The sequence below is a fragment of the Somniosus microcephalus genome, chromosome 7 (assembly GCF_052327205.1).
Source record: "Somniosus microcephalus isolate GS21.2 chromosome 7, FLI_Smic_1.0, whole genome shotgun sequence".
Classification (NCBI taxonomy): Eukaryota; Metazoa; Chordata; class Chondrichthyes; order Squaliformes; family Somniosidae; genus Somniosus; species Somniosus microcephalus.
In genome coordinates, this window is record NC_140993.1 from 46304772 (window position 1) to 46593129 (window position 288358).

The following is a 288358-nucleotide window of genomic DNA, read 5'->3' on the forward strand; positions in this document are numbered from 1 at the left end:
ACCGGTAGGTAGTAAGCGACCTCGGTGGAACCTCCAAGTTTTACTGTCGAAATCTCGACTCCGAGTAAGACTCTATAACACAAGCAGTACCGTCAGATTGTTAGTTTAATTTTTACTTGCACAAGGAGAGAGCTGCCTGGACAAAGGCTAGGCCAACATCTCTAAAGGACATCAGCGAATGCAGCATATTTATACACTCAAACAAGCAAGCGTTCCATAAATCACGTGCAATGGTATTGTATCATTTTAAACAAATTAAGAGTTTGCACAAGGACAATCAAAAGGTCAGCAGGACAGAACTATCTCCAGACAAGGTTAATTATGTATTGATTTCTTTGTGGGTTCAATGACGAGACATTTATGAAAGAGAATGTCTTTTAATCTAAAGTCTGTTCAACTCTTTATACAGCATTTACAGGAGACATCATGCTAGTGATGCATCTAGAACGAAACTGAAACCAAACTAAACTCTGCCTCTGTCACATGCCCTCTGCTGGTCAGGCACAAGCAATCAATACATGCAAACCTGCTGGTAAGGCATCATAATCAAACAGGCAAATACCATCTCTATTTGCTGATATCATTACAAGTTAATCATATATTCTGTCAGGAGGTTCTGTCTAAATCTTGTTACCAAAATGATTTACTTATGTCTGATCATCTTGTTACCAAAATGATTAGCTTACTCAATAGTTTTGCTTCTTTGTCTAGCGACAATCATTAATAGTTTATCTATTCTATAGCCTTATGCCTCCCTTGTGCTAGTGAGTCAATTATAACTATTATCACAACTTCAATGTGGGTGGGTATTATGAAAGATCTCTTGGTCCTGGACACGTTGTGACACATTTACTTTTTCTTGCTTTAGCTACAACCTAAGCAAGTTTGTTCTTTTACTTGGCCATTTTATTCTACCCAGCATGCTAAGTATAATGTCAATTTCCACATTGGGAGACTACACTAAAAGGTATGAAGGTGGACATACAATGGCTAGTATTCAAGGAAATAATGCACAATTTGCAACAAACATATATTCCTCTAGGGTATAAAAATCCAAAAGGAAAAGTGATCCAACCATGGCTAACAAAAGAAATTAAAGCTAGTATTAAGTCAAAGGAGGAAGTTTATAAAATTACCAGAAAAAGCGGTCAGCCTGAGGATTGGGATCTTTTTAGAAATCAGCAAAGGGGGACCAAGAAATTGATAAAGAAAGGGAAAATGGAAAATGAGCACAAACTAGCGAAAAATATAAAAACGGATTGTAAAAGCTTCCATAGGTATGTGAACAGGAAAAGACTGGTGAAGGTAAATGTAGGTCCTTTACAGTCAGAGACAGGAGAATTTATAATGGGGAATGAGGAAATGGCAGAGAAATTAAATAAATACTTTGGCCTCGATTTTCATTGAGCCGTGGAGTCGGGATTGGAGGCCTGTGGGGGGGGGGTTAAATTCACGAAATTGGGGGTCCCAACCCCATCCCGCCCCCAACCCGCCTCCATGCCAATTTCAAAGGAGGCGGGTACCCGCCCCGCACTGGGACCCGCCTACCCAAGGCGGGAAGGGATTAGTGCCAATTAACTGCCTGTTAACAGGTAGTTAACAGGCAATTTTTAGCCTAATCCCTATTTTAAAGCTTGAACTGTGGGAATCCTGACGGATCCAAAACACACCAATTTGGAGGAGTCAAGCCGTCGGGTTGAAGGGCTTGGAGGGGTCGAGATGTCGGTGTTCAGGTGAGTGATGTGTGCATGAGTGCAAAGGTAAGTGTGTTTGGTGTGTCTAAAGTGATACATTTTCTTACCTTTTCAGCCTTCCTTCCTTTAGGTTCAGGGAGTCCCTCATCTCACCAGCACAGAAAGCAGAATGGCTGCGATCTGTCAAAAGTGACAGCCTGCAACTTTCTGTGCAGGAGAGATTCCTAACTGAGTCTGTGGAGAAGGACTCATGTTAGAAGTAAGACTGTCAGTGTTTGACAGCTTCAAACAACTGTGAAACACTGATATTTCATCTGTCAAAACGTCTTGACAGATGAAATTTCAGTCTGTGATGTCACCTGTTGCCGGGTGGCCACCCTTAATTGGCCTGCTGAGCCCGCTGGGCGGGCTCAACAATGTCAATCAAGTTAAAATCGTGTGGATTGGCCGCATCTCGATGGAGGCGGGACTACAACCATGAAAGTTGTAGTCCCGCCTCCTTCCTCAATTCTGAATGAAAATCACCCCCTTTGTTTCTGTCTTCATGGAGGAAGACAAAAGAATCCTCACAGAAATATGAGAAAACCAAGGGTATGGTGAGAATGAAGAACTTAAAGAAATTATTATTAGTTAAAAAACAGTACTAGCAAAATTAATGGGACAAAAGTCGATAAATCCCAAGGACCGGATGACCTACATCCTAGGGTTTTAAAAGAGGTGGGCATTGGGATAGTGGATGCATTGGTTGTCATCTTCCAAAATTCTATAGATTCTGGAACGTTTCCTGCAGATTGGAGGATAGCAAATGTAACCCCGCTATATAAGAAAGGAGGGAGAGAGAAAACAGGGAACTACAGATTCGGAAGCCTCACATCAGTAGTTGGGAAAACACTGGAATCTATTATAAAGGATGCAATTACTGGGCACTTAGAAACTAATAGTAAGATTGGGCAGAGTCAACATAGATTTATGAAAGGGAAATCCTGTTTGACAAACCTATTGGAATTCTTTGAGGATGTAACTAGTGAAGTAGGCAAAGGGAAACCGGTAGATGTGGTGTATTTGGATTTTCAGAAGGCCTTCGATAAGGTCCCACACAAGAGGTTGGTGAACAAAACTGGGGCACATGGAATTGGGGGTAATATACTAGCATGGATTGAGAATTAGCTAACAGACAGAAAACAAAGAGTAGGGATAAATGGGTCTTTTTCAGGATGGCAGGCTGTGACTAGTCGGGTACCGCAAGGATCGGTGCTTGGGCCCCAGCTATTCACAATCTATATCAATGATTTGGATGAGGGGACTAAATGTAACATTTCCAAATTTGCTGATGATACAAAGCTAGAATTTTATAAGTTTCAATGCGATCCCCTCTCATTCTTCTAAACTCTAGCGAATATAGGCCTAATCGACTCAATCTCTCTTCATACGTCATTCCTGCGATCCCAGGTATCAGTCTGGTGAATCTTCGCTACACTCCCTCCATGGCAAGAACATCCTTCCTCAGATAAGGTGAACAAAACTGCACACAATAAGAACATAAGAACATAAGAAATAGGAGCAGGAGTAGGCCAATCGGCCCCTCGAGCCTGCTCCGCCATTCAATAAGATCATGGCTGATCTGATGCTAACCGCCAATCTACTATCACAGAACTATCTCCTGAATCTAACAGAATTAGACACACGAAATAGGAGCAGGGTCAGGCTACACGGCCCCTGGGCCCGCTCCGCTAACCATAGGGCAATGTCCGATCCGAACCTAGACTCATGTCCAAATTCCTGCCCGCTCTCCGTAACCCTTAATTCCCTTTACTTCTAGGAAACTGTCTATTTCTGTTTTAAATTTATGTAATAATGTAGCTTCTACAGCTTTTTGGGGCAGCATATTCCATGGACCTACCACCCTCTGAGTGAAGTAGTTCCTCCTCATCACAGTTTTGAAAGAGCAGCCCCTTATTCTAAGACTATGCCCCCTAGTTCTAGTTTCAGCCATCATCGGGAATATCCTCCCCGCATCCACCCGATCCAACCCCTTCACAATCTTATATGTTTCAATAAGATCGCCTCTCATTCTTCTGAACTCCAATGAGTAGAGTCCCAATCTACTCAACCTCTCCTCATATGTCCATCCCCTCATCCCCAGGATTAACCGAGTGAACCTTCTTTGTACTGGCTCGAGAGCAAGTATGTCTTTTCTTAAGTATGGACACCAAAACTGTATGCAGTATTCCAGGTGCGGTCTCACCAATATCTTGTACAACTGAAGCAATACCTCCCTATTTTTATATTCAATCCCCCTAGCAATGAAAGTCAACATTCCATTGGCCTTCATAAGCACTTGCTGCACCTGCATACTAACCTTTTGAGTTTCGTGCACCAGGACCCCCAGATCCCTTTGTACTTCAGTACTTTCAAGTTTCTTGCCATTAAGATAATAACTTGCTCTACGATTTTTCCTGCCAAAGTGCATAACCTCACACTTTCCAGTATTGTATTCCATCTGCCAAATCTCTGCCCATTTACTTAGCCTGTCTATGTCCCCTTGCAGGTTTTTTATGTCCTCCTCACTCACTACTTTCCCTCCCATCTTAGTATCAACTGCAAACTTTGATATGTTACACTCGGTCCCCTCCTCCAAATCATGAATATAAATTGTAAAGAGTTGGGGACCCAGCACTGACCCCTGCGGAACACCACTAGTTACTCATTGCCAGTCTGAGAATGAACCATTTATCCCAACTCTCTGCCTTCTGTTAGATAGCCAATCCACTATCCATGCCAGAATATTACCCCCAATCCTGTGATTTTTTATCTTAAGCAATAATCTTTTGTGTGGCACATTGTCAAATGCCTTTTGGAAGTCTAAATACAATACATCCACTGGTTCCCCTTTATCCACCCTATATGTTACTTCCTCAAAGAACTCCAGCAAATTTGTCAAACATGATTTCCCCTTCATTAAACCATGCTGACTTTGTCCTATTAAATTATGATTATCCAAATGTCCTGTTACTGTCTCCTTAATAATGGGCTCCAAAATTTTACCTACCACAGATGTTAGGCTAACCGGTCTATAGTTTCCAGCCTTCTGTCTACTGCCCTTTTTAAATCAGAGTGTTACATTAGCAGTTTTCCAGTCTGCCGGGACCTTTGCTGAGTCCAGGGAGCTTTGGAAAATTATTACTAATGCATCCACAATCCCTACCGTCACTTCCCTCAAGACCCTAGGATGTAAGCCATCAGGTCCAGGTGATTTATCTGCCTTGAGTCCCATTATTTTACCGAGTACCACTTCCTTAGTGATTTTGATCGTGTTTAGCTCCTCCCCCCCTATAGCCCCCTGTTTGTCCAGTGTTGGGATATTCTTAGTGTCCTCTACTGTAAAGACTGATACAAAATATTCATTCGGTGTTTTTGCCATCTCCATATTTCCCACCATTAATTTCCCGGTCTCATCCTCTAAGGGACCAACATTTACTTTAGCCACCATTTTTCCTTTTATATAACTATAAAAACTCTTACTATCTGTTTTTATATTTTTTGCTAATTTACTTTCATAATCTATCTTCCCTTTCTTAATCAATCTTTTTGTTATTTTTTGCTGTCTTTTAAAGCTTTCCCAATCCTCCATCCTCCCACTAGATTTGGCTACCTTATATGCCCTTGTTTTTAGTCGAATACTATCCTTAATTTCTTTACTTAGCCACGGATGGCTGTCTTTTCTTTTACACCCTTTTCTTCTCGGTGGAATATATATTTTTTGGAAGTTGTAAAATAACTCCTTAAATGTACACCACTGATCATGTATCATCTTACACTTTAATCTATTTTCCCAATCCACTCTACTCAATTCCGCTCTCATACATTCATAGTCTCCTTTATTCAAGCTTAGCACGCTTGTTTGAGATCCAACCTTCTCACCCTCTAATTGAATATGGAATTCAACCATGTTATGGTCACTCATTCCAAGGGGATCCTTTACTAGGACATTTTTAATTAATCCTGTCTTGTTACACAGGACCAGATCTAAGGTTGCTTGCCCCCTGGTCAGTTCAGTTACATACTGCTCAAGAAACCCATCCCTAATATACTCAATGAACTCATCCTCAAGGCAGCCCTGCCCAATTTGATTTGTCCAATTAATATGATAGTTAAAATCCCCCATAATTATAGATGTTCCCTTATTACAAGCCTCAACTATTTCCTGATTGATACTCCGTCCAACAGAGTTGCCACTGTTCGGAGGCCTATAGACTACACCCACTAGTGTTTTTTTCCCCTTATTATTCCTTACCTCCACCCAAACTGTTTCATTATCCTGATCTTTTGACCCAATATCATTTCTCTGTATTACAGTGATTCCTTCCTTTATTAACATAGCCACCCCACCTCCCCTTCCTTCCTGTCCTTCCTGGTCGTTAAATAACCTGGTATGTTTAATTCCCAGGCATTGTCACCCTGCAGCCATGTTTCTGTAATGGCCACCAGATCATACCCATATGTAGTTATTTGTGCCATTAACTCATCTATTTTGTTACGAATGCTACGTGCATTCAGATAGAGAACTTTCAAATATGTTTTGTGACACTTAGTTCCTGCTTTTGCCCTTTTTATTACTTTGCCTTTTACTCCATACCTTCTGCCCCTTCCTGACACGCTCTGGTTTTTAATTTCCCCTCTGCTACCTAAGTTTATGACCTTCTCTGTTGTCATTTTTATTATTTGCTCTCTAGGAACCTCCCCCCCACTAGTTAGTTTAAAGCCCTATCTACAGCCCTAGTTATATGATCCGCCAGGACTCTAGTCCCAGCACTGGCCAAGTGAAGCCCGTCCCAACGGAACAGCTCCCTCCTGCCCCAGTACTGATGCCAGTGTCCCAGGAAGCAAAACCCATTTCTCCCACACCAGTCTTTGAGCCACGCATTTAACTGTCTAATTTTATTTGTCCTAGCCAAATTCGCTCGTGGCTCAGGTAATAATCCAGAGATTATTACCCTTGAGGTTCTGTTTTTTAATTTGACCCCTAGCTGCTCATACTCCTTTAACAGAACCGGCTTCCTAGTCCTATCTACGTCGTTTGTACCAACATGGACCACGACAACTGGATCCACCCCCTCCCACTGTAAGTTTCTTTCCAGCCCAGAGGAGATGTCCTTAACCCTGGCACTGGGTAGGCAACACAGCCTTCGGGACTCTCACTCTCGGCTGCAGAGAACTCTATCTATCCCCTACCACTACAACATTTCTATTTACTCCCACCTCTTGAATGGCCCCCCATTCCACGGTGCTGTGGCCAGGTTGCTCATCCTCCCTGCAGTCCCTGCTCCTGTCCCCACAGGGAGTAAGAGCCTCGAACCTGTTGGACAAGAGCAAGGGCTGCGGCTCCTCCAGCTCTACCTCCTGGATCCCCGTACCTGCCTCACTCGTAGTCACACCGTCCTGTCCCTGACCATGGGCTACATCTGAATTAATTAACTTCATATGTGTGACCACCTCCTGATACACAGAGTCCAGGTACTTCTCCCCCTCCCAGATGTGTCGCAGTGTCTGAAGCTCAGACTCCAGCTCATCAACACGGAGCTGGAGTTCCTGTAGCAGCAGACACTTGTCACAGACGTAATCACCGTGAGCCTCAGTGGGGTTCACCGACTCCCACGTCTTGCAACAGTAACACATCACCTGCTCCATTCAATAATAATACAATACAAATCGCTTTATTGGCATGATAAGGTACATCTTATGTTGCCAAAGCATCAAAATACATTTATGGTTGAACACATAAACGCCGTTCCATTCATACAGTGTATAAACAGGTATATCCCTGAGTTTATAAATATATTTTCGCCTTGTTTATATATACTCTTGTCTTAGTTTACTGGTTGTCCTTCTGTTCATGGCAAGCTGTAACATAGTGTGCCGCCAGTGTTACACAGCTTCTCTCCTCCCCCAGTAGGAATGGGAGTTTTTGGTTGTCATTCTATGTAATTAATTAAATTTTTTATTGTTAGTTATGGACACCCACTGCCCGATTTTAGGTGCTAGTATCCCCTTTAATTAATTGGATTTAAATTAAATCAATCCCTCTAGTTACACCAGTTAAATGGTTTACCAACAGTCACTCTGCACCAGAAAGGCCTTTTTAACTACAACCCACAGAGTTAAAGTTTGAAAAGAGCACCTAACACCCCACTTACCCTAACTCACACTTACCCAAACTCACAGCACTCTTTGATGACTCGCACTAGGACTGGTCTTTTTATACTGTTTGTTTGTTTACAGCCAAATGAGTCACCCCTGCTGATTGGTTAGAAAACTGGTTTCCACTGCCTGCTGTGCCAATTTACTCCTACTGCAGTGTAACCTTGTTTTACTCTTCTTAAACCAACAGAATCCCAAATATTTAACTTTTCCCCTTTACTTAAACTGCTTAAGTAATCTTATCAAGAATAATTTAAAGAGAAATAACAATTAAAGAACTCTCACACTTACCCAAACTCACAGCACTCTTTGATGACTCGCACTCAGTGCTTGCTCGCACTAGGACTGGTCTTTTTATACTGTTTGTATTTTACAGCCAAATGAGTCACCCCTGCTGATTGGTTAGAAAACCGGTTTCCACTTCCTGCTGTGCCAATTTACTCCTACTGCAGTGTAACCTTGTTTTACTCTTCTTAAACCAACAGAATCCTAAATATTTAACTGTTCCCCTTTACTTAAACTGCTTAAGTAATCTTATCAAGAATGATTTAAAGAGAAATTGTAGGAGTCTCTGCACTCCTAACAAAGAACCTATAACTTACTGGAAGTTAACAAACTGAATTTATTGTCTAAGAACTTTACAAAACATGAAACTACAGGAGAAGCTCAAAACAGGTCTTTTCTCTTTCAATCCACATGAGGACTGGCTGGCCCCTCCCTCTACCTCTGACATCATGATGTCATCACGTTTCCCGCTGAAGGGGACGTCACGTGACCCACATGATGACGTCATCGCATCAGATCGCGATGTTGTCGATCTAACTCTGTTTAACCAGAGCCAATTTGAAAGGTAATAACATTGGTTACAGACAATTATGTAAGTCACTGTAAGAGTCTCTTAGTGGTTTTGCCACATACGCCCCCCCAGAATTGTCTTTAACGAAAAGAGTCAATTGCTGAGGAGGTCGGACAAGTCTGTTGGACCGACCCCGAAATTACCGGAGGGGAAAACGCTGCGCAGGCGGCGAACTGGTAGGCAGCACGGCGTTGTCAGGTGTGGTAGTGGCCGGCCGCGGAGGCTGCGCCAGCTCGATCGGTCGTTCGAGGTCCAGGTGCGCAGGCTTGAGGCGATCAACAGAGATGTGATCCGTTTTGCCCGCGACGTCAATCACGAAACTCTTGTCCCCTGCCTGCATAACCTTGAAGGGTCCGGCATACGGCAGTGCGGGCGGGGTACGATGGCCATCCTGGCGCACAAACACGAACTTGGCTTTCGACAACTCCCCCGGGACGTTGGACGAAAGCAAACCGTGCCATGAGGTCAGAACTGGGCGGAAACAGCGGGCCGCATCCCGGAGGGTCTCTTTTTGTGAGGCCGCGGACCATGGTCGCATAGGTAACGGCAGGAATTCACCTGGGACTTGAAGCGGTTGCCCGTAAACCATCTCCGCCGCCGACGACTGGAGATCTTCCTTCGGCACCGTGCGGAGTCCTAACATCACCCACGGTAGTTTGTCGACCCAGGATGCATCCAGCAGGCTGGCCCTGAGCGACGCCTTCAAGGAGCGGTGGGACCGCTCGCACAAGCCGTTCGCTTGTGGGTGATAGGCCGTAGTGCGGTGGAGTTTAACGCCCAACACGGAAATCACCTCGTTCCACAGTTCGGATGAAAATTGCGGCCCCCGATCCGACGAAATATCCGCAGGGACACCAAAACGGGCTACCCAGGATGAAACGAAAGCTCGAGCAACGTCCGCAGATGTGGTGGACGTCAGGGGAACTGCCTCCGGCCACCTTGTGGTGCGATCCACCATCGTCAAAAGGTACGTAAAGTTCCGGGAAGGTGGGAGTGGCCCACTAAGTCGATGTGAATATGATCAAATCGCCGTTCCGGGACCTCGAAGGTGGCGAGCGGGGCTCTGACATGGCGCTGCACCTTGGACCATTGGCAAACAACACACGTGTTCGCCCAGTCCCTGACGTCTTTGCATATTCCCCTCCATACGAATTTGGAGACTAGCAGTTTTCGCGATGCCCACACTCCAGGGTGCGATAGGCCGTGTAAGGCATCGAAAATCATATGACGCCATTTAGACGGGATGATCGGACTGGGTGCACCCAGCGAAACATCGCAGAGCAGAGTGGTACCTGCAGAATGGAAAGGCACATTCCTCGGCTGGAGGCTGTTTGGAACCGAACGAAAACCCTGGATCTCCGGGTCGTCCGCTTGGTCAACCGCCATCTGTGCGTAGTCAATGCCCAATTGGACAGCCTGGATGGCGGCGCGGGATAGGCAATCGGCGACGACGTTGTCCTTACCGGCCACATGTCGGATGTCGGTGGTGAACTCCGATATGTACGTCAGCTGCCGTTGCTGCCGAGCCGACCATGGTTCCGCAGACTTGGCCATTGTGAACAGCAATGGCTTGTGGTCGACAAACGCGATGAAGCGTCGTCCTTCGAGGAGGAAACGGAAATGGCGGATGGCCAAAAACAAAGCCAACAGCTCTCGATCGAAAGTACTGTACCGGCATTCATGCCGTTGTAGCTGGCGGCTAAAAAAGGCCAGGGGTTGCCACGCGCCGTCGACCCACTGCTCCTGGACGGCCCCCACCGCATAGTCTGACGCGTCCATCGTGAGAGCGAAGGTGGCTCCCGGCAGGGGGTGTGCTAACATGGTCGCATTGGCGAGTGCGGCTTTCGTCTCCTCGAAAGCACGATCCATGTCCTGTGACCATACCACAGGGTCCTTTCCCGTCGAGCCTCTGAGGGCCTCATATAGAGGACGCATGAGCTGTGCAGCCCTGGGGATGAAACAATGATAGAAGTTAACCATCCCCAGGAACTCCTGTAAAGCTTTCACGGATTTCGGTTTCGGGAACGCCGCAATTGCTTCCACCTTGACCTGAAGTGGCGTTGCCCCGTGGGGGTTATGCAGTGGCCCAGGAAATCCAGTTGCGACAGGCCGAAACGGCATTTGTCCGAGTTAACGATGAGGCCGTGCTGCTGAAGCCGTCTGAAAAGGACCCGAAGGTGCTCGAGGTGTTCCTCCTTGGAGGTGCTGGCAACCAGAATATCATTCAAATAAACAAACAGAAAGTCAAGGTCCCGCAGGACTGAATCCATGAGGCGCTGAAACGCCTGTGCCGCGTTCTTAAGCCCAAAGGGCATTCGTAGGAATTCAAAGAGTCCAAAGGGGTTATTACCGCTGTCTTTAAGACATCCTGAGGGTGCACCGGCACCTGATGGTAACCACGGATGAGGTTGATTTTGGAGAAGATGGACGTTCCCGCCAAATGTGCTGAGAAGTCCTGTATATGGGGAATGGGGTAGCGGTCGGGCGTCGTTATGTCATTGAGGCGGCGATAATCCCCACAGGGCCGCCATCCCCCGCCGGGCTTGGGGACGATGTGGAGAGGGGAGGACCAGGGGCTACTGGACCGACGGATGATCCCCATTTTTTCCATCACGGCGAACTCCGCCTTTGCTGCTGCTAGCTTGCTGGGCTCTAAACGTCGCGCCCTGGCGTAAACGGGCGAGCCGGTAGTCGAAATATGGTGCTCCACCCTATGCTTGATGGTCGGAGCCGAAAAGTTGGGCTTTGTCAGCTCGGGGAAATCCTCGAGGAGACGGGCAAAATCGTCGGGCTGCGGCCGCGCACATGAAATCATGTGTGACGCAGCCGTGCTACGCGCCCCCGAAATATCGTCGAGTGTGGCGGTGCGCACGAGGCGTCGATTTTTCACGTCCACCAATAGGCTGTTGGTGCCTAAAATGTCATCACCCAACAGGGCCTGTGAGATTTGAGCGGTGATGAAATTCCAGCTGAAAAACTGTCCACCGAAACATACTCGGACGAGGCGCTTCCCGCAAGTGCGGATCGAACCCCCGTTGGCCGCTTGCATAGGGGGACCATGGCTGCTGGAGCGAAGGTCTATGACCGAGGCGGGCAGTATGCTGCATTGCGCCCCCGTGTCGCATAGAAAACGACGGCCAGAGATGGAGTTGGTTACGTAGGTGAGATTCCCGGAAGCACCGATCGCCATCGCGGCCGCGGGGGAAGTACCGGGACCGGCATGCTAGACTCGCGGCGGTCTTTTCGACGGTCTGGTAATGAAACTGCATGGCGAGCGGCAGCAGCGGGCCTTCGGGCCGAAACGGGCGTGGTGGTAGCAGAAACCGGTCGTCGGAGGTGCCTTTGTCGGAGCCAGGGCCGGGCTCTTCGTGGCAGGGCGTTGCACGAGGGCGCAGTATTGTTGCCGGCCCGCGTAAATCTTATCCGCCTCTTCGGCGAGTGCGACGCAGTCTGCGGTTTCTGCTCAGGCGAGGGACGCCTGTGCTTGCTCAGGAAGTTGAGTAAGGAACAGTTCGCAAAACAGAAAGCACTGGGGCTCGGACCCCAGGAGAGTCAGCATATGACTCATCATTTCCGAGGGTTTGGAGTCTCCTAACCCTGGTAGAGCCAGTAAACGGCGAGCGCGCTCCGCTTTGGTGAGACCAAATACCTGCAGCAATCGTGTCTTGATGGCGACATACTTGTCAGCAGTTGGAGGACTCTCCAGCAGGCTGATGATTCTCGACGCCGTCGAGCTCTCGAGGGCGGAGACCACGTGGAGATATCTGGTCTGATCCTGAACGATGTTGTGGAGCTCAAATTGCGCCTCGGCTTGCACAAACCAAGAGGCTGCCTGTTGTTCCCAGAATTGGGGGAGCTTCAAGGTCACTGCATTGGCCTCCATCACTGGCCTGTGTTCGGCGTTCACCGTGAAAAACGATCGCGAGGAATCGGGGTCACCAATGTAGGAGTCTCTGCACTCCTAACAAAGAATCTATAACTTACTGGAAGTTAACAAACTGAATTTATTGTCTAAGAACTTTACAAAACAAGAAACTACAGGAGAAGCTCAAAACAGGTCTTTTCTCTTTCAATCCACACGAGGACTGGCTGGCCCCGCCCTCTACCTCTGACGTCATGACATCATCACGTTTCCCGCCGAAGGGGATGTCACGTGACCCACGTGATGATGTCATCGCATCAGATCACGATGTTGTCGATCTAGCTCTGTTTAACCAGAGCCAACTTGAAAGGTAATAACATTGGTTACAGACAATTAATGCTAGAGGTAATAACATTGGTTACAGACAATTATGTAAGTCACTGTAAGAGTCTCTTAGTGGTTTTGCCACAAAATAACAATTAAAGAACTCTCACACTTACCCAAACTCACAGCACTCTTTGATGACTCGCACTCAGTGCTTGCTCGCACTAGGACAATACTCAAGGTGTGGTCTTACCAAGGCCCTGTACAACTGCAGCAAGACATCCTTGCTCCTGTACTCGAATCCTCTCGCTATGAAGGCCGAAATAGCATTTGCCTTCTTAACTGCCTGTTGCATCTGCATGCTTACCTTCAGCGACTGGTGCACAAGGACACCCAGATCTCGTTGCACTTCCCCTTTTCCCAATCTATTGCCGTTCAGATAATAATTTGCCTTCCTGTTTTTGCCACCAAAGTGGATAACCTCGCATTCATCCACATTATACTGCATCTGCCCTGCTTCTGCCCAATCACCCAACCTGTCCAAATCATACTGGAGTTTCTCGGCATTCTCCTCACAGCACACACACCCACCCAGCTTTGTTTCACCTGCAAACTTGGAGATATTACATCTAGTTCCCTCGTCTAGTTCATGAATATATATTGTGAATAGCTGGGGTCCTAGCACAAATCCCTGCGGTACCCCACTAGTCACTGCCTGCCAATCGGAAAAAGACCCGTTTATTCCAACTCTTTGCTTCCTGTCTGCCAACCAGTTCTCTATCCAAGTCAGTACCTTACCCCCAATCCCATGTGCATTAACTTTGCATGCCAATCTCTTATGCGGGACCTTATCGAAAGCCTTCTGAAAGTCCAAATACACCACATCCACTGGTTCTCCCTTATCTAATTTACCAGTTACATCCTCAAAAAATTCCAGTAGATTAGTCAAGCATGATTTACCTTTTGTAAATCCATGTTGACTTTGTCCGATCCTGTTACTGTTTTCCAAGTGCTCTGCTATTACATCTTTTATAATGGACTCTAGCATTTTCCCCATTACCGATGTCAGGCTTACCGGTCTATAATTTCCCATTTTCTCGATACCACCTTTTTTAAACAGTGGGGTTATTTTAGCTACCCTTCAATCCATGGGAACTATTCCAGAGTCTATAGAATTTTGGAAGATGACAAGCAATGCATCTATTATTTCTCGGGCCACTTCCTTAAGTACCCTAGGATGTAGATTATCAGGCCCTGGGGATTTATCGACCTTCAATCCCATCAATTTCCCTAACACCATTTCCCTACAAATACTGATTTCATTCAATTCCTCCCTCAAATTAGACCCTTTGTTCCCCAAAATCTCTGGAAGGTTATTTGTGCCCTCCTTTGTGAAGACAGAACCAAAGTATGTATTTCATTGGTCAGCCATTTCGTTGTTCCCCACTTTAAATTCCCTTGATTCTGACTGCAAGGGACCTACGCTTGACTTCAGCAATCTTTTTCTCTTTACATATCTATAGAAGCTTTTACAGTCAGTTTTTATGTTCCCTTCAAGCTTACTCTCAATCTATTTTCCCCCTCTTAATTAATCCCTTTGTCCTCCTTTGCTGAATCCTAAACTGTTCCCAAACCTCAGTTTTGCTGCTTTTTCTGGCCAATTTATATATCCTCTACTTGGATCTTATGCTATCCCTAATTTCCCTTGCTAGCCACGGTTGAGTCACCTTTTTTGTTTGATTTTTATGCCAAACAGCGTTGAACAAATTCTGTAGTTCATCCATGCGATCTTTAAATGTTTGCCATTGCCTATCCACCGTCAACCCTTTAAGTAACATTCCCCAATCCATCCTAGCCAACTCGCGCCTCATACCATTGTATTTTCCTTTATTTAAATTCAGGACCCTAGTCTCTGAGTCAACTACTTCACTCTCCATCTTAATGAAGATTTCTATCATATTATAATCGCTCCTCCCCAAGGGGCATCGCACAACTACATTGCTAATGAATCCTTTCTCATTACATAATACCCAGTCTAAGATGGCCTGATCTCTAATTGGTTCCTCAACCTATTGGTCCAGGAAACCATCCCGTATACACTCTAGCAATTCCTCCTCCACAGTATTGTTACTAATTTGGTTAGCCCAATCTATATGTATATTAAAGTCACCCATGATGACTACTGTGCCCTTATTGCACGCATCTCTAATTTCCCATTTAATGCCATCCCCAACTTCAGCATTACTGTTTGGGGGTTGGTATACAACTCCCACTAACATTTTCTGCTCCTTGGTATTTCTCAGCTCTACCATACAGATTCCACATCATCAGAGCTAATATCCTTCCTTACTATTATGTTAATCTCCTCTTTAACCAGCAATGCTACCCCACCTCCTTTTACTTTTTGCCTGTACTTCCTGAATATCGAATACCTCTGGATGTTGAATTCCCAGCCTTGGTCACCCATTACATACACCAATTACATCATATCCGTTTACAATCTATTTGCGCAGCTAATTCATTCACCTTATTACGAATGCTCCTCACATTAAGACACAAAGCCTTCAGGCTTGTTTTTTTTAATACTCTTAGTCCTTTTAGAATTATTATTTACTGTAGCCCTGTTTGATTTACACCCTTGATTTCTCTGCTTTCCATTTTTGCTTTTTTCCTTCCTGTCTTTTATTTCTATCCTTGCTTCCCTTTCCTCTGTCTCCATGCACAGGTTCCCAACCTCCTGCCATTTTAGTTTAAACCCTCCCCAACAGCACTAGCAATCACTCCCCCTAGGACATGGGTCCCAGTCCTGCCCACGTGCAAACCGTACGGTTTGTACTGGTCCCACCTCCCCCAGAACCGGTTCCAATGTCCCAGGAATTTGAATCCCTCCCCCTTGCACCATTCCTCTAGCCACGTATTCATCTGAAATATCCTTCTATTTCTACTCTGACTAGCATGTGGCACTGGTAGCAATCCTGAGATTACTACCTTTGAGGTCCTATTTTTTAATTTACCTCCTAACTCCCTATATTCAGCTTTTAGGACCTCATCCCATTTTTTACCTATATCGTTGGTACCTATATGCACCACAACATCTGGTTGTTCTCTCTCCCCCTCCAGAATGCCCTGCAGCCACCCCGAGACATCCTTGACCCTTGCACCAGGGAGGCAACATACCATCCTGAAGCTTCGTTTGCGGCTGCAGCAATGCCTATCTATCTATCTATTCCTCTTACAATAGAATCTCCTATCACTATAGCTCTTCCAGTCTTTTTCCTCCCGTCCTGTGCAGCAGAACCACCCATGGTGCCAGGAAGTTGGCTGCTGCTGCCTTCCCCCAATAAGCCAACTCCCTCAACAATATTTAAAGTGGTATATCTGTTTGAGAGGGGGATGGCCACAGGGGACCCCTGCACTACCTGCCTGCGCCTACTACTCTGCCTGATGGTCACCCATTCCCTTCCTGCCTGTGCAGCCTTTACCTGTGGTGTGACCAACTCCCTAAACATGCTATCCATGATGTCCTCAGCATCACAAATGCTCCAGTATGTAGCCATTTGCAGCTCCAGCGCCGCAATGCGGTCTGTCAGTAGCTGCAGCTGGATACACTTCCCGCACACATGGTCGTCAGGGACACAGGAAGTGTCCCTGATTTCCCACATAGCGCAGGAGGATCATGCCATGGGGCCAAGCTGTCCTGCCATGACTTACCCTTTAATTAATTTAAATCAAATCAATGCCACTAATTGCACTACAATTAAATGATATACTCAATGGCCTTGGTTACCAGCACTCCCCGATACACAACAGCGACCTTAGAAACTATAACCACAAAAATTAAGACCTTCTAAATGTTATTACTATTAATCTTAACCGTCAAACTATAGAGTAGCATAAATACTCACCTGGCCACACTCACCCAAGCAGCTGCTTCCTCTTGCCCGCGTCACTTTTTGAATCGTGACGTGGCTCTGGAATGCTGCCACCGGCCTGTGAGATTGGTAAGCCTTGTACCGCCGCTCTCTGCTCCTCCCGACACCGGCCTCAATCAGCTCCCTCCTCTTGTGCCGACGTCACTTTTGACTTCTGACATCACTCTTTGAAAATTCTGCCGGTGCTGAGTTGGTACCGCCGCCGCCGCCTCGCCGCTCCTCCCAGATCCGCACTGCCGCCGCTGCTGCTGCTGCTGTGGGGCCTACCTGCGCCTCGGGCTCAGTTTATACTGCCGCCACTGCCTCCCCGCTCCTCCCAGATCCACACTGCTGCCGCTGCTGCTGCTGCTGGGAAGGGAAATGGTATGCTGGCCTTCATTATAAGAGGATTTGATACAGGAGTAAAGAAGTCTTACTCCAATTATATAGGGCCTTGGTGAGACCACACCTGAAGTACTGTGTACAATTTTGGTCTCCTTACCTAAGGAAGGATATACTTGCCATAGAGGATGTGCAACAAAGGTTCATGAGATTGAATCCTGGGATGGCAGGACTGTCGTATGAGAAGAGATTGAGTAAACTAGGCCTGTATTCTCTTGAATTCAGAAGAATGAGAGGGGATCTCATTGAAGCATACAAAATTGATAGGGTGGATGCTGGGAGAATGTTTCCCTTGGCTGGGGAGTCTAGAACCAAGGGCCAGAGCCTCAAGATAAAGGATAGGCCATTCAGGACTGAAATGAGAAGAAATTTCTTCACACATAGGGTGGTGAATCTTTGGAATTCTCTACCCCAGAGGGCTGTGGAGGCTCAGTCATTTGATATATTCAAAACAGAAGTCAATAGATTTCTGACTAGTAAGGGCATCAAGGGATATGGTGATAGGGCCGGTGAATGGAGTTGAGGCAGAAGATCAGCCATGATCTCATTGAATGGCGGAGCAGGCTCAAAGGGCCGAATGGCCTACTCCTATTTCTTATGTTCTTATGCTCTTAGGTATCTGATTCAGCACGCCACCCTCTACAGGGGATCTGTGGTGTGTGCGAGCAGAGCAAACAATGGCGTGGCTGTTCAACCAATCCGATTAAAGAGTCCTCACTGAAACACGCAGGCCTGGATGTGAACAGGGCGGGATATGTAGTGCTATGAGTTTCAGATGGAAAATCCGGAAGCAGGTTAAATCAGAGGCTGCCAGCTTCATTTCAATATTTAAATTATTTAAATTGCCAATCCGCCTCCTGGGAGTGGTTTGGCTGCCCGCTCCTTGTCCCGCCTCCATTAAATCCAGAAGTGGGCGCGGTGGAAGTAGGTTGGGGTCAGGGTTTAGATTTTTTAAATTTTAACATCTGACCCGACCCCAACCCATCCTTTTTTGTGTGCTAAAATTTCCCTTCCTCCCCCACCTCCCACAGATTCTACACCAGGAAATATAAACCAGGAATTATAAATTAGATTTAAATCATGTACAGAAAGAGAAATAAATAGAGGGAAAGACAGATGGGATTAAGAGAGAGAGATAAAAGAGATAGACAGAGAAGAGAAAAAAAAGTTTAATTTTTTCTTTACATCTCCAACACGTAATTAAATTCTGGAGGAATGAGACTCCACATTTGTAAAATTAAATTTTCAGTGCCATAGAGGTTGTTTTGCAGTAATTATGACTTAGCACACTGTTAAAACTTCACTTACACCTGAATATACTAGCCCTGACTTTTTCTGGTGTGTTCCATGGGTAACTAATGGGCAAGTACAGCAACTTCATGCCCATACATGGATTTCAATGCCGAGTCTATCGGGAAGAATAGGGTACCCAGGACCTCAGTTCTGGATTTCCGCATTTCTGCATGCACATACTCCAGAAGTTGCTGTCCGACTTCTATAGACACAAAAGGCATCAAGGGGTATGGGGAGAGAGCGGGAATATGGTTCTGAGATGGAGGATCAGCCTTGATCATATTGAATAGTGGAGCAGGCTCGAAGGGCCGAATGGCCTACTCCTGCTCCTATTTTTCTATGTTTCTATGTTTCTACTCCATAATGACAGTGAGCGCTCTTAGCTTCACCGTTAATCTTAACACAAAATCCGAGCCATTGTTCTTGGCCCTCTTCATCTGTACTGCCAGGTAAAGCTGGGTGTGCAGTTGTTCCCCAAAACGGCAGTCGGCGTCCTATGTATGTTATACCACCCTGATTTGCAAATTAAAAGGGTCTTCCACGTGAAACAGGCAGGTGCCAAAAAGAAGGCCAATGGATTATTTTGCACTTGAGTAATTGTTTGTAACATCTAAAGTGACTGCTTACCATCTTTTGCACCATTTTTCCCTGAAGCTACCATCTTCTTTAACGATAACTTGCTGGGCAAAGTGATAGAGTCCTGTAGGGGCTTGATTTTAGTAGCCCTGAGGAGGCGGGGTTGGAGGCGGGTCTGTTGGGAAAATGAGGAAAAATGGCTTCAGACACCCAACCCGCCTCCATCCCGCCCCCATCCGATTTTCGTGAATGGCTGTTTAGCTGCACGCAAACTGACCTGTCTCCAACCGGTGGGACAGGTAGTTAAGGCAGTTAACAGCCTGTTAACTGCCTTGCCAAACCTAATTTCATAGTGTTTTCCCATTTTCCTGCTTCTGGCTCCTGTTGCCCGACTAGTCAGAAACAGGCCAAGTTCAAGGAGTCGAGTTGCTGGAGGACATGATTTGTATGCATTGGTGGAGCGCTTTAAAATCACCCCTGAAAAATGGCTGACATTCAAATGCAAGAAATTTGTTGCTGTAGGTATGGGATAAGATTTTGCACATCTACAGACCTTCTGAATATTCATGCAGTCACCCATCTGCAGTATTTAATTGAAGGGATAATTACTAGTCCTAACCCCTTTAGGGCTACCCCAGATCAGGCGTATTCCTCAGATGTTCACTTTCAACTAAAGGTTGAGGTTGCCAAATCCAAAAGATGCTTAATTGGGTCTAAAGGTCCGGACTATCTCTCCCTAAAGGAAAGAAACAACCTGAAAATGTTACCGTCCTCCAGATAGCACTTTTAATAAGTTTAGCTAGACTGTAACGTTCCGGATATTATGAGGGTCTGGAAAACTCCCCCAGAATTCTGCAACTCCTCACCAAAGAGTGTACAGAGATTGAGTTTGTGAGTTTGATACAGAAGTATTATGTGAGACAATTCTAAAAATATACAGATTTATTAAAGAACCGACATATAATTTACAGTTGGTGAGTCAATCGCAACATTAATAGTTCCAAAAAAAGAAAGCTAACAATTCTATTATCAGAGAACCTACTCTCAAATCTTAACTTCGCTAGTTTTACAGCTCTTAGTTTTATTCAGGATATCCACCAAAATCAAATAAAGTAACTTTGATTCCCGAGGTACAAAGAGTTGGAGACTTACAGAGCTGGCTCTGAAGCTGAGAATCACTTTGCCCCTTTAAGCAAGTCTACTATCCCATTTGACAGTTCAATATTTATACCCTTTTCCAGTGGTATTTCCTTTCAGGTTTTCTGCTGATGTAAGCTAATTATTTCTAGTCATTTTTCTGCTGACCCCTGCAATTCTTACAGTCACCTCAGCTGGTAGCACTACAGAACCATGTCTCTCCTGTAGGTGTTCTACGTTTATCATAAAATAAGGTGTAACAGCAGGTGTGCTTTACTTGGTATCATTTTTATGAAGGCAGATGTTTGTTACTTTTATGTGCTTCTTTACGAGGTGTAAATTAGAACATCTTATACAGGGTGAACTATTGTCTTGTTCCCAAAGGTTCAGACTGTCAGGAGCCTTTAACCTTCTGTTTCAATAAGGTTATTGATTCAGTGTCAACAACTATCTCAATAGCCAGAATACTTTCACAGCTTTTTCATCGTTAGGTTTCTAGATTTCCAGACCCAGTTTGTCATGTTTTAATAAGGCCAGAATTCTTTCATAGAATGGTGTATTATTCTGAATAGGTTATATGGCTTATTCCTTCACATCATGAATGGGAGTATTTCAGGCCACTCCAACTGTGCTCTTGTAAGATTGTTACCTCAAATGAAATCTATAGCAAGGGGATGGGTAACATTTATGCCCATTCATGCTGGTCCTCATAATTGGGGGAGTAGCAGCCGCATGGCTCACTACAGATCTTCCTGGGAAGAGGAATAGGAGGAGGACGAGGGGAGCCTTGCATGCCTTGTTGTGACCAATGCAGCATCCCGCCAGTTCACTGCTGCCCATCAACCAGGGTATACACACTGCCGTGCCACACTTCTATAAGCTAACTCTTCGACCATAGGTGGCCACGATATGGCTCTGTAATTGCAGGCGACACTTGTCCAATGTCATACTTCATCTCTGCTATACCCTCTTATTTCCTATCACTTTTATCATCAGCATTACAAAAGCAAGTCGCCCTGAGCCCTCAATTCACTTTTGCCATTTCCCAGAACACATAGGCCACACAATCAACTGTTTGACATAATTTATCTTTAACACATGACAAACTATAGCAGCAAGAGTCAGAAAAAAAGAAACATTGCTCATGTGAGTCCCTTTGTCACTATAGGTGCTAATCTTTCTCTTACGCATGCTTCTACGTGGTGCTTCCCCTGTAGCTTCAGCAGATGTAGAGGCACCTTGCTGACTAGGATGCTATGCCTGCTTAGACACCTTTGGCGGGCGTCCTCTGGGTTTGGGAGACTGGGCGGGCTCTTAAACAGTCTACTCTTCCTGCATTTGCACAGGGGCTGAAACGGCCATCTCAGTTGTCTCTGCAAAGTGGGTCTCTTACCAAGGGCTCTGCAGTGGCATGGTCATGTGGGCGCTTTGAGAGGAGCCCACACTTCCTTCTGTCTTGCCAGCAACATCCCTCTCATGGGTCAGCCACACCTCAGTGCTGGCAAGTGGCAGGAGAGCACCTTGCTGCACTTCAGGGGGGCCATGAGGACCCGTATCTGCACTTGCAGTCCACATCACAAGGACATCCATGAAGCTACCCATCGCTCCTCCAGAGATGTCATTCTATTCTGAACAGTCACCGGCCTAGAAATTCAGTGGGCTGCGCCACCAGTTAGCGCCTAAAGAGGGCACTCAGTGGCTTTAGCGCCACTGGCCACGCCTCCTGCGATATTTAGCTGGGGCGCTAATGGCGGCGTTAGCCTGTTGCGCTGCGCTGCCACCGATGACATCATCGGTGTGCGCAGTGCCCCGCTACCACCCCGATCTCGATATTCGGTAGCGCCCGCCTCTGTAGCGCCGTTCGCAAATCACGCCCGGTTCATGGGGCCTTCCTGTGGCGGCAGTGGCGCAAATTAAGGTGGAGGTACGGGGTGGCCATTTTTTACGGCGGCCGCCTGCCAGCACCTCCATCCCCGGCCTCCTGATCTCCCCCTGTGGCAGTGCCAGTTGTTTTCCGAGAGCCCAGCACTTGTCCACGGTGCCGAGGTCTTTTGCCGGCACTCGCGATCTCCGATCGCGGTGGTGCAGACCCCTCCCCCTTAAGAATGGGAGGAAGGCCTGCAGTACCGCAGCATGCCGTGCTGCAGCGTGTGGCGCTGCAGCACGTTGCGCTGCGATATTCAGTTTCAGCGCCCTAAGAGGGATGCGGAGTGCCTCGAGCCTCGCCCCGTGTCCCTCTTGGGGCGTTCAAGCTGAATTTCCAGCGGTCACAACTGCTCCGATCGCTGCGCTAATTCCAGCACCCAGGTGAGCTTGGCGCCCCGTTTGTGGCCCCACCGAATTTCTCCCCCACCATGTTTTCCTGACTCTGGCGACTTATTTCCTCCATGGCCATAGCCATCCTTTCCACTGAGGTAGCCAGCCTTCCACGGATGTTGCCATCCTATCCATGGTGGTGTGTTCATGTGCCATTACCTCCACCACGGCTGTGCTGATGTTAGAGATGGACTCCTCCATTCTCTCCAAACTCGCACTAACCCTGGAGGCAAACCCTTCCAGAGACACCTGCACTTGTTCCTGTATTTCACAAACCGCTCTTTTTCTGGATGGCCCCAGAGGCACAGTGTCTGCATGCAGCTCAGCAGAGCTAGGAGAGTCCTGCGACCTCCAAGGAGGGCTCTCTACTGCTGTCGCTGTCCCCACCATCTGCTGATGCTCACTTGTGCGCTGTGATAGACCAGGTGGCAACACTACTCTAACTCGCGATGGCCCCACCGAGGTGTGCGTTGCTGCGCTGGTGCTGGGTGCGCTGAGTCCTGGTGACGCTGGTCCCTCAGAGGTTTCAGATTCCTCTGAGGAGATGTCCGGCTCTTCATCCTGGATCATGGGGAGGGGGGCAGTCGACGGTCCTGTGGGAGAGTAAAGGCTTGAATTAGACATCTGATATTGATGTAGCAGACACATCCTTTTGAGCAGATGATACAAAGCGATTCTCTATGGATATCATATTCCATTGCTATCTGAGAGGGATGAAACTCTATTATGTCACCAGCTTCCTCTAGTGTGCCCGTCTCTCCATCGCCCACTTCCAGGTCCTCGCCACCCCCAACAATCTCGTTTGCAGCCTCCTCAGCACTGGTCAATGATGCTAGGGTAGGTGTTCCTCCTCCAGTCATTGCTCTCTCCCTCTTACTGTGGGCTATCTTTTCCTGCAAGGAGGGACACAAGCGGTGTTTCAGCCACAGTGATGGAGTGAGGGTCAATAATCCCTACCATAGAAGCTTTGAGTGAGACGAAGATGGGGTAAGGTGCCAAGAAGAAGGTAGCTCCATATGCGTTGTTAGTTGTTGTCACTGCATGACAGTGAGAGCGAGTCTAAGGGGTACATAGGCAGGATGCTGAAGTGATTCAGTGCAGAGACAGAGATGGATAAGAAAGGGTGCAAGAGAAGTAAGAGTAAGGTGGGATGTGAAGGAGGAGGCTTACAACGCAGAGTGCTGGTGATGAGAAGAGAAGGGAAGTAGAGTGAATGCAAGTGAGATGAGATACTCACTTTTGATGTTCTCACAAGATCTTTAAAACTTTTGCGGCACTGGATCCATGACCATGCATAAATAGACCGTGCGCTCACCTCCTGAGCAATGCGCAGCCAGGCTGCCTTGGTCTGCTGAGAAGGCTTCCTCCAGCCATCAGGAGGGAAGAGAATCTCCCTGCGCCCTCTGACAGCATCCACAAGAACTTGGAGGGACTCATCATTAAACTGAGGAGCTGCCTTGCCTCTGCAAGAAGTCATAGCTTTGAAAAGAAGGGCAGGAAACCACAATGGAAAGGCTCAGGCTAGATGGCAACTTTAAAAGCAGCTGCTATTATGACATTGTCAGAGGCGGCCAGCCGACCCGATCACACTCATTGGACTGGCCAGCGCGTCTCCATGAAATGAACAAGGTACTTGAAAAAATCGCAACTCTGCAGCTGTTCCCGCCGGAAGCAGCTCCCGAACCTGCCCACCACGTAACCTGACTCGGGAATTAAATTCGAGTCCCTAGACTCCCAACCGCAGGTTAGTGAAAGAGAATTTCACAGCTGCTAAGATTTTAACACCCTTCCTTCAGGCTGAGTTTCAAAAGTTCTCAGTCAAGATGATAGATAGCATTTCACACTGTGGGGAAACATTCCATGCGTGGGTGAACATGGCTGTCTTGAATTTAGATTCAAGCTGTCTAATCAAGGGGATTACTATCCTTTGGTCCAGAGTTTTAAGTTTCATGCTGTGCTGGTGAAAAAGATGCATAATGAGACCTGTATTGTAAGAGGCAGAAAATAGAGGTGAGCGGAGATTCCGTACATCACAGAGAAGGACAAGCTAACTAAAGACTTACCTTTTTTGTGTGTTCCTGCAAAGTTTATATATCAGGGGAAATCATGGTTTACTTTATTGATACTAATATGGTCACTGTTTCTCTGAATATTTCTTTGGGGTTCTTTCTAAGCTCCAAATATACAGAGCCACATGCTCCTCCTACTCTCTACAAACTCATGGTTGAAATTAAGACTCATCACTCTTTTCCCAATTCTTTTCCCAGAGTTTTGGTGTTCCTTACCTCCCTCAGCCGTCCCTTCCTTCTACAATCGACGTCATTTTACAAAACAAGCTTGGTGCCACCTAACCACTTCTTTTTGATTTATCTTGTCTTCTCTCCTACACTTTCTAACCTTGACAGCGTCCTGCATTATGCACTGGATTTTTGGCTAGTTTTCTCCAGCTGAATATTGGGGGAACGGAAGGTGTTGAAATAGCTCTGGGTAAGGTTGAAAATGAGCAACCTGCCTACAAACTGCCCACTTCCGCTTTTAACGGAGGGGGTGGGGGGTTGGGGGATGGGTGACTAACGCGCTCTCAGGAGGCGGGTTCTTCATTAAAATATTTTAGGGAGGCTGCGTGCCTCCAATTCACCTTAACTTTTAATTTTAATGACTGTAGACCAAGTTTCCCAGACCTCAGGAAACCTGGCAGCTGAAGAGAGGCATGAAGGGCCGGATCACTCAAGTAATTGCCTTTCCAGCACAGCTTGTGGGCCATGAGGAGCAGGAGTGCTTCCACCCAGCCCAGCAAGCTTACCTCCACACGATGAGACCCTCACAATTGGCCAGTTCCCCCTTCCCCCACCCCCTCCCCCGCGATGTCCAACTCCACCCAACCCTCCCTCATAGAATCATAGAATGGTTACAGCACAGAAGAAGGCCATTCGGCCTGCTGAGCCCACTTCAAGAGCACTTCAGCTAGTCCCAATCCCCCAACTTTTCCCCATAGCCCTGCATTTTTTTTTCCTTCAGGTACTTATCGAATTATTCCTTTTGAAAGCCACAATTGAGTCTGCCTTTCAGGCAGTGCATTCCAGATCCTAACCACTCGCTGTGTAAAAAAGTTTTTCCTCATGTTACCTTTGATTCTTTTGCCAATCACCTTAAATCTGTGTCCTCTGTTTCTCAACCCTTCCGCCAATGGGAACAGTTTCTCTTTCTCTACTCTGTCTCAGCCCGTCATGATTTTGAACACCTCTATCAAATCTCCTCTCAACCTTTTCTGTTCTAAGGAGAACAACCACAGCTTCTCCAGTCTATCCACGTAACTGAAGTCCCTCATCCCTGGAACTATTCTTGTAAATCTTTTCTGCACCCTCTCTAAGGCCTTCATATCCTTCCTAAAGTGCAGTGCTGTGATGAAATAACTCTGTTTTGGCATTTGTATTGTCTGTTGTTGTTGTACTTGCTAATGTCTGGAATGTTCTACAGATGTAACCACTAATGCTCCTCCCTAGCCCCGTCCCTCTGGACCCTTCCGGATTGGTGTGAGTCTTACTCATAAGGGCTGGATTGGTGATGAATGATGGCTGCCTTGTGTTAACTCGATGCCATGTTCTTACTTAATAAAAGCCTTCAGTTTTAAGCTTTAACCTCTTGGATTCAGGCAGTTATTTGGCACATCAATTTTATTAAGTAACAACTTTTGGAAGATGGATCGATTTTTGAAACCAAAGCGTCTGGATATTGATCCCCATTCGGCAGATGCGTCAAAGAAATTTACGCATTGGCTTCGATGTTTTGAACACTTCATCACATCGATCAATCTGATGGTTAACAAGTTGGGTCTTGTAAGTCATCAAACTTACTGTATAATTGAAGATATTACAACATATGAAGAGGCCCTCGCAGCTCTTAAGGCCCAGTACCTTAAGTCGGTTAATGAAGTGTACGCCAGGTATCTTTTGTCTACTCGCAGGCAATTACCCGAGGAATCCCTGGATGATTTCCTGCAGGGCCTTAAGACTTTGGCTAAGGATTGCAACTACAAGGCTGTCTCTGCCATAGTGTATCAGGAAGAAGCCATCCGCAATTCTTTCATATCTGGCCTTCGATCTAATTATATTAGACACAGACTCCTCGAGAACGACTCGTTAGTTTTAAAAACGGTCGTCGCTACTGCTCGATCATTAGATGTAGCCCAGAAGAATTTAGAAGTGTATGCATCAGCCCATGCATCTCTCTCAGCCTCGTGTGTTCTGAGTATGGAGGCATCCATAACACCAATGGAGTCTCCACTTAATCCTATTGTTGCGGCTGTACCCCATGGGTCTAAGTGTTATTTTTGTGGCCAATCTAAACACCCCAGGCAAAGATGCCCAACCAGAGAGGCTACCTGTTTTAAATGTAAGAAATGGGGACATTTTAGTAAAGTGTGTAAGGGTAATCCTGTACCCAATGTCTTCTCTGCTGCCGCCTATCATTTTACTCTAGCCTCGGCTACGCTTGACCAGACCATACCGTGTTCCTTGTCGAAATCTATGATGGACATCAAGATTAATGGTCGTCCTACTGGGTGTTTGATAGACTGTGGCAGTACTGAAAGTTTTATACACCCCAACCTTGTTAACTCCTGTTCATTGAAGGTTTATCCTACTCAAAGTGAAATTGTGATGGCGTCCAAGTCCCTTACTTTGGAGGTAACTGGATATTGTAAAGTCACATTGACCGTTAAGGATACAGACTTTAAACTCCTCATATTACCTCAGTTGTGTGTGAACTTAATTATAGGCATGGACTTCCAGTGTCAGCATGAGAGCGTTACCCTTAAGTATGGTGGATCTCAGCCTCCACTCACAGTCTGCGGCCTTTCTACTTTAAAAATAAGTCCGCCTTCTTTGTTCGCGAACCTTGCTCCTATTTGTAGACCTATAGCGACTTAGAGTCGACGGTATAGTTCAGAAGATAAAACATTTATAAAAGAGGAAGTGGAAAGGCTTTAACGGGAGGGAATCATCAAACACAGTAATAGCCCGTGGTGTGCCCAGGTGGTGGTGGTTAAAACTAATGAAAAGAAAAGACTTGTGGTCGATTATAGCCAGACTATAAACTTGTATACCCAATTAGACGCCTATCCTTTGCCTCGTATTTCTGAGATGGTGAACCAGATAGCTCAGTACCCGGGTTCGAATTCGGCGTCGGGCGACTGTCTGTGTGGAGTTTGCACATTCTCCCCGTGTTTGCGTGGGTTTCCTCCGGGTGCTCCGGTTTCCTCCCACAGTCCAAAGATGTGCGGGTTAGGTTGATTGGCTATGATAAATTGACCCTTAGTGTTAGGGGATTAAATACGTGGGGTTACGGGGATAGGGTGGGATATGTGTCGGTGCAGGCTCGATGGGCCGAAATGGCCTCTATCTGCACTGTGGGGTTTCTGTGATTTCTGTGATTTCTGTGAGTACCGCGTGTTCTCCACCATTGATTTAAAGTCTGCCTACCATCAACTCCCCATCAAAATAGAAGACAAACCTTATACGGCCTTTGAAGCTAATGCGCGCCTGTACCAATTCCTTATGGTGCCCTTTGGAGTGACGAATGGGGTATCCGTCTTCCAACGGGAGATGGATCGTATGGTGGATGAATACGCGTTGGAAGCAACATTCCCGTACCTGGACAATGTTACTATCTGTGGGCGCGACCAACGGGAGCATGATCAAAATCTCGCGAAATTCCTAGAGACTGCAAAGAGGTTAAACCTGACCTACAACGAAAACAAGTGTACCTTCAGTACTACACGTTTGTGTATTCTTGGTTGCATTGTGGAGAATGGGGTAATCGGGCCAGATCCTGAAAGATTACGCCCACTTAAGGAATTACCTTTACCTTTACCTCACACTGTAAAAGCTTTAAGAAGGTGTCTGGGATTCTTCTCGTACTATACCAGTGGGTGGCTAGCTACTCAGATAAAGACCGACCTTTTATTAAGTCGACATCTTTTCCGCTATCGGCGGAAGCTCAGGAGGCTTTCTTTAATATCAAATGGGACATTGAGAAGGCAGTGGTATGTGCCGTGGATGAGAAGATCCCTTTTCAAGTGGAAAGTGATGCATCTGATTTTGCGTTGGCAGCAACTCTTAGCCAAGCTGGTAGACCAGTAGCTTTCTTCTCTCGTACATTGCAAGGACCAGAAGTTCGACATTCTTCAGTGGAAAAGGAGGCACAGGCGATTATCGAAGCTGTCAGGTATTGGAGACATTATCTCGCTGGCCAACATTTTATGCTTATTACGGACCAGCAATCTGTGGCCTTTATGTTCAATGATAAGCAGAGAGGCAAGATCAAAAAATGATAAGATTTTAAGATGGCGAATAGAACTGTCAACATATGACTATGATGATATTCAGTACAGGCCTGGAGTATTCAATGAGCCATCGGATGCTTTGTCACGAGGAGTATGTGCTAGTCTAGGTATAGATAAACTTCAAAATCTCCACGACGCACTCTGCCACCCTGGGGTTACCAGAATGAACCATTTCATTAAGTTCCACAATCTACCCTACTCTATTGAGGAGGTCCGGACAATGACCAGAACCTGTCGTGTTTGTGCTGAATGCAAACCCCGCTTCTATAAGCCGTCCGAGCCAGCTCATCTTATTAAAGCAACTCGACCATTTGAGCATTTGAGTCTCGATTTTAAAGGTCCCCTTCCATCGAGCGACCGTAATGTCTATTTTCTTAATATTATAGACGAGTACTTTTGGTTCCCTTTTGTTATCCCCTGTCCGGATGTGACCAGTGCTGTTGTAATTAAATGCCTCTGTCAACTGTTTTCCTTGTTTGGCATGCCTAACTATATACATAGTGATAGGGGTTCTTCCTTTATGAGTGAAGAATTGTGACAGTTTTTGCTATCGAAAGGGATTGCAATGAGTAGAACTACCAGCTATAACCCTCGTGGTAATGGGCAGGTCGAGAAAGAAAATGCGACAGTGTGGAAGGCTATTGTACTGTCTCTGAAGTCGCAAGGCCTGCCGACCTCTCACTGGCAGGATATCCTGCCAGACGTGCTGCATTCCATAAGGTCTCTTTTGTGTACAGCGACAAATGCCACCCCTCATGAAAGGATGTTTAGCTTTCCAAGAAAAGCTACTAATGGAGTATTGTTACCCACATGGTTGATGACCACGGGCTCTGTGCTGTTGCGCAGACATGTGAGAGGCCACAAGACTGATCCACTGGTGGAGGAAGTACAACCCCTCCATGCTAATCCCCGGTATGCGTACATTCAATATCCGGATGGGCGAGAGGATACGGTCTCTATTAAAGATCTTGCACCTGCTGGAGCTCGAAAAGAGTTTGACTCTGAGAGTAGAGTTTTCAATCGTGGTATTGGACCTTCAGAGACACAAATCCTCAGTGTGGAAAACACTGATGATTCTGGGAATTCGAATGAACCGGAGTTAGTACTCCGGGAGGAGCCTCAGCAAGAGTTATGTCGTTCCCAGAGGACTGTCAGACCTCCTGACAGACTGAATCTATAGCAGGGGGTGAATGTGATGAAATAACTCTGTGTTCTGGCATTTGTATTGTCTGTTGTTGTTGTACTTGCTAATGTCTGGAATGTTCTACAGATGTAACCACTAATGCTCCTCCCTAGCCCCGCCCCTCTGGGTTAACTCGATGCCATGTTCTTTACTTAATAAAAGCCTTCAGTTTTAAGCTTTAACCTCTTGAATTCAGGCAGTTATTTGGCACATCAAGTGCCCAGAATTGGACACAATACTCCAGTTGAGACCGAACCAGTGTTTTATAAAGGTTGGAATTAACTCTGCTCCACTCCCATCTGTCTTCCCCCCAACAGACAGACAGACTGTCAATCCGGCTGGCTGTGGCCAGAAAATCTGTTGAAATTATTTACAACAAGTCCTGCTGTTAAATTCGGCAGGACTTGCAGGAAACCTGAACATCCCTGGTTTCCCACCCGCTATTCAACCCCCGCTCCCTTCCCACCTCACAGTTATGACCGGGACATGTGGTTAGCTTTCACATGTATACTGTTCCACCTCTTTTGACTGTTCCATTGCTGCTGTGCTTGTCTGACATCCAGGGAGGAATTTCGATCCCCAAAAGCGGGTGGGTTTGGTTTGGGTTGGATGTTAAAATATAAAAAATCTCAAACCTGAACCCAACCCGCCTGAAACTCGCCCACTACTGGTTCTAATGGAGGCAGGACAGGGGGCGGCTAACCAACACGCTCCCAGGAGGTGGGTCACTCATTGAAATAATTTAATGAGGCTGCGTGCCTCAGATTTTTTCTCTCTTCCAGCTGTAACGCTGGCCAGCCGGGTTTCCTGGGCCTCGGGGAACCTGGGAGCTAAAGCGGGGGTGAGGACTACTGCATGGAATAACATTTCCAGCACTGCTTGTGGGCCAGGAGAAGAAGGAGTGCAACACCACAACCCTCCAAGCAAACCTGTTTTCCACTCCATACAATCAGAACCCCCCTGCAATCAGACTTCACCACACCCCCGCCGTCATTGGACTGCTACCTAGCGATCTGGCCCACACACGATGGGAATCCCCCATTATCACCGCCCCCCCCACCACCGAAGGCCGTATGCACCCCTGTGACCACCAACCCTTCTCCCCCGACTATCACCAACCCCTCCCGTGGTCAAGGACCCTCACCCCTGACCATTGTTCACTCTAAGCTGCGTGGCCTCGCAGTTCTCTGCCGGTCCTGTACAGCCCGAGACTGGCTTTTCCAATGTTAAATTACACGCATGTGTGAAACTCTGAATGGGCCACGCAGCCCCATAAAGGGGCCATGCACCCCAAAAAACATTGGGGGTAACATTGTTTCTGACCGCTCATCTCTGCCCCCGATCTCTCTCCGGCTCCCCGCGATCACCCCCCAAACCACCCTTGCGATCTCTACCCCGAGCAGCAGGATCCCTACCTGCTCCCGGGCTGCGGCCTCTTCTGGAGCATTCCCCACCCGACAGGGACCCAAGGCTGTCAATCAGGCTGGCTTCCGGTCAGATAACCTGTTTAAAAACAAACACGCACACTGTTAGTAATTAGGGGTATCCAAAATATATGGGGTTATGCTAATGAAAACACGAATAAGACTGTGTTTACATGACTGTATTAGAACTTGAGACAAAAGTCTCATCAGACTAGTTTCAGAATAAGGGGATAGATGCTTAGAATTTGCTTATGTTTTGAATTCCCTGCTGATGTTATAACATTCTTCACCGTGACTGTCATATATGACCTTGTTTCCAGGCTAGCTATCTGCTGTTTTCAAGTTAGGATTTTGACTTTGTTTATGTATCTCTAATTTGGCCAACCGAGGTCCAACGCCTATGTTTCTTCCATTACTGCTAATAAACATATTATAATGCTAAGTTAGGATGTTGACTTTGTTTAACAAAGTTGCTTTAAAATGCGTAAGTTAACCAACGTGTGAGAATAGAATAGAGGATACCTTTGGGAATTTAATGATTCATTCCATGATACAATAGTCTGATAATGGAATGAAATAATTAGTTTTGCACAGCTAAAGCTACATGAACAGCTTGAACATAAATAACTTATAACAAGCAACTACGAATATCTGAAGGCCAAGAATGTCTGACTCCAAACTTGGGAGGATAGGGACAAGAGAGATAAGAGGAATTACAATGGATGGGCCTTCAGAATGTATAAACAGGAAAGACATGTGAGGTAACAGCATGAGACACCTTAGGGGAGGGCTTTCATCTGAAAGTTAAGACAAAGAAATCGACGTGCCATTGGGCACATTGGTTTAAGAAGAACCCTTACAGGTTAAATGGTCCTGTCCATATTGTACATCAGGCCCACCCCTAAAAAGGGAATAAAAGCAAGATCCGAAAAGTTCTTAGCACAGACGATGGAGGGGAGAGCCAGACAAGAGTGGGGCTGGTCTAACACTCTTCCGGGAGTGGACACATGCTGACCTAAGTTAACACTCTTGGAGGGTTTAGATGAGAGGAAGAAAGGCCGTAAGCCGGAGAACTGTTTGCGCGCGCCAGCCGTCTGTCCGATCGGGATCGGTACCAGCTGCTTGTCACGGTCGTATGTTTTTGCTGTATTACTAGTGTGTTATGTTCTGTCTTAAACTCTGATTAAACACAATATTCCCACCATAATGGTTTGCAGTCGATCCTGATTAGTTAAAAGACCAGTGATAAGCTAATATCAGCAAATTAAATAGGATTATATAGGATATACGGCACAGAAACAGGCCATTCGGCCCAAACAGTCCATGCCGGCATTTATGCACCACACCAGCCTCCTCCCGTCTTTCCTCATCTAAATCTATCAGCATAACCCCCTGTTCCCTTTTCCCTCATATGCTTGTCTAGCCCAATCTCAACACGCTGTGGAGTTAAAACCTGGACCTTCCGGACCAGAACTCCTCCCCCCCGGCTTGGGAGTCCCACCGCAGTAAAGATTGGGGCCCCCATTCTGGGATGAGCTAAAATTTCCTTCAGTTAAATATTGCGAAACTGTTGTGTATGTACCTTTAAGAGAATAACTGGTCTCAGACTGCAGTACCGGCAGTGACCACCCCTGTATAAAAGGCGCTAGTGAGCCTCTGTTGTTTTCAGTTTCACTATTGACTTCCATCAGTAAAGACTTATATTGTTCAACTCCTGCTGTCCATGTCTCAATCATTCACGGACGTAATACTGGCGACGAGCCGATACGAACCTACCTACAGTCTGCACCACCTCCTGGGATCCATTCCTACAGCGAAGTGAGCAGAGGTCGAGGCCAGAAAGAAAAGAAAGTAAGAGGCAGTAGAAACGGGCGTCGACCGTGGGCATCCGGCCCTGTGTTTGTGGAGTTGAAGATTGCTGGAGAAGCTGTCGGAAGCAGGGCCTGGTTCCTGTCGATGGTGCTTCAGCTAATCGGGCTGGTGGCAGGTAGTGCACTGATCCTTCCTGGGCTGCGGCGGTCGCGAACTCGAGCGGGTGGTTTGCAACGGGGCCGAGCAGCGTTGTCGGGAAGAAGAGAGAGAGAGGGTGGAGCACACAGGGCGCGGCCGGTGCTACGAAGCCGGGCTGCGTATAGACCCGCGAAGAGGGAGGCAAGAGTCCCACAGGGTTGTTCCACGATGGGAAAATAATAAAAAAAAGAAATATTAAACGCACAAGAAACCGCGAGGAGCTGCAGGTTGCAACGGGAACCGCGGAAAGCAGCGCTAACAACAGTGGGGAAGAAGGCAAAGGGCGGGAGGCGCCATTTTGTTAAATCTGGGAAGAAGGCAAAGCGCGGGAGGCGCCATTTTAGATTTGCAAGATGCCGAAGACTGCCTGTATCACTGCTTTTGATAATACAATAGAGGACTGGACCACGTATGTGGAAAGACTCGAGGTATATTTCGAGGCAAATGAAATAGCGGAGGAGAAAAAGGCATCGATATTGCTAAACTTAATGGGCGCTAGAACGTACGGCCTATTGGGGGACCTGATTACTCCAGCCAAACCGAAGGCGAAGAGTTTTAACGAAATTGTTGCTGTCCTACAGGAACACCTAAACCCTGCACCGCTGTTGATAGCAGAAAGATTTAAATTCCACAGGAGAACTCAGCATAAAGATGAGAGCAATGCTGAGTACCTTACGGAACTACGCAAGCTATCAAAGCACTGCCAGTTCGGAGCAGGACTGGCAGATACCCTGCGGGACAAATTTGTTTGTGGACTCCTGAGTGAAGGAACACAGAAGAAGTTACTCTCAGAGAAAGAGCTGACGCTAGATAAGGCTTTCAGCGTGGCAGTATCATATGAAGCAGCAGCCAGGGGAGCTGCAGAAATTCAACAAAAACCACAGGAATATGGCACCCACGAAATGACACGGGGATTTGCAAAATGTTATCGCTGTGGCAGAACTAACCATGACCAGAAGGACTGCTGGTCCAAAGACAAAATATGCAGGCAATGTGGGAAGATGGGACACATTGAACGAGTTTGCAGGTCTGGGAAGAAGACCAGCGACAACAAAAAGGCTACTAAGGAACCGTACAAGAAAGTACAAAAGATGACGGACAGTAGTTCCGAAGACCAGATGAGCGATAGTGAATCCGGGAACAGGAGACTAAGCTGTCTCAAACTTCACAATGTAATCGCAAAAGAGGATCACCGAACCATTTGGGTCACCCTCACGATAGCAGGGTCCCAAGTTAAAATGGAAATTGATACAGGATCAGCGCTAACCGTCATGAATCGATGAGACTACGAGCGGCTATTTTCACACATACCCTTGAGAGAGACATCCATTGTATTGACGACGTGTACGGGGCAAAAAGTATACCCCAGAGGAAAAATAAGGGTGCCTGTCAAATACAATGGCAAGAAAATACGGAAATTGTATCTCTACATACTGCCAAATGGTGGACCACCGTTATTGGGACGGGAATGGATCAGGAAGATAAACTTAGATTGGCACTCCATTCATGCAATGACGGTGGACGGTAAAAAAGATGAAGACGTCACTCCTGGACGATTGTCAACAATCTTAGCTAATGCCAAAAAGGTATTTCAACAAGAACTGGGCACGCTTAAAGGCGTAACCACCTCGATAAAAATAGAAGAGAATGCAGTTCCCAAGTTTTTCAAACCAAGACCGGTACCATATGCAATTCGCCCAGCCGTCGAGGCAGAGCTGGAGAATCTGGAGAAGGCAGGCGTGTTGTCTAAGGTCGACTGGAGTGAGTGGGTGACACCCATCGTTCCTGTCATGAAGAAAACGTTAAGCAATAAGTCCGGGGAGCCAAGGAAGATTCGCATCTGTGGGGATTTCAAGGTGACGGTGAACCCAGTCCTTCACACAGTACAATATCCTCTTCCAAGGATAGAAGACATCTTCGCCTCACTGTCTGGAGGGAAACGTTTTACAAAAATTGACCTAGCACAAGCATATTTGCAGATGGAGGTTGAAGAGTCCTCTACGAAGTATCTCACGATAAACACTCACAAAGGTCTTTACCAGTATCATCGATTGGTATTCGGAGTAGCATCAGCTCCGGCGATATGGCAAAGAGCGATGGAACAAGTCCTGCAAGGGATTCCGGGGACTCAGTGTTACTTGGACGACATCCTTGTGACAGGTGAAGATGACAGTGAACACCTTAACAACCTAGAACAGGTGCTCACTAGACTACGGGAACATGGGCTGCGAGCCAACCGCCCCAAGTGCGAATTTTTTTAGAAACAGATATCGTATTGTGGCCACGTTATTGATGAAGAGGGGTTACATAAGTCCCCTGACAAAATTGAAGCGGTTGTTAAGGCCCCAGCGCCTGAAAATGTGTCGCAAATGAGGTCATTCCTCGGATTGGTGAATTACTACCATAAGATTTTGCCGAATTTGTCAACAATTCTGCACCCACTGAACGCCCTGCTATGAACGGGGGTAGCATGGAAATGGGGCGATGATTGTAAGCGGGCCTTTCAGAAGAGTAAGGACTTAATCACTTCAAGGGAAGTTTTGGCTCACTACAACCCAGCACTGCCAATCAGACTGGCATGTGATGCGTCTCCCTACGGCATTGGGGCGGTACTGTCACATAAAGTCCTTGATGGTTTAGAGAGGCCGATAGCTTTTGCGTCACGCTCGTTAACTTCTGCTGAGCGTAACTACACCCAGATTGACAGAGAGGCCCTCAGCCTAGTGTGGGGGGTGAAGAAATTCAATCACTACCTGCACGGTCAAAACTTTACTCTACTAACCGATCATCAGCCTCTTGTCTCCATTTTCAACCCTCAGAAGGGCGTACCGATAATGACAGCACAACGGCTGCAGAGGTGATCCCTTTTCCTAGGGGCACACCAATATGACATCGAGTACAAAGGAACTAAACAGCATGGAAATGCTGATGGATTGTCATGCCTACCGTTGCCGACGGTGGAAGAAGAAGACCTTGCAGTGGATCCAATGGAGTTATTCCACTCGACCATAGTCGAATGTCTCCCTGTGACGAATGCAAACATAGAAAAGGAAACACGGAATGACCCGACACTATCACGGGTCTATGATTTAACGGTGAAGGGATGGCCAGCACATGGCGAACCACTGCTGCCAGCATTCTTGCCGAGAAGAGAACATCTGTCAGTGTGCAGAGGAACCTTGATGTGTGGATCCAGAGTAGTAATTCCACCTAAGTTGACGGATAGAGTGCTCAATGAGCTTCATGAGGGTCATCTGGGTGGGGTAAAAATGAAGAACTTAGCCAGAGCGTTTGTGTGGTGGCCAGGAATCGATAGAGAAATCGAAAAGATGACCAAGAGCTGTGCAGGATGCCAGAAGGTCCAAAACGCCCCACCACAAGCTCCTCTGCATCCATGGGAGTGGCCCTCATCTCCATGGCAAAGGGTGCACATTGATTTTGCTGGTCCCTTCATGGACTCGATGTTTTTAATTGCGGTAGATGCACATTCAAAGTGGCCAGAGGTAATAAAAATGTCCTCAACCACCACGGAAAAAACTATCACAGTTTTACGAACCATATTCGCCAGGAATGGGCTGCCTGAACAGATTTGCTCTGATAATGGACCACAGTTTGTGTCTGAAGAGTTCCGGAGGTTCTTAAAGAACATTGGTGTTAAGCATTACACATCTGCCCCATATCATCCAGCCACTAATGGATTGGCCGAGAGGTTTGTCCAAACATTCAAGAAGGCTATCAAGGCAATGTGTAATGAAGATATACCCCTACAACACAAGGTGGACAACTTCTTGTTTGCCTACCGGAATGCGACACATGCGGTTACCAACCAAACTCCAGCCATGATGTTCTTCAATCGAAGACTACGATGCCGCTTGGATTTGGTTAAGCCAAACGTCTGAAGAGATGTGGAGAACAGGCAGTTTCAGAATATGAATGAAAGGCCAACCAGGAGTTTTAAGATAGGTCAACCAGTTTTGGCCCGGGACTACCGCACTGAGAAATGGCAGCCAGGAATGATTTGTACACGGCAAGGACCTCTCATGTATACCATGGACGTTGGGGAGAGCATTGTAAGATGCCATGCTGACCAGATTCTAGAGTCACTGAAAAACGTCAACTCCACACCACGATCTGATACACCTGGTAATGAAATTGACATTCCAATTGCAGCTACCGCAGAACCGGTAATATTGGAAGCAGGTGAACCAAACAACGACATTGATCCCGACTCAACATTGCCAGAAGAACCTGATACCCCAAAGAGGCGTTATCCAGACAGAATCAGGAAGCCTCCTCAAAGACTGAACTTATAATTGCTTAAACTTAACCAATGTATCTAGCAACCGTAATTGTGATTGTAATTAGTTATCATTTAGTTGTTAAATGAATGTTATGTACTGTTTATCTAAAAGGGGAGGAATTGTTGTGTATGTACCTTTAAGAGAATAACTGGTCTCAGACTGCAGTACCGGCAGTGACCACCCCTGTATAAAAGGCGCTAGTGAGCCTCTGTTGTTTTCAGTTTCACTCTTTCCTTCCATCAGTAAAGACTTATATTGTTCAACTCCTGCTGTCCATGTCTCAATCATTCACGGACGTAATAGAAACCAAAAGCCATGGTCTTTGCCCTTCACCACAAACTCTGTACCTTGACACTGGTTCCATTTCTTACCCCAGCCACTTTCTCATTTTGATCCAGACTGTTCACAACCTCGGCGTCCTATTCGACCCCGAGCTGAGCTTCCAAGCCCATATCCTCTCCAACACAAAGGCTGCCTACTTTCACCTCCATAACATTGCCTATTTCCACCCCTGCATCAATCCTTTTACTACTGATACCCTCATCCATGCCTTTGTCACCTCCAGGCTCAACTAGTCCAAAGCTCTTCTAGCAAACCTGCAATCTTTCACCCTCCAGAAGCGTCAGCTGATCCAATACTCTGCTGCCCGCACTCTATCCCACCAAGTCCTGCTCAGTGGTTACCCCTGTCCTAGCTGACCTACGTTAGCTTCCAGTCCCCCAGTGCCTCCAATTTAAAATTCTATCCATCTGTTTAAATCTTTCCATGACCTCATTGATCTCTATCTCCTGTAATCTTCTTCAGTCCTACAATCTGCCCAGAACTTCTTCTTAGGCAGTCCCTCGGAACCAAGGATGACTTGCTTCCACACATAAAATGAGTTCTCAGGTGACTGATGAGTCCAATGCGGGACCTACAGTCTCTGTCACAGGTGGGGCAGACGGTGGTTGAAGGGACAGGTGGGTGGGGTGCTTGGGTTGACGTGCGCTCCTTCCGCTGCTTGCGCTTGGCTTCCGCTTGCTCCCGGCGAAGAGACTCGAGGTGTTTGGCGCCTTCCTGGGTGCTTCTCCTCCACTTTGAGCGGTCTTGGGCCAGAGATTCCCAGGTGTCGGTGGGGATGTTGCACTTTTTCAAGGAGGCTTTGAGGGTGTCCATGAAGCGTTTCCTCTCCCCACCTGTGGCTCTCTTGCCATGTCGGAGCTCCGAGTAGAGTGCCTGTTTTGGAGTCTCGTATCGGGCATGCGGACAATGTGGCCTGTCCATCGGAGCTGATCGAGCGTGGTCAAAGCTTCGATGCTGGGGATGTTGGCCTGAGCGAGAACACTGACATTGGTGCACTTATCCTGCCAATGGATTTGCAGGATCTTGCTGAGACAGCATTGGTGGTACCTCTCCAGTTCTTTGAGGTGCCTGCTGTACATGGCCCATGTCACTGAAGCATACAGGAGGGCGGTTATCAATACTGCTCTGTAGACCATGAGCTTGGTGCTGGGTTTGAGGTCCTGGTCTTCAAACACTCTCTTCCTCAGGCGGCCGAAGGCTGCATTGGCACACTGAAGGCGGTGTTGGACTTCATCATCAACGCCTGTCCTTGTTGATAGTAGGCTCCCGAGGTATGGAAAGTGGTCCACGTTGTCCAAGGCCTCGTCGTGGATTTTGATAATCGGGGTCAGTACTATGTGGTGGGGGCAGGTTGGTAGAGGACCTTTGTCATACGGATTTTTAGTGTAAGGCCCATGCTCTCATACGCTTCGGTGAAGGTGTTGACGATGGTTTGGAGTTTGACCTCCTAGTGTGCGCAGACGCAAGCATCGTCTGCATACTGTAATTCGATGACAGAGGATGGGACGACCTTGGATCTGGACTGGAGGCGACGGAGGTTGAACAGTTTCCCGTTTGTTCTGTAGATTAGCTCCACTCCAGCAGGGAACTTACTGAGGGTGAGATGGAGCATTGCAGCAAGGAAGATCGAGAAGAATGTTGGTGCGATGACACAGCTTTGCTTGACCCCGGTCCGTACGTGAATTGGGTCTATGGTGGATCCATTGGTCAGGATCACGGCTTGCATGTCGTCGTGAAGCAGGCGGAGGATGGTGACAAACTTTTGAGGGCAGCCAAATTTGAGGAGGACACTCCATAATCCCTCACAGTTGAAGGTGTCAAAGGCCTTTGTGAGGTCAAAGAAGGCCATGTGCAGCGGATGGTGCTGTTCCCTGCATTTCTCTTGTATTTGATGCGCGGTGAAGATCATGTCCATTTTGCCCCTTAGTGGGCGGTATCCACATTGCGACTCTAGGAGGAGCTCTTCAGCCACTGGGAGAAAGCGATTGAGGAGGATTCTTGCAAATGACTTCCCCTGTGGCCGCACTCTGTTCCTCTAACTCTGACCTCATGCATTACCCTTGCTTCACCCCAGTATTGGCAGCCATGCCTGCAGCTATCTATGGCCTATGCTCTTAGAAGTACCTTCCTAAACCTTTCAACATCTCCACCTCCCTCTCCACCTTTAAAACCCTCCTTAATCCCCAGCTCTTTTGATCACCCCTCTTAATATCTTCTTCTTTGGCTTGGAATCCAGTTTTGACTGGTTATGCATCAGTGAAGCACCTTGGTATGTTTATCTACGTTAAAGGTACTATATAAATACAATTTGCTCTTGTATAAGTCACTCTTACAACACACAGATACACCTGTCTGAATACAGTGCCAGTTAAATTCAGAATGAAAAGGTTTAAGGCAAAATTATCAGATTTAATGTCACTTGGAGTCAGGCATTCTATGATGAAGTGAAAATGTAACTTATCAGAATGACACTGTTTTAACACAAGATTTTAAGATTGATTTTTGGTGTCATGTTCAATAAAAGACATTCTATATTGTAAGACGATGAGTGATACTTCAATATTTTATTACTGATAATACTCTTTAAATAACCAAGGCTTCATGATATGTTATCCAATGTAAGGGATACTGGAAAAAGGATCAGAAACTTTTTGATATGAAGGCAATATGAAAAAAGTAATATTTTGAATTGGTTATTTATATATGGAATGGAATGTATTTATGTGCCATTTTGGTAATATTATGAATGAACTGATAAGTGATGTGTGAATGCAGTTGTGAGCTTGTCATGAGGCACCAAAATTAGCCATTGCTCTTCACCCCTAGAGAGCTGATCATGAACCCAAATCAGATAAAATGCATCCGACTGAAAACGGTCGAAGGGGAAGTAAAACTGAGTCTGTTTTTAATACTTGGCTATTAATGTAAAATCAAATATAATATGTAGGATTGGAACCAACTTCCTCCATGCCTTTAAGTATGGTGCTGGTGGCAATATGAGCATCCTCCGAATTATCAACTTATTGTATTTAATCCACAATCAGGACTTGGGAAAATGAAGAATATTGATAGCTCTGGGTTGACTATCTATCATAATATTATTCAATTCAGAGTAATTTTCACCAGAGCTCCAACAGGCCTATTGTGAGAAAGTAGTAGTCAGCATACAGCCAAAGGCAGTACACGTTAGCGGTATAAGGTCAGCTGATTTTTGACTGTTCAGAAGGCTTGGCTCTGTATAAACAATTTTCTTATGCTGTACGTATAGGAACAACAAAAACCTCATAAATCTATTATGAGCTAAGCTGTAAGAACATAAGAATATAAGAAGTAAGAGCAGGAGTAGGCCATATGGCCCCTCGAGCCTGCTCCGCCATTCATTAAGATCATGGCTGATCATTGACCTTAACTCCACTTTCCCGCCTGATCTCCATATCCCTTGATACCCCTAGAGACCAAAAATCTATCTATCTCAGCCTTGCATATACTCAAAGACTCAGCATTCACAGCCCTCTGGGGCAGAAAATTCCAAAGATTCATAACCCTCTGAGTGAAGAAATTCTTCCTCATCTCAGTCTTAAATGGCTGACCCCTTATCCTGAGACTATGCCCCCTAGTTCTAGACACTCCAGCCAGGGGAACAACCTCTCAGCATCTACCCTGTCAATCCCCTTCAGAATCTTGTATGTTTCAATAAGATCACCTCTCATTCTTCTAAATTCCAGAGAGTATAGGCCCATTCTACACAATCTCTCATCATAGGACAGCCCTCTCATCCCAGAAATCAATCTAGTGAACCTTAGTTGCACCACCTCCAAGGCAAGTATACCATTCCTTAGATAAGGAGACCAAAACTGTGGACAGTACTCCAGGTATGGTCTCACCAAGGCCCTGCACAATTGTATCAAGACTTCCTTACTCTTATACTCCAAACCCCTTACAATAAAGGTGCTGATTTCCTTATCTGAGGAAGGATGTTCTTGCCATGGAGAGAGTGCAGTGAAGATTCACCAGACAGATACCTGGGATGGTAGGAATGACGCATGAGGAGAGATTGGGTCGATTGGGTTTGTACTCACTGGAGTTTAGAAGAATGAGAGGGGATCTCATTGAAACTTATAAAATTCTAACAGGGCTAGACAGACTAGGTGCAGGAAGGATGTTCCTGATGGCGGGGGAGTCCAGAACCAGGGGTCACAGTCTAAGGATAAGGGGTAAGCCATTTAGGACAGAGACGAGGAGGCATTTCTTCACCCAGAGAGTGGTGAACCAGTGGAATTCTCTACCACACAAGGCAGTTGAGGCCAATTCATTAAATATATTCAAGAAGGAGTTAGATATATTTCTTAAGGCTAAAGGGATCAAGGGATATGGGGAGAAAGCAAGGACAGGGTACTGAATTTGGATGATCACCCATGATGTCATTAAATGGCAGAACAGGCTTGATGGGCCAAATGCCTACTCCTGCTCCTATCTTCTATGTTTCTAACATGCCATTTGCCTTCCTTATTGCTTGCTGTACCTGCATGCTAGCTTTCTGTGTTTCTTACACGAGGACACCCAAATCTCTCTGAACACCAACTGTCCCACCTAGCTTTGTATCATCAGCAAACTTGGATACATTACACTCGGTCCCTTCATCTAGGTCATTAATATAGATTGTAAATAGCTGAGGCCCCAACACTGATCCTTGCGGCACCCCACTAGTTATAGCCTGCCAACCTGAAAAAAATCAGTTTATTCCTATTCTCTGTTTTCTGTCTGTTAACCAATCCTCTATCCATGCTATTATATTACCCCCAACCCCATGAGTCCTAATCTTGTGTAATAATATTTTATGTGGCACCTTATCGAATGCCTTTTGGCAATCCAAATATACTACATCCACTGGTACCTCTTTATCTACCCTGCTAGTTACATCCTCAAAAAACTCTAATAAATTTGTCAAACACAATTTCCCTTTCATAAAACCATGTTGACTCTGCCTAATCATGTTAGGATTTTCTAAGTGACTTGATACCACTTCCTTAACAATGGATTCCAGCATTTACCTGACAACTGCTGTCAGGCCAACTGGCCTGTAGTTCCCTGTTTTCTCTCTCCCTCCTTTCTTGAATAGCGGTGTAACATTTGTGACCTTCCAATCTGCTGGAACCATTTCAGAATCTAGGGAATTTTGGAAGATCAAAACCAATGCATCCACTATCTCTGCAGCCACCTCTTTTAGAACCCTAGGATATAGGCCGTCAGGTCCAGGGGATTTGTCGGTTTTTAGTCCCATTAGTTTCTCTAGTACTTTTTATCTACTTATATTTATTATGTTAAGTTCCTCATCCTCATTAGACCCTTGGTTCTGAACCATTTTTGGTATGCTTTTTGTGTCTTCTACTGTGAAGACAGATATAAAATATTTGTTTAACATTTCTGCCATTTCCTTATTCGCCATAATAATTTCTCCTGTCTCAGCCTCTAAGAGATCAACATTTACTTTTGCTACTCTTTTCCTTTTTACATACTTGTAGAAACTCTTACAATCTGCTTTTATATATCTTGTTAGTTTTCTCTCATGTTCTATTTTTTCCCTTGTTATCAATTTTTGGTCAACTTTTGCTGGTTTCTGAAACTCTCCCAATCCTCAGACTTACTATTATTCTTTGCAACATTATAAGCTTCTTCTTTCAATCTAATGTTATCCTTAACTTCTTTCGTTAGCCAAGGTTGGATCACTTTTCCCATGGAGTTTTTGTTTCTCAATGGAATGTATTTTTGTTGAGAATTATGAAATATTTCTTTAAACACTAGCCTCTGCTTATCTACTGCCATACCTTTTAATCTATTTTCCCAATCTACCTTAGCAAACTCGCTCCTCATACATATGTAATTGGCTTTATTTAAGTTTAAGACTCTAGTTTTGGATTTAGGCAAGTCGCTCAAAATTAATGTAAAATCTATCATATCACTGAGTGCGAGTCAGCAGAGAGTCCTGTGAGTTTGGGTAAGTGTGAGTTAGGGTAAGTGGGGTGTTAGGTGCTCTTTTCAAACTTTGACTCTGTGGGTTGTAGTTAATAAGGCCTTTCTGGTACAGAGTGACTGTTGGTAAACCATTTAACTGGTGTAATTAGAGGGATTGATTTAATTTAAATCCAATTAATTAAAGGGGATACTAGCATCTAAAATCGGGCAGAGGGTATCCATAACGAACAATAAAACATTTAATTAATTACATAGAATGGAGCAGGTGATGTGGTCCTGTTGCGAGACGTGGGAGGCGGTGGACCCCATTGAGGCTCACGGTGATTACGTCTGTGACAAGTGTCTGCTGCTACAGGAACTCCAGCTCCGTGTTGATGAGCTGGAGTCTGAGCTTCAGACACTGCGACACATCAGGGAGGGGGAGAAGTACCTGGGCTCTGTGTTTCAGGAGCTGGTCACACCTATGAAGTTAATTATTTCAGATGTAGCCCATGGTCAGGGACAGGACGGTGTGACTATGAGTGAGGCAGGTACGGGGATCCAGGAGGTAGTGTTGGAGGAGCCGCAGCCCTTGCTCTTGTCCAACAGGTTCGAGGTTCTTACTCCCTGTGGGGACAGGAGCAGGAACTGCAGGGAGGATGAGCAACCTGGCCACAGCACCGTGGAACGGGGGGCCATTCAAGAGGGGGGAGTGAATAGAAATGTTGGAGTGGTAGGGGATAGTATTATTAGGGGGATAGATAGAGTTCTCTGCAGCCGAGAGCGAGAGTCCCGAAGGCTGTGTTGCCTACCCGGTGCCAGGGTTAAGGACATCTCCTCTGGGCTGGAAAGAAACTTGCAGTGGGAGGGGGTGGATCCAGTTGTCGTGGTCCATGTTGGTACAAACAACGTAGATAGGACTAGGAAGCCGGTTCTGTTAAAGGAGTATGAGCAGCTAGGGGTCAAATTAAAAAACAGAACCTCAAGGGTAATAATCTCTGGATTATTACCTGAGCCACGAGCGAATTTGGCTGGGACAAATAAAATTAGACAGTTAAATGCGTGGCTCAAAGACTGGTGTGGGAGAAAAAACCAGTCGGGACCAGCGGGAGCAGCGTGGTGAGACCGATATAAAAACCGGAGAGCGGCGAGGCCCGAGACCAGTCGGGACCAGCAGGAGCAGCGTGGTGAGACCGGTATAAAAACCGGAGAGCGGCGAGGCCCGAGACCAGTCGGGACCAGCGGGAGCAGCGTGGTGAGACCGGTATAAAAACCGGAGAGCGGCGAGGCCCGAGACCAGTCGGGACCAGCGGGAGCAGCGTGGTGAGACCGGTATAAAAACCGGAGAGCGGCGAGGCACACCAACTCAGCAGCGGGGAGAGAGGTAAAAAGTAATCAGTGTGTGACGTCACCAGGGAGCAGGTAGGTGATTGGTTGGTGAGTATTTCTCTTTTTTCAATACAAGCTTGAATTCTGTGGTGTTAAAATTCTGTGGTGTAGTGGGGATAGTTGGTAAATAAAGCGCCCTAGAGCATACCTGTAACTGGGGTATTGAATAAATTTTAAAAATTAATTAAAGGAGTAAGTCATGGCAGGAGAGTTCAGACCCGTGTTCTGCTCCTCCTGCTCTATGTGGGAAGTCAGGGATGCTGCCAGTGTCCCTGGCGACCATGTGTGCGGGAAATGCATCCAGCTGCAGCTACTTGTAGACCGCATTGAGGCGCTCGAGCTGCGGGTGGATGAATTTTGGAGCATGCGCGATGCTCAGAGGCTCGTGGATAGCACGTTTAACGAGTTGTTCACGCCTCAGGGTAGGGCAGCACAGGGGGTGACCATCAGGCGGAGCAACAAAGGCAGGCAGGTAGTGCAGGGAACCCCTGCGGACATCCCCCTTTCAAACAAGTATACCGCTTTGGATACTGTTGAGGGGGATGACTCACCAGGGGAAGGCAGCAGCAGCCAACTTCCTGGCACTGGGGGTGCTCCTGCTGCCCAAGAAGGGGGGAAAAAGAGTGGGAGAGCAATAGTGGTAGGGGATTCTATAGTAAGGGGAACAGATAGGCGTTTCTGTGGCCGTAGACGTGAATCCAGGATGGTTTGTTGCCTCCCTGGTGCCAGGGTCAAGGATGTCACTGAGCGGCTGCAGGGCATTCTGGAGGGGGCGGGTGAACAGCCAGAGGTCGTGGTCCACATTGGTACCAACGACATACGTAAAAAGAGGGATGAGGTCCTGCAGCAAGAATTTAGGGAGCTAGGTGAAGGATTAAAGAGCAGGACCTCAAAGGTTGTAATCTCTGGATTACTCCCGGTGCCACGTGCTAGTAAGTATAGGAATAGGAAGATAGAACAGATGAATGCGTGGCTAAAGGGATGGTGCAGGGGGGAGGGCTTTAGTTTCCTGGATCACTGGGTCTGCTTCTGGGAAAGGTGGGACTTGTACAAGTCGGACGGTTTACACCTGAACCAGAGGGGAACCAATATCCTTGCGGGGAGGTTTGCTAGCACTGCTGGGGAGGGTTTAAACTAACTTGGCAGGGGGTTGGGGTACAGAGTGGAGCTATAGTAGGGGGTGATTTACAGCCAAATACAGAGGGAAAAACAAGTCAGCTGGGAAGGCAGAGCAAATATGTGAAGGCAAAAGAGAATATGGCAGGGCTGGAAGGCATTTATTTTAATGCAAGGAGTCTTGCAAATAAGGTGGATGAACTGAAGTTGTTGTTGAACACATGGGAGTACGATATTGTTGCTATCACGGAGACATGGTTGAGGGAGGGTCAGGACTGGCAGCTCAATACTCCGGGGTATAGAATCTTCAGGTGAGACAGAGGGGGGTGTAAAAGGGGAGGGGGTGTTGCAATATTAATTAAGGAGTCAATTACTGCTGTAAGGAGGGATGATATATTAGCGGGTTCCTCTAATGAGGCCATATGGGTAGAACTTAAAAACAAAAAGGGGGCAAGCACTTTGCTGGGAGTGTACTATAGGCCCCCAAACAGTCAGGGGGAGATAGAGGAACAGATATGTAGGCAAATCTCAGAAAAGTGCAAAAATAATAGGGTAATAATAGTGGGGGATTTCAACTTCCCCAATATAAATTGGGACAGTCAGAGTGTGAAAGGCTTAGAGGGTGCAGAATTCTTAAAGTGCATCCAGGAGAGCTTTTTGAGCCAACATGTAGAAAGTCCTACAAGAGAGGGGGCGGTACTGGACCTAATTCTGGGGAATGTAGCCGGGCAAGTGGTGGAAGTGTCAGTAGGAGAGCATTTTGGCGGCAGTGACCATAATTCGGTGAGATTTAAGGTGGTCATGGAAAAAGACAAAGACGGCCCGGAAATAAGGGTTCTAAATTGGGGGAAGGCCGATTTTAATATGATAAGGCAGGATCTGGCCAAAGTGGACTGGGGGCAGCTGCTTATAGGAAAATCCACATCAAAACAGTGGGAGACTTTCAGAAGGGAAATAGAGAGAGTACAACGCCAACATGTTCCTGTAAAGGTCAAGGGTGGGACCAACAAGCAAAGGGAACCTTGGATGACAAGGGATATACAAAAATGCATTAGAAATAAAAGGGGGGCTTTTGGCAGTTACAAAAGACTAAAGACGGAAGAAGCCCTAGAGGAGTATAAAAAGTGCAGGGGCATACTTAAAAAAGAAATTAGGAGGGCGAGGAGGGGCCATGAAATAACACTGGCGAGCAAAATAAAGGAAAATCCTAAGATGTTTTATAAGTATATTAAGGGTAAGAGGATAACCAGGGAAAGGGTAGGGCCCATTAGGGACCAAAGTGGCAATCTGTGTGTAGAGCCAGAGGATGTAGGCGGGGTTTTAAATGAATTTTTTGCATCTGTGTTCACTATGGAGAAAGACGATGCAGACATAGAAATCGGGCAAGGGGACTGTGACATACTTAAACATATTAGCATCGAGAGGGAGGAGGTGCTAGCGGTTTTAGCAGGCCAAAAAGTGGATAAATCCCCAGGCCCGGACGAGATGTATCCCAGGCTGCTGTGGGAGGCAAAGTAGGAGATTGCAGGGGCTCTGACACAAATTTTCAGAACCTCTCTGGCCACAGGGGATGTACCAGAGGACTGGAGAACAGCTAACATAGTACCATTATTCAAGAAGGGTAGCAGGGATAAACCAGGGAATTACAGGCCAGTGAGTCTAACATCTGTGGTGGGGAAATTATTGGAAAAAATTCTGAGGGACAAAATTAATCTCCACTTGGAGAGGCAAGGATTAATCGGGGATAGTCAGCATGGCTTTGTCAAGGGTAAATCATGTCTGACAAATCTGATTGAATTTTTCGAGGGGGTGACTACAGGGGTGGATGAGGGAAATGCTGTGGATGTGGTTTACATGGACTTCAGTAAAGCTTTTGACAAAGTCCCGCATAGGAGACTGGTCAAGAAGGTAAGAGCCCATGGGATCCAGGGTGCCTTGGCGCGTTGGAGCCTAAACTGGCTGAGTGGCAGGAGGCAGAGGGTGATGGTCGAAGGTTGCTTTTGTGACTGGAAGCCTGTGTCCAGTGGGGTACCTCAGGGATCGGTGCTGGGTCCCTTGTTGTTTGTGATCTACATAAATGATTTGGATGAGAATGTAAAAGGTATGATCAGTAAGTTCGCAGATGACACGAAAATCGGTGGGGTGGTAAATTGCGAGGAGGAAAGCCTCAGGCTACAGGACGATATAAACGGGTTGGTCAGATGGGCGGAAAAGTGGCAAATGGAATTTAACCCTGAAAAGTGCGAGGTGATGCATTTTGGACGGACAAATAAGGCAAGGGAATACACAATGAGTGGTAGGACCCTAGGAAGTACAGAGGGTCAGAGGGACCTTGGTGTACATGTACATAGATCCCTGAAGGCAGCGGAGCAGGTAGATAAGGTGGTTAAAAAGGCATATGGGATACTTGCCTTCATTAGCCGAGGCATAGAATATAAGAGCAGGGAGGTTATGATGGAGCTGTACAAAACGCTGGTGAGGCCACAGCTGGAGTACTGTGTGCAGTTCTGGTCGCCTCACTATAGGAAGGATGTGATTGCTTTGGAGAGGGTGCAGAGAAGATTCACCAGGATGTTACCTGGGATGGAGCACCTCAGCTATGAAGAGAGGCTGGACAGGCTGGGGTTGTTTTCCTTGGAGCAGAGAAGGCTGAGGGGGGACCTGATTGAGGTGTACAAAATGATGAGGGGCATAGATAGGGTAGATAAAGAGGAACTTTTCCCCTTAGTAGGGGGGTCAATAACAAGGGGGCATAGATTCAGGGTAAGGGGCAGGAGATTTAGAGGGGATTTGAGGAGGAATTTTTTCACCCAGAGGGTGGTTGGAATGTGGAATTCAATGCCTGAAAGGGTGGTAGAGGCAGGAACCCTCACAACATTCAAGAAGCATTTGGATGAGCACTTGAAATGCCATTGCATACAAGGCTATAGACCAAATGCTGGAAAATGGGATTAGACTGGACAGGGATGGATGGGCGGCGCAGACACGATGGGCCGAAGGGCCTCTTTCTGTGCTGTAAAACTCTATGACTCTATGACTCTAAATGGGTTTTGCTTCCTGGGACACTGGCACCAGTACTGGGGCAGGAGGGAGCTGTTCCGTTGGGATGGGCTTCACTTGGCCAGTGCTGGGACTAGAGTCCTGGCGAATCATATAACTAGGGCTGTCGAGAGGGCTTTAAACTAACTAGTGGGGGGGAGGTTCCTAGAGTGCAAATAATAAAAATGACAACAGAGAAGGTCATAGACTTAGGTAGCAGTGGGGAAAGTAAAAACCGGAGCGTGTCAGGAAGGGGCAGAAGGTATGGAGTAAAAGGTAAAGTAATAAAAAGGGCAAAAGCAGGAACTAAGTGTCACAAAACAGATTTGAAAGTTCTCTATCTGAATGCACGTAGCATTCGTAACAAATTAGACAAGTTAATGGCAGAAATAACTACATATGGGTATGATCTTGTGGCCATTACAGAAACGTGGCTGCAGCGTGACAATGCCTGGGAATTAAACATACCAGGTTATTTAACGATCAGGAAGGACAGGCAGGAAGGAAGGGGTGTTGGGGTGGCTATGTTAATAAAGGAAGGAATCACTGTAATACAGAGAAATGATATTGGGTCAAAAGATCAGGATAATGAAACAGTTTGGGTGGAGATAAGGAATGATAAGGGGAAAAAAACACTAGTGGGCGTAGTCTATCGGCCTCTGAACAGTTGCAACTCTGTTGGACGGAGTATCAATCAGGAAATAGTTGAGGCTTGTAATAAGGGAACATCTATAATTATGGGGGATATTAACTATCATATTAATTGGACAAATCAAATTGGGCAGGGCTGCCTTGAGGATGAGTTCATTGAGTGTATTAGGGATGGGTTTCTTGAGCAGTATGTAACTGAACCGACCAGGGGGCAAGCAACCTTAGATCTGGTCCTGTGTAACGAGACAGGATTAATTAAAAATGTCCTAGTAAAGGATCCCCTTGGAATGAGTGACCATAACATGGTTGAATTCCATATTCAATTAGAGGGTGAGAAGGTTGGATCTCAAACAAGCGTGCTAAGCTTGAATAAAGGAGACTATGAAGGTATGAGAGCGGAATTGAGTAGAGTGGATTGGGAAAATAGATTAAAGGGTAAGACGATACATGATCAGTGGTGTACATTTAAGGAGTTATTGTACAACTTCCAAAAAATATATATTCCACTGAGAAGAAAAGGATGTAAAAGAAAAGACAGCCATCCGTGGCTAAGTAAAGAAATTAAGGATAGTATTCCACTAAAAACAAGGGCATGTAAGGTAGCCAAATCTAGTGGGAGGATAGAGGATTGGGAAAACTTTAAAAGACAGGAAAAAATAACAATAAGATTGATTAAGAAAGGGAAGATAGATTATGAAAGTAAATTAGCAAAAAATATAAAAACAGATAGTAAGAGTTTTTATAGTTATATAAAAAGAAAAAGGGTGGCTAAAGTAAATGTTGGTCCCTTAGAGGATGAGACCGGGAAATTAATGGTGGGAAATATGGAGATGGCAAAAGCACTGAATGAATATTTTGTATCAGTCTTTACAGTAGAGGACACTAAGAATATCCCAACACTGGACAAACAGGGGGCTAAAGGGGGGGGAGGAGCTAAACACGATCAAAATCACTAAGGAAGTGGTACTCGGTAAAATAATGGGACTCAAGGCAGATAAATCACCTGGACCTGATGGCTTACATCCTAGGGTCTTGAGGGAAGTGGCGGTAGGGATTGTGGATGCATTAGTAATAATTTTCCAAAACTCCCTGGACTCAGCAAAGGTCCCGGCAGACTGGAAAACTGCTAATGTAACACCCTTATTTAAAAAGAGCAGTAGACAGAAGGCTGGAAACTATAGACCGTTTAGCCTAACATCTGTGGAAGGTAAAATTTTGGAGTCCATTATTAAGGAGACAGTAACAGGACACTTGGATAATCATAATTTAATAGGACAAAGTCAGCATGGTTTTATGAAGAGGAAGTCATGTTTGACAAATTTGCTGGAGTTCTTTGAGGAAGTAACATATAGGGTGGATAAAGGGGAACCAGTGGACGTAGTGTATTTAGACTTCCAAAAGGCATTTGACAAGGTGCCACACAAAAGATTATTGCTCAAGATAAAAAATCACGGATTGGGGGTAATATTCTGGCATGGATAGAGGATTGGCTATCTAACAGAAGGCAGAGAGCTGGGATAAATGGTTCATTCTCAGACTGGCAATCAGTAACTAGTGGTGCAGGGGTCAGTGCTGGGTCCCCAACTCTTTACAATCTATATTAACGATTTGGAGGAGGGGACCGAGTGTAACATATCAAAGTTTGCAGATGATACTAAGATGGGAGGGAAAGTAGTGAGTGAGGAGGACATAAAAAACCTGCAAGGGGACATAGACAGGCTAAGTAAGTGGGCAGAGATTTGGCAGATGGAATACAATACTGGAAAGTGTGAGGTTATGCACTTTGGCAGGAAAAATCGTAGAGCAAGTTATTATCTTAATGGCAAGAAACTGGAAAGTACTGAAGTACAAAGGGATCTGGGGGCCCTGGTGCACGAAACTCAAAAGGTTAGTATGCAGGTGCAGCAAGTGATTAAGAAGGCCAATGGAATGTTGGGTTTCATTGCTAGGGGGATAGAATATAAAAATAGGGAGGTATTGCTTCAGTTGTACAAGGTATTGGTGAGACCGCACCTGGAATACTGCATACAGTTTTGGTGTCCATACTTAAGAAAAGACACACTTGCTCTCGAGTCAGTACAAAGAAGGTTCACTCGGTTAATCTCGGGGATGAGGGGATGGACATATGAGGAGAGGTTGAGTAGATTGGGACTCTACTCATTGGAGTTCAGAAGAATGAGAGGCGATCTTATTGAAACATATAAGATTGTGAAGGGGTTGGATCGGGTGGATGCGGGGAGGATGTTCCCGATGATGGGTGAAACTAGAACTAGGGGGCATAGTCTTAGAATAAGGGGCTGCTCTTTCAAAACTGAGATGAGGAGGAACTACTTCACTCAGAGGGTGGTAGGTCCATGGAATATGCTGCCCCAAAAAGCTGTAGAAGCTACATCATTACATAAATTTAAAACAGAAATAGACAGTTTCCTAGAAGTAAAGGGAATTAAGGGTTACGGGGAGCGGGCAGGAATTTTGACATGAGTCTAGGTTTGGATCGGATATGGCCTTGTGGGTAGCGGAGCGGGCCCAGGGGCCGTGTAGCCTGATCCTGCTCCTGTTTCATGTGTCTAATTCTGTTAGATTCAGGAGATGGTTCTGTAATAGTAGATTGGCGGTTAGGATCAGATCAGCCATGATCTTATTGAATGGCGGAGCAGGCTCGAGGGGCCGATTTGCCTACTCCTGCTCCTATTTCTTATGTTCTTATGTTCTTATTGTGATCACTCTGCCCCAGAGGATCCTTTACTATGAGATTGCTAATTAACCCTGTCTCATTACACAATACATGCCGCTCCCTCTATCTTTCGTTTAGATCACTAGATTTTCATTGGTTCACTGGGTTCCTGTCATCCCAAGGAGTCATTCAATTCCCTTTTTTCTCTTCCATCCCATGTAAGTTTACCTTTGTCCTCAGACCAAACCTTTGCCTTGGTGGACCTTGGGCTTCTTTATCAACAGGAAGTTGGTAGAAGCTGTGATTGTCTTTGATGTACCACTCCTGCTCCTCCTGCCTCCACAGGAATGCTTTTTTAAAAAAAACTTACCTTTGGTTAGTGGCTGTCGGAGCCGCTGAGGAATCCTGAGTGGGGCAGGCATCACTGACTAATTTCTGGATGGAATCCTTCAACAAGCGTTAGGCCCCTAATTTACATAGTTAAGTGTCCTAACGCCTGTTTTAGGCGTCCAACCAGGACACCTAAAAAAAATCCCATGAATTTAGTAGTGCGACCAACGCCTGCGCAGATTGGGCGCAAGCTGCCTCACTGCTAAATTGATATACTTTGTGCCTGTTTTATGTGCAAAAGGGCAATTGGATATGTACTTGAGGACTGATTTGCAAGGTTATAGGGAAAAACCTGGGGTGTGGAACTAAATTGGGCAGGTCTTTCAAAGCGCCGGCACAGACATAATGGGCTGAATGGCCTCCTTCTGTGCTGTAAGATTCTGTTATTCTATGATTCCAGTACTGGGCTTGTATTCCTTTGAATATAGAAGATTAAGGGTTAATCTAATTGAGGTGTTTAAGATGATTAAAGGACTTGATAGGGTAGATAGAGAGAAACTATTTTCTTTGGTGGGAGAGTCCAGAACAAGAGGCCATAACCTTAAAATTAGAACTAGGCCGATCAGGAGTGATGTCAGAAAGCACTTCTTCACACAAAGAGTAGTGGAAATCTGGAACTCTTCCACAAAATGCTGTTGTTAATTGAAAATTTCAAAACTGAGATTGATAGATTTTTGTTAGGCGAGAGTATTAAGAGTTACAAAACTAAGGCAGGTAGATAGAGTTAAGATACAGATCAACCGGGATCTAATTGAATGGTGGAAAAGGTTTGCGGGACTGAGTGGCCTTTTCCTGTTCCTATGTTCCACTTTCTACCCCTTTAAGTGTAAATGTTAAAATTCCACAATATGCATTTGCTTTTCTGTTTCAATTAGCTTTTGTTTTCACAGAGGTATTATAATTTTTATAGTGGGGGCTTTAGGTAATAGGTAGACCTCTGCCACACACTATGCTTTGGTATTTACCACAATCCTTTGCCAAATTTAGATGCAATGTCAGACACAATGGGGTATAAATTTGTCTTGGTAAGACAAAACGGGTGATAGCGAATCACATAGGATTACATAGGATATACGGCACAGAAACAGGCCATTCGGCCCAACCAGTCCATGCCAGCGTTTATGCTCCACTTGAGCCTCCTCCCATCTTTCCTCATCTAAATCTATCAGCATAACCCCCTATTCCCTTCTCCCTCATATGCTCGTCCAGCCTCCCCTTAAATGCATCTACACTATTTGCTTCAACCACTCCCTGTGGTAGCGAGTTCCACATTCTCACCACTCTTTGGGTAAAGAAGTTTCTTTTGAATTCCCTATTGGATCGGTGGACTTCAATGGTAAAGAAAGTAAGGTGGGGTGCAAAACAGGCTGCCGATTGGCTATCTATTGCTCATTATGTGTTCCCGCCCGAGATGAACTTATACCCCAATTGTAGTACCAACAAAAGCAGTGCATTTAAATTAATGGGCAGCAGCTTGACCCCTTTCCACTTGATGTACAGTACTGACCACATGCTCTGCTGCCAACCATTGACACACATCATTGTTGTGCATAGCCTTAAATTTACATCCTTTCTGGTCTGACTTGTTGGGTTCTAACTTGGTTTCTGGCATCAGTAGCAGGTGCATCACTGCTTGTTACCTTTTCAGCAGGTAGCTGATCCAGAGTACAGTACATCCCATAATCATACAGTATTTATGTATGACTACCTATGGCTTAACTTGATATTAACACGTACTTTTAACCTGACTTCCAGTTATATGGATATAACCCTCACTTCAATGACACATGGACACATGGGTATTGGCCTTGGACTTGGTAAGAAACATGGCTGAAACATGTTCCGCACAACACTCACACACAGCTACGTATGAAATAGCACTACCTTGTCAGCAGGGACAGAACCCCTAACTCTTCTCTTTAAGCAATGCACATCGCATGACTTAAAGCGACTCTGCATATGCTTGCACATAGCTACTCATATTTTTGGGGCTGAGACTAAGCCTAAGAGACTCTCTGGAACTGTGCTTCTTGATTGGTATATTCAGGGAAAATAAAACTGGTAGTGTTTGTTTTCTCCCTGAAGGCCCAGCATGAAGACAGACTACACCACTTTATGTCGCATCTGTGAGTTATAATTCCCAAAAGAGCCATCTTCAAAAGTTCCAGAATTAAAGGGGACAATTTCAGAGAGTGGCCAAGACAATTTGGAAATAATTGAGTTCCTTCCATTAACAGTTTTGAATGGGAAGCTACTCCCCTTTGTCTTTAATTATCTGAACAACAGGAATCTCTCTGGAAGCAGACAGTTGAGCAGGTATCTACGTCAAATCTAATAGGGCAGGAGGGGGGTTAAATTCCCCTTATATTACTCTCATATACTGGCATACCATGAGGTAATGCTCCCAATTTACATTAAGCATCACATTTGATAGCTTATGTACCTCTAAAAAGACCCTTCTCAATTGTCTCCTTTCAAGACTGAAGTGTCTCCTGCTGTTTGCCATAATGCAGTCCGCTGACACTCGGTATTACCTTCACGATTCTTCTCTATACTCATTCAATATATGAACATTTATTCTGCAAATTTTTGGAAAAGGAATTTTGAAAATCAGGTAAGCGTATAAGTGTACAAACCGTTATATATTATCCCAACTGAGATAACGTTAATCAATCCGGTAAACAAAGAGCTAGCTGGCACTTTCACTGTTTCAATGCTTGACCTTGGTCCTGCCTTGCACCATCAACAAACTGAAAACAGAGAATGGGTCATCACTAGAAATTGGTCAACCTTAACATTACTGCGCACAAAAATCAATGCTTCCTTCAGCAAATAGAACCAATTGCAGAAAGCATGCAAAAAAATTATTGCTAGCTGTCTTAAAATTCATGCTTAAAAACAAATATGAACTTTAATGAAAGTATAACAGATTTTTTTTCTAATTCATAACTTAATGCTGTTTCATGACAACAGTCAATCATTCTGTATTGTCAAAATAAATAAAGACAAATGATATAAACCTGCCACTCTGAAAAGTTCAATAGAAAATTAGTAGAAAGTAGATCCAATGACAAATATAACTTTATCTTCAATACTCAGATTCTTTATTATGTCGCTTACAGGTAAATAGGTTAATTATTTCGGGAGATCTGACTGTTTCATCGATGAGGAGGAAAAAGAGCCTGTGCAACATTTCATCACATTTACATCGCGGTGAGCACATAATCTGGCCTAGCATTCAATTGCAGCTCTGAGGGAGTTCTGCATTCTCAGAGGCGTTGCCCTTTGGAAGAGATGTTAAATCAAAGGCCTGTTTGTTTATTCCAGTGGTTTATGTGGACAGTAGAGAACCCACAGCCTTATTTGAAGAGCAGGGAGTTCACCCAGAGTCCTGGTCAACATTTCTTCCCTCAACCAAGACCACCAAAAACAGATTAACTGGTCATTCATCTCATTACCATTTGGAGCGGTTGCTTTGTGCTAAATGGTTGCCATGTTCATCTACATAACCACAGTATGTGCTTCAAATAAATTTGATGCATGTAAAGCACTTTGAGACAGTATAGAGTGCAGGCTTTTTGCCCTTCTATCCACAAGTAATTTAATGACATTTGCCACACTGTCTTTAATAGACATAGAAAAGATTTGTCTGATACTTTATCATGTAGATGTTACTTAAATAGCCCTGCCTGTGCTTTTGAAATAATCTTATGGTGCATGAAGTTAAGCCACTCACCCAATGTTGTATATTTTGAGTGAGACTCATCAACATATATTTTAGCTCTCTGGCTCTAAAAAGAAACACAGTTCTATTCATTTCAGTAGGTTTGCAAATTCTCTCACTGTTTGTCTCATTGTATTGGAGGGTTGGTAACCTTGGACTATCTGCCCTCTTGGCTGGAATTAAACCCAGGTCAGCTTGCCTGAGATCTGCTCCATTCATATGACGGGGGGAAGGGAGGGGTCATCAAACATTGACAACTCAGTGGAACATAAGTCCGTCAACTAAGTCATGATTTTCAGAGGAAAATGATTACATTCAATCATATCTACAGTGATGAAGCAATTGGCCAAAGCAATAGATTTTTGTTAGGTAAGGGTATCAAGGGATATGGAGCTGAGGCGGGTAAATGAAGTTGAGGTACAGATCAGCCACGATCTAATTGAATGACGATGCAGGCTTGAGGGGCCAAATGACCAACTCTTGTTCCGATGACAAATGTTTCAAAAATGATGTTATTCTGAGCCATGTATAGTAATAGATATATTAGCACAAAAAATAATACATATGTTACAAGCTAAAGGGCATATATATTAATAAAGTGAGTCGAGAAAAGGTTAGCTAAATGCTACTGTCGTAGAATTCAATGGTAGTTTCTTTTTGTTCTCTGGTTGTGGGCAACACTGATATGGCTGCATTTTATTGCCAAGCAAGCCTTCTAATGAGATTGCGTTGGTGGGCTTTTTACTTCATAGCAATTGTACAACCGAGTGGCTTGATAGGATACTTCAAAGGGTGTTAAGGGTCAACCGCCCAGTGTGGAACTGGAGGTCATACTAGGGTGGTGAGTTCTCTTTCTTGAAGGATATTACTGAACCTGTTGGGTATTTACAATAATCTGATCATTTTTCTGGTGCAATTTTACAACTTTCATGTTGAGAATTGAACTCACAAGCACTCTGGGTTGTTAATCCAGTACCATAACCACTGCACCACTGTAGCAAAAGCAAATGATAAAAAAGCTGGATCGATATCTAATTTGGATTTCACATGAAGGCTATAAGGAAAAGTATCCAAACAATATAGGAACATGGGAATAGTAGGCCATTCAGCCCCTCGAGTCTGTTCAGAAATATTGGCCAGGACACTGTGGAGGACTCCCCTACTCTTCTTCGAAATAGTACCACGGGACCTTTTATGTCTACCTGAGAGGCAGAGGAGGCCTCGGTTTAATACATAGATACATAGATACATAGAAGATAGGAGCAGGAGTAGGCCATTCGGCCCTTCGTGCCTGCTCCGCCATTCGATGAGATCATGGCTGATCCTTTAATTCAGTATCCCGTCCCCGCCTTCTCTCCGTAACCCTTAACCCCTTTTGCCCGTAGAAATATATCTAATTCCCTCTTAAATATATTTAATGAGCTGGCGTACACTGCCCTCTGTGGCAATGAGTTCCACAGGTTCACCACTCTCTGAGTGAAGAAATTCCCCCTCATCTCTGTCCTAAATGGTTTAGCCCTTATCCTTAAATTATGTCCTCTAGTTCTGTTCTCACCCGCCAAGGGAAACATTCCTTCTGCATCCAGTCTGTCTAGACCTGTCAGAATTTTATACACTTCTATGAGGTCCCCTCTCAATCTTCTAAACTCCAGTGTGTACATCCCTAAACTACATAGTCTCTCCTCATAGGTCATTCCCGCCATTCCTGGTATCAGCCTGGTGAATCGCCGCTGCACCCCCTCCATGGCAAGAACATCCTTCCTCAGATGAGGCGACCAAAACTGTACACAGTACTCGAGGTGTGGTCTCACCAGTGCCCTGTACAGCTGCAGCAAGGTATCCCTGTTCCTGTATTCTAACCCTTTTGCTATGAAGGCCAGCATACCGTTTGCCTTCTTGACCGCCTGTTGCACCTGCATGCTCGCCTTCAGTGACTGGTGTACAAGAACACCCAGGTCTCTCTGTACTTCCCCCTCTCCCAATCTATTGCCATTTAAATAATAATTTGCCCTCCCGTTCCTGCACCCAAGGTGGATAACTTCGCACTTGTCCACATTATAGTGCATCTGCCATTTATCCGCCCAATCGCCCAGTCTGTCCAAATCGCTCTGGAGCTTCCTGGTCTCTTCCTCTGAGCCCACCCCCCCTCCTAGTTTAGTGTCGTCTGCAAATTTGGAAATGCTGCATCCGACTCCCTGATCCAGGTCATTAATGTAAATTGTGAACAGCTGGGGGCCCAGGACAGATCCCTGTGGTACCCCACTTGTTACTGCCTGCCATTCAGAAAATGAGCCGTTTATTCCAACTCTCTGTTTTCTATCTGACAGCCAGTTCCCTATCCACGCCAAAACTTTCCCCTTTATCCCATGAGCCTCAATTTTCCATGCTAATCTTTTATGTGGGACCTTATCGAAGGCCTTTTGGAAGTCCAGGTACACCACATCTACTGGCTCTCCCCCATCTATTCTACCAGTTACTCCCTCAAAAAATTCCAATAGATTAGTCAAGCACGATTTACCCTTTGTAAATCCATGTTGACTCTGTCCTATCCTGTCCCCATTTGCTAAGTGCTCCGCTATTTCATCCTTAATGATGGACTCCAGCATTTTGCCCACAACTGATGTAAGGCTTACAGGTCTGTAATTACCTGCTAATGTCTTAACAACAACAACAACTTGAATTTATATAGTGCCTTCAACGTAGTAAAACATGCCAAGGCGCTTCACAGGAGTGTTATGAAACAAAATTTGACACCGAGCTACATAAGGAGATATTAGCGCAGATGACCAAAAGCTTGGTCAAAGAGGTAGGTTTTAACGAGCAGCCAAAGAGGAATGGACCTAGCCGGGAACCGGAGCAGAGAGGAAAAAATCCAGGAGTCAAAAAAACAAGGAGTGACGTCACAGGAAAGCAGAGAAATGATTGGTTGGTCAGTATTTCTCTCTTGGGCATTGGTTTAAATTAAGAGCGAGGATTAAAAACTAAACATTCAAAAAGAGGGAGCTGATTGGTGAGTATCTGGTAAGTGGTTTTACTTGGCATTCTTAAAGTTTTTTAAGTTTATTCCAGCTAGGTTAGTAAATAGTCTGTTAATTAGAAGAATGGCAGGGCAGCTCACACCCGTGGAATGCACAACCTGTGCCATGTGGGAAGTCCTGGACACCTCCCGTGGTCTGGACGACCACATGGGCGGGAAGTGTCGCCAGCTACAGCAGCTCGAGCACCAGGTTACAGAGCTTGAGTGGCGGCTGCAGTCACTGCTCTGCATTCTCGAGGCTGAGAGCTACGTGGATAGCACGTTTCAGGAGGTGGTCACCCTGCAGCTTAAGAGTGCACAGGCAGAGAGGGAATGGGTGACCGTCAGACAGAAGAGGAGGACCAGGCAGGTAGTGCAGGAGTCCCCTGAGCCCATCTTGCTCACCAACCAGTATTCGGTGTTGAGTACTGGTGAGGGTGATGATTCCTCTGGGGAGTGCAGCCAGAGCCAAGTCCACAGCACCATGGAAGGCTCAGCTGCACAAGCGGGGGGGAAGAGGAGAGGGAAAGCAATAGTGATAGGGGATTCAATAGTTAGGGGAATAGACAGGCGTTTCTGCGGCCGCAGACGTGACTCTAGGATGTTATGTTGCCTCCCTGGTTCCAGGGTCAAGGATGTCACTGAACGGCTGCAGGGCACTCTGAGGGGGGAGGGTGAACAGCCAGAGGTCATGGTACATATCGGTACCAACGACATAGGTAGGAAGAGGGATGAGGCCCTGCCGGTAGAGTTTAGGGAGCTAGGAAAGAGGTTAAAAAGCAGGACCTCAAAGGTAGTAAGCTCTGGATTACTACCAGTGCCACATGCTAGTGAGTACAGAAATAGGAAGATAGAGCCGATTAATGCATGTCTGGAGAGATGTTATAGGAGGGAGGGCTTTAGATTCCTGAGGAATTGGTACCGTTTCTGGGGGAGGTGGGACCTCTACAAGCCAGACGGGTTGCACCTCAATGGAAACGGGACCATTATCCTTGTGGGAGGGTTTGCTAGTGCTGTTGGGGAGGGTTTAAACTGGCTTGGCAGGGGGATGGGAACCTAAGTATAGAGTCAATAGGGAGGGAAGAAAAACTGGAATTGGAAAACAAAAACGTAGAAAGTAAATTGAAAGGACAGAGGAATCAAGGGCTAGATAGTAGTCAACAAGGAGGTTTGCCTGTACTAAATGATATATACTTCAATTCAAGGAGTTTAGCAAACAAGACAGATGAGCTGAGGGCACAGCTAGATACTTGGGACTATGATATTATAGCTATTACAGAGACGTGGCTGAAAGAGGGGCAGGCATGGCAGCTCAAGACTCCTGGTTACAGGATTTTCAGATGGGATAGAGAGGGACGTAAAAAGGGAGGGGGTGTCGCGGTATTGATTGAAGAAACTATTACATCTGTGAGGAGGGAGGATATGTTGGAGGGATCATCAAACAAGGCCATATGGGTCAAATTGAAAAACAAAAAAGGGGCGATCACACTGCTGGGAGTGTACTACAGACCCTCAAATAGTGAGAGGGAGATAGAAGAACAAATATGTAGACAAATTTCTGAGAAGTTTAAAAACTATAGGGCAGTAATAGTAGGGGATTTCAACTACCCCAATATTAACTGGGATAAAATTAGTGTGATGAGTATAGAGGGTGCATAATTCCTAAAATGCATCCAGGAGAATTTTTTAGCCAGTATGTAGCAAGCCCAACAAGGGAGGGGGCGGTTCTGGACTTAATTTTAGGAAATGAAGCTGGGCAGGTAGAAGGCGTATCAGTGGGGGAGCATTTTGGTGCTAGTGACCATAATTCTGTTAGATTTAAAGTAGTTATAGAAAAGGACAAGGATAGATCAGGAATAAAAATTCTAAATTGGGGAAAAGCAAATTTTGCTAAGCTCAGAGGGGCTTTAGCCATAGTGGACTGGAAACAGCTAGTTGAAGGTAAATCAGTGTCAGAGCAGTGGGAGGCATTCAAGGCGGAGATCCGGAGGGTTCAGACCAAATATGTGCCCTGAAAGAAAAAAGGTGGGACTAACAAATCTAGAGCCCCCTGGATGTCTAGAGACATACAGGGTAGGATAAAGAAAAAACAGGAGGCGTATGAAAGATATCGAGGGTTAAATACTCCAGAATCTTTAGGGGAGTACAGAAAGTGTAGGGGCGCAATTAAAAAGGATATTAGGAAAGCAAAGAGTGAGCAGGAAAAATTCTTAGCAAGTAAAATCAAGGAAAACCCAAAGGTGTTTTATAAATATATTAAGAGTAAGAGAAAAAATAAAGGGTAGGGCTTATTACAGACCATGAGGGTAATCTGTGTGTGGAGGTGGGAGACATCGGTACGGTTCTTAATGAATACTTTGCGTCTGTTTTCACAAAGGAGAGGGGTGAAGCAGACATTGCTATCAGGGGTGAGGAGTGTGAAATTTTAGATGAAATAAACATAGTGTTCTGGACCAATGAACATTTTATGTGTGCAGATAGCACCCTCTGGTGGTGGTTATTGTGTTAACAGTTTGTATGCTGGAAAGGTCATCTGATCTTTCTTCCTGTGAGAGGTCATTTGACCTCCCTACCTTTCTTCCTGTTGACCCCAGGAAGCAGTTTTGCTAGGAAGAACATGACTTGAGTAATGGAGAATCTGCCATGAGAGGTTCCATTCACAATCCAATGTAATCTGATTTCATATGTTAGGCCAAGCGCAATATCTGTGAGCATCTTTGTTCCTTAGCATAATAGCAATGTTGTCAGGGTAATATTTTGATAATACTATGTTTATAAAAGGTTAATATTTGATAGTTATAGAAGTTAGTCCAAATTTTAGTTAGTTATACAATTAGTCTATCCTACTGTTGTAAATATGTTTGTATCTTATGTAATATCGAATGTATAGTACTCAGTTTATGTACAAAACATACTTTGTCTTTGTTTACAGTTTCACAAATTTGTTCAAGTAAAGGCTTCAAACAGCAAACGGCTTCACGAAGAATTATTTTGAATAGAATGTTTAACTTGCTAGATAGCTAGATAGGAGCACGTCTAGCGTGGCCAGTACAGTGAAAAAATATCAGTGAAAAGATATCAGTGAAAAGATAGCAATACGGCTAGCTGTGAAGAGTGGAGCAGGAGGAACCCAGAGTAAGCCTTAACCTCGTAGAGCACATCTACCTCACGTCAACATGTCAGAAGATAATAACGAAAATGCTTTGCAGCAAGTAGAAGACCTTAAACAGGCAGACGAAACTGTAGAACGTGACAATCGGTCTATAAGCTCCGGTTACTACAGATCGCAAGTTGGTTCACGGTCATTGGGTGGTTCTAGAGTAAGCATAGCCATCGCCAAAGCACGGGCTAAGCTAATAGCAGCTCAAGCCAGAGCTGCGCATACGGACAGTGAAATAGAAATAAAAGTAAGACAGGCCCATCTCCAAGCTGAACCCCAAGCAGAACAGGCCCATCACCAAGTGGAACGCCAGGCTGAACAGGCCCATCTCCAAGCCACATTAGACGCTCTGCAGCAACAAAAAGACATAGATGCTGCATTAGCCGAGACACAAGTATTCGAGGCAATTTTGGAGGGAGCTGATCCCGAGACAGCTTATAAACCTTTAATTCCCATTCCGTGGCAGAGTCCACGACAGCGCACCATAGATTACGTGAGCGACCATGCCGACATACAGTTTACAGGAGAAAGGGATGGAGGCCCGCACATCTCTACAGATGCAAACACTTCGTATAACATGCCACAAGTTGCCAACCAAGGTCAAAGCAGACGGCGTGCCTCAAGCCGTAGAGTCTCCGCCAGCAGAACGGAAGACACGGTGCAAAGGAATAGGACGCTGAATAGAGAAAGTCAGAGGCAAATCCCCTCTCGGTCCCTTGAGACCCCCAACAGAGCCCCCTGCCAAGGCAACCCCGGCACAGGTCCCAGCACCTACGACCTCGCCAAATACCTTGCACGCACCCAGCTGGTGACTTCAGGGTTAATCAAGTTTGATGACAGGCCAGAGAATTATCGGGCTTGGAAGTCCTGCTTCCACGATGCCATATCGGGCTTAGACCTGTCGGCAGGAGAAGAGCTCGGCCTCCTTATCAAATGGCTCGGCCCAGAGTCCGCCAGACAGGCCTGCAGGATAAAAGCGGCCAATGTGGGGCAGATGCCAGAGGGGTTGAAGAAGGCTTGGGTGAGGCTGGAAGAAAGCTACGGCTCGCCCGAAGCCATTGAAAGGGCTCTCTGACAGGTTGGAGAACTTTCCGAGGTTGACGAGTAAGGAACCCCAGAAGCTCCGCGACCTTGGAGATCTGTTGTCGGAACTCGAAGCCGCAAAGCAGGACGGCTACCTACCCGGTCTATCGTACTTAGCCACTTCCAGAGGGGTAAGTCCCATCATTGAGAAGCTTCCATTTAACCTGCAGGAGAAGTGGATAACGTTTGGATCAAAGTTCAAGCTAAAGCACAACGTGGCGTTCCCACCATTCTCCGCGTTCGTTAAATTCATCCGTAAAGAAGCCAAAGCCAGGAACGACCCCAGCTTCAACTTCTTCTCCTCCCACCCAGCACTTGCCAGAAGAGACAAGTTCGACAGACATGGAAAGACACCAATATCTGTCCACCAAATGCAAGTGTCCTCAACTGAGCACACAAAGATTCAGAAGAAACCTGAGGATATGAGCAAACAATGCCCTATCCACAACAAGCCCCATCCTTTAAAGAAGTGCAGAGGCTTCAGGGAGATGTCCCTGGAAGATCGGAAACAATATCTTAAAGAGAGCTCTATATGTTTCAAGTGCTGCTCGTCCACGAGCCATCTCGCCAAGAACTGCAAGGTAGATGCAAAAAGCACAGAAGGCGAAAGTGATCGGCACGTTTCAGCACTACACCCAGGCCCAGCTCCTTGGCAGTCAGAGACGCCTCCTCCCGCTTCAGAGCACGGCGGGGAGAGAGAGGGAGCTGCTGGTCCAGAGATTACATCCAGGTGCACCAAGGTGTGTGGAGAAGGAGTGAGCGCAAGAGCATGCTCCAAGATATGCCTCGTTAATGTGTACCCTGCAGGATGTCACCAAGAATCTGAGAAGAAGCCATCTCAGGTGAGCACACTCAAGACTTCTATCTTGGAGAATGGTCATCCAAGCTACCTTACCCCATGCAGTGGACAGATCCGCGTGGTGTTTGACTCCAATGCACCATATCAGGGCGTCTCTCTCAATGACGTACTCCTCACAGGGCCCGATCTTAACAACAGCCTCTTGGGAGTGCTCATGAGATTCAGGAAAGAGCCCGTCGCCATCACTGCCGATATCCAGCACATGTTTCATTGCTTCGTGGTGAGAGAAGACCACAGAGACTTCCTCCGCTTCCTGTGGTATCGGGACAATGACCCCAATAGAGACATTGTGGACTACAGAATGCGTGTCCATGTCTTTGGGAATAGCCCATCCCCTGCTGTCGCCATATACGGACTAAGGAGGGCAGCCAAGGAAGAAGACGACGACTTTGGCAGTGATGTGAGAGGGTTCATCGAACGAGAGTTCTACGTCGACGACGCACTGAAGTCATTCCCGACCGAAGCAGAGGCCATCAGTACCCTCGGACGAGCCCAGGAACTACTTGCACTATCCAACCTCAGGCTGCATAAGATAGCCTCTAACAGACCAGCAGTGATGGAGGCATTCCCCCCTGAAGATCGTGCTAAGGACATCAAGGACCTAGACCTCTTCACTGATGACCTCCCCTTACAGCGTAGCCTAGGGGTGTCGTGGAACATAGCAACAGACACGTTCACATTCCAAGTCTTAGACGTCAAGAAACCCTTCACACGTAGAGGAGTGCTCTCTACAGTCAACAGCCTATACGACCCTCTCGGCTTCTTAGCCCCTGTCACCATACAAGGCAGGCTGCTCCTCAGGGAACTCTCCACACGCGCTGAAGAGTGGGATTCGCCTCTCCCTGAAGAGATGGAAGCAGAGTGGGACAGATGGAGAGACTCACTCCAAGACTTACAGGAGATCCGAATACCTCGCTGCTATTCGTCTTTCTCTCCCTTAAATGCCCAATTCAAAGAGCTTTGTGTCTTTGCAGACGCATCCGCTAAGGCCATTGCAAGTGTGGCTTATCTGAAGGTCACCACTCAAGAAGGACAAAGCAAAATCGGCTTCGTCTTTGACAGAGGCAAGTTGGCGCCCCAGCCAGACCTCACCATACCCAGATTGGAACTGTGCGTAGCAGAACGCAACCTACCCCCTCACAGCAGTCTACGGAAGCTGCATCCTATCGTCAACACCAACGGACTGTCACTGAGGTGGTTCTTCTTTGTCGCCAGAGCACTCCAGTGACAAGTAGAGCTCGGACTATGTGGAGTCATTAACGACGCCAGACGGGGAGTGTTCTGGACCAATGAACATTTTATGTGTGCAGATAGCACCCTCTGGTGGTGGTTATTCACAGAATCACAGAAACCCCACAGTGCAGATAGAGGCCATTTCGGCCCATCGAGCCTGCACCGACACATATCCCACCCGATCCCCGTAACCCCTACACCAACAGATATCCCACCCTATCCCTGTAACCCCACGTATTTAATCCCCCTAACACTAATGGTCAATTTTTATCATGGTCAATCAACCTAACCCGCACATCTTTGGACTGTGGGAGGAAACCGGAGCACCCGGAGAAAACCCACGCAAACATGGGGAGAATGTGCAAACTCCACACAGACAGTCGCCCGAGGCCGGATTCGAACCCGGGTCTCTGGTGCTATGAGGCAACAGTGCTAACCACTATGCCACCGTGGTGTTATTGTGTTAACAGTTTGTATGCTGGAAAGGTCATCTGATCTTTCTTCCTGTGAGAGGTCATTTGACCTTCCTACCTTTCTTCCTGTTGACCCCAGGAAGCAGTTTTGCTAGGAAGAACATGACTTGAGTAATGGAGAATCTGCCATGAGAGGTTCCATTCACAATCCAATGTAATCTGATTTCATATGTTGGGCCAAGCGCAATATCTGTGAGTATCTTTGTTCCTTAGCATAATAGCAACGTTGTCAGAGTAATATTTTGATAATACTATGTTTATAAAAGGTTAATATTTGATAGTTATAGAAGTTAGTCTAAATTTTAGTTAGTTATACAATTAGTCTATTCTACTGTTGTAAATATGTTTATATCTTATGTAATATTGAATGTATAGTACTCAGTTTATGTACAAAACATACTTTGTCTTTGTTTACAGTTTCACAAATTTGTTCAAGTAAAGGCTTCAAACAGCAAACGGCTTCACGAAGAATTATTTTGAATAGAGTGTTTAACTTGCTGGATAGCTAGATAGGAGCACGTCTATCGCGGCCAGTACACATAGTGAGAGAGGAAGTATTAAGGGGTTTAGCAGTTTTAAAAGTGAATAAATCTCCAGGCCCGGATTAATTGAATCCCAGGCTGTTAAGCAAAGCAAAAGAGGAAATTGCAGAGGCCCTGACCATCATTTTTCAATCCTCTCTGGTTTCAGGTGTGGAGGACTGGAGGACTGCTAATGTGGTACCCTTATTTAAAAAGGGAGAAAAGGATAGGCAGAGTAATTACAGGCCAGTCAGCTTAAGCTCGGTGGTGTAAAAATTATTGGAAAGAATTCTGAAGGACAGGATATATCTTCATTTAGAAAGACACGGATTAATCAAGGATAGTCAGCACAGATTTGTTAAGGGAAGGTCGTGTCTGACAAATTTGATTGAATTTTTTGAGGAGGTAACAAGGAGGGTAGATGAGGGTAGTGCGTTAGATGTAGTGTATATGGACTTTAGCAAGGCTTTTGATAAGGATCCACATGGCAGACTGGTCACGAAGTTAAAAGCTCATGGGATCCAGGGCAAAGTGTCAAGTTGGATTCAAAACTGGCTCAGAGACAGGAAGCAGAGGGTAATGGTTGATGGGTGTTTTTGTGACTGAAAGGCTGTTTCCAGTGGGGTTCCGCAGGGCTCAGTACTAGGTCCCTTGCTTTTTGTGGTATATATCAATGATCTAGGCTTGAATATAGGGGGTATGATTAAGAAGTTTGCAGATGATTCTAAAATCGGCTGTGTGGGTGGTTGATACTGAAGAAGGAAGCTGTAGACTGCAGGAAGATATCAATAAATTGGTCAGGAGGGCAGAACAGTGGCAAATGGAATTCAATCCGGAGAAGTGTGAGGTAATGCATTTGGGGAGGGCTAACAAGGAAAGGGAATACACATTAAATGGTAGGACACTGAGTAGTGTAGAGGAACAAAGGGACCTTGGAGTGCATGTCCACAGATCCCTGAATGTAGCAGGCCAAGCAGATAAGGTGGTTAAGAAGGCATATGGAATGCTTGCCTTTATTAGCCGTGGCATAGATAACAAGCGCAGGGGGGTTATGCTTCAACTGTATAAAACACTAGTTAGGTCTCAGCTAGAGTGCTGCGTGCAGTTCTGGTCACCACATTACAGGAAAGATGTCATTGCACTAGAGAGGGTACAGAAGAGATTTAAAAGGATGTTGCCGGGAGTAGAAAATCTTAGCTATGAGGAAAGATTGGATAGGCTGGGCCTGTTTTCCTTGGAACAGAGGAGGCTGAGGGGAGACCTTATTGAGGTGTATAAAATTATGAGGGGCATAGATAAAGTGGATAGAAAGGACATATTTCCCTTAGCAGAGGGGTCAAAAACCAAGGGGCACAGATTTAAAGTAATTGGTGGAAGGTTTAGAGGGGATTTGAGGGGAAATTTCTTCACCCAGAGGGTTGTGGGGGTCTGGAAATCACTGCCGGAAAGGGTGGTAGAGGCAGGAACCCTAACCACATTTAAAAAGTACTTGGATATGCATAAGAACATAAGGACATAAGAAATAGGAGAAGGAGTAGGCCAATCGGCCCCTCGAGCCTGCTCCGCCATTCAATAAGATCATGGCTGATCTGATCCTAACCGCCAATCCACTATCACAGAGCCATCTCCTGAATCTAACAGAATTAGACACATGAAATAGGAGCAGGATCAGGCTACACGGCCCCTGGGCCCGCTTTGCAACCCACAGGGCCATGGCCGATCCGAACCTAGACTCATGTCCAAATTCCTGCCTGCTCCCCGTAACCCTTAATTCCCTTTACTTCTAGGAAACTGTCTATTTCTGTTTTAAATTTATGTAATGATGTAGCTTCTACAGCTTTTTGGGGCAGCATATTCCATGGACCTACCACCCTCTGAGTGAAGTAGTTCCTCCTCATCTCAGTTTTGAAAGAACAGCCCCTTATTCTAAGACTATGCCCCTAGGTCTAGTTTCACCCATCATCGGGAACATCTTCCCCGCATCCACCCGATCAAACCCCTTCACAATCAGATATGTTTCAATAAGATCGCCTCTCATTCTTCTGAACTCCAATGAGTAGAGTCCCAATCTACTCAACCTCTCCTCATATGTCCATCCCCTCATCCCCGGGATAAACTGAGTGAACCTTCTTTGTACTGACTCGAGAGCAAGTATGTCCTTTCTTAAGTATGGACGCCAAAACTGTACGCAGTATTCCAGGTGCGGTCTCACCAATACCTTGTACAACTGAAGCAATACCTCCCTATTTTTATATTCTATCCCCCTAGCAATGAAAGCCAACATTCCATTGGCCTTCTTAATCACTTGCTACACCTGCATACTAACCTTTTGAGTTTCGTGCACCAGGACCCCCAGATCCCTTTGTACTTCAGTACTTTCCAGTTTCTTGCCATTAAGATAATAACTTGCTCTACAATTTTTCCTGCCAAAGTGCATAACCTCACACTTTCCAGTATTGTATTCCATCTGCCAAATCTCTGCCCACTTACTTAGCCTGTCGATGTCCCCTTGCAGGTTTTTTATGTCCTCCTCACTCACTACTTTCCCTCCCATCTTAGTATCATCTGCAAACTTTGATATGTTACACTCGGTCCCCTCCTCCAAATCGTTAATATAGATTGTAAAGAGTTGGGGACCCAGCACTGACCCCTGCGGAACACCACTAGTTACTGATTGCCAGTCTGAGAATGAACCATTTATCCCAGCTCTCTGCCTTCTGTTAGATAGCCAATCCTCTATCCACGCCAGAATATTACCCCCAATCCCGTGATTTTTTATCTTAAGCAATAATCTTTTGTGTGGCACCTTGTCAAATGCCTTTTGGAAGTCTAAATACACTACGTCCACTGGTTCCCCTTTATCCACCCTCTACATTACTTCCTCAAAGAACTCCAGCAAATTTGTCAAACATGACTTCCCCTTCATAAAACCATGCTGACTTTGTCCTATTAAATTATGATTATCCAAATGTCCTGTTACTGTCTCCTTAATAATGGACTCCAAAATTTTACCTACCACAGATGTTAGGCTAACCGGTCTATAGTTTCCAGCCTTCTGTCTACTGCCCTTTTTAAATAAGGGTGTTACATTAGCAGTTTTCCAGTCTGCCGGGACCTTTGCCGAGTCCAGGGAGTTTTGGAAAATTATTACCAATGCATCCACAATCCCTACCGCCATTTCCCTCAAGACCCTAGGATGTAAGCCATCAGGTCCAGGTGATTTATCCACCTTGAGTCCCATTATTTTACCGAGTACCACTTCCTTAGTGATTTTGATCGTGTTTAGCTCCTGCCCCCCTTTAGCCCCCTGTTTGTCCAGTGTTGGGATATTCTCAGTGTCTTCTACTGTAAAGACTGATGTAAAATATTCATTCAGTGTTTTTGCCATCTCCATATTTCCCACCATTAATTTCCCGGTCTCATCCTCTAAGGGACCAACATTTACTTCAGCCACCCTTTTTCTTTTTATATAACTATAAAAACTCTTACTATCTGTTTTTATATTTTTTGCTAATTTACTTTCGTAATCTATCTTCCCTTTCTTAATCAATCTTTTATTATTTTTTGCTGTCTTTTAAATTTTTCCCAATCCTCTATCCTCCCACTAGATTTGGCTACCTTATATGCCCTTGTTTTTAGTCGAATACTATCCTTAATTTCTTTACTTAGCCACGGATGGCTGTCTTTTCTTTTACACCCTTTTCTTCTCAGTGGAATATATATTTTTTGGAAGTTGTAAAATAACTCCTTAAATGTACACCACTGATCATGTATCGTCTTACCCTTTAATCTATTTTCCCAATCCACTCTACTCAATTCCGCTCTCATACCTTCATAGTCTCCTTTATTCAAGCTTAGCGCGCTTGTTTGAGATCCAACCTTCTCACCCTCTAATTGAATATGGAATTCAACCATGTTATGGTCACTTGGGGTGCTCTAACCTGCAGGGCTATGGACCAAGAGCTGGGAAGGGGGATTAAGCTGAATAGCTCTTTGTTGGCCGGCGGTGACACGATGGGCCAAAATGGCCTCCTCCTGTGCTGTAAGTTTCTATGATTCTATGATTCTATAAAGTCGGAAAGAGAGGTAGAGAGGCTGAGAGGTTTAGGATGGGAATTCCAGAACTTAAAGCCTTGGCAGCTGAAGGCATGACCGCCAATGGTGGAGTGATTAAAACCAGGGATGCTCAAAAGGCCAGAATTGGAGGAGCGCAGATATCTCGGAGGGTTGTAGTGCTGGAGGAGATTGCAGAAATAGGGAGGGGACGAGGGCTTGGAGAGATTTGAAAACAAGGATGAGAATTTTGAAATCGAGGCGTTGCTTAACCGGAAGCCAATGTAGGTCAGCAAGCACAGGGATGATGGGTGAATGGGACTTGGTGCAAGTTAGGACACGGGCAACCGAGTTTTGGATGATCTGAAGTTTACGGAGGATAGAATCCAAAAGATGCAGAAAAGGGACAGCAACTCTGACAGTACACCACTCCGCAGCTTAGATTATGTGCTGAAGTCTTTGGCGAGGGACTTGAACCCACAACCTTCTCATTCAGAGAGTACTACCACTGAGCCAAGTATAGTTAAAAATAACCAACTAAGCTGTGGATCATGATGGTTGCTGAGCTCCTGGGACAATGGGAAAGTTGTATTATGGGGAGCAATTGGTCAAGAATGAATAATGTACTGAGTAAACTTAGAGTGTTGCTCAGTTTATCTTGGGAGTTCTGGAGAATCTTAGTAGAACCTTTCTCGCAGGAAATCCATGAGATAGATTTTCAACTTGCTGCCCAACAGTAAAACTGGCACTGTGGATCAGTTGTCCAATATAGGAGCCGTCAATTTTCACTGCCATTGACTTGAATGGAAATGTAAATCAGGCAGTTTCTGTAACAGGAGGCCCATCTGCAACACCAGCTTTAAACTCAGACAGCAAGTTAAATGCTAGTTTGGATTCGAGCTCATACATGGTTCCTTCTTTCAATCAATATAGGTGGACATTCCAATTCTTCGCTTGCCAGTACACAATTTTTCACCCATTCACTTTAATGGGAGCGAGAATCACAGGCTGACAAGTACGAGATCGGAATTTCTACTTCATAGATTTTTGCTGCTTTCCAGTAACAAGTTGGGGATAAGACATTGATTTGCAGCACAGGCTAGATAGAGGATATTCAAAAGCAAGCTATTGTTTTCAGACTTTATCCCAAATGTAAGGTGACCAAACATTCATGGATGCTGCAGACAAAATCTTAAGCCTCTGACCATCGAGTGTTGTTTCAATGGTGCTATTAACAGAATTATTGCTACATCCATTCTATTTAAAACATGGCTATCCTAAATATGGAGGCGATTTTAGTGTCTCCCATGTTTCTCTGTGAGCCAGTCTCTCCAACTGATTGGCCTCTCATATTGATTCGTTCTTAAGTATCCAATGCTCTGCTTCGCTCTATTATGGCCTCATCCATTAAAAGCATTGACATATCTGTTCATGCTATAGGCCTGAATTTTAGCCCGGAGGCTGAGTTAGGTGTTGGGGGGCTGTTTTGAGGTTAGGAAATCCGGAAGAAAGAAGATCATGTAGGTGTAGTGTGGGAGTGGGAGGGATCGTGTCCCGATTGCGAGGGGGGATTCCCGATCGCGGGTACTCCCAATCACGGGAAGGGGGTTCTGATTGTAGTTGGGGGTTTCCGATCACGGGGTGGGTGTTTGATGTTGGTTGGGGGGAGCAGATGGTGGTTGGGAGTAGTAGGTGGTGATCGGCGATTCCGATGGTGGTCAGCGGATCCGATGGTTGTGGGGTGTGGGGGGGAGCAGACAGATCGTGAGGGGGATGGGGGCAGGTTTGCTGGGTAGCTTTTTGGGCCTGGAGGAAACATTCCTGCTCCTCCTGGCCCACAAGCAGTGCGGCAAAGGCACTTTCCTCGTAGATTCAGCCCTTCTCGCCTCCTTTCAGTTGCCAGGTTTCCTGAGGCTCGGGAAACTCGGCCGATATTAGTTAAAAATAGAATCACTTTTAGAATGAAGGCAGGCAGTCTTAGTATAATACTTAAATGACCAAACCACCTCCCGCGAGCGAATTGGTCGCCCACCCTTCGTCCCGCCTCCATTAAAGCCTGAAATGAGCGGGCTCGAGGTGGGTTGGGTTCCTTCTGCAGATTTTTTAAATTTAACCTCTGACCCAACACCAACCCAACCATTTTTGGGAGTTAAGATTCAGCCCATCATTTCCTTCCTTGTTGTCATCAACTGGATTTTGCCTCTACTAGTCAACAAGCCAATCTCCCTTTCTCTCTCTGCTCTCAATCTCTGCCAGGCTCTGGCTAAGTATCCTATACTATGTTCTAGAGGGTCTCATTCATAATTACTGAGTTGGCTGACATACCCTTCTGACCATGATAAGGATGCCATCTTGAGCTATGAGCTGTTTTATACTTGTTCTCAGGATGGGTAGGTGTTGGCAAGGTTACACTTATTACCCATTCCTAATTGCCCAAACGATGTGATGGTGGGCCTTCTGCTAGCGATTGCTTTCACAACTAGGCCACTTCAGACGGCATCAAGGATCAACCACATAGTGTGGGACGAAAGTCACATGTCGGACAGACTGAGTAAGTATGGCAGGTTACCTATCCTCAAGGACTTCAGTAGGTTTTATTTTAAACAACAACCTGGCAGCTGTCATTCTGGGACCAGCCAAAAAATTACAAGATTTATTGGGTTTGACTTTAGATGATAGGATGTCAATAGAGATGAAAATCTGGAAAGATGAATGACAAGCGACTGATCTGATGTCGCCTGTTTTAGACTATGGCCCAAAGTCAAAATTATTCCCATTGAATTCAAGCCAATTTCAAAACTTACCATGACTTCTGGATTGCTTATCTGTAGTGTATGTATCTTTAAGAGAGAACTACATTTACAGCTCCTGTATACTGTAGTACCGGCAGTGACCACACCTGTATATAAGCCTTGAGCATGCCTCTGTACCCCAAGTCTTGAGACTACCCTACTCCAGTAAACACCTGTTGATTGTTAAGTTACGGCATCCGTGTAGTTATTGAAAAACATCATACTCTCAGAATCACGGATCTAACAGTGGCGACGAGTGTCGATTCGAATCGACCTGCAACTCTGCATTTCCCTTCGAGGATTCGCTCCGGGAGGGCGGTGGAAGAAAGTCGAGGCCAGAAGCACGGGCGTCGACCACGAGCAACCGCCCAGTCGTCCAGCAGAGAGTGAACATCGCAGGGGAGGCTGTGGAGAGCCGGGCTTGGTTCCCCAGCCACGATGATCAGCAACAGACTGACAACAGGTAAAGCACAGACCCTTCCCAGACAGCGGCGGCTGGAGCCAACCGACGGCAGAAAAAAAAGCCGAGCAGCGTCGACGGGGTAAGAGAGAGGGTGAAGCGCACAGGGCGCAGCCGGGGGTTGAAAACCGAGTGGCGTCGAGGAAAAACAAAACGGAGAGAGAAAGGGTAAAGCAGCAGCCGGGTTCAGGACTGAGCGGCGGAAACGGGACAGGCGCACAGACAAAAAACGCAAAGAGCACAGCCAGGGCTCAAGGGCTGAACAGTGTCCGCGGGGAGCAGAAGGGAGAGTGCGGGAGATGCCATTGAGCCGCGGAGAAGAAGGAAGAGCGCGGGAGACGCCATTTTTAGAAGCCGCAGCGGAGAAGAAGGGCGAGCGCGGGAAGAAAGGAAAGCGCGGGAGACGCCATTTTGTGCCAGCAGAGAAGAAGGGAGAGCACGGGAGATGCCATTTTTGACAGTTAAATCACACCCAGGGATGCCGAAGAGTGGCAGTATCTCTACGTTCGACAATGAAGTCGAAGGTTGGGCGACATATGTGGAATGTATTGAGGTGTACTGCAGGGCGAATGAAGTGCCAGATGCTAGGAAAGCACTGGTTTTGTTAAACTCCATGGGTGCAAAAACTTATGAGTTACTGCGAAACCTAATAACCCCAGAGAAGCCCGTGAATAAGAATTTCGAAAGCATAGTAGAAATCCTACAGGACCACTTAAACCCCACACCGCTGCTGATAGCAGAAAGATTTAAGTTCCATAAAAGGAAACAACATAAAGACGAAAGCATTGCTGAGTACTTAATGGAACTGTGCAAGCTATCGAAACACTGCCAGTTTGGAGTGGGACTAGCAGATACGTTAAGGGACAAGTTTGTGTGTGGGCCTCAAAGTGAAGGAACACAGAAACGGCTTCTATCAGAAAAGGATCTTACACTGGACAAGGCTTTCAGCATGGCAGTATAACATGAAGCAGCCGCAAGGGGCGCTGCAGAGATACAACGGAGACCGGAAGAATATGGCACCAATGAAATGTCCTATGGAACAGCGAAGTGTTATCGCTGCGGCAGAACAACACACGACCAGAAGGATTGTTGGTTCAAGGACCAAGTGTGCAGACAGTGTGGAAAAGCAGGACACATAGCAAGAGTCTGCAGGTCAGGGAAGAAAACCAACAGCAAGAAAACTCCACAGGAGAAGTACAAAAAGGTACATAAGGTGATGGACAGTAGTTCAGACGAACAGAAAAGTGATACAGACTCCGGAAGCAAGGAGCTGGGTTGTCTGAAACTACATAAGGTAACCAAAATGGAGGATCACCAGACTATCTGGGTTACACTCAAGATAGACGGAGTCCAAGTGAAAATGGAATTGGACACAGGATCAGCCCTAACAGTCATAAACCAAAGGGACTACAAGCGGCTATTTTCACATATACCCTTGAAAGCTAGAGATTGTCTTGAAGACGCACACGGGGCAAAAAGTCTACCCCAAAGGAAAAATAAGGGTGAAAGTGATATACAAAGGCCAGGAAATACCTAAAATGGACTTATATGTATTGCCAGATGGAGGACCACCACTACTAGGACATGAATGGATCCGGAAGATACAATTAGATTGGCATTCCATACAGGCACTGAAGGTTGAGGCCAAAAAGGATGACGACGTCACACCTGGACGACTGTCAAAAATGCTAACTGACGCAAAAGAAGTGTTCCAGGAGAGACTCGGAACACTAAAAGACATAACAGCAACGATTAAAATAGAGGAAAATGAAAGCCCAAAGTTTCTTAAGGCCAGACCAGTGCCTTATGCGATCAGACCAGCCGTCGAAGCAGAGCTGGAAGGGTTGGAATGTTCAGGAGTACTGTCCAAAGTAGTCTGGAGCGAGTGGGCTACACCCATCGTTCCTGTAATGAAGAGGTCGTTGAGTAATACACCTGGGGAACCAAAGAAGGTCCGCATCTGTGGGGATTTTAAGGTGACAGTGAACCCACTCCTTCACACGGTACAATATCCGCTTCCATGAATTGAGGATATATTTGCCTCGCTATCTGGAGGTAAACGCTTCACCAAAATTGATCTAGCCCAGGCGTACTTGCAAATGGAGGTAGAAGAAGCCTAGAAACAATACCACACGATCAACACTCATAAAGGTCTCTACCAATACAACCGGCTGGTGTTCGGGGTAGCATCGGCTCCGGCTATTTGGCAAAGGGCGATGGATCAAGTCCTGCAAGGGATTCCAGGGACCCAGTGTTATTTGGACGACATTCTGGTCACGGGCGAAAATGACAGTGATCACCTCGCCAACCTGGAGAAGGTGCTCACCAGATTAAAGGAATATGGGCTACGAGCTAATCGCCACAAGTGCGAGTTTTTCCAGAAGCAGATCTCGTATTGTGGCCACGTTATCGATGAAGAGCGGTTACATAAGCCCCCTGAAAAGATTGAGGCAGTAGTCAAGGCTCCAGCACCAGAAATTGTGTCACAACTGAGGTCGTTCCTCGGGCTGGTAAACTACTACCATAAGTTCTTACCAAATTTGTCTACGGTATTACACCCACTGAACACTCTACTGCAAACAGGGGTACCATGGAAGTGGAATGACGAACGTAAATGAGCTTTCCAGAAGTGTAAAGAATTGATCACATCAAAAGAGGTGTTGGCCCATTTCAACCCAGCACTACCAATTCGTTTGGCATGTGATGCATCACATTGGAGCGGTGCTGTCGCACAAATTCCCAAACGGGTTGGAGAGGCCAGTAGCCTTTGTGTCTCGGTCACTTACCTCAGCCGAGCGCAACTATGCCCAGATTACCAGGGAGGCCCTCAGCCTAGTATGGGAAGTAAAAAAATTCAACCACTATCTGCATGGGCAGAAGTTCACCTTGCTGACTGACCACCAACCATTTGTCTCCATCTTAAATCCAAAGAAGGGCGCTCCGGTGATGACTGCACAACGGTTACAAAGATGGTCCCTTTTTCTAGGGGCGAATCAATATGAAATAGAATATAAAGGCACGAAACAGCATGGAAACGCTGATGGGCTATCACGCCTGCCACTGCCTACTGTGGATGAAGCACCAGCAGTGAACCCTATCGAGATATTTTATTCGTCAATAATTGAACGATTGCCAGTAACTAACACGGATATAGAGAAGGAGACCCGCAATCATCCGACGCTGTCTCGGGTATATGATTTGACGGTGAGGGGATGGCCAACACATGGCGACTCACTGTTGCCAGCATTCTCATCCAGAAGTGAACAGCTGTCAGTATGCCAGGGGACAGTGATGTGTGGATCCAGAGTGGTGATTCCACCTAAGTTAAGGGAGAGAGTGCTAAATGAGCTTCATGAAGGTCGTCTGGGAGGGGTGAAAATGAAAAGCCTTGCTAGGGCTTATGTGTGGTGGCCGGGAATCGATCAACAAATCGAGGACCTAACCAAGAACTGCTCAGGATGCCAGCAGGTCCAAAATGCACAACCACATGCCCCTCTACACCCATGGGAGTGGCCCTCCTCTCCATGGCAACGGGTGCATATTGATTTTGCTAGTCCATTCATGGACTCAATGTTCTTAATAGCAGTGGATGCTCACTCTAAATGGCCTGAGGTGATAAAAATATCCTCAACCACTACAGAGAAAACGATTGCAATCCTACGGACCATATTTGCCAGGAACGGCTTGCCAGAGCAGATTTGCTCTGATAATGGACCACAGTTTGTGTCCGAAGAGTTTCGGAAATTTATGAGATGGAATGGGGTAAGGCATTACACATCTGCCCCGTATCATCCAGCCACAAATGGATTGGCTGAGAGGTTTGTACAAACCTTTAAAAAGGCTATAAAGGCCATGTGCGACGATGAAATTCCACTACGGCATAAGTTGGACAATTTCTTATTAGCCTACAGAAAGGCAACACATGCAGTTACCAACCAGACCCTGGCCATGATGTTCTTTAACCGAAGGTTGAGATCTCGTCTGGATTTGCTCAGACCAAATGTGCGAAGAAATGTTGAGGATAAACAATTCCAGCACATCAATGAGAAGCCGACAAGGAGCTTCAACGTAGGACAACCAGTCTTGGCCCGTGACTACCGAACAGAGAAATGGCAACCCGGAACGATATGCACACGGCAGGGGCCATTAATGTACAGTGGATGTCGGGGAGAACATTGTGAGACACCACGTCGATCAGATCTTAGCGTCACAGGAATGAGTCAACCCCATGTCTCGCGTACCTGGGGATGAACCCGACATACCGGTAGCATCTACCTCAGAACCAGTAGCAGTGGAAACCGATGAGCTAACCGACGAAAAGGGGCCAGAATCACCTCCGCACCAAGAACAAGAACCGCAGGAAAGGCGCTATCCCGAAAGGATCAGGAAGCCGCCCCAAAGACTGAATCTATAAATGGACTATTGTTGTTTAATGTGCATTTTAAAGTATTAATTGTTATTTGAATATTATGAGTACTGTTAATCTAAAAGGGGAGGAATTGTAGTGTATGTACCTTTAAGAGAGAACTACTTTTACAGCTCCTGTATACTGTAGTACTGGCAGTGACCACACCTGTATATAAGCCTTGAGCATGCCTCTGTACTGTCAGTCTTGAGACTACCCTACTCCAGTAAACACCTGTTGATTGTTAAGTTACAGCATCCATGTAGTTATTGAAAAACATCATACTCTCAGAATCACGGATCTAACATTATCTATTATCATATCCCCTACACCACATACCCACAATAAAGCAGTCGAAGATTTTTCTAAACAAAACTAGGAGACTTTCTTTTATGCGCATATATGTTTGCCAGCATCACTCTGGCCAAATCTGCATTAAATTGTCACAAAAATATTTAGGTATCCACCATCAACACTTCTTGAAAAAGAAAGAGAAAAAGTAACACTTGCATTTATAAAGTGCCTTTCATGACCCCAGGGTGTCCCAAAGTGCTTCACAGCCAATGATGTACTTTTGAAGTGTAGTCACTGTTGTAATGTAGGAAAGGCGGCAGCCAATTTGCGCACAGCAAGCTCCCACAAACAGCAATGTGAAAATGATCCGATAATCTGTTTCAGTGATGTTGGTTGAGGGATAAATATTGACAAGGTCAATTCCCCAGCTCTTCTTTGAAATAGTGCCATGGGATCTTTTACATCCATCCGAGAAGGAAGACTGGGCCTCGGTTTAATGTCTGATCCGAAAGATGGCACTTCCAACAGTGCAACACTCCCCCGGTACGGCATGAGAGCATCAGCCTAGATTTCTGTGCTCAAGTCTCTGGAGTGGGATTAAACCCCACAACCTTCTGAATCAGAAGTGAGAGTGCTACCACTGAACCAGGGCTGACACCCAATGTTATGTCTAAACCCTGATAAGATAGCAATTAAAATAAATTTCATACTTATTTTATTGCTCATATTTTTAATTGGCAGATTGTGGGTGGTTGACTTGTTTGTGATTCTGCCACCATCGATGTTAATTAAGATAAACTGCACTCTTTTGGTCTCTAAAATAAGAAGCTGCTGAGAAGAGCAATATGTGATGACATGTCCTCCCAGCTCAACAATAACAGAAATGTGTTTCAAATGTAGTAGCTGAGCCCTCCAGTGGCTCAGCTTATGAAGGCATTACCCAAGGTGCATCTCAATCATACAGACCCAGGCCCGGAATTTCCACAGTGTCAGTGGTGCACTCTTGGCATAATTCAGTTGTGTGGTGGCAGAGAAATCAGCCGGGACTCGAATACGTCCAGGCTGCAAGATTCTGTCAGGACCTTCTTGGGGCAGAATCGCCATCCAGCACAAACATGATCCTTGAGGGGGACAGAGCTGGGGAGGGGATTGCCTCACTAGGGCTTTCCGCACTCCAGGCCTTCTTAATGCCAGCTGACCTGGACATCAGGAAGAAGCAGGCATGTAAGTCTTCTGAACAGCAGAAGTCGGGCCCACCTGCATCTCCAGGCAAGGGTCCTGGACCAGGTGTCTTTAGAAATTGTAACTTTGCCTGATCAGAAAATATTCTCCTATTCTGCTATATGGCAGCACTTGTGACAGGAGCTTGCCAGCGGCTCTGGTGATCCGTGTGCTGTATTTCCCACATCCTCTCCACTGGCAGGTGCCTAAGGTGCACCCATGATGGCACAGGCACTCACTGATCGTATTCTAATCAAATGACTTTGGATATTCGGCAGAATCAGACAGCAAATTCACTGGTGCCTACTCTGTGGCATTTTTTCCAGTGGAGTGGAGCCAAGGATTTTCAGCCCAGCAAGGTGCTGGGTGTGATGCCCAGTCTGTGCTGAGCAAGGGTACTTCAAATTGTCCTCAGTGCCCCTTAGCCTAGGGAGGGAGCATATCAACCAGCACGTGTGCAGACATTAGAATGAGGACTGGACTGAAGCCAATTGTGATGATTCTCAAGCGCAAACAGCCTGCTGACACTCACTGTGTTAACTCATGCTAGAAACACACTTCGACAAGGCTCTCATTGAACGAGTCCATGGTTTCTCAGTTTCCTGGTAAGGAGGGGAATAATTCTAACATAGAATTACATAGAATTTTAGAAATAGTCCATTCAGTCCAACAGGTCTATGCCAGTGTTCATACTCCACACGAGCATCCTCCCATCTTACTTCACCTCACCCTATCAACATATCCTTTTATTCCTTTCTCCCTCACGTACTTATCTAGTTTCCCCTTAAATGCTTCAAATTGTGGGGTTGGGGGTAACGTGTGTGGGGAAGGAATATGCACTAAATAAAGAAGACCAGTGCTGAGAGGAAATATTTTCATAAATTTACATCTTTATTGCTCCTGATGCAGAGCTGAAGACAAAATTTAACCCTAAAATCTCTGATGTCCACTGATTGTGTGAAAGAAGAAGGACAAAATTGATCTTTGTTTCTACTTTATAACCAGAAATATCCCATTTTAATTTTAAACTTCTCTCTAACACAACAACGAATATTTCTATTGCCTTTCTCATGCAGCGAGGGTTATCTCAAGTGAAAGTGGATAAAAAGTCAAACATAAGCAGAAGGGAGAAAGAAAACGAGGGTTGGTGGACGAGGAAGGTATAATTGAAGAGAAGGGTTTTAAGGGGTTCAGAAGGGAAAGGGGTGAAAAGTCAGAGGTGCTGAGGAACAGAGTTCCATAGTGGCTGAAGGGGCCGTTGGCCAATGTAGAACTGGAGGGTATAACTTCCAAAAGAAAAAAATCAGCTTTTTCAGCAATAAATGATTAGCAACTTTTGTTGAAAATGTTTTAATTTGTGCTTTGACAATGCTGAGTAGTGTACTGGTCTGCAGCTTTTAAACTTTGTCAGTTTATTTAGCTGTTACTTTTGAAATGTGCCAGATTTATGTTTATGCCGATTGTCTGCCACAAAACCTATTTCAAAAACATGCTGAAAATGTAGAATGCTTCAGTTGCTGCAGTATTTGTGAGTAGGGAGCTAAGGAAAGCCCTCAGTTGCCTTCATATTGTGCTTTAGCTAGACGCTGAATTAAACCCGTCCGGTTCAGTAAGGTGTGGCAATTGGATCTCTCTGAGGCAATGAGGCCCATTTCACAGTTTTAGCAGTGTAAGAGTAAATTTGCCATTGCATTCCCAGCACAGAGCATCACATGCCAGGAGTGCAAATCAGAATATTGGACTTGGAAGGCTGGACAGAAATGGACAGAAAATTAGATGGTTTGTGCACTGAGCACACGATCCCCCTCGCCAATATACACTGCTATAGTACTATGCTCTGTGCCTGATGCACAAAAGTAGAAAATTTCCCCTTTAATTATAAGAGTTGTAATAAAGTGTAATTGTATATCTGTCTATCAGAGGGGGCTATTCACAGATGCAATGCAGCTACAGGAAACTCTCTTTTTACCGGCACCTAAATAACCGGAAATCTCTCTTAACCGGCAAAATTCAGGAGTAGGTTCAGGTGAGTTTTATTTCATATTAGTGGCCGCGTAACCAGGATTCCTGGATCTGTGGCCGTGTAACCGGGGTTCCTGCACCTGTTGCCATGCAACAGGGATGCCTGGATCTGTGGCCATGTACGGGGCTCTCGTACCTTAGTAAGTATACCTCTCTGTAATCTGGACTTTTTGGTCAACCGGCAGCACGCCGGTCCCGTCGGTGTCGGATAAAAAATAGTTTCCTGTATTTGGCAAACTCTTTCTTGGGCCTTGTAAATCCGTAGGTGGCTGTGTACTGTTGCAACAGTGGGAGTAAAGGAGAGATTGTTATCTCATCCATGTGCGGTTTTTCCTTAGTTTCTTCAGAACTCGGCTATATGCAGACAAGTTTTGCTGCATTATTTTCATCTGCACAATCTACTAACTTGTCTTTGTCCTCCTGAAGTCACTTACAATCATCTTCACAATTAACCACGCATCCTGCTTTTGTGTTGTCTGCTAATTGAGCCAGCAGGCATTACATCTTGGTATTCAAGGGTCACGCCCATGCAAACTAGAGCTGAAAAACGTAGACAAGCAATCAGAGAACCCCGTCCCAGTGATCTTATGAATGTGGGAGCTGTGGTTGGAAGACTTAGCCAGGCACATAAGTAGACCCACCAGGAGGTACAGTGGATGGATGTATGCTGGCAAAGAAGGACTGTGCTAAGAAGGAAAAGAGGCAAAACAAAAGATTTGTGTATGACTTTCAATCATCAAAGTAATGGATATTTGAGACCCTATTGATAATATTGGGAGTGCCATTTCCACATTGGGCAGCCAGTAAAATCTGAGATTTAAAGCTACCACAGTCCTGAGAAGCACAGTGACTGATGGAGGCCTGTCAGTGGCAAATTCAAGCAAGGAGTAAAGCAAAGACAATAATAGGGAATTGTAGTGCACTCCTTACTGGAGGAGCACATAAAACAGGACAGTTTCAAGGTTGTCCCCATGACCACAGAACTCCGCCCTTACAATTAAATCTGAGAATTCAAATCTCTCATGCCCCTGGGAGCTGCCCCATTCAATCACCATGGCGTCCCAGGCCACAGGATACATTGTGCATTTACAGGGTGCCTCAGTTCTGCTTCCCCAGTTTTTCTGAGGTTATTGCTTATGTCTATTGCACCCTAAATCTCAAATTGTGGCACCTTACTACATTTGAATAACCCAATATTATTTTTTCACTGCACTGCCTAGCACATTATTTCAAGCATATACTTCTATTTAAATGAAGAAGATCTTCCTGATCTAAATAAATGGATTGAGCTGGACGGTCATATTCATCCATGTGCAACAGATCCCTGGATGTGTATATGCTATTTATTTACTCTCGTGCTTCTCTACATGAGATTCATTAAAGTGATGACAAAAAGAGAGGACAGAATTTAAAGATGCTCCAATTTTCTTCTGAGAATGCATGTCAAACTAGAAAATTCGCAAATGCTGACCACCAACTAGAAAAAAGCTGCCACAGCCTGTTAAAGCTGACAACCTGAAACAACCCTTAATGTAAGTCTATGACATGTAAAACAAGTATTACACTGAAAGTGCAGTGAGTCAGACTTTTCATAAATGAAGGCATACCCAACAACCCATCACTTGTCTTGCAGAGAGAAAACTATTAAAGTATGCAAAATTAAATGTTGCATTGACTGATTTAAACGTTCCGGGAGAAAGATTTGAGCACTGAAGGCTTAAGATTTGTTTTTTGTAGAGGAGTTTGTGGACATGACCTTTGCTGCCCCCCTCCTCAAAAAAATGTCGATCTTGGTCATTTTTCAGGATATATTTTATAGATATCAGAAACATTTTATGACTTGCATACTACTTCACAAGACAAACTAATGAGCAAAGCCCCTTGCTTTCTGAGTAATTTAATAAAAAATAGACTGTTAAAAAAGCCAGCAAAGAAGATGACATTAAGAAATGCTGCGAAACCTACTACAGTTCATTAGCTATTACAAACTTAAAGTCACAATTGCCATTATTCAATCTGCAAGTTTACAAATGTTGTATTGTAGGATTTGCAAAATTGGACTTTATATTAATAAGGGTCAAATGGCAGAAGAGGCCATGATTTTTAAAGACTGTTTTACAAGAAGCCCAGAAAAAGGGGCATACAAAATGGCCGCCATACCATGTGACCAGCTTATTGGGACACTTTAAAGTGGTTCCTGCGCAACCTCAGACAGATTTGTAGATTCAACCCACAGTAAGTTCTGGAAGCCGTTTCTGAGAGAACGAAACCAGACCCACACGTATGCATATGGATTAGATGCAGATCTAGTCAAGATCGGCCTGGAGACAGTGGCCATCAAAATGTTGCCCCAGACAAAAGGGGACAATTTCATATTCATGAGAACAGCACCCAGGACTAGATAACGAGATCAGCAGGCCATTAAAAACAATGAAGGTAATTCCAGACCAGAGATGGGCCTGTTACCAGCCGTTTAAGACATTTTAAAATATAATGGCTACCCCACTGTGCTCGCAGCCCGCCAAAAATAAAACAAAGACTAACCTGATTTTGGGCGGGAAGTGAAGCCTCTGGAAGAAAGGTATATCTGGAGAGACTTTTCGGCAGTGGAGAGAGACAGCAAGCGAGTTGGAACACAGACAGTTGCAAGCCTGCAGCTTGAGCTCAAACACACAGCTTGAATCCGGACACCCAGAAGAAGAAGCAGGCGATCGCAGGAGGAAGAAGAAAGCCAACATCGAGAAGGCCGTCTCAAAACCAGCGTTCCGCCCCGGGAAAGCACATCGGGAGATCATCGACCGTCCCCGGGCCGTTGCCGGAACAAGAGGCCATCGACCCAACTTGGGAGAGGAAACAAAAAAATAAAGGTCCCAAGAGAAGAAACCTTCCAGCCACCCCGGCTCGGGAGAAGAGAGAAAAGAAACCTGAAGAAGCGATGGGAGCCAGCCCAAGGCTCCTCTAACCAGGGTCGAGCCGACGATCCTCGACCCCGCCGACATCCAGGCCCACCGGTGTCCAGCCGCCCCCGACCCCCACCTCAGGAGAGAGGTGTGGCGCAGCTCGCAGGGGCTCCACGATCCACGTGGAGACGAAACGCCTGAAAGGACCAAACACAGACTCGATTTCAAAAACCTTGCACTTCCTAGTGGGATTGGTGAGCATGTTTCTGGCCCTTCACAATCAGATCTAGATAGGTTTAATAAGGGGGTGGATTTAAGGGTACAATTAACATGAGTTGTTGTCCCTCGATGTTCCGTGTATTTCCTTATTTCATGATGATCTTTGTAGAGTATAAGATGCCTGTATTTGCTTTAGTTAGTACTGTGTTGTTATGATTTGTTTGTGCGTTTTTCCCTCCCATGTACTCCCTTATCTGCTTGCATTTGATTTGATATTTTTCCTTATGCAATAAAATTTCATTTTGTTTCATCAAACTTGGTCTACAAGAGTTTTCTCTACATTGTAGTTCCTGCGCCTAAGTCCAGAGTATAGAATCTAAGGGGCGAGTGGGTCGAACCACTCAAGGTTTACTGTGCAAGAGAGAGAGGCCTCTAGAGAGAGAAGCCTCGCGGAAATCTCTCAAGGAAAACCCCCTACAGTATCTCTATTGCTGTCTGTATTCTGATTTCTGCAGTGTAAATAGGATGGATTCCAGAGCACTGTTAACATGGCGTTAACAGCAAGAATAAAATCTGGCCTTAAACTCGTTTTTTTTTAACCAATGCTTTCTCAAGAGAATGATATTTCATTTATTACGAATGATTGAAAAAGTGCAGCTTTAAATTTCACTTCTCATGTATTCATTTTGGTGGCATAACAAATAAAGAACTCGCGTTTCTGCTTTGGGTGCAATCGGCAATTCGAGCGCAAATCGCCCTCAAAATTGCGCTAGTTTTAAGACGTTTCTGCTAAAAATCATTTTCATATCACGGAATGTTAAATCTTCCATGAATCAGCGCAATCGGGCAGTGTTTTAGCATGTAATTCTTTTTTTTTATTTTCCTTTAATAAATATTAATTGATATATTTAAGAGTGGGAACCTGGTGCAGTTTTATTAATAGAGTAAAGATGGGCTTATCACAAAAAATACGCATTTTTTATCAGAGAATCTAATTCACCGCTTGTTAGTAACCCAATTTTAAATAACTGAAAATTACTTTAAAAAAACTCTTCAGAACCATTTAATAGTTCCATTGGTATGCAGTAGTCAGTTTCTTAGTAAATTAAAATATATATATGTAAAAGCTTTTAAAAGGTGCCTATTAGTGTCCTTGTGCCTAAAATAACAGATTCGTTTTTGAGCCACCTGAAGGCCCGCAAACGGGCGCAATTAGCGAAAACTTGCAATGGTGATTAATTCGATCTGGGGCCGTGGCCAGTTTTGTGGGCAGGGCTGGCTTCTAGCGTGATGTATTTTAAACTAAAGCAGAAGATCGCGGAATCTCGATTTGCGCTGGATGTCATTTTTGCACTTGAAATTCCGTGATCTTTTGTGCTGGTTTGGCTGATTTGGGGCGATTTGCGCTGAAAATAACATAGCAACTGAGCGGAAACTCCTGCCCATTGTCTTTTACAGCCTCAGGACATCCCCAAGACAGCGTGGAGCAGTAGAGTGGTAGGCAGTCAACTAGGGCAGTGTTGTTCAATACGTTAGCCACTAGCCATATGTGGCTAACTGGAAATCCAGATGTGGCTAATTACATTGTAAATTAAAAAAATGAGTAATAGACACCATTGTTGGGCATGTGATCTCAATACTCATATTCACCCAGTGTATCTATGTGTTACATTGGATGTGTACAAACCCAATCCTTTTTCAGCTAGTAATAATGTAGGAATTGTCAGATTCCTAATCAAAAGACTGAGATCGAGTCAGTCTGTTAACCAAACGAAGTTTAATACTGTTTTGCAGAAGTAACAATCAAACGCAGGAGAACTAACAATCAGGTCTATGCTCAATGCTGGCTCCATGAGGACTGAGAGAGAGAGCTCCTCCCTCTGACGTCATGACGTCATCACGTTTCCCGCCGTTGGGAACGTCATGTGACCCACGTGATGACATCATCGCGTTTGGTCTTAACCCTCTGGGGACTGCGCTATTTACATGTAGTAAAACGAATACAGGTACAGATTCATTCTGTTACAGATAATTATGTACATCGATATAAGAGTCCCTTGGTGGCTCTGCCACATGCGCCCCCCCAGAATTGTCTTTAACAGTGAAAGTCAATCGAAGAGGAGGTCGGACAAGTCTGTTCGAACGACTCCTATATTCCCGGAGAGGAATTTGTTGAGCGGTAGATGGGCTGACAGGTGGAATGATCCATTCGGACGTAGTAGCAGCGGGCGGTCGACCATGGCTGCGCAGTTTCGACCGGCCGGTCAAGGTCCAGGTGCGCAGGCTTGAGGCGGTCAATCGAAATGTAGTCGGGTTTGTCCCCGATGTCAACCAAAAAACTCTTGTCGCCTTCCTCCCGTACCCGGAAGGGGCCTGTATAAGAAGGCTGAAGTGGACCGCGATGGGCATCATGGCGAACAAAGACAAACTCGGCCTGTCTTAACTCCATTGGAATATGAGAGGAAGGAAGGCCGTGGTGCGACGTCGGAAACGGCTTAAAGGAGTCGGCCGTTTCTCGGTGGGTGCTGAGTTGATCAGCCGCGAACCACGGCTTAGTTGGTGATGGCAAGAAATCGCCCGGCACCCGGAGTGGCTGGCCGTACACCAGTTCCGCAGAAGATGACTGCAGGTCTTATTTAGGCGCCGTGCGCAAACCAAGCAGAACCCACGGGAGTCGATCTACCCATGCAGTGCCCTGAAGGGTGGCCCTTAGCTACGCTTTTAGTGACCGATGGAAATGCTCACACAACCCGTTCACCTGCGGGTGGTAGGCCGTGGTGCGATGGAGCTTGGTGCCCAAACCTGAGGCGACAGCGTTCCAAAGTTCAGACAAAAACTGTGGACCGCGGTCAGACGAACTATCTGACGGGACACCGACATGTGCGACCCACGAGGAGATAAAAGCCCTGGCGACATCAGCGGAGGTAGTAGACGCCAAAGGAACCGCCTCTGGCCATCTTGTAGTGCGGTCGACCATGGTCAGGAGGTGTGTGAACCCTTGTGACGGCGGAAGCGGCCCAACGAGGTCTATGTGGACATGGTCGAAATGGCGTTCTGGCACTTCGAAAGTGGCCAAGGGGGCTTTTACATATCGTTGAACCTTAGATTTTTGACACACGATGCAGGTGTTAGCCCAGTCGCGAACATCTTTACGCATCCCTCTCCAGACGAATTTAGATGCCGCTAATCTTTGAGATGCCTTCACACCAGGATGCGAAAGTCCGTGTATGGCATCGAAAACTTTGCGACGCCAGGAGGTCGGAATGATCGGGCGGGGATCCCCCAAGGAGACGTCGCAGAGCACGGAGGTGCCTGCTGAGTGGAACTGCACATCTGCTGGCCGGAGACAGGAGGAGTCGGAACGGAACGCTTGTGTTTCCGGATCGGTGGCTTGGTCGGCAGCCAGTTGGGAGTAGTCGATCCCCAGCTGAACAGCTTGGATGGTCGCACGCGAAAGACAATCAGCCACCACGTTGTCCTTTCCGGCCACGTGCTGGATGTCGGTAGTAAACTCCGAAATAAAGGTAAGTTGTCGCTGCTGTCGAGCCGACCACGGTTCGGTGGTCTTGGCCATAGCAAACGTCAGTGGCTTGTGATCCACGAATGCGGTGAAGTGGTGTCCCTCTAATAAAAATCGAAAATGGCGGATAGCCAGAAACAGCGCCAACAACTCCCTGTCAAACTTGCTGTATTTGCGCTCATTACGTCGTAGTTGGCGACTAAAAAACGCCAGTGGCTGCCACATGCCGCCGACCCACTGTTCTTTCACGGCGCCTATGGCATAGTCCGAAGCGTTGGTCGTGAGAGCGATAGTGGCACCTGGCAGTGGGTGTGCCAACATAGTTGCATTTGCAAGAGCGGTCTTCGTGTCGCTGAAGGCGCAGTCCATCTCGGGCGTCCAAACCACGGGCCCTTTACCCGGCTTTCCCCTGAGAGCCTCATAGAGTGGTTGCATAAGTTGAGCAGCCCTGGGAACAAAACGGTGGTAAAAATTTACCATACCCAGGAACTCCTGGAGGGCCTTGATGGACTGCGGCCGTGGGAACGCTGTAATCGCCTCTACCTTCGACTGAAGCGGCATCACACCCCCCGAAGTGATGCGGTGGCCCAAGAAGTCGATATGTGGTAGGCCGAACTGACATTTGGCTGGGTTGATTATCAAACCATGTTGATGGAGGCGGCGAAAGAGGATGCGCAACTGGCAGATGTGTTCCTCTTTGGTGGAGCTGGCGATCAGAATATTGTCAAGGTAGACGAATAAAAAGGGAAGGTCTCGCAGCACCGAATCCATCAGATGCTGAAACGCCTGCGCCGCATTCTTAAGCCCAAACGGCATTCGGAGGAACTCGAAGAGGCCAAAAGGAGTAATGACTGCCATCTTTTGGATGTCTTGGGGGTGTACAGGCACTTGATAGTATCCCCGTATGAGGTCGACCTTCGAGAATATTGACTTTCCCGCCAAATGCGTGGAGAAATCCTGTATATGCGGTATTGGGTACCGACCGGGAGTTGTAACGTCATTAAGGCGTCGGTAGTCACCGCATGGCCGCCACCGGGTTTCGGGACGATATGGAGTGGTGAGGACCAGGGACTATTCGACTGGCAAATAATCCCCAACCGCTCCATTGCGGCAAATTCTGCCTTAGCGGCCGCGAGTTTGGTAGGTTCCAGGCGCCGAGCTCATGTGTAAACCGGAGAGCCGGTCATTGCGATGTGGTGCTCCACGCTGTGTTTGGCGGTGGATGAGGAGAAAGCGGGCTTGGTTAGCTTCGGAAATTCCCCGAGCAGGCGAGTGAATTCATTAGGCGCGGGCGTAGCACAGGAGACCGTGTGCGACACAACTGTGCTGCGGAAACAAGGGATGGAGTTGAAAGTGGCCGCGTCAATCAGACGGCGATTTCTCACGTCCACCAAAAGGCTGTTGGTGCATAAAAAGTCTGCGCCGAGGATGGCTTGCAAGATTTTGGCGGTGATGAAGTCCCATTGAAAACGCTGTCTGCCAAAACACACCTGGGCTCACCGTTTACCGAAGGTACAGATAGCACCGCCGTTGGCGGCCTGGAGGGGAAAACCACGCCTCCCAGTCCGGATGTTGAGGACGGAGGTGGGCAGGATGCTACACTGCGCCCCTGTGTCGCATAAAAACCGTCGGCCGGAGATGGAATCAGTAATATAAAGGAGCTTCCCGGAATCGCCGATCGCCATCGCGGCCGCGGGACATCCCTCAGGCTCGGGCTTCCTTTCCCGGACTTGGCGCTGGTGTTTTTTCTTCGGTTGAGGCGTGAAACTGCAGGGAGGCCGGCAGCATCTGGCTCTCGCGCTGAAACGGGCGTGGTAAAAGCACAAGCCGGGCGATGGAGGCGTCGGGGCGGGATCCGCGAGGGGGGTCACCTCGTGGCAGCGCAGTTCTGCTGCATGACCGCATAAATGGTGTCTGCCTCAGCGGCAAGTGCGACGCAATCTGTAGCATCCGATCTTGTGAGGGCTGCTGCTCGGGCAATTGGCTCAAAAACAACTCTCGAAAGAGGAAGCATTGCTGTTCGGAGCCAAGGAGTGTGAGCATCTGGCACATTAACTCTGATGGCTTGGAGTAGCCTAACCCGGGCAGCGTAAGTAAACGGCGTGCGCGTTCCGCCTTTATGAGGCCGAAAACCTGAATTAACCGCGCTTTTAGCATTTCGTACTTGCCGTTGACCGGGGGGTTTTCAAGCAGGTTGATGATCCTTGAAGCCGTGGAGCCGTCGAGTGCGGAGACCACGTACAGGTAACGGGTCTGATCCTCCACGATGTTTCTCAGTTCAAACTGAGCTTCCGCTTGCACGAACCAGGAGGCCGCCTGTTGTTCCCAGAACTGAGGGAGCTTCAAAGCCACCGCGTTCGCTTCCATCATCTCGTTGCTCATCGCTTCCTCCGCGAAGATCGTTCACGAAAATTCAGGGTCACCACTGTAGGAATTGTCAGATTCCTAATCAAAAGACTGAGATCGAGTCAGTCTGTTAACCAAATGAAGTTGAATACTGTTTTGCAGAAGTAACAATCAAACGTAGGAGAACTAACAAACAGGTCTATGCTCAATGCTGGCTCCACGAGGACTGAGAGAGAGAGCTCCTCCCTCTGACGTCATGACATCATCACGTTTCCCGCCATTGGGAATGTCATGTGACCCACGTGGTGACGTCATCGCGTTTGGTCTTAACCCTCTGGGGACTGCGATACTTACATGTAGTAAAACGAATACAGGTACAGATTCATTCTGTTACAGATAATTATGTACATTGATATAAGAGTCCCTTGGTGGCTCTGCCACAATAAGAGACTGGCAATTTGTTAAAGGGGAAGTGGACAAATGATAGAAAAATTTTAGCACTGACACTGCAGCTACCTTGTTTTGGAGAAAGCTTTCTCCACTCCAAGCTGAAAGGCAACTCGGGGGTGAAAGATTTGGAAACAGTCAGAAAAGGGAAGGCTCTAAGACCTGGATAAAGAAGCAATAGAATGCTAGGCAATAACAACAATAACGTGCATGTACAGAGCACCTTTAACATAGTAAAAGGTCCCAAGGCGCTTCACAGGAGCGTTATCAAATCAAATTTGACACCAAGCCACATAAGGAGATATTAGGACAAGAGGGAAGCTTGGCCAAAGAAGTAGGTTTTAAAGCGTGTCTTTAAGGAGGAGGGAGAGGTAGAGGGGCGGAGAGGTTTAGAACAAGAATGCCTGAGTTTAGGGCCTAGGCAGCTGAAGGTATGGCAACCAATGGTGAAGCGATTAAAATCGGGAATGTGCCAGAGGCCAGAATTGAAGAAGTGCAGGGATCTCAGAAGGTTATGGCATGCAGGAGAGTACAGGGATAGGGAGGGGCAAGGCCATGGAGGTCATCAAGCTGCCTTTTAGCTGTTTAGTTATCCTTTATTGGTTGTATTCTCTTTGAAACCCATCCATAATAAACTGGTGTTTGGGATGCTTGTGCAACAGGGCATGGCTCATCTACAATAAATCAGATATATCGAATCTTTGATTTTACAGTTGAAGATCACGAGCTCTGCCATAAATTAACAGAACTCTGACTGCTGCTCAGGTGAATGGGACAATTAACCATTGGGATAGATAGATAGAGAGAGAGACTCAGGACCAACCACCAAACTTTCTGACGAAAGGCAATCGACCTGAAACGTTAACTCTGTTCCTCTCTCCACAGATGCTGCCTGACCTGCTGCGTGTTTCCAGCACTTTCTGTTGTTATTTCAGATTCCCAGCATCCACAGCATTTTGCTATTGCATTAATGTCATTAGGCTGTTTGACTGTGAGCACCCTCACAGTTGAACCCAAACTTGATATCCATACCACACTCACACGTGCATGCCCATGCTTGCATGCCCAATCACACGAGCACGCTCAGGATAGTTTTCAGGAACTTCGCCTAGTGGCACTGCAGCTGACTACACTGCCCCTGCAGATGTCCTACCTGAGATCAGATAATTAGCTTGGACCATGTTTGAACCTGGGACTTCCTGATCTGCATGACTAACTATAACTATTAGAACTGTGCTGTTACTTACTAAGCCAGGGGATGCTCGATTTCGAGCTTGTAATGACATTTTATTTTATAGATTTTCTTATTGGTGAGGACAGGAAATACTTTACAGAGGAGGTTATGATACAGAGAGCCTTCTGAGGAAGGTCATAGTCATCTTGTTGCAAAATCCGCTACCACAAACTTCAAAACATATGTGTCGTCAGGAATTTTTTGCTTGCATATGAAAACATTACTCTTCCCAGAAAGTCAATGCTGCTCAAAGAACTGACAGCTTGGTAACAGCACTCATAATAGCAGACAGGGCAAATTTTCAGAGATTTGTATTAAACGTTGAGTTTTTTTTCCAGCATCACAAGCATGTAAATCACTCAGGAAAATGCTATTGCCATCATTTTTTAATTAATATGTAAAGATATTAATTCAGACCCACAATATGAAATGATAAATTAAGCACAAAAATGCTCACATATTATGCTGACTGTAGAAATGATGGTATTTACATATTACATAGACAGAAACTATGTAAGTTTTTTGACGCACATTATATTTTTCTCTCTCGAACTGCTCATTTGCAGTGTTAATTAATCTCATAATTGCTGCATTGGAGAAAGAGCTTCTAGGATTGAAAGACCATTTCTGTTAATTAAACCAAAAATAACCAGCAAAAGCCGTGGACCTTGAAATGACCAGCGAACAAATAATGCATTCACCTGAAATCCCCCCCACCCCTTCTATTCTAGCAGCGCTTTTAGCCTATTCATTTGAAATGGGTTAACATCTCCACTGAAATAGCAGAGAGAGGTGTTTCAGACACGAGGGGGGAAAAATTCAGTATCGCCCCATTTGGGGCGCCATTATCGGCCGTGCGCAAAGTTTAGCGCCTGGCACTAATTATCGCCTCCGACAGCAAACTTGGCTTTTATCGCCCCTGGAGGTGATTGGAGCGCTAAATCAGGCACTTCACACCTGTCTTAAGGCACAAAGGCCGAGGAGCGAGGCGCTACCTCAGAGTGCTGGCGAAGCAAGCAAGGGCAAATCAAAATAAACCTGCAAAGTGCTGCTCAGTACTCAAAACTCCTTCACACAGCGTTGAATCTCTCCAGAAGTCTCTCTCTCTCTCTCAGAATGCATGGTGCAAAAATGTCGCCGACAAAAAAAGGCAGGAAGCGGTCGCCTTTAAACAGCGCTCCCCTAGTCCCTTTCTGACAGCATAACGCTCCCCTCAACCTGTCGTTGCTAGCGGCAGGCGGTAAGGCAGGGGGCGCCGCTCAATATCCGGTCCATAAGAACATAAGAACATAAGAAATAGGAGCAGGAGTAGGCCAATCGGCCCCTCGAGCCTGCTCCACCATTCAATAAGATCATGGCTGATCTGATCCTAACCTCAAATCTTCTATCACTCTGCATCCACCCGAACCCATGTGATCTCCCGGGAGAGGCGAAAAACCAGATAAAGACCCAATGGCCAATTTGGGAGAAAAAAATCTGGGAAATTCCTCTCCGACCCATCTAGGCGATCGAAATTCTTCCAGGAGATCACTCTGTCCCTATATTTTCTACAGTACTTACCTTCTGTAAAGGCGATCTCCACCCCAGCCAGGAACAGGAATAAAACCATCTCCTGAAATCTAACAGAATTAGAACACAGTAGGAGCAGAACAAGGCTACACGGCCCCTGGGCCCGCTCCACTACCCACAGGGCCATGACCATTCCGAACCCAGACTCATGTCCAATTTCCTGCCCGCTCCCCGTAACCCTTTATTCCCTTTACTTCTAGGAAACTATCTATTTCTGTTTTAAATTTATTTAATGATGTAGCTTCCACAGCTTTCTGGGGCAGCAAATTCCACAAACCTACCACCCTCTGAGTGAAGAAGTTTCTCCTCATCTCAGTTTTGAATGAGCAGCCCCTTATTTTAAGATTATGCCCCCTAGTTCTAGTTTCACCCATCATTGGGAACATCCTCACCGCATCCACCTGATCAAGCCCCTTCACAATCTTATATGTTTCAATAAGATGCGCACTCGACTGACGTCACAATCTGCTGGTGCAGGAGATCGTGGCGGTAGTGTTTAGCGCCGCTGCAAAATGTCTAGTTAATTTCGCGAGCGGCGCAAACATCACCGCGCCCGGGCACTAGTTGCTTTGCGCCCCATTAGCGCCCTCTTAAGGCGCTAATGGGAGGCGCAAACAACTGAATTTTTCCCCCCAGGAAATTGTATGCTAATGTCCTTTGCGTCATTTTGAAGCCTATCTCCTTTTTCCTTGTAGGGAACTACTGAAGTTTCATATCTGCTGCTGCAGGATTTTATAGTTCCTGCTTGCTATCTAAAATAGATCTGGAAAATGCAACATTGATGCACTTTGCTGGCTTTTGTGCTAAACTCTAACTCGGAAGTTCCTTTGAGTGAAATTTACTGCTCACAACACCAACACTATTTCCCATTTGTTGCTCTAACCACACCTATTTTAGCCCTCCGCTCCCTAAAGGTGCTGACTCATTCCACATATGGTCTGTAGTGTAGTCGTCCAGCCGCCAGAGGGAGAACTAGGTATCATGCTCAGACTGTAAGAATCAATGGGTTTTCCTGCCAATAAAAGAGAAACATGACATTCTGGCAATGACAATGGTTCAAAAATATTAATGAGAGATTCATGAATCAGTTCTGGGGAAATAAGGATGCGTTTAGGAGGAACAGATATGATTAATTAACTCATGTAGGGTATGCAAGCTTTGCCCAGCTGTAGGCTAATGTATGGAATGAGTCAATAACGATGGAGCCATTGTATCCCAGATATTGGTATCCAGCTGAGTAGTAATATAATTCTACTAGCAATATGGCCTCAAAATCAACGTCAATTCGGGCCTCTCTTTCAGGAAAAGGAGGTTTCCCCATCATACCTAAAGGACTAAATTGTTCAAAATTTTGCATGTTATATGTTAGAATGTCTGTTTATTTGCTTTTTACAGATAAGCTGTCAGTCTATCTTAAAGGAAGGGAGGGATGTAGTACATTCATCAAGGTATTAGAGGGAGGACTAGGTGTTTTCCATTGGCGCAAGGACCATGCTGTGATTGCAAGAATTAAGGGCTTTTCCTGCAAATAAAAATCATTATTGAGAAGACAAACACAATATAGTTCCACAAGTATGGACCCTTCCTTTTGATACCTCACCCATTGCCCTCACAATAGTAAGTGCATGCCAACAGGTTAGATTCATACTGGGTAAATCAGTTAGCCTGCAAGATGGAGTTTGCAAGCCAACAGGAGCTACTGAATGTGAAGTTATGGGGTGACTGCACGACCAGCAGGGAGCTGTGCTCATGGATCAGAGACAGGGCTACAATATTGTAACCCAATTCTTCAACCCACACAGACTGTGAGGGCAAATTGCCACCTCGTTTCCAACTGTAATGTTCCTTTAGCATTTAATGCTAGATTATTTGGAATCCTAACACAGTACAATATCAGGAATGCACATCATAACTTCTTACAAAAAGAAAATGCTGCAGATGCTGGAAATCTGAAATAAAAACAAAAAATGCTGGAGATACTCAGCAGGTCAGGCAGCATCTGTGAAGAGAGAAACAGAGTTAATGTTTCGGGTCGATGACCTTTCGTCAGAACTGGAAAAAAGCAGGAAGCGGAACAGATTTTTAAGCAAGTGTAGGAGCTGGGAAAGGGGGGAGGGGAAGAAAGAACAAAAGGTAAGGTCCGTGATAGGATCATAACATCATAACTTCTTGTTCTGGTTCAGATTTCTGGTGTTTGTGCTTTTCCTTTCATCTCCACTAAATTTATTTGTAGCCTGATTTATTTTCTTTCTGGAAGAATCCTGTAAAACTCAAGACTTTACAACTTTCCACTTAAGTATTTTTTTTTATCATCCATCCTATGGAACCAGCACACCATGAAATGCGCACATCATCTATAAACTAGCCTGTGGATGTTTTTGAAAGCCTTTATAAAGTTAATGAAATTGAACATTAAAAATTGCTGAAAATCCATTTAATTCAGGGTATTACGCAACATGAAAATTTGATCTATGCATGAGTGAAGTTTCTGAGATGTCTGACTGCCTTTCTATTAACACAAATTGTCGTGCTTTCTCAAGTGGTTCAGGGTTACTCTTAATATAAGGCCTCATCCAGCGCATATGGAATAATCCTGTCCCAATCTTCATATTCAGCTGGCATTCTTTTCTTCGGGGTATTTGAATGTAATTCTGCGCAGTCATTTTGGAGAACGGTTGTTCCTTCCATAGCCTTGAGTATTTTCTTTCTCTCCCCACTTCTGCTAAAGGTTCTGATTCGTGATGGAATACAGTTTTATGTGTGCCTCTAGCCCCTCTCTTTCCTTGTTCAATTGGCTATTCTTTACATGTAAGACTTGACAATGGTGTTGTCCAAAATGACTGCGCAGAATTACATTCAAATACCCCGAAGAAAAGAATTGATGGGATTGAAGGCCGATAAATCCCCAGGGCCTGATAATCTACATCCTAGGGTACTTAAGGAAGTGGCCCTAGAAATAGGTGATGCTTTGCTGGTCATCTTCCAGCATTCGATGGAATCTGGAACAGTACTCATGGATTGGAGGGTAGCTAATGTTACCCCGCTATTCAAAAAAGGTGGTAGTGAGAAAACGGGGAATTGCAGACCGGTAAGCCTGACATCGGTAGTGGGGAAAATGCTAGAGTCCATTATAAAAGATGTAATAGCAAAGCACTTGGAAAACAGTGACAGGATTGGACAAAGTCAACATGGATTTACAAAAGGTAAATCGTGCTTGACTAACCTACTGGAATTTTTTGAGGATGTAACTGGTAAAATAGATAAGGGAGAACCAGTGGATGTGGTGTATTTGGACTTTCAGAAGGCTTTCAATAAGGTCCCGCATAAGAGATTAGCATGTAAAGATAAGGCACATGGGATTGGGGGCAAGGTATTGACTTGGATAGAGAACTGGTTGGCAGACAGAAAGCAAAGAGTTGGAATAAACGAGTCTTTTTCCGAGTGGCAGCCAGTGACTAGTGGGGTACTGCAGGGATCGGTCCTTGGGCCCCAGCTATTCACAATATATATTAATGATCTAGACAAGGGAACTAGATGTAATATCTCCAAATTTGCAGACGACACAAAGCTGGGTGGGCGTGTGTGCTGCGAGGAGGATGCCGAGAAACTCCAGGATGCTTTGGACAGGTTGGGTGAATGGGCAAAAGCATGGCAGATGCAATATAACGTGGATAAATGCGAGGTTATCCACTTTGGTGGCAAAAACAGGAAGGCAGATTATTATCTGAATGGCAATAGATTGGGAGAAGGGGAAGTGCAACGAGATCTGGGTGTCCCTGTGCACCAGTCGCTGAAGGTAAGCATGCAGGTGCAGCAGGCGGTTAAGAAGGCAAATGGCATGTTGGCCTTTGTAGCGAGAGGGTTTGAGTACAGGAACAAGGATGTCTTGCTGCAATTATACAGGGCCTTGGTGAGACCACATCCTGAGTATTGTGTGCAGTTTTGGTCGCCTTATCTGAGGAAGGATGTTCTTGCCATGGAAGGAGTTCAGCGAAGATTCACCAGGCTGATACCTGGGATGGCAGGAATGACGTATGAGGAGAGATTGGGTCGATTGGGCTTGTACTCACTGGAGTTTAGAAGAATGAGAGGGGATCTCATTGAAACTTATAAAAGTCTGACAGGACTGGACAGACTAGATGCAGGAAGGATGTTCCCGATGGTCGGGGAGTCCAGAACCAGGGGTCACAGTCTAAGGATAAGGGGTAGGCCATTTAGGACAGAGATGAGGAGGAATTTCTTCACCCAGAGAGTGGTGAACCTGTGGAATTCTCTACCACAGAAGGCAGTAGAGGCCAATACATTAAATATATTGAAGAATGAGTTGGATATATTTCTTAAGGCTAAAGGGATCAAGGGGTATGGGGAGAAAGCAGGGACCAGGTATTGAATTTGGATGATCAGCCATGATCGCATTGAATGGCGGAGCAGGCTCGAGGGGCCAAATGGCCTACTCCTGCTCCTATCTTCTATGTTTCTATGTTGCCAGGCTGCACAGCCATAGAGGACATTGAAGGCCAAGCCTGCTCCTCTTTTCAGCCAACTTCCACGTGAGCACACTTCCCAACAGGGGCCACTAGAGAAGAGTCATGAACACTAACCTTGGCTCATTTTTTTTTACCATTTTAGTTTAACAGTGCTGAGGCCTATTGTAGCTCTCCAGCTCAGAACCAAATAAGACCACATATGAGGTCCTCCTCATCTGCATGATTCAATGCCACAACGACTGTTGCCTTAACCCACTAGGCCATCAAGTCCAGTAAATCATTCCTAGTCTCACTGTGACTTGATTTTAACATTTCTGCTGAAATTTCTTTTAATTGCACCTCTTTTTTTACGTTCTTTAATTCATTGATGATTTGTATCATTGTAACTGCCTATTAATCAATTTAATAGTTTAGCTCTGGCATGTTCTGGATCTCATTACAGGTTGCTGGCATTTCTGGTTGTGGTTAATTAGGGAAGATTACAGAACAAAACTAGGAATAACAAACTCACAGCGCTCTTTTATTATTGTTTGGTGAACATTTATGACTGGATAGTCAGTATAAAGCTGATGAATAGTGAACCAGGATAAAAGAAGATACAGAAGTTGAATTTCTTTGAAACATGCCATGAAAGTTGGCCTGAAAAATCAGCATTAGCTGATCTCCAGTGGCATTGCTCATTATTACTCTAAGGCTCAAGGCCTCCCTTAATGTGGTTGCACTCGGAACACAACACATGTTGCATGTTTGTTGCCTTACAGGTGCACAATTTAGCATCACCACATTACTATTTATATGAAGATTTAATGAAAAATCAGGCTGTCTGGCATGCCAAAGTTAATATTTTCAATTATGGTGTCAAAGTTGAAAGGTCACTTATAGCACAGCCAGTTTTGGGGCCCGCTTACTCCACTAATTCATATGCCTCCTATGCTAATGTACTCCACTTCCTGCAAAAATAAGGAAAAAATAGGGACTCCCAATTCTATTTTTCAATAAATTCAATTTTAACTACACCTCCAAAATACTGCCCATATTGGTAGTCAATGAGGATAATTTTCACTTTGGGCATGGCCCTAAAACTGGCAGTTATGAATCAGTCAGTCATTATACACCCAACCTCATTTTCATTTGCATTGAAGTCAATGGAAAGGAAAACTGAGCCAAGCGTATAATGGGCAGCCAATCAGCAACCACTCATCTTCCGCCCATGCCCAAAGTAAAAATTAACCCAATGTTTCTAAAACATATATATATACAGTGTAATTTTTCAAGGCATTGTTCCCGGCACGGAACATCCCTAAACGGGACTGTGGCCGGAGATAGGGTTTTCCACTATAGAGTCAATTCGGTGACTTGTGCTCCTCCAGTGAAGATAGAGCCTTGTAAAATTACCCCAATAAAGTTATTCTTGGTGTGCTGTTTACACCATCCCAGGGAGAAACTCAACAGAGGCTTTCCTTGTAAGTTTAAATGTTGCTTTTTTGTTTTTGGGATGTGAGCATCACTGGCAAGGCCAGCATTTATTGCCCATCCCTAATTGCCCTTGAGAAGTTGGTGGTGAGCCGCCTTCTTGAACCGCTGCAGTCTGTGTGGTGAAGGTACTCGCACAGTTAGGTAGGGAGTTCCAGGATTTTGACCCAGTGAGGAAGAAGGATCAGCGATACACTTCTAAGTCAGGATGGTGGGTGACTTGGAGGGGAACTTGAAGGTGGTGGTGTTCCCATGTGCCTGCTGCCCTTGTCCTTCTAGCTGGAAGAGGTCGCGGGTTTGGCAGGTGCTGCTGAAGGAGCCTTGACGATTTGCTACAGTGCATCTTGTAGATGATACACACTGCAGCCATGGTACTCCGGTCCTGGATGATAGAAACATAGAAGATAGGAGCAGGAGTAGGCCATTCGGCCCCTCGAGCCTGTTCCACCATTTAATGAGATCATGGCTGATCATCCAAATTCAGTACCCTGTCTCTGCTTTCTCCCCATATCCCTTGAACCCTTTAGCCTTAAGAAATATATCTAACTCCTTCCTGAATATATTTAATAAGTTGGCCTCAACTGCCTTCTGTGGTAGAAAATTCCACAGGTTCACCACTCTCTGGGTGAAGAAATTCCTCCTCATCTCAGTCCTAAATGGCTTACCCCTTATCCATAGACTGTGACCCCTGGTTCTGGACTCCCCGTGATCGGGAACACCCTTCCTGTATCTAGTCTGTCTAGTCCTGTTAGAATTTTATAAGTTTCAATGAGATCCCCTCTCATTCTTCTAAACTCCAGCGAATATAAGCCTAATCGACTCAATCTCTCTTCATACGTCATTTCTGCCATGCCAGGTATCAGTCTGGTGAATCTTCGCTGCACTCCCTCCATGACAAGAAAATACTTCCTCAGATAACGCGACCAAAAAAGGCCCTGTACAACTGGAGCAAGACATCCTTGCTCCTGTACTCGAATCTTCTCACTATGAAGGCCAGCATACCATTTGCCTTCTTAACCACCTGCTGCACCTGCATGCTTACCTTCAGCGACTGGTGCACAAGGACACCCAGGGCTCATTGCACTTCCCCTTCTCCCAACCTATTGATCTTCAGATAATAATCTGTCTTCCTGTTTTTGCCACCAAAGTGGATAACCTCGCATTTATCCACATTATAATGGCCCAGTAATTCGGGTCCAAATGCGTGAGTACGGTCTGGGTACTCACGCATCTGGCCGGATGAAATGCCGGTGTTCAGGAAACACCGTGCATGTGGAGAACGCCGGCATTTCCGGTCCTCTGAACGAAGGGGTTCAGAGGCACAGTGCGTGCGACTGCACAGGCAGCGCGTGCACAGTGAACTTCGTCGATTTCATTCATGGATTCAGTGAGGGTAAGTCCTTACAAATTACACTTGAAAAAAGCATGTGTAAAGTTGTTCCAAGGCTGCGGAGGAAGATATATTTTATCGTGGAGCTTCTGAAAGGCAATATTTTTGTTTGGGAAAGTGAGGAAGGTTATTTTAAGAAATGCTGAGGTTAGTTTTAAAGTTTAAATTTTTTTTTTTAAATGGGTTTTCAGTACGGTAGGTAGAAGGAGCAATTGTGGCTGTGTGAATTGAATGTGAAAATGAGTGTTCTAAAATGAGTAATGTAACATTTCCAGCTCTTTTAAGAAAGAAACTTTTCATCAGTAATAAGTAATTATGTATGTATGTCCACATATATTCCTTTACGTATATGTATGTATGTTTTATATTCCTTTACTTATGTGTATGAATGTATGTTTTTAATTATGATTTTCCAATAAGTTACTTTCTCTGAAAGTCATAATTAAATAAATACATTCATACACATAAGTAAAGGAATATATACATACACGCAAAGGAATATATACAGACATACATACATAATTACTTAAAAGAATATATTACTGATGAAAAGTTTCTTTCTTAAAAATGTTGGAGTCATTTTTACATTTAATAAACACAGCAAATTCAATTCACATAGCCACAATTGATCCTTCTACCTACAGTACTGAAAACCCGTTTTAAAAAACAAAAATAAACTTTAAAACTTACCTCAGCATTTCTTAAAATAACTATCCTCCCTTTCCCAAACATAAATATTGCCTTTCAGAAGCTCCACAATAAGAAATATCTTCCTCCGCAGCCTCTGGAGCAACTGTACTCATACTTTTTTCATGTGTAAGTTGTAAGGACTTGACCTCACTGAAAGCATGAATGAAAGCGGCGAATTTTACTGCGCACGCGCTGCCTGTGCAGTCGCATGCGTTCTGCCTCTGAACCCCTTCGTTCAGAGGACAGGAAATGCCGGTTTTCCCCGCATGCGCTGTGCATGCTGAAAACCGGCATTTCCTCCGGCCAGACGCGTAAGTACCCCGACCGTACTCGCACGTTTGGAAGGGAATTAATGGGCCAACATTTTACATGTCAATAAAATAAAAAATTTAACAATTGGACGATTTGCCCCCTCGCATCTGCGACTGAGGGTCCAAGGAGGTGCATTGCGCAAGAGGTCATCATCGTACGTATCCTCACACTGTTCCCTTTGGGGAACTGTATGAAGTGGTGGAAGGATTTATGGTCGTGATTAACGCTCATTCCGTGACCGTAACCATCTTTGAACCAGCCATTAGGGTGGTTAGTCCTATGGCGGGAGGGTTTTACGAGCTCCCACAAGCTATACAAGGAGGGGGGGCCACCCACACCCAGGGACGCAAATATCCCGCTGGATGTCCACCCAGAATTTATAGTTGGAGCTCCGACTCCACTTGCCGGGACTGTCTGGAGTGGGGTTCGAAACCCTACTCCTTCTGGCCCAGCGGCGGGGATGCTTACTGCTACGCAAAAGGCCCACTCCGCACAAAAGGTGACACCCATACGTTTCCTGCGCCTTTTCCCTCCCCGTGACTGGAGCCCTATGCTGCCACTTGAAAGACCAAGCTAGCATCTGTCCTTTTTGCGGCACCTTTGACTTCTCATTACCAATGATGAGCAGGCGCTGCACCTCCACCTCTTTGAGGAGATTGCTGAGGTCATCATCAGTTCAATTGTGAGTTCTTTTAATGCCGTGAATTGTGCTCATTCCAGCCATTTCACGTTGCTAATCGGATTGGGCCTTTGGCATAGCAGTAGGACCCCCGCCGCTGGGCCAGACAGGGTAGGGTTTCGAACCCCGCTCCAGACAGTCCCGGCAAGTGGAGTCGGAGCTCCAACTATAAATTCTGGGTTGACATCCAGTGGGATATTTGCGTCCGTGGGTGTGGGTGTGGGTGGCCCCCCTCCTTGTATAGCTTGTGGGAGCCCGTAAAACCCTCCCGCCATAGGACTAACCACCCTAATGGCTGGTTCAAAGATGGTTATGGTCACGGAATGAGCGTTAATCACGGCCATAAATCCTTCCACCACTTCATACAGTTCCCCAAAGGGAACAGTGTGAAGACACGTATGACGACGACATTGCTAAATAAATAAATGGAATTTAAAAAATTCTTTTAGGGCTTTTAAAAGTCTTTAAATTGCTTTAATTCTGTTTAAAACTACTTCAGATTCTTCAAAATAATGTAAACGTTTTTAAAAGTTTATAAAAGTTACCAAAATCTTCAAAAAACTTCCAAAAACCTATTTAAACTGCTGCTTTGCATGTAAAAATGCTTAGCAGCTTGTCAGAAACATTGGGGGCATGTCCTGTTAAACTGAGACCTCAAGGGGCGTGTCTCAGTTGCACAGCGCGCTACAGGCTTCGCGCTGGCTGCACTCCTGGGCGGCGTGACGTCAGACGCTGCCCGGGATTCTTCTTTTTTAAACATGAATTCCAGGCGTCCCTGGAGGTGAAATGTCAGCGCGTCGGGTAAGTGCATATACGGGGCTTGCCACCGACCCGAATTACTGGGCCACTGTATCTGCCATGCATCTGCCCAAGCACCCAACCTGTCCAAATCATACTGGAGATTCTCTGCATCCTCCTCAGAGCACACACGCCCACCCAGCTTTGTGTCGTCTACAGACTTGGAGATATTACATCTAGTTTCCTCGTCTAGATTATCAAAATATATTATGAATAGCTGGGGTTCTAGCACCGATCCCTGTGGTCACTGCCTGCCACTCGGAAAAGGACCCGTTTATTCCAACTCTTTGCTTCCTGTCTGCCAACCAGTTCTCTACCCAAGACAGTACCTTACCCCCAATCCCATGTGCTTTAACTTTTCACGCTAATCGCTTATGCGGGACCTTATCGAAAGCCTTCTGAAAGTCCAAATACACCACATCCACTGGTTCTCCCTTATCTATTCTACCAGTTACATCCTCAAAAAATTCCAGTAGATTAGTCAAGCATGATTTACCTTTTGTAAATCCATGTTGACTTTGTCCAATCCTGTCACTATTTTCCAAGTCCTCTGCTATTACATCTTTTAAAATGGACTCTAGCATTTTTCCCACTACTGATGTCAGGCTTACAGGTCTATAATTACCCATTTTCTCTCTACCACCTTTTTTAAATAGTGGGGTTACATTAGCTACCCTCCAATCCATGGGAACTATTCCAGAGTCTATAGAATTTTGAAAGATGACCAGCAATGCATCTACTATTTCTCAGGCCACTTCCTTAAGTACCCTAGGATGTAGATTATCAGGCCCTGGGGATATATCGGCCTTCAATCCCGTCAATTTCCCTAACACCATTTCCCTAACAATACTGATTTCATTCAATTCCTCCCTCTCATTAGGCCCTATTTTCCCTGAAATCTCTGGAAGGTTATTTGTGTCCTCCTTTGTGAAGACAGAACCAAAGCATGTATTTAATTGATCAGCCATTTCTTTGTTCCCCATTATAAATTCCCCTGATTCTGACTGCAAGGAACCTACGCGTGACTTCACCAATCTTTTTCTCTTCACATATCTATAGAAGTTTTTACAGTCAGTTTTTATGTTCCCTGCAAGTTTACTCTCATATTCTATTTCCCCCCTCTTAATTAATCCCTTTGTCCTCCTTTGCTGAATCCTAAACTGCTCCCAATCCTCAGTTTTGCTGCTTTTTCTGGCCAATTTATATGTCCTCTCCTTGGATCGCATGCTATCCATAATTTCCCTTGTTAGCCATGGTTGAGTCACCTTTGTTTTATTTTTATGCCAAACAGGGATGCACAAATTCTGTAGTTCTTCCATGCGATCTTTAAATGTTTGCCATTGCCTATCCACCGTCAACCCTTTAAGTAACGTTCCCCAATCCATCCGAACCAACTCGCGCCTCATACCATCGTAGTTTCCTTTATTTAAATTCAGGACCCTAGTCTCTGAGTCAACTACTTCACTCTCCATCTTAATGAAGAATTCTATCATATTACGATTGCTCCTCCCCAAGGGGCCTCGCACAACAACATTGCTAATTAATCCTTTCTCATTACATAATACCCAGTCTAAGATAGCCTGATCTCTAGTTGGTTCCTCGACATATTGGTCCAGGAAACCATCCTGTATACACTCTAGGAATTCCTCCTCCACAGTATTGTTACTAATTTGGTTAGCCCAATCTATGTGTAGATTAAAGTCACCCATGATAACTGCTGTGCCCTTATTGCACACATCTCTAATTTCCCATTTAATGCCAACCCCAAACTCAGCATTACAGTTTGGGGGTCTGTATACAACTCCCACTAATGTTTTCTGCCCCATGGTATTTCTCAGCTCTACCCATACAGATTCCACATCATCAGAGCTAATATCCTTCCTTACTATTGTGTTAATGATGCTGAGTTTCTTGAGTGTTGTTGGAGCTGCACTCATCCAGGCAAGTGGAGAGTATTCCATCACACTCCTGACTTGTGCTTTGTAGATGGTGGAAAGACTTTGGGGAGTCAGGAGGTAAGACACTCGCCGCAGAATCCCTAGCCTCTGACCTGCTCTTGTTGCCACAGTATTTACGTGGCTGGTCCAGTTAAGTTTCTGGTCAATGGTGACCCCCAGAATGTTGATGGTGGGGGATTCGGCGATGGTGATGCTGTTGAATGTCAATTGGTGGTGGTTAGACTCTCGTTTGTTGGCTATAGTCATTGCCTGGCACTTCTGTGGCGCGAATGTTACCTGCCACTTATCAGCCCAAGCCTAAACGTCATCCAGGTGTTGTTGCATGTGGGCCTGGGCTGCTTCATTATCTGAGGAGTTGCAAATGGCACAGAACACTGTGCAGTCATCAGCGAACATCTGCATTTCTGACCTTATGTTGGAGGGAAGGTCATTGATGAAGCAGCTGAAGATGGTTGGGCCTAGGACACTACCCTGAAGAACACCTGCAGCGATGTCCTGGGGCTGTGATGATTGACCTTCAACCACCACAATCATCTTCCTTTGTGCTAGGTATGACTCCAGCCAGTGGAGAGTTTTCCCCCCTGATTCCCATTGACTTCAGTTTTACTAGGGCTTGATGCCACACTTGGTCAAATGCTGCCTTGATGTCAAGGGCAGTCACTCTCACCTCACCTCTGGAATTCAGCTCCTTTGTCCATGTTTGGACCAAGGCTGTAATGAGGTCAGGATCCGAGTGGTCTTGGCGAAACCCAAACTGGGCATCAGTGAGCAGGTTATTGGTGAGTAAGTGCTGCTTGATAGCACTGTCGATGACACCTTCCATCACTTTGCTGATGATTGAGAATAGACTGATGGGGCGGATATTGGCCGGATTGAATTTGCCCTGCTTTTTGTGGACAGGATATACCTGGACAGTTTTCCACATTGTCGGATAGATGCCAGTGTTGTAGCTGTCTGGAACAGCTTTGCTAGAGGTGCGGCTAGTTCTGGAGCATAAGTCTTCAGCACGATAGTCGGGATGTTTTCAGGGCCCATAGCCTTTGTTGTATCTAGTGCGCTCTGCTGTTTCTTGATATCATGCGGGGTGAATCGAATTGACTGAAGTCTGGTTTTTGTGATGGTGGGGACCTCAGCAGTAGGCCGATATGGATCATTGGTAGAGGCTGTGGTATAGTGGATGGAACAGGCTTGATGAGCTCAATAATTTTATGCTTTCCAATGTTTTTATTTCTTTTGCCTTTAAATCATGTAGGAACAGGTGTACAAAACATCTGTACCAGCCAGACAAATTGGTCAGTGTGGCACAGGGACCAAATACTAAGGGAACACATTAAACATATTAAAATTAGGAATAATAAAGGAAGATGGTGAAATAATAATAAATAAATAAATAAAAAGGAGAAACTGTTTCCACTGGCAGGAGGATCAGTAACCAAAGGACACAAATTTAAGATAATTGGCAAAAATTATAGGGGGCAAATGAGAAGAATTGTTTTTACACAGCAAGTTATTATGATCTAAAATGCACAGCCTGAAATGATGTTGAAAGCAAATTCAGTATTAACTTTCAAAAGGGAATTGGATATATACTTGAAAAGGAGACATTTGCAGAGCTGTGGTCAAAGAGCAGGGGAGTGGGACTAATAGGATAGCACTTTCAAAGAGCCGGTACAGACACAACAGGCTGAATTCCCTCCTTATGTGCTGTATGATTCTATGATTCAATATGGATGGAAGTTTTCACCCAATGGATAATAATGTTTATCATTTCAAAAAGAATTCAATAAGTATTTGAAATGGAAGAATATAAATGGATACAGAAAAGGGTAGAACACAAGATTAGAGTAGCTAGATGTGGTGTAAATGGCAATGGCAATTTACACCTCATCTAGACTCATCTTTTGTTTCTTAACTTGTCCCATTACCATCACTTTTTGCCTTGTACCATCATCCCTTTTGTCTTTTAAGCTCTCCTGTCTTCCAGCCTATCACAGACCTCCCCTTTTGTGCTTTCCTCCCCTCCTCCCTTTCCCTGCCCCTACACTTGCTTAAAAATCTGTTACATCTCTACCTTTTTCCAGTTCTGACAAAGGGTCATCGACCTGAAACGTTAACTCTGTTTCTCTCTCTCCACGGATGTTGCCTGACCTGCTGCGTGTTTGCAGCATTTTCTGTTGTTATTTTTTTATTAGAGTAGCTAGCTGCAGTTACAGAGCTGGCATGGCTTCTGTGCTGCAATTTCTGATTCTAGACAGTTGTGACCAGGGAAGATGATTGAGCATGAATGAATTCAAGTGGCAAATAGGTGGACTTCTGGAGGGAAAGGACTGAGAGGTATAGTAAGAAGTAGGAGTGCAATGGGAGCTATACTTCACTTGTAAATTGAACTGCTGCAGTTCCCTGAGATATGAAGCGAATGAATTCAGACGCACCTGTCAATGGCACAGCTTGGCATGCTTTCAAACACCAGCCCTTCCACTGGTCTGAGCATCGAACCTGTTCATTTTACAGCAGGCATATGTGTGGGAGCTGACACAGAAATGCACTGAGCCGAACAACGCCAGATGTGGGTGAATTATCAGCTTTTAGCCAGTGTTACTATACATTATAGGCTGCAGTTGTGAATGGAACATTATTTTTATTGTGACAGCAGCTCTTTGATGGGTATGAAAATCTCATAGCACTGTCGGGCAGGTGCATCTAAATAAAACAGTGCCTGGGACAGTTTGCTCCATCTGCTTGTAACGCCTCTTGACCGAACTTCAAGTATTTTTTTTTTAATTTTGATATTATGGTTAATGTTTTCCCTCATCAATACATGGGAATGAAGTATTTTTTTGATTTTTGGAACCTAGTGAAATTCTTCCCTTTGAAAATTTAACTGAAAAACTCGATGTGAGCACCAAGCAACTCTCTCCCAGCTTTTCAATGCTGCCCTAGTTTTGGTATTGGGCATTCCGAAAAAAACATTATCACCTTATCACATCTCTCAGACCTGAAAGAGGCATCAGGCCCATTGCTTATGCAAATTGGGAGCCAAACATCCGTTTCAGGCCCCGTTGTGAAATTGGATCCCGACAGAGTGCCGCATGCGTCGTGTATGCGGCCAGTTTTCTTAGACACACAGGCAATCCCGCGGTCCTTAAAGGGGCCGCCAGAGACTACCATCCTAAAGGTAAGTTAACGGTGCTCGTCCTGATTCCACATTAAAACTGTGGACTGCTGACAGGTGCCCGCAGCTTACTGATAAGAGGCAAATGAGGCCAGAGGACCAACTGCCGTGGTCCTTCCGCCTGCCTCTTTTAGCAGTGTGCAACGTGCCCCACACTTCAACCACGGTCCAATTTCTAGGCCAAAGAGAACTCTCTGCTTGTCTTCAAGCCGCTCTGCAGTATCTCATTTGAAGAACAGCATGTCTGACAATGCAGCACTCCCTCAGTATCATGCTGGAGTATCAGCCTAGATGGTGTAGTCAAGTTCAGAAGAGGAGCTCGAACCCAATCCCTTCTGACTCAGAATGATATGTGTCGATGCTGAGAAAAGCCTCCTCCTCTTTTGAGGGTTGTAAGTGTAAGGAAAGGGTTCATTCTCTTTATATTGGCGTAAAAGTAGCCCAGAATTTGCGATTGTAATAACGGTGAGACTGTCAGCGTTCACCATCATTACTGACAGCAACTTCTGGAGTCTGAACATGCACATTTAAATGCGGAAATCCTGAAGTTGTTGGCAATGATACCCTGCTCCTCCACAGGGTTCACTGTTGCAGTCCTTGCAGATGGAAATCAATTAGAAATCACTGAATTGACATGAACTTCCACTTTTTACGCTCTACTATCACTGTAAAAACCCTTGAAAAAGTTAAGCCTTGTTGAATTAGGTGTAAATGTGTTTTTAACAGCGTACTAAGTCATAATTACTGCTGAACAACCTCTCTGGCCCTAAAAAACGAATTTTATATTTGTGGAGTGTCATTTTCTCCATTCCATGATAAAAACTATAGATTTTTAAAATAATAAATACATTTTTATTTTATTTTTTACAAGTTTGTTTATGATATTTCATCTTTTACATTAATCCCATGTGTCTGTCCCAATTTTTATTTTGCTTCCTGTAAAATTATAACAAGTGAATGATAAAACCCGCTTGCTACTTCCTGGTTTGCTGTCTGAGAATTCTTCAATGTGATTGGCTGCTTCGTCTGCTTGATGACATCACTGTTGCTGGATGCCAGAGATCCCCTCGAGATGGCGCCAGCAGGAAATTAACGTCAGAAAAGGTAAAATCGACGCCACAGAGCCCACTAAAAGTTTGTGGGTAGCTCCTTTCGAGGACAGCAGCAAGCGCCGTCACATCGCTGCTGACTGCAGAAATCCGGGCCATTAACTTTTAGCTTCTACCTGTTAACTGAGTTTCAATGTTCAGCTTAGTCAGTGGGAATTAAAAGTTCTATCAGTCAGAGACAGTCTTTAGCTGATAAGAAATTACAAAGAAGCTGTCTTTGTTAGCTCTAGCCTTTTAAAGTCACCCGCCTGAGAACTGGAAAATTAGGGTGGGTAACCAAACAGGGGAGTCTGATTTGTGTGCTGCAAGGACAGGGCAAGCAAATCAAATCAGTCCCCCATTCCAGTTCTTGGTCCGTAGCCCTGCAGGTTAGAGCATCCCAAGTGCACATCCAAGTACTTTTTAAAGGTGGTTAGGGTTCCTGCCTCTACCACCCTTTCAGGCAGTGAGTTCCGGACCCCCACAACCCTCTGGGTAAAGAAATTTCCCCTCAAATCCCTTCTAAACCTTCCACCAATTACTTTAAATCTGTGCCCCCTGGTTTTTGGCCCCTCTGCTAAGGGAAATACGTTCTTTCTATCCACTTTATCTATGCCCCTCACAATTTTATACACCTCAATAAGGTCTCCCCTCAGCCGTCTCTGTTTTAAGGAAAACAAACCCACCCTATCCAGTCTTTCCTCATAGCTAAGATTCTCTACTCCCGGCAACATCCTTGTAAATCTCCTCTGTACCCTAGTGCAATCTCATCTTCCTTGTAATGTGGTGACCAGAACTGCACGCAGTACTCTAGCTGAGGCCTAACTAATGTTTTATACAGTTAAAGCATAACCTCCCTGCTCTCGTATTCTATGCTTGTTTAGATGTATTGTGGCGCATCTTTAAATAAGAATAAAATAATAATTTCTGCAGTCAATTGGAAAGCAAAAAGACTCTTCATTACCCAATTGGATGATTCTTGACTGTCAGTCAAACAGCCTTTTTCCCATCTCCAATAATTTTGTAACTAATACACAGAAGTGTTCAAAGAAAATGAATGGGCTAGATTTTCGGGGAGCTGTCAGGCGGGGTTTCAGGTGTGTGGGGGGGGGAAATCCCGACTTTGAGGGTCCCGACACCATCCCACCCAAAACCCCGCCCCACGTAAGTTTCAGGGGCGGCGGGTACCTGCCCCGCACTGGGACCCGCCAAAATCAGGCGGGAAGGGAATAGTGCCAATTAACTGCCTGTTAACAGGTAGTTAACAGGCAGTTTTTAGCCTAATCTCCATTTTGAGGGGTTTCGTATGGGTTTCCCGATGGCTCCAAACCATGCCAGGTTAGAGCAGCGGGCCGTCAGGTTGAATGAGTTGGAGGGGTCGCGATATCGGCGCTCAGGTGAGTGATGGGTGCATGAGTGTAAAGGTAAGTGTGTTGGGTGTGTCTAAAGTGTGTAAAGAACTTTTACTTACCTTTACTTACCTTAACAGCCTTTCTTCCTGTAGCCGTCGGGAGCGCATCACTCAGCCGGAACTGAAAGCTGAACGGCTGCGATATGTCAAAAGTGACAGCCTTCAGCTTTTAGTGCTGCTGAGATTTCTAAATGAGTCTGCGCAGAAGGACTCATCTTAGAAATCAGACGTTTGACAGCTTCAAACAGCTGTGAAACACTGATATTTCATCTGTCAGAAATCTTGACAGATGAAATTTCAGTCTGTGACGTCACCTGTTGCCGGGTGGCCCTTAATTGGCCTGCTGAGCCCGCTGGGCGGGCTCAACAAGGTCAATCAAGGGAAAATCACGCGGATTGGCCGGACGTCGAAGTAGGCGGGTCAGAAACCCGAAAGGGGAAGTCCCGCCTTCTTCCCGACAGGTTCGGCAAAATCAACCCCTATGTTTTTTAATGACCCAATGATTTTTCTCCTGGGTTACTCGTAGCAGTGTCCTGGAGATTAATCTTGAATTGCTGTAGCCTCCAGGCCAATCGTGGAGAGTTGGAAACCCTAGATGAGGTACTGGAGGGCTCTTGTCTGTCATAAGTCATGAACAGGACCATCATTTTACAGAGACTGACAAAGTCAAGTTCCAGTTTTGCCTCATGGCATTCCTGCAATTTTATTTATGTTTTGAGATGACATCTCGTGCTACCTTCTGTTTATAATCAGGCCGAATGTTTTATACTGGCTGAATGATTTTTTTATCATGAGGGATTACCAGATTTTAGGGGGTGGGTGGGGTGGGGGCAAGGGTTATTGGAGATCGTATTTTGGATTTCAACCCGTTTTTGTGTGAAAATTGTAGCCTTCTTCACAAAAATCTACCTCTAGAAAAGGGAGGAAGGAAGTGAAGGGAAGGAAATTGGAAAAATAATTGGTTGGGGATTTTAAACTTCTGTTTAATTGAACCGAACTATTTATTCCAGTGGCGATGACGAATGTCCACTTGCTGTTGCCAAGGATGTAGTTTGAAGCTAGAAATCACAAGCAGATTATAAGGTATATATGTTCCTGTATCTCAGACTTTATGAACCTTTGCAAGCAATATAACCTTCTTAAATAGGTCTCCGTTCCTTCATCGTCGTTGGGTCAAAATCGTGGAAATCCCTACCTAACATCCCGTGAATGAATACAAAAAAATTGAATTTTAATGATAGTCAAGGAAGAACAGATCAGTTGCAGGAAAATTAGTGTTTGTCACTGACCTGTTGGGAAGAGGGGGGTGCGGGGGAAGGAGTGGGGGTGCATGTGCGATGAACCATCATGGGCTTATTTAGTTCTGAGCCAGTGGTCACGCCTTGGGCCAAAGCAAAGGAAGATGAATGGACAATGTTATTTGACGTGATGGCACTGAACCCATTTCTCAGTTGCCTGGACAAACCATGTGCATCTTAATGAGCTTTCAATTCATCACTTATTCCATGCTTCACACTGCAGACTCGCCACAGTTCTGTTGAGGTTGGGAGTGATTTATAGACACAATTCAGGCTAAATCAAACGATGCAGCTAGCAATGAAAAGATTAGAGAACACATTGTGCAAAATTTAAAACCCAGACAGATGGGAGACACTCAGTTCTGTTTTGACACTTTCCCCACTCCCAGTTCCCGAGAAACAAATATATACGTGCACATTCACACACAGATATGCACGCACTCACACACACACACACAAACTCACACGCACCAATGCCATATGCATGGGCTTTAAAGGGGCAATAATTGGAATGTTGTCTGTGAATTTATTTTCCAATCATAGTGCTGCAGAAATAAATGGCTGGTTCTGGAAAAGTGACTGAAATTAATGAACTGTGCATTAAGCTTTCTAAAGGTATGATTTGTTTTGAAAGTTGAAAAACTTTATTAGATTGGTTACCTCCACAGAGACTTAAGTCGTGAGCCATCCAGCGTATGTGAAGCGACTAGAAATGAGGGAGCTTTGCAAAGCTGCAGCACCATGGGCTGCCATTACATCAGCCCTCCCTTTCTAATACTGTAACTTTTGATAATTGCAGAGTCCCAAAGCATAGGCCAGGGACTAGACTTGGCTCTCTGACTAGTACTTGTCTAAGAAGGATTTAGTTTTTCTCTCTGTTTCCTTCACTTTCCTACCAACCTCTCCACAAGGGGCTGACATTAGGGAAGATGTTTGCGCGTGGACCCTCTGGCACCTCACCCAGTTGCCCATTCTTAGTCACGCGCAAACTTAGGTAGTGAGTGTCAGCAGGCTATTTCACACTAGGGAGTATAACATACAGTTGGATCGGCTGTAGCAGATATTCTTTACATTGCCCAAGTAGCCAGTCTTCATTTATAAACCACGAGAGTGAGTGTTGGCAGGCTATTTTACCACAAGAGTCTCCTCCTGCCATCCAGATGCACACACACAGAGGCCTGGATTTTAATCTGGAGGCAAGCTCTGTACAGCGGGGGGGGGGGGTGGGGGGGGGCTGTTGTGAATTCGGGAATCCTGGAAGAATGGCTTTCCTGAATGTCCTGCAGAATTTAACTGCGGGGCTGCTTCAGATTTTCTTCTGTTGGGTTCCCGCCCACAGGCAGCCTGATTTCGGGTGGGAAGCCTGCTTCACAAGGCCGAAGCCTTCAACAGCAGGTGGTGTATTGGGGGAGTGAGAGGGATTGTATGGGGGTCTGGATTGTGGGGGAGGTCCGATGGGGGGGTAACCTGATTGTGGGTAGTGGGGGTCCAATGGTGGTCCGGGGTTCCGATCGCAGTGGGGGGGAATCCGATGGGGGTCTGGGACTCCTGATTGCAGGTAGGGAGTTCATTGGTGGTCCGGGGGGTCCCGATCGTGTAGGGGTCCGATGGTGGTCCAGAGATCTCAATTGCGAGGGGGGGGTGTCCAATGGTGGTCCAGGGGGTTCCTTTGGTATTCGAGGAAGGCCCAATGGTGGTTAGGGGACCCAATGGTGGTTGGGGAGGTCTGCTGGTGGTTGGGGTGGTGTCTAATGGGGGTTGGGGAGGTCTGATGGTGGTTGGGGGGAGGGTCCAATGGGGGGTTGGGGAGTCCAATGGGGGGTTGGGGAGTCCAATGATGGGAGGAGCAGACAGATCATGGTGGGCACTTTACTGGATAGCTTGTTGGGCCTAGAGGAAGCACTTCTGTTCCTCCTGGCCCATAAGCAGTGCAGTAAAAGCACTTACCTCATGGATTCAGCTCTTCTCGCCTCCTTTAAGTTGCTGAGTTTCCCGAGGCCTGGGAACCCCTGCTGATATGAGCTAAACATAGAATCACTGTTAAAATGAAGACGGACCGCCTCATTTTTAATGGTTAAATGACCAACTGCTTCCCTCGAGCAGATTGGTTGCCCATCCCTTGTTCCGCCTCTTAAAACCAGGCGTGGGCGGGTTCGGCTCCTGTTCTGGAATTTTTGCATTTTAACCTCTGACACGACCCCAACCCACCCCCGTTTTTGGTAGTTAAGATTCAGCCCACAGTCTCTGAATAGGAATCAGGAGAGGGAGGCTTGGCTGATTTTTCCACTAGTCCACGGGTACGAAATGAAATGTAGAGCCCACTAATCTGGACTAGCGGAGATGAGCTAATTCAGCACAGGCCAAGGATAAAGCTGGGATCTTCCTGACCTGTATGGCCCACTTCCAAAGTGAGTAGAGCCCTTACCAATTGATCCACTCTTTGGGGGAGTGTCCTTAGAAGGATTTACATTCGACAATTCCTAGAAATTCTACCTGAGTGGTAGTCAGTGTGGAAGATTCATCCCATCAGAGACGAGCCCACAGTTGATTGTTGGATCTTACAGTTCACTGTAACCGTCGTGATACAAATTCATTTTCTTTGTAAGAAATACCCCAATAATCAATGAGGCCTTCCAGAGAATTGGTGATAAACAATGATTTAGAGGGGTGACTGGAGGTTGGAATGATTGATTCATTCTCAGAGTTCAGAACCTTTAAATTAACATGAAGACCACTGGCTGTAAATCCAGGCTTCTAGCACACGTAAATTAAATTAAAAACTTGCCACAAATTATCAGAATGTTTCCAGATTTTTATCCTGGACCACTCGCAACAAAAACAAGTAAAGATCTGGCTCTGCCACAGGGTATTAACTGTACCTGCCCCTTTAACAGTGTTGTGGCCTTTAAGGCCCTGATTTTACTCCTCCTGCACTGGAACACCTCCAACAGCACCCATGGTAACAAGGCCCAGCAGGAAATGCTGCAATGTTTCCCTGAGCACAGTGCACATACCTCACTTAAGAACTGTTCCAGAAGAGGAAAATCGGCTCTCTATTATCACAGATTTTTATTTTGTCATTTGTTGTATTAGCTGAAGATCCAGTTACTTACAAAGATAAACATTCATGAAAACAGAGGAATTTTTGAAACAGGTAAAGACCAGGAGGCCCTGCAATCCTTGTTCGATAGATCGACCGCAGTTACTCGTTTCACTTTATCTCTCAATCCTTTCCCTTTCCAGGAAATCAACACTTACCTTTGGCGAGCCTATGCGGTTCCATCACCCGTGAAACTTGTCGGAGCTTGCACTGCGCAGGCTCCAACCAAAAGTGGCAATCGGGCTCCTAGTTAAAAGAAAGAAAGAAAGACTTGCATTTATATAGCACCTTTCATGACCACTGGACGTCTCAAAGCGCTTTACAGCCAATGAAACACTTTTTGAAGTGGAGCCACTGTTGTAATGTGGGAAACGCAGCAGCCAATTTGCGCACAGCAAGTTCCCACAAACAGCAATGTGATAATGGTCCAGAAATTCGGGTCCCCACGGGTGAGTACGCACTGTCGGAAGTGTCGGTTTTGCGCATGCACTGCGCATGCGCTGGAAACCGGAACTTCCGTTCCCTTGAAGGAAGGGGTTCGGAGGTCAAAACGTGTGCGTTGGAGAGGCAGCGCGTAGACCTGGAACTTCCGATTTATTTATAGGTTTCTCCGTGCGGGTAAGTCCCTAGCCGCTGCGCGTTTAAAAAGCAGTCGCAAGGCCTGCTTTTAACAAGGTAGGAGGTGAAGTAAGTAAAATTAAAACATTTTTTCCACAGGTTTATCATTTTAAAATACTTTAAAGAAAGGTAAGTTTATTTTTAGCCCCGTTAAAAACTTTAATTAATTTTTTCAAAAATTGAAATTTTTGTTTAAAATAGTTAATTTATGTAATTTATAGTTATTTTAAAAACGTGATTTAAAAAAAAAAAATATTTGAAGTTTTACTTTTGGGGCCGATCTCTATTCATAGATTTGACAGGTCTTCCTGTCAAATCTATGAATGGAGATTCCCTGCTCCGATTGGCTCCCCATGGCCCACGTGATCCCAGGTGACGCTGTGAACTAACTGCGCCCCTGGGATACGCGAGCACTGCGCGCCGGTAGCTGGAGGAGGCCCAGGATCTGAATCCCACGCGGGCCCACAGCACAACGGCAGGCGCGTTATGTAAGTGCAGGTCGGGGGCTTGCGCCCGCGGGAAGCCTCCAACCCGAATTTCTGGCCCAATCTGTTTTTGTTGTGTTGGTTGAGGGATAAATATTGGCCTGGACACCGGGGATAACTCCCCTGCTCTTCTTTGAAATAGTGCCATGGGATCTTTTACGTCCACCTGAGAGAGAGCAGATGGGGCCTCGGTTTAACGTCTCATCCAAAAGAATTTACGTCATAGGACAATATTTAGCATATTAAAAAAGGGGCCTATCACCTGAAACAGGCGGGCACTTTGGACACCCGACGGTAGGCCCCTTTCAAAATGAAGTCGGCTGCATTGCCGGTGTTAATGGGGCGGGAAGGCTACCGACCCCATTTTGAGACTATTACATTCACGTTAACACCAGGCGAGAAAAGTCAAAATCGTCCCTTGGACTTTTTAGCTTAGATAGGAGTCATCTGAGAGGTGCTGAAATAAGGTTTATAAGATAGTTAATGAATGGAAACAATGGCCCAGATATTCTGATCGCAGAGGGCTGCAATCTGGAAAAATCTGCGCCCTTACCTGAGGGCTCCCGAGAGGCCCACAGTTCCGCTGCTGGGCCTCTCCAATCTGCCGGTGCGCAGGGCCCACGTATCCCAGAGGTGCAGGTAGTTCGCAGCGTCCCTGGGATCATGTGGTCCATGGGGAGCCAATCAGAGAAGGGAATCTCCCTTCATACATTTGACAGGAAGACCTGTCAAATATATGAATGGAGATCACCCCCAAAACATAGTAAAACTTCAAATAAATTTTTTTTTAAATCACATTTTCAAAATGACTTGAAATTACATAAATTAACTATTTTAAACAAAAAAATTTAAATTTTTGAAAAAATTAAATTAAAGTTTTTAACAGGGCTAACAATAAACTTACCTTTCTTTAAAGTATTTTTAAATGATAAATCAGAGAAAGTTTTTTTGATTTTTAAACTTTTTTCTACTCTTATCCTGGTAAAAGCAGGCCTTACGCCTGCTTTTACCAGGCACAAGAACTGTAAGTGTATTCTGCGGGCGGAGGGTCTCCAAAGAGCAGAACTATCCGCCCGCAGAGGTCCTTCTCCAGGGCAGCCGGAGGATCTGTCAAGAGCTTTCTTGACAGTACGGAAATGCCGGTTTCCAGCGCATGCGCAGTGCTTGCCTGAAACCGGCATTTCCAATGTCCCTACGGGTGGGTACACAGCACATACCCACCCGTAGGGATCGGAATATCCGGCCCATAAAACCTGGAATATTACTTTATGTAGCGAGACTAAATCAAGGTAACATAGATTTAAACTAGTAAGAGATAAATTTCGGACTGATGACAGGGAATTCTTGTTTACATCTACAACACCAACAACCACCTGGAAAGAAATGATACATTCGTCAAAGTTGCAGTTGAAATATTTAAAGCTGCTTTTATGCTTGATTTGTGCCATGTGAAGGAGAAATACTGAACAGCCATGAAGGACAAAAAATACTGCGTAAAGGGGAAAAAAAAGCAAAATGACAATATTTGAATATGAAGAAATAAAAGGAAATGGAACAATCAGAAGAAACCATAAGGCACTTGGGTTAAAGCTAGTGAGTTTGTGAATATTGTACATCAAAACTAAGTGCTTGGCTGCTGTTAGTGCCTTAACAAATCATCAAAATGCTTCACATATGAAATTACTTTTTAAAGTGCGGTGAAAGTTGTTATATAAACAGACATAGCAATCATAAAGAATATCCGACAAACAACAAGTAGATAAATAATCAGTCAGTCTGTTTTTGTTGATGGAGGAATGTTGACCAGACACTAAACAACCATCTGCTCTTATCTGAACAGTGCCAGGGATCGTTAACATTCACCGACGACTGATTCCTGGTAATCCTCAGGCCTCTTGGTTCTTGCGCGCGCCTGGGTTCCAATAAATCTCTTTCTCTACCTCTCTCTCCTCCTCGAAGTGTAGGGTTTGAAAATCCACAACCACGTTTTACCAAAAATTGGATTGCCCTATACAGTTTAAAACCAACATTTTCGGCCAAGGCAGAGGTCCCGACAAGCAGGCTGGGATATGCCTGGGACATCCGAATACAAGGGACTGTGGCTCAGAGGCGAGCCATAGATGTCGGTCAATCGAAGCAGAGTGCATTCTCAAAGGCCAATCAGGGGACTGAGTCAGACCTGAAGCGAGGAAACCCCCGGCCAATGGGGACCACCCGGTCCGGGTTTGAATATGTGACTCACCCCTAATTGGGCTATGAATACAAGCCATCATCACCTTAATCAACTCGGACTAGGGACAATAGTCCTGGGATCACTACAGTTAAGAGGTGGCCCAAACTAATCAAGTCCCAGGACTGACACAATGGGGCAGCAGACTTGGAGGAGCCAATGTGCACTCAAAACAACCCTGTCCTCACACCTACCTGTATAAATATGGAACACAAGAAGGACCAACGCTGAGAGAGAACGATTACCAGAAGAACGAACAGGAGAGCGAGTTAAGATGCTGAGAGAAAAGACGAGCCCGGGAGGGACGAGCTGGGGCGAACTAACATCTAAAGAACTCCAACCGCGCTGAGGAGAAGATCCACCATCAGGCCCCAGGCTCAATCGGTATACTGAAGGTTTACTCTGCTACCAGACGGTGCAACATCGCCGCAAGAAGCCGTACCGTATACCAACTCCCGTTCCGGGGACCTCGACAAGAAGACACCAACGGCCGAAGTGGCTGTGGAAGACGACATTCACTCCAGTCATTTCGGGAACCTTTTCCATCAAGCACGAACCAACCAATGACAACCGACCGAAAGCGCAATCAACAAAACCAAACTTCGAGAAAACCCGACCAGACACAGCAAGGTCCTCTCCGAGGTTCGGGGTACGGCGAACCCCGAGGCACAGGTCGAATACCGACGACGACAGCAACAACAACAACCCAACAACCGCACTCAAAATTCCACCTGTCAAGGGAGGAGGCTGTGAGTATAATCCAAGGGCCTGCGACTGTCAGTCTAGTTTAGGTAGGAAAGTGGGTTGGTGGGATTGGACTTGGTAAAGATAAAACTGTGTAAACATTCTCATTGTGTCCGTTCTCTCTCATTTTATTTATATAGTTATAAATGTGTGTGTGTGTTTATTACGTTTGTGGTGGAACTTACCTTGGCAAATAAAACTGGTTGTCACCTGTTCTTTTTCCAAGAGCTACTTGTCTCCGAGTGTCTATTTAAAGTGCATCGTTCTCCACCCAAATTCTGGAGTTAGAACCAGATAGGGACATTAGGGCGCTTTGAATCCGCCAAACAAGAGAACAGCAGACTAGGGAAAAGAGAGAGGACTCCAGGAGCACTTGGGCTCAGGCGTACCCCACAGATTAGGTATAAACTGTGCGGGTCGCCACCATATTTTAGTCCTCCTCTATAAGCTGTTGTTCTCTATCTCCTTAGAGGGTGTTTAGTGACACCCGACCTGCAGGCTAACATAAGCTGCAAGGGTATAAAGGAGACCGAGGCCCAATACATCAACAGGCACTAAAGACCCCTGCAATTGGGCAGAGCAGAGCCCCATCCCCTTACAGAAGATGCTATCTCTTTGACCAAGCTCTTTGCCACCTGTCCTAATATCTCCTTATGTGGCTTGGTGTCAAATTCTCTTTGATAACGCTCCTGTAAAATGCCTGTGTGCATTTAACTACATTAAAGGCATTATATAAATGCAAGTTATTATTGTTGTTCGACAACACACATCAGAAATATTTAAAAAAATCTTGATTTAGTTTGAAATAGCTGTACAGTCAATCAAAGATAACATGCACCTACTAATCATCTTAATTCCTTGTCTTTCCAAAGAACTTCTACTTTTGTGGCTTTCTGCAATTACAACTGTGGCAGGGAGCTGGTTTCATCGAAACCTGCTATTTTAGCTTAGTTTACAGCCAATGATTGAATGTGTTGTGGAATGGTGATGATTGATTGCTGTGAGGTACAGAATGCTTCCTGAGCTGCTGGGATGCGAGAAATGTCATGCCAAGAAAGCCAATTGGTCAAGCATAAATAATGTGCAATATAAACTTAGATAGGTTTAGATTTTGTTTGATTTGCCTTTGTGAAACAGGGACAAACTTTGTAAATCCTTACTTGATGGATTGTACAATCTCTTAGAAGGTCTATAATATATCTACTTTAGCAGATCTGTATCCCAGGTTTTGCTTTCCTTTCGATCTTTTGAATGAAACTTTTAGACTGAAAATATCTAATTTCTCTGGCACATTCAGATCTCTTCAAAGACAATAATTAGGGAAGCAACCTCTGATATAAAACTTGACCGATCTTTATAAGTTGATCATCCCAATATTCTTCCCTCTTAACAAATAGGAGCAGAAGTAGGCCATACTTTTGGCATTTGTGGTATCTTGAGGTGGCCATAGATGGAGACGGACACAGGTTAACTCCGTAACATGGTTTAATCAACACTTGCACATAAAAGCTTCTGCCATGAGGCAGCAAAAACAAAAAGTACAACCAGTACAGACCAGACTTAACTCAGGAGACCAATTGCCACAGCACCACCTGGTGGATCAGGTTACTCATAACCTCCCAGGTTACTGCAGCATTGTCGACTCATATGAAAACATGACTCTGTGTGTGTGCTAGCAGCCTCTGCTACCTCATTCGAATGGCCATTCTTCTGAGCTGATTTCTGATGGCGAATACTGTAAAGTCTGTAGGTATTATGGCGAATTAATACACAGACTACAAGAGTAACTTTAACAGGACTTTACTATTCGAAGGTCAGGGCGAATCTGCCCAATAAATCCTGACACAGCACTTATATACCGGTGTGGTCACCGTCGGTATTACAGTATACAGCAGCCAAGATAAAGTAGTGCCACACCTAAAATAGTTCTCTTAAAGGTGAATGGTTACATACAATAGTTCTCTTAAAGGTAGAACAGTTACATACACTACAATCCTCCCTTTTTAGCTTACAACATACTTATTCCCCATTAAACATAACATCATAACATATATCCAACTTCATGTTAAAACAGTTCACAGATGTAGTCTCTGCGGAAACAGTTCACAGATTCAGTCTCTGCGGGAAACAGTTCATAGATTCAGTCTCTGCGGAAAACAGTTCACAGATTCAATCTCGGTGGATGCCTCTTCCGTGCTTCTTGACTCGGTCCTGACAACACCTCAGTGGTGTAGCAGGTCCCTGTGGTGTAGTCGGTTCACGTTGCTGGAGTGACTCATCCAATAGTCCTTCACTGGACTTAACAGCTTGAACTTCCGTCCTTCTGAACCAGCATTGTTGGCTTGTAAAAACTTGAGTACCTTGGGAAGTTTTTCTACTTCCAAACTGATTTGGCTCCGTTCGAAGGGACCCTGTGCGTGATCTAGTAGTGATGATGATGGTCCAGATGATCATCATCTTCTGCTTCGTCTTTTCCTTTTCTGCTTCTTGGAGACTCTCTGGGCTCCACTGTCAGCTGCCAGCTGCATGCACAGTTCCTCCCTCTCGTGCTCCTTTTTCCGTAGTAGCGCCACCATCTCCCGATGTTCCTTAGACTTTTTGTGATTCTTCATGCTTTCTGCACTTTGGGAGTTTTCATCACAAGCTGGGCAGAACAGGTCATCGTAATATTCGATGTCGTCCAACAGGTCATGGTAATATTCAGTGTCATCTTGAGCTAGGCCAGTGAGAGGGTCTTCTATTTCCTCCATACCCAGCTGGACATTTGCCAGCTTTTGTTCCAAATCCAGACATCTTTCCTGAAGAGACTTCTTCAGGCGTTCAGCTTCATCCAGCTTTTTCTGGGCTTCCTGCAAGTCTTTTACTAATGACGTCATTTGTGATTTCAATACTTCAACTTCATTCGGAGATTGGTTGATCGGACTATTCAATCCCTCTACTGCAGCAGCTGTTTCAACCTTCTGTTGTTCAACATTGACGTGAGTCAGCGTACTTTTGGCATCCAAGGGTTGCTCTGCTGCCATCTTCTCAGTCTGTGTTGCAAACTCAGCTATTTCATTAACTTTTGGGAGCTCCAAACCCCTCTCCTTTGAAGATTTAAACTCCTGTTCAATTTGTTCCCATTTCAGAGTCTTGTCCTTCAGCATATGAAGGAGTTGGCTGACCGTTAACTCCAAACCCCTCTCCTTTGAAGGTTTAAACTCATGTTCAATTTGTTCCCATTTCAGAGTCTTGTCCTTCAGCATATGAAAGAGTTGGCTGACCGTTAACTCTTCTGACCTCATACGTTTCCCAGTAGCTGCAGGGCTGTTTATAACCTTGCCCTGGGGCTCCTTTGCTGTTTCTACTTCGCCATCATCCGCAGCCTCCACCATTCGAATTTCCCCACTTGAATCGCCCGGTGATGCTGCACTCAACTTCAGTAGGAGCTCGGAGTTCATGGCGACCAAATCAGTCTTTTCTGCCTGCAATCCGCTAACAAGCGCTTTCAGTTGCTGAACCTCTTGCTCCACCAGATTAAAGCACGCACCTTCTGAAACCGAATCAGCTTTGATTCATTTGGCCTCCTTGCCCCGACGGTTTGTGTGCTCCTGCTCCTTTTTCTCCATCAGCTGTTTCTGTTGTCTTTCCAGGTTCTCCCACTCTGTGTCACAGAACTTTTTCATTGCTTTCATCTCTTGTTCGAGACGGCAACTCAATTGTTCTAATTGCTGTTGTAATTTGAAATGGAGTTGAGTTCGAGCCCGGTGTTCCTCAGAATTGTGCATATCTGTAAACTGGACAGACTCAGAATTCTCTGTCAAACTATGTTGTTGTTGTTCAGTGGAATTCTGTTCTGAAACTTTGTTCTCCTCTGAAGCATAAGCATTTATGCACTCCTTCGTTTTTCCAACCTTAGTCAGCAAGTCCATTTTAAACTTGTCTTTCGCACCTGGGCTGGTCTTATCGTCATCCGTTTCAGAGTCTAAGCTGATTGTCTTCACCGAGTTCTCACTCATTATTGCTTTTAAATAGTGCCATTCCATGTTTATTTCCCAGATCCACTCCCGTCCCAGAAGTGGTGGACCTCCCTCAGGTAGTACATATAAATACATTCCTTGGTGTTCTTTGCCCCTGTCTCTCACCTTGACTTTTATCTTTCCCATGGGGTATACTTTCTGCCCCGTGTATGTCTGCAATACGATCTTGGTATCTCTCAAGGGTATGTGTGAGAATAGCCGGTTGTAATCCCTTCAATTTATGACTGATAGGGCTGATCCTGTGTCCAATTCCATTTTCACTTGGACTCCGGCTATTTCTAGCATGACCCAGATAGTTTGCAGGTCAGCTTCCTTACTCACATTGTGAATTCTCACACTACCCAGTTCCTGAACGGTTGGGTCTGAATCCGAATTCTGTTCATCTGAACTCTTCTCAGCCACCTTGTGTACCTTATTGTACTTTTCCTGCGGTGACTTTTTTTTGTTGTTGTCGGTCTTCTTTCCTGACCGGCATACCTTAGCTATGTGACCAAGTTTGCCACATTTTCTACATTCCTGGTTTTTAAACCAGCATTGGTTCTGGTCGTGTGTTGTCTTCCCACAATGATAACATTTCGATGTACCCGAAGTAATTTGATCCACACTGAGTACCGCTGCCTTCAGCTGCATTTCCGCTGTGCCTCTCGCTGCGGCTTCGTGCGATGCTGCAATAAGGACAGCCTTATCAAGTGTGAGATCATTCTCTTCTAGCAGACGCTTTTGTGTTCCTTCCTTCGACAACCCGTGTAGTGTATGTAACTGTTCTACCTTTAAGAGAACTATTGTATGTAACCGTTCACCTTTAAGAGAACTATTTTAGGTGTGGCACTACTTTATCTTGGCTGCTGTATACTGTAATACCGACGGTGACCACACCGGTATATAAGTGCTGTGTCAGGGTTTATTGGGCAGATTCGCCCTGACCTTCGAATAGTAAAGTCCTGTTTAAGTTACTCTTGTAGTCTGTGTATTACTTCGCTATACAACCCACAGACTTTACAGTGGCGACGAGTTCAATCTTACCCTGCGGCAACAATACTTCTGAAGAAGTAAACGAGCGTCGAGAAGAGGCACCCGCCCTCGTCGTTTTGCTGAGAGAAAACTCGAGTCTGCAGACCAAGAAAGGAGGAAGATTTCAAACACGAAGTCTTCCATCAGCAACAGGCACGGATTGTCCCTTCTGCCACGGTGGTGAGTGAGCCGATCAACATGAGAAGCAAGTCGGCCACGGTGACTGTGAGTAAAGGGAAAATAGAAACAAATAAACGGAGGATAAGGGCGGTGCACTCGACCACGGTCGAGGGGGAAAGGAGCCGGACAGAAGTCGGGCCCAGAGGCGCTGAGACTGGGGCAGCGTGGAGCAGAAGCCGTGGTACAAGCGGGCTGGGGAGCGTCGTGAGACGGCTAGACCGCGACGGCGAAAAAGGCCGGACAACTACCGCGACCACGAGGCGCTGCGACCAGGATCGTAAGGCGCGGGACGATATAAAATAAATAAACCGCGGAGAACGTAGCCGCAGCCGGGGAGGGAAGCACCGGACTGCGAGAGGGCTGGAGGCGCGATTGGGAGCCCGAGCGAGCGGGAGAGACAGAGCCCGAGCGAGGAAGGCTGAGCGAGATCCAGCCCAGCGGCTGAAACTGTTCGCCGCCAATGGGTTGTACCCAGCACCGGCTGCCCTGCCGAGAGAAGGGAACGCGCTGAAGCCAACACGCAGGCTGCAAACCCGAAAGCCAGCGGCCGTCGCCCGAGGGAAGCTTACCCCTCCTGCCAGGGGAAGAAACGCGGGAAGCCGCCAGTAGGCGGGGAAGAAGACAGAAGCGGGAACCGCCATTTTTAACGTGGGCGGGGAAAGAAGATAAGCGCGGGAAACCGCCATCTGGAAAAAAAAGTTAAAGAATATTGTTGTTGTTTCTCAGGAAGAGGGTGAAGATGCCTAAGCATAGTAACAGCAACGGTTTCAATGCCGAGGTGGAAGACTGGCCCACGTATGTAGAACGCATCGAGATATATTGTACGGCTAATAAGATAGCAAATTATGAAAAAGCTCTAACCTTATTAAACTCAATGGGTGCGAGGACATACGGGTTATTGAAGCATCTTCTATCACCAGCTAAACCGGCGGATCAGTCTTTCGATAATATTGTTGCTGTCCTGAAGGATCATTTTAACCCCGCACCGCTGATGTTAGCGGAACGATCTAAATTTTACGGGAGAACACAACGAAAAGAGGAAAGCAACGCGGAGTACTTGGTCGAGCTGCGTAGACTAGCGAAATACTGCCAGTTTAGAGGAAATCTGACAGAGGCATTGCGAGACAAGTTCGTGTGTGGATTGTCGAAGGAAGGAACGCAAAAACGACTACTCGAAGAGAACGATCTTACACTTGATAAGGCTGTCCTTATTGCAGCATCGCACGAAGCCGCAGCGAGAGGCACGGCGGAAATGCAGCGGAAGACAGCGGTACTCAGTGTGGATCAAATGACTTCGGGTACAACGAAATGTTCTCGTTGTGGGAAGACAACACACGACCAGAACCAATGCTGGGTTAAAAACCAGGACTGTAGGAAATGTGGCAAGCTTGGCCACATAGCTAAGGTATGCCGGTCAGGAAAGAAGAACAACAATAATAAGTCACCGCAGAAGAAGTACAGGAAGGTACATGAGGTGACTGGGAAGAGTCCAGATGAACAGAATTCGGACTCAGACTCCAACAGCAAGGCACTGGGTAGTCTGAGGATTCATAATGTGAGTAAAGAAGCTGACCGACAAACTATCTGGATCACACTACAGATTGCAAAAGTCCAAGTGAAGATGGAAGTGGACACCGGATCGGCGTTGACGGTCATGAATAAGCATGATTACAAAAAGTTATTCAAACATATTCCCCTACGGGATACGGAGATAGTATTGCAGACATACACGGGGCACAAAGTATACCCCATCGGAAAGATAGAAGTCAAGGTGAGATACAAAGACAAAGATCACCAAAGGATGGACTTGCATGTGCTGCCCGAGGGAGGTCCACCACTTCTGGGACGGGAGTGGATCAGGAAAATAAAGATAGACTGGCATTCACTAAACACAATGACGGTAGATTCCGGGAAGGAAGAGGTCAAACCTGAACGGTTGTCCAGAATATTGGACGAAGCTAAAGAGGTATTCCAGCAAGGACTGGGAACACTGAGAGGAATTAAAGCAAAAATCAAGATTGCAGAACATGCAAGCCCAAAATTTTTCAAAGCCAGATCGGTACCTTACGCGATACAACCTGCTGTGGAGGCAGAACTGGAAGAGCTTGAACGTTCAGGGGTACTGTCTAAGGTGGACTGGAGTGAGTGGGCCACGCCCATTGTTCCCGTCATGAAGTCGTCATCAAGTAACAAGCCAGGGGGACTGGGGAAGGTCCGCATCTGCGGAGATTTCAAGATCACAGTTAATCCGGTGCTTCACACGGTACAATACCCGCTTCCGCGGATTGAGGATATCTTTGCTTCGTTGTCTGGCGGGCAACACTTCACCAAGATAGACCTGGCACAGGCATACTTACAAATGGAAGTCGAGGAAGAGTCGCGCCAGTATCTCACAATCAACACGCACAGAGGTTTGTATCGTTATAATAGACTGGTTTTTGGAGTAGCTTCGGCTCCAGCAATTTGGCAGAGGGCAATGGAGCAGGTCTTACAAGGTGTTCCAAGCACGCAGTGTTACTTGGACGATATCCTGATTACGGGAGAAGACGAGGAGGAACACCTCACAAATTTGAAACTGGTGCTCACCAGGTTGAAGGAATATGGCCTTCGAGTTAATCGCCAGAAATGTGAGTTCTTCCAGAAACGGATCTCGTACTGCGGTCATGTCATTGACCAAGAGGGGCTGCACAAGTCGCCTGACAAGATAGAAGCTGTCGTGAAGGCCCCCGCTCCGGAAAACGTTTCACAGTTGAGATCGTTTCTGGGGTTGATTAATTATTATCACAAGTTTCTGCCGAATTTATCCACGGTGCTACATCCGCTGAATGCTCTGTTACGGAAAGAAGTGCCATGGAAGTGGAGCGAGGACTGTAAAAAGGCCTTTCGCAGAAGCAAGGCATTGATTACCTCTGAGGAAGTGTTGGCTCATTTCAACCCAACGTTACCTCTTCGTCTAGCTTGTGATGCTTCCCCTTATGGAATTGGAGTAGTACTTTCACACAAGTTACCAAATGGCTCGGAAAGGCCAGTCGCATTTGCGTCCCGATCGTTGACCTCCGCGGAGCGAAATTACGCTCAGATAGACAGGGAGGCCCTCAGCCTTGTGTGGGGAGTAAAGAAATTCAATCATTACCTGCAGGGCAAGAAGTTCACATTACTGACAGACCACCAGCCGTTGGTGTCCATATTCAACCCTAACAAGGCCGTTTCCACTATGACAGCGCAAAGGTTACAGAGGTGGTCCGTGTTACTTGGGGCACACCAATATGACATTGAATACAAAAGCTCCAAACAGCATGGAAATGCTGATGGGTTATCGCGCCTACCGTTGCCGGTAGTAGAAGAGGCGGCTACAATGGACCCGGTAGAGATGTTCCACTCATCCATAGTAGAATGTCTACCAGTAACCAATTCGATGATCGAGAATGAAACAAGAAATGACCCGACTCTCACGGGTCTACGACCTAACAGTGGAGGGATGGCCAGCACATGGCGAACCAACACTGCCAGCATTTTCGCAACGGAAAGAACAGCTGTCAGTGTGCTGAGGAACCTTGATGTGTGGATCGAGAGTGGTGATTCCACCCAAACTTCAGCATAAGGTGCTAAAGGAACTTCACGAGGGGCATCTGGGTGGAGTGAAAATGAAGAACCTAGCAAGAACGTTTGTGTGGTGGCCAGGTATTGATGGAGACATCGAGGAAATAACCAAGAGTTGTCTAGGATGCCAGAAGGTCCAAAACGCGCCACCACAAGCTCCTCTACGTCCATGGGAGTGGCCCTCATCTCCTTGGCAAAGGGTACACATCGACTTTGCTGGTCCATTTATGGACTCAATGTTTCTAATAGCGGTGGATGCACACTCCAAGTGGCCGGAGGTAATAATGATGTCCTCCACCACCACGGAAAAAACCATCACAGTATTAAAGACCATGTTTGCCAGGAATGGGCTGCCGGAACAGGTCTGTTCTGATAATGGACCACAATTTGTGTCCGAAGAATTCAGGAAGTTCTTAAAAAGCAATGGGGTCAAGCACTACAAGTCAGCCCCATACCATCCCGCCACCAATGGCTTAGCTGAAAGGTTTGTCCAGACCTTCAAGAAGGCCATAAAGGCCATGGGTAATGAGAACATCAACTTTCAACATAAGGTAGATAACTTCTTGTTGGCGTACAGGAATGCAACACATGCGGTCACAAATCAAACTCCCGCCATGATGTTTTTCAATAGAAGACTAAGATGCCGGCTGGATTTGATTAAGCCAAACGTCAGAAGGGACGTAGAGAACCGGCAATTCCAGGGCATGAATGAAAGGCCAACTAGATCTTTTCAGACAGGTCAACAAGTTTTGGCCCGGGACTACCGTACCGAGAAATGGCAGCCTGGAACTATTGTAAAAAGGCTAGGACCGCTGCTGTATACAGTGGACATTGGTGACAGCATAATAAGGCGCCATGTTGACCAGATCATAGGGTCATCCACAAAGAGCCAACCTACTCCACAACCTTACACGGCTAATGTAGAAACAGAGATACCCAGAGCACCTACCTCCGATCTGGTAATACTGGAATCAGATGATCCTGACACTGTCCTTCAAGCTGAATCGGCCTTGCCGGAAGAACCTACTACCCCGCTGAAAACTACTACACCACCGAGGCGTTATCCGGACAGAGTCAGGAGACCTCCAGAGAGACTGAATCTGTGAACTGTTTTACATAATTTGTATATATGTTCTAAGGATATGGTTAATGGGGAATAAGTATGTTGTAAGCTAAAAAAGGAGGATTGCAGTGTATGTAACTGTTCTACCTTTAAGAGAACTATTGTATGTAACCGTTCACCTTTAAGAGAACTATTTTAGGTGTGGCACTACTTTATCTTGGCTGCTGTATACTGTAATACCGACGGTGACCACACCAGTATATAAGTGCTGTGTCAGGATTTATTGGGCAGATTCGCCCTGACCTTCGAATAGTAAAGTCCTGTTTAAGTTACTCTTGTAGTCTGTGTATTACTTCGCTATACAACCCACAGACTTTACAACCCGCACACGAACTTGTCTCTCAATGCCTCTGTCAGATTTTCCCAAACTGGCAGTATTTCGCTAGTCTACGCAGTTCGACCAAGTATTCCGCGTTGCTTTCCTCTTTCCGTTGCGTTCTCGCATACAATTTGAATCGTTCCGCCAACATCAGTGGTGTGGGGTTCAAATGATCCTTCAGGACAGCAACAATATTAGCGAAAGTCTGATCCGCCAGTTTAGCTGGTGATAGAAGATGCTTCAATAGCCCGTATGCCTTTGCCCCCATTGCGTTTAATAAGTTGAGAGCTTTATCATCATCTGCTATCTTATTGGCCTCACAATATATCTCGATACGTGCTACGTACGTGGCCCAATCTTCCACGTCGGAATCGAAGTTGTTGATGTTACCATGTTTAGGCATCTTCACTATCTCTCACTATCTTTCTGCGAAACAAACACGAAGTTTTTCTTTAACTTTTTTTTTTCAAAATGGCAGTTTCCCGCGCTTGTCTTCTTCCCCCGCCCACTTTCAAAATGGCGGTTTCCCGCTTCTGTCGTCTTCCCCGCCTACTGGCGGCTTCCCGCGTTTCTTCCCCTGGCGGGAGGGGTAAGCTTTTCCCTCGGGCGACGACCGCTGGCTTTCGGGGTTCACAGCCTGCGCGTCAGCTTCAGTGCGTTCCTTGTTCCCTTTTCTCGGCAGGGCAACCGGCGCTGGGTACAACCCGTTGACGGCGAACAGTTTCAGCCGCTGGGCTGGATCTCGCTCAGTCTCCCTTGCTCGGGCTCTGTTGTTCCCTTTTCTCGGCAGGGCAACCGGCGCTGGGTGCAACCCGTTGACGGCGAACAGTTTCAGCCACTGGCTGGATCTCGCTCAGTCTCCCTCGCTCGGGCTCTGTCTCTCCCGCTCGCTCGGGCTCTGTCTCTCCCTCAGCGGCTTCCAATCGCGCCTCCCCGCCCTCTCGCCGTCCGGTGCTTTCCTCCCCGGCTGCAGCTGAGTTCTCCACGATTTATTTATTTTTATATCTTCCCGCGCCTTACGATCCCGGTCACAGCGCTTCGTGGCCTCGGTCGCTGCCCGGCCTTTTTCACTCCAATCGCGCCTCCCAGCCCTCTCGCAGTCCGGTGCTTTCCTCCCCGGCTGCAGCTGAGTTCTCCGCGGCTTATTTATTTTTGTATCTTCCCGCGCCTTACGATCCCGGTCGCAGCGCCTTGTGGCCTCGGTAGCTGCCCGGCCTTTTTCGCCGGTCGCGGTCTAGCTGTCTCACGACGCCGTTGCATCTCCCAGCCCGCTTGTACCGCGGCTTCCGTGCTCCACGCTGCCCCAGTCTCAGCGCCTCTGGGCCCGACTTCTGTCCGGCTCCTTTCCCCCGACCGTGGTCGAGTTCACCGCCCTTACCCTCCGTTTATTTTTTTATTTTCCCTTTACTCACAGTCACCGTGGCTGACTTGCTTCTCGTGCTGATCGGCTCACTCACCACCGTGGCAGAAGGGACAACCAGTGCCTGTTGCTGATGGAAGGCTTCGTGTCTGAATTCTTCCTTCTTCCTTGCTCTGCAGACTCGAGTTTTCTCTCAGCAGAACGACGAGGGCGGGTGCCTCTTCTCGACGCTCATTAACTGCTTCGGAAGTATTGTTGCCGTAGGGTAAGATCGAACTCGTCGCCACTGTAAAGTCTGTAGGTATTATGGCGAATTAATACACAGACTACAAGAGTAACTTTAACAGGACTTTACTATTCGAAGGTCAGGGCGAATCTGCCCAATAAATCCTGACACAGCACTTATATACCGGTGTGGTCACCGTCGGTATTACAGTATACAGCAGCCAAGATAAAGTAGTGCCACACCTAAAATAGTTCTCTTAAAGGTGAACGGTTACATACAATAGTTCTCTTAAAGGTAGAACAGTTACATACACTACAAATACAAGCAAGTTATTCACCCATGAAAGACATCAGACCCAAGCCCGATCCTATCCTCACACGCATGGTGGTAAATGTTCATCTTTATCATCAAGATATTACTTCCACAGGCCATGAGCAACTGACGGCCTGTCAGAAACCTGTTTAATCTCACGAGAAAAGGTTCTGCAAAGTTTCTCCCTTCCAAACTGGAACTCAGCACCAGCATCGCTACAATGACCAAGCCATTCCTTACACACTCATTGTGGGGTGTACTGTTATGTCTCACCATTCACTGCAACTCACTAAGACACTTCCAAAGGTGAGCACAGATCTGTACAATAAGGCAAAGTGTTGAAAATAAAGATTTCAACACATTAACAGAAAATTTACATGACCATTGCATAAAACACCCAAGTGCCTGCCCTTGTGTGTTGTTAGTTGGTATGATTGAAGTAGGATGAGGGGGAGTGTGAGGGGTGGCTAGTGAGATGGGGGAGTGATAATGTAGATAGAGAGGATGGCTGGAGGTGCAAAGTAAGTTGGTGTGAGTAAGGATTTGCAGGAGTAGGGTAGAGAAGGCAGAGTGATGGGGATGTGATGAGTGGCACAGCAGGATGAGGTTGAGTATGGCTTTGCAGTAACGTTTCGTGATCTACTGAGGTCATTGAAAGGTTTGCGCCACTGCAGCCTGGTCCTCCTGGCGACATCCTTGCTTTTGCCCTCCTGTGCAATGTGCAACCAGGCTGCGTTGGTGTCCTGGAGAGGTCTCTTCCACCCTTGGAAGGGAAGAGAACCGCCCTGCATGCTGTGACTCCCTCCATAAGCATATGGAGAGAGTCATGGGAGAGCCTGGGTGCAGCCGTGCACCTCTGTGCAGTGATTGTCAGTGTTTGCTGCACCTCAATGCTGCAGAACACTGACAGCACAACTGTCAAAATGAGTATAGCCATGGTCCCTTTAAGGAAACCGGCTGATGATGCGTCATCAAATGACATCATCAGACCCACTTCCTTTTAATTGGCTGGGAATCCCGCAGGGCAGGCTTAACAATCCCTATTAACGGAAAATCCTTTTCACAGAGCGGCTGAAGTCGGGAATGGGACCGGAACCCGCTAACTACCTCTCCCGCTGCAAATCCGCCTCCACTGGCAAAATCCAGCCCTGTGTGTTGAGTAGACCTGCATATTTGCCACCTGGACATTAATCACCTCCCAGGTGAAGCACAGGTGAAAACAGTCAGGTGGGGAGAATTGCACGTTGTAACAGGACCTGCCTAATATTCCTTTCATTGAAATGAATGGAAGGAAAGTCTGACAGGTTCTATAAAGGGCTTGTGAATCATTGAATCATAGATTCATAGAAATTTACGACACAGAAGGAGGCCATTCGGCCCATCGTGTCTGTGCTGGCCGAAAAAGAGCTATCCAGCCTAATCCCGCTTCCCAGCTCTTGGTCCGTAGCCTTGTAGGTTATGGCACTTCAAGTGCATATCCAAGTATTTTTTAAATGCGCTGAGGGTTTCTGCCTCTACCATCCTTTCAGGCAGTGAGTTCCAACCCCCCACCATTCTCTGGGTGAAAAAAGTTCTCCTCAACTCCCCTCTAATCCTTCTACCAATTACTTTAAATCTTCACCCCCTGGTTATTGACCTCTCTGCTCCTCTTCACCAATGATACGTTTTATGCTCCATCTAGTCAATGCGCCTAGGTGTTGAAGATGAAAATCTACCCCATGTGCTTTACAGCATGATCAGACTGTAAAAATTCCTCTCTTCATTAATTTGATCAAACTGAGTTAATGATGATGCCATCGTGACATTCACCTCACAATGTGTTAGTGCTGCTCAGTAAATCACTCCTATGTGTAACTGTTTCTGATGCACGGTAATCCACAGCAGGTCAGTGAGTATTGTTTAGTTTGTTATGGCCTTGTTAAAGGCCCATTGTGAGTCCTTATGCAAACTTACACACCCTTGGAATTCCGATAATACAAGTATACATTTTGCTTGTCAGAACTGGTTAGGACAGCAAAAGAATTGGAAGATGTAGAAAGTGACCCAAAATAGACAAAAAAAGTAGCTCGTGGGACAAATGCATACAGTGACAGATAGGAGAAAATCCCAGACTGCCCTGATGGGAAAGAGCTAAAAAATACATCCACAGAAATCATATGGAATCAGTGATTATTTCCCTTTCAAATCTAAGGTGTTGCTGGTGGGTATCTTTGGAGAGGTCCAGGTATGAGATTCTGGCCCTGTATATATATAAATAAAAGTTAACGTAAAGATGTATCCGCATGGAATATATGCAAACTCACCTGCCATACTTTCTTTGATCCTTATCTTCCTCATATCTAGACCTTTCCAAAGATGAAATGTCAATCTGTGGCGTCACCTGTTACCGGGCGGGCTCAACAAGGTCAATCAAGTGAAAATCACGTGGGTTGGCCACACCTCGATGGAGGCGGGACTACAACCCCGAAAGTTGTAGTCCTGCCCCCTTCCCGCCTCCTCAATGAAAATCCAGCCCATTGTGTTTGTGCCGGCCGAAAAGAGCTATCCAGCCTAATACCACTTTCCAGCTCTTGGTCCATAGCCTTGGTGGTTACGTCACTTCAAGTGCATATCCAAGTACTTTTTAAATATGATGAGCTTTCCTGCCTCTAACACCCTTTCAGTCAGTGAGTTCCAGACCCCTAACCCCTCTGGGTGAAAAATGTTCTCCTCAGCTCCCCTCTAATCCATCTACCAATTACTTTAAATCTATGCCCCCTTGTTATTGACCTCTCTGCTAGGGGAAATAGGTACTTCCTTTCCACTCTATCTAGGTCCCTCATAATTTTATACACCTCAATCAAGTCTCCCCTCAGCCTCCACTGTTCCAAAGAAAACAACCTCAGCCTATCCAATCTTTCCTCACAGCTAAAATTCGCCAATCCTGGCAACATCCTTGTAAATCTCCTGTGTATCCTCTCTAGTGCAATCACATCTTTCCTATAATGTGGTGACCAGAATTATACACAGTACACTAGCTGTGGCCTAACTAGTGTTTTATACAGTTCAAGCATAACCTCCCTGCTCTTATACGCTATGCCTAGGCTAATAAAGGAAAGTATCCCGTATGCCTTCTTAATCACCTTATCTACCTGTCCTGCTACCTTCAGGGATCTGTGGACATGCACTCCAAGGTCCCTCTGTTCCTCTACACTTCTCAGTATCCTACCATTTATTGTTTATTGCCTTACCATGTTAGCTCTTCCCAAATGCATTACCTCACACTCCACTTTTTTGCCCATCTGACCAGTCCATTGACATCTTCCTGCAGTCTACAGCTTTCTTCCTCACTATCAATCACACGGCTAATTTTTTATCATCTGCAAACTTCTTAATCATGCCCCCTACATTGAAGTCTAAATCACTGATGTATACCACATAAAAAAAAGGGACCTTGCACTGAGCCCTGCGGAACCCCACTGGAAACAGCCTTCCAATCACAAAAACACCCTTCAACCATTACCCTTTGTTTCCTGCCACTGAGCCCATTTTGGATCCAACTTGCCACTTTTCCTTGGATCCCATGGGCTTTTACTTTTCCAACCAGTCTGCCATGTGGGACCTTGTCAAAAGCCTTGCTAAAATTCATGTCGACTACATCGAACGCATTACCCTCATCACCATTCCTTGTTACCTCCTCAAAAAATTCAGTCAAATTAGTCAGACATGACCTTCCCTTAATAAATCCATACTGACTGTCCTTGATTATTCTGTGCCTTTCTAAATGACGATCTGTTCCTCAGAATTTTTTCCAACAACTTGCCTACCACTGAAGTTAGACTGACTGGAATAACAACAGGAAGCGCTGGAAAAACTCAGCAGGCCAGGCAGCATCGGTGGAGAGAGAAACAGAGTTAACGTTTCAGGTCGATGACCTTTCGTCAGAACTGGAAAAAAAGCAGGAAATGGAAAGCAAGTTTGGGGGCTGGGAAAAGGAGGAGGGGATGAAAGAACAAAAGGGAAGGCCAGTGATAGGATAGAAAGCAGGAGAGATTAAGAGACATTGAGAGGCATTAATTGAATTGAATTGATATTCAAGGCAAGGGGAGGTGGAAATGGGACAGGTTGAGGAACAAAGGATGGCTCTAGATGGTGTGTGAATTGCGCTGGTAGAATGAAGGACAGCTGAAGGGAGGGAAGAAAAAACAAAAAGCGTGGATAAAAAAAAGAAGAAAATATATATACGTGATAGGGGCTGAGGTTATGATCTGAAATTGTTGAACTCTATGTTGAGTCCAGAGGGCTGTAGAGTGCCTAATCGAAAGATGAGGTGCTGTTCCTCGAGCTTATGCTGAGCTTCCGTGGAACAATGCAAGAGGCCGAGGACGGTGAGGTCTGAGTGGGAATGGAGCGGTGAATTAAAGTGACAGGCCACCGGAAGCTCGGGGTCCCCCTTATGGACTGAACGGAGGTGTTCTGCAAAGCAGTCACCCAATCTGCGTTTGGTCTCCCCATAAGAGTTTAAAAAGTAAAAAATATTTTTTTTCACTCATTTATAATTTTAAAATACTTTTAAATAAGGTAAGTTTAATTTTAGCCGCGTAAAAAAAATAATTTCGTTGTGGAGAAGCCCAGGAGCGGAAATGGCCGGACCTTTGGAGCCCTTGGGTGAGGGCATAGATTTTTTTCAGATCAGGAAGCCTCCGATCGGAAAATACGGGCCATTATCTGGTCATTTTCACAGTGCTGTTCATGGAACCTTGCTATGCATAAAATTGGCTCCTGTGATTCCTACATTACAACAGTGACTACATTTCAAAAGTACGTCATTGGCTGTAAAGTGCTTTGGGACGTCCCGAGTTCATGAAAGGCACTATATAAATGCAAGTCCTTTCTTCTTGCTTTAAAATACTTTGAATAGGAATTGACCAATATTGGCTGATTCATCTAAAAATCTAACCTAGTTTTAAACAACACCGCGTGTTTAATCACTAGCATTCGTGTTGTAGCGGACTGTAGGCTACACTGTCATATCTGCATCGGAAACATCTGTGAGAAAGGGATTATGGAGAAAGGTTACAGCTTTCCTCTCACTGTCCCTTGGGATACTTATGCCTTTCCCTTCAATTCTGCATATTAATGATTAAATGTTATTAAGCAGACCAGAACAGAATAGAATTGTGCCCCTTGATCTCCTAATTACCAGACAAGCAATTCAATGCTGCTGAAAATGCCAGTTTGATATTGTTGAATAAATTGGAAAACTGGCAGCTTGCCTTGTTTAAAAGAACTATTTTTAGATCACTGAATCTACAGATATGTCTTGAAACCTACCCATCCCTTGGTGACGTTTCTGCCATGGCTGCTAGTCCCTTTCTTCTTTGTGTGAATCTGACTGTTGTCTTCACTGCAGGTAGACTCTGACCTTGTGGCTACTCAGCAGGTTTGTAGTATCGATGGTTTCAGACTTCTAGCAGTTTTTCTTTCCAGCTGAGGAGGCCGAAAGACAGCCATTCCTGCAAATGTTTTTCTCCCCTCTGATCTCCTTTAAGCATTTACCCACAGCATGTAGTTGGGTTCCGAAAATCATGGTTGCATCATCGTGTCACATCATTTTCTGTTGTCATGCATTGGCAGTCCTACAACCATCATCTTTGTGCTGCCTGAGCAGTATCCAGTGGGATATGCAGAATGCGTAGGAGTAAGAATATCAGTTGACCACAGGATTAGGATTAGACTTGGCTGTGCTGTCTCTCCATGATCTGATAGCCTAATAATGCACTTCATCTAGGTTCATGCATGAACGGTGATTCTGTGAGCCAGTGCTCCCAGCTGGGAGGGGAGCTCACAGGGAGTGAATTTCAGGAAATGGCGGGTACTCAGCCCATGATTTTACATCCTTTATAAATGAATGGGCAGAAAACCATGGCCTGTGTGTCCATGATTTCCTGGACAACACTCCCAGGGAGCACGGCGCCCTGCTGGGTGCGGCAGATTGTGGAATGACTTAGAATCATACAGCACAGAAGGAGGTCATTCGGCGCATCATGCCTGTGCTGGCTCTTTGAAAGAGCTATCCAATTAGCCCCACTCCTCTGCTCTTTCCCCATAGTCCTACACCGTTTTCCCCTTCAAGTATATACTATAGGATTCGCACAATTGAACTTTATATTATAAAGGGTCGAATGGCAGAAGAGGCCATGATTTTAAAGACTATTTTAAAAGAAGCCCAGAAAAAGGGGCATACAAAATGGCCGCCAGACTCCGTGATCAACTTATTGGGACACTTTAAAATGGTTCCTGCAAATCCTCAGACAGCTTTGTGGATTCAGCCCAAAGTAAGTTCTGGAAGCCGTTTCTGAGAGAACGAAACCAGACACCCACATATACATATAGATTGGATACAGATCCAGTCAAGATCGGCCTGTAGATAAAGGCCATCTAAATGTTGACCCAGACAAAAGGGAACAGTTTCATATTCATGAGAAGAGCATCAAAGGCCCGTTAAGGACATCACCAAGACATTAAAAACAATGAAGGTCATTCCAGACCAGAGATGGCCCGTTACCGGCCATCCAAGAACAGTTTAAAATATAATAACTACCCCGTTGTGCAACAAGCCCGCCAAAAGTTAAACAAAGACTAACCTGATTTGGCGCGAGATAAGGGCTTCTGGAAAGAAGTATAATTGAGAGAACACACGGGTAGGAAGGGGGTTATCTTCAGCTTTCCGGCTTGCAGGCCTGTCCAGCTTTTGAGCTGGGTAAAGAGGAGCTGCTTTGGGAGAAGATCAGCGTGACTCCTCTCCATCGTCAGAGAGGAAGAAGAAGAAGACTAAGCCGCCATCAAGAAGGTCGTTCGAGCCGGCGTCCCGCCCCGGGGTAAAACATCGGGAGATCATCGACCAACCCCGGGCCGTTGACGAAATGAGAGGCCATCGACCCAGCAAGGCCCAGGAGAAGAGACAAGAAAAAACAACAGAAGAAGCCGAGGTCGAGCAGCTGCCCCCGATCCCCACCTCAGGAGAGAGGTGAGGCGCAGCTCGCTGGGGCTCCACGATCCACATGGAGACGGGACGCCAGAAAGGATCAAATGCAGATCTGTTTCAAAACCTTGCACTTCCTAGTTGGATTGGTGAGCATGTTTCTGGCCCTTCATAATCAGACCTAGATAGGTTTAAGGGGGTGGATATTTAAGGGTATAATTAACATGAGTTGTTGTCCCTCGATGTTCCGTGTGTTTCCCTATTTCATGATGATTTTTGTAGAGTGTAATATGCCTGTATTTGCCTTAGTTAGTACTGTGTCGTTATGATTTGTTTGTGTTATTCCCTCCCATGTACTCTCTTATTTGCTTGCATTTGATTTGTGTTACCATATGCAATAAAATTTCATTTCGTTTCATCAAACTTGGTCTACAAGAGTTTTCTCTACATTGTAGTTCCTGCCCCAAAGTCCAGAGTATAGAACCTAAGGGGCGAGTGGGTCGAACCACTCACGGTTTTACTGTGCAAGAGAGAGAGGCCTCTAGAGAGAGAAACCTCTGCGATCTAAAACCCCTTACAATATCCAATTCTTTTTTGAAAGTTTCTTTTGAATCTGCTTCCACCATCCCTTCAGGCAGTGCATTCCAGATCATAACAACTCGCAGTGTTAAAAAAATTCTCATCTCCCCTCTGGTTCATCTGCCTGTTTGAAGAATATTCTCTCTTGAGATACTGGGGGACGCTGTTGCACGTGGAACAGTATCGTAGCATGAGTCACCATGGGGGAAGATTTCTTCCGCATGAAATATGTACTGAAAGGGCAAGCTTGTTCTTTATATAAACACGTTGACAATGCAGTTATACTGAGTGCACAGAGGAGATCTTCCCCAATTATTCAGCTGAGAACTGAAGAAAAGTTGGCAGAGGAAAAAAGAAAATCTGAACCCATGTTTTTTTCTATTGTTTTGAAATCATTTGTATTTGAAACTACTGCAGAGACAGTGATGACAGAAATGTGGCAGCTTCACCATGAGTCATTGTGGGCTGTACTAAGACAACATAACAGGTCGGAATTGGCTGGAGCGGGGCATCTCACACAAGGCTGGATAGTTAGACTTTTTCCTGCACAAATGTTTTTGCCCTGTAAGTTGTTGGTAGTGCGAGCTGCTAATGCAAGGGCAAAGGGGCATCTGGGACCTTGGTGAATGATGGGACAAGCAGTCTATCTCCTTAACCAATGAGATTTAAAGATTGAGAAATAAATAGAAGATGGACTGAGAAGGAGGGTAAATTAGAGTGAGAGAATACAATGTCAAATCAGATACGGAAAGAGAAATAAAGGCCAAGATTTTCCTTACCTTGCCGGGGTCGGTGAGGGGTCCCGGCCCCACTGCTGGCTTCATCCCACTCTGGAAAATGAATTTACGTTGATAGGGCTTGTTAAGCCTGCCCAGCACGTTTCCCAGTCCAATAAGAGGAAGTGGGTCTGGCAACGTCATTCATGCCGCACCATCAGCCAGATTCCTCAAAGGGACCATGGCCAACTTTCTTTTGACATTTGTGCTGTCAGTATTCTACAGCACTGAAGTGCTGCAAACACTGACAATCACTGTACAGAGGCACAGGGCTGCACCCAGTCGTTCCAATGACTCCCTTCATATGCAGGGAAGTCCTCTTCCCTTCTGATGGGCAGAAGACACCTCCCCAGGAGATTAACACAGCCTGGTTGCACATTGCAGAGGAGGTCACAAGCAGGGATGTCATCAGGAGGACCTGGTGCAGTGACGTAAACCTTTCAATGATCTCATTAGACCACGAAACATTAGTACAAATCACGCTCACCTTCATCCTGCTGTGCCTCTCATCACATCCCCATCACTCTGCCTTCCCTACCCTACTCCTGCACATCCTTACTCACACCAAATTACCTTGCCCCTCCACACATCCCTCTCTCTATCTACATTATCACATCCCCATCTCATTAGCCACCCCTCACACTCGCCCTCATCCTAGTGCAATTATACCAACTAACAACACACAAGGGTAGGCACTTGGGTGTTTTATGCAATGTTCATGTAAAGTTACTGTTAATGTCAAACATTGAAACCTTATATTTAAACACTTTCTGTTCTTGGACAGATTTCTGTGCACCTTTGGAAGTGTCTTAGTGAATTGCAGTGAATGGTGAGACATAACGGTACCCCCTGCAATGGTGGTGAGTATGAAAGGAATGGCTTGGATATTCTAGGTATGCTTTATGGTGTTGTGTGGGTGGTGCCAACTTGATGCATCATGTGGCAGCCAGGATGTACAGCATCAAGTTAATTAAATTTGGCCATGATGAGGCCATCCCAGGCCTCCGAGGCAGCAATATGCTTGGGTGCTGATGCCCTCTGTCCTGTGCAGCATCAGGTGATTGCAGAGAAGGTTGGTGTTGTTGGTGCTGCTGCTGGTGTGCCTGGTGCTGCTGAATTGGTGGTTGATCATGGTCGGATTCTGAGAAACAAGGTGAGAGAGTATAAAGGGCACCCATGCTGATGGAATAGATGGCAGTTGAAGTAGAGATGACAGAGGCATTCTGTCAATGGTGAGAGATTTTGTCCAATGAGGTGAGACTGGATGGAGAGTGGAAAATGGAAAGCCTGCAGAATCTGTGCTGGACATGGACTGAGAAACAGCTTATGGCTGAGAAATGTGATGATCTGTCAGGTGGGAGCTTTTACTGTACATTTGAAGCTGTCAAGTAATCAGCTGGAACAATGGCCACTGAACTCCTGCCTCAGGTTGGCAACCGTGGTCCCTGAACAGTGTGGTTCCTGTAGCCATGAAGTTAAAGTCAAAAGGAAAGTTAAAAATGCCTGTTAATCATCTGTCAACTAGATGCTAATGAGTTTAATTGGGTCACCTGCCATTGCCTGTCGGGTTTGCGCATTGTGGCGGGTTGACAGCGGGTTCCCGATCTGCTGTCAAAAAAAACCACCCAACCTGCCACCGATCCCGCCCTCCGACACCCCTGAAAATCTCGGCTAAAGACTGGGAAAGAAAGATTAGATTAAGAGAGAAAAAAAGGCAGAAATGAAAAAAAGCAAAATTTTTTTTTTAATGTAACATTTTTAAATCTCCAACAAGTCACTACCTGAAGGAATAAGACTCTTGGGGGGAGAAATTGGTTATGCTTGCACCTTCCATTATTGCCTCTGGGGGGCGATAACAGGGCGCTAACCAGTTATCGCCGGGGCGCGGCGAGAATATCGCCTCCCATTTGGTGGGAGATTTGCGGCAGCGGTATGGCATTGTGCCCCGATCTCCTTCGCCCGGAGATCATGATGTCATCGCCATGTGCATTGCCCCGGTAGTGCCCCAGACCCAAATAGAGAAAAAAATAATCAAATGCTCGTTTTCTGGTTTTTTCCTTCCCTCCCCAGCCTGGCACTCTACTGCAGTGCATCGGGCTGATCGGGCCGGATCGTGGCTACCGTTGGCGACTAGGTAAGTTGATTTCTTTGCAGACCCTGCAGCGATGGCCCTTCCCTTTAAGGGAGGGAAGGAGCCTTCCAACATGGCAGCACTCCCAGTGTGCAGTGCTGCACACCTACTGCCCCGCCTGCTGCTTGTTGCGCTCTAGGAAGGAAGCGGAGCACTTGATTTAGCATATCACTTCCTTCCTGGAGCGCAAAAACAAATTTTTTAATAGTTGAGAAACATTAGTGCCTGGCGCTAATTTTCTCAACTTTTAAAAGTTAGCACCCCAAACGGGGCTATAAATGAATGTTTCCCCCTACACTTTTAAATGTTAATTTTCTGTGCCAGGGTGGTTGATTGGCGTTCATTAATAATTACCGTATTGTTAAAAGTGTACTTGCGCTATTAATTACTAGACTTAACTTTCTGTGGTGAGCTTAATGGACAATTAATGTTCAAATGCAGCAAGTTTATGAAACTCACAAAGAGGTTAAGGGTGAGATGTCATTTTCGTGAAGCATTTTCGTGCAGTGGAGCAAATCGTCCTGCAACTTTTGGCGATTCGCAATTCCTGGGGTATCTCCTCCTCACCACAAGTTGCTGGCTGATTTGCACATTAATACGGCAAGCATCGTTCAGGCACCGTTATTGTTTTAGCAAATTTAGCACAACATTTTCTCTCTGTTTTCTTAGATTGAAAAATAAATTCAAAGCAACCTCATGCTAAAGATAAGTACTGCATGACATTAGTCAGGGCCAGAATGGTGTGCTTAACTAGTTATGATTGCCTAAGAGGGGTGGTGGTGGGGGGGCGTTGGAGAGAAATATTCCAGATTTTTTTCCCCTCAAATTGGCCTGGTTTTTTATTAGTTTTTTCCCCTCTCGCAGGAGATTACATGGCTTTCGGGTGGTGTGGGGAGTGTATATATTGTGATGCACAAGGCATCTCAGTTGTTTGGGAAAAATAGGATGGACCAGAGGGTCTTTTCCTGTCCATCATTATTTGTATGTTTGTATGAAATTGATTTATTTGAGGAAAGTGCATTGGAGTTTCAAAATAAAATTATGTAAAAACTGATTTTTTCAACTCTGCTAGAGCACTGTTCAGTATTAATACAGATGGAACAGTTTCAAATGACTAGAGGGTAGATATTACCAGGCAGACTCAATGCTCTCATGTCAGTATCTCCACTTCATTTTAAACTGGGTGCTGGCCTGTTTTTTTAAAAATGGATTAATAACTGTTAAAATAGTGGATAATGGAACTTGATGCACTTATGTTAAGCGTTCGTATAATCATCTCACCTGTTCACCTTTCCATGCTGAGAAAACGACTGAAAGAGGAGAAATGCTACTTCACCGCCATCGGTTCTTTCCACGCAATGTGCCCACAAACACGGTGTTGTGTTTTAGCTGGTTGCCTCATACATTCCTTCAAGTAGCGGAGGTATTTATTTTCTCAATGTTAATAAAACCCAAGAAATTAATCCAACATCTTTCATCTATTATCCACCGTGGGCAGCAAACAAAATAATTTAATTTACATACATTTCACAACAATTGCATAATCTCCCCCAGCAGCAGACAAAGTGAAGTGACTGAAGCAAAATTAATTGCTTATCACAGTTATTGTATTTTACTTTTTTACAGCTATTTTGGGAGTGTGGAGATGAATATATTAGAAGCACAAACATCTCTCTCTAGCAGCTGTTAAAGAGTCCCATAGTGACCTGAATTTGAGGCAGGCCCAGCCCTGTTCCCAATGGTTTCGAGACCACTGTACCAAACTGACTGGAATGCAGCACTAATTAGCAATAATTGGGCAGTCTCACTTGAGAGGTTTTACGAATGAAATATGTGGGAAATGTAAACAGCATGCTGGCACAGTATTAGTTGCTCTTTTGAGCTTTATATAAAGGCATTTTTCCATTATTATTGAGAAACCTAGGTGATGAACCAAGGCTAATAGTACAAGAACTACCATGGTTGAAAAGAGTAGGGGAAAAGATAAGACAAATGATTGTAGACAGAAGGGAAGACTGAAGGAAATAAGGAATTCTGAGATATTGGGAAAGAGCAAGTTAATATGGAAGGTAGTGTGGTGAATCTTAATTGCAATAAAATAAAGATACAGAGATGAGGTAATAGAAATTAAAACATTTAAGACACAGAAGAAGGCCATTCAGCCTATTATGCCTGTGCCAGCTCTTTGCTGGACAAATTCAAAACTAATGCCACTACCCTGCTCTCTCCCCATCGTTCTGCATCTTCCACTACTTCTAATGTTTATCTGCTCTTTCCTTAAAAGACACAATGATCTCTGCCTTGACTGTTCTATGTGGTAAAGCATTCTATCCTCTAACTCGCTGTGTAAATGAATTTCTCATAACCTCTCTTCTCACTTTAATAGGGGCCAATTTTTGCTTCTATTATCTGCCATTAACAGACAGAAACAGCCTCAAAATAGGGTCAGTAGCCATACCTCCCAGCGACGAAGAAGCCGGTGACATTTTGAAAGAGGCCTACCCCTGGGTGCCTGAAGCACCTGCCTGTCTCAGGGGCTAGGCGTTTGTTGATATACTGAACCCCGATTGCCTTTTCAGGTTGGGACTGGTCTGATCAGTTCCATGGGCGATGATGCTGAAGAGGCCCAGCCAAGGTAAATTTGGAGTTATCTTTGTAAGGCCTGGAGGAGTAGCAGTGACCCTTCAGTGATAATTTTACACATTGACTTCAATGGAAGAGAAAATCGGATGGGGTGTAAAACAGGCTGACAATTTGCTATCGGCCTTTGTGCGCTACTGAAAATGAATTTTACCTGCACATTCTGAAATTTAGGTCAATACCCTCTTGATTAAGCTTCTATTTCATATGAACTGACGGATTTAAAGATTCACACTATTTCTCACTAAGGGAGGGTTCCTGAAAGCAAAGGGCGCATTTGAGCATGGTGTTCTTCAGGTGCTCATGTAAGTAGTGAGGCATAGGAGGATTGCTCTGGTTGGTATTTAAGAGCATTCCCCCAGGGATTTGCTTGAAATGTGTGTCAAAAAATAGCAGAGTGATTGTTCTCTGCAACACCCAGAGTTCATGGAAGCAAATCTGGAAATGGCACACCTGAGAAAAGGTGCTAAAGTAATAGCACTCAGCAGATTCCTATAGCAAGTAGCTATTCAGACCCTTTCCCCTTCCCCCCCTTTCCTTCTTTTTCTCTTTCCCACATGGCAGCTGTTTCTCATCCTGCCAGTACACTTCACACCTAATCTGAGCCGTCTTTGTCTCCTCTGTCCTATTACCATCTCGTCTGGTTTTGAATACCTCTTAATGTCTCTTTACTTCTCTTTTGTTCTATCGCAGCCCTGCCTTCGATCTATTTTATTTCCTTTCCAGTTTTGAAAAAGGGTTTCAACCCGAGACGTCGACTTTTAATTTCTCTCCACGGATGTTGCCTGGCCTGCTGAGTTTTTCTAGCATTTTCTGTTGTTATTTCGGATTTCCAGCATCTGCAGTATTTTGCTATCCATCTAGCTATTCAGACCACCTGATCTTCATCCCCGCTAGCTGACTGCTGCTTTCCGCTCTGTCTGAGAACTCTACCTTCATATTCCTGAAAATGTGCCTCTGCTTGACTAAATAATGGGCCTCAAACATTAGTGGGCTACGATCCCAGAAGTTCTGGCATGATCGTGCTCCCGGTGCCCTCCAGCGCTAACCCGGTTGGGGTTTGCAGGGTGAGTGCAAGGGCACTTAATTTGCATGGGACTGGCAGATGCCTGTGCCACTATGGGCACATCTCCAGTGCCCACCTGCCACATACAGCCAGGAAGATCTGGCGCCTGCTCACCATTGGAGGGGGTTGTCCAAGCTCCCCTCACCAAGACACTATATGACCTCCCTCAGGCCCCTGGGATCCATTTAAAAAAATAAACAGTTACTATTTCTTCAGGGGTTCCAGGTTGCTCCTCTGGCCTGAACCTTGCCCCACCTCTTAATGGGGCTGAATTACACCTATCTGAAGGACACATCCTCGTTTCATTTATCTTGCAGAAAGATGTTTCGAAGCAGTTTAAAATTAGGAGGCAACACTGTGTTCCAGGTCTTTGGAAAGGAAGGGAAGTTTGGAAATAAGACAACAGTTGTGGAGAGGCTAATGGTGGATTTCCTGATGACATCTGTGATAATGGCTTGGAGTCTTGGAGCAGAGGGGAACAATCTCATGAGACAGAATGATGGTGTCAACAAGCATGTAGCTAAGGAAGTGAAATGACGTGGTCAGGAGTTAAGATGGCAGAATATCGTTAGAACAACACAGATTAAGGGGCGATATGATAGACATGTTTAAAATTATGGAAGGATAGAATGGGGTAAATATATTCAGACTACTTCCAATCGTTGAAGGGTCAAGAATGAGGAGCCATAGCTACAAGATTAAATGTAAGAGATTTAGAATAGAGGGTAGAAGACCTTTCTTCACACAAAGAGTTATGAAGTTGTGAAATGCACTTCCAGGGTTAGTGGTTGAGACGTAAACTATGTCCACATTCAAGATTAGATTTGATAGGTGGATGAAGATAAAGGCATTGACGGGATATGGGAACAGGGTGGGTAAATATGATTGGAACTAGTTGCTTGCATGGAGGGTAACTTCTATGTATCAAGAGGGCAGACGATAGACTTTATGAAGTATGTTGAGGGCTGAGGGAGCAATGTTACCTGCAGCAATGAAGCAGTCTCTTAATATTGCACTGAATTCTTCATTTAGATTATGAGCTAAAACTTTGAGTCTTCATAAGTCTTCATAATCCTGATCCGGATTCAAGAGTACTACTAACTAACACGTAATAATCTTCAAGGGCCTGGGTAGGAGCCCCTAGCAGAATATCGAATCGTAGAATGTTCACAGAAACAGGTCACTTTTTGCATCAAATATGCCCCAGTACTTTTCTCCATAAGTCTTATTTAGTCTAATGCCACTCTTGTGCTCACTCTCTTCCTTTTATTCCAGCACTATTTTAATTGCCTTTTAAAAAAAACTTCAGACCCTGCTTCGATAACAGTTTCTGGCAGCAAGTTCCGCCTTTCTCTCTGGATAAAGAATCCTTTTGTAATCCCCCCTTTAATTCTTTTTGTGATTATCTTCAATTTGTGTCCTCTGCTCCTGTGTTGCCAACCAGTGAAAGCAATCTATCACTATTTCCCTTATCAGAATCCTTCATAATCATGAAGATCTCTATCCGGTCAATGAAAAAGCTCTAATTTCTCAAGTCTCTCTTTATAACAATAACTCCTCGTCTGTAGTAACATCTTTATAAATCTACTCGGCACTTTTTTCATTGATGTGAAATGTGTTATTGCCACTTAGGGGTGTAGGAGGGGGTGAAAGGAACTAATAAACATCACATTAATTGCTTTAGCAGATCGATTCCTTGATTCCACTACTGCAGTGTAAAAAAAACAATTCTTATCTCCTCCCTTACTTAAGGCTTATTTTTTCTAAATGTAGCACTCATGGTCCAAGTTTAATAATCTGTTGACATACGTATTACTTGTGCCTCTCATCATTTTAAAGTCCTGAACCTTGTCCCCTCTCAATCTTTCTTCACAAGGTGAAAACAAGTTGAGTCCTGTAAGCCTGTTTTCAGAGTCCTATTATTGTGAATGATGGCATCTAATTAGTGCAATGCATATTCTAGGAGGAAATAATTGACTATTAATTGTGGCTGCTGCTTTGCAATAATTAGAGAAGTGCTGCAAATTATAGGTGAAACGGATAATAAATTAGTGTAATTTTGATCTTAAATTTTCCTCTTGAATTTTTCACCCTTTCCTAAAGGCCACAAGCACTCATCACGTACACATGAGTGTCTACAGTCTAACGGGCCACGAAGCCCTTTTTAGGAAGTGTATTTTTATAATACAGACAAAGGCTGAAGCTCTGTGCCTGTATGCCAACAATAAATTTGCACACAGTCAAACACTTGAAGGTTTATTAAGGGTTAAATCAACCTGAACATACTTACGGCCAACACCCAGATCATACATTGCAGAAGAATACAGCTCAACCCTCCAGCTAGCATCTTCCTTTATCTTCCAACTCACAGTACTATGGCAAAAGCAAAATATTGTGGATGCTGGAAATCTGAAATAAATAACTATAGAAAATGCTGGAAATACTCAGCAGTTCAGGCAGCATCTGTAGAGAGAGGAACAGAGTTAACGTTTCAGGTCGATGACCCTTCGTCAGAACTGGAAAAAATGAGGGATGTAACAGATTTTTAAGCAAGGGAAAGGACTAAAGGGAAGGTTTGCGATAGGATGGAAGGCAGGAAAGATTAAAAGGCAAAAGGGATGATGGTGCAAGGCAAAAGGAGATGGTAATGGGACAAGTTAAGAAACAAAAGATGACTCGAGATGAGGTGTAAATGGCCACGGCAGAATCACCAGTAGCTGCCATGTGAGAATAAAAAAATAGAGAAAAAAAAGAAAAAATAGGGCAGAGGTTATCGTCTGAAATTGTTGAACTCGATGTTGAGCCCAGAAGGCTGTAAAGTGCCTAATTGAAAGACGTGGTGCTGTTCCTCGAGCTTAAGTTGAACTTTGTTGGAACAGTGTAAGAAGCCGAGGACGGCGAGGTCAGAGTGGGAGTGGAGCGGAGAATTAAAGTGACAGGCGACCGGAAGCTCGGGGTCATGCTTACGGACTGAATGGAGGTGTTCGGCAAAGCGGTCACCCAATCTGCGTTTGATCTCCCCAATGTAAAGGAGACTGCATCGTGAGCAGCGAATACAGTATACTAAATTGCAAGAAGTACAAGTAAATCGCTGCTTCACATGGAAGGGGTGTTTGGGGCCCTGGACATTGGATGAGGTAAAAGAGCAGGTGTTGCATCCCCTGCGCTTGCACGGGAAGGTGCTATGGGAAGGGGTGTTAGGGGTGATAGAGGAGTGAACCAGGGTGTTGCGGAGGGAGCGGTCCCTTGGAATGTTGAAAGGGGAGGGGAGGGGAAGATGTGTTTGGTGGTGGGATCACGCTGGAGGTGGCGGAAATGGTGGAAGATGATCCGTTGAATGTGGAGGCTGGTGGGGTGAAAGGTGAGGACAAGGGGAACCCTATCGTGGTTCCAGGAGGGAGGGGAATGGGTGAGAGCAGAAGTGCAGGAAATAAAATGGACACGGTCAAGGGCTGTGTAAACCACGGTAGAGGGGAATCTTCGGTTGAGGAAAAAGGAAGACACATCGTAAGCACTAGTGTGGAAGGTGGCATCGTCAGAGCAGATGCAGCGGAGACGGAGAAACTGGGAGAATGGAATAGAATCCTTTCAGGAAGCGGGGTGGGAGGAAGTGTAGTCCAGGTAGCTGTGGGAGTCAATGGGTTTATAGTGAATGTTTGTCTATAGCCTATCCCCAGAAATGGCGACAGAGAAGTCGAGGAAGAGAAAGGAAGAGTCGGAGATGGAAATGTGAAGGTGAGGGAAGGGTGGAAATTGGAAGCAAAGTGAATGACATTTTCTAGTTCAGGGCGAGAGCAGGAAACAGCACCGATACAGTCATCAACATACCAGAAAAAGAGGTGAGGGAGGGGACCTGAGTAGTATTGGAACAAAGAATGTTCCACATACCCCACAAAAAGGCAGGCTTATCTAGGACCCATGTGGATTCCCATAGCAATACCTGTAATTTGGAGGAAGTGAGTGGAGTCAAAGGAGAAGTTGTTCAATGTGAGAACAAGTTCAACCAGGTGGAGGAGGGTGGTGGTGGATGGGGACTGGTTGGGCCTCTGTTCAAGGCCATCCTGGTGGGGGATGGAGGTGTAGAGGAATTGGACGTCCATAGTGAAAAGGAGATGGTTGGGTCCAGGAAACTGGAAACTGTTAAAGTGGCGGAGGGCGTCAGAAGAGTTGCGGATGTAGGTGGGAAGAGACTGGACAAGGGGAGAGAAAATAGTGTCGAGATAGGAAGAGATAACTTCACAGGGGCAAGAACAGGCTGAAACGATGGGTCTACCAGGGCAGTCCTGTTTGTGGATCTTGGGAAGGAGGTAGAAGCGAGCTGTGCGGGGTTAGGGAACTATGAGGTTGGCGGCTGTGGAGTGTAGGGGCTCGCAAAAATCCCCTCAGTCCCCGAAGATCGGGAAATATTAACCTACATCATGGACGAAGACTTTGCATGTTTTAAATTGCCTCTGGGTTGGACAATGTTTTAAAACATACCCAGAATCGCAGAAAAGCTACATTGCGCTGGCGGTGCGTGGGCAACACCGGAATCGAGGAACTTGGTGGAAAAATTCGCACACTTTAAGACAGTACATTTTATTAAAATTTGTACCCTTGAGTTTGGTAAATTGCAAAGGGGTTTAAAAATGGCCATCAGAAACGCATGGCCAAGGACAAAGAGGCTTGCAAGCAGCTCGTGGATGTCTGTGAAAAGGGGGAGGATCGAAGCAGAGGCAGTCAGATTCTGTCAATCAAAAAGGGAGTTTCCCTTCCCTTCAGAGGCAATCGATGTTTGTTTATGTTGACATAAAAGATTATCCACTTAGGCTGCGGTTTCAGTGACCGCAGGACAAATGGCTTCTGTTTACCTAGTAATTCAACTCCATTCAAAACCCATCACACACCATGAGACACACCTAAACTACAGAAGAGACCATTTAGACTAAGAAATGGAACAGTTTAAGATTGAATGGGTTTGAATCACCCATTACTCGACAATGGGACAGTTGTATCCCTTTTGTTAGCCCAGAAAACTCCGGATGTGGGCGGGAACATTTCGGCCCCAGAATGAAGACACATTCAAACCACCCCAAGCTTTATTCGAAATCCATCCCAGACAATAGGGCAGTTGGATCCCTTTTGTTTTAGCCAGATGAACTTGGATTTGGGCGGGAACATCTCGGCCCCAAAATTGGGGTAGATAAAGATAGCTTCTGAGAAGCATCTCTCTCTCTCTCGCCTGCCTCCGTGTGCCTTCTACAGCGTGGAAGTCTGTCTGAAGAAGTAAGAACACCAGCAGTTTACTTTTAAAACACTGGGGTGTTTTCTTTACTTCGGGACAGTGAAGATCTCGTAGGGCATGGAGTTAGCATTGCAAGTGGTGAGCATATATTTTTCTGGCCTTCCACAAGGCAACCTAGTGAGAAGTAAAGGGGTGGTAATTTAAGGGAAATGTTGTTAAGATTGTAAGATTGTAGCCATTTATCCCTCGTTTTTGCCGTCTGCCTTCCCCTGTTAAGCAATTTTAACTGTTGTACTTTAATCGTGTGGTGTAGTTTCTTTAGTTCAATAAAATTTGACTTTCTCACATCCAGACCATTTGTCCGTTTTAATATATCATTAATTATAAGTTCCTCCAGTCAGAACTGGAAGGGTGGGTTTAGCGATTCGAAACCGCTGATTGGGATTGGTCAGAGTATAGCAGCAAAAAGCTGCTTGACTAGGTAAATTACCATAAACCAGGTAAAAGATGCCCCCCTACAGGAGGTAAGATCTCCAGAGGAGCTGAGGTCACTGACAGCCTTGGAAATGATGGCTTGATGTACGGTAGTGGGGTCATGGTCCAGGGGGAGGTAGGAGGAGGTGTCAGAGAGTTAGGATTCAGCCCCCGCTAGGTAGAAGTCGGTTCGCCAAACAACAACAGCACCACCCTTGTCAGCAGGATTAATGACAATGTTGGGGCTGGATCTGAGAGAACGGAGTGCTGCCAAACATTCACTGTGCCCAGGGTAAGTGGGGTTCCTATCACCACATTTGAGATTAACTATCTCAGAACAGAATGGGAATTGAACCTGGGACCTTCCTACTCTGCATGACTCAGTTACTCCCTGGATGAACCTACAAGCGCCCTGCCATATTTGAGTCTAACATAACTTTACTTCTGCTAAAACTCTTTCTAGCTTACCAATATTGTCCGTCAAGCTCTTGGTTCCATCTAATGATTCTTCATTTCCATCCGTTACCAGTCTTTACAGCACATTATAAATAACTGTGTTCTTTCCACTTAACCTGAGCTGGTTGATAACGTTTCTAATCACTCACATTTTTTATCCTCATATTCATCGAATCAGAAGGCCAGTATGACTGTTTGCAATTGCCTTATCCGATCATTCAGAATTAATTGAAGAGTAGAGAATTGTATATCCAAGTTTGCGAATAACACTAAGTTAGGAGGCACAGTAAGTTGTGTGGATGGAAGTTACAAAGGGTCTTGATCAAACCCCAATTGGAGTTTTAGACACTGAACCTCAGGAAAAATATATTGGCCTTGGAAGGGGAACAGCGCAGATTTATCAGGATGATACTGGAGCTTAAAGGGTTAAATTATGAGAACAGGTTGCATAAACCTGGCTTGTATTCGCTTGAATCTAGAAGGTTGATAGGTGATCTAATTGAAGTATTTAGAATCATGAAGAGATTCGAAAGGGTAGATACAGAGGGAATCCAGAACAAGAGGGCATATTCTTAAAATTAGAGTTAAGCCATTTAGGTCTGAAATCAAGAAGCACTTTTTCATACAAACCAGCTCAGGAGGAGGTCTCGCTACATTGCAAACACTAACATCTACGGACAAGGTGGCCATTGACATCCTAGAAGACACACAGCAATCAGCATCAGAGATGGCAAGACTGGATGCCTGGCATCTTCCCTTCCTACTTAATACTTTCAGTGACGCATTCACACAGTCACACAATGAGCATGACAACCTAACGGTGCATTGCCCATCTACTCATCTGCTACTGCTTACTCTTGCCATTACATGCTAACCCATGTCTCTCTCTCTCCCCTTTTTCTAGGTCAGTCAGACAACTCAGTCATTGTACCAGACAGTCTGATAAGGAAAATCTTGATGACAATGTACCATCACTCTATCATACCCTGCCAAGCATCAGCACAGATATTTGTGTCCTGTGTGACTTAAATAGTGACTTTGAAGGGACTGCACTGAGCACAAGTGAGCAGCAGCAGGTGGCGATATCAAGGAAGGACAAGGTAAGAGCTAACCGGAGGGCCAGCTCACCTCTTAGCTCTGCTGAAGATAAGAGAGAGATGCAGGCTACAAGGGCCTTAAAATAAAGATGTCAGTGCACCATATATTGCTGAATGCAGTAGACTGCCTGCCAGGGAGTTTCCTAAAGCTGCTGGATTGTATGCTGGAGTCCACTACCAACTTGAGTGGGGTTCTCAGACATGGGATCAACACTCTATAGACAACTATGGAGTATGTGGTCACCTCAATGGCAATTACAGCTGATCTCCCCACAGCCCCCACCCACCCCCCCCCCCGTAGGCTCTGTAACACCAGTAATAGCATCTCTCAGGGATGACCATCCTGCAGTAATGCAGCATCTGGGCTCAACCAACTCCTCCGCCTTGAACAAGCTGAGGGAGCACCTGTATAGGGGCTTCACTAGGATCATGGATTTCCTAGAGTCTGCTCTCCCGCAGATCAGCAAGAGTGCTGAGCCGCAACCTGGTCAGTTGTGCATTGGAAATGGAACATGATGCCATCGATCATGGTGACAATGCTTCTGTACCATCATGACTTCCTGGTGCCAGAGAGCCAGCTGGACCAGACCATCCGGCAGATGCTATGTTGTTACAATCAGCAGCTGGGCCTTCTCAGGCCTCAGTCCTGAAGATCACTAACCATTACCCCCTTGAAAAAGCCATAGCCGCCTCCCTCCTCCCAAGTTGTTCGTAGAAGCACTAGAGTAGATAAAAGTGCATTTCAGACAGACACTAGGAGCTCACACCACGGTGAGAAATATTTTGCAGGTCTTTCTGTAAGCCAGTAAAACCACAATGTTGTTTGAAATCTTCATGTGCAGAGTGTGTTCCTGTAGCATCTGGTGATCTTGCGATGTGAGTTGAGATGAATATCAATTTTGGTATTTTGGCAGAAGCTGTTTATTGTAGGGTTGAAGGAGTGGAACATATGGTGAATATGCAGGGGAGAATGTTCAGCTGAAGTTCTCTTCAATGAACAGCTGCCAAAGAGCTCCGGCTGCATGAAACTACTGGGCCCCACTCTTCTTCCTTACCATTCTCTCGGTCATCCTTATCATGCTGAAGATTCTCCTCCAATGGTGGCTCTCCTGGTGCAAAGTGTAGGGGGTGGTGTGTGTGTCAGCTTCACCTCTGATTCCTTTGAGCAGTTCGAATCGTTCCCACTCCCTTGGTTCTAGACCTGGACTTATTTGGGGGTTGTAATGAAATTGCAACAGACAACTGAGTTGGTGAAAAGAACTTGGATTTTATTTGAGACAAGAAAATATACACAACACAATAAATCTTATCACTCTAAAAGGGGGAACACTTCGGAATATGCGAGGGAGAATGACAATAGACAAAAATACCTTACCCCTCCCAATCCCACTATACTAACTAGGTTGAATTCCAGAGGACCCGGAAATGCTCACCAAATGCAGGAATAGTTTGTAGAGTGGGAAAAACTTACAGATCTTCGGTTTCTTCCAGGTTGGTTTCTTGTTGGTCGCGGTGGCCCAATATTACCTAGTTGTTGGTAATATTGTTGGTTGTTTGTTTCGTGTGGCCCTTGGTTGCTGTGATTCCTTCCGTTCTCCTTCTGCTGTCCCAGGGCTGATGTCTTTCGAATGAGCTGTGTCTGTCCGAACTGTACTGATCGAACCCATCGAATGAACTGCTTTCTTTTGGAGACAGGTCTTTAGTTTATACGAAAACGAAACCTGCTAATCTTGTTAGATTTTTGGCTGGCTCGTAAAGGGCCACTTGATTGGTCCCATTTAGTTAACTGGTTTTGGGATAGCTTCCTGAGTAGTTGAAGAAGGTGTAAAGTGGTTTTGAATGTCTCAAAGTCTTATTAATCTTAGATTTCCTGTAAGGCCTTCAAATTCTGTGCAGGTTCTTTTATGCATGGGTTTTAATGGGCTTTGGGCTTTAGGTGAGGCTGGGGTTTTCATTGATTTATTGATTGAATGCAAATTCCCAGATAGGGGCTGAGTTTCATTTATTGTTCCTCCCAGACAGTCTGGCTACTTTCGAATTCACAAACTGTTCCTCTGCAGAGGTCAATCCCACATTCCTGTCGCAGCCTTTTCCTACAAGCCTGAACATGTCGTTTTATTAAACCAGCCAAATCTTCCTGGGATTTTGATTTAAATCCTTTTTGCCCAATAACTCTGAAACCAGTCCAAAAATCTCTTCCTTAAATTAAACTCTTTGCAATCCTTCTGTTTGGCCCAACCACACTGTTGTCCTTTTTTTACAGATTTCTTCTGTGATGTTCCAAAATCACTTTAAAAATGACCTTTCCTTCTGTCTTGGGGTTGTGCAGAAATTTTCAAGCCTTACACACCCCCCGTGATACTTTATAACACTACAGTCTCATGCAGTTGTGAGCAAAATTTCTGATCCTCGGGAGCCAACCTTCCCCTGCATTACCTAAACTAATAATACCCAAACAAAACACTCTCCCATTCTTTAAAAATGCAGTGTACATAAGTATACATAGGCAAAAATACAATTATTTACATACATCCAAGCATGGAGGGGGTCCAACACCACTGCACCACTTGGTACTCATACATCTTTATTAAAAATAACAAATCAAAGTCTTCATTAAAAATAACAAAAACACAAAAAAAACATCTTTATTCTGAAATAGAAAATAAAAAAACTCAAACAGGTGTATCTTCCTCAACCTTAACATAATGCTCCTTCCAAATCCTTTGGTTTCGGAATTCTAGTATTTTGCCTATTGCATTGGCAAAATCGAACTCGTAGAATTTCCTAAACATCTCCTTTAACAGGGCCTGGTATAGCTGTTCTGTCTCTTTGGGACGCCACTCCGGTAAGTGTACCTCGGTGAGATTTAAAATCACGGTCGCTACTGCGTAGTGTACCCCTTGGTATAGTACTAGTTCCATAGGCACTAGTACCAGCCCATTCCCTGGTCCCTTGGTGGTGGCGGGGCACCCCTCCCTGGGTGTCCTTGCTGCCTGGGTGATGGGCAGGGGCTTTCGGGGGCGGGCCACAAGTTCAGTGGCATTCACTGGGATCGGGGAGTATGGGACTGCGCATTCCTTCCGGCTGGTATCCCATTTCATCCCCTTCCCGGCGTCTCGCCACTGCCGGTGGAAAATTATGGATATGCCTGTGGGGCAGACCTTCTCTGACCCCCACATGCAGACATAAATCCCGTGATCCAGTTCCCACCACTTGTCCCAGCACACACTTAATCCCCCGTGAGTCCCTGTAATAGTCCGGTGGGTATTGTTCCCCAACCATTCCTACTCGACTGCGGGGTTTCTCATGTCTTTGCTCAGCTTTCTGAGCCACCACCACCTATCCAGAGGAATGTGTCCCTTGCACGTTAAACATACACGTTTCCCTACGGTGACGCTGACCCTCGTGGTAACGACCTGTACCCTGGGGCACAGGAGGGAGGCCAGCCTAATTCCTGTTTGGGCTGCGGCACACCGCTCCCTTTGGCGTGACCACACTGTCCTGTACTTTCGGTCCCTCACAGAATGTGGCTGCTGGCTGGGGACCTCTGCCTTCGGACCAATCCCTCACTCGAGAGGCGGCCCTTGTTAACTGGGGAGCCGGTGGCCACGGGTTCCTCGGCTGGGGCATCTGTGGGGACCTTCTAGGGACTTTGGCACGTGGGGGTTTTCTGGCTGGTGGGCCTTTAACCCGAGCCACTGCCCCCTCCGGTGCAGTCTGTGGACTTACCACTACCACTGGCTGGGGATCTTCTTCCTCAGGCTTTACCCCTCCTGAAACTGGGCTAGGGGCAGGTAACTCTTCGCAGCCTGTTGCTGCAGGCTGAGAGTCTCCGCCCTCAGCTCCCAAACCTGGGTCAGGGGCGGGGTCTTCACCCTCGGGTCCCTCCTCCTCTAAACCTGGGTCCGGGGCGGGGTCTTCGCCCTCAGGTTCCTCCTCCTCTAAACCTGGGTCAGGGATGGAGTCTTCGTCCTCGGGTCCCTCCTCATCTGGATCCCAGAAGAGTGGGGGAGTGTCCCAATCGGTGGGCGGGATGGCCCCTCCCCTTAAACAAGCCACAGCGCCTACCTGTGCAGTCTGTGAACTTGTTCCCGCTGCAGGCTGAGGATTTCTGTCCTCAGACCTTACCCCAACTGACTGTTCCCTCCTCTTGGGCTTAAACAGTTTACACTGATTAATGTAACTAGCAGCTTGTTTTAAAGTCTCGTCCACTGCCCCGAACGGGCCTTCCATGGACTCCCCACTCTTTCTCCCTACCGGGACGGCCTTAAAGGTGGGATCTTGGGCTTGGACCTGCTTTAGGTCCGGGGCCAAAGCTACCCCCTGTGTGCCTCCCTTGCCCCAGATTGCGGCTACTGGGCCTGCTCTACAGGGATCCCAGAACTCTCCTTCCCGGGCCCCCTGCTTGGCCATCTCGTGGGTCTTTTGGTTACCCTCCCACGTGGTAGGGAGGGGTCTTAAAACTATGGCCAAAGGTTTGGCCATTTCCCCAGCCTGCTTGTTCCCTGCGACTCCCATTAGGCTAAATGGGACCTTGTTAGACCTGGGTGGATTGGTCGGGTCTTCCGAATGGACCACCGTGCTGAAAGCTCCAGTGTCCACCGAATATCTCCCCTGCACCGTCTCCACCCGTATCTTAACACAGGGCCTGCTCCCCTCGTCATTTTCAAGGGGACACAGGTCGACAGGCTGCACTGGTTCTAGTCATGGCTGTGGGTTGGATGGGGCTGACGGGCTCAGAGCACCGGTAGCGGCAGCTACTCTCCCCTGGCCAGTCAATAAGGACCTCATGGTGTCCAAAAATGACTCGATCGCTGCGGGAGGCACCCCTGCCTCTACCTTTTGGGCTGGGGCTGTGGAGTTCTTTCTCTTGCTATCTTTCCAAGGGTTTTTGCACTCCTTCCTCCAATGACCATCCTTCCCACACCCGTAGCAATTGAGCTTATTGCTAGCAGGGTTATTCCCTTCCTGATGCCACTCTTTCCTACCCTGTCCGGGTTTTACCTCATGCACCTTCCCCTTAGGTGGGTGTGCATCGGTTCTTCTACCGTTCTTATAGGCTAGGGTCAACTGTCTGATCACGGTAAGTTCGGTGGTCAGGGGATTCCTAGGGTCAAACCGGACTTCCGCCTTGGCCCGGAACTGTGGCAAGCTGTTTGCCACCTGGCAGCAGAGCCAGTGGGCCAGGTGATCCCGGTCCAGGAACGCCCGGTTAGGTGCCCCTGTACAGGCACTCCTATATACCGGCCATAACCTGTCTGCGAAAGCCTGCTGGGTTTCCCCTGCGAGCTGCACTGTCTTCTCCACACGGAAGAAAGGACTTCCCTCATTCATCCCCATGGCCTCCAGAACTTCATCCCTGAGCTCCTCATAAACTCGTCAGAGAGGGACTGGAAGAGCCTACTCTCCAAAGAGAACAGCAGCATTTTAGCCTGCTCAGCATCATCGCATTTGTTGATGCTGGCGGCCTGTTCCACTTCCCTGAAGTGGACCGAGAGGTGCCATTTCTCGGTGAGCCTTGGGATATGGCTCACCATAGCCCTAAGCTGTTGGGTGCTATAGGGTAATACAAACTGGTTTTGGAGGGGTCCCTCTTCCTCGCCATCTACGGGTGGGCCGAACCTCCGATGCCGGGCTGGGCACATCGGTCCTGGTTCTAGCCTCTCCCGCGGGGGTTGTTCCACCTCCACTTTGACCCCTGACTGCACCCCCACTTGCTGCCAAACCTCGCTAAAACCTGGCGCTATGGGTGGTGGTCGCGGGACCTCCTGTTCCTCAACCGAGTCACCCCTTGGCACTACCTGTGGTGTCTGAACCGTTCTCCCCTCCTTCCCTGTAAAGTCGACCTGGGCTGCCTTCGGGCTTATGAGGCACACCATGCCCTTTGCCCTCCTTAGGGCAAGGCTCAGATTCTCTATCTGTTCCTTGCAGGGGCCATGATCTGCATCTTCAAACCCCTGCTCACTCGCTAACTTATAAGCTGCCTTTACTTCTTTTACTTTCTCCTCCTGCTCACTTACTTGTCTTGCTAGGTGGGCATTCTTTTCCCGCAAACTCAGCTCATTGTTCTTGGCCTTGGTGACTTGACACCGAAAGTATTCCTGTTTGTTCCTATGTTTCTCTACTATCTGCAGTCTTTCCTGATTTTGGGTGTTTAATTGCTCCAATAATCGTTCCCCTGCTAGAGCCCTTACTTGAGACTGTTTGGCTGCCTCCTGCAGCTCTGCTGTTAACACTTTAATGTGCTGATCTAAAAGCTGGATCTGTCGTAGGGCGCAGACCAACCAGATGGCCTTCTCCACTGACTTCTTATGATCCTTGCTCTCAGTCCATTTGGCTGCAGCGTCCATGGGACGCTCGGCGCGCAACAGAATGGTCACCCATTTCTTGGTGATATTCACCTTCTCAAAAACGTAAGAGGAAATCCTCTCTTCCATCTTCATTCCGTCCTCAAAAACAGTGTCTACTGCATTACATCCCTTTTGCCAAGCTCGTGCCATGGTCGCCATTCTGTAAGGGGTGGTGTGTGTGTCAGTTTCACCTCTGACTCCTTTGAGCGGTTCAAATCACGCCCACTCCCTTGGTTCTAGACCTGGACATATTTGGGGGTTGTAATGAAATTGCAACAGACAACTGAGTAGGTGAAAAGAACTTAGATTTTATTTGAGACAAGAAAATATACAAAACACAATGGCCTAGAAATTGGGTATAGCCCCGCTTGGGGCGTTAGAATTGGCGCAGCGCAAAGTTTATAGCCAGACGCAACTTATCGCCACCTGGCGCGATATTGGGTTGCATCGCCCCTAAAGGTGATTGAGGCGCGAATTCAGGCGTTACACGGGACTCCTAAGGAGCTAAACTTCCGGCGCAACCCAATATCGGAGCGGACGGGCGCAGCGCAGGTGCTCTCAATTACTGATGACCACGAGACTTCCAGGCGCCGACCAGCTCTTAAAGGGGTGGGTCAGTCAGCTTCAGCATCCACACTCTGCACCTTGCAGGCCTCAGAATCGGCGCAGGCCCTTCTCTGGCGCTAAAAACTTGGACCAGATGGAGAAGGTGAGACAGAGAGCAGAGCGCTTCACCAATGAGGCTCTGGAGCAATTGGTGGCCGCAGTGGAGCACCGGCGAGATGTTCTCTACCCAGACAATGGCAGGAGGCCGAATCATAAGGACTACCGACGAGCTTGCAGGGATGTATGCCAGAGGGTCAACTCCAGCAGCATGGTGACCAGGAGCCCTGTCCAATGCAGAAAGAAATTCAATGACCTCACTCGGGTCGTGAGGGTGAGTGTTGTTTCTGCAAACTTCTGCATCCCTTCATTTGCACCTGACTTTATGGCTACAGGGTGGGCTGTGCCCCATTGGCCATCTGCCAGCAAGCACCCATGGCCCTTTCTGGGTACACACATGCACATTTGACTCAAGGCGTCATGTAAGGGCTCTTGCACCATGGGGGGCATGAGATGATCACTCAGGGCATCATGTAAGGGCTCTTCCACCATGGGGGGCATGAGATGATCACTCAGGGCATCAGGTAACATAACTTCCCCTCCTTTTCCCTGCAGTCCAAGCTGGCGAGGATTGGCAAAGACCAGCATCGCACCGGTGGAGGACCTCCACAAGTGGTCACTCTCACGGATCTCGAGGAGAGCGTCCACCAGATTCTTGGAGGACGTCAGAGTGGTCCTGTAACCACTGTAGCTGCCGACCCCATTGTCGACAGCGATGGTAAGGTTCTCACCTTTTATAACTGTCTCCTTCCACTTGTTCCACCCGCCAGCATGCTTTCTCACTGTGGACCCATGTCATAGCCTTGCCGCAATCTGGCATCCCTTGCTGCCAAGCTGTCCTTTTGCTAAAGCCACTCTTCCACCTCCCTGCTTTCAGATGCTGCATCACCAGCTCGGGAGCCGGGCCCTCAAGCTACCAGTGCCAGTGCCTCCGAAGGCTCAATGAGAAAATTACGGTCAGCAACTCTCTCCAGCAACGATCAGAATGGCCAGCCCAAATGGCTGCAACTTTTATACTAGTGCTGTCCCCTTTAAATAGCCCCCCCCCCGAGTCCAAGAAGGGCCTGGGAACGCTCCATCCAACTGTCACTAATAGCGCCAGGCGGAAAGGTTGCGGGCGCCACCGAATATCCGATCCGGGGTGCAAAAAAGGCGTTGCACACTGAAATGACGTCATGATCTGCCTGCGCCCACGGGCGAGCACAAAGTGTTAGCGCTGGCGCTAAAACGATACTCAATATGGGAGGTGGCGCTATATTCACTGTGCCCGCCCGAAAATTGGGTAACGCCCCAATTCTCGGGCTCCTTAGGCGCTAATCACTGGCGCTACCAACCAAATTTCTAGGCCAATAAATCTTATCACTCTAAAAGGGGAAACACTCGGAATATGCGAGGGAGAATGACAATAGACAAAAATACCTTACCCCTCCCAATCTCACTATACTAATTAGGTTGAATTCCAGAGGACCCGGAAATGCTCACCAAACGCAGGAATAGTTTGTAGAGTGGGAAAAACTTGCAGATATTCGGTTTCTTCCAGGTTGGTTTCTTGTTGGTCGCGGTGGCCCAATATTACCTAGTTGTTGTTAATATTGTTGGTTGCTTGTTTCATGGGGCCCTTGGTTGCTGTGATTCCTTCCGTTCTCCTTCTGTTGTCCTGGGGCTGATGTCTTTCGAATGAGCTGTGTCTGTCCGAACTGTACTGATCGAACCCATCGAATGAACTGCTTTCTTGTGGAGACAGATCTTTAGTTTATACGAAAACGAAACCTACTAATCGTGTTAGGTTTTTGGCTGGCTCGTTAAGAGCCACTTGATTGGTCCCATTTAGTTAACTGGTTTTTGGATAGCTTCCTGAGTAGTTGAAGAAGGTGTAAAGTGGTTTTGAATGTCTCAAAGTCTTATTAATCTTAGATTTCCTGTAAGGCCTTCAAATTCTGTGCAGGTTCTTTTATCCATGGGTTTTAATGGGCTTTGGGCTTTAGGTGAGGCTGGGGTTTTCATTGATTTATTGATTGAATGCAAATTCCCAGATAGGGGCTGAGTTTCGTTTATTGTTCCTCCCAGACAGTCTGGCTACTTTCGAACACACAAACCGTTCCTCTGCAGAGGTCAATCCCACATTCCTGTCGCAGCCTTTTCCTACAAGCCTGAACATGTCTTTTTTTTAAACCAGCCAAATCTTCCTGGGATTTTGATTTAAATCCTTTTTGCCCAATAACTCTGAAACCAGTCCAAAAATCTCTTCCTTAAATTAAACTCTTTGAAATCCTTCTGTTTGGCCCAACCACACTGTTGTCCTTTTTTACAGATTTCTTCTGTGATGTTCCAAAATCACATTAAAATTGACCTTTCCTTTTGTTCTGGAGTTGTGCAGAAATTTTCAAACCTTACAAAGCAACACTATGCATCATCCAGCAAAACCACTCTTTCAGGGCTGTATTGTAGGAAACGACCAAACCTATCCAAACATCTAAATCATTGGCCCTGATATTTACAGGAAGGTGGAGAGGGAGCAGGGACATGTATTTGTGGCTGGAAAACCTGGAAATGCTGGGAATGTGGAGGTTCTGCCAAATGTAAGCATTTTTTTACTCTGTTTCCCATTCTGCAGCTGAGATTGAGAGGCTGGCTGGCTGCTGTGTGGGAAAGCCAGCGGTAGGAGGCTATAGCCGGGAACTGTTGGAGATAGTCCCTGGCAATCGGCAAAGGTTGGGGCATGGCGGGGGTGTTCGGAGCATGGCAGCGAGGAGAGAGGGAGGGAGAGATTGCGGGGAGGGGAGAGAACGCGGCAGTGCATTTGCTTGAGGGGCCGGAGGGAAGCAATTCTGCTCCTCCTGGCCCACGAGCAGTGCAGGAAAAGCATTATTTGCTGTATCTAACAGCTCCCGTCTCCCTTTAGCTCCCTGGTTTCCCAAGCCTTGGGAAATCCAACCTGCAGCCATTACATTCAAATGGTTCCCAATATCTAAATCACTGAAATATTATGATGATGGACCCACCTCTCCAGAGTGGGTTACTCAGATGCCTTCAAACCCGCTGCGTTTAAACCAGAAGTAGGCACGTTCATGCACTATTGTACAGAGAACTACAGGTATATTGTTCTGGGCCTATAATCTTTGTTGGGAGGGTAAACATTCTCTGAGCACGCCTCCTTCTATTTGCTTTCCCTGCAGCTAGAGCTCTATTTGAACCTTCCTCCTGCTGCTTCTCTTCCCCCTTCTCCTCCAGAGTGGGATTCCAAGACCGATCCCCGTCAAGAAACGACTGCAACGCCAAAAGCCCCTTAACAGGTCAGGACCAAAAAATAGCAACTATAAGTACTTTCAAATCATTTAAGGTCAAAAAGCCCACAAGCTACTGCAAGAAAAATGTCTCCATAAGTTTTACATAACTTTACCAAAGCTCTACAGAGCTGCCGATCCCTTTCAATAGCATTTGAAATGGTTGCTTCAGGATTTGTACTGCCCATGGTTGGTGGGCGGGAACAGAAAGTGGCATTAGTCAGGTGTAATGTCGGAAACTGGCTTTGGTGTCGACGTTGTAATGGCATAATTTGACCCCGATTTTCATATATTCATGAGGCTTCCACTTGTTTCAGATGGGTGATCTGGTGGCCAGGATTAATGACCTTTAAAGAGCCAAGCCAGTGGCAAATGGGTGGGAGGAACAGGCACTTTATTTTCTGCCTGCTACCACCTCATTTTTAAGTGCAAACGGGACGGTAAGGAAAAAACAATCACCTTTTTGCCTGTCTATATGTAAAAGATCCCATGGCACTATTTGAAGGAAAGCAGGGAGTTGTCCCGGTGTTCTGGCCAATATGTATCCGTCAACCAATATTACTAAAACAGATTATTTGGTCGTTATCTCTTTGCTGTTTGTGAGATCTTGCTGTGCACACATTGGCTGCCGTGTTTCCGACAATATAACAGTGACTACACTTCAAAAGTACTTCACTGGATGTCCTGAGATCATGAAAGGTGCTATATAAATGCAAAAGTCTTTCTTTTCTTCTCCTTACCCCATTAATATTTAGGAATTATGGGCTAGATTTTCTGCATCGGGCACACATATCGGGAACCGGTGAGCAAAGGTTAATATTCTTGTCATTAATCTAATAAACGGGCGGAAAATTATATGGGGCATGCTGACCTCCATCTGCGAACTCTTGGCATGAACTCCCTTCACACAAATCTCTACGTTGGGAGCGTTCATTTGTAAAATCTACTACATGAAGTAATAGAAATCTGAATTTCCAAACAACTTTTCTTACACATCTGATCCAAGTAGGCAATGTTCAAAGTCACTTGATTATTAATAGCAAAAATTAAGGAAGGTTTCCACTCATTAACAATTTACAGCACACAGTGTGAAATTGATTGTGACATCCTATGATACAACCGTTTGAAGAAGTTCAGACTTAGACTTACATCATGACAGCATCTGGTTTAGCTACAGGAATTGCTATGAACTGATGTCAGGATCATCTGGCTTAGCTGTGAGACCGTGACAGTTACATCAGGCACACACAGGGAATTAAATACAATAGTACTAATCATAAGTTGAAGGCAGTAGGACTGGCTATTTGGCTTTTCTTGAGTTCAGCAATACCTCTTAATCCTAGAGTTAATGTCACAGATAGCAAGTCACTCCCTTCTTTTTTAATTATTGAAGAATCAGGGGAAAGGCCGAGGCACAAATTGCAAGACTCCACCAAGGTTGAGAAGAGTAGGGGATAAATAAATCAGATTAGATAATTCAGGAACTAGCAACAAGATGAAGCCAAGCCTATATAGTGCCATGCCATATGAAAAGCAAGTCCCAAGGTGCTTCATAGAGGTGTAAGGATAAAATGGATGCCGAGCAAAAGAAGGAAATTTTAGGAAGGGTGACTAAAAGCTTGCTCAAAGAAGTAGATTTTAAAAAGGGTATTAAAGGAGGCAACATGTGCATCTGCTGGCTTCATTTTGCTCTGTATCTCACCACATATCAGTTCATCCTCTAAACTGTTTGAACCCCCTTGAGTGGGTGTCGGAGTGTAAGGAGCAGGGGAATAATGGCGTGGGTTAGTGGTCTCCAGTGTTGCTAGAGGTAAAGGGCTTTGCAAAGTCTTGCTCTTCAGCAATGATCTCTGCTGTCAGCAGCCTTACAGACTGTAGAGGGAAATAATGCACAGTACTGTTAACTTTGCTGTGCTTGAGCAGTATTCAATCTTAATCAGCTGCTTTGTGGATTTCTCAGGAGGACATCAGTAGTTAGTGTATAAGAAGAAAAAGTATAATTTCTCCTAAACACACTGAAAGCACAGGGTCTTCCATATCTCCACTGCCAGGCCAGAGTGGAAGCCATTTATGTCTAAATCTTTTATGTTAATTTTCCAATTAGGATGATTGTGTCACCAACGAGTTAGCAAGTGACCCATTTTTAAAGGGGCACAACCAATAAACTTTAAATCATAAAATATTTAAAGGAAACTTATCAAATTAAAGTAAAATTTGGTCTCAGGGGTCGATGATGCACTCCAGTCCCTCTGGTGCCCACCGGTCGCAGAAGGCCTCAAGTGTACTGCTGGACACTGCATGCTCCCTCTCCAGGGTCACCCAGACACAAACATAGCCACGGAACAGAGACAGGCAATCGGGTCAAACGACTCCCTCAACTGCGCGCTGCCTCCAATTATGTCTATTGTTTTTAATATCCTATCCAGAAGACCAAAAGGTGCCAGAAGAGCCTCAACGTATATAAAAAGAAAGAACTTGCATTTTTATAGCGCCTTTTATGAACTCAGGGCATCCCAAAGTGCTTTACAGCCAATGAAGTGCTTTTGAAGTTTGCGCACATCACAGGCCCTCAAACAGCAATGTGATAATGACCAGATCATCTGATTTAGTTATGTTGGTTGAGGGATAAATATTGGCCAAGACACTGGCAAGAACTTCCCTGCTCTTCTTCAAATAGTGCCATGGGATCTTTTACGTCCTGAGAGGGCAGGTGGGGCCTTGGGTTAATGTCTCATCTGAAAGATGGCACCTCCCACTGTGCAGCACTCCCTCAGCACTGCACTGGCGTGTCAGCTGTGCCTGGAGTGGGGCTTGACCCCACAACCTTCTGATGCAGAGCCCAGGTGCCATCGCTGAGTCATGGCTAACACTGTTAGTAGTAATCAAGTCACAGACGGATTTAAGATTTATGAATTATGTTATAGAAACATAGAAGATAGGAGCAGGAGTAGACCATTCGGCCCCTCAAGCCTGTTCCGCCATTTAATGAGATCATGGCTGATCATCCAAATTCAGTACCCTGTCTGTTTTCTCCCCATATCCCTTGATCCCTTTAGCCTTAAGTAATATAGAATATTATAACATATTTTAAGGAGTAGAGGCTTTTTTTATGCATCTAACCATAAGTGAGTCAAAATGTATATGAAATATTCACAGCTGGGCTTAAATATATATGCCTCCTTCCAGTTAACTGTCTCAAGCACCTAATTCCTGACAGTCTTAAAATAGCTCTCAGTACCTTTTGCTTTATGAATCACCATGCCATCCTTTTTTCAATACCTCTGACTTCTTTTACCTTCTAGTTAGAGAGTTACTTCCTAACTACTTTAAACAAAATAAGGTGATTCTTCTATTTATTATGTTCAGTATATTGTACTGACCCCTGATTTAGCATTTAATTGTCTCCCATGAGAGGAAAGGTACAGTAACAGGCCTCAAAGCATGCTTCATTCTTTCTGTCAGTGGTTTCTTTAATGAGAAAGAGAAAGAGAAAGAGAGAGAGAGAGAGACAGAGAGAGAGAGAGAGAGAGAAGTTGGCTGTATAAGTGGCGAGGTACTGAATGTCCAAATTCCTTATCTTCACATTTCCAATGGGAGAGCTACCATTCCTTTAAGGATTGAGGGCGACCAGGACAACAACTGTGTCCTTGAACTAACACTGTGAGATACAAGCACACAAACACGTATTCATTTGAAACTCCTCTTCTCCGCTATTTCAGCGGAAGCATTAACCTGTTTAAAATAAATTGCTTAAGCATCCATTAAAAATAGCAGCGAGAGGGATTTCAGTCAAATAAGTTAAATATTCATACACTTATTATCCCACAGTGTAATTTCAAGGCCAATGTCTCTCATTAGTAACAGAGGGAGGCGACTTTGAGAAATTAGAATAAATAATGGTATATGCTTACCATAAAGTAGCACTGATAATTTTATAAACGCTACATCAAGCACTGTTCCTTTTTTTACTGCAACTCCAGCTAAAAATCTAATTTGCAAATCTCTCCTTATTTGCAAGCAGATTGTAGACTAATGAAAGATTAAGGAAGAACTATTTCTACATCTTAGACCTCATCAATCATTCATTCTTTGACCAAAATCATTCATTTGCATAGGGATAATTGATGAGCATGAATACACTTGGTGAGCAGACTGATAATAAGGTGACGTTTAACTGGATAGAACCTTTTTAAACTTACTTTCCAGCAGTCTAACTCAAGGTCAAGCATCCAAGTTTACATTCTGACCAGTATTGGAAAAGATTATATCTACTGCCTCTCTTACTTCGTAATCCCTGAAGGCCACAAGCCGAAGCATTGTTTGCTGTATTGATTGACCTCAATAATTACATCTGCTGTAATTGCCATTTTCACATTTTATGTAAAAAACAATTTACAAAAAAACAAATAACATTGAAACCTGTTCACAGTACACTGCCTCTGCCTGTGGTTCACAGAGAACTCAGTAAGGCTTTTAGTCATAGACGCAGCCTTTACCATATATCACAACTATTGATACAAGGGCCTGGCTCTCCTCTACTGCGGTGCTGGACCGGAGCAGCATAGCTGACGTGTGCTGCTTCTATGTCATCCTGGGAGTTCTAGTAGATCCTGCCCCAGGCCATTTAGACGGACAAGGGCAATCACAGTGAAGCTCAGTCCCCTGGCAAGACTATACTTTGTTAAAATGGGGAGGAAACTCTAGCCCCGAGGTATGAAGATATATGGCTTCTTAGTCCTGCTCCTCAACCCCTTAAAGCCCGCTAATCTGAGGGGCTTCTAAATACAAGACCAATGGCAGCTTTTCATGGCGCCCCTGAATCTAGGCACTCTGTGGCCGCAACTCCAGGAAAAAGAGCTGGGAGAGTCAGGAGTGCTACCTCCCACCTCAGTAACACGTGCATTTTGGGTCTGCACCTATTGCAGGCTCAGACCCAGTTCTGACCTGTCTGGGGAAGCCTTTGAAATACTTGAGCAAATGGGACGTAGGCCAAAGGTAATGGATCTCCACCCACTTTTTCCTGGCTTTTCCACATGAGGGAATGAGAATTTCCTGGTCAGGAAAATTTGCCACTAGGTTTCCACCCATTCTTTTTTAAGCAAAGTTTTCTTTGTGAATTTTGTGTTGTTCATGTTGAGAGAGCTGGACAATTGAACATTTTGGGTACCTATCAAACACTCCCAGGCCAGGTAAAGCACATTGAGGTGCAGATTAAAGCTTCACACTATTCTGTCCCAACAAAGTTCTACAGTCCCTGTTAATTGTATTCAAGTGGTGGGAATTAATTGGGGGCTCTCTTGCTCTCATTTATTTATATATATCTTATCAAAATATATAAAGCGGTCGATCTGTCTGTCTGTCCTTCCGTCTGTCTGTCTGTCTGTCCGGCTATACACTCTAAAGTTATAGAGCGTACCTACACGTGCGTTACATCAAAAGAAAGCTTACGATTCCAGAATGGTCATAAGCATATTTACATTTTGGCGAGACAAAAATTGCGCCCGCGGTATCCAAAAAACGTTCAAAATTCCGCTCATTATCCACTCATTAGCATAGAGTGACATCAAGGTCGACCAATTGTACGGTCGAGCGAGCCGACGGTCGACCAATCGCTGCATGGCGGGGGCGGGTTCGTCGCGCATGCGGGCGGGCCCTCCTAGAGTCGAGTGACAGGACGATTGGCCAATCCTAAGCTTCGGTGGCATGACGGTCGACCAATCGGTGCGTGTGTGGGCGGGCCTAATCATTTTGAACCGAGGTGAGTGTCAGCCATCTTGATTCCATTCTTTTTCCCGCTTTCTGCGTGTTTCTTTTCAAACCTACATTCCCAGCAAAAAAAAATTGCTTTTATTAAATTGTTTTAAAAAAAACTTCATTCATTTGTAAATATTTTCTCTAACCTGATGATTCTTTTTCCTACCTTTCCCCGTTTTTGTAAGGCCTCAGAACCTAGGCCTCAAAGCCTGGGCCTCTCCTGCCCAGCCACGCCCGAGCTAGGTAATTGTCCCACGGCTTCTGGTAAGCTCCTCCCCCCCAAGTCCCCCTCCGTCACGTTACCCAGGGCAACGGCGTCGGCCACGAGGGTCACGGGACATACACAGGGTGCGCGCGCACCAGGAGCAGCTGAGATGCGGCGTCTCTCTCTCTTCCCCGCTCGGCTCGGGCGGGGGGGCGGGGCTCAGAGAGCGGGGCTCTCGGGAGTGTGGTGCGGGGCGGGGTGGGTCTCGGGATTGCAGGGCGGGACGGGGCTCGGAGAGTGGGGCTCTCAGGAGTGCGGGGCGGGGTGGGGCGGGGCGGCTGGGGCTCGGAGAGCGGGGCTCTCGGGAGTGCGGGACGGGGCGGCCGGGGCTCGGAGAGCGGGGCTCTCGGGAGTGCAGGGCAGCCGGGGCTGGGAGAGTGGGGCTCTCGGAGTGTGGGGCGGGGCGGGGCGGTGCAGCCGGTGCTCGGGAGGACGGGGGCTCGGAAGGGGCGGAAGGGTTACCCCGGCAACCGGGCGTGGCCGTCTCTCACCGCCTCAAGCCGGCTCACGCCTGTTCCCTGGGCTTGGCTTCATTTGTGGCCACGGGCCACTCGCCCTCTCACTTTCCTTCCCTCTGTCTCTCTCTCCTTCCCCCCCTCCCCCCATTCTCTCCCCCCTCCCCCTTCTCTCCCCCTCCCCCCCTTCTCTCCCCCCTCCCCCCTTCTCTCCACCCCTACCCCCCTTCCCTCCCCTTCCCCCCCTTGCCTCCCCTTCCCCCCCTTCCCTCCCCTTCAACCCCCTTCCGTCCCCTTCACCCCCTTTCCCCCACCTTCCCTCCCCTTCCCCCCTTCCCTCCCCCAGTCGCTCTCTCTCTTCCCCCCAGTCGCAATCTCTCTTCCCTCCAGTCGCTCGCTCTCTCCCCCCGTCACTCGCTCTCTCTTCCCCCCAAGTCGCTCTCTCTCTTCCCCCCAGTTGCTCTCTCTCTTCCCCCAGTCACTCTCTCTCTTCCCCCCAGTCGCTCTCTCTCTTCCCCCCAGTCGCAATCTCTCTTCCCTCCAGTCGCTCGCTCTCTCCCCCCGTCACTCGCTCTCTCTTCCCCCCAAGTCGCTCTCTCTCTTCCCCCCAGTTGCTCTCTCTCTTCCCCCAGTCACTCTCTCTCTTCCCCCCAGTCACTCTCTCTCTTCCCCCCGTCGCCCTCTCTCTTCCCCCCGTCGCTCTCTCTCTTCCCCCCGTCGCTCTCTCTCTTCCCCCCAGTCGCTCTCTCTCTTCCCCCCCAGTCGCTCTCTCTCTTCCCCCCCAGTCGCACTCTCTCTTCCCCCATCGCTCTCTCTCTTCCCCCCAGTCACTCTCTCTCTTCCCCTCAGTCGCTCTCTCTCTTCCCCCCAGTCGCTCGCTCTCTTCCCCCAGTCGCTCGCTCTCTTCCCCCCCGTCGCTCACTCTCTTCCCCCCAGTCGCTCGCTTTCTTCCCCCCAGTCGCGCTCTCTCTTCCCCCCAGTCGCGCTCTCTTCCCCCCAGTCGCTCGCTCTCTTCCCCCCCAGTCGCTCGCTCTCTTCCCCCCGTCGCTCGCTCTCTTCCCCCGTCGCTCGCTCTCTTCCCCCCAGTCGCGCTCTCTCTTCCCCCCAGTCGCGCTCTCTCTTCCCCCCAGTCGTGCTCTCTCTTCCCCCCGTCGCGCTCTCTCTTCCCCCCAGTCGCTCGCTCTCTTCCCCCAGTCGCTCGCTCTCTTCCCCCAGTCGCTCGCTCTCTTCCCCCCAGTCGCTCGCTCTCTTCCCCCCAGTCGCTCGCTCTCTTCCCCCCAGTCGCGCTCTCTCTTCCCCCCAGTCGCTCGCTCTCTTCCCCCCCAGTCGCTCTCTCTCTTCCCCCCCAGTCACTCTCTCTCTCGAGGAGGGGGGGCGAAAGGGAGTGGGGGAGCCAGCAGACCCTCTCCCCTCTGCCGGCGATGGCTCCGCTGAGCTCCGTGCCGCCCCACGCACTGACATGCTGAGCGCAGCGCCCCAGTGAGCCCGAGCCCCGCCCTCCCGAGGCTGGACCTGAGATGGCTGATTGCGGCTGGCCGGGCCTGGTTGCCTTGGTAACCGTCCTCCCCTCACCGCCTCCCGATCTCCGGGACCGGGCCTGGGCCTGAGTGGCTTGAGACCGCCGATTGCGGCTGGCGAGGCCGGTTGCCGGGGTAACCCTCTCCGCTCCCCCTCCCCTCCCGAGCCCCGCCCCCCCACAACCTGCTCGCTTCCCTCCGGCAGCGCTCTGTGTGGAGGTGCGCATGCGCCGTGCAGCGCGAGCGCAAATGAAGCGCGAGGAGCTTGCAGTGAGCCCAGCCAGCCTTTACCAAGATGGCTGGCCGCTGGTTCGGAATCGGGCCCAGCGGGATGGCCGGTGCGTAGCTCGGGCGTGGCTGGGCAACAGACGCCCAGGCTTCGAGGCCTGCCTGGAAAAACGGTGAAAGGTAGGAAAATTATCGAGGTTAGAAAAAAGATTTACAAATGAATTAACTTTTTTAAAAACAATTTGGCCTAGAAATTCAGTTGGTTGTGCCAGCCGTTAGCGCCTTAGGAGGAGTAGATTCCGGGCGCGAGGCGGCTTGCGCCCGGGCGAAGCGTGAACTGCGCCTCGCCCCAACTTCACTAGAGATTTAGCGGCGGCGCAAAGTCTTTGCGCGCGCTCAGCTGCGCGTGCAGATCATGACATCATTTCCTCGTGCAACGCCCTTTGTGCGCCCCCAACCGGAACTTCAGTCGCGCCGCCCCATTGTGCGCCTGGCGCCCCTAGCGACTGTGAAGTGGAACGGTGCTCAGCCGATGCGGGGTGCGCAAATTAAAGGGCACTCATCCTGCAATATAAAACGCTGCCATTTTGCAGCACACCTTCTTGCGAAACGGATCTTTGGAGAGAGACCAAGGTAGATAGCTTTCTGCTTTGGCCCAACACTTGGACAGGTACTTCTGGCTTCAGGCCACAGCTTTCAAAAAGTTTTTGCCTTCATTGACATCTCATTGTTTGCCAGCATATTATGGGGGCTGCAATGGGTGTAAACGCTGGCTTTCTCAATTACATCCAAAGGGCTCAGAGACGCCATGAGAGACTGGCAGCCCTGGCTAGACGGAGAGGGGGCAACAGGCGTCGGCAAAGGAGGCCTTACCCACCCAGGGTATACCGCCAGCAGTTCTCCTATCTCCAGATGTCTGAGGAGCAGTGTGTCCGGAGGCTGCGATTCAGAAGGGAGGTGGTCACAGAGATCTGCCAGCTGCTTGCCAGTGATCTGCAGCCACAGCTGAGGTGCAGGACGTCTCTGTCGGTGGCAGTGAAGGTGACGGTGGCTCTCAACTTTTATGCCACCGGCTCCTTCCAAGCCGCTACTGGCGACATTGCCAACATCTCCCAGTTCGCCATGCATTGCTGCATCCGCCAGGTGACCAATGCCCTTTTCAAAAGGAGACATCAGTTCATCTCCTTCTCCATGGCCCTTGCCAAGCAGCAACAGCGTGCAATGGGCTTTGCAGCATTCGCGGGCTTCCCCATGGTGCAGGGCGCCATTGACTGTATGCATGTGGCTTTGCGGGCAACTCTGGAGAATGCCGAGGATTACCGCAACCGGAAGGGCTACCATTCGCTGAACGTACAGCTGGTGTGTGACCACAGGCAGCTCATCCTAGCTGTCAATGCCCGCTTTCCAGGCAGCAGCCACGATGCCTTCATCCTCTGACAGACTTCTGTGGCAGACATGTTCCAGGCCCAGCCTCACCCACGAGGATGGCTTATCGGGGACAAAGGCTATCCTTTGTGTACCTGGCTGATGACCCAGCTCCGTGCGCCCAGCACCCCTGCTGAAGAGCGATACAACGAGAGCCATCAATCGACCAGGAACATCATCGAACAAACAATCGGCGTCCTGAAGCAACGGTTCCGCTGTCTCGATCGTTCCGGGGGAGCACTGCAGTATTCGCCGGAGCGAGTATCCCATTTCGTCGTCGTTTGCTGCATGCTGCACAACCTGGCTATCCGCAGGACTCAGCCACTGCCACCACACATTGGAGGACCGCCTGAGGAGGAGGAGCAGGAGGAGGAGGAGGAGGACCAGCACAGGAGGGAGGCACAAAGTGCAAGGGCCGCCCGTCGCCGGCTTATTGAACGTCGGTTCTAGGCCCCCTCTCAGGGACTGGCTTGTGCCAATGTCAGCAGATGAATGTAGCCGCTCCACAAGCCCTCAGCCGAGCAGGGCAACCAGGACTTAACCAAAAAACCATGCACACTGCAATTTAACAACAAAAATTTATTGAAAACCTCTGCCCTTCCCACATTACATGCTCATGTGGAGAAGCCCCCTCCAAAAACACAAAAATACCAGTCTCAGCCTTACAAAAAGAAAGAAAGACACCAGTCTCGGCCTTACACAAATAAAGAAAGACACCAGTCTCGGCCTTACACAAATAAAGAAAGACACCAGTCTCGGCCTTACACAAATAAAGATATACACCAGTCTCGGCCTTACACAAATAAAGATAGACACCAGTCTCGGCCTTACACAAAAACAGATAGACACCAGTCTCGGCCTTACACCCAAACAACTGCACAAGTGTCGGCCTTCCAACAAGCACCAGGCATTTGTGCTTACCTCTACTTTTTGCCCTGCGAGGGCGATGCCTTGCGCATCCTTGCCTGGCCCCTGCCCGCCCTGCAGCTCCTCCTCAATGGGAGCCCAGTGGCTGCAGCAAGGCTGGGGGAAGGCTGCTGAGGGGCAGATGGCGAGACGGCAGATGCCCTTGGGGGTCGGCCTGCACCAGCTCTGGCCTTGGAGGGGCCGGCTGCTGACTGCTCCAACTGTGGCTGGGCGGCAGCAGTCTGTCCAGCAGCTCGTGGCAGCTGCAATGGCGGAGTGGCAGTGTCGGCTGCAGGAATGGTGGCAACCTGGCAGCTCGCAGGTGCTCGCTGGTCGCCTGACACATTGGCACTCGCACGGGCCAGCAGTGCAGCATGCGCAGCAACCAGCTGAAGGACAGATTGCTGGGCTGCTGCTGCGCGGCGAGTGCCCTGGCGAGGCCTGGCTGATCCAGCGAGGGTGGCAGCAGTTAGTGCCCGTGTGACCCTGGTCTGTGTCCGCAATACACCAGCCAGTGAATGGACGGCACGACTGAGCACTTGGCTAGAAGCCGACTGTGCTGCCGTGAAGTCCTGCAGACTCGTGGCCTGTGCTGCCGCGATGTCCTGCAGACTCCTGGCCTGTGCTGCATTAATGTCCTGCACACTCCTGGCCTGTGCTGCATTGAATTGTTCCAGACTCCTGGCCTGTGCTGCACTGAATTGTTGCAGACTCCTGGCCTGTGCTGACCCGAATTCCTGCACACTCCTTGCCAGTGACTCTATGGAGTCAGGCATCGGTGCCACTGCAGCCATGAGCTAAGTGTGCCTGCGCTCAGCCTGGACGGCCATTTCCTCTAGGAGGCGCACCTCCTCTTCGCTGACCATCGCAGGACTGGAGGCCGCACTCACCCTCTGGGGAGAAGTCCGCCGAGCTTCCCCACCCCTCCCGCGTTGCTGCAGGCCGCTGGGCCCCGGAGCTTCACTCTCCTCCGACCCTTCCCCCCGGCTCCCCTCCAGGGAAGACGTGTCCCCTACATCGGCATGGGCTGGCGCGGCTGAGGGTGGCACCAATGGGCCGGCTTCCTCTTCCTCCTCCTCGTCTTCCGAAGGGCTGACAGTGGCAGCTTGAGGGCCCGCCTCCTCACCTGGCGATTCACCATCTGAAAGCAGGAAGGCACAAGAGTAGCTTTAGAGTGAGGACAGGGCAGCAGCGAGGGAGGCATGAGTGGTGCCATTCACCGCATTGGTCGGACAGTGGCAAAGGATGCTGATCTGATGCGCAAGTGGAACGAGAGAGGTCCAAAAGGTCATGCCCTTACCATTGGTGCCCAGAACAGGGTCGGCATCTCCAGTGGCGACGGGGCCAATCAGCCGGCCTCCCATAATGCGCTCCACACGCTGGTCGAGGTCGGAGAGCTCTTTGATGTCAGGACGGCCTCCCCCGGTCTCAGTTTGGTTGCGCCGGTTGTGCGCAACCTTGGCCTGCAAGAGAAAGGACGGCCTCTAAGTACATTGTGTAGCCCTGATCTTGTCTGCACTGCCTCCCATGGTCGAATAGCTTGTACAGTGTGTAGCCCTGATCTTGTCTGCACTGCCTCCCATGGTCGAATAGCTTGTACAGTGTGTAGCCCTGATCTTGTCTGCACTGCCTCCCATGGTCGAATAGCTTGGACAGTGTGTAGCCCTGATCTTGTCTGCACTGCCTCCCATGATCGAATAGCTTGGACAGTGTGTAAAGTGCTGAATGTGCAAGTGATTTTCATGCCAGTCCCATAGCTGCTGGATGAGGGCTGGCCATTAGGGCTTTCAGGTCCCTTTGCCCATAATGTGAGGTGCACATGCAAGGATGAGGAGGACACTGGAAAGGGTACTCACCCTGACAACCCGAGTGAGGTCGTTGAACTTCTTCCGGCATTGCACAGCAGTCCTGGCAACCACGCTGTTGGAAGAGACCCTGTTGGCCACCTCCCTCCAGGCTTTCTGGTAGGCGCTGGGCAGCGGCCTCTTGCCACCTTCTGGGTACAAAACATGGTGCCTGCGCTCCACTCCGCCAACCAGCACCCTCAGGTCACCGTCGCTGAAGCGCTGCGCTCTCTCCCTGGCCTTCTCCATAGTCCTGGGCGTTGTACAGGTGAAGCTGAAGTGGTCAGTTCTAGGTTGAGGGCTGCAGTGTGCAGGGCGTGGCAGGCAAACAAATCGACCCTCCCCCTTTAAGAGCTGACCGGCGCCAGAGTGTCTGCCGTCAATCAAAAACTCGCCGCACCTGCGCTGCGCCCGGCCTCGGTGGTATCGCTCAGCACCGCCGGCTTACCGCCTAAAGATAGTCGTGCATCGCCTGTTTTAGCGCAGCAGCAACCTCTTGGGGCGTTGCGACTGAATATCGGCGAAGGGGGCGCGACTTTGCGCCGGGCACAAACTTTAGCGGCCGCCCGACTTTACCGCCCCAAAAGTGGCTATTGTGAATTTCTAGGCCTTTGTGTTTTAAAAGCAACTTTTTTTTTGGTGGAAATGTAGATTTGAAAAGAAACACGCAGAAAGCGGGAAAAAGAAATGAAAAGTTTGGAATCAAGATGGCGGCGACTCACCTCGGTTCTGAACGATAAGGCCCGCCCACACACGCACCGATTGGTCGACCGTCAGGTCACTGAAGCGTAGGATTGGTCAATTGTCCCGTCACTCGACACTAGGAGGGCCCGCCCGCACGCGCCAGGAACCCGCCCCCGCCATGCAGCGATTGGTCGACCGTTGGGTCGCTCGACCGTACGATTGGTCGACCTCGACGTCACTCAATGCTAATGAGCAGATAATGAGCGGAATTTTGAACATTCTTTGGATACCGTGGGCGCAATTTTTCTCTCACCGAAACGTAAATACGCTTACGACCGTTCTGGAACCATAAGCTTTCTTTTGATGTAACGCACGTGTAGGTACGCTCGATAACTTGAGAGTGTATAGCCGGACAGACACACCGAAGGACAGACAGACAGACAGACAGGTCAATCCTTTTATATATATAGATGTTGTCACTTATGGGTTAGTCATTTACAGAGACTTTGTTGTATTCTCACTGTTGTTCAGATTATTTCTGTATTGGTAGTATCGGTCATCCCGCTTTACTAGCTCCCCACTCAAACAATGAACAGTGGGACCTGGGTTCAAGCCCACCTGGATTAATAGAAACATTTCCTCAAACTGCTGGCTGTGAGAGTCCTAGTGACATAGGATTGCAACATACAAATGGCCTTAATTTTCCACAAAGTGGTAAAACTTCTTTAAGGCATATTGTAAAATTGCACACTGCCAGTCTGCAATTCTTCCTCCATTAACTTTAATGGAGGGAAAATCGTGGGTTAGGAGTGTGCAGTGTTGCCATATATGCTGTCAGAATATAACAAGGAGTGGCGCATCAGACTTATTACTCAGTGTCAGTATTCCAGTGTTTTCCACTGCATGGAATCTTTTTATCTCTCTGGTATTAATGCTACAGTGGAAACCAAGGTGACTTTTACATTTGATAATCTTGGTTCCACACTTCCAAAATGGCAACAGAACTAGTATATGTAGCATCTGGTAACTTGCAGAGAGTGAAGTTATTGACCTATATTGTCTCACCTGCCCATGAGGAAACTTCACTTTATATACAGGTCTCTCTCTAACCTTGTAGTTAGGGAAAGGAGAGCCATTTTTCAGTTCAGCATGTTAAATGCCAGTGTGCCTAACACTAACCTTCATGCCAATGACTCCTGCTGACCCTGAAAAGGGTGAATGCTGTGTTATTGAATTCTTGGACTTTGGATGAGGTTAAGAATGATTTCAATGAGATACATGTTGTGTATGTACCTTTAAGAGAGAATTGTTTTACAGCTCCTGTATACTGTAGTACCGGCAGTGACCACACCTGTATATAAAGCTGGAGCAGGCTTCTGTACTTCAGTCTTGAGACTACTCTGCTCTAGTAAACACCTGTTGATTGTTAAGTTACAGCCTCCGTATAGCTCTTGGGGAAACATTCTATTTAAAGAATCACGGCTTTAACAGTGGTGACGAGGTTGATTCGAATCTGCCTGCAACTCTGCATTTCCCGTCAAGGAGTCGCTCCGGGAGGACGGTGGAAGAAAGTCGATGCCAGAAGTATGGGCGTCAACCACGAGCAACCACCCAGTCATCCGGCAGCAAGTGAACATCGCAGGAGTAGCTGTTGAGAGCCACGACGATCCAACAACAGACTGGCAACAGGTGCAGCGCACACCCTTCCCGGACAGCGGCGGCGGGAGCCGACTGACGGCGTAGAAAAGCCGAGCAGCATCAACGGGGTAAGAGAGAGGGTGAAGCGCACAGGGCACGGCCGGGGGTTAAAGAACCGAGCGGCGTCGAGGAAAAACAAGCAGAGAGAGAGAGAGAGAGGGTAAAGCAGCAGCCGGGTTCAGGACCGAGCGACGGCAACGGGAAAGGCGCACAGGAGAACACGCAGAGCACAGCCAGGGCTCAAGAGCTGAACCGCGTCTGCGGGGAGAAGAAGGGAGAGCGCGGGAGACGCCATTGAGCCGCGGAGAAGAAGGGAGAGCGCGGGAGACGCCATTTTTTTTTGAAGCCGCAGCGGAGAAGAAGGGCGAGCGCGGGAAGGAAGGAAAGCGTGGGAGACGCCATTTTGTTCCAGCGGAGAAGAAGGGAGAGCACGGGAGACGCCATTTAGATAGTTAAATTACACCCAGGGATGGCAAAGAATGGCAGTATCACGGCGTTCGACAATGAAGTCGAAGATTGGGCGACATATGTGGAACGTATTGAGGTGTACTGCAGGGTGAATGAAGTGCCAGATGCTAGGAAAGCACTGGTTTTGTTAAATTCCATGGGTGCAAAAACTTATGGCTTACTGCGAAACATGATAACCCCAGAGAAGCCCGTGGAGAAGAATTTCGAAAGCATAGTAGAAATCCTACAGGACCACTTAAGCCACACACCGCTGCTGATAGCCGAAAGATTTAAGTTCCACAAAAGGAACCAGCATAAAGACGAAAGTAATGCTGAGTACTTAACGGAACTGCGCAAGTTATCGAAACGCTGCCAGTTTGGAACGGGACTAGCAGATACGTTAAGGGACAAGTTTGTGTGTGGGCTTCAAAGTGAAGGAACCCAGAAACGGCTTTTATCAGAAAAGGATCTTACGCTGGACAAGGCTTTCAGCATGGCAGTATCACACGAAGCAGCCGCACGGGGCGCTGCAGAGATACAACGGAGACCGCAAGAATACGGCACCAATGAAATGTCATATGGAGCAGGGAAGTGTTATTGCTGCGGCAGAACAACACACGATCAGAAGGATTGTTGGTTCAAGGACCAAGCGTGCAGACAGTGTAGAAAAACAGGACACATAGCAAGAGTCTGCAGGTCAGGGAAGAAAACCAACAGCAAGAAATCTCCACAGGAGAAGTACAAAAAGGTACATAAGGTGATGGACAGTAGTTCAGACGAACAGGGAAATGATACAGACTCCGGAAGCAAGGAGCTGGGTTGTCTGAAACTACATAAGGTAACCAAAATGGAGGATCACCAGACTATCTGGGTCACACTCAAGATAGATGGAGTCCAAGTGAAAATGGAATTGGACACTGGATCAGCCCTAACAGTCATAAACCAAAGGGACAACAAGCGGCTATTTCCACATATACCCTTGAAAGCTACAGAGATTGTCTTGAAGACGTACACGGGGCAAAAAGTCTACCCCAAAGGAACAATAAGGGTGAAAGTGATATAAAAAGGCCAGGAAATACCTAAAATGGACCTATATGTATTGCCAGATGGAGGACCACCACTACTAGGACGTGAATGGATCCGGAAGATACAATTAGATTGGCATTCCATACAGGTATTGAAGGTTGTGGCCAAAAAGGAAGACGACGCCACACCTGGACGACTGTCAAAAATGCTAACTGACGCACAAGAAGTGTTCCAGGAGGGACTCGGAACACTAAAAGGCATAACAGCAACAATTAAAATAGAGGAAAATGCAAGTCCAAAGTTTTTTAAGGCCAGACGCGATCCGACCAGCCGTTGAAGCAGAGCTGGAAGGGTTGGAACGTTCAGGAGTACTGTCCCAAAGTAGACTGGAGCAAGTGGGCTACACCCATCGTCCCTGTAATGAAGAGGTTGTTGAGTAATACGCCTGGGGAACCAAAGAAGGTTCGCATCTGTGGGGATATTAAGGTGACAGTGAACCCAGTCCTTCACACGGTATAATATCCGCTTCCAGGGATTGAGGATATTTTTGCCTCGCTATCTGGAGGTAAACGCTTCACCAAAATTGATCTGGCCCAGGCGTAGTTGCAAATGGAGGTAGAAGAAGCCTCGAAACAATACCTCACGATCAACACTCATAAAGGTCTCTATCAATACAACCGACTGGTGTTCGGGGTAGCATCGTCTCCGGCTATTTGGCAAAGGGCAATGGATCAAGTCCTGCAAGGGATTCCAGGGACCCAGTGTTATTTGGACGACATCCTGGTCACGGGCGAAAATGACAGTGATCACCTCGCCAACCTGGAGAAGGTGCTCACTAGATTAAAGGAATATGGGCTACGAGCTAATCGCCACAAGTGCGAGTTTTTCCAGAAGCAGATCTCGTATTGTGGCCACATTATTGATGAAGAAGGGTTACATAAGTCTCCTGAAAAGATTGAGGCAGTAGTCAAGGCTCCAGCACCGGAAAATGTGTCACAACTGAGGTCGTTCCTCGAGCTGGTAAACTACTACCATAAGTTCTTACCAAATTTGTCTACAGTAGTACACCCACTGAATACCCTACTGCAAACGGGGGTACCATGGAAGTGGAATGATGAATGTAAACGAGCTTTCCAGAAGTGCAAAGAATTGATCGCATCAAAAGAGGTGTTGGCCCCTTTCAACCCAGCACTACCAATTCGGTTGGCATGTGATGCATCACCCTATGGTATTGGAGCGGTGCTGTCGCACAAACTCCCAGACGGGTTGGAGAGGCCAGTAGCCTTTGCGTCTCGGTCACTAACCTCAGCCGAGCGCAACTACGCCCAGATCGACAGGGAGGCCCTCAACCCAGTATGGGGAGTAAAAAAATTCAACCACTATCTGCATGGGCAGAAGTTCACCTTGCTGACTGACCACCAACCACTTGCCTCCATCTTTAATCCAAAGAAGGGCGTTCCGGTGATGACTGCACAACGGTTACAAAGATGGTCCCTTTTTCTAGGGGCGAACCAATATGAAGTACAATATAAAGGCACGAAACAGCATGGAAACGCTGATGGGCTATCACGCTTGCCACTGCCTACTGTGGAGGAAGCACCAGCAGTGGACCCTATTGAGATATTTCATTCGACTATAATTGAACGATTGCCAGTAACTAACGCGGATATAGAGAAGGAGACCCGCAATGATCCAACACTGTCTCGGGTATATGGTTTGACGGTGAGGGGGTGGCCAACACATGGCGACTCACTGTTGCCAGCATTCTCATCCAGAAGAGAACAGCTGTCAGTGTGCCAGGGGACAGTGATGTGTGGATCCCGAGTGGTAATTCCACCCAAGTTAAGGGAGAGAGTGCTCAATGAGCTTCACGAAGGTCATCTGGGAGGGGTAAAAATGAAAAGCCTTGCTAGGGCTTATGTGTGGTGGCCGGGGATTGATCAACAAGTCGAGGACCTAACCAAGAGCTGCTCAGGATGGCAGAAGGTCCAAAATGCACCACCACATGCCCCTTTACACCCATGGGAGTGGCCCTCCTCTCCATGGCAACGGGTGCATATTGATTTTGCTGGTCCATTCATGGACTCAATGTTCTTAATAGCAGTGGATGCGCACTCGAAATGGCCTGAGGTGTTAAAAATGTCCTCAACCACTACAGAGAATACGATTGCAGTCCTACGGACCATATTTGCCAGGAACGGCTTGCCAGAGCAGATTTGCTCTGATAATGGACCACAGTTTGTGCCCGAAGAGTTTCGGAAATTTATGAGAAGGAATGGGGTAAGGCATTACACATCCGCCCCGTATCATCCAGCCACAAATGGATTGGCTGAGAAGTTCGTACAAAGCTTTAAAAAGGCGATGAAGGCCATGTGCGATGATGAAATTCCACTACAGCATAAGGTGGACAATTTCCTGTTAGCCTACAGAAATGCGACACATGCAGTTACCAACTAGACCCCAGCCATGATGTTCTTTAACCGAAGGTTGAGATCTCGTCTGGATTTGCTCAGACCAAATGTGCAAAGAAATGTTGAGGATAAACAATTCCAGCACATCAATGAGAAGCCGACAAGGAGCTTCAATGTAGGACAACCAGTCTTGGCCCATGACTACCGAACAGAGAAATGGCAACCCGGAACGATATGCACACGGCAGGGGCCATTAATGTACACAGTGGATGTCGGGGAGAACATTGTGAGACACCACGTCGACCAGATCTTAGCGTCACAGGAACGAGTCAACCCCATGTCTCGCGTACCTGGGGATGAACCCGACATACCGGTAGCATCTACCTCAGAAACAGTAGCAGTGGAAACTGATGAACTAACCGACGAAAGGGGGCCAGAATCGCCTCCGCACCAAGAACAAGAACCTCAGGGAAGGCACTATCCAGAAAGGATCAGGAAGCCGCCCCAATGACTGAATTTATAAATGGACTATTTTCAGTTAATGCTGCATGTTAAAAATGTTAATTGTTAAATGAATGTTATGGTACTGTTAATCTAAAAGGGGAGGAATTGTTGTGTATGTACCTTTAAGAGAGAATTGTTTAACAGCTCCTGTATACTGTAGTACCGGCAGTGACCACACCTGTATATAAAGCTGGAGCAGGCTTCTGTACTTCAGTCTTGAGACTACTCTGCTCTAGTAAACACCTGTTGATTGTTAAGTTACAGCCTCCGTGTAGTTCTTGGGGAAACATCCTATTTAAATAATCACGGATCTAACAATACACAAGTACAAAGGTCAGCCAATTGTAACACAGTCCTCACCTTCTATAGTGGGCTCACGGAGGGATTTGAAAACAAGGATGAGAATTTTGAAATCGAGGCTTTGCTTAACTGGGAGCCAATGTAGGTCAGGGAGCACAGGGGTGATGCATGAATGGGATTTGGTACGGGTTAGGGCACAGGCAGCCGATTTTTGGATGACCTCAAGTTTACATAGGGTAGAATGTGGGAGGCCAGCCAGGAGTGCGCTGGAACAGTCAAGTCTAGAGGTAACAAAGGCATGGTTGAGGATTTCAGCAGCGGATGAGCTGAGGCAAGGGCCGAGACGGGCGATGTTACTAAGGTGGAAATAGGTGGTCTTAATTGTACTGCGGATATGTGGTCGAAAGCTCATTTCAGGATCAAATATTACATCAAGGTTGCAAACAGTGTGGTTCAGCCTCAGACAGGTGTTAGGGACAGGGATGGAGTCAGTGGCTACAGTGGTTAGGGAAACGAGTTTGTGGCAGGTTCCGAAAACAATGGGCTGGATTTTTCCAACCTCGGTGTGTCCGTGGCGGGCGACGATCTTGGCGTGTGGGGACCTGGCAGTTGTCTCGATCCTGGCCTCCAACAAGATTTTACATTTATAGGGCTTCTTAAGCCCACCCTGCGAGGTTCTCAGCCAATTAATAGGAAGCGGGTATGATGACGTCATTTGATGACGCATCATCAGCCGGTTTCCTTAAAGGGGCCATGTCCAAATTGATTTTGACAGTTGTGGTGTCAGTGTTCTACAGCATTGAGGTGCTGCAATCACTGACAGCCACAGCACAAAGGTGCCCATCTGCACCCAGGCACTCCCACGACTCCCTCTATATGCTTATGGAGGAAGTCATAACACACAGGGAGGTTCTCTTCCCTTCAAATGGACAGAAGACACTTCCCCAGGAGACCAACACAGCCTTGTTGCACATTGCACAGGAGGGCACAAGCAGGGATGTCATCAGGAGGACCAGGCTGCAGTGGCGCAAACCTTTCAATGATCTCAATAGATCACGAAATGTTACTGCAAAGCCACACTCAACCTCATCCTGCTGTGCCACTCATCACATCCCCATCACTTTGCCTACCCTACCCTACTCCTGCACATCTTCACTCAAACCAACTTACCTTGCACCTCCACCTATCCCTCTCTATCTACATTATCACTTCCCCATCTCACTAGCCACCCCTCACACTCACCCTCATCTTAGTGCAATCATACCAATTAACAACACACAAGGGTAGGCACTTGGATGGTTTAGCCAATGTTCATGTGAAGTTTCTGGTATAAGTGCTGTCAAACATTGAAATCTTTATTGTGAACACTTTGGCCCTGAAATTAGGATCGGGGGCTTGCCGCGCGTGCAAGCCCCCGATGTGCACTCACCCTGCGCGCCGACTTCTGAAGCCCGGGCCTGCTCGCATTTCCTGTCACTGGCCCGGTTCAGCTGTCGGCGCGCTGTGCTTACCTGATCCAACGGCGTAGTTAGTGCGATGTACCGGCTGGGATCAGGTGAGCACTGTGCAGCCAATCAGGGGAGGGGAAACTCATTCATGAGTTTGACAATAAAAGCTGTCAAACTCATGAAAAGTATGGGATGCCAAAACATTACTTTAACTTTAAATAAAATTTTAAAAAACATCCCACTGATTATATTAACTATAAATAAGTTTTAAAAAATGTTTTAAACAATTAATCAATTTTTTGAAAAAAATACATTTTTAAAAAATAGGGTCTAAAACTAAACTTACCTTACTGTAAGTTCTTTAAAAATAACAAACCTGTGGAAAAAACTATTTCTACATTGTACTAAAAGCCCACTTACCTGAAAAACTAAATACTTATGTCTGGTTTTTCCACGCGTAAAGACCGGAGGCCTTTACACGCGCGCAACTCTGAAAAAAAAAAGGAATTTCAGTGCGCACGCGCTGCCTGTGCAGTCGCGCGCGCTCTGCCTCTTAACCCCTTGGGTCAGAGGACAGGAAATGTCGGTTTTCAGCGCATGCGCTGTGCATGCTGAAAACCGGCAATTCCACTGGGCACACGCTGAGTACCCCGTCCGTACTCATGCGTTGTGCCCGGAATTACTGGGCCTTTGTGTTCTTGGACAGATTTGTGTGCACCCTTGAAAGTTTCTTAGTGAGTTGCAGTGAATGGTGAGACATAACGTCCCACCGCCCCCCGCCCGCCCCCCCCCTCAATGGTGATCAGTGTGAAAGGAATAGCTTGGACATTGTAGGGATGCTTTATGGTGCTGGTGTGGGGTGGTGCCAACCTGGTGCATCATGTGGCAGCCAGGGTGTGCAGCGTTAAGTGAAGCAAATCTGGGCATAGTGAGTCCATCGCTGGCGTCCCGGGCAGCAATGTGCACAGGTGATGATGCCCTGTGTCCAGTACAGCATCAGTTGATTGTAGAGAAGGTTGGTGTGAATGTTGATGCTGCTGGTGTGCCTGGTGATGCTGATGCTTGGGCTGATCGTGTTGGGCTTCTGAGGACCAAGGTGAAATTTTTTCAAGGGCACCGATGCGAATGGAATAGATGGCAGGTGAGGTTGAGATGACAAGCAATCTGTCAATGTTGAGATAGGTTGTTCCAAGGAGGTGACAGTGGATAGAGAGATTACTCCAAACACTTCAACAGTGCATAAAGCTCAAAAGTGGGTTCCAAATTATTAATGCTCCAGCTTCTAAGATTGGGAAGTGACCAGCTGTGAAATGGTAGGTTTTATAACACTTTTGCAGCTTTCACCTAGTCACAGCAATCCACACTTACCTGATGTGATAGCCGCTCTCCGGGAACCTTGTTGAAAACCTTGTAAAATGGTAAGTGCATGGGAAAATGATTCTTAACTACCATCTAAATTGGCTGACCCGCCACTTGGTGTCGGTTCTGTTCAGGGATGACAGACCCGATACTTGGGAAACTGACAAGGAGGCGGGTTTATAGTGGGATTTTGACAGCAGATCCTCCTGGAAACCCACATTCTGAGCGCTGGCAAAATTCATTCCAATGGCTTCGGCCTTCCCAATATTTAATTGGAGAAAATTTCTACTCACCCAGAACTAGATGTCGGACAAGCAGTCTGACAATTTAGTGACCATGGAGGGGTCGAGAGAAGTGGTGTTGAGATAGAGTTGGGTGTCATCAGTGTACATGTGGAAACTGATGCTGTGTTTTCGGATGATGTCGCCAAAGGGCAGCATGTAGATGAGAAATAGGAGGGGGTCAAGGATAGATCCTTGGGGGACAACAGAGGTATCAATGCGGGAGCGGGAAGAGAACCCATTGCAGGTGATTCTCTGGCTACGATTAGATAAATAAGAATGGAACCAGGCGAGTGCAGTCGCACCCAGCTGGACGACGGTGGAGAGGCGTTGGAGAAGGATGGAGTGGTAAACTGTGTCAAAGGCTGCAGACAAGTCAAGAAGGATGAGGAGGGATAGTTTACCTTTATTACAGTCACAAAGGATGTCATTTGTGACTTTGATGAGAGCAGGTCCGGTGCTGTGGCAGGGGCAGAAACCTGATTGGAGGGATTCAAACATGGAGTTGCAGGAAAGGTGGGCATGGATTTGGGAGGCAACAACACGTTCAAGGACTTTGAAGATGAAAGGGGGGTTGGTGATGGGGCAGTAGTTTGCAAGGACGGAGGGGTCAAGGGTTGTTTTTTTTTTAGGAACGGGGTGATGACGGCAGATTTGAGGGAGAGGGGGACAGTACCTGAGGAGAGAGAACTGTTAAGAATGTTAGCTAACATGGGAGCCAGAAAAGGAAGTTGGATGGTCAGCAGTTTGGTTGGAATAGGGTCGAGGGAGCAGGAAGTGGGTCTCATGGACAAGATTAGCATGGAGAGGTCAGGAGGGGAGATCGGAGAGAAACTGGGAAAGATGTGAGTTCAGGGCTAGCGCAGGGGGGAACCTTAGAGGAAGTTTGGCCCAGTGGGCTAGGGCAAGGAAGGGAAGTGTCAGAGGCAGCTGAATAGTTGATCTCAATCTTAGAGACAAAGAAGTCCATGAGCTCCTCACAATTGTTGTCAGAGGTGATGGTGGAAGAGACAGGGGAGAGGGGTTTAAGAAGACGGCTAGCAGTAGAGAATAGGAGCCGGGGCTTACCTTTGCATTCCAGAATGAAATGGTGAGCAATTTTGGCAGACGACAGCTTTATGTAATCCAGCCAGGCCTGGCGCTGAATGGTTAAACCAATTGTCCGCCATATCCGTTCAAGTCTGCGTCCCTTGGACTTAAGTGGGCAAAGATGAGGGCCGTACCAGGGGGAATGGCCAAGGTGAGAGAGAGTAGTTGTTTTAGCAGGGACTAGGGCATCAAAGGTGGTGGGGAGGGTGTAGTTGAGCAGATCGGTAGCTGCAGAAATGTCCTCGTGAATGGAGGGCCAAAGGCTGGACAGTTAGGATTTCATAAGTGCAGTTTTAAGAGAGCTGGGAGAGAGTTTTTTCCAGGGGAGAACACAGAAGAAAGTATGGTTGGGGGTGGGGTGGGGCGGGGGCGGTGGTGAGGGGGATGTGGGTGGAGAGCAATGCGAGAAAGTGGTCAGAGATGGCCTTATCTGCAATTGACACGATGGGAGTAGCAAAGCCACGAAAGATGGCAAGGTCGAGGGGGTGGTCATGAATATGGGTTGGGGAGTTTACATGGAGGGAGAGATTAAGGCACAGATGGAACCTGTAGGCTTATCTAAGAGGGAGTCAAGCCTGGGACGGCGGCAGGAGAGTAGGAAGGTCGAGGTGTAATGAAGGATTGGGGTAGGGATTTGGGAGGTCAGAGTATCCAAGAGAGGAGAGATGAAAGGAGGCATGATGACAGGAGAGCGTGGTCAGGGAGGGATAGAGAGAAAAGGAAAAAGGGGGAGAAAAAGTGGAAAAAGAAATGAATAGCTCGGGTCCAGAGCAGCAGCCAAAGTGCACACGCAAATGGACACAGGGAAAAGCTCAGGTTACATAGGCCTGGTTACGTTGTAATTAATGGGGCACATATTTCATGGTAGCATGGAATAGGTTGGAGACAACAGTAGGGAGACCAGGGTCAAAGCCAGGGATCCTGTGGAGGGACAATCCCAACGTAAGTAGGATGGAGCCGGCACGGAGCATTGATGAACCGCTGTACAAAGCCGGCGAGTGAAATCCAGAAGCTATTTGAAGGGTAGAGAGTTCGAGGATGGAGGTTGTTACCATAGGAATGATAGTCGGTAGGGGTGCAGAAAGATGGTGGCGAAATTGACACAAGTTGGAGGTCACCATAGATCAAAGCAGTGGAGAAAAAGTAAAACCACAAACAAGCGACCAACAAAGCTGAAAACCAGTAGAACGAGTCATCGGACAGCGAGTGAAACAGCAGCTGCAAGCTCAAAACCAACAAAGCTGAAAAACCAGTAGAACCAGTTCAGCAGAGTCACAAGCGCAGTTTAAAAGTTATTTAAAAAAAAAATCTTTTAACTGCAGAGACACAGCAGGTAAGTCTTACAGTGTGGTCCAGTGTAGTCCAGTGCAGAAGCGTTGTGGTGTAATCCAGTATAGTTCAAAGCAGAAATGTAGTCTAGATGCCCAGAAAAGTCAAGGAGATCAGGAATCAATTTGAGAGAAGAATTCAGCAGATTAAAACTTGAAGCGACTGGAAAGCAGAGCAGAGTCACAGCAGCTGAGTCAAACAGTGTAGTCAGTAGACTCTCTTTTGTGATCTGGTCCTGATCGTTCCTACGTTCATTTTCTTGTTTCACATTATTAATTACCCAGTCTCATCCTCTAAGGGACCAACGTTTACTTCAGCTACTCTCTTCCTTTTTATATACTTGTAGAAGTCTTACTGTCTGTTTTTATATTTCTTGCCAGTTTGCTCTCATAATCTATTTTCTCCCTCTTTATTATTTTTTTAGGCATCCTTTGCTGGTTTCTAAATATTTCCCAATCTTCTGGCCTACCACTAATCTTTGCAAAATTGTATGCCTTTTCTTTCAAGTTGATACCCTCCTTAACTTCCTAAGTTTGCCATGGATGGTTCATCTGATTAATGAATTGCATTGTTACTTAGAGAAATATCGATACAAGGGATACACTGGATCTATGGTTATTGACTCATTCCAGACACACACAGGCGTACAGCTAATTGAAGACTGCGTACACTACAGGAGTTAATTAATCATATTAGAGTCTCCTGAATGCCTTAATTCCCCAAATCTATCCACTAATGTCTCAATAATATCATTAAACCACCTTCATCGCCAAACTGCTTGCCTTTCGAAACACTGATTGCTAGTTTGCAAAACAAGTTCTTGGGGCAGATTTTCCACACCATCACTCCCCCCTCCCACGTGTAAGACTTTCTCTTATTACTGTTCGGACTTCGAGAATTACGAATAAGCGTAACAATGACAAATAAGTATGTGATCAATAAAATTGGTCTTTATTCACGCTACAGTTCAAAATTCAAGTGTACATCACAATTAATATACGCCCAATTTACCCGTACATAAAAGTACCCCCAGTAACCCATACACACCCTGGTGATTTATATCCTAAGTCAACCATACATAAAAGTACCCTTTAACAATATCTAAGCTCTATGTCCGACTTTTATACATATTCCTTTATCTCTTGGGTGATCGGTCCAGGAAAAGTTGTAAGGCGAAAAACATAGACTGGCCAGCTTTCTTTGTTCTTCTGTTCTTTCGTTCTTCTTTCTTCATTCTGAATTTCCCCCCTCTGGGTCATTTCTTTTATAGGGCCTTTCTGCTGGCCCCACTCATATATCACTGTCTGCCTCCCCCCGATAGGTCAGTTTCACTCCAAACCTTCCCTGATTGGAGTTCTTTCTGCATGACACGTTCATGTTCCTGTGAGGTGTGTGGGGCGGGACTTCCTCATCACTCATGTTTCTCCTTCCTTTCCATGTGGCCTCACAAACAAAGGAACATGTCGACTTCCTAGTATTCCATAACCATTTCACAATCTGTTCGGAACTTCAATCTCCACATGGTAGATGCGGTTTTATTATGGTTTCTAGAATCTTACATGTGCTAGATAGGAGCAGCACAACAGAAGTACGCTGTTCCTGTCCAGTGGATGGAATTGAACAGCCCATCCCATGGCACTTTTTGAAAGAGATGGAAATGAGGGACAACTGCGTTCTGGGCCTTAGACGTTGCAACATTCTGCCTGCTGATGGAGATGGGCAGTCATAAGGTTATTATTCGGTAGTCAACTTTCTAGAAGGTTCCTAATTTAAAACAATGGCCCTAGCTTGTGAAGGAATATACTATATAAGGAACTCTACCTTATAAATTCTTTAAAAAATGACAAACTGGTTTGGAAATTTAGAAACCTAACTATGAAATAGTTATGAAAGAATTCTGGCTATTGAGATAAGACAGTTGTTGCCCCTGAATAAATAACCTTATTGAAACAGAAGGTGCATGGCTCTGAGAAGCTGACCCTTTGGGAACAAAACAATGGTTCACCCTGGATAAGGTGTTTTAATTTAAACTTTGTAAAGATGGCATATACGATAAGGAATATCTGCCCTCGTAAAGATTTGACATAAAATAAGAAACATCTGCCGTCACATCGTTTTATATGGTGACCCCAGAACACCTGGAGATGAGACAAGATTCTGGAATATTACAAGCTGATGTGGCAGTAAGAATTGCAGAGGTCAGCAGAAAGATGAATAGGGATAATTAACTTGCATCAGCAGAAAACCTTAAAGGAAATACAACTGGAAAAGGGTATAAATATTGAAGTTTCAAATGGGATATCAGACTCGCTTTAATCGGGCAAAGTGATTCTCGACCACAGAGGCGGCTCTGTGGTCTCCAACCCTTTGTACCTCGGGGATCAAAGGTATTTGATATTGATGGATATCCTGTATAGAAAACTTTAAGAGCTGTAATACTGTAGCGAAGTTAAGATTTCAAAGTAAGATTCTCTGTTAATAATAAGATAGTATTTTTTTCTCTTTTTAGAACTGTTAACGTTGCGATTGACTGATTCACCAACTGTAAATTGCATGTCGGTTCTTTAATAAATCTCTCTATATTTTTAGAATTGTCTCACATAAGTCTTCTGTATCAATAACTCATGAACTCAATCTCTGTACACTCTTTGGTGAAGAGTTACAGAACTCTGAAGGAGTTCTCCGGACCCTCATAATACCCAGGAAGTTACAGTCTAGCTCAACTTATTAAAAGCGCTAGCTGGAGGATGGTAACATTCTCCAGTTGTTCCTTTCCTTTAGGGAGAGATAGCCCAGACCTTTAGACCCAATTAAGCATCTTTAGGATTTGGCTACCTCAAACTTTAGTTGAAAGTAAACGTCTGAGAAATACGCCTGATCCGGGATAACCCCAAAGGGGCTAGGCTAGTAAATATCTCTTCAAGCTGAAGTATTTTGCTTGCCCCTGTGACCCATGAACCCTCTGGCTGATGGGTCAAGGAGACGTTCACAGTGCCATGTTTTTTGAGCACTCCGGCCCTGGGTGCATAGCCAGCAAGCAGTTTGGGAAATTAAATAGGAGGTCAGAAACACCCCCTCACATCTCATTTGCATGCCTCTTTGTGGCCTACAGCTTCTGTAGATGCAGACCAAACTCCATAAGCTCAGAAATGCCCTAGAAATTCTGGAGCAACATTAAAGTGGCGGAGACCCAGTGATCCATGTCTCATACATTTATTCCTGGCCTTGTGTGCCTGGACAACTGGGATTTGGATTGAGACTACCAAAACACATTTCATGTATGACTTTCACAGTCATCGAAAGAAAGTTCCACGTCATCTATCTGGGTTGGATTCTATTATGTCCATGTATAATTGAGACACGGATGGCAGGAGTTGATTATAACAAGTCTTTGCTGAATGGAGACAACCTGGAACTGAAACTACAGAAGGCTGCTAGTGCCTTTTATACAGGGGTGGTCACTGCCGGTACTGCAGTCTGAGACCAGTTATTCCCTTAAAGGTACATACACGACAATTCCTCCCCTTTTAGATAAACAGTACATAACATTCATTTAACAACTAAATGATAACTAATTACAATTACAATTACGGTTGCTAGATACATTGGTTAAAGTTAAGCAATTATAAGTTCAGTCTTTGAGGAGGCTTCCTGATTCCGTCTGGACAATGCCTCTTTGGGGTATCAGGTTCTACTGGTAAGGTTGAGTCGGGATCAATGTCGTTGTTTGGTTCGTCTGCTTCCAATATCACAGATTCTGTGGTAGATGCAATTGTTACTTCAGTTCCATCACCAGGTGTATCAGATCGTGGTGTGGAGTTGACGTTTTCCAGTGACTCTAGAATCTGATCAGCATGGTGTCTTACAATGCTCTCTCCAATGTCCACGGTATACATGAGAGGTCCTTGCCATGTACAGATCGTTCCTGGCTGCCATTTCTCTGTGCGGTAGTCCCTGGCCAAAACTGGTTGACCTATCTTAAAACCCCTGGTCGGCCTTTCATTCATATTCTGAAACTGCCTGTTCTCCACATCTCTTCTGATGTTCGGCTTAACCAAATCCAAGTGGCATCGTAGTCTTTGATTGAAGAACATCATGGCAGGAATTTGGTTGGTAACCGCATGTGTCGCATTCCGGTAGGCAAACAAGAAGTTATCCACCTTGTGTTGTAGGGGTATATCTTCATTACACATTGCCTTGATAGCCTTCTTGAATGTTTGAACAAACCTCTCGGCCAATCCATTAGTGGCTGGATGATATGGGGCGGATGTGTAATGCTTAACACCATTGTTCTTTAAGAACCTCCGGAACTCGTCAGACACAAACTGTGGTCCATTGTCAGAGCAAATCTGTTCAGGCTGCCCATTCCTGGCGAATATGGTTCGTAAGACTGTGATAGTTTTTTCTGTGGTGGTTGAGGACATTTTTATTACCTCTGGCCACTTTGAATGTGCATCCACCGCAATTAAAAACATCGAGTCCATGAAGGGACCAGCAAAATCAATGTGCACCCTTTGCCATGGAGATGAGGGCCACTCCCATGGATGTAGAGGGGCTTGTGGTGGGGCGTTTTGGACCTTCTGGCATCCTGTACAGCTCTTGGTCATCTCTTCGATTTCTCTGTCGATTCCCGGCCACCACACAAACGCTCAGGCTAAGTTTTTCATTTTTACCCCTCCCAGATGACCCTTATGAAGCTCATTGAGCACTCTATCCTTCAATTTGGGTGGAATTACTACTCTGGATCCACACATCAAGGTTCCTCTGCACACTGACAGCTGTTCTCTTCTCGGCGAGAATGCTGGCAGCAGTGGTCCGCCATGTGCTGGCCATCCCTTCACCGTTAAATCATAGACCCAGGAGAGTGTCGGGTCATTTCGTGTTTCCTTTTCTATGTTTGCATTCGTCACAGGGAGACATTCGACTATAGTCGAGTGGAATAACTCCACTGGATCCACAGCAAGTTCTTCTTCCACCGTCGGCAACGGTAGGCGCGACAATCCATTAGCATTCCCATGCTGTTTAGTTCCTTTGTACTTGATGTCATATTGGTGTGCCCCTAGGAAAAGGGACCACCTCTGCAACCGTTGTGCCGTCATTATCGGTACGCCCTTCTGAGGGTTGAAAATGGAGACGAGAGGTTGATGATCAGTTAGTAGAGTAAATTTCTGACCGTGCAGGAAGTGATTGAACTTCTTCACCCCCCACAGCAGGCTGATGGCCTCTCTGTCAATCTGGGCGTAGTTACGCTCGGCTGAAGTTAATGAGCGTGATGCAAAAGCTATCGGCCTCTCTGAACCATCAAGGAATTTATGCTACAGTACTGCCCCAATGCCGTAGGGAGACGCATCACATGCCAGTCTTATCGGTAGTGATGGGTTGTAGTGAGCCAATACTTCTCTTGAAGTGATTAGATCCTTACTCTTCTGAAAGGCCCGCTTACATTCATCGCTCCATTTCCGTGCTACTCCCGTTCGTAGTAGGGCGTTCAGTGGATGCAGAATTGTGGACAAATTCGGCAAAAATTTATGGTAGTAATTCACTAATCCAAGGAATGACCTCAGTTGCGACACATTTTCAGGCGCTGGAGCCTTAACTACCGCTTCAATTTTGCCAGGGGACTTATGCAACCCCTCTTCATCAATCACGTGGCCACAATACGATATCTGTTTCTTAAAAAACTCGCACTTTGGGTGATTGGCTCATAGCCCATGTTCACGTAGTCCAGTGAGCACCTGCTCTAGGTTGGCAAGGTGTTCACTGTCATCTTCACCTGTCACTAGGATGTCGTCCAAGTAACACTGAGTCCCTGGAATCCCTTGCAGGACTTGTTCCATCGCTCTTTGCCACATCGCTGGAGCTGATGCTGCTCCGAATACCAGTCGATTATACTGGTAAAGACCTTTGTGAGTGTTTATCGTGAGATACTTCCTAGAGGATTCTTCAACCTCCATCTGCAAATATGCTTGTGCTAGGTCAATTTTTGTAAAACGCTTCCCTCCAGATAGTGAGGCAAAGATATCTTCTATCCTTGGAAGAGGATATCGTACTGTGTGAAGGACTGGGTTCACCGTCACCTTGAAGTCCCCACAGATGCGAACCTTCCTTGGCTCCTCAGAATTATTGTTTAACGTTTTCTGCATGACAGGAACGATGGGTGTCACCCACTCACTCCAGTCTACCTTAGATAACATGCCTGCATTCTCCAGATTCTCCAGCTCTGCCTCGACGACTGGGCGAATTGCATATGGTACCGGTCTTGCTTTGAAAAACTTGGGAATTGCATTCTCCTCTATTTTTATCGAGGCGGTTACTCCTTTAAGAGTGCCCAGTTCTTGTTGAAATACCTCTTTGGCGTCAGCTAAGATTGTTGACAATCGTCCAGGAGTGACGTCGTCATCCTTTTTACCAGCCACCGTCAGTGGCTGAATGGAGTGCCAGTCTAAACTTATCTTTCTGATCCATTCACATCCCAATAACGGTGGTCCACCATCTTGCAGAATGTAGAGATACAATTTCCGTATTTTCTTGCTGTTGTATTCGACAGGCACCCTTATTTTTCCTCTGGGGTATACTTTTTGCCCCGTATACGTCCTCAAGACAATGGATGTCTCTCTCAAGGGTTTGTGTGAGAATAGCCGCTCGTAGTCTCGTCGATTCATGACGGTTAGAGCTGATCCTGTATCCAATTCCATTTTGACTTGGGACCCTGCTATCGTGAGGGTGACCCAAATGGTTCTGTGATCCTCTTTTGCGATTACGTTGTGAAGTTTGAGACAGCTTAGTCTCTTGTTCCCAGATTCACTATCGCTCATCTGGTCTTCGGAACAACTGTCCGTCATCTTTTGTACTTTTCTGTACGGTTCCTTAGTAGCCTTTTTGTTGTCATTGGTCTTCTTCCCAGACCTGCAAACTCGTGCAATGTGTCCCATCTTTCCGCATTGCCTGCATATTTTGTCCTTGGACCAGCAGTCCTTCTGGTGATGGTTTGTTCTGCCGCAGCGATAACATTTTGCAAATCCCCTTGTCATTTCGTGGGTGCCATATTCCTGTGGCTTTTGTTGTATTTCCGCAGCTCCCCTTGCTGCTGCTTCGTACGATACTGCCACGCTGAAAGCCTTATCTAGCGTCAGCTCTTTCTCTGAGAGTAACCTCTTCTGGGTTCCTTCACTCAGGAGTCCACAGACAAATTTGTCCCGTAAGGTATCTGTCAGTCCTGCTCCGAACTGGCAATGCTTTGATAGCTTGCGTAGTTTCGTAAGGTAATCAGCATTGCTCTCATCTTTATGCTGAGTTCTGCTGTGGAATTTAAATCTTTCTGCTATCAGCAGCGGTGCAGGGTTTAGGTGTTCCTGTAGGATAGCAACAATTTCGTTAAAACTCTTTGCCTTCGGTTTGGCTGGAGTAATCAAGTCCCGCAATAGGCCGTACGTTCTTGCGCCCATTAAGTTTAGCAGTACCGATGCCTTTTTCTCATTGGCTATTTTGTTTGCCTCGCAATATACCTCGACTCTTTCCACATACGTGGTCCAGTCTTCTATTGCATTATCAAAGGCAGTGATATAGCCAGTCTTCGGCATCTTGGAAATCTAAAATGGCACCTCCCGCGCTTTGCCTTCTTCCCCAATTTAACAAAATGGCGCCTCCCGCGCTTTGCCTTCTTCCCCGCTGGATTAAGATGGCGCCTCCCGCGCTTTGCCTTCTTCCCCGCTGTTGCTAGCGCTGCTTTCCGTGGTTTCTGTTGTAAACTGCAGCTCCTCGCGGCTTTCTGTGCGTTTAATTTTTTTTAATTTTATTATTTTCCCGTCGTCGGAACAACCCTGTGGGACTCTTGCCTCCCTCTTCTCGGGTCTGTACGCTGCCCGGCTTCGTAGCACCGGCCACGCCCTGTGTGCACCACCCTCTCTCTCCCTCCTCTTCCCGACAACGCTGCTCGGCCCTGTTGCAAGCCACCCGCTCGAGTTCTAGACCGCCGCAGCCGAGGAAGGATCAGTGTACTACATGCCACCAGCCCGATTAGCTGAAGCACCGTTGACAGGAACCAAGCCCCACTCTCGACAGCCTCTCCTGCAAATCCTCAACTCCGCTGACTCAGAGGCGGATGCCCACGGTCGACGCCCGTTTCTACTGTTTCTTTCTTCTTTCTGGCCTCGCCCTCTGCTCACTTCACTTCAGGGATGGATCCCATGAGGTGGTGCAGACTGTAGGTAAGTTCGTATCTGCTCATCGCCAATATTATGTCCGTGTATAATTGAGACACGGACGGCAGGAGTTGATTATAACAAGACTTTACTGAATGGAGACAACCTGGAACTGAAACTACAGAAGGCTGCTGGTGCCTTTTATACAGGGGTGGTCACTGCCGGTACTGCAGTCTGAGACCAGTTACTCCCTTAAAGGTACATACACAACAGATTCCTATCTGGATATGAGAGGTGAAGGGACAGTTACCGTACCATCCAAACACTAAACTCTGTGAAAATTAGGGATGAATCAGAAAAACTAGAACTGATATTGATGCAACATTACTACAAATATAGGTAGCACAAAAAAAACCAAGGTGCTCAATTTTCTGTCATCTTTATTCAGCTTTAATTCAATTTCTTCTGAAGTGTCAGTTCAATCAGTTTAATGCCGTCTGTATCAGTTATGCAGCCTGTCCCTGGTGAAGTGCCAGCCAGCAGAGAACCATCATGTCCACTGACCCAGTCTTAATTTTTCCACAAACTGGTGGTGACAGAGTAATGGTTCGTAACGTGCTATGTTAATAAAAATTATCTTTAATTATTGCAGACATGGTTGGTGAAAGTAGTGTATTTATCACTTTATAAGACCATATAAGTGCACTAAGGCTGAATGACTGTTCCCCATACAAACCAGTGAAATGCAATGCAGGATGGTGTTTAACACTTCATTTTAAAGTAACAGTCAGTAGCAGCGGTCTGTCTGCTAAACTCTTGATCTGAAAACAGAAAAGGAGATCAAGGATCCCACGTTAGCATTGACAAGCCATGCTCACAGGCAGCATGATGAGGAGATAAGTGTTCAAGATCGTTGCCCCAATTCTCAGCACTCAGATTCCCACTGAGAATGTGGGATCGCAGAATTACCCCTGATGGGTGTCAGTCCTTTAGTGGCACTGCCTGTTAATAAGCAGCAAGTGGATTGGTCACACGTACCCCTTACACGTTTTCACATGTATTGTGCTGCAAATTACATTGGTCAGTACATAATAATAATCCCACTGCAGGACAGAGGCAGAACAAAGTTCGAATCAACCAACACGTCGCAAATCAGACAAGTATTCAGTTTCACTTACTATTGTGGCAAAGCCACCAACGGACTCCTGTACAAATGTATAACTGTCTTTAACAGGGTGCTACAGCACCTATGTTTGTTTACTGCATGTAAATAGCCTTTCTGGATATGTCCCAGAATCAACGCGATGACGTCATCACGTTGGTCACGTGATGCCCTGAACAGCGGGAAACGTGATGACGTCATGACGTCAGAGAGTGGGAGGTTCCCAAACCAGACATCGTGAAACCAGCACCTGAAAAGACCTGTTTACTGTTGCTCCTGCATGCCTTTGTTTTGTTCTCTAGTTTTAATTAAACTTCGTTTATTTATCGAACTGACTCGACCTCAGTACTTTAGTGGGGGATCGGTCGATTCCTACACTATAACATTTTCCAGCCAGCATATATTTGTTTAATAACTAGGCTACTAGAAAGAGAGGGAGAATTTAAACAATAGTTTTGGCATCTCTGTAAAGCAATTTCCACTTCGCAGCCTGGTTAAACTTGCAGTATAAATCCTGACCTGACTCCAGACAGAAGCAGTTTGAGATCCGCTAGCAGTTAGTCTCGCACCATTTGGCTTTCACAAAGCTCGGAGTTCAGTTCCAGTGCAGTGCTAAATGGGGTTTCAAAAGTGCTCAGGGGACCACACTTTTCATGGCATTTCATTTTCAAGTGCTGGAAAAGGAGCTCTGTGCATGTACATGTACAACGGATGCACACAGCTTTGTCCTGGGCCACAGAGCTGGAGTATGAGCCAGCTGGTAGAAACAGGGCTTTACAATCTGGGGCTTGCTCCCGCTACTCTTTTTTTTTTAACTCACTCTCATTAGAAAATGCAGCTTCCATAGGCAAATCCAGCTGGACTCAAATGACCAATTTTTCTTACTTTCAAAAAGTGAAAGGCATAGAAACAGATTCTAGTTTTTCTTTAACCAAAATAAATGAGGTTTATTCCGAATGAATGAAGCACAGCAGGCCTTCGACATTATTAAAATAAGAAATGATTGTAATTCAAGCTACGCTGCAAACATTTCCTCCTCCCTCTGCCATCTTGAGATCGATAGTCACTTCACAGTGATTTCAAAACTGTGAAACTGCGTGGCCAGAAAATTCGATAAGGCCCGAAAATGGGCAAGGGGAGCTCGGCGGGCCGAGATTTGCTCGCTCCCATTTAGAAAGCGCAGGCAGCACGTTAACTGCTAATTTAATGATTTTAACACACAGCCCAGTGACTATCGTGCTGTTGACAGGCTGTGCCCGCAGCAGGAGGCCCAAGGTCGCATCGCTGGGCTACACCACAGTTCCTTAAAGCAAGGCTGTTAGTTTCAAAGGCAGTCTCTAGCCCATAAAGCTGAACTGCCTTCTGCAAAAAAAAGTAAATATCGTTCCAAACTAGGCAGTCTGCAGCTCTTAAAATTGAACTGGATTCTGCACGTAAAAAATGGTAAAAGTGCTTCAGCACTAACACAAATGGCTCAATGGGCCAGGGAAAAAGCACCCAGGGTCTTGGATGCAGCACTCGAGCTTTGTGCAGGGGGATCAACACAGGTAGCGTGGTCCTCTGCCCACACAGGGCAAGGCGGCCCACCAGAAAGAAGGATGTGGGACCAGACCACCGAGCCCATCAGTGCTGGCAGTGTCACTCCCAGGAACTGACAGCAGTGCCCAAAGAAGTTTCATGACCTCAGACGACTGATAAAGGTCATCTTCAAAAGCTGTCTTCTACCAACTGCACCACTAACCTCACACACTGCTCAATGCGTGATCCCTCCTCCATCACTCACCTACCAACAATCGCAACCAAACATGAGGCACACCTCACATTCCTAGCTTCACCTCACCCCCTTGGAGGAGATGGTGCTGGCCGTTCTTGGCAGGGGCCTGGCTGAGCCCTTGGCCAGCGATGAGGCTGAAAGTGTACAAGATGCCGGCATCCTCACACATTATGCTCATTCTGACAAACCATTTCCCCCTCAACCCACAATCTCTTCTGACGTATAAGCTGCACATGGTGTAGGATTCGCAAAATTGGACTTTATATTAATAAGGGTCAAATGGCAGAAGAGGCCGTGATTTAAAGACTGTTTTAAAAGAAGCCCAGAAAAAGGGGCATACAAAATGGCCACCATACCATGTGACCAGCTGATTGGGACACTTTAAAATGGTTCCTGCGCAACCTCAGACAGCTTTGTGGATTCAACCCACAGCAAGTTCTGGAAGCCGTTTCTGAGAGAACAAAACCAGGCCCACACGTATGCATATGGATTAGATGCAGATCCAGTCAAGATCGGCTTGGAGACAGAGGCCATCTAAATGTTGACCCAGACAAAAGGGGACAATTTCATATTCATGAGAACAGCACCCAGGACTAGATAACGAGATCAGCAGGACATTAAAAACAATGAAGGTCATTCCAGACCAGAGATGGGCCTTTACCGGCCGTTCAAAATATATTAAAATAAAATAACTACCCCGCTGTGCTCCCAGCTCACCAAAAGTTAAACAAAGACTAACCTGATTTTGGGCGGGAGGCGGAAGCTTCTGGAAGAAAGGTATATCTGGTAGACTTTTTGGGCAGTTGGAACAAGCTTGAACACAGACACAGCTTCGGAGAGAGAACTGGTGGGTGAAGAGGAGTCGCTTCAGGAGAAGATCAGCAAACTCCTCTCCACCATCGGAGGAGGAAGAAGAACCAAGCCAACATCAAGAAGGCCATCTCGAAGCCAGCGTCCGGCCCCAGGGAAACACATCGGGAGATCATCGACCATCCCCGGGCCGTTGCCGAAACGAGAGGCCATCGACCCAACTTGGGAGAAGAAACACAAAAATAAAACCCCAAGAGAAGAAACCTTCCAGCCACCCCGGTTGGAAGGAGAAGAGATAAAAACAAACTGAAGAAGCGATGGGAGCCAGCCCAAGGCTCCTCTGACCAGGGTCGAGCCGACGATCCTTGACCCCGCCGACATCCAGGCCCGCCGGTGTCCAGCCACCCCCGACCCCCACCTCAGGAGAGAGGTGTGGCACAGCTCGCAGGGCTCCATGATCCACGTGGAGACGAAACGCATGAAAGGACCAAACACAGACTCGATTTCAAAACCTTGCACTTCCTAGTGGGATTGGTGAGCATGTTTCTGGCCTTTCACAATCAGATCTAGATAGGTTTAATAAGGGGATGGATTTAAGGGTACAATTAACATGAGTTGTTGTCCCTCGATGTTCCGTGTGTTTCCTTATTTCATGATGATCTTTGTAGAGTATAAGATGCCTGTATTTGCCTTAGTTAGTACTGTGTCGTTATGATTTGTTTTGTGTTTTTCCCTCCCATGTACTCTCTTATCTGCTTGCATTTGATTTGATATTTTTCCTTATGCAATAAAATTTCATTTTGTTTCATCAAACTTGGTCTACAAGAGTTTTCTCTACATTGTAGTTCCTGCCCCAAAGTCCAGAGTATAGAATCTAAGGGGCGAGTGGGTCGAACCACTCAAGGTTTTACTGTGCAAGAGTGAGAGGCCTCAAGAGAGAGAAACCTCAGGGACATCTCTCAGGAAAACCCCTTACAAAAAATGGTGACCGCGGCAGGACTCTGGCAGCAGGATTGCAATGTAGTAGATCCAAGTTTGAATGGTCAAAATGCAATGGATGAGAGGATAGCGGATTATGTCTTTGGCAAGGTAAATTTCACTAAGCAGTGGATTTCTGATCTCTTGCTGGATGGGCGTCCGGTGGACGCAGCCATCAGGTGGACAGAGAACAAGGAGCATAAGAAGTCAGTCGAGAAGGCAGTGCAGCTGATGTGTTACAAGAAGCAGGTCCAGATTTTGGACCAGGTCGTTGCAGCACAGGCAGCCAAGATCACAACCCAGGCAGCAGAGATAGAGGAAAAGGCCATGGGAGGGGAAAAACTCATCACAGCGCTGGACGCGCTGAATCAGGAACGCCAAGTGGTAGCTCGTCAACATCAGGCTAGGATAGAGTACCTGGAGTGCCAGGTTACTGAGGCAAAGATTAATGAAACAAGGATACGGGAGAAAAACGCCTGCCTCGCACAACAGCTAAGAGCGCAGGAGGAAAGAGTAGTGGAGGTTAAGGCAGCTTACAAGCTAGCCCTCAAGCACGGGTTTGAGAGAACAGACCACGGCACCTGCCAAAAGACCATAGAGGACCTAAGAACGGCCCTGGTAAAGGCAAAAGGCATGGTGTGTCTCGTCAGCCCGAAAGCTAGTCACATGGACTTTTTGAAGGAATCAAAACAGCCGATTCCAGCTGAGGTAATTGTGGTACCAGCCACCGAGCCCTCAGCACCGCCGAACTATAGTGAGACTTGGTCGGAAAAGGAGGGGGCAGCGAAAGAGGAGGTAGCCGAGGTGGAGTGTGTGGAAGAACCACTGGTCGCAAAGCCGGGACCGGCACCAATGTGTCCCGCTCGGCACCAGAGGTTCGGTCCCAACTCTGCCGATGGCAGTATCGGACCCCACCAGAACCAGCTGGTGGTGCCCTATGCTGGCCCGCAATTAAGGTCCATGGTGAGCCACCTCGCACGACTCACAGTAAAGGGAGATCCCTCGCTTCATTTCAGGGAGATAGAGGAAACAGCAGCCATTAATGACTGTGATGATCAGGAACAGGTAAAACTGTTGCTTTTCTCCTTGGATTGCACAATCCTTCAGTGCCTCTCAGAGGATAGTAAGAGGGGATGGAAAGGGTATGCGGATCTCAGGGAGGAAGTTTAAGAAGTAATGGGAGTGGACGACGGTAGTCCGTTCGACCGTGTGGAAGGGACCGTGCAGCTATCTGGAGAACCCCCACGGGTTTTCGCAGAAAGGCTGTGGCTGGTGCGTTGATGCAGCCTGAACGGGTTGCAATGAATGACGAACAACGAGTTCATTGGCTCCGTTGCTTGGTTACCAACAGTTTGCCAGAGATACGGGCCCTAGCCAGGTCATGGTTTGATCCCCAAGGTACCGGCATCACGGAGGAGACGGTACTCCGTCAGCTGAATGTGGGGTACAAGAATTGTAGAGGTCAGGAAACACCTCCCCAGAAGGGAAAGGTGCATGAGGCAAAACCCACAGCCCCAAGCAAGAAGGAGTGGCGTCAGGAGGGGTATCGCCCTGTCCAAGCCAAGCTCAATTGCTACGGGTGTGGGAATGATGGACATTGGCGCAAGGACTGTAGAAATCCGTGGAAGGATAATAAAGGGAGGTTTCCCGCAGCCCAAGCCCAAGCCCAGACCGCCGCCCCAGCACCAGCCAAAACCCAAGCCATAGCTCCTGCCCCAGCACAAGAAGCTGGTGCAGTTATGGATCCCGCTGCGATTGAATCAATCATAGAGACAATGCGGTCTCTGATGATTTCGCAGGGGAAAATAGCCGTCACCACTGGTCTTGTCGCTCCCGAGACTCCGACTGTTGTACCCAAGTGACTAGAGTCGGCGCAGCCCGTCTACCTGTGTGTGCTGCGATATGATGTATGGAGACGACCCCTCGTGGAGATGGAGGTGGAGGAGGTGAAGGGAACCTATCTGTTTGATGTGGGAGCATCGTGCACCGTAATCCACGCATATAACCCTACCGCCTCGCCTCTGTCCACCGGGGTCCCATACCTTCTGTACCACGGGTGAAGAACAGGCTGGCGCACTTTCCCTTCCCCTCTCCATTCGTTTTTGGACCACTCCGCACCACGTGGAAGTGTACCCTAATGAAGTGGGAGGTGGGAGGTGGCACGGGAGTCCTGGGGTCTGATTTCTTGGTAGCCCACGGGATCCACTTGGACCTAAGAAATCATTGTCTCTGGGGAGCGGGTACGAATGTAAAGCAGATAGAGAGTGTTAAGGAAACCCCTACGAAGGCGCGGGCTGGCCGGCGAGAAGTAAAATTCTTGGGTCTAACCTGTGGTGTATGTGCCTTTAAGAGCCCCAGGTGTGCGTAATGCTGGTAATTGCCACTTGGGCTATATAAGCCTGTGTATTGTGTATATCCTTTAGAACCCCCCCCAGACTTTGCTTAGTAAATACCTATGAACCAACTCCTGTCTTCAGTGTCTTTATCAACACACGGACACTACAGTGGCGACGAAGTGGAAACGGACTTACCTGCAATTCGGCAGCACCTCAAGGACATCGATTCCTCGGGCGTCCAGAAGACTCAAGGAAGTGAGAGAAACTGTGGTTTCACCAGTTGGCCAAGCTGCTGGCAGGTACTGCGCTAATCCTTCCTGGGCGTCAGGCTGGGGCTCCAGCGGCTGGCTCTACAGCTGAGACAGGCAGCAAAATCGGAGGCAAGCAATAACGGACTGGGAGGGAGCACTCGGGAGACGGCCGGCGCGGCAAGCAGGTCAGCGTTCAGACCTCTGGCGGGAACGAGTCTCCAACAGTGAATAAACGGAAACCGCAGTAAAACAGCGTTGTTATCGACAGCAGTGGCAGGAAAGCGCGGGAAGCGCCATATCTTTGCTACAGAAAAGAAAAAAGCACGGGAAGCGCCATATCTTTTCTGAAATGCCTAAATCTGGTAATATTGATGCTTTTGATAGCGAAATAGAGGATTGGACCACATACGTGGAAAGAGTAGAGGTATATTGCACTGCAAATGGAATAGAAGATGAAAAAAAAGCTTCAGTACTTCTGAACATAATGGGCGCAAAGACATACGGGCTGTTACAAAACTTAATCACTCCAGCCAAACCAAAGGACAAGAATTTTAAAGAAATTGTTGATACCCTGCAGGAGCACTTAAACCCAACACCGCTGCTGATAGCGGAACGATTCAAGTTCTTCAAGAGAAATCAACACAAGAATGAAAGTAACGCTGATTACCTAACCGAATTAAGAAAGCTATCAAAGTACTGCCAATTCGGGGCAGGACTATCAGATTATCTTCGAGACAAATTCGTTTGCGGTCTCTTAAGTGAAGGAACACAAAAAAGACTGCTTTCTGAAAAAGATTTAACATTGGACAAAGCTTTCAGTATGGCTGTATCATACGAAGCAGCAGCAAAAGGAGCTGCAGAGATACAACAAAAGACACAAGACTTCGGCACCCATGAAATGACACAGGGGTACGGAAGATGTTATCGCTGCGGCAGATCTACCCATAACCAGAGGGACTGCTGGTTCAAGGACAAAGCATGCAGGCAATGCGGGAAGATTGGACACATTGCACGGGTATGCCAATCTGGACAAAATAAATCCACAGACAGAAAACAAAAAATCAATAAAGAAAAGTACAGGAAGGTACAAATGATGACGGAGAGTAGCTCCGAAGACCAGAAGAGAGATAGCGACTTCAAAAACAAGAGACTAAGCTGTCTCAAATTACATAATGTACTTGCCAAAGAGGATTACCAAATCATTTGGGTTACCCTCACAATAGCAGGGTCCCCAGTTAAAATGGAGCTAGATACAGGATCAGCTCTAACCGTAATAAATCGACGAGATTACGAGAGGCTATTTTCGCATATACCTCTAAAAGACACATCCATTATCTGAAAAACATATACGGGGCAGAAAGTATACCCCAAAGGAAAAATAAGGGTGCCTGTTGTATACAACGGCAAAGAAATACAAAAGTTGTATTTATACATTCTACAAGATGGTGGTCCACCGTTGTTGGGACGTGAATGGATCAGGAAGATACGTTTAGAATGGCACTCCATTCAGGCACTGACGGTGACCAGTAAGGAAAAAACAATGATGACATCATACCTGAACGATTAAAAGACATTTTGGCCAACGCCAAAGAAGTGTTTCAAGAGAAACTAGGAACCTTGAAAGGCATCACCGCCTCAATAAAAGTGGAAGATGCAGCAATTCCCAAGTTTTTTAAGGCAAGACCGGTGCCATATGCAATACGTCCAGCAGTCGAGGCAGAGCTGGAGAATTTGGAAAAAGCAGGCGTATTATCCAAAATAGATTGGAGCGAATGGGCAACACCCATCGTTCCAGTCATGAAAAAAGCATTGAATAAAAATAACTCTGAAGAACAGAGAAAAATTTGCATCTGTGATGACTTCAAGGTGACTGTAAACCCGATCCTTCACACAGTACAGTATCCTCTTCCGAGGATAGAAGATATTTTCGCCTCACTATCCGGAGGGAAACGTTTCACCAAAATTGACTTGGCACAGGCATATCTACAGATGGAGGTTGAGGACGCCTCTAAAAAGCATCTCACAATAAACACACACAAAGGTCTGTACAAGTACAATCGACTGGTTTTTGGAGTAGCATCAGCTCCAGCTATCTGGCAAAGAGCTATGGAGCAAGTCCTGCAAGGGATTCCGGGGACTCAATGCTACCTAGACGACATCCTTATAACAGGAGAAAACGACAACGAGCACCTTGCCAATTTGGAGCAGGTGCTCACTAGGCTGAAAGAACGGGGCCTACGAGCAAATCGCCCCAAGTGTGAATTTTTCCAAAATCAGATATCATATTGTGGCCACATAATTAATAATGAAGGGTTGCATAAGTCACCTGAAAAAATTGAAGCAGTTATAAAAGCCCCAGCACCTGAAAATGTTTCACAATTAAGGTCATTCCTGGGATTAATAAATTACTATCATAAATTTTTACCGAACTTATCAACTCTTCCACACCCTCTTAATGAACTTTTACAGACAGGAGTGATTTGGAAATGGAACGAAGACTGTAAACGTGCCTTCCATAAATGCAAAGACTTAATCACATCCGAAGAAGTTTTGGCTCATTACAACCCATCACTACCAATCAGACTGGCATGCGATGCATCCCCTTACGGCATAGGAGCAGTATTATCCCATAAATTCCCTGATGGCTCAGAACGGCCGATAGCTTTTGCGTCACGCTCATTAAACTCAGCTGAGCGTAACTATGCCCAAATAGACAGGGAAGCACTCAGCCTGGTATGGGGAGTGAAGAAATTCAACCATTACCTACACGGACAAAAATTTACCTTTTTGACTGACCATCAACCCCTCATCTCCATATTCAACCCTAAAAAAGGTGTTCCCATTATGACAGCACAAAGGCTACAGAGGTGGTCCCTTTTTCTAGGGGCACACCAATACAACATAGAATACAAAGGGTCAAAACAGCATGGGAATGCTGACGGTTTATCGCGCCTACCATTGCCAACGATAGAAGAGGCACCGACAGTAGACCCAGTAGAGATATTCCACTCTACCATAGTGGAATGTCTACCAGTAACAAATTCTGCCATTGAAAGGGAGACGAGAAATGACCCGACTCTCTCACGGGTCTACGATTTAACAGTGAAGGGATGGCCAGCACATGGCGAATCACTGTTGCCAGTATTCTCGCAAAGAAGAGAACAGCTGTCAGTGTGCCGAGGAACCTTGATGTGTGGATCCAGAGTGGTGATTCCACCCAAACTCCAGGATAAAGTGCTAAAGGAGCTTCACGAGGGGCATCTGGGTGGAGTGAAAATGAAGAACCTAGCTCGGGCGTTTGTATGGTGGCCAGGTATCGATGGAGACATCGAAGACATGACCAAGAGCTGCCTAGGATGCCAGAAGGTCCAAAACGCTCCGCCACAGGCCCCTCTACATCCATGGGAGTGGCCCTCATCTCCCTGGCAAAGGGTGCACATCGACTTTGCTGGTCCATTTATGGACTCAATGTTCTTAATCACGGTTGATGCACACTCCAAGTGGCTGGAGGTAATAAAGATGTCCTCCACCACCACGGAAAAAACCATCACAGTATTAAGGACCATATTTGCCAGGAATGGGCTGCCGGAACATATATGTTCTGATAATGGACCGCAATTTGTGTCCGAAGAATTCAGAAAGTTCTTAAAAAACAATGGGGTAAAGCACTACACGTCTGCCCCATACCATCCCGCCACCAATGGATTGGCTGAAAGGTTTGTCCAGACCTTCAAGAAGGCCATAAAGGCCATGGGTAATGAAGACATAAAACTTCAGTACAAGGTGGATAACTTCTTATTCGCATACAGGAATGCAACACATATGGTTTCCAACCAAACTCCCGCCATGATGTTCTTCAATAGAAACCTAAGATGCCGGCTGGATTTGGTCAAGCCCAACATCAGAAGGGACGTGGAGAAGCGGCAGTTTCAAGGCATGAATGAAAGGCCAACTAGGGCCTTCCAGATAGGCCAACAGGTTTTGGCCCGGGACTACCATACCGAGAAATGGCAGCCTGGAACTATCTGCACACGACTAGGACCACTGATGTATACCGTGGACATCAGAGAAAGCATAATAAGGCGCCATGCTGACCAAATCATAAAGTCATCCGAAAAGGGACAACCTACACCACCACTCTATACATCTAACGATGAAGTAGAGATACCCATATCTACCTCCGATCCGGTGATACTGGAACCCGATGAATCCGAAACTGGCATTCAAGCCGAATCAGCCTTGCCAGAAGAACCTACTACACCACCAGAAACTACTACACCCCCGAGGCGTTATCCAGACCGAGTCAGGAAGCCTCCTGAGAGACTAACTTATAATTATTTAATTACAGCAATGTATATTATTTTACATATAACATGTAATTAATAATTACTTAAAATATGATGTACTGGTTAGCTAAAAGGGGAGGAATTGTGGTGTATGTGCCTTTAAGAGCCCCAGGTGTGCGTAATGCCGGTAATTGCCACTTGGGCTATATAAGCCTGTGTATTGTGTATATCCTTTAGAACCCCCCCCCCCCAGACTTTGCTTAGTAAATACCTATGAACCCACTCCTGTCTTCAGTGTCTTTATCAACACACGGACACTACATAACCGCTGGCGAGAGAACCGTAGACCAGGAGGATAGACCGGAATCGGTGGAAAATCCACCAGTCTACGCCACTCACACAGTGGAGGTGTCCCGACGCAACAAGTGCTTTCGCATGAAGCGGTGCAAACTGTTTAAACCGGGTGCAAGAACATCAGCAACCGAAGCCAGGTCTGAGGGTAAAGATCCTCAGCCTGAGGCACGCGATGAGTCACAGACCATACAAGCTGGCATTGTAGCCTGCTTGGAAGGAGAAGCAGTCCCACCCACCTGGGGGGAGCTTTCCCCGATGGCCTGGGGCTCGGACGAGGAGGGGCCCGAACAACAAGGTCCCGCCCTCGACATGATACTGGAGGAGGTGGAGTCGGAGGACGGAGGTCCCGCCCTCGACTCAAGCGTGGGGGAGGTAGAAATTGGGGGCAGAGATCCTCCACCTGTAGGGACAGGTGAGGAGGAGCCGTCTGCCACAGGCCCAATTCCCGAAGGGGCGGAGCCTGAGGGGAGGGAGCCGAAGCCCACAGTCGTGGAAGAGCCACGGGCTGTGAGAGCTAAAGTCCCACCCGAAGGTCCACTCACCAAGGGAGCCTGCCCAAATCCCAAAGGGGCGGAGCCTGAGGGAAGGGAGCCGAAGCCTACAGTCGTGGAATGGCTATGGATTGTGAGAGCTAAAGTCCCACCTGAAGGTCCACTCGCTAAGGGAGCCACGCCCAAGGCACGTTTTCGCAGGTTGACTCGTACGCCTCAGCCAGTAAAACCTTGGCCCGAGTGCCCCGCTCCCAGTAAACGCCGACCTGAGAAACCTTGACAAAATGCAGTAGCCGATTAACAGCAAAAGGCTGCGGGGAACCCGAGCCACAGGTCACTGCAGCCCCGCCACAGGGAGCGGCGAGCTGCAGTCCAATCAGGGATTAGGCAAGCCGCCCGGGGACGGGCGGCGCTGCACATAAGTTTAAGTTTAAGGTGTGTAAATATTAAAATGATTAGAGTTTAAGTAGTTTTAAATCTGCCCAGTATGTGTGTAGTTTTGGATCGAGGTCGAAAGACCCGATCATGCCGTCACCTAAGCCAGAATCTCTCAGGAGCCTGGCTATCTTGTGTGATTTGTTGCAGGAAACAGGAGAAAGCTGAGAGGGATCCTCGTCGCGTTCGTGACGATCAGGTTGAGCTGGGCCTATCGGGGCCGCACTAAGGACTCTACCATCTATGGGTGCTCTGGCAACAGAGTCCCCATCGCGACTGATGGAACCGGCCCACGGGACACTGAAGAGACTGCTGTCGACTTCCATGAAGGAAGATGGCCAGGCTGGCTGGGGTCTAACTCTACTGGATACTCCAGCTGAACGGGGTTTTCATACAGGGAAACGTCTCTGATGTGCCCCAGGGTGCGGATCATTGCACCCAGGATCAGCGTCACCGTGGGCAAGAAGATTTGCCTTGTTTGCAACGGACATGTACCTTTGGATCGATGGTGGTGGCTGCGCAAGTTGAGCAGCACCATGAAGAATTCCACTGTGGAATGGGAGAGATTGGGTAATAAAACCCATCGGACAATTACGGGAACTCACAGGGGGTTGAGTGTCTGTTGGGACAAATGGTGGGAACCAGATGAGGGGATTTACATCTGTATGTGGGGTTCAGAACGCGCTTGCCCCACAGGCGTCTCCATCTTTTTCCAAAGGCAGTGGCAGGATGCTGGACAAGGAATGAGGTTGGACGTCAGCACACGGGCATGTGGAGTCCCATACTCTCAGATCCCAGTAAACGCCACGGAGCTCATCACCCGATCCCGCAAGCCCCTGCCCACAGTTCCAGTAGCTAAAGCCCTCAAGGAAGGGTGCCCCACCATGACAAAGGGACCCGGGAACGGATTGGTATTGGTACCCACAGTTCAGGTACTGTACCAAGGGGTCCACTACGTGGTGGCTTTGGTGATTTTAAACCTCACCGAGGTACGATTGCCAGCGTGGTGCCCCAGGGAAACGGAGCAATTATACCAGGTGCTGTTAACAAACATGTTTAAACAATTTTACGAATTCGACTTTGCTGATGTCGACAGAGCCGAATTTTACACCACACCACATGAGGTCTTGGACAGAGTACGGAGACAAAGAAAGGGTGCAGTAAATGATATTTTCACAGCTTTTAACACAGGAACTTCCGTCATCAACACATTGGATGACGTGGAGCTGCAAACCCAAATCAATGGTTTAAAAACACAGTTAAGAAAGATACTGACTGATGAGAATAAGGTCGTGGGTTCTGAGTTACATGAGGACCAGGCCATGACACTACACTTAAAAGAGATAATAGCTGAGCAGGAGAAACACGCCAGAACGATAAATGCTCTCATCAGGGAGGATCGGAATGCGTCCGATCAGGCTGCGCAGAACGAAGCTTGTGTGCTATATGGGGCGTGGTTACTAGGCGAGGGCCGCAGTAATCTTGAGGATTTAAAGCAAGGTTTAGTCCCCTCCTAGATCAGCAACAAGCACCTCGCAGCCCTCCACCCTTTTGAGAATACATTGAATCCGTGCCAGCTCAGACTAGCTTCAGGGGCCTACCCAGTCCCAGTGGACTGTGGACGGTCTAATCACACCATTATGGGTATAGTGGTAAGAATGCCGGTGATGGGTATGACAGCAAAACCCGCCCCGGTATACAGGGTGGAGAACATTGGAGTAATTCAGGGGGGTGCGCACATTCGCTACACAGGAGTCCCACCTTACATCATTCGATGGGAGCATGCAATGACGGGTACCAACCTCTTGGGGTGCCGGAGCCGGGGAGCACACATCATCCTGTGTCCCCAGCACTTGAATGCCCATCAAAGTCACAGTGCAGGTTCAGAACTGCTGGCACGAAGCCTATAAATTCCACCATGGCAGCAATGGCACAAGGCCATGTGCCCCCACAGGTGGCATATATAGGAGGTGGGACATACTGTGTCACCACTGCAGCACCCCACTACCAGCATGGACAGCATGGTTGGTGTCCGGTGAGTGACAGCAGCTTCTGTTTCAAGCCCAGGGCAGAAGTCCAAGTGGCCCAAGAGTGAATTGTCCCCATTCCTGAACCTTCCACTGTTCACATCACTGTTACAGAGAATTTCACCGATCTGCAGCGATTCGTTGCACATTTTGGATATATCATTCCCCCTCTCCCTGAACACCTCACCAAGATATTAAAAGCCGTTGTTGTTTCACAGAAACACTTCTACACACTGGAGCAGAAGACTTTAGAGATAGGGGCAGACATATTGGATATAGTGACCCCACCGTGGTGGGACCTGTTCACTAATATAGAAGTCCCTTCTTGGATTAGGGTAGCCTCCCACATTCTTGTAGTGTGCCAGGTTGTCATTGTAGTTTATTTACTGATTGTACACTGTAAAAAGGTCAAACATTCGCAAAAGTATGAGAATAGAGGGGAATGGAGGGAGCATTATGTGCGGGTAGAAGAAGAGACACCCGTTTAGATTTTGCTGCTTTGTATAAAGTTAAAGTTTCCCTCCCTCCTCTGTATTATTTTGATATGTATTCATGTGCATTGTGATTTTCATGTGTATTTTATTTTATTATTGAAGTTTTATTAGATGTGATGTTCTTATTAAAAGATAGTGTGTATGCACTAGGTGATGTAGGGGTATAAGGCCCCCCTCCACGCCTGGAAGTAAGTTGTTAGATTTTTAACTCCAAGGTATTGCCATCTATAGATGCTTAATGTACACTAGATTTTTCTGAAATGAGAAATGCATATGTCGTGGGGTCATAGATAGGTAAATACTGGGGATGGTTAGATTGTGGAAAGTCAGAAAATTTTGCTCACCCAGAATTATGATACTTCAAGCAAGTTACAGTACCATCAGGGGGGTTTGTAGGATTCACAAAATTGGACTTTGTATTAATAAGGGTCAAATGGCAGAAGAGGCCGCGATTTTAAAGACTGTTTTGAAAGAAGCCCAGAAAAAGAAGCATACAAAATGGCCACCATACCATGTGACCAGCTTATTGGAACACTTTAAAATGGTTCCTGCGCAACCTCAGACAGCTTTGTAGATTCAACCCACAGCAAGTTCTGGAAGCCGTTTCTGAGAGAACGAAACCAGACCCACACGTATGCATATGGATTAGATGCAGATCCAGTCAAAATCGGCCGGGAGACAGAGGCCATCTAAATGTTGACCCAGACAAAAGGGGACAATTTCATATTCATGAGAACAGCACCCAGGACTAGATAACGAGATCAGCAGGACATTAAAAACAATGAAGGTCATTCCAGACCAGAGATGGGCCTTTACCGGCCATTTAAAATATTTTAAAATATAATAACTACCCCGCTGTGCTCCCAGCCTGCCAAAAGTTAAACAAAGACTAGCCTGATTTTGGGCGGGAGACGGAAGCTTCTGGAAGAAAGGTATATCTGGAAGACTTTTTGGGCAGTTGCAACAAGCTTGAACACAGACACAGCTTCGGAGAGAGAACTGGTGGGTGAAGAGGAGTCGCTTCGGGAGAAGATCAGCAAACTCCTCTCCACCATCGGAGGAGGAAGAAGAACCAAGCCAACAACAAGAAGGCCGTCTCAAAGCCGGCGTCCCGCCCCGGGGAAACACATCGGGAGATCATCGACCATCCCTGGGCTGTTGCCGAAACGAGAGGCCTTCAACCCAACTTGGGAGAAGAAACAAAAAAATAAAACCCCAAGAGAAGAAACCTTCTAGCCACCCCGGTTGGAAGGAGAAGAGATAAAAACAAACTGAAGAAGCGATGGGAGCCAGCCCAAGGCTCCTCTGACCAGGGTCAAGCCGATGATCCTCAACCCCGCCGACATCCAGGCCCGCCGGTGTCCAGCCGCCCCCGACCCCCACCTCAGGAGAGAGGTGTGGCGCAGCTCGCAGGGCTCCACGATCCACGTGGAGACGAAACGCCTGAAAGGACCAAACACAGACTCGATTTCAAAACCTTGCACTTCCTAGTGGGATTGGTGAGCATGTTTCTGGCCTTTCACAATCAGATCTAGATAGGTTTAATAAGGGGGTGGATTTAAGGGTACAATTAACATGAGTTGTTGTCCCTCGATGTTCCGTGTGTTTCCTTATTTCATGATGATCTTTGTAGAGTATAAGATGCCTGTATTTGCCTTAGTTAGTACTGTGTCGTTATGATTTGTTTTGTGTTTTTCCCTCCCATGTACTCTCTTATCTGCTTGCAGTTGACTTGATATTTTTCCTTATGCAATAAAATTTCATTTTGTTTCATCAAACTTGGTCTACAAGAGTTTTCTCTACATTGTAGTTCCTGCCCCAAAGTCCAGAGTATAGAATCTAAGGGGCGAGTGGGTCGAACCACTCAAGGTTTTACTGTGCAAGAGAGAGAGGCCTCTAGAGACAGATACCTCAGGGACATCTCTCAGGAATACCCCTTACAATGGTGTAAGCATGCACCTCTTGCTTTCCCACCCTCTCCTCACCACAACCCTATCCTTGTGCCTTCCTAATTTCAGACTAAGAAATCCAGCCTACCCAGCCAGTGGTTGAACAAGAAGAGGGAGAGGAGAGTGAAGAAGAAGCAGAAGAAGAAGAAGAAGAAGAAGAAACACCATCACTCGATTTGACACTCCCAGCCAGCAGCTCCTCAAGATCGACCAGCAAGGCCATTTACAGTGTCCCCCACTGAAAGTCAGCAGCCTTCCACCAGCCGTGCTGCAGCCACTGGGATGCAAGAGAACTATGAATACATGTCTTAACTGGCTGGAGGCTCCACGAGGACTGCCTGGGCGGTCCCGTGGATGGCGTCATTACGTCATCACGTTCTTCCCGCGTTTAGGGCGATCACGTGATCGGCAGCATGACGTGATCACATTTGCCTGCGCTCTTAAAGGGCCCACGCCCTGTACATGCAAACAGTATATACAATGGTACAGATTTAGTCTGTAGCTAACACATCGTTAAAAGGAATTATGTACATTTGCCACATGCGCCCCCCCAGAATTGTCTTTGACGAAAAAAGTCAAACGGTGAGGGGGTCTGATGAGCCTGTCAGAACGAGTCTTGTATTCCCGAAGCGGAAGCTGTTGGACGGCGGGCAGTCTGGCGGGCGGTTGCACTTGTTCCGGCGTGACGACCGTCGGTGGGTGGTCGACCTCGCCTTGGCGGCTGTGCAGTTTCAACGGGTCGGTCAAGGTCCAGGTGTGCTGGTTTCAAACGGTCAACCGAAATGTGGTCTGGTTTGCCACCGACATCCACGGTGAAGGTCTTGTCTCCTGCCTCTATCACACAGAAAGGACCAGTGTATGTGGCCTTGAGCGGATCCCGGTGAGCATCGTGGCGGATGAACACATAGCCGGCGTTTTTCAGCTCTGCTGGAACGTGAGAGCCCTGAAACCCGTGATGCGAGGTGGGAACCGGCGCGAAACATCTGGCTGCTTCCTGGTGGCTGATGAGCTGGCTTGAGGCAGACCGTGGCTCTGTTGGTGTTGGCAGGAAATCCCTCGGCACTCGCAGAGGCTGACCATAAACAAGCTCTGCCACGGAAGAGCTAAGATCTTCCTTGGGAGCTGTGCGAAGGCCCAACAGGACCCAAGGCAGCTTGTCTGCCCATCCGGCGTCTTGGAGGCTGGCCCTCAGTATGGCTTTAAGCGATCTGTGAAACAATTCGCACAGGCCGTTCGCTTGTGGGTGGCAGGCTGTGGTGCGGTGCAGTTTAACCCCGAGTCCCTGAGCTACTGCATTCCAGAGCTCAGAGGAAAATTGCGGTCCCCGGTCTGAAGAGATGTCATCAGGCACCCCAAAACGGGCGACCCAGGAAGAGATGAATGCCCTGGCCATGTCTGCCGAAGTAGTAGATGACAGGGGAACCGCCTCTGGCCATCTGGTTGTGCGATCTACTATGGTCAGGACATGCGTAAAACCATGGGAAGGTGGAAGTGGTCCTACCAGGTCCATGTTGACGTGGTCAAACCGTCGCTCCGGAACTGCAAAGGTGGTCAATGGAGCCCTGACGTGGTGCTGTACCTTGGACCTTTGGCAGACCACGCAGGTGTTGGCCCAGTGGCGGACATCTTTATGCATGCCCCGCCAAACGAATTTAGATGACATTAGCTTCTGAGAAGCCTTCATACCTGGGTGTGACAACCCATGTACAGCGTCAAACACCTTGCGGCGCCAGGCGACCGGCACGATAGGACGAGGGTCCCGAACGGAGACATCACAAAGCAGCGTGGTACCAGCTGAATGAAACCAGACATTGGCCACTTGGAGGCTGGTGGTGTTGGTGCGGTAAGCCTGCACTTCGGGGTCTGAGACTTGGTCCGCTGCCATGAGGGCATAGTCGATGCCCAGCTGGGCCGCATGCACAGTCGCGCGGGACAGGCAGTCTGCCACCAGGTTGTCTTTACCGGCCACGTGCTGAATATCCGTAGTAAATTCGGAGATATATGTCAGCTGGCATTGTTGCCGGGATGACCACGGTTCAGCGGTCTTGGCCATGGCGAAAGTCAGTGGCTTATGGTCGACGAAGGCTGTGAAAGGGCGTCCTTCCAACAAGAATCGGAAATGGCAGATGGTCAGAAAAAGGGCTAGTAACTCCCTGTCGAAAGTACTGTACGCCCGCTCGTTGCGCTGTAATTGACGGCTGAAGAATGCCAACAGCTGCCACGCCCCATTCACCCACTGCTCCTCTACAGCGCCGATTGCGTAATCTGACGCGTCAGTCGTGAGAGCGATGGTGGCTCCTGGAAGCGGGTGCACCAGCATGGTCGCATTGGCCAAGATGCTCTTAGTGTCGGTGAATGCCTGATCCATGTCAACTGTCCAGCTTACCGGATCCTTGCCAGACTTGCCCTTGAGGGCCTCGTATAGGGGCTGCATGAGCAGAGCTGCCTTAGGCATGAAACGGTGGTAAAAATTTACCATTCCAAGGAACTCCTGCAGGGCCTTGGTGTTCTGCGGACGCAGAAAGAATGTCACCGCCTCTACCTTCGCTTGCAAAGGCACCGCTCCCTCCGAGGTAATGCAATGTCCCAGGAAATCAATGTGGGGCAGACCAAACTGACACTTGGCCAGGTTGAGAATCAGGCCATGTTGGCTGAGGTGTCGAAAAAGGGTGCGTAGGTGCGCGATGTGTTTCTCCTTATTATGACTGGCAATGAGGATATCGTCTAAGTAGACAAAAATGAACTTGAGGTCCCGCAGCACGGAGTCCATGAGGCGCTGGAAGGCCTGGGCGGTGTTCTTCAACCCAAAAGGCATCCTCAAAAATTCGAAAAGGCCGAATGGGGTGATGACTGCGGTCTTCTGAACATCCTGCGGGTGTACCGGGACCTGGTGGTAGCCTCGGACAAGATCAACCTTGGAAAACACGGTGTTTCCTACCAAATGGGCAGAGAAATCCTGAATGTGGGGGATCGGGTATCGATCAGGAGTGGTGGCGTCGTTTAGTCGCCGATAGTCGCCACATGGCCGCCATCCGCGGCCAGGTTTTGGTACTATGTGGAGAGGCGAAGACCAGGGACTATTCGACTGGTGAATAATCCCCAGGCGTTCCATCGTTGCAAACTCCGCCTTCGCGACCGCCAGCTTGCCGGGTTCGAGGCGCCGGGCCCGCGCATGGACCGGGGGGCTGGTGGTGGTGATGTGGTGTCCCACACCATGTTTCGTGGCTGTAGAGGAGAACGTAGGTCTGGTCAGGTCTGGAAATTCACCTAGCAGGCGAGCGAACTCATCCGGAGTTGGGGAAGTGCAGGAGACGGCGCGCGACATGGTGTTACTATGGTGGCAAGGAATAGAGTGAAACGTGGTCGCGTTGATCAGCCGTCGGTTCCGCACATCGACCAGGAGGCCATTGGCGCACAGGAAATCCGCACCGAGAATGGCATGTGAAACCTTGGCCGTAACAATTTCCCAAACAAATCACTGGTCGCCGAAGCACACCTGGACCCGCCGTCTGCCGAAGGTCCGAATAGCACCGCCATTAGCCGCTTCGAGGGGAAGGCCGTGCCTCCCAGCCTGTACATCAAGAGCTGGCGCGGGTAAGATGCTGCACTGCGCTCCGGTGTCGCAGAGGAACCGACGACCGGAGAGAGAATCTGTGATAAAGAGCAGCTTGCCTGCGTTGCCCACTGCCATCGCGGCCGCGGGGCACCCGTTAGATCCGCTCTTCATTGGACGGAATTGTCGTTTTATTTTGAGAGAAGCTGCAGGGAGGGCAGCAACATCTCGCCTTCACACCAAACCGGGCGTGGTAGAAGCACAGCCCTGCAGGCTGAGTAGCTGGGGCGGCGTCTGTGGGGGATGGGCGCCTCGTGGCAGCGCAGTACTGCTGCGTAACTGCGAATATTTTATCTGCCTCGGCAGCGAGCGCTGCGCAGTCTTCGACCTCAGACCTGGCCAAGGCCGCTTGCAGCTGCTCCGGCAATTGGCTGAGGAATAACTCTCTGAAGAGAAAGCATTGCGGTTCGGAGCCGAGGAGAGTGAGCATGTGGCTCATCAGCTCGGAAGGTTTGGAGTCCCTGATCCCAGGCATAGCGAGCAATCGACGGGCGCACTCTGATTTTGTGAGCCCGAAGACCTGCAGTAACTGCGCTTTGAGGGTCTCATACTTGCGGTCCGTCGGGGGTTTTTCCAGAAGACTGACGATCCGCGAGGCGGGGGAGCTATCGAGTATGGAGACCACGTAGAAGTATCGGGTCTGATCCTCAACGATGCCTCTCAGGGCGAACTGGGCTTCAGTTTGGATAAACCAGGAGGTCGCCTGTTTTTCCCAGAACTGCGGCAGCTTCAACGAGACAGCGTTGTTCTCCATGCTGTGTTCCTTTTGTGAATACCATTCACAAAAGCCGGGGTCACCAATGTAGGAATGGTCAAATTCCTATCCAGAGATTGAGTTCGACACAGGCAATCAATCAAAAAGGTTTTTAATGTTAAACTAACGAGTTTAAACAGTTTGATGCAAGAGAACTATGAATACAGGTCTTAGCTGGCTGGAGGCTCCACGAGGACTGCCTGGGTGATCCCGTGGATGGCGTCATGATGTCATCACGTTCTTCCCGCGTTTAGAGTGATCACGTGATCGGCGGCATGACGTCATCACGTTTGCCCGCGCTATTAAAGGGCCCGCGCCCTGCACATGCAAACAGTATATACAATGGTACAGATTTAGTCTGTAGCTAACACATCGTTAAAAGTAATTATGTACACTTGTTCAGAGTCTCTCAGTGGCTCTGCCACACTACCCCATATCCTGAGACTGTGACCATTCATTCTAGACCCCACAGCCAGGGGAAACATCCTCCCTGCATCCAGTCTGTCTAGCCCTGTCAGAATTTTATACGTTTCAATGAGATCCCCTCTCATTCTTCTAAACTCTAGAGAATACAGGCCTAGTCGACCTAATCTCTCCCCGTACGACAGTCTTGCCATCCCAGGAATCAGTCTGGTGAACCTTCGCTGCACTCCCTCTATGGCAAGTATATCCTTTCTTAGGTAAGGAGACCAAAACTGCACACAGTACTCCAGGTGTGCTCTTACCAAGGCCCTGTACAACTATAGTAAGACATCCTTGCTCCTGTACTCAAATCTTCTTGCAGTAAAGGCCAACATACCATTTGCCTTCCTAACTGCTTGCTGCACCTGCATGTTTGCTTTCAGTGACTGGTGTACAAGGACACTCAGGTTCCTTTGTACATCAGCATTTCCCAATCTATCACCACTTAAATAATACTCTACCTTTCTGTTTTTCCTACCGAAATGGATAAATTCACATTTATCCACGTTATACTGCATCTTCCATGTATTGCCCACTCGCTCAACTTGTTTAAATCACCTTGAAGCCTCTTTGCATCCTCCTCACAGCTCACAATCCCACCTAGTTTCGTGTGTTCAGCAAACTTGGAAATATTACATTTGGTTCCCTCATCCAAATCATTGCTGTATGTTGTGAATAGCTGGGCCCAAGCACTGATCCCTGCGGTACCCCACTGGTCACCACCTGCCACCCCAAAAAAGACCCATTTATTCTTACTCTCTGTTTCCTGTCTGTTAACCAATTTTCAATCCATGCCAGTATATTACCCCCAATCCCATGTGCTTTAATTTTGCACACTAACCTCTTATGTGGGACTTTATCAAAGGCCTTCTGAAAATCTAAATACACCACCTCCACTGGTTCTCCCTTATCTATTCTACCAGTTACACCTTCAAAAAACTGTGATGTGAGTAATGCTGTGTTTACAGGATGGTATTAGAACTGGAAACAAAAAGTCTTTTCAGACTAGTATTAGAATAACAGGATAGATGCTTAGAATCTGCTTATGTTTTGGTTCCCTGCGGATGTTATAACATTTTTCACTGTGACGGTCACATATGACCTTGTTTCCAGGCTAGCTGTCTGCTGTTTATGTGCCAGGAAGGTTGTTTTATGTATCTTTAATTTGACCAACCAAGGCCCAACATTATATTTCTTCTATTACTGCTAATAATCATATTATAATGCTAAGTTAGGATTTTGACTTTGTTGAACAAAACTGCTTTAAAATGTGTAAGTTAACCAGTGTGTGAGAATAGAATAGGGAATTTAATGATTCATTCCATGGTACAATAGTCTGATAATGAAATAGTTAGTTTTGCACAGCTAAAGCTGCATGAACAGCATGAACTTAAATAACTGATAACAAACAGTTACTAACATCTGATGGCCGAGAATGGCATGTCTGACTCTAAACTAGGGAGGATAGGGACAAGGGAGATAAAAGAAATTCCGATGGGTAGGCCTTCAAAACGTATAAACAATAAATCATGTGCAATGATTGTGAAGACCCCTCCTGGAGGGAGGATCTTCATCTCAAAGTTGAGACAAAGAACTCGATGTGCCATTGGGCATCTTGGTTTAGGAAGAGCCCTTACAAGTTAAATGGTCCTGTCCATAAGTTACATCAGGCTCACTCCTAAAAAAGGGTATAAGAGAAAGACCTGAAAAGCCCTTAGCACAGACGGTGGAAGGGAGAACCACTCAAGAGTGGGGCTGGTCTAATAGTCTTCCTGTAGCGGACTCAACCCATTCTTGGAGGTTTTAGATGAGAGGGAGAAAGCCGTAAGCTGGAGAACTGTTCGTGCACGCTAGCCGTCTGTCTGATCGAGACCCGTACCAGCTGCTGGTCACAGTCATATGTTTTTGCTGTATAACTAATGTGTTATATTCCATCTTAAACTCTGATTAAACACAATATTCCCACCATATTGGTTTGCAGTCGATCCTGATAATTTGAAAGAGATTGGTAATCGCTACAAGCTAACAGAATGCACAAGGGTGATTAGTTGATTTTTTGATGTAATATTGGGTGCATATATGGATAAAGTTGGATTGGATAGTTTGCTTTGTGGTACAAATGTGGAAAGGGGAATTGAGGAAGTGATCAGTGGTACTGCAGGCAGATGATTTGATCCCGGATATCCCGGCCAGAAAGGGGTTGTATGAGTTGCTTCCTTCCTTCTGCTTTCTCCTGTTCTGCTTCTTCCTCTTCTGCTTCCTGCCCTTCCCTCTGTGAGCAGCTTATCCCCTTTGCTGCCTCTGCTTCATCTCCATGCGATGTTGCAGCCCAAGGGGGACTGCAGCTAGAGTCCCCGGGACTGTGAGCAAGTGGTCTTCTCAGAGTCCTTTAACATCCAAAGTCTTGCAAGCATCCAGCAGCACTCCCTGCACTGCCTGCACACTTTAATAAATTTTTTAATGCATTGCACCAAGCCACTACTCAAATTTTCTTTTTTAGAAACAGTCCAAAAGATGAAATCAAAACTCACCTGAAAGATGTGTGTGTCCCTTTAAGAAGAGCTGGCAGAGCCTCTGTAGTACTGCATTTTTAAAATTCTTTCCTGGGATGTGAGCATCACTGGCAAGGCCAGCATTTATTGCCCATCCCTAATTGCCCTTGAGAAGGTGGTGGTGAGTTGCTATCTTGAACTGCTGCAGTCGTGTGGTGAAGGTACTCCCACAGTGCTGCTAGGGAGGGAGTTCCAGGATTTTGATCCAGCAACGATGAAGGAACAGCAATATATTTCCAAGTCAGGATGATGTGTAACTTGGAGGGGAAATTGCAGGTGTTCCCATGTGCCTGCTGTTCTTGTCCTTCTAGGTGGTAGAGATCGCGGGTTTGAGAGGTGCCTTGGCGAGTTGCTGCAGTGCATCTTGTAGATGGTACACACTGCAGCCATGGTACGCCGCTGGTGGAGGGAGTGAATGTCTTGGGTGGTGTTGAGCTTCTTGAGTGTTGCTGGAGCTGCACTCATCCAGGCAAGTGAAGAGCATTCCATCACACTCCTGACTAGTGCCTTGCAGATGGTGGAAAGGCTTTGGGGAGGTGAGACACTCGCTGCAGAATACCCATCCTCTGGCTTGCTCTTATAGCCACATTATTTACGTGCATGGATTCTTTAGCGCAGTCAAGACTACCTATGGCCCAAGCACCCAAGGTCCTACCCCGCTGCGGGCCAGGAACTCATCAAGGACAGAGAGGCAGTCAGTTTCCACTTGAAGATCTCCTTAACCAAGATTCTATCTTCAATGCGAGTGTCCTCAACTCCATCCCGCAGCATGCTACCCGCCACCACCTCAGCACAACCCCAGCCCGGCATGAGGTTGAAAAGGGCATCTGACAACTGAAGAACAGCAAGGCCTCAGGAGCAGATGAAACCCCCTCCGAGGTGCTAAAATATGGCGGAGAAGCACTATTGGCACAAATACATGAACTTATTTCTCTTATTTGGAAGGAGGAGAGCATGCCAGGGGTTCTCAGAGATGCCGTAATCGTGACCATCCTCAAGAAAGGTGACAAGTCTGATTGCGGTAATTACAGAGGAGGCTCCCTGCTGTCTGCCACTGGGAAAGTCATCGCAAGAATCCTCCTCAATCACCTTCTCCCAGTGGCTGAAGAGCTCCTCCTAGAGTCGCAATGCGGATTCCGCCCACTAAGGGGCACAATGGACATGACCTTCACCGCGCATCAACTACAAGAGAAATGCAGGGAACAGCACCAACCACTATACATGGCCTTCTTTGACCTCACAAAGGCCTTCAACACCGTCAAATGTGAAGGATTATAGCGTGTCCTCCTCAAATTTGCCCGCCCTCAAAATTTTGTCACTATCCTCCACCTGCTTCATGACGACATGCAAGCCGTGATCCTGACCAATGGATCCACCACAGACCCAATTCACATATGGACTGGGGTCAAGCAAGGCTGTGTCATCACACCAACGCTCTTTTCGATCTTCCTGGCTGCAATGCTCCATCTCACCCTCAGTTAGCTCCTCACTGGAGTGGAGCTAATTTACAGAACAAACTGGAAACTGTTCAAACTCCGTCACCTCCAGTCCAGATCCAAGGTCGTCCCATGCTCTGTCATCGAATTACAGCATGCAGATGACGCTTGCGTCTGCACACACTCTGAGGCCGAACTCCAAACCATCGTCAACACCTTCACCGAAGCGTATGAGAGCATGGGCCTTACACTAAACATCCGTAAGACAAAGGTCCTCTACCAACCTGCCCCTGCCACACAGAACTACTCCCCGATTATGAAAATCCATGACGAGGCCTTGGACAACGTGGACCACTTTCCATACCTCAGGAGCCTACTGTCAACAAGGGCAGACGTCGATGACGAAGTTCAACACCGCCTTCAGTGTTCCAGTGCAGCCTTCAGTCGCCTGAGGAAGAGAGTGTTTGAAGACCAGGACCTCAAACCCAGCACCAAGCTCATGGTCTACAGTGCAGTAGTGATACCCGCCCTCCTGTATGCTTCAGAGATATGGACCATATACACCAGACACCTCAAAGCACTGGAGAGGTACCACCAACACTGCCTCCGCAAGATCCTGCAAATCCATTGGCAGGATAGGTGCACCAACATCATTGTTCTCGCTCAGGCCAACATCCCCAGCATCGAAGCTTTGACCACGCTCGATCAGCTCTGATGGACGGGCCACATCGTCCACATGTCCGATACGAGACTGCCAAAGCAAGTGCTCTACTCGGAGCTCTGACATGGCAAGAGAGCCCCAGGTGGGCAGAGCAAATGCTTCAAGGACACCCTCAAAGCCTCCTTGAAAAAGTGGAACATCCCCACCAACACCTGGGAATCCCTGACCCAAGATCGCACAAAGTGGAGGAGAAGCATCCGGGAAGGTGCCGAACAACGCAAATCTCTTCGCTGGGAGCAAGCGGAAGCCAAGCGCAAACAACGGAAGGAGCGCACGTCAAACCAAGCACCCACCCACCCGCCCCTTCAACCACCATCTGCCCCACCTGTGACAGAGACTGCAGGTCCTGCATTGGACTCATCAGTCACCTGAGAACTCATTTGTAGTGTGGAAGCAAGTCATCCTCGGTTCCGAGGGAGTGCCTAAGAAAAAGATTTATGTGGCTTGTCCAGTTAAATTTCTGGTCGATGTGACCCCAGGATGTTGATGGTGGGGGATTCAGTGATGGTAATGCCGTTGAATGTCAGGGGGAGGTGGTTAGACGCTCGCTTGTTGGAGATTGTCATTGCCTGGCACTTGTGTGGCACAAATATTACTTGCCACTTAGCAGCCCAAGCATGAATGTCGTCCAGGTCTTGCTGCATGCGGGCATAGACTGCTTCATTATCTGAGGAGTTGTGAATGGCACCGAACACTGTGCAATCATCAGTGAACATCCCCGCTTCTGACCTTATGATGGAGGGAATGTCATTGATGAAGCAGTTGAAGATGGTTGGGCCTAGGACACTACCCTGAGAAACTCCTGCAGCGATGTCCTGGGACTGAGATGATTGACTTCCAACAACCACAACCATCTTCCTTTGTGTTAGGTATTACTCCAGCCAGTGGAGAGCTTTCCCTCTGATTCCCATTGATTTCAATTTTACTAGGGCGCCTTGATGCCACACTTGGTCAAATGCTGCCTTGATGTCAAGGGCAGTCACTCTCGCCTCACCTCTGGAATTCAGCTCTTTGTCCATGTTTGAACCAAGGGTGTAATGAGGTCTGGAGAAGAGTGGTCCTGTTGGAACACAAACTGAGCATCAGTGAGCAGGTGCCGCTTGATAGCACCATCGACGACACCATCCATCACTTCGCTGATGATTGAGAGTAGACTGATGGGGTGGTAATTGCCTGATTGGATTTGTTCTCCTTTTTGTGGGCAGAACATACCTGGGCAGTTTTCCACATTGTTGGATGGATGCCAGTGTTGTAGCTGTACTGGAACAGCTTGGCTAGAGGCACGTCTTGTTCTGGAGCACAAGTCTTCAGCACGACAGCTGGGATGTTGTCGGGGCCCATAGCCTTTGCTGTATCTAGTGCACTCAGCTGTTTCTTGATACCATGTGGAGTGAACCCAATTGGCTGAAGACTGGCTTCTATGATGGTGGGGACCTTAGGAGGAGGTTGATATGGATCATCCACTTGGCACTTGGTTGCAAATGCTTCAGCCTTGTTTCTGCAGTCGTTGAGGATGGGGGTGTTCATGGAACAATCTCCTCCCGTTAGTTCTTTAATTGCCCACCACCATTCACTACTGGATGTTTTAGCAACAATCTGATAGTTTCATGGTCACCATTACTGATACTAACTTTTTATTCCAGGTTTATTTAATTAAGTGAACTTACATTCCCCAGCTGCCGCATTGGGATTTGATCTGACATCTCTGGATCATTATTCCAGGCCTCTGGATTACTAGTCCAGTAACATAACCACTATACTACCGTTCCCTGCTGCATGCACATTCTTCCATGCGTGGTTTGAAGAGTGCGCTATGGAGAGTGTTGATGTCCAAAATTGCAGGCGCGTGTCAATTCAAGCGTTGCACACCGATTGACGTCACGATCTGCATATTTATGTGTGAGAGGTGAGCGCAGTCAATGGCAGCGCTAACAACCTCTCCAAAATGGCAGCCATCATGATCTGCACTGGAAGCGGGCGGAAGCGAGGCAGCCACCATTTTTTCAACCAAACTAGCCTTAACTGCTGGTGCTACCCACCCGACCCCCACCCCCCGACCGAATTTTGCAGCCCTTATCTCTGTCTGCCACATCATAATCCTACACTATAACAGCTTTTGGAAGTCAAACATGGCATCACCTCACTACTGCTTCCTCATTTATCTCCTACTTATTTCAAGCTTGGTTGACTTTGGCCTTTCACTTTGGTTGCTCAGTGATAAATTGACCAAATATGAAAGTAAGGAAAAGCAGTTTCATTTTGTAACATTGTGAGGGTGGGCGGGTAGGGAAGGGTAATCTTCACCTTCATCCTGCTTGGGTGGTAAACTGTTGGATCACACACCTTTTGTAGAATCTGATGCATTTTCAGCCCATTGATTTTAGTGGGATGAAATTCTGCTGGGTTCTACACTGAAAGGAGATCCACTCTGACCGTTTATCACCCAGGCAGTGACGGTGAGAATTAGCCCCAGTAAGTCTATGAGTCGCAGAATATGATGATTGCAACTCCATTCTAAATGTTAAAGTATTACTGTGGTATCATAGGCCTGAATTAGCATTTACATACTAAAATATGAAGAAAATCTAATATCTTAGTTCAACTAGACAATATGCTACGTCAAAAACTTCCAATGTGGAGTTTGATTTCCACAACGTGCTGACACAGAGACAAGAATGCTACTAACCAATCCAAACAGGTTACTACAGCTACAACTATCCCAGTTGCTGCTCCGTCAACACATAAATATTTAAGGACTAAAAGCAAAGCCCCTGATTTTAACTCTGGTGGGTTTTGGGCAGATGGATGGTAGAAATTCATCCACTGCAGCAGAAGCAAGGTATTAGAACACCCGAGTCTCCTTATAATCCAACCCAATTGGTTGCCACAATGGGAAATCCACTCACTTTGGCAGCACTATTGCCAGTGGGTCAGCCAGAGGCCTATTTAAAGCAGCAATGTATCTCTTAATGTGAGATTGCATTGTCTCCTGGCTCCTGGGTACATTTTGCTGAACAGGGAAGGGGAAGGTCAGTGATGTTCTTTGAAGACTCTCTGGAGGTCTTGCTGGAAGAGGTAAGGGAGAAGGGGGATGTCCTTTCCCACAGCACTGGGTGGCGCCTATGCATGAGGTCCACCAGTCCTGGAGGGAGGTGGCAGAGATGGTCACATTCAGGTGCATCACCCTAGGATCTGCATTCAGTGTCGTGAAAGATTGAATGACCTCAGTAGAGTCGGAAGGGTGAGTACAGCTCTGCATTCTCCATTTCTCTCAGAAACACCTGCCAACAGTCCTTCCCACTGTTGTGTATGTACCTTTAAGAGAAGAACAGATTCTATACTGCAGTACCGGCAGTGTCCACCCCTGTATATAAAGCCATAGCAGGCTTCTGTACTTCAGTCTTAAGTTGTTCAGTAAATACCTGTTTTATTGTTCTCCTGCAGTCCATGTATTATTAAGGTGCGGACACTACAGTGGCGACGAGCAGGTTCGAAATCACCTGCAGTACTGCATCACCTCACGGGGATCTTTCCCTGAGAAGAAGCTTCTTGGAGGTCAAAGTCAGAGCAACGGGCGTCGACCGCGGGCAACCGCCCAAGGATCCATCGGAGTTCGGAGAGTTGCAGCAGAGGCTGTGGAGAGCTGGGCTTGGCTCCCCAGTCAAGGTGTTCCAGCAAATCGTGCTGGTAGCAGGTAGTGTGCTGACCCTTCCGGACTGCGGCGGGCTCGAGCTCGATCGAGCGGCTCTGCAAAGGGGCTGTGCAGCGTCGTCGGGAGGAAAAGAGAGCGAGAGAGGGTGGAGCGCACAGGGCGCGGTCGGTGCTCAAGAACAGGGCAGCGTAGCGAAAATAAAACAAGGGGAAGGAAAAGTGAGACGCGCCGAAGCCGCGGGTCGCCGCCATTACCCTGCAGAACGCTAGGAGCAGCGTGGCAGCAAGGGGAAGAAGGAAAAGCGCGGGAGGCACCATTTTATTCCATTGGGGAAGAAGGAAAAGCGCAGGAGGCGCCATTTTAATCCATTGGTGAAGAAGAAAAAGCGCGGGAGGCGCCATTTTAAATCACCCAAGATGCCGAAAAGTGGCAGTATCACTGCTTTCGACAACGAGGTAGAAGACTGGACCACGTATGTGGAAAGAATTGAAGTGTACTGCAAGGCAAATGAGGTGGCCGATGGAAAGAAAGTGTCGGTATTATTAAATTTGATGGGCGCGAGAACGTACGGCCTATTGCGGAATTTAATTACCCCAGCTAAACCAATGGAGAAAAGTTTTGAAGAGATTGTTAATATCTTACAGGAACATTTAGGGCTAGATTTTCAGTCGCTTGCGCCAGCAGTTAGCGCCTTAAGAGAAGTGATTTCCGGGCGCTATGCGTGTAGCGCCCGGGCGCAGCGCAGTTTGCGCCCCGCCCCAAATTAAGTTGCCCGTTAGCGCCGGCGCAAAGTTTAGCGCCCGCCCGGATGCGCGCGCAGAAAATGACGTCACATCCTCGTGCAACGCCCTTTGGCCGCCCCGATTGCAAACTTCAGTCGGACCGCCCCATTGTGCGGCGGGCGGCCGGAGCGTTTGGAAAAAGGAACGCAACACAACCAGCGCGGGCCCCGGGGGGCGCTAATTAAAGGGAACGTCCTCTCCAGTATAAAGGCCAGCCTTTTTTCAGAAAACAGTCTTGTGCAACGCATTTATGGAGACACAACAAGGAGGATAGCTAACTGGTTTCAAGCAGCAAGAGCCAGGTATTTTTGGACTCAGGCCATAGCGCTGCAAGTGGCCATTTGGAAATTAGACTGTTTGCCAGGATTTGATGGGGGCTGCATGGGGTGCCAACGCGGAGCTGCAGCGCCATGTCCGTAGGGCTCGCAGACGCATTGTGAGAGGGGCAGCCCTGGCTAGAGGCAGAGGGGGCTACAGGCGTCGGCCACGTAGGCCTTACCCAGTCAGGCTATACCACCAGCAGCGCTCCTACCTAAACATGAGTGCCGCGCGATGTGTTAGAAGGCTCCGATTCCGAAAGGAGGTGATTGCAGAGATCTGCCACCTGCTTCGCCGAGATCTGCGGCCAAAGCTCAGGTGCAGGACGTCTCTGTCGGTGGAAGTGAAGGTGACGGTGGCATTGAACTTCTATGCCACCGGCTCCTTCCAATACGCTGCTGGGGACATAGCAAACATCTCCCAGTATGGCGCGCATCGCTGCATCCGCCACGTGACCGAAGCACTGTTCAGAAGGAGAAGCCAATTCATCTCCTTCCCCATGGCCCTCGAGAGCCAGCATCAGCGCACATTGGGATTTGCCAGACTCGGGGAATTCCCCTTGGTGCAGGGCGCCATTGACTGTACGCATGTGGCTTTGCGGGCCCCTCGGGAGCATGGCGAGCAGTATCGCAACAGGAAGGGCTACCATTCTCTGAATGTGCAGCTGGTATGTGACCACAAGCAGCACATCATGGCAGTCAATGCCAGCTTCCCAGGCAGCAGCCACGATGCCTTTATCCTGCGGCAGAGTACTGTGCATGACATGTTCCAGGCACAGCCTCCCCCAAGAGGATGGCTCATCGGGGACAAAGGCTATCCTTTGTGCACCTGGCTCATGACCCCGCTCCGCGCGCCCAGGACCGCTGCTGAAGAGGCCTACAACGAGAGCCATCAAACCACCCGCAACATCATCGAGCTAACTATTGGGGTCCTCAAGCAACGGTTCCGCTGCCTTGATCGCTCCGGAGGAGCTCTCCAGTATTCGCCGGACCGGGTCTCCCAATTTGTGGTGGTTTGCTGCATGCTACACAACCTGGCTATCCGCAGGACTCAGGCACTGCCACCTGACGTTGGACCAGCACCTCAGGAGGAGGAGCAGGAGGAGCATGAGGAGGAGGAGGAGGAGGAGGAGCAGGAGTACGTTCCCAGGAGGGAGCGACCAGGGCCAAGGGCCGCACGACGCCACCTTATTACACGGTACTTCTAAGCCCCCTGTCAGGGAATGGCCAGGGGCCATGAGGGAAGATGAATGCAGCCGCTCCGCAAGCCCTCAGCCGGCGAAGCCAACAAACACTAAGAAGAACAACCATGGAGACTGCATGAATAAAGATAATTTTTTATTGCACAAAAATGAAAAGCCCTTCCCACATGAATCCCCAAAAACAATAAACGGGCCCCACAAAAAGCCCAACAAACGACTCACTCCCACAAACTGGGGAGGAGTCACTCCACCTTTCTTCAAACCGGGCCTCAACGTCGGCCTAACGCAAAAAATAAGCCCTCCAAAAGCACAACCATGGGCAAAATAAAGATGGTCACCGCCATATTAAAGGAAAGCTGCCCACACCCTCTACTGAGTGGCCCGCGAGGGCGAGACCTTGGCCAGCCTTTTGCCTCCCCTGCCCGGCCTGCTGCTCCTTCGCAAGCTCTGCCCAGTGGCTGCTGCGAGGCTGGGGGAAGGCGCCTGAGGCTCAGATGCCCTTCCGCCAGATGCCACTGGGGGGCGGCCTACACGGCGTTTGGGCCTCGAGGGGCCGTCTGCTGAGTGGCGCACCTGAGCCTGGCCACCATCAGCTGCAGCCGCTTGCCCTTGACGCCCCAGTGGGGGAATGGCGGCGACGGATGGCGCAATGTGGGCCAGCTGGCGTCTGGGATGCGCTGGCTGGTGCTGTGGCGCGGTGGCACTCGGCCGGGCCCGCACTGCAGGATCCGCAGCAATCAGCCGAGGGGCGGCTTGCTGGGATGGTCCAGCGCGGCGGCTGCCCTGGCGATGCCTGCCTGAGACAGCGCGTGTGGCAGCAGTGAGTGCCCCTGTGGTCCTGGTGTGCGCGCGCATCACATCCGCCAGGGTCTTGACGGCATCAGTCAGCATGCGGCCACTCGCGGCAGTTGCTGCCCCGAACTCGCGCACACTGGTCGCCAGCGACTCGATGGCCTCAGGCATGCGCCCCACCACGCTCATGAGCTCCGTGTGGCGCCGGTCCGAGTCGTCGGCCATCTTATCAAGCTTCCGCACCTCCTCCGAAGTGAAGGTGTCCGGACTGGAGTCGCGATTCTCCCGCTGGGGAGGAGGGGGCCGAACTAGGGGACCCTTGCCGCGTTGGTGACGGCGAGTGTGCCGAGCAGCAGCACTCCCCTCTGATCCTTCCCCCCTTTGGGGGGAAGGCCGCGGGCCACGCGCACGGCTGCTGGGTGGCTGGACGCCACTGGTCCCAGAAGCTGCATTGCCCTGCGACAGTTCCTCCAGGCACTCGTCCAGTGAGGAGGTGTCAAGCATTTCCTCCTCTCCTACGGGACGTGACTGTTCCCCCGAAGGTCCGGCTTGCTCCTCCTCCTCCTCCTGGTCGGAGGTGCTGTCACTGGCAGCTTCAGGGTCCTGGTCGTCACCAGCTGAAAGCAGGAATGCACAAGAGTAGCTTCAGAGTGAGGAGACGGCGTCAGCGAGGGAGTTAGGACTGGTGGGATTCAGCGCATTGGTGGGACAGTGGCAAAGGAGGTAGCTCGGATGGGCCAGTGCGACGCGAGAGGGCCAAAAGGCGAGGTCCTTACCATTGCCGGGCAGTGGAGGGTCGGATACTCCGCACGCTGTGGGGACAATCACACGGGCTCCCATGAGCACACACACGCGCTCCTCCAGCCGAGTGAGCTTCTGCAGCTTGGCGCGGCCACCCCTGGCACGGGCCTGGCGATTAAACGCTACTTTAGCCTGCAAGAGAAAGGACGGGCTGTAAGTGCGCAGTGAAGCCCTGATGTAATGTGCACTGCCTCCCATGGTGGAATAGCTTGGACAGAGTGAAGCCCTGATGTAGAGTGCACTGCCTCCCATGGTGGAATAGCTTGGACAGAGTGAAGCCCTGATGTAGTGTGCACTGCCTCCCATGGTGGAATAGCTTGGACAGAGTGAAGCCCTGATGTAGAGTGCACTGCCTCCCATGGTGGAATAGCTTGGACAGAGTGAAGCCCTGATGTACTGTGCACTGCCTCCCATGGTGGAATAGCTTGGACAGAGTGAAGCCCTGATGTACTGTGCACTGCCTCCCATGGTGGAATAGCTTGGACAGAGTGAAGCCCTGATGTACTGTGCACTGCCTCCCATGGTGGAATAGCTTGGCCAAAGTGTAGAGTGCCGAATGGCCAATTGATGCTCATGACTGTCCCAATGCTGCTGGCTGAGGGCTGGCCAATAGGACTTTCAGCTCCCTTTGCCCATCATGTCAGGTGTACATGCAAGAATGAGGAGGAGACTGGAAAGGCTACTCACCTTCACAATCCTGGTCAGGTCATTGTATTTTTTACGACATTGTTTGTGGGTCCTGGGGGCATTGCCGGTGAACGTCACCCTCTGGGCGATCTGCTTCCAGGCTTTGGTGTAGTCCTGGTGGGTTGGATTCCTCCCACTCTCTGGAAACAAGATCTTGCGCCTCACCTCCAGAGCTGTGACCATTATGTCCAGATCACCCTCTGAGAAGCGCAGGGCACGCTGACGGGCCTTCTCTGGCGTTGCCATGACTCCCTGGGGCTGAGCAGCAGTGTTGAGGCCTCTTTGCAAGGCTGCAGTGTGCAGGGCGTGGCAGCAGACCAATTCGTCCCTTCCCCCTTTAACAGCTGGTCGGCACCATGGGGTCTGCTGTCAGTGCAAAAATGACCGCACCCGCGCTGCGCCCCGCCTGGGCGCTATCCCTCTGGACCGCCGGCTTAGCGCCTAAAGGTAGGAGTGGAACGCCTCTTTTAGTGCTCCACCACTCTCTTAGGGCGAAGCCACTGAATTTCCGGCAACGGGGCGCTACTTTGGGGCGGGCGCTAACTTCGGGCGGGCGCTAAGGTTAGCGCCCCAAAACTGTCTATACTGAAAATCTAGCCCTATAACCCTACACCGCTGCTGATAGCAGAAAGATTCAAGTTCCATAAAAGAAACCAGCACAAAGATGAGAGCAATGCTGACTATCTTACGGAACTACGCAAATTATCGAAGCACTGCCAGTTCGGAGCAGGACTGGCAGATACCTTACAGGATAAGTTTGTCTGCGGGCTCCAGAGTGAAGGAACCCAGAAACGACTACTTTCGGAAAAGGACCTGACGCTAGAACAGGCTTTCAGCGTGGCAGTATCCTACGAAGCAGCAGCACGGGGAGCTGCGGAAATACAACAGAAACCACAAGAATACAGCGCTAATGAAATGGCGTATGGAGCAGAAAAGTGCTATCGCTGCGGCAGAACAACCCATGATCAGAAGGACTGCTGGTTTAAGGACAAAGTATGCAGGCAATGTGGGAAAATGGGACACATAGCAAGAGTCTGCAGGTCGGGAAAGAAAACCAACACTACAAGAACTAGTAAGGAAAAGTACAAGAAAGTAAAGAAATTGACAGACAGTAGTTCGGAAGATAAGGAGAGTGATAAGGACTCCGGGAGCAGGAGACTAAGTTGTCTAAAGTTACACAACGTGATCGCAAAGGAGGATCACCGAACCATTTGGGTCACCCTCATGATAGCAGGGTCCCCAGTAAAGATGGAATTGGACACAGGATCAGCCCTAACTGTCATGAATCGACGAGACTATGAGCGGCTATTCTCACACATACCCTTGAAGGACACGTCCATTGTATTGAAGACATACACGGGGCAAAAAGTCTACCCCAGAGGAAAAATAAGGGTGCCAGTTGAATACAACGGCAAGGAAACACAGAAACTGTATCTATATATACTACAAGATGGAGGACCACCATTATTGGGACGTGAATGGATCCAAAAAATACAATTGGATTGGCATTCCATTCAGGCGCTAACTGTGACTGACAAAAAGGATGATGACGTCACACCTGGACGACTGTCAAAAATTCTAACTGACGCGAAAGAGGTGTTCCAACAAGGACTTGGGACTCTAAAAGGAGAAACGGCAATGATAAAAATTGAAGATAACGCAAACCTGTTGGATCCGTGGTTTAGTGGATCTGCTGTTATTAAATAATCACACGGATGCTGTACATTAACGATAAACAGGTCTTTATTGGAGGAGGGTAGTCTCAAGACTGGGGGTACAGAGGCATGCGCAAAGCTTATATACAGGTGTGGTCACTGCCGGTATTACAGTATACAGGAGCTGTAAAAGTAGTTCTGACTTAAAGGCACATACACTACAATTCCTCCCCTTTTAGATTAGTAGTACCCCTAATATTCAAATAACATTTAACATTTCAACATGTACATTAAACAACAAAAGCCCATTTATAGATTCAGTCTTTGGGGCGGCTTCCTGACCCTTTCGGGATAGTGCCTTTCCGGATGTTCTTGTTCTTGGTGCAGAGGCAATTCTGACCACTTTTCATCGGGTAGTTCATCAGGTTCCACTGCTACTGGGTCTGAGGTAGATGCTACCGGTATGTCGGATTCATCCCCAGGTACTTGAGACATGGGGTTGACACGTTCCTGTGACGCTAAGATCTGATCGACGTGGCGTCTCACAATGTTCTCCCCGACATCCACTGTGTACAGTAATGGCCCCTGCCTTGTACATATCGTTCCGGGTTGCCATTTCTCTGTTCGATAGTCACGGGCCAAGACTGGGTGCCCGACATTGAAGCTCCTTGTCGGCTTCTCATTGATGTGCTGGAATTGTTTATCCTCAACATTTCTTCACACATTTGGCCTGAGCAAGTCCAGACGAGATCTCAACCTTCGTTTAAAGAACATCATGGCCGGGGTCTGGTTGGTAACTGCATGTGTCGCGTTTCGGTAGGCTAATAAGAAATTCTCCATCTTATGCTGTAGTGGAATTTCATCGTCGCACATGGCCTTTATCACCTTCTTAAAGGTTTGTACGAACCTCTCAGCCAATCCATTGGTGGCTGGATGATACGGGGCGGATGTGTAATGCCTTGCCCCATTCCTTGTCATGAATTTTTGGAATTCGTCGGACACAAACTGTGGTCCATTATCAGAGCAAATCTGCTCTGGCAAACCGTTTCTGGCAAATATGGTCCGTGGGAATGCAATCGTTTTCTCTGTAGTGGTTGAAGACATTTTTATCACCTCAGGCCACTTTGAATGAGTATCCACTGCTATTAATAACATTGAGTCCATGAATGGACCAGTGAAATCAATATGCACCCGTTGCCATGGAGAGGAGGGCCACTCCCATGGGTGTAGAGGGGCATGTGGTGGTGCATTTTGGACCTTCTGGCATCCTAAGCAGCTCTTAGTTAGGTCTTCGATTTGTTGATCGATTCCCGGCCACCACACATAAGCCCTAGCTAGGCTTTTCATTTTCACTCCCCCCAGATGACCTTCATGTAGCTCATTTAGCACTCTCTCCCTTAACTTGGGTGGAATCACCACTCTGGATCCACACATCACTGTCCCCTGGCATACGGACAGCTGTTCTCTTCTGGATGAGAATGCTGGCAACAGTGAGTCACCATGAGTTGGCCATCCCCTCACCATCAATTCATATACCCGAGACAGCGTCGGATCATTGCGGGTCTCCTTCTCTATATCCGCGTTCGTTACTGGCAATCGTTCAATTATTGACGAATAAAATATCTCGATAGGGTCCACTGCTGGTGCTTCCTCCACAGTAGGCAGTGGCAGGCGCAATAGCCCATCAGCGTTCCCATGCTGTTTCGTGCCTTTATATTCTATTTCATATTGATTTGCCCCTAGAAACAGGGACCATCTTTGTAACCGCTGTGCAGTCATCACTGGAACGCCCTTCTTAGGATTAAAGATGGAGACAAGTGGTTGGTGGTCAGTCAGCAGGGTGAACTTCTGCCCATGCAGATAGTGGTTGAATTTTTTTACTCCCCATACTAGGTTGAGGGCCTCCCTGTCAATCTGGCAATCTGGGCGTAGTTGCGCTCGGCTGAGGTTAGTAACCGAGACGCAAAGGCTACTGGCCTCTCCAACCCATCAGGGAATTTGTGCGACAGCACCGCTCCAATGCCATAGGGTGATGCATCACATGCCAACCGAATTGGTAGTGCTGGGTTGAAATGGGCCAACACCTCTTTTGATGTGATGAATTCTTTACACTTCTGGAAAGCTCGTCTATGTTCATCATCCCACTTCCATGGTACCCCTGTTTGCAGTAGGGTGTTCAATGGGTGTAATACCGTAGACAAATTTGGTAAGAACTTCAGAATCACAGATCACAGAAACCCCACAGTGCAGATAGAGGCCATTTCGGCCCATCGAGCTTGCACCGACACATATCCCACCCGATCCCCGTAACCCCTACACCAACACATATCCCACCCTATCCCCGTAACCCCATGTATTTAATCCCCCTAACACTAAGGGTCAATTTATCATAGCCAATCAACCTAACCCGCACATCTTTGGATTGTGGGAGGAAACCGGAGCACCCGGAGGAAACCCACGCAAACACGGGGAGAATGTGCAAACTCCACACAGACAGTCACCCGAGGCTGGATTCGAACCCAGGTCCCTGGCGCTGTGAGGCAACAGTGCTAACCACTATGCTTGTGGTAGTAGTTTACCAGCCCGAGGAACAACCTCAGTTGTGACACATTTTCCGGTGCTGGAGCCTTGACTACTGCCTCAATTGTGTCAGGGGACTTATGTAACCCCTCTTCATCGATGTTGTGGCCACAATACAAGATCTGTTTCTGGAAAAACTCGCAGTTGTGGCAATTAGCTCGTAGCCCATACTCCTTTAATCTGGTGAGCACCTTCTCCAAGTTGGCGAGGTGATCACCGTCATTTTCGCCCGTGAAATAAAGAGTAGCTTGCCTTTCAAAAGCTAGGCTTTATTAACCTTAAAAAACCAGCAGTACATGTTGAGCACCCAGTCTCAAGCAAACTGTAGAAAACTGAATTTAAGATGGCCACCACAGGTCACATGGAATCAACTAACCAATAAGTTTACAGCATATATCTCAAGGCAGGAAAACAGGCAACCAATTACAATGCTTCTTATAAAACAAGAATAATCACCACATTCACCCCTCCTTTTAAAATATACTTCAACCTAAGTAGCCTTTACAGTTTACAATTAGTTATTTATGGCTAGAGCAATACATGTATAATGCCTTCAACAATTTTAAAATTTTACTATTAAATTATTAATTATTTTAAAAGTCCATTTTTAATCGGTCGACCGGATATCTTGTTCGTGTCGACCTTCTTAGCCTTGGTGGAGTTCCTTGCCCTCCCACACCAGGAGACACAGAAATATCTTCTGCAGGGAGGCTATCAATATCCCGATTATCAACGGTTTCCGGATTGGAAGTCCCATTAGAAGGTAGACTGGGAGGGTCATGAACATCCATCGGGGGCAGACTAAGAGAATTGTAAATGTCTGCAATAGGATTGGAAATGTTCGTAGTATCTGTGACGACATCAACATTATCTGAATTATGGCTATTGTTAATGTCCTCAGGAGAGGGCCGGCCACCACAAGGAGCTAAGGGCTAGATTTTCAGTATAGACAGTTTTGGGGCGCTAACCTTAGCGCCCGCCTGAAGTTAGCGCCCGCCCCAAAGTAGCGCCCCGTTGCCGGAAATTCAGTGGCTTCGCCCTAAGAGGTTGGTGGAGCGCTAAAAGAGGTGTTCCACTACTATCTTTAGGCGCTAAGCCGGCGGTGCAGAGGGCAACACCCGAGCTCGGGCGCAGCGCACGGCAGACACTCTGGTGCCAGTGAGCTCTTAAAGGGGAAGGGTGCATGTGTTTTTTTCAAAGGCAGAGTCTGGGGAGGAGGAGGAGGAGGACGAGGAGGACGAGGAGGAGGAGGAGGAGGAGGAGGAGGAGGAGGAGGAGGAAGAAAATACACCGTTCACAACAACACACTGTATCCTTCCACACAACACATGCAGATTGCCTATTATAGTGCAGGAGGAGTGCCCTTTAATTTGCGCTCCCCAGGGTGTGCTGCGTTCCATTTTACAAACGCTCTGGACGCCAGCCGCACAATGGGGCGGTCCGACTGAAGTTTGGATTCGGGGCGACCAAAGGGCGTTGCACGAGGATGTGACGTCATTTTCTGCGCGCGCATCCGGGCGGCCACTAAACTTTGCGCCGGCGCTAACGGGCAACTTAATTTGGGGCGGGGCGCAAACTGCGCTGCGCCCGGGCGCTACACGCATAGCGCCCGAAAATCACTTCTCTTAAGGCGCTAACTGCTGGCGCAAGCAACTGAAAATCTAGCCCTAAGTCTTTAACTGAAACCGTACTTTCTTTCCCATCTTGGAATCGAATATGAGCATATTGGGAATTTGCCTCCAATAGCTCTACCTCCTCCACTAAAGGATCATACTTTGACAGTCTAACATGGCGTCGGAGCAGCACAGGTCCCTGCATAGTAAGCCATGAAGGTACCGAATATCCTGTAGAGGAGCTCCGCGGATAGTTGAAGAGCCTTTCATGGGGGGTCACATTAGTAGCCGTTGAAAGCAATGATCTAATGGAATGCAGGGCATCAGGCAGTACCATTTCCCACTGTGTAAGGTTCCGGGATGTCAAAGCCAACATAACTGCCTTCCAGATCACCCCATTGTATCGATCGCACTGTCCATTACCCTGGGGATTATACGGGGTAGTTCTGCTAGCAGAAATTCCCCGACTCTGGAGGTATTCCTTCAACTGGGAAGACATAAAAGAACTTCCCTGATCCAAATGGATATACGCAGGCATCCCAAAGATGGCAAAAAGTTGAGTCAGACATTTAATAACTGTAGCAGCTGATACATCTGCACAAGGAAAAGCAAAAGGGAACCTTGAAAACTCATCCACAACAGTAAATATATATCGATTCTCAGTCGTTGAAGGAAGAGGCCCCTTAAAATCAATGCTCAGGCGTTCAAAGGGAGAAGTAGCCTTTATAAGATGAGCTCGTTGAGGCTTAAAGAAATTCGGTTTACACCGGGCGCAGACAGAGCATGGCAAAGTCATCCGCTTGACGTCTTCAACTGAAAAGGGCAAATTCTTACTGCGTACGAAGTGTATCATCCTCGTAACACCAGGATGGCACAAAGCATTATGAAGATTAATAAGCGTATCTCCGTGAAGCACAGAACAATAAGCCCTCGACAGCGCATCAGCGGCAACACTATCCTTCCCCGGACGATAGACTATATCGAAATGATAGCATGCCAACTCGATCCTCCACCTCATTATTTTATCATTCTTAATCTTTCCGAAATGTTTGACATCAAACATGAAGGACACAGATTTTTGGTCAGTTACTAACGTAAAATGTTGCCCAGATAAATAATGTCTCCACTTACGCAGTGCTTCTACTATTGCGTACGCCTCTTTCTCTATTGATGAATGTCTCTGCTCACTATTGCTCAGAGTACGTGAGAAAAAGGCCACAGGTCTTCCATTTTGGTTCAGGGTAGCCCCAATTGCAAAATCGGAAGCATCCATCTCAATCACAAAGGGAACCTGCTCATCAATAGAATGCAAAACTGCTCCAAGGATACCCTTTTTAAGATTATCAAAACACATCCTGGCCTCTCATGATAGAGGATATGTAATAACCCGAATAAGGGGCCGGATCTTCTGCGAGAAGTTTGCAATCCAATTAGAATAATAAGAAAACAGTCCAACAACTCGTTGCAAGGCCTTAGAATTAGTAGGGCAAGGTAACTCAATCAGTGGTCGCAGCCATTCTGGATCTGGTTTAATCTTGTTTCCCGAGATAATATACCCCAGTAAATTTACCTCGGTGGTCAAAAAGATACACTTCTCTTTATTGAAAGTTAAGCCAACTTTTTCCGCAACTTGAAGGAATCTTTCTAGATTAAAATTGTGCTCCACCCCTGATTTGCCACACACCGTGATGTCATCTAAATATGAGAAGGTGTCAGAGACAGAGTTATCACTTATAAAAGCATCCATTGCCCGTTGAAAACAGGCGACACCGTTAGTAACACCGAATGGTACTCGGCAAAACTGGTACAGCTTTCCGCCAGCTTCAAAGGCCGTATATGGTTTGTCCCTCTTAGCGATAGGAATCTGATGATAAGCACTCTTTAGGTCAATAGTGCTAAAAACCTTATATTGAGATACTTTATTGATAAGCTCATCAATCTTAGGCAGGGGGTACGCATCTAATTGAGTATACCTGTTAATAGTTTGAGAGTAGTCTATCACCATTCGCTTCTTATGTCTCTCATTAGTGGTGACAACTACCTGTGCCCGCCAGGGTGAAAAACTAGGTTCAATGATTCCTTCCGATAAAAGACGTTGAACTTCAGAATTAATAAATTCTTTATCCTGACTGCTATACCTTCTTGACTTGGTAGCAATTGGCTTACAGTCCGGCATCAAATTGGAAAAAAGTGATAATGGAGAAATGAATAAAGAAGTTAATCCACAAATAGACAAAGGTGGCTTAGTTCCTCCGAAAGAAAGACTGAGGGACTCATGTAATTGAAGCACATCATGAACAATCAAAATGTCCGCACAGAGATTAGGCAGAACTGATAGGCATATATCAGTATACGTATTACCTAGGAGAATTAATTTCACAAGGCAACAACCAGCTACTTGTGAGGTGAGAGTCGTCTGAGCCATACACACCTAATAGGAAGCAGGCAAAATTTTCAAACGCTTCTCCCTCACAAACTGAAGACTTATAAAGCTCTCAGTACTGCCCGTATCTATAAGGGCCTTCGCTTCTAACCCATTAACTTGGGCCATAACTATAGCTTTATTTAGGCCATGGGAAAAGGCGGCAGAAACTGATGCAATAAACGCCCTATCTAAAGGCTGAATGGTCGCAGAGGAGGCAACCGATTTGCAAACACGTGCATAATGACCTCCCTTGCCGCATTTACTACACACAGCCTCCCGGGCAGGGCACTTCAGACGGGGGTGCTGGGCGTTCCCGCAAAAATAACACTTCTGAATCCTAGAGGCAACAGCTGCTGAAGTAGAAACTGTTTCGGAATCTGGTAAACCACTCCTATTAAATCCACGTGACTCCCTTTCATCCGGAACTGCCGAAACCACGGTCGCAGGCCAATCAAAAAGAGCATAAGAATCTGAACTTCTCTGAGCCAAATCCAATGTAGAGGCTTGCTCAAAAGCACTCTTAAGATCCAAGGTCTTATTTTCTAATATCCGCTGACGAATTGATCTAGACAGTAATCCATTAATAAATGTATCCCGTACCGACTCTTCCTTATGTTCTTCTGCAGACACGGCCTTATAATTACAGTTAGCACCAAGGCGCCGGAGTGTTTGTAAATAAGCATCCAAGGATTCTCCCGCCTGCTGCCTACGGGCAGATAAAAGGTGGCGTGCAAATACCTCATTTTTGGGTTTAACAAAAAAAATTTCCAACGTAGCAATAGCCAATTCATAAGTTTCACAGTCCAAAATATACTTATACACATCCGGAGCAATGTAGTTGATTAGTATATCCAACTTATTCAGAGATTGCTGATCCAACATGCCCAAAAAGTTTTTAAATGTACGATACCAATGTTTCCATTGAGCATCCATTCCTGCAGAATTAGGGTCAGCATTAAATCGTTCCGGTTGAAGATATTGTTCCATTATAGCAAAAGGTTAATAAATTGAAATAAAGAGTAGCTTGCCTTTCAAAAGCTAGGCTTTATTAACCTTAAAAAACCAGCAGTACATGTTGAGCACCCAGTCTCAACCAAACTGTAGAAAACTGAATTTAAGATGGCCACCACAGGCCACATGGAATCAACTAACCAATAAGTTTACAGCATATATCTCAAGGCAGGAAAACAGGCAACCAATTACAATGCTTCTTATAAAACAAGAATAATCACCACAGCCCGTGACCAAGATGTCACCCAAATAACACTGGGTCCCTGGAATCCCTTGCAGGACCTGATCCATCGCCCTTTGCCAGATAGCTGGAGCCGAGGCTACTCCAAACACCAGCCGGTTGTATTGATAGAGACCTTTATGAGTGTTGATCATAAGGTATTGTTTCGAAGCTTCTTCTACCTCCATTTGCAAGTACGCCTGGGCTAGATCAATTTTGGTGAAGCGTTTATCTCCAGATAGCGAGGCGAAAATATCCTCAATTCGTGGAAGCGGATATTGTACCGTGTGAAGGATTGGGTTCACTGTCACCTTAAAATCCCCACAGATGCGGACCTTCTTTGGTTCCCCAGGCGTATTACTCAACGACCTCTTCATTACAGGAATGATGGGTGTAGCCCACTCGCTCCAGTCCACTTTGGACAGTACTCCTGAACGTTCCAATCCTTCCAGCTCTGCTTCAACAGCTGGTCTGATCGCATAAGGCACTGGTCTGGCCTTCAGAAACTTTGGGCTTGCATGTTCCTCTATTTTAATCGTTGCTGTTATTCCTTTTAGTGTTCCTAGTCCCTCCTGGAACACTCTTTTGCGTCAGTTAGCATTTTTGACAGTCGTCCAGGTGTGACGTCATCATCCTTTTTGGCCTCAACCTTTAGTGCCTGTATGGAATGCCAATCTAACTGTATCTTCCGGATCCATTCACGCCCTAGCAGTGGTGGTCCTCCATCTGGCAATACATATATATCCATTTTAGGTATTTCCTGGCCTTTATATGTCACTTTCACCCTTATTTTTCCTTTGGGGTAGACTTTTTGCCCCGTATACGTCTTCAAGACAATCTCTGTAGCTTTCAAGGGTATGTGTGAAAATAGCCACTTGTAGTCTCTTTGATTTATGACTGTTAGCGCTGACCCTGTGTCCAATTCCATTTTCACTTGGACTCCGTCTATATTGAGTGTAACCCAGATAGTCTAGTGATCCTCCATTCCTGTTACCTTATGTAGTTTCAGACAACCCAGCTCCTTGATTCCGGAGTCTGTGTCACTTTTCTGCTCGTCTGAACCACTGTCCATCACCTGGTGTACCTTTTTGTACTTCTCCTGTGGAGATTTCTTACTGTTGGTTTTCTTCCCAGACCTGCAGACTCTTGCTATGTGTCCTGCTTTCCCACACTGTCTGCACACTTGGTCCTTGAACCAACAATCTTTCTGGTCATGTGTTGTTCTGCCGCAGCGATAGCACTTCCCTGTTCCATAGGACATTTCATTGGTGCCATATTCTTGCGGTCTCCGTTGTATCTCTGCAGCGCCCCTTGCGGCTGCTTCGTGTGATACTGCCATACTGAAAACTTTGTCCAGCGTAAGGTCCTTTTCTGGTAGAAGCCATTTCTGGGTTCCTTCACTTTGTAGCCCACACACAAACTTGTCCCTTAACGTATCTGCTAGTCCCGCTCCAAACTGGCAGTGTTTCGATAGCTTGTGCAGTTCCGTTAGGTACTCAGTATTGCTTTCGTCTTTGTGTTGGTTCCTTTTATGGAACTTATATCGTTCTGCTATCAGCAGCGGTGTGGGGTTTAAGTGGTCCTGTAGGATTTTTACTATGCTATCAAAATTCTTGTTTACCGGCTTCTCTGGGGTTATTAGATTTCGCAGTAACCCATAAGTGTTTGCACCCATGGAATTTAACAGAACCAGTGCTTTATTAGCATCTGGCACTTCATTCGCCCTGCAGTACACCTCAATACGTTCCACATATATCACCCAATCTTCGACTTCATTGTCGAACGTAGAGATACTGCCACTCTTCGGCATCCTTGGGTGTGAGTTAACTGTCAAAAATGGTGCCTCCCGTGCTTCCCCTTCTTCTCCGCTGGAACAAAATGGCATCTCCCGCGCTTTCCTTCCTTCCCGCGCTCGCCCTTCTTCTCCGCTGTGGCTTCTAAAAATGGCGTCTCCCGCGCTCTTTCTTCTTCTCCGCGGCTCAATGGCGTCTCCCGCACTCCCCTTTCTTCGCCCCGCGGACCCTGTTCAGCCCGTGAGCTCTGGCTGTGCTCTGCGCGTTCTTCTTTTTATATTTTTTGACGCCGCTCAGTCTAGAACCCGGCTGTTTCTCTACCCTCTCTCTCTCCGGTTTGTTTTCTTTTTCTCGACGCCGCTCGGTGTTCAACCCCCGGCTGCGCCCTGCGCTCTTCACCCTCTGTCTTACCCCGTCGAAGCTGCTCGGTTTTCTCTCTGCCTTCGGTCGGCTCCAGCCGCCGTTGCTCGGGAAGGGTCTGCGCTGGACCTGTCGTCGGTCTCTTGCTGCTCATCGTGGCTGGGGAACCAATCCCGGCTCTCCACAGCCTCCCCTGCGAAGTTCAATCTCTGCCTGACTGCTGGGCGGTTGCTCGTGGTCGATGCCCGTGTTACTGGCCTCGACTATTTTTTTTATTTTTTTATGTTGCAGGTAGATTCGAATCGACACTCGTCGCCACTGTTGGATCTGTGGTTCAGTGGATCTGCTGTTATTAAATAATCACATGGATGCTGTACATTAACGATAAACAGGTCTTTACTGGAGGAGGGTAGTCTCAAGACTGGGGGTACAGAGGCATGCGCAAAGCTTATATACAGGTGTGGTCACTGCCAGTACTACAGTATACAGGAGCTGTAAAAGTAGTTCTGACTTAAAGGCACATACACTACAAAACCCAAAATTTTTTAAGGCCAGACCGGTACCTTACGCGATCCGCCCAGCCATTGAAGCAGAGCTGGAGAGTCTGGAGCGTTCGGGTATGCTTTCCAAGGTGGACTGGAGCGAGTGGGCCACACCTATCGTTCCTGTAATGAAGAAATCATTGAGCAGCATGCCTGGGGAGCCAAAGAATGTTCGCATCTGTGGGGACTTCAAGGTAACTGTGAACCCAGTCCTGCACACAGTACAATATCCACTTCCATGGACAGAAGATATTTTCGCCTCACTATCTGGAGGGAAATGCTTTACAAAGATTGATCTGCCCCAAGCGTATCTACAAATGGAGGTGGAAGAAGCATCTAGGAAATACCTCACGATAAACACTCACAAAGGCCTTTACCAGTACAATCGACTGATATTCGGGGTAGCATCAGCCCCGGCTATTTGGCAGAGGGCGATGGAACAAGTCCTACAAGGGACCCTGGGGACCCAGTGTTATTTGGACGACATCCTGGTTACGGGCGAAAATGACAGTGAACACCTTGCCAACCTGGAGCAGGTGCTCACTAGATTACAGGAATATGGGCTACGAGCCAACCGCCACAAATGCGAGTTCTTCAGGAGACAAATCTTGTATTGTGGCCACATGATTGATGAGGAAGGGTTGCATAAGTCGCCGGACAAGATTGAGGCTGTAGTCAAGGCTCCAGCACCGGAAACTGTGTCGCAACTGAGGTCGTTCCTCGGGTTGGTGAACTACTATCATAAGTTCTTGCCGAATTTATCTACAATTCTGCACCCACTGAACGCCCTGCTGCAAACTGGAGTAACATGGAAATGGAGTGATGAGTGTAAGCGTGCCTTTCAGAAATGTAAATGCCTAATCACTTCAAAAGAAGTATTGGCCCGCTACAATCCAACACTACCGATTCGGTTAGCATGTGATGCGTCTCCCTATGGCATCAGAGCGGTGCTGTCACACAAATTCCTTGATGGTTCAGAGAGGCCAATAGCCTTTGCGTCGCGCTCATTAACCTCAGCCGAGCGTAACTACACCCAGATTGACAGGGAGGCCCTCAGCCTGGTGTGGGGGGTGAAGAAGTTCAATCACTATCTGCATGGGCAGAAATTCACCCTACTGACCGATCATCAGCCCCTGGTCTCCATTTTTAACCCAAAGAAGGGCGTTCCGGTGATGACGGCGCAACGGCTGCAAAGATGGTCACTTTTTCCTAGGGGCACATCAGTACGACATAGAGTACAAGGGTACGAAACAGCATGGAAACGCTGATGGGCTGTCGCGCCTACCATTGCCTACAGTAGAGGAAGCACCTGCAGTGGACCTGTTGAGATATTCCATGCGACCATAGTCGAATGTCTACATGTTACAAACTCAAGTTTAGGGAAGGAAACCCGAAATGACCCGACACTCTCTCGGGTCTATGATTTGACGGTGAAGGGATGGCCAGCACATGGCGAATCACTGTTGCCAGCATTCTCGCCAAGGAGAGAACAGCTGTCAGTGTGCCGGGGGACCTGGATGTGTGGATCCCGAGTGGTAATTCCACCCAAGTTGAGAGATAGAGTGCTCAATGAGCTTCATGAGGGTCATCTGGGAGGGGTAAAAATGAAGAGCCTAGCCAGGGCGTTTGTGTGGTGGCCGGGAATCGATAAAGAAATCAAGGATATGACCAAGAGATGCACAGGATGCCAGAAGGTCCAAAACGCTCCACCACAGGCCCCGCTACATCCATGGGAGTGGCCCTCATCTCCATGGCAACGGGTACACATTGATTTTGCTGGTCCATTTATGGACTCAATGTTCCTAATCGCTGTGGATGCCCATTCAAAATGGCCAGAGGTCATCAAAATGTCCTCCACCACCACGGAGAAAACTATTGCAGTCCTACGGACCATCTTCGCCAGGAATGGCTTGCCAGAACAGATTTGCTCCAACAATGGGCCACCGTTTGTGTCCGAGGATTTCCGGAGGTTTCTGAGGAATAATGGGGTGAAACATTACACATCTGCCCCATATCATCCAGCCACAAATGGATTGGCTGAGAGGTTTGTTCAGACCTTTAAAAAGGCAATAAAGGCAATGTATAACGACGACATACCACTACAACACAAGGTGGATAATTTCTTGTTTGCTTACCGGAATGCGACACACGCAGTCACCAACCAAGCTCCAGCCATAATGTTCTTCAACCGAAGGCTAAGATGTCGCCTGGATTTGCTCAAACCAAACATAAGACAAGATGTTGAGGATAAGCAATTCCAGCACATAAATGAGAAGCCAACCAGGAGCTTCAAGATAGGGCAACCAGTCTTGGCCCGCGACTACCGAACAGAAAAATGGCAGCCAGGAACGATATGCACACAGCAGGGACCACTAATGTACACAGTGGACCGTTGGAGAGAGCATCGTGAGATGCCATGCTGACCAGATTCTAGAGTCACAGGAACAAGCCAAACCCATACCACGAGCAGGTGCACCTGGTAATCAACCCGAAGTACAGATTGCGTCTACCTCAGAAGCAGTGGTATTGGAAGCTGACGAACCAACCAATGACAATGAGCCAGAATCAACTCCGCCGCAAGAACAGGATACTCGAGAAAGGCGCTATCCAGTCAGGATCAGGAAGCCTCCTCAAAGACTGAACTTATAAATGATTATTTCAGTTGATGTATATAGTACAGAGAAAATTGTAATTGTAATTAGTTATTATTTAATTGTTAAATGAATGTTATGTACTGTTTATCTAAAAGGGGCGGAATTGTTGTGTATGTACCTTTAAGAGAAGAACTGATTCTATACTGCAGTACCGGCAGTGACCACCCCTGTATATAAAGCCATAGCAGGCTTCTGTACTTCAGTCTTAAGTTACCCTCTGTTCAGTAAATACCTGTTTTATTGTTCTCCTGCAGTCCGTGTATTATTAAGGCGCGGACACTACACCCACCCTTTCATTAAGCACAGAAAAAGGCACAATGAGCCAGCTTGAGTACATCAATTAGCATTGTGATTCCTGGTCTTCTGCAACTGTGCAGTCGCACAATGCCATGCTAACTATTGTCCCTCTTCTCTTTCCTCTAGGTCCTTCTCAACAGTTGGAGCCTCCTCAAGAAAGATACTACCTTGGAGGAGGATAATCATATGTTCCATCACACCCAAACACCAGCACAATAATGTTGCCACCCTGGCTGGGGTACAGAGTGAGTTAAAGAGATGTGCACGTGGTGATGCGCCCAACATAAGTGCGCAGGAGCAGGTATTGGTGGAAGGGACAGCCCTGGAGACAGCTCACCAGAGTGCAAGATTCTCTCCCAGCTCTGTTGAGGAGGACAGAGATGAGAACTTCAGGGGCCCTTTAATGAAAATATAACTGTTTACCTCACAAACATTTATATTGTGCCTGTGCTGGCTCTTTGAAAGCTATCCAATTAGTCCCACTCCCCTGCTCTTTCCCCATAACACTACAATGTTCTCCCTTTCAAGTATTTATCCAATTCCATTTTGAAAGTTACTATTGAATCTGCTTCCACCACCCGTTCAGGCAATGCATTCCAGGTCATAACAACAACTTTTACTACTACAACAAGAATACCATTTGAAAAAATACTGTGGCAATTGGACAGATTCAAACTCGTAAAAATAAATTTTAGAACTGATATTAGGAGATTTTTCTTCATGCAGAGAATGGACATTCAGGCAGTGTGGTGGAGGTGAAAGCTCTGGAATGATTTAAGAAACAATTAGGTGCAGCAATGGAGGGGAAGTGTAAGGTTGTTCTGGCTGGGCCAACTTTACCATCTGGCCTTCCTGAACTGTAAGTATTTTGTGATCATTGAAGCTTTGAAGATTCATAAAGTATTGGCATTGTCACTGTCTAGTGCTGCCCACAAACCACCACTAATTAGCACTAATTGGATTGTCTTATATGGCTCATGTGGGAAGTAGGAAATGGCACTCCAGTGCAGAAGGGAGCAGTTTCCTACAGCTGGGGTTCAAGCAGATACATAAATCTCTAACCCCTTCCTTATAACAGTGCATAACTTCATATGCTTTGGGCAAAACAAATTTCAGCAGTTTTTTTCCCACTAGATTGATGTACGTCCTACAAACATACAATGATAGCGATTGTGTTTTGAGCTGATGTAGTTCAGTGAAGGCAGTAACACTGGCTTCTGCTGGTGTATACTTGGCAGTGTTTCCGTAGTGCCACGTGGGAGAAGGTAGAGCTGTTGGTTTGAAGTAAAAAGCTATTGTGTGTTGCTTTTAACCCCGAGAATGGAGACAACAATTGCCATCTGCGGGAACAAATTTACCTGTATGTAATGTTTTATTATTGTTTTAGTTTTCCATGGGTCTCTGCAATAATTTTACAACTTTGCCATCAACCATGACTAAGAATTGGAATCCAAAAATCAAAGCACATTGTGGGTAATTATTAACCTTACCATCGGTAACCTGGCGGAGCAGATCGCCAGCCTTTATACAGCCCGCCAATTTTCGATCTGTACTGAGTGTGAGTATCTGTTGTCGGCTACATGCTTTGTGTTTGTTGTTTGTCTTGCCCAATAGGCCACAAGACAAATGTTTTGTCCTAACAGCACTCTTGAGTGTCTGGAAAATGTCTGTGCATTTGAAAGTGTACAAGCAGGTGACTGAGTGCTGTACATTGTCCCTCTGTGATGTAGCAGCAAGCTTACTAATATGCTTTGTAAAGCAACATTTTAAATAGAAGCAAAATGTGAATAGCAGTTAACTTGGCAACCTTTATAGAATCATAGAATCTTACAGCACAGAAGAAGGCCATTCAGCCCATCGTGCCTGTGCGGCTCTTTGAAAGAGCTATTCAATTAGCCTCACTCCCCTGCTCTTTCCCTATAGCCCTGCAATTTTATCCCTTTCAAGTATTTATCCAATTCTCTTTTAAAGTTACTATTGAACCTGCTTCAACTACCCTTTCAGGCAGTGCCGTGCAGATCATAATAACTCACTGCCTAAAAAAAATCTCATCACACCTCTGGCTCTTTTGCCAATGACCTTAAATCTGTTTCCTGTAATTGCCGACCCTTCTGCCAATGGAAATAGTTTCTCCTTTACTCGATCAAGATCCTTCATGATTTTGAATGCCTCTATTAAATCTCCCCTTAGTTTTTACCTGCTCCAAGGAGAACAATCCCAGCTTCTCTAGTCGCTTCACTTGACTGAGACTAGTACATTTTTATAACCTGCTCCCAGGTTCTGTTTAATGCTACAGCAGCATCAGGTTTCTGCATCCTCTCCTTCCTGCGCCCCTAGAGATGAGCTCCCAGCAGAAGATATGAACAACTCTGGGAGTCCATCGATGCTATTGAAATGAAGCTGACCCAGGAAAATAGGTGGTGGGGTCACAGCGGGTGGAAAGGCAGATGTGGCACACTTGTGGCAGTAAACCTGCCATGGAGGAACATCTAGCCCATTGTGCGCAGAACTCTTCTTAATGTGATCTCACAAAGTGCCACTAAAGTGACATCATGAAACTGGTCAAAGACAGGAAGGAGAAAAGCAAAAGTGGCAGTCAGAGAAATCAACGGTTTAAATCAAACATGGCCACAGTAAATAATAATTCTAATAGGTCTAAGAGCGTTAAAAAATTAGCCTGAAGGCTTTGTGTCTGAATGCGAGGAGCATTCGTAATCAGGTGGATGAATTAGCTGCGCAAATAGAGGTAAACAAATATGATTTGATTGGGATTATGGAAACATGGCTCCAGGGTGGCCAAGGCTGGGAACTCAACATCCAGGGGTATTCAATAATCAGGAAAGATAGGCAAAAAGGAAAGGGAGGTGGGGCAGCATTGCTGGTTAAAGAAGGGATTAACACAATTGTAAGGAAGGATATTAGCTCTCATGATGTGGAATCTGTATGGGTAGAAATGAGAAATACCAAGGGGCAGAAAACGGTAGTGGGAGTGGTATATAGACCCCCAAACAGTAATGTGGAGGTTGGGGATGGCATTAAAAGGGAAATTAGAGAAGCGTGCAATAAGGGCACAGCAGTCATCATGGGTGACTTTAATCTAAATATAGATTGGGCTAACCAAATTGGTAACAATACTGTGGAGGAGGAATTCCTGGAGTGTTTACGGGATGGCTTCCTGGACCAATATGTCAAGGAACCAACCAGAGATCAGGCCATCTTAGACTGGGTATTAGGTAACGAGAAAGGATTAATTAGCAATCTTGTTGTCGGAGCGATCATAATATGATCGAATTCTTCATTAAGATGGAGAATGAAGTAGTTGGCTCAGAGACCAGGGTGCTGAATTTAAATAAAGGAAACTACGATGGTCTGAGGCGCAAGTTGGGTAGGATTCATTGGGGAATATCACTCAAAGGGTTGACGGTGGGTAGGCAATGGCAAACATTCAAAGACCGCATGGATGAACTACAGAATTTGTTCATCCCAGTTTGGCATAAAAATAAAACAAAAAAGGTGACTCAACCATGGCTAACAAGGGAAATTAGGGATAGCATAAGATCCAAGGAGAAAACATATAAATTGGCCAGAAAAAGCAGTAAACCTGAGGATTGGGAGCAGTTTAGGATTCAACAAAGGGGGACAAAGGGATTAATTAAGAAGGGGAAAATTGAATATGAGAGTAAGCTTTCAGGGAACATAAAAACTGACTGTAAAAGTTTTTATAGATATGTGAAGAGAAAAAGGCCTAGAAATTCAGTATAGCCACTTTTGGGGCGGAAAAGTCGGGCGGCCGCTAAAGTTTGCGCCCGGCGCAAAGTCGAGGCCACTTCGCCGATATTCAGTAGCTTCGCCCTAAGAGTTTGCTCGAGAGCTAAAACTGGCGTTACACAACTATCTTTAGGCGCAAAGCCGGCGGTGCTGAGCTAAACCGCCGAGGCCGGGCGCAGCGCAGGTGCGGTCATTTCTTGATTGACAGCAGACACCCTGGCGCCGGCCAGCTCTTAAAGGGGGAAGGGTCGAGTTCGTCTGCTGCCACGCCCTGGACACTGCAGCCCTCCAGCTAGGCCTAAACACTGCTGCTGAACCGAAATAGCGCCGGGAAAGATGCAGAAGGCCCGTGAACGAGCGCAGCGCTTCACTGGCCATGATTTGAGGGTGCTGGTTAGGGCTTTGGAGAGGAGACGCAAACTCTTGTTCCCGGACAGTGGCAAGAAGCCTGCCACCAGCGTCTACAGGAAAGCCTGGAGGGAGGTCGCCCACAGGGTCACATCCAACAGCGAGGTCCCCAGGAACGCTGTCCAATGCCGGAAAAAGTTCAATGACCTCACAAGGATTGTCAGGGTGAGTCCCCTTTCCAGTGTCCTCCTCATCCTTGCATGTGCACCTCACATTATGGGCAAAGGGACCTAAAAGCCCTAATGGCCAGCCCTCATCCAGCAGCTATGGGACTGGCATGAACATCAATTGCACATTCTACACTTTACACACTGGCCAAGCTATTCGACCATGGGAGGCAGTGCACACAAGATCAGGGCACCACACTGGCCAAGCTATTCGACCATGGGAGGCAGTGCACACAAGATCAGGGCACCACACTGGCCAAGCTATTCGACCATGGGAGGCAGTGCACACAAGATCAGGGCACCACACTGGCCAAGCTATTCGACCATGGGAGGCAGTGCACACACGATCAGGGCACCATACTGGCCAAGCTATTCGACCATGGGAGGCAGTGCACACAAGATCAGGGCACCACACTGGCCAAGCTATTCGACCATGGGAGGCAGTGCACACAAGATCAGGGCACCACACTGTACTTAGAGGCCGTCCTTTCTCTTGCAGGCCAAGCTGGCACACAATCAGAAGAGCCGGACTGTGACCAGGGGAGGCCGTCCCCAGGTCCAGCAGCTCACTGACCTGGAAGAGCGCGTGGGTAGCCTCATGGGTGCCCGGGTGATTGGCTCCTTTGCATCTGGAGATGCCGACCCTGTTCTGGGCACCAATGGTAAGGACATCACCTTTTGGACCTCTCTCATCCCACTTGCGCTTCAGATCAACATCCTTTGCCACTGTCCGACCAATGCGCTGAATGCCACCACTCATGCCTCCCATGCTGACGCCCTCTCCTCACTCTAAAGCTACTCTTGTGCCTTCCTGCTTTCAGATGGTGAGGAGGAGGTCCCTGAAGCTGCCAGTGACAGCCCCTCGGAAGAGGAGGAGGAGGAGGAGGAGGAGGAGGAGGAGAAGGAAGAGGAAGAGGAAGGCGGCCCATCAGGGGAACCCTCAGCCACGCCAGGGGATGCCAATGGAGGAGACAAGTCTTCCCTGGAGGAGAGCCAGGGGGAAGTGTCAGAGGGGAGTGTAGCTCCTGTGCCCAGTGGCGTGCAGCAACGCGGGAAGGGTCGGGCAGCTCGGCGGCCTTCTTCCTAGAGGGGGGAAGGGTCGCAGGGGAGTGTAGTTGCTGGGCCCAGTGGCATCCAGCAACGCGGGAAGGGTCGGCCAGCTCGGCGGCCTTCTCCCCAGAGGGAGAGTCCGGCCTCCAGTCCGGAGACGGTCCTCGCCAAGGAGGTGCGCCTCCTCGATCAAATGTCCGTGGACTCGGATCGCCGGCACACCGAGTTCATGGGGGTTGTGGCACGGTTGCCTGAGGCCATCGAGTCCCTGGCTCATAGTGTGGCTGATTTCGGCGCCTCACAGGCCAGGAGTTTCGAGCAATTCGAAGCAGCACACGCTGCGAGTCGGGCCGAATTCAGGGCAGCACAGGCCGCGAGTCGGGCCGAATTCGGGGCAGCACAGGCAGCGAGTTGGGCGGAATTCGGGGCAGCTCACGCAGCGAGTAGCCAGGTGATCAGTGGTGCCGTGCAGTCACTGGCTGGTCTGATGCGGGCACAGACCAGGGCAGTACGGGCACTCACTGCTGCCACACTCGCTGTGTCAGCCAGGCATCGCCAGGGCACCCGCCACGCTGCAGCAGCACAGCGGTCTGTCCTTCAGCAGATTGCTGCGCATGCTGCAGTGCTGGCCCGGGCGAGTGCCAGTGTCTCAGGCGAGCAGCGAGCGCCTGCCATTAGCCAGCTTGCCCCCATTCCTGCAGCCGCCACTGCCACTCCCCCAGTGGAGCTGCGACGAGCTGCTGGAGAGATTGCTGCTGCCCAGCCAGAGCTGCAGCAGTCACCAGCCGGCCCCTCGAGGGCCAGAGCTCGTCTAGGCCGACCCCCAAGGGCATCTGCCGTCACGCCATGTGCCCCTCAGGAGCCATCCCCCAGCCTTGCAGCAGCCACTGGGCACATTTTGAGGAGGAGCAGCAGGGCGGCCAGGGGCCGCAAAAGGCTGGACAAGGAATCGCCCTCGCGGGCCACAAAGTAGAGGGTGTGGGCAAATGTGTTTTTATATGGGGATGGTTGTTTTTATATGGGGATGGTTGTTTTTATATGGGGATGGTTGTTTTTATATGGGGATGGTTGTTTTGTTTATGGGGATGGTTGTTTTTGTAAGGCCGAGGATGAAGGCCATTTTTGTGGAAATGTTTTGTTATTCCTCCCCAGGTTGTGGGAGTGAGTCATGTGTGTGACTGTTTTTTGGGGGTGTTGTCTGTTTTTGGGTTTCATGTGGGAAGGGCCCTGAGTTTGTTCAATAAAGCATTTTATTTATTCAGCTTGTCCATGTTTGATGTTTGAAGTGGTTGTTGCCTTAACCGGCTGAGGGCTTGCGGAGCGGCTGCATTCAGGTCCCTTCACTGCCACAAGCCATTCCCTGACAGGGGGCCTAGAAGTGACGTTCAATAAGCCGCCGACGGGCGGCCCTTGGACCTTGTGCCTCCCTCCTGGGCTGGTACTCCTCCTCCTCCTCCTCCTCCTCCTCATGCTCCTCCTGCTCCTCCTCCTGAGGTGGTGCTCCAGCGTGAGGTGGCAGTGCCTGAGTCCTGTGGATAGCCAGGTTGTGCAGCATGCAGCAAACGACCACGACCTGGGAGACTCTCTCCGGCGAATACTGCAGAGATCCGCCGGAACGATCCAGGCAGCGGAACCGTTGCTTGAGGACGCCAATCGTTTGTTCTATGATGTTTCTAGTGGCTTGATGGCTTTCATTGTATGCCTCCTCAGCAGGGGTCCTGGCCGCGCGGAGCGGGGCCATGAGCCAGGTACACAAAGGATAGCCTTTGTCCCCGATAAGCCATCCTCTTGGGGGAGGCTGTGCCTGGAACATGTCAGCCACAGTAGTCTGTCGCAGGATAAATGCATCGTGGCTGCTGCCTGGAAAGCGGGCATTGACAGCTAGGATGCACTGCCTGTGGTCACACACCAGCTGTACATTGAGGGAATGGTAGCCCTTCCGGTTGCGGTAATCCTCGGCATTGTCGATAGGTGCCCGCAAAGCCACATGCGTGCAGTCAATGGCGCCCTGCACCATGGGGAAGTCCACGATCCTTGCAAATCCGACTGCACGCTGCTGCTGCCTCTCCAGGGTCATGGGGAAGGAGATGAATTGGTGTCTCCTTCTGAAATGGGCATTGGTCACCTGGCGGATGCAGCAATGCACGGCGAACTGGGATATGTTAGCAATGTCCCCAGCAGCGGCTTGGAAGGAGCCGCTTGCATAGAAGTTCAGAGCCACCGTGACCTTCACTTCCACTGACAGAGACGTCCTGCACCTCAGCTGTGGACGCAGATCTCTGTGAAGCAGCTGGCAGATCTCTGCAACCACCTCCCTTCTGAAGCGCAGCCTCCTAACACACTGCGCGGCAGTCATGGTGAGATAGGACACCTGCTGGCGGTATTCCCTGAGTGGGTAAGGCCTACGTTGCCAACGCCTGTTGCCCCCTCTGCGTCTAGCCAGGGCTGCCCCTCTCACACAGCGTCTGCGAGCCCTTCGCACATAATGCTGAAACTGAAGGTTGGCACCCCATGCAGCCCCCATAATATACTGGCAAACAATGACCTCACAATGAAGGCGAATTGCCAAGCTCTGGCCTGAAGCCAAAAATACCTCTCCTATGTTGGGCCAAAGCAGTAAGCTCTCTTCCTTGGTCTCTGTCCATAAATCCGTTGCACAAGAGTGATTGCTGCAAAATGGCTGGCCTTTACAGTTCAGGGTAAGTGCCCTTTAATTTGCGCTCCCCGCGGCCCGCATGGCCTCTGCTGCGTTCCATTTCACAGTTCTTAGGACCGCCACGCCCACATTGGGCGGGCGCGACTGAAGTTCCGGATTGGGGCGCACAAAGGGCGTTGCACGAGGAAATGACGTCATAATCTGCGCGCGCAGCTGAGCGCACGCAAACACTTTGCGCCGGCGCTAAATGTCTACTGAAGTTGGGCGTAGGCGCAGATCGCGCTGCGCCCGGCCGCTAAGTGCCTAGCGCTCGAGATCTACTCCTCCTAAGGCGCTAACGGCTGGCGCACGCAACTGAATTTCTAGGCCAAAGATTGGTGAAGTCAAGCGCAGGTCCCTTGCAGTCAGAATCAGGGTAATTTATAATGGGGAACAAAGAAATGGCTGACCAATTAAATACATATTTTGGTTCTGTCTTCACAAAGGAGGACACAAATAACCTCCCAGAGATGTCAGGGAACATAGGGTCTGATGAAAGGGAGGAACGGAAAGAAATCAGTATTTGTAGGGAAATGGTGTTTGGGAAATTGATGGGATTGAAGGCCGATAAATCCCCAGGGCCTGATAATCTACATCCAAGGGTACTTAAGGAAGTGGCCCTAGAAATAGTAGATGCATTGCTGATCATCTTCCAACATTCGATGGAATCTGGAACAGTACCCATGGATTGGAGGGTAGCTAATGTTACCCCACTATTCAAAAAAGGTGTAGAGAGAAAACGGGGAATTACAGACCGGTAAGCCTGACATCGGTAGTGGGGAAAATGCTAGAATCCATTATAAAAGATGTAATAGCAGAGCACTTGGAAAACAGTGACCTGATCGGCAAAGTCAACATGGATTTACAAAAGGTAAATCATGCTTGACTAATCTACTGGAATTTTTTGAGGATGTAACTGGTAAAATAGATAAGGGAGAACCAGCGGATGTGGTGTATTTGTATTTTCAAAAGGCTTTTGATAAGGTCCCGCATAAGAGATTAGCATGTAACGTTAAGGCACTGGGATTGGGGGCAAGGTATTGACTTGGATAGAGAACTGTTATAGAGAATAAATGGGTCTTTTTCCGAGTGGCAGGCAGTGACTAGCGGGGTACCGCAGGGATCGGTCCTTGGACCCCAGCTATTCACAATATATATTAATGATCTAGACAAGGGAACTAGATGTAATATCTCCAAATTTGCAGATGACACAAAGCTGCGTGAGCGTGTGTGCTGTGAGGAGGTTGCCGAGAAACTCCAGGATGATTTGGACAGGTTGGGTGATTGGGCAAAAGCATGGCAGATGCAATATAACGTGGTTAAATGTGAGGTTATCCACTTTGGTGGCAAAAACAGGAAGGCAGATTATTATCTGAATGGCAATAGATTGGGAGAAGGAGAAGTGCAACGAGACCTGGGTGTCCCTGTGCACCAGTCACTGAAGGTAAGCATGTAGGTGCAGCAGGCGGTTAAGAAGGCAAATGGTATGTTGGCCTTCGTAGCGAGAGGGTTTGTGTACAGGAACAAGGATGTCTTGCTGCAATTGTACAGGGCCTTGGTGAGACCACATCTTGAGTATTGTGTGCAGTTTTGGTGGCCTTATCTGAGGAAGGATGTTCTTGCCATGGAAGGAGTTCAGCGAAGATTCACCAGGCTGATACCTGGGATGGCAGGAATGACATATGAGAAGAGATTGGGATGATTGGGCTTGTACTCGATGGAGTTTAGAAGAATGAGAGGGGATCTCATTGGAACTTATAAAATCCTGACAGGACTGGACAGACTAGATGCAGGAAGGATGTTCCCGATGGCCGGGGAATCCAGAACCAGGGGTCACAGTCTAAGGATAAGGGGTAAGCCATTTAGGACAGAAATGAGGAGGAATTTCTTCACCCAGAGAGTGGTGAACCTGTGGAATTCTCGACCACAGAAGGCAGTAGAAGCCAATTCATTAAATATATTCAAGAAGTAGTTGGATATATTTCTTAATGCTAAAGTGATCCAAGGGTATGGGGAGAAAGCAAGGACCGGGTACTGAAATTGGATGATCAGCCATGATCGCATTGAATGGCGGAGCAGGCTCGAGGGGCCGAATGGCCTACTCCTATCTTCTATGTTTCTATGTTTCTATGTCAGTGAATTGTGGATTTGGATAATGTCACTAATCCAAATCCATTAAATTCCATAAAGACCTTGCAGTAGCTGCTGAAAGTACAACATTTAAATAAGAATAAAATGAGCTTAACAGTGTGAAATTTTCATTTCTACACAGGTCCAGATCTTGCTGGAGTGGGACATCTTGCGGCACACGCTATTAGTTAGACTGTTTTCTGCACCCTTCAGATCAAAAAATTTTGTGTCATAACTTTCTGGAAGAGCCAGCTGATAACAGCGTGATGAGGGCAGCGGGGACCTTCGTGAATGGAGGGACCAACAGTGTATCTCCTTAGCCAATGAAAATTAAGGTTTGAGAAAGAAACAGAATGACAGAAATGGAAATGGGTGAAAAAGAGTCAAATCAGGTACAGAAAGAAAAGTAAAGAGAGGGAAAGAAAGATTGGATTAAGAGAGAGTTGAAAGAGATAGAAAGGAAAGCTAATAAAAAGAATTAAAAATTAAAAATGTTAAAATTTTAAAATCTCGAAGAAAAGTTTAACACATGCAGTAATGAGATTGAACACTTTTAAATTGTTCCATTTCTAGGCCATAGAGGTTGATTGGCATTGCATTAACAAGTATCATGTAATTAAAAAGCTTCTAACACTGTTAATTACTAGACATAACTTCTGTGGTGAGTTTCACGATCAATTAATAGGCAAATCTAGCAAATTTTTTAAATAACCAGGAGGCTAAGGGTGAGATGCCGTTTGTGTTAAGTAAATGGCGGAGGGACGTAAATCGACCAACAAATTCTGGAGTTTTGCAACTCACGCTGTATTTCTTAATCCCTGAACTTTCTGGATGATTTGCACATTAATAATGGTGTGCATCGTTAATACGCCGTTATTTTTCCAGCAAGATCTGGCCCATACTGTTTTGCATTTTTCTTATGAATATTTTAGTATCTGTCGTGCAAATTAAATTGTTCATTAACAAACTGCCTCCCTTCAACTGCTCAGAGACTTTGGATGTAAATTTAATTCAGCAGCAGTTTTATCTGAGCCTCAGAAATGAACTGATATTTTAATCGGCAGAACGGAGGGACTGCGATAACCAAGCACTATGGATTTAATTGCTCTCTTCAAATTAAATGCAAAATAATTTCCCAGCAGAGGAGAATAATGACAAAATTACATAATCCTCCCAGTCCTGGACTACAAGATCCCTGAACATTTATTTTGAAAGCTCTCATATCTCCTTGTAACAGTTCAGTCAATCCGTGTAAGCGCCAAAGTTCATGGTAAGTTTTTTTAGAAATCTTTAATGTGGTTCACATTGGAGGTCAGGAGGTAATCTTGTGCGTTAATGACAATCACACCACCACTGTGAACCACATTAAAGATTGGATTAAACTACAATCAAATGTCTACTGACTGACAACTAGTCAAAATGGTTGGATGGAGGCATATGTGCTCACCGCAGCTAGTGAGACAAGAAAGCTAAACAACTCCCAGCTAACATCAGTGTGCTTCTCTTCCAATTCCAATTTCTTTGAAGTACTTATCATTTCATCCTGAATCCCTTAATATGCTTTTCCCCATTACAAAGTGCCAACTTTGCTCAGTTGTAGCGTTCTTGCCTATGGGTTCAAGCCCTAAAGCAGGACATAAGCATGTAATCTAGGCTGATACTGCAGTTTAGTATTGAGGGAATGCTGCATTGTTGGAGGTCCTGTCTTTTGGATGAGATGCTAACTTGTTGCACACTCACTGACGGCATGATCCACCTGGTGTTGACGTTCCCAGCAATACCTCTTACCGGTGGCACTACGGGGGGTGGGGGGGCCGGATTTGGCATGAGGCACTGGATTTGCCTCGCCCCAGTGATACTGGTCTAGCTCCCCATTAGCGCCATCTGCTGGTGCTAACGGGAGGCACTAAGGAACAAATGTTTCCCCCTATATGTCCCATAAAATATTCTGGCCATTAGCACCCATGGAACCATACTCTGGTAAAAGTTAGTGCCTTGTGTTTAAGATGAGCCCTGAGGGATAACAATGGGACTAGTGATTTATACATGCAGGAGATGCACTGTATAAGACTTCACATTGTTATTTTGTTCAGATGTTGGGTTTAACAGAAAAGATCTGTAAATGGTCCATGGTTCAATGGACTATATAACAAACATTTTAATGCAGCTCTGATGGAACCAGCCAACCTTCACCTCCACTCAACAGTGTACATATCTATGAATAATTATTAAAAATATGCATACTCTTGGATCTTGAGCCAAATCTCCATTGTTTGCTATTTATTTTAGTCATTAGAACTGACTTTCTTTCTGTCACACTTCAAAGCTATAATTATTGAACCATTGAAGAGGCCAGCAACTCCAAAAACAGTGATATTCCTTTCCATTTCAGATGACATTTTGAAGCATTTAAAACCAAATGATTGATTCCTTCTGGCTCTCGGTGCACAGTACCTTCATGTCTTGCTTTCAGCTACATCTATCAGCCACTGAGCTGTGCCTACAAGAGATGCATTAACAGACAGTTATTGGATTATATATGTGTGTTAGCCCAGATCATTTCAAATGTTACTTCATTTTATCTTCAGTATTGTTGTTATTATATATACGTCAGCAACAGATTTTCATACAGAAAATAGAGCTAAAAAAAAACTGATCTACAACACAAAAAGTTGACTAGAACTTTTTTGAGAAAAAATAATAATTTCTCACTGCAATGCAGGTGTGGTTTCAAGTGCATTGCAAGTCAAAAGTGGTCAGCCAGTTAAATATTTATAAAGTAATGGTGCACATGGGCTTCAGAGCAGATGTCAATAATGGGAGTGCATTATCCCTTGGTGGTATCTTTGCTCGGATGATAGTACTGGTTCTGGTCTCCATATTATAGAAAGGATATAGATGTACTGGAGAAGGAGCAAAAATGATTTACAAGGATGATACCAGAACTGAGAGGTCATGCCTATCAGGAAAGATTGAACAGGCTGGGGCTCTTGTCTCTAGGAAAGAGAAGGCTTGATAGAGGTCTTTAAGATTATGAAAGGGTTTGATAGGGTAGACGTATAGAAGATGATTCCACCCAAAACTAGGGGACATAAATATACAATAGTCACTAATAAATTTAATAGGGAATTCAGGAGTAACCTCTTTATCCAAAGAGCATCTACAAGCTGCCCTTCGGCGACATCATCCGAAAACACAGGCTAGAATTTTCTGTACCTGGGCAGGTCGGGTGTAGGCGGTTGGTGTGGCAGGTCATGACCCCATTGCAGCTTCCATCCTGCTGCAGAAAACGACTTTGCATCAATGGGGCTTATTAAGCCCACTGAGCATGCTACCTGGCCCAATTAAATGGTGCGGGTCTGATGGCTTCACCCATGATGCGTTTTCGGCTGGTAGAATTAAAAGAGCCTTGGCCACATTGCATTTGAAGGTTCATTTATGATCATGCAGTCACTGCACTGGAGCTTTTGATTGTTCCAAACACTTGGAAACATGACTGCACAGGGGCAGAGGGCTGCACCCAGGCTCGTTGATGACTCCCTCCATATGCTTGTGGAAGGAGTCAGAGCACGCAGGGAGGTCTTCTTCCCTTCTGATCGGCAGAAGAGACCTCCCCAGGAGACAAAAATAGCCTGGCTCCAAATTGCAGAGGAGGTCAAGAGCAGGGATGTGGTCAGGAGGACCTGGGTGCAGTGCTGCAAATGTTTCAATGATCTCATTAGATCAGGAAAGGTGAGTACAAAGCCACACTCATATTAATCCTGCTGTGCCTCTCATCACATCCGCTTCACTCTGCCTTCCCAACCCTACTCCTGCTCATCATTACTCACACCAACATACCTTGCACATCCACCCAACCCTCTCTCTCTATCTACATTATCACACCTCCATCTTACAAGCCACCCCTCATACTCACCCTCGTCCTAACGCAATCATACCAACTAACAACACACAAGGAGGCCATTTGGCTTTGCCACTCCACTCCATCATAGTCACCCTCTAAAGATCTAACCCATCCATTCCTTACACTCATTCCATCAGTCTCACTCAACCTTCTCTTCTTTCCCTCCTTGCAGGAAAAGAGAGTCCACAATAAGAGGGAGAGGGAGAGAAGTGGAGATGGAACACTATCATTTGCCACCATCACAGCGGCAGAGGAGGCTGCGTTAGAAGTATCGGGATTCGCCGAGCAGCTCGAGGTGGGAGACATCTCAGCAATCTGGTGACAGAATTACATATCATACAGCTACATGGCATAAATCAGTCACTCATATGGGGACTGATGTTTTCAGCCACTGAATGGTCTGTAGGGTACTCAAAATTCCCACATTCCCCAAAAGTTATAGATAAAGGGACCCTGTTTGGACAAGTTATTAAAAAAGGGTACCCGAAAGAAAATGGCTTCTGAAACCTCGTGACCGAGGCCCGCAGGATTTTAGAAAGCAAGGCCCTGCAAAAGGCAGGCCCATTCAAATCCTGAAATGAAACCTAACATGCATGGATCTGTGTGGAAGACTTTGTCATTTTCCTAAAGCCAGAGAGCTAGGTAAACACAGAATATGCATCTTTCATTTCGAAACAGTTAACTCAGGATAGACGTAATCTTGAGGCCATTAACTTTTTTGCATACATAATCGGTAACCGCTCAAAAGAGCCACCAAGCCAGGAAAAGATGATTAAACATTCATAAATGACAAACAGCCAGGATATTGAAGCCGTTAAAACCAGGAGACAACCGCCCCAAAAGCCATTAAGGTGAATGACTGTAAACACTTTAGATGAGCCCGCCAAAAATTAAACAAAGAACTGACCTGATTTGGCGTGCAGATAAGGGAATGGAGGACCTGTATAATTATAGGCCCACTGGTAGCTCAGGATGTAGGTACAGGAAATGTTGGTTTATCCGGAGGTTATATGTCCGGAATACTCGATCTAATGGCAAAAATCAGGAGCCATTTTCTATACGTTTTTTTAGTTCTCGTTGCTTTTTTTTTCCCAGTCAGGCACTGCAAGGTCTGTAGCTATAGCAACAGCTTCAGCTAGAGACGCTTGCAGCTGCAGCTGACTGTTTTGAAGCTGTTGCTAAGCAACAGGGTTTGTTGATTCACACGGAGCCTTTCAGTTCCGTATGTTTCAACATTAACGCTGGTATGTCCAGCACTTTTGATGGTACGGCACCAGCTCGGTCCCATCAGTTTCCTGTATGCACCCGGGGTACATTGAAGAATAGAACCAAACAGAAAGATCGAGGTTCAGCACGGCAGAAGAGGGCCAGCCATCGGGGTACATTGAGGAATAGAGCCAAATAGCAAGTTCGAGGCAATAACTGAGGACAATTAGGCCGCAACCACAGCCTCACAAGACTGAGCCGACCCCGAAGGCCACCAACCGAGCCCAGCCGCAACGAAATCCAACGACCACCACCAGAAGAACAACCATCCTGCAAGGTAAAGTACCCAATAAAGACTTTACTCTGCAAACTGAGGAAAAAGGGGGTACTTTACCCGGACGACTCCACCGCCGCGCCCTGGACCACGTGATGACGGCAGGCCCCAAAGGACACAAAGAGCGAACCCCAAAACCACAATCGGCTTAATCGACAGGTTTTGAACTGTCAAGGAAACCCCATTGGTGAGCATAAATCTCTGGCCCCTCTTAGCTCAATCTAGTTAGGTATTGGGGGTGGGACAAGGGTAGGGGGATTATTAATGTGATTGTTCCCTCGTTGTGCCATGTGTTCCCCATTCCCAACTAAGTGTAACTTTATATGCCTGTAATTATTCTAGTGATTTTTCCAGTATTGTAATATTGTTGTGCCTTTTAATAAAATTACGGTTTTCTTGTACCAAACCAATTGTCTACTCTATTTCTGTATCACCGCCTGTACCTAAGTCCGGTGTCTAGAACCCAGGGGTGTGGGAGCGATTCGAACCGCTCAGAGGCAGTCAGGGGCAGAGCTGACTGGGCACACGCCACCCCCTACAGGTCATGTGCATAATGGTATCTGTACCCTTTATTCATATGACCTATCTAACTCATCTCTTTACTTTCCCATAGGTCCATCAAGAGCCCCCCCCCAACCCCTGTACAGGAGGAAGAGGAATACGACTCCTCATAGGAGCCTCCAGACTCTGAGGGCGCAGCGTCACCAGACATAAGCGCACCCAGCACCAGCGCAGAGATGCACACCTTGGTAGTTGGCACATGAGATAGAGTAGTGTTGTCAACTGGTGTCTCACAACTCACAAGTGCCGATGGTGGAGACAGGGACAGCAGTGGAGATTCCTTGCCGGAGGGCACAGGACTCTCCCAGCTCTGCTCAGCTGCAAGCAAACACTGAGCCTTGGAGGCCATCCAGAAAGAAAGACTTGCATTTATATAATGCCTTTCACCAACACCAGACATCTCAAAGTGCTTTACAATCAATGAAGTAGAGTCACTGTTGTAATGTGGGAAATGCAGCAGCCAATTTGCGGTCCCACAAACAGCAAGATCCCACAAACAGCAATGTGATAATGACTAGATAATCTGTTTTTGTTATGTTGGTTGAGGGATAAATATTGGCCAGGACACCTGGGATATTTCCCCCTCTCTTCTTTGAATTACTGCCATGGGATCTTTTACGTCCACCTGAGAGAGCAGACAGGGTTAACGTCTCATCCGAAACACGGCACCTCTGGCGTGCAGCACTCCCTCAGCACTGCATTGGAGTGTCAACCTAGCTTTATGTGCTCAAGTTTGGAGTGGGACTTGAACCCACAACCTTCTGACTCAGAGGCAAGTGTGCTACCCACTGAGCCACAGCTGACAATGTGGGTGATCCTGGAGGTGCAGGAAGAAATGCAGGAGGCTGTGACAGGTTTTGCGAGTACAATGTCTACAAATGTTCAGAGAATGGAGGAGTACATCTCCAACATGAGCACTACTGTGTCATAGGCATTGCCACCTCACTCCATCATAGTCACCCTTTAAAGATCTAACCCATCCATTCGTTACACTCATTCCATCAGTCTCACTCAACCTTCTCTTCCTTCCCTCCTTGCAGGAAAAGAGAGCCCACAAATTAAATCTGTGCTGGCAATATAGTCAGCAACAGCTTCTGCCTGAAGAAAGTGATCAGCTGTGAGGTCAGAGCTTTTATAGTACATTTGATGCTGTCAAGTAATCAGCTGGAGCAATGGCAACTTTAACTTCCGCCTCAGGTTGACAGACGTGGTTCCTGAGCTGCGTGAATCCTGTGGCCATGCAGGGAAATTTGAAATGTAGGGGGAGAAAGGCTCTTAAGTGTCTGACAACAAGTTTATGATGATTTCAATTAGGTCGCCCGCCTCTGCCGGTCGGGTCACTGCCACACCGGCAAATGCGTCCAAGGGAAAGGCACGTGGGGGTGGGTTGACGGCGGGTTCCCGACCCACTCTGATTTTTTCAAATTTCCCACCCGACCCGCCTCCGATCACACCCACATGGACCCCAGAAAATTCCGTCCACAGCATCATTTTCCACATGTACACAAATGACACTCAGCTCTACCTCGCTACCACTTCTCTTGACCCCTCCACTGTCTCTAAATTGTCAGCGTGCATCTAGTACTGGATGAGCAGAAATTTCCTCCAATTAAATATTGGGAAGACCAAAGCCATTGTCTTCGGTCCCCACCACAAACTCTGTTCCCTAGCCAACGACTCCAAACCTCTCCCTAACATCTGTCTGAGGCTGAACCAGACTCTTCGCAACCTTTGTGTCATATTTGACCCAGAAATTACCTTCCAACCGCATATCCATGCCATATCTAATATCACTAATTTCCACCTCTGTAACATTGCCTGTCTCTGCCCATGCCTCGGCTCATCTGCTATTGAAACCCCTGTTACCTCTAGACTTGACTATTCCTATGCACTCCTGGCTGGCCTCCCACTTCTACCCTACATAAGCTTGAGGTCATCCAAAATTCTGCAGCCTCTGTCCTAATTCGCACCATGTTCCGTTCGCCCATCACCCCTGTGCTCACTGACCTACATTGGCTCCCAGTTAAGCAGCGCCTCAATTTTAAAATTTTCATCCTTGTTTTCAAATCTCTCCATGGCCTCGCCCCTTCCTATCTCTGTAATCTCCTTCAGCCCCACAACCCCCCGAGATATCTGTGCCCCTCTAATTCTGCCCTCTTGAACATCCCTGATTTTAATCGCTCCACCATTGGCAGCCTTCAGCTGCCAAGGCCTTAAGCTCTCTCACTAAACCTCTCCCACTCTCTACCTCTCTTTCCTCCTTTAAGATGCTCCTTAAATCCTACCTCTTTCACCAAGCTCTTGGTAATCTGCCCTAATTTCTCCTTATGTGGCTCGGTGTCAAATTTTGTTTTATAACACTCCTGTGAAGCTCCTTGGGACATTTTACTACATTAAATGTGCTATATGAATACTAGTTGTTGTTGTTGTGTGTTTGGAATGTGGAACTCTCTACCACAAGGAGTAGTTGAGGCGAATAGCATAGATGCATTTAAGGGGAAACTAGATAAACACATGAGGGAGAAAGGAATGGAAGGTTGTGTTGATAGAGTTAGATGAAGAGGAGTGGGAGGAGGCTTGTGTGCAGCATTAACACTGGCATGGATCAGTTGGGGTGAATGGCCTGTTTCTGTGCTGTACACTCTATGTAATTGCAGAGATTGCAGAGCTCTGAGATGCAGAGGGATCTGGGTGTCCTAGTGCATGAATCGCAAAAGGTTACTATGCAGGTACAGCAAGTAATTAGGAAAGCTAATAGAATGTTATTGTTTATTGCGAGGGGAATTGAATGCAAAAGTAGGGAGGTTATGCTTCAGTTATACAGGGCATTGGTGAGACCTGTGTACAGTATTGGAGTACTGTGTACAGTATTGGTCTTCTTATTTAAGGAAGGATGTAAATGTGTTGGAAGCAGTTCAGAGAAGGTTTACCAGACTAATACCTGGAATGGGCGGGTTGTCTTATGAGGAAAGGTTGGACAGGCTAGGCTTGTATCCGCTGGAGTTTAGAAGAATAAGAGGTGACTTGATTGAAACAGATAAGATCCTGAGGGGTCTGGACAGGGTGGATGTGGAGAGGATGTTTGTGGGAGAATCTAGAACTGGGGTCACTGTTTAAAAATAATGGGTCGCCCATTTAAGAAAGAGATGAGGAGAATTTTTTTCTCACAGAGGGTTGAGACTTTGGAACTCTCTTCCTCAGAGGGCGGTGGAAGCAGAGTCTTTGAATATTTTTAAGGCAAAGGTAGATAGATTCTTGGTAAGCTAGGTGGTGAAAAGTTATCGGGGGTTGGCGGGAATGTGGAGTAATCAGATCAGCCATGATCTTATTGAATGGCGGAGCAGGCTCGAAGGGCCGAGTGGCCTACTCCTGCTCCTAATTCGTATGTTCGTATGTAATTCTACTTTTGTCTCTAAGCCAAAAGTTTTTGGGTTCAGTGCAGTTAGTGCAGTTAATTTTTGTCTTCACTCCTGGGTGGCAATCTGGCAGAGAGCATCGCACGCCATTGTAGCACCCGCTCAATTTTCACTCCACTGATTTCCAGACAGTGAAGACAAAAATTTACCCACAGGACCTGAACACATAAACTAGGCTTACATTCCAGTGCTGTAACAAGAGATTAGGGATGCTGCTGTTTGGATGTAGATGTTCATAAAAATCCTATTTTTCTGTTAAGGTAAATCTTAAAGAACAGATGGCTCTATTTGATTAAAAGAAGGGTGTTTTTCTGGTGTTGGGGGTTAGAATATCATTCTATTTGGAAATTACTTGGAATTGTAAAGTGTTATTTGTGAGTTTTTCATTGATATTTTATGCAAAATTCTAGTAATAATAAATAATTGAGTAGCACCTATCTGCATGATTAGTTTTACAGCCCATTGCATTTTAGATACTTGCAGCAGTTGAGAGCAGATCCGACCTAACAGCAAGAAGCCATTCTATAACATAGCTGAGCATCTGCCCTCTGAAATAGCCTGAGTTGTATCAAACCGTTAGGAAAAACAATGATAAGAATAAAACCGGACGGGCTACCCGGCATCGATCTAGGCACTGGATTCGGACACAACAAAAGCACACCCAGCCCAGTCAACCCTACAAAGTACTCCTCACTAACATCTAGGGACGTGTTGTATCCGTGTGTTAATGGAGACACGGAAAGCAGGAGTTGATTTAAGTGTTTACTGAACAAAGTCTGGAGGTGAACTAACTATACAAGACGCTATACAGGCTTATATACCCGAGTGGTCACTACCGGTACTACAGTACACAGGGGCTTCAAAAAAAATAGTTCCTCTTAAAGGTACATACACCACAATTCCTCCCCTTTTAGATAAATAGTACATAACATTTTAAATAATTATTAATTAACATTTTTACAAGAACAATAATCTACACATTTGCTGAAGTTAATCAATTACAAATTCAGTCTCTCTGGAGGCTTCCTGACTCGGTCCAGATAACGCCTCGTTGGTGTAGTAGGCTTCGGTGGTGTAGTAGGTTCTTTTGTCAAGGTCGATTCGGCTTGAATGCCAGTGTCGGGTTCATCTGGTTCCAGTATCACCGGATCGGAGGTAGATACTATGGGTATCTCTGCTTCATCATTAGGCGTATAGAGTTGTGGTGTAGGTTGTCCCTTTTCGGATGACTCTATGATCTGGTCAGCATGGCGCCTTATTATGCTTTCTCCAATGTCCACGGTATACATCAGCGGTCCTAGTCGTGTGCAAATAGTTCCAGGCTGCCATTTCTCGGTACGGTAGTCCCGGGCCAAAACTTGTTGACCTATCTGGAAGGTTCTAGTTGGCCTTTCATTCATGCCTTGAAATTGCCGGTTCTCTACGTCCCTTCTGATGTTTGGCTTGATCAAATCCAGCCGGCATCTTAGTCTTCTATTGAAAAACATCATGGCGGGGATTTGGTTTGTAACCACATGTGTTGCATTCCTGTACGCAAACAAGAAGTTATCTACCTTATGTTGTAGATTTATGTCTTCATTACCCATGGCCTTTATGGCCTTCTTGAAGGTCTGGACATACCTTTCAGCTAACCCATTGGTGGCGGGATGGTATGGGGCAGACGTGTAGTGCTTAACCCCATTGTTTTTTAAGAACTTCCTGAATTCTTCGGATACAAATTGCGGTCCATTATCAGAACAGATCTGTTCAGGCAGCCCATTCCTGGCGAATATGGTCCTTAATACTGTGATGGTTTTTTCCGTGGTGGTGCAGGACATCTTTATTACCTCCGGCCACTTGGAGTGTGCATCAACCATGATTAATAACATTGAGTCCATAAATGGACCAGCAAAGTCGATATGTACCCTTTGCCAGGGTGATGAGGGCCAATCCCATGGATGTAGAGGGGCTTGTGGTGGGGCGTTTTGGACCTCCTGGCATCCTAGACAGCTCTTGGTCATTTCTTCGATGTCTCCATCAATACCTGGCCACCACACAAATGCTCTGGCTAAGTTCTTCATTTTCACTCCACCCAGATGCCCCTCGTGAAGCTCCTTTAGCACTTTATCCTGGAGTTTGGGTGGAATCACCACTCTGGATCCACATATCAAGGTTCCTCGGCACACTGACAGCTGTTCTCTTCTTTGCGAGAATGCTGGCAACAGTGGTTCGCCATGTGCTGGCCATCCCTTCACCGTTAAATCGTAGACTCGTGAGCGAGTCGGGTCTTTTCTCGTTTCCTTTTCAATGGTAGAATTTATCACTGGTAGACATTCCACTATGGTCGAGTGGAACATCTCCACTGGGTCCACTGTAGGTGCCTCTTCTACCATTGGCAACGGTAGGCGCGATAAACCGTCCGCATTCCCATGCTGTTTTGTTCTTTTGTATTCTATGTCATATTGGTGTGCCCCTAGGAAAAGGGACCACCTCTGTAGCCTTTGCGCTGTTATAATGGGAACGCCCTTTTTAGGGTTGAATATGGAGATGAGGGGTTGATGGTCAGTCAACAAGGTAAATTTTTGTCCGTGTAGGTAATGGTTGAATTTCTTCACTCCCCATACCAGGCTGAGTGCTTCCCTGTCGATTTGGGCATAGTTACGCTCAGCTGAGTTCAATGAGCGTGACGCAAAAGCTATCGGCCGTTCCGAGCCATCAGGGAATTTATGCGATAATACTGCTCCCACGCCGTAAGGGGATGCATCACATGCCAGTCTGATTGGCAGTGATGGGTTGTAATGAGCCAACACTTCCTTGGACGTGATCAAGCCTTTGCATTTATGGAAGGCATGTTTACAGTCTTCGCTCCATTTCCAAATTACTCCCGTTTGTAGCAGTGCGTTAAGAGGGTGCAGAACCATTGACAAGTTCGGTGAAAATTTATGATAGTAATTTATTAATCCCGGGAATGACCTTAATTGTGAGACATTTTCAGGCGCTGGGGCTTTTACGACCGCTTCAATTTTTTCAGGTGATTTATGCAACCCTTCTTCGTTAATGACATGGCCACAATATGATATTTGTTTCTGGAAAAATTCGCACTTGGGGCGATTTGCTCGTAGGCCCCATTCTCTCAGCCTCGTGAGCACCTGCTCCAAATTGGCAAGGTGCTCGTTGTCATTTTCTCCTGTTACAAGGATGTCGTCTAGGTAGCATTGAGTCCCCGGAATACCTTGCAGGACTTGCTCCATAGCTCTTTGCCAGATAGCTGGAGCTGATGCTACTCCGAAAACCAGCCGATTGTACTGGTACAGGCCTTCGTGTGTGTTTATCGTGAGATACTTTTTAGAGGCCTCCTCAACCTCCATCTGTAGATATGCCTGTGCCAAGTCAATTTTGGTGAAACGTTTCCCTCCGGATAGTGAGGCGAAAATATCTTCTATTCTCGGAAGAGGATACTGTACCGTATGAAGAACCGGGTTTACAGTCACCTTGAAGTCCCCACAGATGCGAATTTTTCTCTGTTCTTCAGATTTATCATTATTCAACGTTTTCTTCATGACCGGGACGATGGGTGTTGCCCACTCGCTCCAATCTACCTTGGATAACACGCCTGCTTTTTCCAAATTCTCCAGCTCTGCCTCGACTGTTGGACGAATTGCGTATGGCACCGGCCTTGCCTTAAAAAACTTGGGAATTGCCGCATCTTCCACTTTTATTGAGGCGGTGGCGCCTTTCAGGGTTCCTAGTTCCTGTTGAAACACTTCTTTGGTGTTAGCCAAGATTTCTTTTAATCGTCCAGGTATGACGTCATCATCATTTTTTTTCTTACTTGTCACCGTCAGTGCCTGTATGGAGTGCCAGTTTAAACGTATCTTTCTGATCCATTCACATCCCAACAACGGTGGACCACCATCTTGCAGAACGTATAAATACAACTTCTGTATTTCCTTGCCGTTGTATACAACAGGCACCCTTATTTTCCCTCTGGGGTATGCTTTCTGCCCCATATATGTCTTCAAGATAATGGATGTGCCTTTCAAAGGTATATGCGGAAATAGATGCTCATAATCCCGTCGACTTATGACGGTCAGAGCTGATCCTGTATCTAGCTCCATTTTAACTGGGGACCCCGCTATTGTGAGGGTAACACAAATGGTCTGGTAATCTTCTTTGGCAATTACATTATGTAATTTGAGACAGCTTAGTCTCTTGTTTCCGGAGTCGCTATCGCTCTTCTGGTCTTCGGAGCTACTGTCCGTCATCATTTGTACCTTTCTGTACTTTTCCTTATTGACCTTTTTACCGTCAGCGGATTTTTTTCCAGATCGGCATACATGTGCAATGTGTCCCATCTTTCCGCATTGCCTGCATGCTTTGTCTTTGAACCAGCAGTCCCTCTGGTCATGGGTGGATCTGCCGCAGCGATAACATCTCTCGAAACCCTGTGTCATTTCATGGGTGCCGAAGTCCTGTGGCTTTTGCTGTATCTCTGCAGCTCCTCTTGCTGCTGCTTCGTATGATACAGCCACACTGAAAGCCTTGTCCAGTGTCAAATCTTTCTCAGAAAGTAGTCTTTTCTGTGTTCCTTCGCTTAGGAGACTGCAGACGAATTTGTCTCGTACAGAATCTGCCAGTCCTGCCCCGAATTGGCAGTGCTTTGACAGCTTTCGCAATTCGGTGAGGTAATCAGCGTTACTTTCATTCCTGTGCTGATTCCTCCTGAAGAATTTGAATCGTTCCGCTATCAGCAGCGGTGTTGGGTTTAAGTGCTCCTGTAGGGTATCAACAATCTCCTTAAAATTCTTGTCCATCGGTTTGCCTGGAGTGATCAAGTTTCGTAACAGCCCGTATGTCCTTGCGCCCATCAGATTTAGAAGTACCGATGCCTTTTTATCATCCGCTACTTCATTCGCCTTGCAATATACCTCCACTCTTTCCACATATGTGGTCCAATCCTCTATATCACTATCGAAAGCAGTAATATTGCCAGTCTTAGGCATCCTGAAAGTCAAAAATGGCGCCTCCCGCGCTTTCCCTTCTTCCCTGCCGAGTCAAGATGGCGCCTCCCGCGCTTTCCCACCGCTGCCGCTGCTGCCAACGCTGTTCTCCGCGGTTTTTATTTACACATATATTTTAATCAGTTTCTCCATCACTTGGAGAATCGTTCCCATCGGACTCTCTGGGACTTTCCCCTCCCTCTGCTTGGTCCGAACGCCGACCTGCTTTGCAGCGCCGGCCGTCTCCTGAGTGTTCCACCCTCTGTCTCTGTTTGTTTCTGCCTTTCAACTCGCTGCCCGGCCCCGCTGCAGAGCTACCCGATCGAGCCCCAGCCCGCCGCCCAGGAAGGATCAGTGCACTACCTGACACCAGCCCGTTTAGCTGGTGAAACCACAGTTTGTTTTTTTTTTTTTTTTCTTCGACCTTCGTCTGAGGAATCGATCTCCTTGAGGTGCTGCCGAATTGCAGGTAAGTTCGTTTCTAACTCGTTGCCACTGTTGTATCCGTGTGTTAATGGAGACATGGAAAGCAGGAGTTGATTTAACAAGTGTTTACTGAACAAAGTCTGGAGGTGAACTAACTATACAAGACGCTATACAGGCTTATATACCCGAGTGGTCACTACCGGTACTACAGTACACAGGGGCTTCAAAAAAACATAGTTCCTCTTAAAGGTACATACACCACAGGACGTGTGCTAAAATTGGGAGAGCTGTCCCACAGACTTGTCAAACAACAGCCTGACATACTCACAGAATCATACCTTTCAGCCAATGTCCCAGACTCCTCCATCAACATCCCTGGATATGTCATGTCCCACCAGCAGGGCGAGCTCAGTCAGGATGGAGCATTCCTGGGAGTCCTCAACTTTGGCTCCGGCATCAGGTCAAACATAGGCAAGGAAACCTCTTGCTGATTACCAACTACTGCCCTCCCTCAGCTGATGAATCATTACTTCTCCATGTTAAACACCGCTTGGAAGAAGCACTGAAGGTATAGCAAGGGCACAGAGTGTACTCTGGGTGGGGGGACTTCAATGTCCATCACCAAGACTGGCTCAGTTACACCACTACTGACTGAGCTGGCTGAGTCCTCAAGGACATAGCTGCCAGGCTGGGCCTGCAGCTGGTGGTGAGAGAACCAACACAAAAAGAAGAAACCTGCTTGACCTCGTTCTCATACTTAGAGAATCATACCTTTCATCCAATGTCCCAGACTCCTCCATCAACATCCCTGGGTATACACCCTCCTGACTGCTTACTACTGTGCCACCACCTCTGATGAGTTTGTCCTGCTGGTGGGACGTGACATACCCAGTGATGTTGATTGGGGTGTCAGGAGGTGAGACACTCATCGCAGAATACCTAGCCTCTGACCTGCTCTTGTTGCCACAGTGTTTATGTGGCTTTTCCAGTTAAGTTTCTGGTCAATGGTGACCCCCAGGATGTTGATAGTGGGGGATTTGGCAATGGTAATGCTGTTGAATGTCAAGGGCGGTGGTTAGACTCTCATTTGTTGGAGATAGTCATTGCCTGGCACTTCTGTGGTGCGAATGTTACCTGCCACTTATCAGCCCAAGCCTGAACATCATCCAAGTCTTGTTGCATGTGGGCATGGACTGCTTCATTATCTGAAGAGTTGTGAATGGCATTGAACTCAGTACAGTCATAAGCGAATATCCCCATTTTTGACCTTATGTTGGAGGGAAGGTCATTGATGAAGCAGCTGAAGATGGTTGGGCCTAGGACACTGCCCTGAGGAACTCCTGCAGCGATGTCCTGGGGCTGTGATGATTGACCTTCAACCACCACAACCATCTTCCGTTGTGCTAGGTATGACTCCAGCCAGTGGAGAGATTTCCCCCTCGATTCCCATTGACTTCAGTTTTACTAAGGATCCTTGAAACCACACTCAGTCAAATGCTGTCTTGATGTCAAGGGCAGTCACTCTCACCTCACCTCTGGAATTCAGCTCCTTTGACCATGTTTGGACCAAGGCTGTAATGAGAGCAGGAGCCGAATGGTCTGGGCGGAACCCAAGCTGGGCATCAGTGAGCAAGTTATTGGTGAGTAAGTGCCGCTTGATAGCACTGTTGATGACACCTTCCATCACTTTGCTGATGATTGAGAGTAGACTAATGGGGCGGTAATTGGCCAGATTAGATTTGTCCTACTTTTTGTGGACAGGACATACTTGGACAGATTTCCACATTGTCGGATAGATGCCAGTGTTGTAACTGTACCGGAACAGCTTAGTCACCAACAACCTGCTCACTGATACGCAGTTTGGGTTCCACCAAGGCCACTCGGCTCCCGACCTCATTACAGCCCTGGTCCAAAAATGGACAAAGGAGCTGAATTCCAGAGGTGAGGTGAGAGTGACTGCCCTTGAAATCAAGGCAGCATTTTATTGCGACTGAGTGTGGCATCAAGGAGCCCTCGTAAAATTGAAGTCAATGGGAATCAGGGGGAAAAACTCTCCACTGGCTGGAGTCATACCTAGAACAAAGGATAATGGTTGTGGTTGATGGAGGCCAATCATCTCAGCCCCAGGACATCGCTGCAGGAGTTCCAACCATCTTCAGCTGATTCATCAATGACCTTCCCTCCATCATAAGTTCAGAAGTGGGAATGGTCGCTGATGATTGCATCATGTCCAGTTCCATTCGCAACTTCTCAGATAATGAAGCAGTCCATGCCCGTATGCAGCAAGACCTGGACGACATTCACAATTGGGCTGATAAGTGGCAAGTAACATTCGTGCCACACAAGTGCCAGGCAATGACCATCTCCAACAAGAGAAGTCCAACCATCTCCCCTTAACATTGAATGGCATTGCCATCACTGAATCCCCCACCATCAACATCCTGGGGGGTCACCATTGACCAGAAACTTTTTTTTTTTTTTTTTTAATTCATTGATGGGATGTGGGCATCACTGGCTAGGCTTGCATTAAGTGCCCATCCCTAATTGCCCTTGAGAAGATGGTGGTGAGCCACCTTCTTGAACCGCTGCAGTCCATATGGTGTAGGTACACCCACAATGCTGTTAGGAAGGGAGTTCCAGGATTTTGGCTCAGCGACAGTGAAGGAACGGCGATACAGGTCCAAGTCAGGATGGTGTGTGGCTTGGAGGGGAACTTGTAGGTGGTGATGTTCCCATGCGTCTGCTGCCCTTGTCCTTCTAAGTGGTAGAGGTCGCGGGTTTGGAAGGTGCTGTTGAAGGAGCTTTGGCGAGTTGCTGCAGTGCATCTTGTAGATGGTACACACTACAGCCACAGTGCGCCGGTAGTGGAGGGAGTGAATGTTGAAGGTGGTGGATGGAGTGCCAATCAAGCGGGCTGCTTTATCCTGAATGGTGTCGAGCTTCTTGAGTGTTGTTGGAGCTGCACTCATCCAGGCAAATGGAGAGTATTCCATCACACTCCTGACTTGTGCCTTGTAGATGGTGGAAAGGCTTTGGGGAGTCAGGAGGTGAGACACTCGCCGCAGAATTCCCAGCCTCTGGCGTGCTCTTGTAGCCACAGTATTTATATGGCTGGTCCAGTTCAGTTTCTGATCAATGGTAACACCCAGGATGTTGATAGTGGGGGATTCAGCGATGGTAATGCCATTGAATGTCAAGGGAAGATGGTTAGAGTCTCGCTTGTTGGAGATGGTCATTGCCTGGCACTTGTCTGGTGCGAATGTTACTTGCCACTTGTCAGCCCAAGTCTGAATGTTGTCCAGGTCTTGCTGCATATGGACATGGACTGCGTCAGTATCTGACGAGTCTCGAATGGTGCTGAACAGTGTGCAATCATCAGCGAACATCCCCACTTCTGACCTTATGATGGAGGGAAGGTCATTGATGAAACAGCTGAAGATGGTTCGGCCTAGGACACTGCCCTGAGGAACTCCTGCAGTGATGTCATGTGATTGAGATGAATGACCTCCAACTACCACAGCCAACTTCCTTTGTGCTAGGTATGATTCCAACCAATGGAGAGTTTTCCCCTTGATTCCCATTGACTTCAGTTTTGCTAGGGCTCCTTGATGCCACACTCGATCAAATGCTGCCTTGATGTCAAGGGCAGTCGCTCTCACCTCATCTCTTGAGTTCAGCTCTTTTGTCCATGTTTGGACCAAGGCTGTAATGAGGTCAGGAGCTGAGTGGCCCTGGCGGAACCCAAACTGGGTGTCAGTTAGCAGGTTATTGCTGAGTAAGTGCCGCTTAATAGCACTGTCGACGACACCTTCCATCACTTTGCTGATGATTGAGAGTAGACTGATGGGACAGTAATTGGCCGGGTCGGATTTGTCCTGCTTTTTGTAGACAGGACATACTTGGGCAATTTTCCACATTGCCGGGTAGATGCCAGTGTTGTAGCTGTACTGGAACAGCTTGGCTAGGGGCGCAGCTAGTTCTGGAGCACAAGTCTTCAGTACTATTGCCGGAATGTTATCAGGGCCCATAGCCTTTGCAGTATCCAGTGTCTTCAGCCATTTCTTGACATCACGTGGAGTGAATTGAATGGGCTGAAGACTGGCATCCGTGATGCTGGGGACCTCAGGAGGAGGCCGAGATGGATCATCCACTCGGCACTTCTGGCTGAAGATAGTTGCAAATGCTTCAGCCTTGTCTTTTGCACTCACGTGCTGGGCTCCACCATCATTGAGGATGGGGATATTTTTGGAGCCTCCTCCTGTTAACTGTTTAATTGTCCACCACCACTCACGACTGGATATGGCAGGACTGCAGAGCTTTGATTTGATCCGATGGTTGTGAGATCGCTTAGCTCTGTCTATCGCATGTTGCTTCCTTTGTTTGGCATACAAGTAGTCCTGTGTTGTAGCCTCACCAGGTTGACACCTCATTTCTCGGTATGCCTGGTGCTGTTCCCGGCATGCTCTCCTGCACTCTTTGTTAAACTAGGGTTGATCTCCCAGCTTGATGGTAATGGTAGAGTGAGGGATATGCCGGGCCATGAGGTTACAGATTGTGGTTGAATACAATTCTGCTGCTGCCCCACAGCATCTCATGGATGCCCAGTTTTGAGTTGCCAGATCTGTTCGAAATCTGTCCCATTTAGCACGGTGGTAGTGCCACACAACACGGTGGAGGGTACCCTCAACATGAAGACGGGACTTCGTCTCCACAAGGACTGTGCGGTGGTCACTTCCACCAATGCTGTCATGGACAGATGCATCTGCAACAGGTAGATTGGTGAGGACGAGATCAAGTAGGTTTTTCCCTCTTGTTGGTTCCCTCACCACCTGTCGCAGACCCAGTCTGGCAGCTATGTCCTTTAGGACTCAGCCAGTTGTGGTGCTACCGAGCCACTTTTGGTGATGGACATTTTGTGCCCTTGCTACTCTCAGTGCTTCTTCCAATTGGTGTTCAACATGAAGGAGTACTGATTCATCAGCTGAGGGAGGGTGGTAGGTGGTAATTAGCAGGAGGTTTCCTTCCCCATGTTTGACTTGATGCCATGAGACCTCATGGGGTCCTGAGTCAATGTTGAGGACTCCCAGGGCTACTCCCTCCCGACTGTATACCACGGTGCCACCACCTCTGGTGGGTCTGTCCTGCCGGTGGGACAGGACATACCCAGGGATGGTGATGGTGGTGGTGGTGGTGTCTGGGACATTGGTTGTAAGGTATGATTCGGTAATTATGACTATGTCAGGCTGTTGCTTGACTAGTCTGTGGGACAGCTCTCCCAATTTTGGCACAAGCCCCCAGATGTTGGTAAGGAGGACTTTGCAGGGTCGACAGGGCTGGGTTTGCCATTGTCATTTCCGGTGCCGGGTGGTCCGTCCGGTTTTATTCTTATTGTTTTTCGTAGCAGTTGTTTACAACTGAGTGGCTTGCTAGGCCATTTCAGAGGGCATTAAGAGTCAACCACATTGCTGTGGGTCTGGAGTCACATGTAGGCCAGACCAGGTAAGGATGGCAGATTTCCTTCCCTGAAGGGCATTATTGAACCAGATGGGTTTTTGCAACAATCGACAATGGTATCATGGTCGCCATTACTAAGACTAACATTTAATTCCAGAATTAAATTGAATTGAATTTAAACTCCACCAGCTGCCGTGGTGGGATTTGAACCCATATCCTCAGAGCATTTGACTGAGCTTCTCGGCTTACTAGTCTAGTGACATAACCACTACGCCACCGCCTCCCCCGCTGGACCAGCCACTTAGATACTGTGGCTACAAGAGCAGGTCAGAGGCTGGGTGTTCTGTGGTAAGTGTCTCGCCTCCTCCTGACTCCCCAAACGCTTTCCTCCATCTACAAGGCACAAGTCAGGAATGTGATGGAACACCCTTCACTTGTCTGGGTAAATGCAGCTCCAACAACATTCAAGAAGCTTGACATCAGGACAAAGTAGCCCGCTTGATTGCCACCCCATCCACCACCATAAACATTCACTCCCATCACCACCGGAGCACTGTGTCTGCAGTGTGTACCATCTACAAGTTGCACTTCAGCAACTCACCAAGGCTTCTTCGACAGTACCTCCCAAACTCTCAACCTCTACCACCTAAAAGGACAAGGGCAGCATGGGAACACGACCACTTCCAAGTAACACACCATTGTGACTTGGAAATATATCACTGTATCTTCATCATTGCTGGGTCAAAATCGTGGAACTCACTATCTAACAGCACTGTGGGAATACCTTCATCACACGGACTGCAACGGTTTAAGGCGGCAGCGACTCACCACCTTCTCAAGGGCAATTAGGGATGGGCAATAAATGCTGGCCTTACCAGCGATGCCCACATCCCATGAATGAATAAAAACAATTCTTCTTCTTTGGCTTGCTGTCCATTTTTTGATTACACCTCTGTGAAGTGTCTTGGGTTGTTTTACTATATTAGTGGCACTATATCAATGCAAGTTAGTGAGGAAGCTTTTGGAAACAGTAATCAGGGACAACATTAACAGTCACTTGGATGAGTGTGGGTTAATTATGGAAAGCCAGCATGGATTTGTTAAAGGCAAATTGTGTTTAACTAACTTGATTGAGATTTTTGATGAGGTGACAGAGATGGTAGATGAGGGCAATACGGTTGATGTGATGTACATGGACTTCCAAAAGGCGTTCGACAAAGTGCCACGTGGCAGCCTGGATACGAAATTGGCTAAGTGACAGGAAACAGAGAGTAGTGGTGAATGGTTGTTTTTCAGACTGGAGGAAGGTATTCAGTGGTGTTCCCCAGGGGTCAGTTCTAGGACCACTGCTTTCCTTGAAATATATTAATGACTTGGATGTGGGTGTACAGGGCACAATTTCAAAATTTGCAGATGACACAAAACTTGGAAGTATAGTGAACAGTGAGGAAGAGAGTGATAGACTACAGGAAGACGTAGACAGGATGATGAAATGGGTGGACACATGGCAGATGAAATTTAACGCAGAAAAGTGTGAAGTGATACATTTTGGTAGAAAGAATGAGGAGAGGAAATATAAACTAAATGGTACAATCCTGAAGGTGGTGCACGAACAGAAAGACCTGGGGATATGTGTGCACAAATTGTTGAAGGTGGCAGGGCAGGTTGAGAAAGTAGTTAAAAAGGCTTTCGGGATCCTGGGCTTATAACTAAAGGTATAGAGTACAAAAGTGTGGAAATTATGATGAACCTGTATAAAACACTGGTTCAGCCCCAACTGGAGTAGTGTGCCCAATTCGGGGCACCATACTTTAGGAAGGATGTGACGTCCTTAGAGAGTGTGCAGAAAAGATTTACGAGAATGATTCCAGGAATGAGGGACTTCAGTTATGTTGATAGACTGGAGAAGCTGGGGTTGTTCTCCTTGGAGCAGAGAAGATTAAGAGGAGATTTGATAGAGGTGTTCAAAATCATGAGGGGTCGGAACAAAGTAGATAGAGAGAAACAGGTCCCACTGGCAGAAGAGTCAAGAACCAGAGGACACAGACTTAAGGTGATTGGCAGAAGAACCAAAGGCGACGTAAGAAAATGCTTTATTACACAGCGAGTGGTTAAGATCTGGAATGCACTGCCTGAAAGGGTGGTGGAGGCAGAATCAATCATGGCTTTCAAAAGTGTAAGATTCGCGAAATTTTCATTAAATAATCACGTAGGAAAATAGGGTTAATAAAACAGCTTTATTGACCAAAAGAAGCTTTTACAGAGAAACCTTTGATAAAAGGGCACACAAAATGGCCACCAGACCTCGTGACCAGCTTCTGGGACCATTTGAATTTCTGTTACTGCAAGCCAGACAGGCTTGTGGATTGAGGACATTAAAAGCCCGCGAAAACCAGTTTCGGGAAGCCGAAACTCATGGAACTGAGCATACATATTGATTAGATTATAAGTACAGGACAGATTTGGGTGGCAGGATGAGACCCATCAAGAAATGGGCGGACAATGAACGAACGCTTTAACCCATTACACTGTACAAAGAGAAGCCGTTTAACAGCCATCCAGGGCAATCTCCAGACTGATCAATATACAAACCAAGTTACGGTAACAAAGCAAAGACATTATCGGCCCAGGAAGGCCAGTTAAGCTATCACCGACTCCCGTTATGAAGACAAAACACCCCTGCAGAGAGTTCTGCCCGCCAAAATTATTACAAAGACAGGACTATGATTTGGCGGGAGATAAGAATGTTCCAAAAGGTATAACTGTGGATTGAGTAAAGTCCATCGGGGAGTTCTCTTCGGTTCGGTACTTCGGTTCGTGGTTCGGTAAACGGTGTCCAGCGGGGTGTTCAGCCGTGTGTTCCGTGACTTTGGGAGGTTCGGCCAGGCAAGGCCCGGCCACGACGAGAAGACGACGAGAAGAATTCGGCTTGGAAGCCAGCCCGGCCAGGCAAGGCCCGGCCACGACGGGAAGACGACGAGGGAGGCCCAGGTACTTTTGTCGGGAGATCATCGACGACCCAGGCCGGAGAAGAAGACACTCAGGGCCCGGGTACTCCAGTCCTTCAACATCACATCGGTAACGGATCCATCCGTGGTGAGCGCTCACCAAGGCTGTATCGGCTGCCTCCATCGCAGGAGAACCAAGAGGAAAACATGCTGCGCCAGAAGCTTCCAAACCCACGTGACGACGGAAAGCTGTGTCGAAAGGCTGCAAAGCCTTTTTCGCAATTCTTAAAGTGGTGAGCATAATCCCGAGTCCCTCAAATCGAAACTTAGTTAGGTTTAGGGGAGGGGGTTAAGGGTAGTTGTAATGTGTTACCCCTTTTACGATGTGCAGTGTGTTCCCCATTTCTATAGAGTTAAGTTTATAGATGTGTGCATGCTTGTAGTTGCTTTAATCTGTACATATGACATGTATTTTGTAATGCTGCAAACTGTTCAATAAAGGCATCCATTTTGTGCTATTCGACCTGGTCTATTGAGTTTTTCTCTGCACTACAGCTCCCTGCACCTAAGTCCAAGGTCTAGAACCGTAGGGGCGAGTGGGTCGAACCACTCACGGGTAATTATTGCAAGAAGCCTGGCAGGAGATCAGAGCAAGCAAGAGAAACCCCCTACAAAAGGGAGTTGGATAAGAATCTGAAGGAAAGATATTTGCAGGGCTACTGGGAAAGGGCAGGAGAGTGGGACTAGCTGAAGTGCTCTGACAGAGAGTTGGCACGGGCTCGACGGGCCGAATGGCCTTCTTCTGTGCTGTAACCATTCTATGATTCTATGAAGTTATTGTTGTTGTCCACATCCTAAAACATAGTCCTCACAGCAATACTTAGAGGAGATCTAGATCTCTTTTTTTTAACAATCCTAATTACACAGCATGAGTTTCTTATTCTGTTATAAAATAGATCAAGAGAGGTGTGTGCATGGTTTTGAGATGTCAATACAACATGCAAAGTGTGTGGGGAACCCTTTTTCTGTGGGGAGGGGGCTATTCTCAGATTCAGGGGAAATCTTTTTTTTACTAATTCACCTCAAAAAATCCACAGATTTATTGACAAAATTGATTGAAAACAATGATTTTAATGATCCACAACGATGCCACAAGCTGTTCATGTTGTACGTTCAGAGAGTCTTAAATGAAATATTTGCTTCTCAACTGTCTCTAATCAGCCATTCAACAGTACAGGCACTAAAACAAGAAGCAACTAATAGATACCATAAATTACATAGAATTCCATAGAAATTGCACATGCACGCAGGCCATCCAGCCCAATCAGCCTGTGCTGGAGCTTATCCTCCACACAAGCAATAGTCCTAATCCCATGTGCCCACTCTTCCCCCATGTACCTTCAGCCCCTTTTCTTCAATCAACTATCTAACCTATTCTTAAATGGTGACATCGCCTCTCTTCAATCACTAACTACAGTTTCTGTGTAAAAAGGTTTCTCTTGATTTCTGTCCTAAATTTCTTATATTTAATCTGTTTTTTTTATTTTGTTTATGGGATGTGGGCGTCGCTGGCAAGGCCAGCATTCATTGCCCATCCCTAGTTGCCCTTGAGAAGGTGGTGGTGAGCCGCCTTCTTGAACCGCTGCAATCCATGTGGTGAAGGTACTCCCACAGTGCTGTTAGGTAGGGAGTTCCAGGATTTTGACCCAGCGATGATGAAGGATCAGTGATATACTTCTAAGTCAGGATGGTGTGTGAGTTGGAGGGGAACTTGGAGGTGGTGGTGTTCCCATGCGCCTGCTGCCCTTGTCCTTCTAGGTGGAAGAGGCCCCTTATTCTAGACCCGTCAACCACTGGTAACATTCCGTTCCTATAAACTCTGTCCTATTGCTGCATCATTTTAAACACCTCTATTAAATCTATTGAAAACATCCCCAATGTTTCAAGTCTTTCCACGTATTTGTATTTTCTCATACCAGGAGACAGAATCCTAATGAAACTGTGCTGTGCCCTTTCTATTACCTCAACATTCTCCCTATAGTGTGGAGCCCAAAACTGCAACATTCCAACTGTAGTCTTCCTAACGGTTTAAATAGATTCACCATTACATCTCGACTTTTATATTCTATACATCTTGAATTGCTTTTCTGACCTGCGATGGTGCTTTTAATGATTTGTTCACCTGTATCCCTAGACTCCTTTGCTCTTCTACCCCATTACTGAGGAGGTAATGGCAGGTAGTATGATGTCAACATTTTATTATCACCTTATTTAAATATGCTCACCTATACTTGGGCAAGACACTTCAGAAATGTCACCAGAAGCTTGCAACAGCCAAAAAAATGGGGATGGATCCAATGTTACGAGTCTCTACAACAATTTCCATTTCACTGCCGCAGACTACCTGAAAAGAAGTGAAAAAAAGAAAATGCATCTGGGGTTGCGATGAAGTGAGATGTAGTTGGTAGTTCAGTTAAAGGGCCTAGTAATGCATGTGTAAGTGGTCTTAGGCTATTCCTGGCCCAATTCTTAAAGTATCTTTTTCCTACAAGCACATGTTCCTATGTGTCTTTCAGCCAATTGTTCTATTTTTTAATTGTTTTTCTCCCTGCTCCATTATTGACACCAATGGGTTTTCCAATGAGAATAGCCTGAGATGACGAGCGGGAAGAGGGAGACATACAGAGGGTTACGAGGAAAATTAGGTTGCTCTGCCCCCATTCTCAGTACCCACATCTGCAAACAGAGGTGGAATTACCTTCCTTTGCAGGCACAGTGCTGGTGGAAGCTCCAATTCCTAAAGGAAGCTGCGTCAACAGGCCTCTGATGGTATTACTAAGATAACCACTATGCTGGATGTTATGCTTTACATGGCATGATAGAAGGCACATCAGGGTGATCAACAGCCAGACAGCATTGTCTGACTGCTGCACCCCTCAAATGTCACCAGCCATTTCTGATGGCCCTGGCACACCTAACTAGCAATGACTATGGGGAACTTCTATAGGTCTGAGTCAGCAGATAAGCAGATGCAGACCTATGCTATCTGCTGCAATGACACCTGCAGTTACCATGGAATATAGGGCTTGGCTATCGAATGACTGTAACAGTCAGCTGCCACCTGAAACATGTCTTCACCTCCTTGCAGGCAAGCTGACTGCTGCTCTATGTAGATCGTACTATAGGGGACATCAGCAGACATCAAACAGGCAGCACCTCCAGACCTATGGATCCATGCTTGTACCAAGGGTTCCTTTTCTCTTCATTTATTGCCTGCCACCTCTTAATCCCTTGCCTCTTTTGCTTTGGCAAAGGATACTAAAAGAGTGATATGGCTTATAATCCCTTCCAAAGACTTTCTGAAATGTTGTCCCTCGATTCTGACATTCACCTATAATTAGCTTCATCGCAATATATTTCATTTACATTCAGTTTCCCCTCCCACCACTACTTTGTCCACAAACCCTTCCGAATCTGTAGATTTGTACTTGGACCTGTGGATAATTGTGCAATCAGTAATCAGGAATCTGTCAGTTCTTCAAGCAGGATTTTCACCAGTTCTTAATCACTTAGAAGTGACTTACACTTGTTGATGAACATCAGCCCCATTTAATAAAGACCTCCAAGAACACATACGAAGGAGTCAGCAGCATACTAACAACTACTAACAGCTTATACAGCCAGCCCAGATAAAGATATATAGTTATTTATTTTGCCTTGCCTCACTACCCAAAAGCTTATGCCTCCTAAGTTCACAGAGAGGTGAATTGCCGAGGCAGGACATAGATCACGATTGAAACGAGTAAAAGATAACGGAAGATGAAGCAAGAAGTAATGCCAAAACGATGCCAGTTTTAAAAGTAAGGAGATTCTGGGAAAGAAAAAAATCGATTTGGAGACAGGCTTGATTTCAACACAATGAGGACGCAGAAGGGTTTTCAGCAGAGGTATTTGGAGACTCCATTTTTTTTAATCAATCCTACTTTTTAAAACTCCTCTGGCTTTTATTTTATTACTTTTTGGTTTTTCACTTGTTCTTTTCCCATGCCACTTTTGCTTTCTTTTCTCTTTCCTCATCTTGTTTTATTTCTCCTTCCTGCCTGCCATATTAGTTTAAACCCTTCTCCGCAGCACTCGTTATTCATTCTCCGATCAAGGACACTGGTCCTGGCCCTGTTGAGGTGAATGAGGCCTGTCCATCCTGTGCAGAGCACTCCTGTCCCAGATGTGCTCCATGTACCCTTGAAAGGAATGGCAGATTCATCTGTTATTCAGAAGCATTCCCATTACAGTGCATTCGCCACAGAAAAAGAAAGGAGCAAAAGATGAACAGTTGTGATGAATGGCAAGTGAACCCTGGAATGTTTATTGCCGTGTTATTTAGAGAGTGAGGAAAAGGAAGATTTTCCTCTCTGCTATCATTTGATTTATAACTTTATTATTGAAACAAATTAGATCCCTCAATTTTTAATTCAATAACCTATTGATCTTTCAGAGTACACAGTGCTATGCAGTTTATGACTTCTTGATGTACACATTCTTGAACTAATGCTTTACACCATATTTTGTTGTATAAATCACAGGCTGCCAACTTTGTTATTAAACTATAAAGAACTGCAACACTGGAAAAGGGAAGACGAGATCAGTAATCAATTATCGCACACTAAAACTGTTGGCTGCAAGTGATAGATTACAACCTGCAGAAACAAACAAAAAATGTGTTTGTAGGTAAGATTACAAGCTAATTTATTTTTTATTCTTATAACCTTCAACTAGTTCATGGTTGAGTCTGGAATGCATTTGGCGGCGAAAGGGACTTTATTTCACCACCGCAGTTAAAACAATTAGAGGACAGAGGAATATACACCTGTGTTAAATGTTCAACCGCTAATATTACTTAGGCCGCAATTTTGCTGACCTCGGCGGGTCCGTCGGTGGTGGTCATGGCCCCGCTGCTGACTCCATCCCGCTGTCTCAAATGAATTTCCTTGTTAAAACCCACCCAGCGCATTTCCCAGCCAATTAGAGGAAGTAGGTCTGGTGACGTCATTTGATGACATGTCATCAGCCGGTTCCCTTAACAGGGCCATGTCCAAATTAATTTGACATTTGCGCTGTCAGTGTTCTACAGCATTGAGGTGCTGCAAACATTGACAATCACTGCACAGTGGTGCATGGCTCCATGCAGGTTCTCCCATGACTTCCTCCATATGCTTATAGAGGGAGTCCCAGCACACAGGGAGGTTCTCTTCCCTTCTAATGGGTGGAAGAGACCTCCTCAGGAGACCAGCAAATCCTGGTTGCACATTGCAAAGGAGGGCACAAGCAGGGATGTGGTCAGGAGGACCTGGGTGCCGTGCCGCAAACATTTCAATGATCTCAGTAGATCATGAAAATTTAATACAAAGCCACACTCAACCTCATCCTACTGTGCTTCTCATCACATCCCCATCACTCTGCCTTACCTATCCTACTCCTGCACATCCTTACTCACACCAAATTACTTCGGTCCTCCACCCATCCCTCTCTATCTATGTTATCACATCCCCATCTCACTATCCACCCCTCACACTCACCCTTATCCTTGTGCAATCAAACCAACTAACAACACACAAGGGTAGGCACTTGGGTGTTTTATGCAATGTTCATGTAAAGTTTCTGTTAATGTGGTGTCAAACAGTGAAACCTTAATTTTCAACACTTTCCGTTCTTAGACAGATTCATGTGCACCTTTGGAAGTGGCTTAGTGAGTTGCAGTGAATGGTGAGACATAACGGTACCCCTGTAAGGGGTTTTCCTCGAGAGGTTTCCCTGAGGTTTGTCTCTCTAGAGGCCTCTCTCTCTTGCACAGTAAAACCTTGGCCTAGAAATTCAGTTGGCTGCGCCAGCCGTTAGCGCCTTAGGAGGAGTAGATCTCGAGCGCTAGGCGCTTAGCGCCCGGGCGCAGCGCGATCTGCGCCTCGCCCCAACTTCAGTAGACATTTAGCGCCGGCGCAAAGTCATTGCGTGCGCTCATCTGCGCGCGCAGATCATGACGTCATTTTGTCGTGCAACGCCCTTTGTGCGCCCGGAACTGGAACTTCACTCGCGCCGCCCCATTGTGCGCCTGGCAGCCCTAGTGACTGTTGAGTCGAACGGTGCTCAGCCGATGCGGGCCGCGGGGAGCGCAAATTAAAGGGCACTCCTGCAGTAGAACAGGTAGCCATTTTGCAACACTCCTTCTTTGGGAGGAGGAGGAGGAGGAGGAGGAGGAGAAGAAGAAGAAGAAGACCGGTACCACATAACAAACTGATGGAGGGAAGCCCTCCCCAAAAACACAAATACACTAGTCTCGGCCTTTCAAAAAAACAAATCCACCCTCCCCCTTTAAGAGCTCACCGGAGCCAGAGTGTCTGCCGGCAATCAGCAGCTCGCCGCACCTGCCCTGCGCCCAACTTCCGGTGTTAGCACCCCGGGCTGCCGGCTTAGCGCCTAATGATAGTCGTGCATCGCCTGTTTTAGCGCAGCAGCAACCTCTTAGGGCGATGCAACTGAATATCGGCGAAGGGGGCTCGACTTTGCGCCGGGCGCAAACTTTAGCGGCCGCCCAACTTTACCGCCCCAAAAGTGGCTATACTGAATTTCTAGGCCCTTGAGTGGTTCGACCCACTCGGCCCTTAGATTCTATACTCTGGACTTAGGCGCAGGAACTACAATGTAGAGAAAACTCCTGTAGACCAAGTTTGATGAAACAAAATGAAATTTTATTGCATAAGGAAAAATATCAAATCAAATGCAAGCAGATAAGGGAGTACATGGGAGGGAAAAACACA

General features: G+C 46.9%; 1 long non-coding RNA gene across 1 annotated transcript in view; it reads right to left on the reverse strand.

Moving 5' to 3' along the window:
* Positions 1-229, reverse strand: part of LOC147114625 (uncharacterized) — a 5438-nt gene extending 5209 nt beyond the window's left edge. Inside the window, exon 1 of the long non-coding RNA XR_015078966.1 lies at positions 1-229. This exon is cut by the window's left edge and continues 272 nt beyond it. This is a non-coding gene — a long non-coding RNA (uncharacterized LOC147114625).
* Between the last annotated feature and the right edge of the window lie 288129 nt (positions 230-288358).